Below are 209,599 nucleotides of genomic sequence, written 5' to 3' on the forward strand. Positions count from 1 at the left end.
CAATCACTATTGGTTTTAAATTTCAAGGATCAAAAGTAAAATAAATAAATTTTAAAGATTGAGAATGGTATTAACTTTTTTTATTCTTAACGATTGTAATAATCACCTTCTTCCTCCTTCCATTGTTTTCTTCTCTTTTTACTATATATTTCTCCTATTCTTAATATAAGATCTAATTAAAAAGTTATATCAGTCTTATATATAAGACATATTACACATGTTTATTAATTTTTTTTTCAAATTACCTCTATTGATATTTTTTCAATAATAATCAAGTAGAAATGGAGGGAAGAAATCGAGAAAGATACTTAGAATGTTTTAAAAAACATATCATATTAACTAATTTAACTAATATTATTTATCTATACAAATTAATTAATTAAATTTTATATTAAAGACTGGGTTCTCAATTATTCAAATGTATACATCTTAACTAGTTTTTATGTTCTCATGGCAGGAACCTCACATCCAAACAAACTTGTTTTCACGTTTATTCATGTCCGGGCAGGCCATTTTCAAACATTTGGACCCACCAAAATCCGACTTTAGTTTCTCTTCTCTCCTTTGTCCATCAGGAAAACAAAGCCACCACTGATTGCTGCTCTTAAAACTAGCTATGAGAATGCCACTTGATTGCCTCAATGTTCTGTATAAGCTTCTTGATAGATCCACAGTTTGATGATCAACTGTGTTCTAAAGTTTCGTACGCGTTGTGTTTTAGATTGCATTGTCTGTAATCTGTTATAGCGAACAGTCACATATTTAAAATTTTGTTCTTTTATTTACATAACAAAGCCTGGTTTTGATTTTTTTTTCCAATGCCTAACTCACTAAATGTTGTCCATAATAGATTGAAAATTAATTACAATAAATACTATTGCTATCTGTCCCAAGTATAAACTAATTGGGGTGTTTTTTTTTATTTTAATTATTAGACTTTAATTCACTTTATTTCCATCAGCATAATAACAAATACATGTTTATTGCAAACAAACAAAGTTGAAAAATCACATACTTTTCAAAAAAAAAAAAGAAGAGATATTAACAATCACTGCTTTAGAATCGTGAAAAATAGTCAACTAATTTGGTCTATAACTAGAAGTAGGAGTTAATGGAATAAAAACTTCAAACAAGTCACCCCTGAGGTTGAGTCTGAGAAGCCTTCGTATATTATCTCTAATTCTTAATATAAAAATTAATTGACTAATTTGAATGGCTTAAACAAATTAGTTAAGTTAGTTATGTGTAATAAATATGTGTTGTCTGTCCTAAAATACCCTTACTAATCAAGGGCATTAGCTAAAACTATTATTTGATGAAATATTTAACATGTGTAACTATTATAAGAACTATTTTGAAAACATGGATAATATGATAGACAGAATAAATTAGTGTCTTATATTTAAGACCAAATTAAAAGTTAAAGTAATCTTATTTGAGCATCGGAAGTAGTATTTAAAAAAAAGAGAATCACATTTATATTAATGGCACAGCAATTGAAGTTGAGGCCCCATAATGATGTCAATTAAAAAAGGAGAGGGGGAATGAAAAGGGAAATGATACAGAAATAGTAATAGGTTCAATTGGAGCAAACATGTGGGGTTTTCAATAGCTGTGCAAATGCAATTATTAGAAGTCAAGTTATTATGAGTTTTTCAAAGAAGAAGACGAAGAAGATAAGAAGAAGAAGAAGGAGGACAGGGTTGATGAGCATATGCTAGCTAATTAAGTTTGATTCTAAACCAAAGTAAGACCCTTTTTCTCTTTTGGGGCTTGATCTTATCTCCAAAGAGTCTGCTTTTCCGAAAGATTAGAACGTTCATCACCAAAAGCAAAGCCTTACTTAATTCATGCACGTTTATCCACAAAGTATATGTAGTTTCGGATGAAAATAGCGCATTTTAAAAACATTTTTCAACTATGTACGTACTTACTTCAATAATTATAAAAACACGTAAAATTTCAAATGTTAAGTTAATTTTAACGATTTAAATCTTTTTTTTTAAAGGGCAACTTGGTAATACTATCATTTAAGTTTCTATCTAAACAATATATCTTTAGGCTTGTTACGTTTTTTATTGATTTCTCATCTTTTACTTACTTTTGTCAATCAGCCATTCGACCTTACATGATCTCGAAACTTATTATTACTACTATTGTTTTCGCATCGCCGATGACTCAAAAATTTAACAGAAGTTAATATTCAAAATTGAAATATTAATGCTTTAACCCATATACATAATAACACAGATCTGGCACACTTCCAATAATTTTGATTTTGAATATTGGCATGATTACATCCATTTTTAGAGATGGAATCGAAATGATTAATGTGAAAAGTTACTTTAATTACTTAAACAAATTCTCAAACATACTATAATTACTTTCCCAAAGACTCCAAAATTTGGGTCTAACAATGCATGTTCTCGTATGTTAATAAAAAAAAAAATCAACTATTTCGGGACTGTTAGGAAATGGAACTTAGGGGTGTTTGGATAGAAACCAAACCATGGTTTCAGAATGCTTTTACGGATTACGAAGTAAATAGTGGAGGAGATTACCTCGTTTTGCGAAAAAGTGCTTCTGAAATGGTTTTGGGTTTCCCAAACACTCCCTTAATTACTTGAATCAAAATCAATAATTTCAGTTCTGACATGGGCTTAACTAAGGTGGGCTTTGGTTCCCTTTTGAAATAAGGCCCATTATCAATTGAGCCCGAGGTCCGGTATCAACCTCATTATTATCATTTTTTTCCCCTGAAGAACAAATTGTGCATTCTTCAAATTCTTTTCTTTGAGGGCTCGGAGAAATTAACAGCAAAATCATCTTATTTAACATGAAACGATTTGTAAAGCATACTCTTCTCCAGAGACCAAGATCTACAGACTAAGGTACTTTTCTAATCACTTGCCAGGTGCCACCACTCGAATCATCCAACAAAGCTCAAGACTCATCAAAATTATTTCAAACCCCAAGACAAAATAGACCAAACTACAGTTCAAGAAGACTAAGATTTCCACTGTGGCGAAGTCAAATATTTGGCATGCGGAATCACAACGTTACGTGCTAGCATAATCCTAAAAACGGCACCCATGATGCTGATTCCAATCAGATCCGCATCCATAACAAAACTGATTCCCACACCTGCAACAACAATATTATTCACACCCCTTCATTTCATTACCGATCAATCCAAATAATTTCATAATAATATCGACTCACACTGATATACATAGGCACAAACCTGCAGGAAATATGAGAGCATCCATCAATCTTTTCCACGAAAAATCTGCATCGAGGGCATCTCCTCCATCTCTTGTTCTTGGCGAGTTCCTTTAGAAGATCATCGTTGTGTGTCTGATCAGCTTTCTGGCTCTGAAACTCTGTGCAATCCATCCCAGCGTGCCACGTCACCTTGCACTGAGCACAGAACAGCCTCCTGCAGTTCGGACACTCCGAGGATGTCACCACCTCGTCCCCATCGTCCACCAACATGGCCGAGCAGTCCTTGAAGGGACAGTAAAATTTCTGGGACCCAAGAATCAGGTTCTCGCACACTGCATTTTCCCACCTCTCGAATAACTCATCTGGGATGATGGATCGACAGAAGAGCGGCTCTATGATGCTTCTGCATTTTGGGTCAGGGCATTTCACCATTGATGATATGTTCTCTTTAAGCTTCGACGCCACGTAGGATGCCATGCAGTCTGAACAGAAAACATGTTCGCAGCTTTTGTTGTCTCTGAACATGTTTTCCATTGCTTTGTCTTCCATGCAAATCCCACAGAAGCTCATGATGCTGGAGCTTCCGGAAGATTCACCAATCTCTGGCTTCATTTTCCCCTTTCCGGAAGACTCTTCGACATTAATAACGTTAATCTCATCCTCATCGTATCTGAATGTCCTGGACATGATAACTGAGGACATCAGCGCCTCTTGCAGCTGTATCTGTTCTGCATATTTCTCATCGGAGATTGGAAAGATGTCATCTTCATCAAAAAGAACCGAGAAGTAGAATTCATCAACGAAGATATTACCGGCAGAGGAACCCGACGATCCTCCCCGCATGCTATGTGTGTTTGTGTCTGTACAGTCGGAGAATTTGTTTGACCAATAACTTCTGTGAGGTTTCTGTTCTGTGTAGAAGTCTACTTCAGTAGAAATGCATAGCTTGAAGAAGTGGCCAGTAATATAGAAAGAAATGCATGAATCGGCATTTTAGGATTGAAAGAGATTAAATGTTTGACCAATTGGGTGGCGTTGGAATTTGCAATAGTAGTGGTAGTACGTGATAATCACTGGATATTGAAATTTGAAAGGTTATTCCACTCTGTCGTCGTCTCGTTTCCTAAGCCGTATTAACAATCAAGTTTTAAAGACAACAAAAACAGTTACTGGTATTAAAAACAAGTTCATTAAGTACTCCTCCGATCCTAAATATAAGGCCCTTATACTAGTGTATACTAGTGTATATACACTAGTATAAGGGTCTTATATGTAGGACCCGAGGAGTATTAAAGTTCCTCTATGTGCTCACATAATATGCAATGCATAATCTAACTCTACGATCTTATATTTGTCAGGCTCATAACTCGATGATATTAAAGTACTTCTAGCTCTTGGGACTTTATTAGACGTGAGGTTATGAGTTCAAACTCTCACTAGAGAGGTATGTGATTTATTGGAAAAAAATTGAGATTTTACTCTAATAGTATATATATCTATCGCATATTTATCAGTCACCAGCCACCACCGCCCTCTAGTTAAGAGGAAAAATACAAGTTTTGTATAGATAAGGGTTTAGTTTTACTTTTGCTTGGAATGAACAATTTCTTTTTCATCAATAATAATCTGAAGATTGAAGTGATAGTTTTAAAAGGGACCTAATGGCAAAAAATAGCATCTATCCTCCGTTAATTTTTTATTTTTAAAGAATTAATCCTTGTAAATTATACTAACAAGGGTTAATCAGTATAACTATGAAATTCAAATGAATCTCTGCTGTTTATAAATTATCACCATATATGACTCCTAATCCCTTCCAACCTCTGATAAGGGTTCCCTTCGTTGGAAAGTGATGTCGATCGCCGTAGCCTTTCATTTTCGTGAAGCCCCAACATACTTGGGCTTGATTTAACCCGGTCCATCTCCTCGCCTCCATCCCTTTTAGCGTACTTAGTAACCGAAAAAAACAAGAATTAAGGATGGCTTCTTTTTTTAGCTACATCAGCATATTTTCCAATTCTGAAATTGATTTCTTAAATTCATATAGTCTTATATTCAAAAGAAGACTTGAGAAAATGAAGGAAATTTGTATGAGATTCATATTTATTATTACATTTATTTTTATTTATTGTCAGATGTATATTATCCATTTACTTTTTGATGAATTTAAAGGGCTGCAAGTCTTACAAGTTTGTTGCAATTTGACTAAATAATACTAAAATTCAACAGCAGATAAGGCTAAACATTCAATATGGCCCCTTATGGCATTAGAGAACAATGAATTTTTCATATTTATACGTTCCTTGAGTGAAGAAGCACAATGGATAAGGTTAGACACTTAGTAGGGTCCCTTGAGGGGCATTGACGCACGAAATTTACAAAAAATATAGAAATAATATAAAAATAATAATAATTCACTTGACTTTTTCCCTTTTATAGGAGTAATGGGGTATATACCAATCCGGTTTTATTATAAGCTGCATATCTAACTACTTTACTAAGAAGAGGTGGCTAAGTTATTAAGTTAAAAGACTAAATTAAACTTGACTTTTTCCCTTTTGCTGAGGTAGTAAGGTATATCCAACATAGTTTTTTTTTGTAATAATTATGATTGTTTTGAAAATTAAACTTAATATGTTATTATTTGAAAATGTTTTATTAACATTCAAATTTCAATATCAACATTTTTTTTGATGTTTTTATGATTAAAAAACTAAAAATACACTTTTTACACTTAGTGAATCAAATTGAAATCTTATATAAAGTTAAAATAACTAAAACTATCTTTTAGCAAGGGAAATAAATTGAAGTGCTGGAAACATGAAACTAGGTTCAAAGTATCTTGTGGGCTATGCCTTATCGGTGTTTAATGCTGTGTCCACATACTTTTGCCCCCCTTTTGGCATCCCACAAGTCACAAGATAATGAATGTGATCTCACATCTATCACTAGATTCCTAGCGCATCTCGATCTCAATTCAAAATATTAAATTAGCTAAAATTAAATAAAAACATTTTAAAACCTAGCTAAAAATGCCTTATTGAATATTTTAATTATTTGATTCTCAAATCGTTATCCATATAATTTATTGCAAGTTTGGTCATGGATCTGACTAATTGTAATTATTATATTGTATTTAGAACTATTCATTTACCCAAAACTTAAGTTATTTGATTGGACCCGTTTCAGGCATGATACAATGTACTCCTGCTATTTCAACGTTGGAATTGCTATACGCCTCCTCCGATCTACAAATACATATATATTTATTTGTATTATAAAACTTTTAACTACTTTATATGGATAAAGAAAATAATTTACAAATTGATTACATCATCATAAATTTGTTGGAAATTTTCAGTAGCTTCTAGATTGCCCTTATTAAATACACTTGACATATTTCTAAAGGCAAGCATATATATTTCCCAATATATACGTCATCTCCTTAGTTATGAAACGAAATAATGAAATCAACATCTCTTAATTGTATAACAAAACAAGGGCTTGTATGAAAAGGAATTAAGTATAATATTTAAATATTTTGCAAAGTAATTCATATTTAACATCAAAAGATCTTTTTTAATTAGAAGGTGACTTATAAAATAGGTCCCATATTATATAAACCTAGCCTACAAAAAATTTGCAATTTTCAAACATAAAGCACTTGCTACATTTTTAAGAAATTAATTAAGCCACATGGCCAAACTTTACAGTTCAGATACCAAAGTATTAGAATATTACTCAATAATATGTTTTTTGGACTCACATCAATATGTTCAGTTCCAAGTGATGAGTTACTCAATGAACACGATATTCCTTCAATTGCTAATTAATCGCAACGTGACTTCTTGATTGAGAAATATCTGTCCCACTCTTCTTTAGAATATATTCTAGTGCAACATGTTGCTACTACAAAGAACTGAGAATAATTAAAGTTTCTTCTTTGCATTGCATAGTTTTAGTTTGTTTTTTCCTTTATGTATTGTTTTATTTTTATGTGTCATCTAGATGTGTGTATTTATTTAATTTGTTCCAATGAAAAAGTATAGTTATATATTTTGCTATGTGACAAGAATAGAAACTAATTAAGTGGCAGTTCAAAATTCTTTCAAGAATTTTTTTCCATAAAAACTTGGCCCTGATAATAAAGCAAAAATATCTGTTATATAATTAAAAAAATCACTATTTTCCTTCTCATAATTGAAGAGGAAGGGAGAATGATAAAGAGTCTGAAAAATCTTGCTTATCCATTGTGGAGCAGCCTGTATTTGACAAAATGTTACAATCGGTTTCATCTCATCGATCAAGGTCCCCTACTTATCCACCGGTTTCATTATATAAAACAAAGTAGATTTACATATATCTAGAGATCTTATTTCTTTTTTGGCTTCCTTTTGTTTTTTTCTCTCTTGAGTTTCAGAAAATATAAAGAGATTTTGAAGCCTATGATGATCCTCTTAATCTAAACTACGAAACAATGGCCCAGTGGTTTTGGTGATGAGCACAAGACGAGGGAATAGGCTTAGATTGAAGTCTGTGCAAGCGAGCATCATCGAGAATACGACGAGCATCGTTCCAACAATTTCTTGGAGACGATGATGTTCTTTGCTGCTTCGTATACTCTTCTAATTCCTTCATCTCGTCCATCACTATCTGTCTGTTCCTACACTCTATGCTGCAGAATCCTTGGTCCCCTCTGCATCATATCAACCAACAATTAAATTTCCAAACTTTGATCACAAACTGTAATTTCATCAAACACCCATATTTTAACATGTAAACTTATGACTACCCATCGGTAGATTATTAATTCTAAAGAACAATATAGACGTGTGCGTGCGTGCGTGTCTCAGTGTGTGTATAAGCCCAGAATCAGATACCTGTCAAATATGAACATGACAAAAAGAATATAAATAACTCATGTTACTGTCTTGCACGTGTTTGTCATTTGGCATTCCAAATTATGAACTGGGATTTCCATGAGTGTAGAACTTCAAAAAGGAAATACATATATATGCAAGGCAAAATCAACTAAGCAATAGAACCTGATCTATCTCTACAAAGAGCCCATTTCTCTGCTAAACTTAGATGTCTTGTCTGATGATAATTATTCAGAAAATTTCAGATTCACAAAACAGCATAGGATCTTAATTATAGCGTAAATACTGTGTCTTAATTGTGCATGAATCAGCGTGAGAGGACCTTAAGGTTTAATTAACAATACCTGTACATGTAAATGTCCTTGTCGAGGCTGAGAATCTTGTTGCAGAGGGAACAAGTTTTGAGGAAGCAAGTGGTAGCACCGATGGTGAGGTTTGATTTTCTGAGCGAAGATTTGACAACAACATTGTTGGATTTAGTCTTTGGATTGGTGATTTGGGTTACGAGCCTTAGACCAATTACATCCATGTGGGTCTCGTCTGTTCTTCTTCTTCTCCCTCCGCCATCTTCAGCAGAAGAAGAAGTGGAATTCCTTTTCTGATCAGTGAGCTTCTTCTTCTTCTTCTTCTTCAGCTTCTCTGGTTGTTCTTCTTCAACCTTGAAAGGGCTCATGAACTTTGGAAGCATCGTGGAACGAAGCTAAAGCTGATTGGGGAGAGAGAGAGATGGGTGAGATCTGTGAAGAGAAGAAGTGGTGAGTATTTAAAGAAAATGTGAACCCACAGACACCCATTTACAACATTATTACCTTTGTGTCTTCATCTGTTTAGCTCTCTCTGCACTTTGTAACACGTGCTACATTGATTCATTATTCACAGCTTCTAAATTTTAAGTTTAATTTATAAGACAAAAAATGATATTATCTTCGTTCTTAATTATAAGACCTAGTTGACTAATTTAAAAAGATTAAGAAAGTATAGTTATTTGTAATAAATATGTGTTGTCTTTTCTAAAATATCCTTACTAATCAAGTATATTGGATAGAACTACCATTATTAGAAGGATTATCTTAGGAAAAAAATATATAAATATGAGAGATAAAGTGGATTGGGGTCTTATATTTAGGACCAAAATAAAAATTAAACAAGATCTTATATTAAGAACCAGAGGTGGTATATTCTAATTTTAATGTCTCTTATTCCTGTATTTTAATTTATTCTAAGCGCAGCTGTATTTCAACTTTGTATCATATCTGGTATTACATGAATGGCCTTTTCCTTTTCCTTCCACTCCACTGTCTCCATGTGGAGCTTTTTCTATGGGCCAAAAAAATTAGATAAAGCATTTTAATAAGTAGCCGTAATATGATAACGTTAATTAAAAAATAATACAATTTTTAAGCGTATAAATATCTAATCCCAGTACATAAATCATGGTTTAAATTTTTCTTAAATATTGTATCTAATTTTCCACCATTCAAAATTAAAATATATAGAAAAATGTTTTAAAAAAAGTAAAATAGAGACATCCGGAACCCAATGAAATAAAATATTTAAAAGTATATAAAAAAATCTTAATTACTATTAAGTTAGGCAGAGATGTTTCAAAGTGAAAACTTGAATATAGATAAATAAATTGCATGCAAAATTATAAAAGTGAGGAATAAAATAATAAGAGAAGAGTTTGGAATAGTGGAAGAGGTTGAGAGAGAGACAAGGAGGCGAGTGAATTGTGGCAGAGAAGAATATAATAATACGATGGGAAATAAATTTGCAGAGATTCCCTTGGTCCTTTTTTTTTTTTTTGTGTGGGATACGTTGATGGCTCAATTCCCATCACAAAAGAATCCACTCAGAGGAAGAGAGAATAAATGCTCAGAGAAAATTACTAAAAGGGATCTCAGAGGAACCTAACATTATTGTTTGTTTTTTAGGGTATGTTTGGGTGACACCCCAAACCATGGTTTGGAGATTAAGTCACCCAAACACCCACCCAAAAACTAAAACTATGGTTTTGGCTCCAAAACCATGGTTTTGGAAAAAGCAAAATTTTTTTGCTTTTGAAGAAGAAAGGGAGAGTGTGAGAGCCTATAAGATATGTATCTTGTTATTTTTTTTATAAACATATTTTTATAAACATATTTAATATTATATTTTATAAATATATATACATATTAATTAATTATTAATTATATTATCTTATGTATTATTAATTATGTTGGTAAAAAATATATTATTAACAATTTTATTCCTTCAAATTAAAATATATCATAAAAATCTATTTTTTCTGTAATTATCATATTAACTTATGTCTTTTTTTTTAGTAATTTGTATATATAAAAGTGCTTCTGATAACAACTATCCAAACACTCTCACTTCTCAGAATCACTTTTTTTTACAAAATCTATTCTTCACAGAATCTATTATCCCCAGAATCTATTTTCCAAAATCACTTTTCCAAACCACGGTTTGGTTTCATCCAAACACCCCTTAGTTTTTCAGGAATAAAGGGACTGATGTGATTAGCTATTTGTGTTAGTACCCAAATATCTTTTTCCTTCTTATGCAGAGCACAACACATGTAATTATATTCATATACAAAATTACATCATTTTTTTTCTAAATTATGCCCAATTTTCATGAATTTAATATTCTATTTAGAAGATGTGACCCAGGAGAATACAAGACTAGACAATTTAACAAAAGAGAGAAATATGATGTATTCTTCAACTGAGATATTTTATTACATTCAACTCTTATGAAATTGTTGGCCAAAAAAACACTCTTATGAAATTGGAGGGCGCGGGTGTCTTACAACTTATATTTCCTTTTTTACTGTTCAACTAATATATTTATATTTATTCTATAAAAGATGGAACACTGATCAATTTAATTTTTAGAAAAATACTATAGAATCAACCCAAATATTTTAAAAAGGATGTGTCAACTAAATTAAGCGTAAGTTGTGTTGAGATGAATGAACAAGAGCTTGTTTGCATCTGCAATTTATAATATTTTACGTAAATTGAGATAAATTTTTTTTTCATATATTTATCTCATATTTTTATAAATTATGATTAAAAAACTGTTTCAAGCGATTTCAAACAAACCTCATATTGATGTAAATATGAAACAAAATGACTAATTGAGCAATATGCTTACCGCCGAATAAGTTTTGTCTTCGTTGTCAATCACGAAGGGGTGACACGTCAGCTACTTTGTTTCCTCGCAACACAAATTTTGTCTCTGCTACCAAATAATTAAGGCTTCTGCATAGACCATATATAAATAGGTTGGCAGCACAAGCAGGTACGCGCTGCCACATTAATATTAATATTTTTTTTTGACCGGAACATTAATATTAATATTTAGACTCATAATAAATAAACTGTTTTACTTGATCTTCGAATAAACAAACAAACTTTTTTACTTGATCTTCGCATATTTTCATGATATAAAGTTAACCCTATTTATTTAATAGGACAATAATCATTGCACTTGATTCTCCAATATATATTATAAAGACATCCTCTTTTCTTTTTGGATTGTATGAAACAAATATATATAAAAAATTTTATCTTGTAAAGTACAAAAATACTTTCCCCTTAAGCTCTCCCGAACAGACTCATTTCTAAGAAAAATTCCCAAGCAATTTTCGTCTTCTCATCATTTAGTTCTCTAATTAAAGTATGATTGATGTACAATAATATATGAGGGTTATAAGAATTAAGATAATTTTATTTCTTTAAAAATCTAGCATCTTCAAGTTTTCCCCCTAACGAGTAATAAATATCTGAGAAGCTTCATTCTGAGCAAATAAAAGCATCCCATTTATATCTAAGCTGCTGCAACGTGCACAAAACTTGGTACAAAATTGGGCCAGCAGACACATGATCCCCAATGAGAACACTATCTTGAAAAGAATAAGGGGACAAACGTAGTACATGGAAGGCTGTGCCTACAACTACAAGTACAGTTGGATAAGCTCATCACTAACAACGGATGGAGTAAGAACGCCCAAATCAGTGAAAAGCAGTGTCAAGTATTGTGGAGGAGTATAATCCCTCGCAGACCTTTCAACCTCAACCTTGGATGGAATAGGCACACCAAAATCAATGGGGAGTAAGGCAGGGGCCAAATCCTTTTGGTCCAAAGGATAAAGACGAGCAAACTGCAGAGTAAGACATAACAAAACATGAAGACATGGAATATCCATTTCCGGAAAAAAAAAAATGCTATACTTGTGGAGAAGGATCAACGCGTAATGAAATCTTTATTGAGATTTTTGGAAGAAAAGTCGAAGAGTCTCAGCGTGTGGTTCATATATACCTTGTAGCTTTCAGCTGCCACATAAACTGGTTTGTTCATGCTGTGTGCAACCAATGCAATTTGGTAGGTTCCCATCATATTAATTATACCCCCACTCTCGACCACACCATCTGCCCCCACAAATATCATGTCCACCTCGTCCATGGTATATGCTACCGCCGAGTCTATCAGGAGTTTCACGGGGATATTAAGTTTGGCCAGTTCATTAGACAGCCGCAAGCCTGACCGGTCTGGCCTTCCCTCTGCACATTTAGGAAATGAAAGTTTGAAACTTTAGAGCTACAACCATGATTTACAGTTCAAAATGAGTATAATCATGGGAAATTATGGGTAGAAATATAGTTGCACACCGCCCAGTGGCAGGGTCATCAGAATTTAAAATAAACACACGCGCGCGCACAACTCTCCTGCTAGAAGCTTCACAGAGAAGCCAGTACGGAATGTGCTTTTTATAAAACCGCATATCCTCATCCAACTCATCCAAAATTCAGGTTGAGCTATCAAGGTCAATTACTGTAAAATCAATATCAATACACAATAGAATCTATAGTAAAAGCACAGCATTTACAAGCTAAGAATAGTGTAACTCATTCTTCAAATGTCATGCAGATGCATTGCATGAGAAAATTTGTCTATTTTAGAGGACAAGGATCATGAATTAAAATAATTTGACCAGGTGCTCTATTTAAATATCCATTAAATGTCTAGTTAAGAGTTTGAAGGGGGGAAAACCTGTACATAAAACCCGAAACCGTTTCTTATTTTGTGCTGACAATCTAAGAACTTCAAGGACAACTCTGGAATAACCATGAACTAAAATTGTACAGCCATCAAATATAAAATCTTGAGCCAACATTGCAATAACTTTACGAGCCTGCAAAACAAAGTAATTTTTGCAATAATGAGCATGGTTGAGTTCATGAATCTCAAAGCAAACAATTCAATGACTCACCTTGTACGAGATTTCCCCAAACTTTTCAGCACGTTCAATTAATCGTGACTTTGCAGAATTAAAGTCTTCATATTCTAAGGCAGCAGTCCTAGTTACATATCGCATAAACAGATCGCAGCCAGCTGTCAAAGAGATAGAGGTTGTATCCCAGGACTGTACAGCAGATAGAAGTTAAAAATTAATCAGATAATTCAAGAATTCTTGAACATCCGCATGGCTGCACCTATTTCCTACTCTTAACTTCTTTACTCATAGGGTGTTTTAAGCTCTAGATGGATAACTTTTCAGTGCATTAAAACTGTGAAAAGAAGCACCACTCAAAGACTGAGATCGAAATTCATACCAGAAGTAGGCTTAATACCAATAAAAAATAATCACTACTATATTAATATTATTTTTCATCACATACATTATGGAACGAACTGCATTCTCTCTGCTATCAACAACGAGCATCTTCATGCATTGCCTTCTAAAAAAGTAAAGTCCTAGTACCCAAAATCTCTCAAGGATAATGCCATGCATATGTGTCAATTCGATTTCTGAAAGACTTCTTCCCCTTTTTTTAAGTACAAATGGGCAAGCTGGAACAACTTGAAAGTGAGCATGATTGAACCCACAGCGACTTCCCACAAGCACAGGGAACTTAGCGTCACAAGGCCATTGGTGAAAGGCTTCTTACATGGGCTAAGTGATCCCAACAGTTTTCTTACTCAAGTAAGATGATAACTTGAAATTTAACTTTTAGAAAGAAAAATAAAACCATGTGAACTATCAACAGTTACACATTTATGAATGAAGAGCTTATCATCATTATGATCTGTAATAGCCATACTCTAATAACTTATTTCCTCCTTTTGGCCAATCAATTAGACAAGTGACGTAATGTTGAAAAAATGGAAGCAATATATTATTGTTTTTCAGAATAAAATATTCCTCAGAACTTTAAGGCATCATTGTGAGTAGGGAAAGTGGAAGGCTAACTGGGGAAATATTATAGCTGGAAACTAGCCACAATATTTGGACTAAGATAACTCATTCCTTCTGTTTGCTACTTCTGCTTAAGCCTTGGTGACACATCAGAATGTCCAAATATTTTTTATGAAGGCCTTGGTGACACATCAGAATGTCCAAATATTTTTTATGAAGGCCTTGGTGACACATCAGAATGTCCAAATATTTTTTATGAAGCTTTCTACTTATGTAAAGCAACGCAATCTTCTTTCTTCCTCTCTGTTCTGTCCAACTTCAGGCGACAAAAACAGACCAAGGAGAAAAGAAAAGTGTAGCGAGTGATCTGTGAGCCTTGAACTATTGAACTTCTGCCCTGAGCGTTCTTCTTCCTTTCGGTTTTGTTCCAGGCTTCAACTGCTTTAATAGTTTTTTCCCCTACATGTTTACAAAGCCTAAAATACTGACAGCACAAAAAAAAAACTTATGGGATCATTATCCCTTTGGGCTTAGGATCCCGAAATATGGTCATGACTCATAAGTTCCATGTTTTGAGGCACCTTACCAGAGAAGGGTTGGAGTAGAAAAGGTTCATCATAACGAACTAGTGTTTGGTGTGCTTTCATTGAGACAGGCTGAGGCACAAAAGGGTAAGCCTACATTGGATTAAGGTGTGTTGTGTAAGAAACCATTCAGAATTCTGGAGGTTAAGTGGAACTGCGAGGGACGAAATAACTACGGTGGTGCAGGCAGCCGCAAGCTCTCTGCTATTTGGGATACTGGGGGACCTCGCCTAATAAGGATAGCTTCTTTCAACAATCACCTAATGCATCATATTTTGGGACGGCCTCTCCCTTTAGTAATTTACTCAATTCCACTTAAAAGTTCAGCAGATAAAAGAGCTTGCGATTCAATTCATTCCGATACATACACTCACTTCTCAACAAAAATCAACAGAATATACATGATCAAATATCAAATGCTTTGTGTATAAAAACAGCCATATATTTTGGGTATAAAGCCTTAAATCAATAACTGTTTCCTTATAACTGCTCAAAGTTTGTTACTTTGCTTACTTTGAGAGAATCCGAAGCCTTCTTGAGCTCAATTTCCAGCTCCATCATCGTCGTAGCCTTACTTGACCTAATCACAGCCGCCAAGGCACGAATGGCCGCCACGGCTTCGGCCAAATCAGGCTGTTTCCGCCAGTTATTGAACTCATCGATCACGCCAAACGGTTTATCAGTATCCAACCCCCTGACATCACTTCCCGAAGTAGCATTGCCATCTGGATTCTGGTCGATAGCAGCCTGAGCCTGGGCGAGCCAGTCACTGGTGACAACGCCATGGTGCGCCGCCCTAGTCTGATAGTAAGCAGAAATCGTCGGGTTAGGGTTGGGGTTCTGAGGGGCATCGGCCATGGAAGTCCGGGTAGTGCCAGTGCCACCAGGAGGGGAGGTTGAAAATGCGTCGGGTGCCAAAGCGGCGTCGTTTTGCAGCCTGTTGTCGAGAATAAAAGATGCTGATCTATACCACATCTATACGTGGAGGTACGAGCGAGACTAGTCACTTTCTCAGGTAATTTATTCCCCGGAGAGAAAAGGAGGAAAGAGGAAGCAAGTTTGCCGCAAAAGTATTGAAGGAATCTGATGCCTTATGAAATGGAAGATCGGGGTTCTGCAATCGCAAATCACTGTGTTTAAGAAAGAAAGAGAGAGGGAAGATAATGGTGTTAAACCGGGCGATAAGCAACTGTCAAGAAGCGTCTCCCGCAAAAACGACCTCGTTTCCAGTTTTCCCCGTTTCAAGGCTGCTAATAATAATCATGATTATTAAAATTTTTAAAAAAGGAAGGGGTATCAAAGGAGAAAGGACAGGGCTTTGCTATGGCTTAATTGTTTTGCCATGCCGTTGGGTGGATTTGTATTTGTAATGACAAATGCTTATTTTATTTGTGTTGATTGATCTTTAACTGTGATTTTAGGTTTAAATCAGCTCAAAGTTGCTCAGCATAGCAAGTGTTATGTTTAAGGTAACTACTTTTCAATTTATTTTATAAGCATATCTCCGGCTGATTGCAAGGTTAACTGAAATTCCACTGAATGGGTTGTTAGAAAATTAATGTGATTTATATAAACAGTTACTGTGAATTTATATTCTATATCGGATTTTTTTATGCAAATATTGATAATTAATATATATATATCATCAGTTTCTTTTTTTTTTTTGGGTGGGCACACCATACAGGTATCTTTTTATTTGGACAATTTTGTCATTATTTAATACTCCTCCGGTCCTTAATATAAGACCCATTTAACTAATTTGATTAGATTAAGGAAGTTAGATAAATTGGTTAATTATAAGAAAAGTGACACATTTTTCTTAAAACACCATAATCATCTTTCTTAATATCCCATCTCCCTCTTCTATTTGATTATGGTTGAGGGAGTATCCATAGGGGTAATTTAGAGAAAAATGATAAATATGGGAAATGGGTCTTATATTTAGGACCAAAACCAACTCAATAATTGGGTCATATATTAAGAATCGGAGGAATATTAAATATGGGCACTTCTTTTATAGAGGATTTGAATCTTAGATTATCATGTTATGGAAGATTAGTTTCTTCTACTAGACCCAACCCCTGTTGATAGTTTCTTTTTTTGTTCTTTGTAAGAAAAAATTGTAGGTAAGTTGTACTAAAACTTATGACTTTGTGGATTATGAACTACTTTCTTAGTTAATTCTCGTTGGCTTGTGGTTTTAAAAAAGTTTAAAAAAAGGCCGTTAGAAACAGTCTGCTTTCCTTCCTTAGTCCCACTAATGAAGGTTTGTCGGGCTTAGGCCTAGGCTTCTGCATTCACCGAGAACATCTTTTGGGCCCCTGGTTCCTTTGCTTTTTGGGCTTAAATTCTTGGGCTTCAGTCAATTGCTAGAAACAAAAACGTTATGTTTTTTTTCCCCGCTTTTAGTTCTTTCTATTTTCAAGGGAGAAGGGCGAGATCAAAGAGCTCCAAAAAGAAAATGCTTTTTTATTTCAACCCTCTCTATTAGCCTAGAATGAGCATGTGATCATCACATTTGAAATACAAAAGTTATATGGCAATGGTCATGTTTAAAAAAAAAAAAAGATTTATCGTTGTGATTGCTTTCATAAATTAATAATACAAAAATATTATTTTATATTTTTAATTTAAATTAAAAATATCAAAATAATAAAAATTCATATTTAAATTCATATATAGACGATGTACATATGGCTAGAAAAAATTGAAACAAAGGTGATAATGTGGCGGAATAATTGATGATTTTTTTATGGAAGATTTTTCCCTCAAAATAATTATAATATGCTTGATGATTCTCCAGCTGGCATGCTGTAAGAACCACAAGCGATGTCTGATTGATCAATGCCATAAAGAAAGGAAGAAGAAAAAATAAAATAAGAGCGATGAGGTGGGAAGATATATACTTGTACCAGAACAAGTGAACGACCTGAAATTGGTAAGGTTTTTAAGCAAACAATAATAATAATGAAGTCCCTCTCCAAATCACCGACTTCACGAGATTGCGTACTTTCCATTTTCAGCGTCCTCTTCAACCTCCACCTCACAGCATCGGAAAATCGAAGTTGATCACAAAAAAGAAAAAAAGGCCAACAAAAAAAATTGGCAGAAACATACAGCTGGAAATGATTGTTTTTCCTATCCAATAATGCTGTTGCTTCTCTTATACCAACCCAAGGCCAACTGTTGCCTTCTCTGTGGAACTTCCCTACCTGCTTCATTACTTTTTCGTGGTCACCTAAAGGTCTTTGAGTGGAAATAAAATTCCCTTCACATACTTATTTCATATTATCTCCGATTTTAATTATAAGAGTTAGTTGATTAATTTAAAAATATTAAAAAAAATAAATTAAGTTAGTTATTTATAATAAATAGGTGTCATCTTTCCTAAAATATCCTTACTAATCAAGTGTGTTGGCTAGAATCATTATTATTATTAGAAGGACTATTTTGAAAAAAATACATAAATATTAGAGAAAAAGTGGATTGTAATCTTATATTTAGGATTAAAATAGAAATCAAATAAAGTCTTATATTAATGATCAGAGGTAGTATTCTGTAAATTACGATAAAAAAGTTATTACTTAAACCTATTACTTAAGCCATTCTAAACAAGCATTCATCTCCATATTACTAAACGCGTTCAAGAAAGATTTATTTTGAAGATTTTTTAGTTTACACATTTAAAATTAAAAAAGAATGTGTCTACATTTAAATGCTGTACCATTCATCCCAATACTTGATGAAAATAATTTATTAAATTCCAACAATTGGGATCATAGAGCTGAATTGCCATCCGAAAATGATGCCTAAGTATATTGTGAACATTATTATATTTTGACATTTTAGAGATTAATAATTAATTATAAAAAGTAAAAAGAGGAAGTAGGAGATTACTATTTTGAGTTATGCAAGGGGTAAAAGAGAAACCGAGCCTTGTTCCCCAAGTTAGCGACTGTGATGGGGTCCAAAATCAGAAACATCATTTCACAAGGAAGGAAAAACCTTAAAAAGCACTTCTTCTATTGGACACACCCCAAAAAAATTAATTTACTTTAATATATCAATAAATAATTTTTTTAAAAAATGAGGTCGGATCCTTTCCTCGATAATACCGAAGCCGGTTTTCCGAATGTCTGTGGTCAACCCCGGCTGAGTTGAACCGCGGTTTGCGCCGTGCACGCGCTTTTGTTAATTGGATAATGTTGAACGAACGGCGACTTTTCTTCAATCGGTGATTTAAAAAAAAAAAAAAAAGTCCACTTGGCTAATGTTTACACCCCATATAACGGCGCCTCCAGGCTCCAGCTTTGTCACCTCATTTGTGTAATCGTTTATTATTTACTATTTTAATTTAAATATTTCATTCAATAAAATATTTATATTGAATGCTTTATCAACATAATTGGTAATTATTTTGGAGAAATCATGAGTGGTATAATGAGGGATTCTTCTTTCCCTTTTTAAGTATCTTAAAGAAAACAAAAGTGTCAGGTTGATGTTTTAGTTGTAAATGAAAAATATAAATGATGATTTAAAAATATTAATCATCTTGAAGCATGATTAATATTGATATAACAAAAATAATCTTCTTAATTTTAAATTTAAATCTTTCGGATGTGTCATGCAGACACGTTCCCCGGGTCACGATCTGGGTCACATTAAAAAAAAAAGGCGAAAACCATGAAGACTACTAGCTTCGAAAACGACAGGATAAATGAAGACCAAAAATTGTGGCCCGGTTCTCATGATCAAAACTTGTGCCGGGGACAATTTCAGCTTCAGAGGTTTTATAATTCTTAGTCTAAATCTCTATTTGCTTGATTCTTCTGCATATAAATTGAGGACGGATGACTTGGAAGGAAGTGTTTCGAGAACGATCATGATCCAAAATTGAAGTTCACAATGATTTATTCTGAAACGTCTCGTTTCTCGCTCGCTGTTCTGTTCTTTGATTTCACCTGCAGCTTACCCTCTGCCCCCCTGGTTCCTGTGTCTCTGTTTGGGCTTTCTCCTGTACAGGGTCTGTGTTAAGTAGGCGACACCAATATTGCTTTAGGCCCATTTAAACTGAAGAAGGTCTTCTATATCAATTTATCGGGAATCTAATCATCATCCTGTAGGACTCTGCTTGAAGTATCTGTTTGATCACCTGGGCATCAGGAGTGAGTTTGATTGGTAAAGTTCTTGACAAGAATTCTTACGCATTGATGAAGAAGAGATTTCATGCAGATTTGAGCTTTTAACTTATATTCAGTGATTTTGCATCAATCGTTTAATTTGCTGTGGTTTTTCTGATAGCAATAGTCTAGCCGGTGTCTATGTTTTATGGTGTTGATAAATTTGTGATCAGAGTTGGTTGGGCTCAAAGAGGAGTAGGATTTCGTTTACTGAGGTGACTGTTGGTTTTTCAAAGTGTTGAATAGGTGAAGAAGTCTCATTTTGGACCTAGAGTAAGCCAGAAACTGCTCCAACGACACTGGGGATTGTCTGTGGATCTGGAAAATTGAATTTTGGATTCATTGGGATTTCCTTTGAAGTTTTGGTGGCTGTTACTTAATATCTTCGGGATTGAATTCATTCCTTTTCAGTTTCTTGGTTTTGACTGTGGTTGAATCTTACAGCCAAAACATGGCGTCAAAGGAATAGGCAGTAGTAAATGGGCTTGTCATGATGAACAGAGAAGCTGGATTATTTGTCAATGGATGCTCCAGAGAAGACTTTCTCTGAACTTATCAGTATCATCAGGTCTTGGAATCCCTGGAAACCTGAGCCAGATGAGGTGTCAAAGGTTTTTTGGATGCCTGACCAGAGTTGTACGGTGTGTTATCAGTGTGATTCGCCGTTCAACTTAATTAATCGCAGACATCATTGTCGTCTTTGTGGACGCATTTTCTGTGCCAAATGCACAACAAACTCAGTTCCAGCTCCATCTAGTTGCCAAAGGAATACTTGGGAAGAGCAGGAAAAGGTTCGGGTTTGCAATTATTGTTACGAACAATGGGAGCAGGGCACGGTTGCTTCTGAGAAAGAGATTCAGGTTTCTAATCAGGATAACAGTGCTTCACTGTCAACTTCAAGCTCAACCAGCATCAATTCGTTTGGAACTGCTAATAACAGTACAGCCACTTTTTGCTCCATTCCTTATTCCACTGATCCTTATCAACAAACACAGCAGAGTTCTGATCTGATCCTGCATCAATCATCCATGACAGGTGAAGGCATTGACAAGGAATGTTTATCAGCACTGAGAAGGTGCAATGATCATGAAGCAGACTTGGGGAATGCATCACATAAGCAATATGGATTCTCAATGTTACGGTATATTAATCTTTCTTAGGTTCACTGACACAGATAATTTTCATGTGATCACTTATCTTCATCTTTCTCCGCACAGACATACTTCATGTCATTTGTGTTTGCATATATAATTGATCATTCCTTCTGTCCATGAAAAATTCAAAGACAGCTTTATAACTCTGTGTGTGTGTATAATAATTACATATTAGTTGCATAGGCTGGTGACATAAGGATATACTCGTGAGATTGGGTTAGACTTAAGACTCATCAAGGGAGAAAGGATCTGAAGATGTAGATGGAAATCTCTGATAGATTTCTCAGTAATATATCTATTACATGCATTCCTCATCAACATGCAACTTTGTATTTAAGAACTATTCATTCCATGAGAGGTACTGCTTTGGAAAACGAGGAAAACATGCATTAATTTATTTAGATTTTCATGGATTATTTACTTTCGTCTTACCTCAGGACTGATGATGAGGAGGAAGAGTACAGTGTTTACAAATCAGATTCTGAAATGGGGCATTATCCTCATTTGAATGGCTACTATAATCAAGTTGAATTAAATGGAATAAGCAACATGGATGGCTCACAAAACCTGCATTCTGAAGGAGACAATTGCAACAATTCAACACACCAAAGTTTTGATGCACAGGCTTTGGAAGAATACCCAGCTATTGGAAAACATGAAGATGAACATGATATTGGTGATGAAAATGAAGCACCTTCATCTTTTTATGTTTCCGAGGATGTTGGTGTTGAACCTGTAGATTTTGAAAATAATGGGCTTCTCTGGCTCCCTCCGGAGCCAGAAACTGAAGAAGATGATCAAGAAGCTAGTTTATTTTATGATGATGATGATGGTGATGGTGATGGTGATGCAAATGCTGCAGGAGAGTGGGGGTACTTACGTTCTTCAAGTAGTTTTGGAAGTGGAGAGTCTCGCCACAGGGATAGGTTAAGTGAAGAGCACAAGAAAGCCTTGAAGAATGTTGTTGGTGGGCATTTTAGGGCTTTGATAGCTCAGCTGTTACAGGTTGAGAACCTACCTGTTGAAGACAATCACAAAAATAGTTGGTTGGAGATTGTTACATCTCTGTCTTGGGAGGCTGCTTCTCTACTTAAACCAGATACGAGCCAAAGTGGTGGAATGGATCCTGGTGGATATGTGAAAGTGAAATGCATAGCAAGTGGGAGTCCCTGCGAAAGGTAAATGCTCCAATCCATATGATTATTCATGTTTAATGCCATTTGCTGATGTTTCATATCCTTCGAAATCAATTCATAAGCTGGTTGTCATCTGGTGGTGGGTTTCAAGGTATCAAAAGATGGAAACCATCCCAAGGTCCCGTGCATGTAGATAAGCAGGCACCCACTGTTCTTTATCCACAGATTTCTTGTTTCTTGTGTGCTTTCCTTGTGAGTGTCGTTGTAGTTTGGGTTGACTGTAACTCTTCCCTTCTGCCTTTTTTTTTGTGGCCTTTTATTATGTTTTTCACATCATCATTCATGAATGTTGCTATATTTTGAGGGGGAAATGAATCATGGGAGACAGACATAACTTGCAAAATAATAGTCAGGTATCTTGATCAGGTACTAAGAAATTAAAATTGAAAAAATCAGATGACTCAAAACTTATGATCTGTATAGTCTGTGGCTGGATATGCATCTGGCATTGTAAAACACATTGAGGAAGTGTGACGAGATCAAACAGAAACTGTCTATTGAATCTGAAGCCACAAAGTCTTCACTGTTGTGCACTGTCATGTATCTTTCTCTTTCTTTATTTTGCAATGTGGGATTACGTAATTAATAACAACTTCCATGTGCATGGTAATCAAGTTGTTTCTTTCTGTTGCTGAATCCTCACAAAAGACTAACTTGAAATTTAATTTTATCTCTTCCGATTTCAGGGCCTGCTTATTTAAGGTCAAAAAAGTGATTTCAATTAAGCTAAACATGAAACAACCATCACCTTATTAGCTTGAAAAAGATATGTTCTCAGCTTATTATACTTGGATTGGATTTTTAAAATAATCACTTTCGTAGAAGTGCTTTTTTATGTCCTTTATTGTCTAAAGATTTTATGAGATGAGCAAAACAACCATCACTCTTTTAAATAATTTCAAAATCAGTTTTTAAGGTTAAACAAACATGCCCATACTGTTGATCACTGTTTCTTATCTAAGTTATATTATAACTTGTAATAGATTATTAGACTATACCATGGATCAAAAGGAACTTTCACTTGTTTCAGTCTCATTTATCTTTTTACCTTATTGGTTGAATTTTATAATCTTCCAGTGTTGTGATTAAAGGAGTTGTTTGTAAGAAAAATGTGGCTCATCGGCGTATGACATCCAAAGTAGACAGAGCTCGCTTGTTGATCCTTGGAGGAGCTCTTGAGTACCAGCGTGTTACCAACCTTTTATCCAGTGTAGATACACTTTTGCAGCAGGTTGTGATAGTTCACCATTTTTTTAGTTTAGTCTGCCACTTGTTTGGCAGTGCACAGACTGATATATATAGAACTTTACACATATTTGAGTTTATGTTGACGGGTTTTCCCTTGTGTTATCTAGGAAATGGACCATCTCAAGATGGCAGTGGCCAAAATAGCTGCACACGATCCTGATGTACTTCTGGTAGAGAAATCAGTTTCTCGATATGCACAAGAATATCTTCTTGGGAAAAACATATCACTAGTTCTCAATGTCAAGAGGCCGCTTTTGGAGCGTATAGCACGCTGTGCAGGTGCTCAAATAGCGCCTTCAATTGATCATCTCTCTTCACCAAAGTTGGGCTACTGTGAGAAGTTTCATGTGGAAAAGATTCTTGAAGACCATGGTAGTGCTAGTCAGGACAGGAAGAAAACTGTCAAGACATTGATGTTTTTTGAAGGCTGTCCAAAACCATTGGGTTGCACAGTAAGTCCTAAATATGGATAATTGCAATGTGATATTACAAACAAGAGAATTTGTGGAACACCAAACATAACTCAGATCATTCTTGTGTCAATATAGATATAGCTTTCATGCTGTCTGTTTTCTTTTGACCGATTTATGCAATAAAATATCATCTTACCTGTTTTGCTATTGTTTAGATGTCATTTCTTATGGCCCAGCAGTAGTCTGGATTCTTGTAGGAAATGTTCGCTTACATCCTTAATTTCTCCTCTGGCAGATTTTACTAAGAGGGGCCGATAAAGATGAATTGAAGAAGGTAAAGCATGTGGTTCAGTATGGATTTTTTGCTGCTTACCATTTGGCTCTGGAAACCTCTTTTCTTGCTGACGAAGGAGCCTCCCTGCCAGAACTTCCATTGAAAAGTCCAATAACTGTGGCCCTTCCAGATAGTCCTCCATGCATAGATGGGTCCATCTCAACAGTGCCTGGCTTCACCATTTCTGGCCATGGAAAGTCTCAGGAGCCGAGACCTAACACTGAACACCAGAAAGGTGGTAGAGTTGCTGATTTAGCCTCATTGGTCTGCAGAACAGAACCCCTTTTTTCTAGTGACCATTATCAATCAGAGCAAATTGGTTCAAGTATTAGTCACCCAATTGCTTCTTACTCTTCTGCCACTATTTCAGGGAATACAATTTCAGATTGTTATGGCAAAACCCTTCTTTCTTGTAAAGAAAGAAATGAAGTGGATTACAAAATATCTCTAGTGCCTGAAACTTCTGTGATGAGCAACTGCTTTTCAGTCATGGATAATCATACTAATGAAAATGGCTGTACGATTTTGGAGAAACTAGAAAATGATGTAGTATCAGGCACTCCTCAAAATGGCCACAGAGAAGTCTGCAATAGCCAACTAAGTGATTCAGAGCTTCTATCTCCAGAAGATGTTCAGAACCATTCCAAGGGGCAAGGATTCATGAATGAAGAGCCAATACCTCTAAAAGAAGAGTTCTCTTCTTTTTCTGACCATCAAAGCATTTTAGTGTCCGTGTCCTCCCGGTGTGTATGGAAGGGAACTGAATGTGAGAAGTCCCATCTATTTCGAATTAAATATTATGGCAACTTTGATAAACCCTTGGGTCGTTTTCTGCGGGATCATTTATTTGATCAGGTTGGTTTTTAATCAATGAATAATTGTGAATGTCTTTGTTCTTAGATTTAATGCAATCATTCTGAAATGTGATAAACTGCATTGTTACTCAGAGCTATAGATGCAGTTCTTGTGAAATGCCTTCAGAAGCACATGTCCAATGCTATACTCATCGTCAGGGGACCCTCACCATATCAGTTAAAAAAATACCCGAAATTCTGCTACCCGGTGAAAGAGAGGGAAAGATCTGGATGTGGCACCGATGCTTGCGGTGTCCAAGAGTCAATGGTTATCCTCCTGCTACACATAGAATAATAATGTCTGATGCTGCTTGGGGTTTATCATTTGGGAAATTTCTGGAGCTCAGTTTCTCGAACCATGCTGCAGCAAGCAGGGTGGCAAGCTGTGGCCACTCTCTACACAGAGATAGTCTTCGTTTTTATGGGTGATTATCATCTTTTTGCTTTCTCATATATGAAGTATACCAATATCTGGCCCAAGTTAGAGCTTTTTAAACATGTGTAAAGAAAGACTAAGTCTGTGGCTTTTGTGACCAATGTTTAAACTGAAAATATCGCTTTTGGTTAATCCTGATTGAAAGTTTTAATAGATGCAGTCTTTGGTAACCTTTGAGAATTCCGTCTAGGTTTAACACATCTTTATGAAAACAACTCATTCTTGTCTTATTATGGCAATTCAAAAGTAAAATTTTTCTGTAGCTTAAGTGTATTTCAAATGGTGAGATTCATTAGTTCATTAAACTCATACTTTTCATTATCTCTCTGTGATGTGATTTTTTATGTGCAGATTTGGGAATATGGTTGCTTGTTTTCGGTATGCATCAATTGACCTTCATTCTATATACCTTCCCCCACACCAACTGGTTTTTGACAATGGGATTCAGGAGTGGATTCAGAAAGAAACAGATGAGGTTTCAATATTAACTGCCTTACATCTTAAAATTATTTGTGATAGGCGACCTAATTTCTGCTTGTAACAGGTGATTAACCGGGCAGAGCTTTTATTTTCTGAAGTGCTTAATGCTCTTAGTCAAATTGGAGAAAAAAGATCTAGTTCAGTACCTGTTAGTAGTGGCCTTAAAACATCGGAATATAGACGTCAAGTTGCTGAACTCGAAGGGATGTTGCAAAAAGAGAAAGCAGAGTTTGAGGTGAGGCCTCCAGTTATAAATATGTGGATTTGAAATCTTGTCCGGTATCTTGTCCAATGGTGAACTTTATGATCACTTGTTTGTGTAAATGATGGAACCGCGGCAAATGCTCCAGAAATTTATATGAAAGACGCCAGAACTAACAGAATTAAAAAAGCAAAAGAAGCTATCAACCAGTATGGTAAAATACTGTGGCAAAATCACACAATTAATGATAGTTCTGAGCCTTGAAGATGCGAGCAATTTTTCAAGAAAACCATCTCAAAAGTTGTCCTTCCTACCCATAACAGAATTGCCCAACCCATAACAACCTTCTCACAGCCTTATTGCCTACATCATCTGCTTAGTCCTTCTAAAATATTCCCTAGCCACTGGTGCCTTCAGCATATAGAGCAAATTGGAACGGCTTACTCTCTTCTACGAACGAGTTGGTAAAAATATATTAAACTCCTACAGAAAATAAAAGAAAGACGATATATAAAACCTTTTTGGGAATTATAAGTTGTCACATCCCTGGTATCTCTTAATATGTTTCCCTCTGTCATTATTTTCTTGTCCTTTCTTTGGTTGCACATGTTAACTGAAACCTCTTGTCATTTTGGAATTTATCTTACTATGCTGTCCGTATTTTTTGTCATCTACCGTAGCATTTCAAATTTACAGAAGTTTTATTTAATTTTTTTTTAATAACCGGAGCAGTATATAAATACCATATATTTGACAGTCTGTATTTATTCTTCTTTTTTTTTTTTTTTTTGCATTTTCTGTTCTCATAGGAGGAACTTCAAAAATTTTTGAACCACGAAAAGGGAAAGGACCAACCGGGGATTGACATTCTTGAAATCTATCGTTTAAGGAGACAGTTACTTTTCCAGTCTTTTGTGTGGGACCACCGCCTTGACCATGCAGCCAAATTAGTTAATACCAGCAAGCAAAATGGTTCAAGCAGTCCGGTTTCAGAGGACAAGAAGAGGAACATTACTGAAAACCAGATTAATGATGCCCTTATGCCAGAAAGAAGCGACAATGGTAATGACTCTATATTTTTGGGTTTAAAGCCTAATGGTAACCCTGACCTGGGTAGAGCAGTTGATAACAACATTTCCCAATCTGATGCATTTCATGAAGAATTTGATGCTGCCAAAAGTTCTAATTATGAGAGAGAGGGCCAACCTTATCGTTCAATCAGTGATTCTATAAATGCTCAATCAGACCATTCAGACCTTGGCTTAGGAGTTTTCAGAACCCTCTCTGATGGGCAGCTTCTTAGCATGCCCAACATATCAGATACCCTTGACGCAAAATGGACAGGAGAAAACCACTTACCATCTGGATTAACAAATGACATTACTTCTGTTACTCCTGATACAACTGCAGCAGATTCTTTGATTACGAGTAGAAAGAGAGAAGCATCCAGTCTAGAGGATCATGCAGATGACCAGAGGGAGTCTAAAAGTATGTATTGTGCCTCTAAGAGCCTTGATAATGTGGAAGATTCTTTAAGCTGGTTAGCAATTCCCTTTCTAAACTTATACCCTTCATTTGACAAGAACTTTTTAGGCAGTGCACAGAAGTTTGATACTCTGGATGAGCATCCTGTTTATGTATCGTCATCCTTCTGGAAACTGGAACTCCAACGTGGGGCAAGGCTGCTTCTGCCCATTGGTGTTAATGACACTGTAATTCCAGTATATGATGATGAACCCACAAGTATAATATCTTATGCCTTAATGTCACGGGACTATCATGTCCTATTGATTGATGATGAAAAAAGACCAAAAGATGGGGGTGACTCCAAGGCATCATCATATTTTTCTGATTTAAGCAACTTCCAAGCATTTCATCCTGCTGATGATTCAACTTTTCAATTTCTGAGAAGTTTGGCATTAACAGATGACATGAAAACATCCATGCCTGGGTCTCGTAATGCATCCACATTGGATCCTTTGTTATATACGAAGTCCATGCATGTCAAAGTTTCCTTTGGAGAAGATGGTCCCCTTGGTAAAGTGAAACATACAGTGACTTGTTACTATGCCAAGTGGTTTGAAGCCTTAAGAAGGGTTTGTTGCTCTTCAGAGCTGGACTATGTAAGGTCTCTGAGTCGGTGCAAGAAATGGGGAGCTCAAGGAGGAAAGAGCAATGTATTCTTCGCAAAAACTTTGGATGATCGGTTTATCATCAAACAAGTCACAAAAACAGAGCTTGAATCATTTATTAAAATTGCTCCTGAATACTTCAAATACCTTTCTGAATCAATACACTCAGGAAGCCCAACGTGTCTGGCAAAGATTCTTGGGATATACCAGGTGCTTGTCCTTAGAGCCTAAAATTTGAACCTCCTAAATGATTGTCTTTATAGGCTTATTAGTCGAATACTTGCAAGTCTAAGGTTTGAGACGCGACTTTTTTGGGCATCAAGAAGGACAAATTAGAATTAGCCTTGTTAATGACAGTAAAGGGTTAATGGCCTTCTATCTTTTCTAAAGTTTTTTAATAAAAAGTTACATCTCATGTAAGCACACCAATACAGATTATCTTTTCCTTTTCCTTTTCTTGTTTTTTTTTTAAATGCTGCGGATTGGAAGAATATGAATGAATCCTTCATATAGCAGTATGCAACAGAAACGTCATTTACTTGGTCAAAGTTTGAAGGTGATTTTGCTTGTGTAAATTATTAAGACCTAGTAGTAGAGGTTTTTTTATTATACTTATGGTTTAATGACAAGGCCATTATATACATGCATACAAAAACTGCAATTCTCTTGATAATGACCATATGATATTCTTGCTGGTTACCTCTAACAGACCTCAACCAACTTAGAGCTGATTACTATTCTTATATTATCCATTATTTCTTCGTATACGTGTCACTCAGTTTTTGTATTCCATGCCTATGCAGCACCCAGTTTTAGTATTAAGCAGTAGTTATCTCAGAAGTTAGAACCATATAACTCAACTTGTACATCCATGTTTTTTCATCTCTAGGGTAATGGATTTTGTGATAAGATTCTAACTTTGTTTCATTATTCCACACACAATGCTAATATAATGTTTATATTGTTGAAGTTGTAATAGCATTCAAGTTTCTGTACTTCGACATTGACATTTGTTAGCCTTTTTTGCCAAATGCAAACAAGGGATTATTATTGGAAAATGGGAAGGACAATGCTATAAATCATATCTTGAAGTTAATTGTTCATTGGATTGGTGCTAAATAATCCTGAATTTTGCTCCGCTTAACTACATGTGATCCTGATGACTTCATCTACTGTTGGGTTTATCTTGTAAAGGTCAAGTCAAAGCATCCTAAAGGAGGGAAAGAATCGAGGATGGACGTTCTGGTTATGGAGAATCTTCTGTTCAGGAGGAGTGTGACACGGCTCTATGATCTCAAAGGATCTGCCAGGTCTCGCTATAATCCAGATTCTAGCGGGAGTAACAAAGTTCTGCTTGACCAGAACTTGATTGAATCAATGCCAACTTCTCCTATTTTTGTGAGCAACAAGGGTAAACGGGTGTTGGAGAGAGCTGTCTGGAATGACACTGCTTTCCTTGCTGTAAGCATCAAAGCTTCATATCTCTGCTGTTCTTCCCTCTCTTTATTGTCTGTTTTCCTGTGCATGTTGCAAATGATTTTTTATCCCCATTTTTCATGTATATTTTATGTTATTCTGCAGTCAGTTGATGTAATGGATTACTCGTTACTCCTTGGGGTGGATGATGAGAAACATGAATTAGTTCTTGGAATCATAGACTACATGAGACAGTATACCTGGGACAAGCATCTTGAAACATGGGTTAAAGCTTCTGGCATACTGGGAGGATCGAAAAACTCATCTCCAACTGTGATATCACCCAAGCAATATAAGAAAAGGTTCAGGAAGGCAATGACCACTTATTTTCTCATGCTTCCAGACCAGTGGCCTCCTGCACCTAATAACTCCCAGTCTGATGCATATGAAGAGAATACACAACCCAAGAGTTCACCAAAATGATTATTTGATCAGCCTTCTTCCTCTAAATTTTTCTTCCTGTCTGGTAAATTAGATCCCCCATACCATTTTCTCTTCTCTTTTTTCCTTTTTCCCCTTAATTTTCATAGGAATTTTGTTTCTTTCATCTGTAATATTATCAGTGAAAGATTGGTGAATTACTTGTTGGAAGATAAACAAAGAAAAGGCTGTTAGAAAATAAAGGATGCTTGTCTGGGGTGAAATATTTGATGACCTCTGGATGAAACTCTGTACAAAAATTTTAGTCATGTATTTAGTATCACAATTTGTACATCATTTAAATTTGTTTGGACCATCAGTTTACGCTCTTTTCAGATCTCAATTACCAGAACTGCTTAGCTTCCAAGCCTTTAATTGGCAATTATCCTTGTATTAGACGTTGGGGCTGTGTATTTTCCTCAAATAGTTCAATTATGTCAGCAACAATAGCATTACTCTTAATTATTATGATCACATTTCTTCATTATTGATAATTAATATGTATATTACTAAACATATATTCCCATCAAAATTGGGTCACTGTACCCGTGATTAGATAAAAGAAAAGAGGGGGGGGGAATACAGTAGCCGTCCTTCATCTTCTTCACCATGAATCATCTGATTTTTGTAATCGTAAGACATCGATTATTTGGAATATTATAAAGGAGAAAAAAAAAAAAAAAAGCCTCGTAACATTTTCGCAAGGGCTACAAATTCATGAGAAGGCCCTCTGCCTTTGAGCTCAAAACTGGCCTTGAACTCATTTAAGAGAAAGGAGAAGGATAAAAAATCCGGATGGTAGGAATATTGTGGATACGTTAAAGGGCAGCACGAGTACTGCAGGAGGTAGTCTTCTCATTATGCAGATTTTAAATCTTATGAGACTGCACTGGAGCCTAGAGTTGAAGGCTATACCAAGGGAGCAAAGTCAGCTTGCGGATGCACTTGCAAAGGAGGGTCTTTCTAGATCTTCTTTTTTTAATTATTGTCCACCAGATTTACTGGTTTTAGTGGCTAGAGAAAGAGTGGGATCTGATTCCCCCATGACCTGAGTTTATTTGTTTGGGCAATTTTTTGCCCTCTCTTTTACCCCAAAAAAAGAAAAAGAAAATCACATGACACATCCCTGAACAGGAGACCAATTATTCTCTTTTTAGTTAGAAGTCCTTTGGCGTTAAGGTTTCACTTCAAAGTAAGATTTAAACTGATTATATACCTCGGTCTCACTGATCGTGCTATCATGTTTCCAGAATTTGATTTCCCCACAAAACCATGAAGTGAGTAGATTCCTACCTGTTTCGGGTCTTTTTGTCCTTAGCTAAAAAAAAACGGGAAGATCATTGTTAACGTCACAAACGTTAACTCGTTTATTTGAAGATACTTTTGTCTTCCATATATTTACCCCGGCATTCGCAGCTCCTTCTGTTTTTGGCAAACTTTTTTTGTTCTTAAAATCAGTGCTATTTGGATATAAAGGAGGAAAAACGAGTCAGACAAATTTATTGCCTTGTGATTAGGAAGTCATCGTCATCATCTTTATCTTTCTCCATCAGATAACCTAGAATACCAGCATACAACAGATTGAAAGAGAAAAGCATTCCTGTACAACTTTACAAGGGAAAAAAAAGAACACTCTACTTCAGGTAAAAAAAAAAAAAAAACCCACTTCACAACTACTTCTTGATTCACCATCAACAGCCTCTTAAGCATTTTTGATACATGATGCTGCTGAGCAGGGGGGAGTTAGGATTCAGTTATGAGCGGGCTAAGATTAAAAAGCACATATAGTACAAAGTTTGCGTGAATTTTGAAGGGCCAGAAATGCATAATATTTGTATATTACTGAGAAAAAAAATTAGAACTTGCTCCCTCCGCCATGTTACTGTGAGACCTTTGGCTTTGATATTTGACAAAGTAAGTTGAGAGTGATCATCAGCAGAATGAGTTAAAACCATTGCTGTTTAGGTCTTCTTGCAGCAAAACACCTTCACCTGCTGGATGATTCTCTCCTTCCCCTTTCACAATCTTTATCCAGTTTTGTTGAAGAATTTCTCTGATCTCAGCATCGCTGAATCCCCGGCAAGGGGCAAAAAAGGAAAAAAGAAAAAGAAAAAAAGATCTCCTTAGACAGACGAGTTTAGTTATATGATAATTCAATCAATGAATCATTTATGCTAGAATCTGAGGTACAATCAGACGGAAAATAACTCGACTTCTCGAGAGTTGTTATTCTTCACTGAATCACTTTACCTTAGAAGATGACTAGGTGGCTTTGATGTTCGTTGAAAACGAGGTCCTTCGTCGTACCCTTCACAGAATATTTCACCATTTTCGTCCTGGTAGCAAACTATGCCCTCAGATCGATTCTCATATACCTGTTACGTTGGAAACAGTCCACTTCAATAAGTAAACAGAAATTTTTATAAACTCATATTTCTGATCTCTTACATGGATTCATCTTCCCCATCTTGGATAAGAGTAAGAGAGATAGAAGAAGGATATTGACCTTGTTCTTGATGGAAGCTCTGATCCTCTGGGTAAATGATGCTTTTTTCAGGGGGACAAAGCTGCGCTTGGACTTCACATCCTTGCTTGCAATCTTTAGAAATGACCCAGATTTCTGAACTGGAATTTGAGTTGAACAAGCACAGATCATAGCCATCGTCAATATCTGATTCAACAAGAGAAAGAAGATGGAAGAGTAGAAGGAATAGAACAATTCTGGCCGAGCTCAATCTATATAGTGTACTAGTACTAAGGAATAATGATCTCACTTCAAAGTGACACGGTTTTGTTTTCTTTCTTGGGTTTGCTTAGATCATACCATAATAAATTCAATTATTGATGTCTAATCATACGTATAGATTAATCATGTAGGGCCTAACTTACTCATCCGCTACCTTCTTTGTTGTTGGCATTGAACTTAGTTTTTGGTTAATGATGCTTCACAGTGCTTCTTTCCTGTTCATTGGTTGGTCGGTCTCCTTCCCCTCATCACTTAGAAAAATGTTTCCACAGAATTTCAGTAATATATAGTTTGTTTAGACTGAGTATTTTTAGAATAATCCATAAAGTAATTTTCATACTATGGTACAAAATTTTTTGTTTGACTAATTCATCGAAAATTTATTGAGAGGGGAAAAAAAAGCTGTGTGATTGCAAATTCAAAATTTTTAGCAGAATTTTAGGTTTTCTTTTTATTATTGACTGATACGGATCCAAGTTCAGCAAGGACTTAATGAAAGAAAAGATCTTCCGACTTAATCTTTATCATCCAAGCTTGAACGTAAGATCTTATCTAAGTGGTTGTAAGGTCTTATCATTAGTTGTTAAAAACATCGATGGCTAAAAATGCTGCAAAAATCTCAGCAAAAAAATATCTTTTAAATTTTAAAATTTCAAATTAGTCTTGTTTATTACAACATAATTTTTGATCTAGAATTTGGCAATCAGAGAGGTATTTATTTTTGGGATTTTCTTAGAGGATTTTAAAATATGTCTTTCTATAAGAGCACTACATTATTTTGTCTTGTCATGCCAATAAGTTATAAATAAATTTTAATCTAATAACGTAAATATTTGATTTCATTGAAGAAAGGGAAAATTAGAGAGAAGGACCAAGAAAAGATTATATTTATTAGCACGGATCTTAAAAAGTGTAATTATTTAGGAGGACCAAATATCAATATATAAATTTTAAAAATACTAAAATGCCCCCAACGAAATCTCCTACAATTTCTCTAACCACTAACTTTACAACCTTTTTTTTCATTAATAAAAATATTTTTGCACTGTTACTCCTCCGATCCTTAATATAATACCTATTTAACTAATTTGATTAGATTAAGAAAGTTAGGTAAGTTAGTTAATTATAAGAAATGTAACACATTTTTCCTAAAACACCATAATCATATTTCTTAATACCCCATCTCCTTCTTTTACTTGATTATAGTTGAAGGAATATCTATAGGGGGTAATTTAGAGAAAATTGATAAATATGATAAATGAGTCATATATTTAGAATCAAAACCAACTCAACAATTGGGTCCTCTACTAAGGACCGAAGGAGTATTTTACTTTTATATCCATATTTTTATGATCTCAGTTTTCAGGTCTAATAACAATAAATAATTAAATAATGTTCAAATAAAATACATTTCGCCGAAACTATAACCTCACTCCATCCATGCTCAATTGATTGTAAACCCCCAGAAAAATTATAAACCAAATAATTCTGAGTGTGAAGTTTAAAAATTGAAATAACAACAAAAAATATTAATAAATCACATAGATCATGACACTAATGTTATCTAACACATTAACTTGAGAAATCTCAAAATTAATCTCCAAATATTATCTAGGTGCAATTAGACTCGCTGCATTAGTTGGTGAAGTCTATACAATATTACTATCATTATTAATGATCTTATAATGGCACAAACCATGAATTAACAACGGTTGGTATACGGCAATGAAAAGTATTAGTGGTATGAATCCATGTTGAGGAATGAAAAGAATGAGAGAGAAATATACCAGTATGAGATATTAAAAATTTAATAATTTAATTAAATCAAGGATTTAATTTAAAATTCAAAAGTAGTTGTTAGAGGAAAGATAGGAGATTTGGTTAAGGGTAATTTCGTATTTCTAAAATTATATTTTAATATTTAGTCCTCCTAAATAATTACACTTTTTTAGATCCTTCCCAATAAATATTACTTTTGGCAGGTCCTTCTCCCTGATTTTCCCGTTAAGAAATTACTCCTCCCCAAAAAAAAGGTGTACGTGCGTGCACGTTATGGAAGATACCAATATTTAATTATTACTCCCCCGGTCCTAAATATAAGACTTTTATATACACTAGTATAAGGGTCTTACATTTAGGATCCGGAGGAGTACATTATCTATAGGAAATTAAATTGCAAAATGTCACATGCTTGACGTACAATAATACTCCGAGGTCATCGCGGCAAAAAAAAGAAGAGGGAAGAATCAAATTGGAAATAAGTAAAACAGAATTTGTAAACCTAACACAATAATTGCATCTGAAACTGCATTAAAATAATTTTGATGATCAGAGAACGATTATATATTCTGTGTTTTCCATCCCAAGGAAGAGAACACAAACAAAAGAATCTAATATTCTTCTGTGCATCTTCTCGATTCACAGATTTAAAATATAAGTGGCTGCATAGATAAGCATCAAAAGAATTTTCACAATTATATAGCAATGGGTGAATTTAATATATAGATATGGTTGGGTTAAAGCAGACAGAAGCGGAGCCATTGGTTTTTGTTGCTTTCATGATGTTATAATTTTATTTTATTTTTCACTCAGTTTCACTTTATTCTATGATTATTTTTTTCCTTTCTTTAAGGACCCCAATTGCCACTTGCCTAGGCCTCATTGTGCAAGGATGAGTTGGCGTAAGGATAGGAAATAAATAATGTCAAGGACTTCTATTTTGTGATAAGGGAATATAAATATTTTCTTTGCCACTTATCAATGACGCATGGGCTTTCTTAAAGTCAAATTTACCATCTGTCCAAAGGATAGCCCTTAATTTCCAGCAATGACTTCACTAAATTATAATTAAAAAAGAGTCAAATCAATGTGATTTTCCTAACACGGAAACAAATTTATAAAATAAATCACAATACTCAGATATTTTAGTCATATTTTCCAATAAATGACGCAACCAGGCAAGAACTAATAATGATTACTCCTAATATTGAGTTCTCATTGCTAGTAGCCTGTAATCTAATAGTATGAAAACTTATTTATAAATGAGAGCGTATGAGGCGCTATTGTCACTAAATATGAGCATATCTTCTTACAAAAATTTAAATATTAGTTCGTTATGTTATGGGAGACTAACTCCTTCCTAGACTTGGTTACACTTGTAATTTCAATTGTTTGCTTCTTTAAATTTTAAAAAATGCTTTTTGGGCCCTCACAGTTGTGGTTTTTGTTGCATTTATTGGGCCACGTTTTTGGTTACTTGGTCAATTGTGAGTTCATTTTAGGCCTCACCCAAAGTTAGCGATCTGGGTTTGATCATGTGGGTGAGCAGTATATGGGATTATTCCTGAAGCCCAAGTGTCTTCTGGACCCCAGAGATAGATAGACCCAAGAGGACTACCGATAATTAAGTAAACTTTATTGGCTGAGGACTACCAATAATTAAATTGGAAGCAGGTGGTTTTGTTTTTGATGGAGAGCCATATGCACACTTTAAGCATCTAATTTGCAAAGTTCACTGTTCTAAGCCCCATTTGGATTCACCATTAAAAACTCTTATAATTATATTTTATGTCAGTCGAGACAAAACTCCTCTCATATACTTTGTATTTTATTAATCATACTTAAAAAGCTACTTATAATTTTGCAAATGACATGGATTGGGGTCGCTCAGCTCTTTATTAAGGTCTCAAAGTTCCCTCGTCTTTTATCTCATGAATCATGATGATGTAGCCGTTTTGTCATCTCTGGTCTTCCTTAAAATATAAACGGCAGTGTCACAATCCCAGTGAGTGGGAAAAAATCCCCCGTTTTTGGCCTCCTCTTAATTCTCCCCACGTGACTCTGCCCATTTTTAATCTAAAAGATTTGGATTTGTTGTTGTATTTTATGTAATAAAAAATTAAAAGAAAAATCATTACGAGTCCTTTAAAAAAAATAATTATTAAAGAAAACTCAATAATAAATAAACAGCACGAAGTTATTACTTTTTGCACTAAAATTTGTCGTAGGCTCCTTAGATGTTGTTCCCTTATTTTGAAATTTTTTTGTAATTGCATTCCTTCTTTGAAACCTTATAATAATTAATCTAAATTTAAATAAATTTGAAGTTATTTGCTCAGCCCTACACCATTCTTTGATATTAAGTTAATGATGGTAAAAGGAGTTCACTTACTTGAGTGGGATAGGAATGTTGTTTTTGTTAACTTGAAGGTTCATTCTTTTACAGCTTCATTTGTAATGTTAAGGATAATTAACTCTAATCTTTGCTTTGAGTTGAGGAGAATTTTGCGAAAGCATTCTTTACTTTTACTTGAATTATTAATAAAGATGTATTGTGACCTGAATTAGTATTTATCTTACCATCATTTCTCTTCTTGTTTCTTTTTTTTTGAGTAATTTTTATTAGGATCATCGTGTATGATGATAATTTAATTACCATAGATCAACTTTTACCGAGTTAAAGCATTAAGGGTATTTATTACTCTTCTGGTCCTTAATACAAGACCCATTTAACTAATTTGATTATATTAAAAAAGTTAGGTAAGTTAGTTAATTATAAGAAATGTGACACATTTTTCCTAAAACACTATAATCATATTTCTTAATACCTCATCTCCCTCTTTTACCTGATTATGATTAAGGAAGTATCTATAAAAGTAATTTAGAGAAAACTGATAAATATAAGAAATGAGTCTTATATTAAAGATCAAAACCAACTCGAATCGGAAGAGTACTAGATTTCAAGGAATATATTAGACAGATTAGATAGAAGAGTAGATTAGATTAGAAGATTAATATAATGCAGGCCAATAATTTAATTTAATTAATCAATAAATGACACATTGGCAGAAATTTTAAAAAAAAAAAAACAGAACAGTGAATGCCATAAATAGTATCAGTACCATGATAAAATTTCCCTTTGTGACGTAGCCTCTGAGACTGCATATAATAAAGCAAGCCTGGCTCTCTACACTCTACACTCTCCCACTTCTTCTTCTTCAGATCGCTCTGCCATGAATCCCTCCCGCCATGAATGCTTTCAAGCTTTGTCTTTCTCAGCTTCTTCACAAGGGGTGACCAAGAAAGATCCCACATTTCATTCCTTTAACTTCAATTGTTTAGTCCTATTGAAGTTTAATCTTAGCTTGTGTTTCTTTTCTGATTCAGGAATCGCCATTGCCAGGGAATACCAGCTTGTTTGTGAAAAATAAAGACAACCCGTTTGCAGAAGCAATCCCTGACCCACTCTGTAAGCTTCATCTGCGAGAAACCTCGGAGTTCGTGAAGTCGTTTCCCACGTCACACAAAAACAGAGGTTTTCTCGGGGTTTCGTCTCAGAATAAAACAAGAGTAGAAGCTCCTTCAACCCCAGGAAGACCCATATTTAGCTTCAGAAAGAGCAACCTCTCTTCGAAATGGGAAGACGCAGAGAAATGGGTCATTGGCAGCCATGGCTCTCCTGCTCGTACGACCAAGATATTATCAACATCATCATCATCATCTTCGGCGTTCTCCAAGATTAGAACATCATGTGACAATGTCTTCAAGGTACGCAACACTGCTGATGATTTCTCGGAGCAACCGAGGGCCACACAGGAAAAGGTGTTCAGAGCTGTCTCAAGCCTTCAAATTTCTCCTGCAACTTTGGACCACCATGAGGTCCCTTCCCCAACAGACATGATGCTACAAGGTAGGATCCCCTGTTTTCTTGTTATCATTATTCTCAATCTACGTTTTCATGTAACTTAATTTTCCTACTTTATGCTTCTCATAAATGTTTTGCTTTTTTATTCGTTATTTCACCATAAGGAGTCCAACTTTGCAAGTATTGTCTTCCTTTTTCTCATAATAAACTTTACCCATTTATAGAGAGAGGCTTGTTTCAGAGTGTTTTGCTCACCTGGACTCGTTTCCTCTTGGAGTTCATTTGAAGTTGAATAGTAAAACTGCATTAATTTGAAGATTCATTTCATGTTTGATCAAATACATGAAATACAGATAAGTTTACAGAGAAGAAAGGGTCAAATTTTCCCAATTTCAGAGACAGTGGGACAGAGATGACTCCTCTAGGAAGCTCCACAACTTCAAGGTGTCACACACCATTCAAGAGCTCATCTCCAGCTCGCCATAACACTCCTGCAAATAGGTCTGCTCCATACAGCAACGTTAGCTGCTGTACTAGCGACCTTATTCAGTTAGAGGAGTGTCATTTTGCCAAGCTGCAACTAGGAACAAAGTTCGATTCCAATTGGAGCTCAAGGGAGGAAGAGGAAGAAGAAGCTTCAAAGAGCCTGAGACATGACGCTTACCAAACCCAGAAAGCTGATTCAGATGCCATCGCTGCTGCTTGGCAAGAAAATGAGAAGACTAAATCTTGTCTGAGGTAATTAAATCTTGAAGTAATTAGTGGTTTAAGATGCAATTAATTAGTTAAAACCACATTAGTGAAATAGCAACGCGTCGGCAAAACAAAAAACAAAAAGAAATAAACCATGTTAGGTGGACAATGATGGTTCGGCATCTCATCCCTTAAGGAAGTGGTTGGGGATTCAATCCTCAACTCTTGTGAATAGAAAGCACCCCCTGGCCAGTTCCCTACCGCTTCATGCACCGACTGTAGGAACGAGGGATTAGTCTCATGGCTACCGGCTGTGGGAGGAATCCAAATAAAAAACCAAAAAAAAGAATAGCAACACATTGCGTGCGTGATATGTAAACATGATAATTTCCTAAGACTAAAGCTATGTAAACTCATCAATTTACCAAAGTGTCAGTTTAATTTCTTTTGAAAGGTCTCTGCTTTTTAATTTCGCCTGATATGTATGGTGAGGGCTTGTGATTTGAAAGTGCAGGTATCAGATTGAAGAAGCGAAAATCCGAGCTTGGACAAACCTCCAAAGTGCTAAAGCAGAAGCCCAATTGAAAAAGCTTGAGGTGCCCTTCATTTCTTTTCCCAATGATCATGGAAGGATTAAGTTTCATATTTTAGTTGAATCCCTTAAATTTGCTCTGAGGGAAGTTATGAATGTGGTGGTTGGTGGCATACAGGTGAAAATACAAAAGATGAGATGGAAGCAGGAAGAGAAAGTGATGAAGAGAATGGAAGTGGTTAAGAGGAAAGCAGAAGAATGGAGAGAGGCAGCAAGAGAGCAGCACATGGTGGAGAAGGCAAATGAAGAATCTCAAAAGCCGCTGAAGAATCCATTTTCAAGTTATGCTACTTCTTGTGGTTGTTTTCCATACACTAGCACAAATAATACTTAAATATCCTCGTAAGCTTGCCCAATAATATCCTTATTATGTAGTGCTAGTCTCCAATCAAAGGAATGAGAACCTACATATACCATAATACCAATTTGGATGGTTTCATGTTTAAGGCTATTCAGAGTTCAGATTCAGATGTCATATCAGAAAGACACATCACACAAAGTTCAAGAAGAGCTGTCCCAATTTTTCAGGCTCACGCGAGTTTGCGTCAACACAACATGGTGAACCCCGACGGCCGACAATGCAGATTATGAGCAGAGAGAACAAAAGCGAAGCTGAAGTTTAGCTGTAACTTCAACTGCTTTTGGCAATCCAGAATCTTTCTGTTGGGTGCTGCAGAGGACCAGACTTGATTTCTGTGTCGTGTTTCTGAAATCTTACCCTGATTTATTCCACTTTCAAGCTCATCACTGCACGCCTTTCCAAATGCATGCTAGTCTCATTTACTGCACAAGATTTTATTTCAGAAATCCAAATATATCTCCCCGTGTCTCTGATGAATCTGATATATCCTGACCATTCTTCCATGAAAATAGTACTGTTGAACTTTGGTCCCACTCCCCTCAAGTTTTCGGGCGAGGAGGTGATCACATAATTGGTTTTGTTTAATTATTATATTATATAATTGGGATATCCTCATTTGATACTATTTATAAGGTACTTTCAACATATCTCGTACATGTTAAGAAAAACTTTAAATTACATTAACTTTCTATTAAAATATAATAATTTTTTAATTTTACCCCATTTAATATATACACCTTTAAAAAAATAATTATCTACAACTTAATAAATAAAAAAACAAGAGAATACATTTAATAAAATAGCTTATAACTAGGACAAAAGAAAACCTTTCTTTACCTTATTTTATAAGATCAAAGGAGTAAAACATAGTGGAAATGAATGCTATCAGCCTTGGAGAACATGTACTTTCTTCTCGTAAATATTTTACTCCTCTGGTCCTTATTATAAGACCCAATTTGACTTTTTATTTGGTCCTAATTATAAGACCCAATCCATTTTATCTCTTATATTTATGCATTTTTTTCCAAGATAATCCTTCTAATAATGATAGTTTTAGCCAATATACTTAATTAGCAAGGATATTTTAGGAAAAACAACACTTATTTATTATAAATAACTAACTTAACTTACTTCCTTAATCTCCTCAAATAAGTCAATTGGGTCTTATAATTAGAACCGGAGGAGTATTTATTTAATCAAATAGTTTAATCATCTTTTATTTTTTTTGTCAAGCATTGTAAAAAGAAATGTGTTATTCAACTCGATTTTTTATTAAAATTCATTTTTAAAACATTTCTTTAAATGTCATCACACTCATTATTTAAAATTTTTAATTTACAGGAAAAAAGAAAAGAAGCCGACAATTAGATTATAAAAGAAAATCAATGATTTTAAAAATTTAAATATAAATTTTAATTAGAATTTAAAAGCTAAAGTGTTAAACTTAAGGGTAAGTTTCGAAAGTAAAAAAGGAAAGTTGATGAATATGAGATATAAAAAGAAAATAAATGACAAAAAATAAATCAATCCACACTCCTAGCCTCTGTGTGTCCACATACCAAATCATTCCTTTTCAGTTCGGTCATTCCTGGAGCTCAAAAGTTTTCAAATTCCCAGTATTTTTGTGCAATTCCATGTACTTGCAAGGAACCCTAACAGAACAAGTACCGATGGCATTGAAGCTGTAAAAGTAATTTTCAAGTGCACAATAGGCAATGAATTATTGAAGGGGGCATGCTAATCCCCACAACTATCTGCAACATCTATTTCAGCTGTTCAAGTGCGCCTAAGAATTTTTGGAACCTGTATGACTCATGCAAAGGTGTATCTTGGCTTCCATGGCTCCAGACTCATGGAAACAAGAAGCAATGGGTTAAAAGCCACCCAACAAAAGCAGTTTTTTTCCCTTCTCTTTTGAACTACTACTGATTACCACAGATAAAATTTCTATCACATCCAGAAACTCAAAGTCTATAACTGTCAAAACTCAAAAGTTGATTGGCTACCCTTATTGTAATGGAAGAAACTCAATCAGGATTCCTCAGTCGCGAAACTCATCCATGAACTTTTTGTGGAACTCCGTCAAGCCGGAAACAATTGCTGGAATCTTCTCTTCTTGAGGCAGGATTGTGCACCTAAAGTGCCAGGTCCCAGGAACCTAGCATGACAGTATCACAATCCAAAATTAAGTTAATAATTCCCAGACATACAGAAAACTTTGGTTTTTTGAATCAGTCAATAATATGATGTTGCATTAGTAAGATATATCCATATGTCATGTTCTCGAAAATTTTAGATATATCTTTTCAAATTTGAGCCATTTGCGATCTGAACCCTCCCTTGACAGTCAGGGTGTTGGATGTCACTTTACCCATTCTTAATATTTAAAGTTGAGGGAGGTTGTTCACAAATAACCTAAAGTTAAAAGCATAGTTTGTATTTTTCCAAAGTTTTTATCAAAGAATCTAATCACGAACGCTTAAGAAGCTATAGCAAAGCCCTGTCACTTCTGAGATTAACGGAAAAGCAAATTGGTTATGACAAACGACCAGTTTTATTGATCAATCAGAACATAAATCGCATGCAAGTCAGCAGGAGCAGGTTTTGTTTTACTATAGCAAATCAATAGAAACTAACCTGTCCAAAACCAGAACCAGGGACGACGACAACTCCAGTGGCATTGAGGACACGCTGACAGTAGAAAGCATCAGGAGCCTTTTTAGCAGCCTCAGCAGCTTTGATTGCCTTTTCAGGGAGGCGAATACGGGGAAAAAGATACATTGCCCCTTCTGCTTTGTTGCATGTCACACCCTCTAGTTTGTTGAATGCTTCTTCCAGTGTCTGAGTCAAGAACATAAATCCAAAAAGATAGAACCATCAAGCATAAGTAGATAAACAAGGGAAACAAGGATAAAAGTAGGGTTGGTGACAGTCGCTTTGCAGTGTTGGACACCCCCTTTAATATCATGTTTGCACAGAAGATTATGTGAGATGAAGAAAGAGAAGAAGCTAAGAAATTTTGTTGAAATATTACTCTTTTGGCATGATTAATATACAATCATCAACCAGAATTAGTAGAACTAAACTCCTTTTTGGGTAACTGACCTTTGCACGCCTAGCAAGAGAAGATAGAATGCCATCTCTCTCTGCAATATACGACTCATAGGACTCATCTCCAACCTGCAGCCATCCATTGAAATTCACCAAGTGTCATATGGGAAATGCAGTTAATGCTAGAAATAGTCTCTCGAGTTTCATGCCCACATTCTCAAAACAAAATGTTTGTATCGTAGCATATTTAAAAATAAAGTTATAAGCCTAGTATCACATTGTTCACAGTAAATACAAATGAGATCTGCCGCTACTGACATGCCTTCCCAAGTCACAGACTCAACTTGCTGATCCATCTAATGTGTTTCTACATGGTTCTCAGGTTGAGTTCGTTCTGAACAAGCTAAAACCATAAAAAAATTTGGCGAGGCAAGATTGAAAACAGTGCAGAACATTCTAGAGCAAGTGTAACAGCTTAGCTTCCAATCAACCTCTTGCTCTCACTTAAGCCAAAATGGGTCAGTTTTACTGATTACGGTGTTGTTGGAGGGACAATTGATTTGACTTTAGAGAAGCAAAGAACTAACCTTGGGAGGGCTCATGACCAGGCTAGCAAGAATTTGACCTGAGATATTTGAACAAAGATTCACAGAGGCCACCTTGTATATCTGTTCCCTCACGTCTGCAGAAAACCCAGTCACCTCCATATAACCTCCCCGTTTCCCACACTCTCCATAATAGCCTGGAATCAATGAGAAAGACATTATGCATTGGTATCGATCATATTGCGATGATTGTCTGTCTATTCTTTCCTTTTGTTGAGATAAACGATTTCTTTTACCAACTTGCCTTTGGAAACTGATTGGAACGATACCAAGGATATATCATCCTCGCCATAGCCCATAGATCGAGATACCTTCTTGAAAGAATGAAATTTTTTCTCAGGAACATAAATATTTTCTTGATACACCTGCAAAATGATATATGTTTCAGTTAAGGTGTCATGCTTTTGGTTAAAAAAAAAAAAGTGTCATGCATTTGTAATACTGTACAAAATTCTCCCGAAAAAAAAAAAACCCAGTTACCTCATCAGCTAAGAGAACCAAACCTTCTTCCTTGCAAAATTTCACAATGTCCCGCTGGTTTTCCTCAGCAAGAACCTACAAGGCATGACAGAAAATCCACGTTTTATTATTTAGCAAGCTTAGCTTCAAACCTTGAATACTCTCTTGTATTAATATTACTAATTTCACTGCAATTCACCTGCCCAGTTGGGTTGCCCGGATTTATAACGACCAAAGCTCTAACACTGATGCCCTTGGATTTGGCAGTCTCCAACTGGCTCTTGAGCTCAGGTATTTCCAAACCCCAACCAGATGCTTCATCAAGATAATAAGGTACCTTCAAAAGAATAATGGCAAAGTTATCCAACAATACTAATCTAAGAAATAATAAAACACAATTTACATTTTTTTTTCAATTTGAAGGTATTCCTAGCCATTCAAACATGCAAGAGTGATTTTTCTCATTGACTTGTTCAAAGATGACCTATATAACCCTTTCATATCAGCGCAATGGAACACATCAAAATATCAGTCTAATTTAAAACATGTATTCATCTCGCATGGGTAAAGACCTACCAAAGTGCCGCCATGGAGGGCAATTGAAGCTGAGTACAGAGGGTACTGAGGGATGGGGCACAAAATACCATCTTTTTCTGATCTTATGAGTAATTGCATCATCATATGGACCTGGCAAAATAGAAAAGATAATAATTTATTCAAATTGAAAATAAAGTCAGACCCTGGTGCTGCCATTCACCAAAACCCTCAGTAAATGAGGGCTCAAAAACCCCATTATCCAAGTCCACTAGGAAAACACTTCAGGAAAAATTTAAAGTTGAGTTACCGCTGGGCTTGCACCATCAGTCAAGAAAATGTCATTAGGATCAGCAGGAAAACCATCACGAGCTTCAATCCCAGCCGCAATTGTGTCACGTAAACCCTTGATACCCTGATATGAGAACAACATTTTCCTGATTTATTCTATGTATATCAATCTGACGCAGGAAATCTAGAGCAGATAGTGCAATCAGAACCTGACTATGACTATAGGCACCAGTAGCTCTCCCAGGAATCTGATCTAGAATCTGCCAAGCTCGCTCTATTGCATCAGCACTGAAAAATATCTCCAAAGACATGAAAGAGAATTATCAACAGCACAGATATTTTATTATGATAGAAGGGGATTGACAAAGTGAGATCCACTCAAATTAAATTAAATACCCATAATTTTAACATCTTATTCTTGACTCTTACGTCTCTATGAACATGTTCACGTACAAAAGCCAAGCAATCACATGAGTTCCATAGAGAAAATAATAATCCTGCACTTCACTAATTGTAGCCAGGAAATGTTTGCAATTGTATTGAAAGGTTCATGGGCTAATAATCTAGTTTCATTTCCCGAAGGGTACAATCGAAACTAATCAGATACAATTTACATACGTAAAATAGAACTGAGAGAAGGTGAAGGCTAAGTGACAAATTAATAAATTATAACATTGAAAATATTAATATTCCAGTTTGTTATTTTTTTTATTTCCAGATACAGGACAATTCGCTGTGTTTAATTATCCTGATACTTCACTAATGGTGTTGATCCCAATTACCTGAACAAACCCTGTGTTTCACTTTTGTCCAAAATGGTTGGATGGTCGCATAATGCAAGAACCTATAATATATATTAGATTGTCATGAAAAGGATTTCTTCAACAGTATGAACACTGCTGCACTTCACCATAAAAATAACAATAAACCAACCTCTCGGAAGAAAGTTATTGGCTGCTGGCCAAGAGACTGAGGATTACCAATGTTGCAGTAAATTATCTATTTTCAAACAATAGACAAGTCAGAAGAGTCAGAAACATTAATTTAAGTAAATGACAGAAGGGCACAGAATTGTGTAATTCAGCATACGCAGAGTTGTGGGAAGAATTTTATGGATAGCGTACACCCTTCAATTTTCAAGGTGAAATGGTACGGAAAAGCCAGATTATGTGAGATACTTTTCTATCATATAGAACTGACTCATTTAATAGGTCTGTCCAGTTTTGCAAGACTAATTACAAGGGAAAGTTTCCATTATAAACCATAGTTATAATATAATTATGGGAAAAACTTGACAAGTGAATTATAAACTAGCGATAGACAGGGCTGGATGGAAAGCTAAGCTATCTTGCTGCATATTTTCGTCCGCGTCAATAATCACAAACTGAACTCTTTTCTACTTTAGAAAAAGATATCAAGCGGAAACCAGTACCTCGTCAAATGGATGAGAGCCCGAATTAGCCTGTAGATCTTGTTGCAATTTCTGCAGCATTGAGACATGGCAAGGTATCAGTGAAGCCATTAATAATGTATTTTTCGGAAGAAAAAAAAAAAGAATCCACTGGAAACTTGATAGCATCGGATGCAGCTTCATCTGTCAAGCTATAGCGTCTAAAAAACCTTAGTATTAGTCCAAGTGTCCGTGCTGAAAGAGCATGAAGGCTGTGTTTTGCCAGTAAAGGATCTAAAACGTTTACGCCAAGGAAAGTTTATCTAGTCAAAAATAACTTTTCAATGAAAGCATTTAATCCCTTCAAGATGTTCAGCCAAATCACAGTACCTGGGCCATGGTAACGATTTCCCCTCGAACAGCATATTCACATTCCAGAACCTGCAGGAAAGGGAAAAAATGGTTTCAAGCAAACCCAAGGAGAATACATACTGGTGACAGCATGGCCAACAAAGGATCGTTTAGTGAATGGGATAATGGCCAAAATTGAAGCCACATGGTAACGACAGTTGACTATCACTCCAAGTAATCAATATGCAAAAGATATACTAGATCATAGTGCAAGAGAAAGTTGTTATCAATCCTCACCAGTCTCTCTACATAGAGACAACTAAAAGAACCTGAACGAGGTTAACTCTTAAAGACATCTTGAGAGAATTAAAGGGGACAAAAAAGGTCAAACCTTAGTTTTAGATCTCATGTGTTAAGTAATATAGAGAAATCAATACTCCGCAGGCTTAAAAATGATAAACGATAACCAAAAAGAGCTCATCTTTTTAACAGAAAAAACACATTTATAACATCAAGCAGGAAATTCTGCATCAACATAAATAAACTTCACTTCAAAAAGAGCACCGGTTATCAAAAATCAATATCATTGACGCACAGAGAAGCAATCACACAGTTCCAAGCTCGCAACTAGAGAATACGAAGAAAAGATAGGACATACTTTGGGATTGAGGTTGTGCAAGGTAACAGGAAAGGATGAATCAGAAGGAGAAGAAGCCATGGCAGAAGAATGGAAAGCAAGAGCAGGGAGAGGGGAAAGTGGACGGCTTTGAGGACGATGCTGCAGAGAACGGCTCAAAATGCACCTCACTCTCTCCGCAGCGAATTTCCGCATCGTATATAAAGGGGATTTTTATGATGTGATATTATTTCGTGGCATTAGAAATTTATGGACACGATCTCAAAGAAAAGAAGGCCCCGATCTCCAGGCGCCCACAGGATATGAACTGAATCTATGACTCGACCAGCCTCGTCCGCTACTCCTACTTTTCCTGCGCTAGTAGCCACCTTAGTCAATTTTTTTATTTTTCTTGGCCAGAGTTTCCCATTGGCCTTCAGGAAAAGTTACATTTAAGAGCCCAAGTTTTATGGATATCTAAATTTTAACTGGGTGTGTTGATCTCAAACTGACTTCACACCATGAACAAATAACTTCTAGTTTAATATGTTTGGATTGGTGGTTAAGTTGATGTACTACGTCCGATCCTAATTACAAAAGTTAGTTGATTAATTTAAGGAGATTAAAAAAAGAAATTAAGTTAATTATTTGTAATAAATAGATGCTATCTTTTCTAAAATATCCTTACTAATCAGATATATTGGTTAAAACTATTATTATTAGAAGGACTACATTAGGAAAAAATGCATAAATATGAAAAACAAAATGGATTAGGGTCTTATATTTAGGACAAAAATAAAATTCAAATAAAGTTTTATATTAAAAACCGGAGATAGTAATGTACTTCTTGACTAAAAGTTAAAAGCAACTCGTAGTTGCTTCTGACTTCTAACTCCTAGCTTCTTCATCTTCACTTTTTTTTTTTTTGTATTGAGTTTTCATCTAAACAAATTTTTGTCAATTGATTTTTTTATAGAAATCAATCCAAATATAAATCACATTACACTATCTGATTTTTGTAAAAGTCCTATTGAAAAGAAATTACTTCTGCTACCACCAATCCAAACACATCCTTAAAAGTGTTTAGATTACTTTTCAAAAGTAATTTTTTTATTAAGTAAGTTTGAAAAAATAGTTTTATATTGACTTATATAAAAGCATTTTTTTTTTATTGATTCTAGTGTTTTCCTATGCTTAGTTTTAATTATTTAAAGTGTTTCCTAAAATAAAATTATAAAGACTAAAATTAATTTTTAAAATGTAATAATTAATATTTTAAATAGTTCAGATGAAATTGCATTGGGTTGAAATTTAAGAAATTCAATTAAGTGAAAACTATAAATAAAGACTGAGTTACATCATAATAAAATTTAGAGACTGTGTTATAATTAAGGCAAAATCATAAGTAGCAAATGATTAATTTTTCCTAAAATTCGTATTAAATAACATTATTCACATACTATAAATTTTTTATTTATAAAAATACATGAGTTTAGGGAATTATTGCCAAATTAATTAAGTTTAAAATTTTGATTTTAACAATTTAAAGGATGTCATTGACAAGTTTTGAATGTCAAACTATGGTCATGTTATACATTATCAATTTCAGCGTTTGAAAGGATTTTGTGTGGTTTTATTTAGAAAAGCGGTGAATAATTTAAAGTATTATTAAACTAACTGTAGGAAAATATGCTACAATGCCAATTTGATCTTTTAAAATTATTTCGGACATTTTTATCTCTTACTTTTGAGTTTATCAAATCAGGCATGAGGCATGAGCTCATGCATTTACATAAACATTGGGGTAAGAAATTTATAAATATGTCGGTTTCATATCCAAATATTTGACGACGGTTCACTAATTACATTGGAAATTTAGCAATTATTTTACACCAACAGAGAAAAAAAAAAAGCATTAAATGTTTTTTCAAACTTCGTTTAGAAAAATTATTGAACATTTAAAGCCACACCAATAGGCAGGTATTAGGTATCGGGTCTCGCTCGGCACAGTCTATGATTGAGTTCCAATTAATAAGGCCATGCTCTTCCCTTTTAAGGCCATGTTGTATTTTATAATAAAGACTTGTTTTCAAGTTTTTAAATTTTCTTATATTTTCATAGTTTAAAAATATTTCACATAAATGGTTCTTTCCAAAAACAGGTGACCAATAGATAATAATTTGTCCAATTAGAGAGTTTAAATTTATGAGGTAATTCTATTATTAAAAAATATTTAAAATTATGAAAATGTGATGAATAAAAATTAATTCTTGACTTTTAATCTCAGTTTTGAATCTTAAAACCTGTTTACGTGGAAAAGTTGATCACATTCATTTGGATAGCTACTACTCCTATATAAATCGGTGGCCATATAAACCAATTTATTTTTTTAACTTATTTTAAGGTTGAAAAAATATTAAAAGAAAAAGGTCTGAAATGCCCCTCGCCAAGTATCAGTGGCCGGTGGTGATCAGCGACGCCGGAAAAAACATCCGACGCTGGATGGCCCTGACTATAAGCAAGGGCATTTTAGACTTTCATCCACCTTTGTAAATTCCATTCCATTGAACGGAACTGACATGGCTCACGCGACATTTTTCTTTTTCACCAGAAATTTTTACATTAACTTGCATCGATTTGCATGCAACCAAGCGGCAGCTCAGAAATTTGACTCTCAAGTTACCATCTGAATAAACTCACATTAAGAAGGATTTTACCCTTCCTTTCTTCACTTAAAAAAAAAAAAAGATTTACAACACGTAATCAAGAAATCCAAAAAAAAATAATGAAGAAAAAAGTTGAGCACTGAACAATTATATCATTATAATGAGGATTGAAATTCCACGTGCCTATTGGGCAGCCACTGATTAGCCTGGATAAATGACTGAACTGTGAACTTTCCTGCCTCATCTTCTGAGAGGTTGGGCTTATAACCGGCCCATCGAACCCTTTGGGTGACAACTGAGCCTAGCCCAGTATTCTGGTACTCTGCGTAAAATATAGTGCTAGGAGGCTCAACATCGGTGATCCATTCAGCCCATCCCAATGGGTCCAACAAAGGCCCAATTTCAGATTTCATAATCACGGTAGTAGAGTAATTTTTCCATGGCCTTCCAAGGTAGGTGGAAGCAGTGAGATTATCAAGCGCAGAAATTGAAGAGTTGTGGATTACAATCCCAGTGTTTTGATTTGGATCAGTCCTGCCCTGAGCTGTGACGGTGTTGAACTGTCCTGGGAGAGGCTGTCGAGTTTTGATAGCGCAGTTCTGGAAAACTGAAGCTGGCGTTGCCGAAGATGAAGTCGACGGTGCCGGTGATGTCACAGTCACGGTAGAACTGACGGTTAGAATGGGCGTAGAGGGTGTCCTGGAAGCCGTCAAAGGAACACCGGTAGAAGACTGACTGGTCGGAGCCTGATCGCACCGCCACTGCTTGGTGTTTGGCTGGCCCTGCAGTGTTGATGAATCCAATGTCTTTGGCTATGAATCCCTTCCCGCTTACAGCTGCAGTTATATATAAATATATACAGAAACAACCTCTTCAAGCTCATGAAAATGAGAAATTAGCTATATCAATTTATGAACTTGAGATATTCAGATTTCAGACTCGGGAAATTAAATGAGAATTTTCTGTGGCTTACCAAAAGTGGCGCTGTGAAAAGTGCGTGTGCCGTCGATTTTATTCCGGCTGCCGGAGACTATGGTTTTGTTCTTCCCGTCTCCAATAATCATTACATTCCACGTGTCCTTCTTCAATTCTACGTTTTCTACGTAAACACCTTCCTTCACGTAAATCACGAATCTACTCTCACTTTTCTTCTTCACGGCCGCCACCGCCTCATTGATCGTTCTGTACTGTCCAGTTCCGTCCTTCGCCACCACTGCATCCGGTGCATCCGGTGTCGTTTCGTTCATCTCTTGCTGCAGCAGCCTTCGATCTGTCGGGCCAACCCACTGCGGGAAACCCAACCCTAGTAGCCTCCGATGGAGCGGGAGGTTGACCTTCGCAAGCAGACGAAGAATCTTCGTCACAATGGCCAAGCTGTTGCTCGCAGATTCCGTAGAGGTCTCCATGGCAGTTCTCATATCACGAAGAATCTCTTCAGAAGCGGTGGAATTCAGTTCCTCAATCGCGTCCAAGCAAGTCTCCTGGTCCGTAATCGTCGCGCTCAACCATGTCCTAATGTCGTCAATCTTCTCTGGCGTCAGAATCTTCTCTCCTCCACCAACTTCTAGCAATGAAATCGAGTCGTTGAGCCTATCCACCGCATCTTCAAGGACATTTTCGCAGACATCGAAGGCCATATGTGCACTGTGGTCCTTTAGATGGCCTCTGAGTTTCGCTGTGTAGTCCGCAAGCTTTAAGAACTCGTCAATGGCGACACCGAGAGAGAACTTGAAGAGGATTTCAGGGTCGGTGGTGTTGGAGTAGCTAGGGTGGGAGGAGATGCCGGAGATGCAAGAGTTGGGGTAGCGAGTCACATCGCAGACGGCTTTGAGTGAAGCGGCCGGAGTTAACACAGGAGGAGAAGTGACTGAGTTACCGGAAGAGGAGGAGGTATTATGCGTGTGGAGGAGGGTTCCTGCAACGCCGGCGACGACCACGAGGCCAAGAACTATGGAAGAGACGATGAGGATGATCATGCGCTTACGTGTCTTCTTCCGAAAGGCTTGGTTCTCGAGTTCAGCTACCTTACCGTAGCCATTGAAGGAGTTCGCAGAATCCATAATGAAATGGCCCTTCTGTTTCTCTTGTTTTGGACTGCAATAACAATACTTGGGATCTGGTTGCATTTTACAGAGATGGCGAAGAAGATAATATATAATCCCTGGTTCTGGTTTGGTTGCTTACGAATTTTAGTTTTCAGTAACAACTGGGAATGAAAATAGCAAGAAAAGAGCGTCGTTCTTGAATTATTCTTAATCATAATTTGTTATAGGTTTACGTATATTGCAATAAGTTATGCTTAAACTGAAATTCATGCGTCTATATTCTATTAATAGCAATAATGGTTTTTAATTATGCGAGTGCACATTAACGGTTACACCCAAAAAACAAGAATAAAGGTATATACTGTACAATATACAATGATCTGACATATATCAGCACCCATATCAATGTTTTACTTAATAATGTCGTCCCTGCGAATAAAATCTCAATTTATTTTCTTTCTTATATTTATTTATTTTGTTCCCAAGTAATCTCTACAGTAATTAAAAGAATTCTTTCAGTACAGGTGATTAAAAAAATATTTTAAAAAAATAACATATATTTATTATAAATAATTAACTTAACTAATTTTATTGATATTCGTAAATTAGTTATCTAGCTTTAAAGCTTCAAGCATGCTCATTATTTCTAGAATTTAAATTGACTACTGTTCCTCTCAAATAAGTAATATAAATAAAATATCACAACTCTAAATTAAGAACACCGGAGTTTGATGCCCCACTCGGACACGAACTTGACTGTTTCTGTGTTTCGAGGAAAATAAAAGAGAAACTGTGCAACAAAAAAAATTAACAAAGAAGAGAAATGATAAAAACGACAAGATGATGAGGACGACATTAATAATCCCAAATGCGAACGCTACAATCCATTTGGCAAGGTAGGGCTGAAGAAGTTGAGGTTGGTTCCTTGCTTATACATTTTATTATTTTTTATATTGATTTATAAATATATTTCCATATTGCTAATGGAGCTGGGCATTCCAAATGTACAACACATCAAAATGCATGACATTTGGACACCCCAAATCAGCTGTATGCAAAGGGCCATGAAACATCTACACAACCTAATTTCAGGGTGAATTACATATATATATATTTATAGTTATACCATGTGTAATATACATAATTTTATTGCACTTGCTGTTTTAAATATTTTTAGATAAATTATCATTATTATTTTCGAAAAAAATATGTCAAAATATTCAGTCATCACATTGTTATTATAACTAACATGCATGTATACCACTTTTATATGTTGAGACCGAAAGAAGACACAAAAATATCTTTAAAAATATAATTTATTTTCCTTGTGCACACAATGTTCACAATCACATAATTGACCAGTGGCAGAGTCCCGTACATTTGAATGAATTATTAATTCTATATTCGAATCATATATTAACAAGCGATATTCGAATTATGGGTATATTTTTTTTTTTTGAGTAGGATGTTATCGCTAACTCAGGGTATCCCAGCCGAAACCGACCAGACTAATCCCAAGGTGCCTCGCAGGTATCGAGCCCAAGACCTGACGGGTACGCGGCGCCTTGCCTTCCCCTATCAACCAGTCGGACCGACCCTTGCAGGCGTATATCTTTCTCAATTTAAAACATGTATATAGTTTATTGTTTAAATAAAGCACAAGATCTCCAGCTCATTATAATATAATAATGAGTTTATAATTTAAAAAAGTGTTTTCATGGAAATAAAATTCTTCTCACAAACTTACTTTGTAGAATCACTTCTAAAAAGCTAATCCGAACAATTTTTTAATAAGAATAATGATATCAGGCACATGGAAAAAGAAAAGATGGAACGAAAACACTTTAGATTACAACATATCACATAAATTGAATTGAAGTCTTCTTTCAACGAAAACTTACAAACTTATAACGTACGTACTACACATATATTAATACAAATGACCACATAGAACAAGAGACCAGCCACGATCATCTGGCTTCTACAGCGCACTTGCCACATATAGGAACAAACCTAGCTAGACTCAAATTAACTTTCAACACAAGCAATTAATAAGTTATAGGCCAAGAGTATATGGAAAGCCAGTGGAGGATAACCAGCCTGAGCCTTCAATGAAGTTTTGAGCAGTAAAAGTTTGAGCTTCAGAAGCACTAGTAATAACGTTAAAGCCTTTCCAGTTAACCCTCCTAGACGTATCAGCACCACTTCCGGTGTTCTGATACTCGCCGTAGAACAAAGTGTCCAACGCAAAGTCCCCATCCCAACGGTGCCACCCTTCCGGGTCTATCACATCGTCTATGTAAGTCTTCATTATCACAGTCCTCGAATATTCCCTCCATGGCCTCCCAAGGTACGATCTCACACTTCCCTTCTGTGCCTCCAGATCCTGCACGCAATTATAATATTTTATCATTTCATTAAAAGAGCCATGCATGAACAGAGACGGATATAAGTGTTTGGGTGCGTGTGTACCGAGTTGGCGGTGATCTTGGAGTTTTGGATGACGATGCCGGTGTTCTGGTTAGGATCGGATCTTCCTTGGGCGGTGACCATGTTGCTCTGGCCGCGGAGGGGGAGACGAGGGCGGATGTCGCAGTTCTGTAAGACGGCGGCGGAGTTGCCGAAGATGAAGTCGACGGTGCCGACAACGAGGCAGTCAGTGAAGAACTGGCGGTTGCTGTGGACGTAGAGGGTGTCCTGGTAAGCTAGGAAGGCGCATCTGTAGAAAGCGGAGAGATCGGCTCCGGCTCGTAGAGCCACGGCTTGGCCCTTTGATGGCCCCGCTGAGTTTTGGAAGGTTATTTCTCGAGCCATGAAGCCGTCTCCTACTGCAGCTGCACCACAAGCTCAAAGAAACGTATTACAAAAGCGAAAATTACGTAAAGGGGCTTCTTTGATTATTTGGGTAGGAGCAGGATATAATTGAAATTGAAACTAATGGATAAGACGTATCCTGACACGTGGCAAACATCTAGACATGAACTTATCTTCGTCGCTGACTCGGAAATGCAAAACGTGATTGGGCTGAGGAAAAATGTGCCTGTACGAGACTATGAGCTGTGAGTTGCTTGTTTTATTGCTGGTGGTCCAATTTTCTTGGGACATGGATGATTGATCAATTCATCTCCAAAAAAATATGTGCTCTTCTCATTCTAAATATTAAATCTATTTTATAATATAATTTACATTACAAAATTAATTTTATATTTAAGACCGAGGAGAGTATATATATAGACACATTATAAGTATGACTAGTTTACATGGTTGAAGAAATCTCTCTTACATTAGTAACATTTACAAACAAGAAAAAATGTCACATAAAAAAATGAAAAACGACATATTGAGGCCTTATAAGGAATTTTTTTTCGATGAGTCGGAAAACAAAGGGGACTATCTATCTATGAGAAGAAAACTCAGTAGGAAGAAGGTCCTAAGACTTGGAGACTAGGAGGGCTACTAAGAGCTCTCTTAGCAAGAGAGCTTATAAGAAAATTAATTACACATAAAAAAATTGGTTTGAAAATAGTGAACTTATAATTATAAGTATAACTAGTGTGAATATATGTCAAACATGATTGTTTACACCTAGGACTCGTGAAAAAAAAAAACGAAAAAAATCAATAAGCTAACAATGCAACTTCTGGCATTAAGGTTATACTACCTTCTTTCGCATTAAGGTTATACTATCCCTTCTCTTTAATATAAGAACTAGTTAAAAAATTTAATTGAATAATAAATATAATTAAGATTCTAATTCATTTTATCTCTTATTCATTTTTCCCAAGTAATCTATATAATGATGACATTTGTTAAAAAGTTTCTAGCAAAAGGTAGCTCTAATACATATGATTTATAAGAGTATTTTAGGAAAAAACAAAAACAACACTCATTTATTTTAATTAACTTAACTAATTTTTTGAATTTTTGTAAATTAATTATCTAGTTTTTATATCAAGGATATGAAGCAGTATATAATTAAATTTTATATTTTGTGTCTTGGTTTCACTTGAATTAAAAGATCTGAGTGCGGTTGATAGACACTACTTATTTAGGACAAATAACTAACTTAACTTACTTTTTTAATCTTCTCAAATTAGTCAACTGACTCTTATAATTAGGATCGGAGGTAGTATTAAAAACTTCTAGAGAAATGAAGTACTTACCCACAGTTGCAGAGTTAAAGGTTGTGCTTCCATCCACCACATTTCTGCTTCCTGTGATGATAGTGTTGGTTCTGCTATCTCCCACAAACATTATATTCGTCTTCGAGCTCGGCACCTCCACGTTCTCTCTATACACCCCCGCTTTTATTCTTATCACATACCTCGTGCTACTCCTCGCCGGCGCCGCTGCAACCGCCTCCGACACCGTCCTGTAATTGCCACTCCCATCTGCAGCCACCACCACGTTTGCAGTCTCCGTCCCCGACTGCAGAAGCCGCCTGTCCTCGGCCGTCATCCATGCCGGCCACGTACCACCATCCACCTCCTCCAGTTCCATCAATTTTCTGTTGCTGCGACTTGGCATTTCATGGCCAGTCATGTTCTTAAACATCGCCAGCGCATTGCTGCACAAGCGTTCCACGTGGACTTGCCCGGAGCTCAGCCCTTTTCTCACTCGTCTATCGGCGTTGTTGAAGGAGAACCCGTCCAGGCAGGTTTCCTGGTTGGTGATGGCAGTGCTAAGAAAAGTTTTGATGTCGTCGGCGCGATTAGCGGAGTTCTTCAGGTCGGCGATGACACGACCGAGTTCGAACAGGGTGTCTTGAATGGTTTCCAAGCAATCACGAAGAGCCACTTTCTGTCTCTTGGACAGGCCTTTCTTGGCTTGGATTTTCTTGACGATGAACTTATTCTGCTTTACGGATCTGACTGTTACGTTGAGGGACAGTTCTATAACGTCTCTGTGAGTGGAGACTTTCTCGGTGAAGCCGGGTTCGGCGGTGATGGCGGAGAAGCAGAGTTCAGGGTACAACGTGGAACTGCAAGCAGTTTTGACTATGTGGTGTGACGGGGTGAAATGGATGTTGTCGATGTCAGCGTCGGAGTTATTGCGGGAGTTAACTCCGGCGACAATGCCGACAGTGGCCGAGACGAGGAGCAGGGTAGTAAGGAAGGCGAAGAATAAGAGCTTCTTCTTCTTCTTGGACATGGGAATGGCGTCGCCGGAACTGGGCATGGTCCAGTTTCAGAGATCGAGTGAGGAGAGAGAGAGAGGGAGCAGAGAGAAGAAGAATGTTTGCAAATAGAAAAGAACGGCGAAAGGATATATAGAGCTGAAAATCGAAGTCCGCTCAGTTTGTGTTTTTTTTTAGCTGTTGTGGGAGAACCATCACTTTGACGGGCAATTTAAGTTTACGATATCTTGATTATTCATATTTTATTTAGATAGTTTGAATTTTATTTTTTATTTTTATTTGTTTAAAATAATTGTTTTAATATGTATAAAATCTAAAATAAAAATGATCTCTTAACTATCATTTTTTTAAAAATAGTTTTTTATTTAAAAATAATTAATGAAAAATTTTAAATCTGGATGTTCGAATTAAATATAAATAACCTAAATCTGATGAGTTTATGGTTATTATCAAAGATAATTAGCATTAAAACTGATTCCTATTGTCGGTGCATAGGTGTCACAAATAACACGATATAGTTATTATTCAATTAAAAAAACACGTGGCCTCCGCAATCACCCAAAACGCTGGCGTTTATTGCTTTGGCCCTTCCTTCCATTACGTACGCTAGCTTGATTCTTTCATTCATAACCACGTGCTTCGCCTTTTTCACCTTTTAAATTTCCACATTCAAATTCAAATGCTAAGACAATCTCCAAAACACAGCATTGAATTTATGCCATATTCATCAGCTGGGTCTGGGATGGCCTGGCAAGATGTTACAGCCTTATTAATTCACTGTTTAGTGTCTTGCATGAAGAGTTCAAATTGATCAACTTCAAAAATTATAATACGTACAAAGCCACACACAAACGGCCAGACTCATCAATGAATCTTCCAAAACGAAATCACAGCCCGAGTGTAAATGGAAAGCCGGTAGAACGCAACCAGCTTGAGCCAGCAATGAAACTTCCAGGAGTAAAACTCTGAGCTTCAGTGGCACTAGTGATAACCCTAAATCCTCTCCAGTTAACTCTTGCAGAAGTCACAGCTCCAGGTCCCGTGTTCTGATACTCACCATAGAACAAAGTGTTCAATGCGAAATTCCCTTCCCAAGGGAACCACCCGCTTGGCTGTATCACGTCGCTTATTTCACTCTTCATTATCACTGTCCTCGAATACTCCTTCCATGGCCTCCCCAGGTACGTCTCAACGCTTCCCTTCGCTGCCAACAGATCCTGCATTTCATAACAAAATACCAATTATAATCATCTATAGTAATAAGATGGCGTGATTGTTTTTATTCGGAAACTTTAATTTATACATTCGAACCTGGGTGGCTCCGATTCTGCAGTTTTGGATGACGATGCCGGTGTTCTGGTTAGGGTCGACTCTGCCTTGTGCAGTGACCATGTTTTTCTGGCCGGGGTTGGGGCGGCGGGCGTGGATGTCGCAGTTTTGTAAGACCACGGCGGAGTTCCCGAAGATGAAGTCGACGGTGCCTGCTATTAGGCAACTTACGAAGAACTGGCGATTGCTGTGGACGTAGAGGGAGTCCTGATAGGCGAGCACGTCGCAGCGGTAGAAGGCGGAGAGGTCGGCGCCCACCCGGAGAGCCACCGCTTGGTGCTTGGACGGACCGGCCGTGTTTTGGAAGGTTATGTCTCGAGCCAAGAATCGTTCTCCTACAACGGCTGCAAAACGGAGCACAGTTTTGGTCAGCGTAGGAATTAATTTTTTTTTTTGTCTAATGTATATGCGACAAAAGCTTAACTTATAGATTCAATCGGTTATGCGTGACTTCTAATACTCCCTCCGATCCTAATTATAAGAGTTAGTTGATTAATTTGAGAAGATTAAAAAAATAAGTTAAATTAGTTATTTGTAATAAATAATAGGTGTTGTCTTTCCTAAAATATCTTTATTAATTAAGTATATTGGTTAAAATTACAATTATTAGAAGGATTATCTTGAAAAAATATATATAAATATTTGAAATAAAGTGGATAGAGTCTTATATTTAGGGTCAAAATAAAAGTTTTATATGAAGGACCGAAGATGGTATTAGAAAATGTGTATTGATTTACAATTGCTTGAAGAACATGCTTAAAATGGACAAATAAAAAGGAAAAAGAGAAGATAACCCAAATGTTTCATTGAAGTAAACATTTTTTAGTTCTGGCCCCATTAGAAAAAACGAACTAAACATTTTTAGTATTCGGAATGAGGCGGTTTAAGGTCGATGTTGGGGGGCAAAAAAAATCGAAAGGCAGAATAAATCTTATATTAAGCACATAAATGAGCTCTTGTGAGTTGAATCCAAGCAAATGCTTTGGATAAATTCTCTGCTTATGATTAAAAAAGAAAAAGTATGGTCTAACAAAGAAAAACAATCTGAAGACAAGAAACGAAAGCATGAGGTGACTAATTTAATATTATAGTAGATAATATGAATTTTTTTTGTAAAATACTGCTCTGGTCCTATTTACAGGATAGAAGAAGATATTTTTTGGTCCTATTTATAAGGCACTGAGAGAAATTTTTTGTATAGATGTATAATTTTACTCCTCATTTATTATTGTGTTGACTTTGTTTATATGAGGTATAATGTATATTAAATAGGAATAAAGTTGAAAAGTTATTAAATTTTAAATGAACTTAATAAAATTTAAGATTTTTCTTAGTTTGTGTGAAATATATTAAAAATGTTTTATAAATAAGACCAGAGAAGTAAGCTTGAGAGAAAATGTTGGTTTGTGAGGGGGCACAAAAATTAAGAAGCCCGACATGCTCATGTCTGGTTTTAATTGGAAGTGGGGTTCTTATGCTGTACTCTTACCGGTCAATACAGAATACAGTCATCAGTGCCAGGTAGGTAGTAATGAATCTAACAGTCAACTTGCAGACTATTTAACATTCAGTGAAGAATAAGATGGAAAAGTCTAACCCAGAAAATGAAACTTAATCAAACTAGAAGAAAATATAAATTAAAATAAAGCCTCATTTATAATTAACTTGGAAAATTTTATTGTTTTTAAAAAAATTGGTTAAAAGTTTTTGTTTGAAAATTTTATAAGCTACAAGAACTTAATATGTTTTTATACGCATAAAGTGTTGGTACTTTACCAAATTTCATACGTATAGAATATCGGTAGTTGAATTTAGGTTCTTTTGACCAATAAGATTTTTAAGCAGGATTTTTCTACCGATTTTCTCATTTTTCTTCGTACAAATATATGCTACTTTTATTTTAATCAAATCATAGGGAATAACTTTTTCGTATAAACATACCCTAAACAAACTTTGATTTTGAAATTAGAATAATTAAAAAGAAAATTTCTTTCAACTAACCAAGCTTTTCATCATAATTACTAGTTTTGATTCTTAATATAAAAACTAGTTGACTAATTTGAGTATATTAAGAAAATTAGTTAAGTTAGTTATCTCTAATAAATAGGTGGTTTATTCCCTAAACTACATTTACTAACATGTATATTAACTAGAACTATCATGTGATGAAACTTGTAACATATGTAATTATTATAAGGACCACCTTAGAAAAAATGAATAAATATAAGAAACAAAGTGGATTGAGATTTTATATTTAAGACCAAATTGAAAGGTAAACTAGCTCTTATATTAAGAACCATATGTAGTATTATACTCCTCCGATCCTAAATATAGTACTCATTTTGTAATATAAATTACACTATAAAATGAGTTTATATTTAGGATCAAGGAGTATATGTAAGGCAAACAATTTTGGTGATCAAGATACTCCTAATCAACTTGGATATACCAGTCATTGGTCAGTGCATGGTATGGTACTTAAACTAAACATCGAGTGGGAATTATTTTGGGTAAAAATAAACCAACATTGTGGGATGGCATTTATGATGGAATTTCGATATATATATAAAACGAAAGATGTTTTGTCCAGGAATTTTTTTAAAATGTCTTAGAACAGGATAACTTTTGGTGGGCGCATATGAGTATACTTATTTTATTATATAAAGTTACGATATTATCATCATACTATAAAATAGATCAAAAAAACTTTAATAATCAAGACCCAGAGAAATGAGAAAATGCTGCCTTATAATTGTAGTGAAAATGGTGGTTTGAAAATGAAGTTGAGGACTTAAAGTCAGACAAAGACTACTCTATATATGAGCTGTCCTCGATTTTTTCCCTGCAATGATTTAATGCCTGGGGCCTCTTCTGGTCCATTTTTCAGGGATACGGATAATTCATCCTAATATCCAAAAGCATAACCCATTTATGAAGCCAGCGAATTGAACAAGATTGTGTTTGATGATATGACTAAATATATTTCTCGGGCAAAAAAATACTATAGATATTTATTTTCATGTATCAGCTTGGCTGCTTGGTGTAAAGGTTATCCACTTATAATTTCCCTACATGCATATTTAAAATAAAATTGAGTGCACCTAGAATCACATAAGTCTATGTGCATGGTTGGTATAAATTATCAATTACATAAAAAAATAAAAAGGTATAAAATGTCTTAATCAAATTTCTCCCCTAGTTCTTAACATAAGAATTAATTAATTGAGAGTTGAATTTAATACCTTCGTCCACTTTGCCTACATAACTAATAAACTGATATATAACCTAATTAATATTATAGAAAGATGTTTTGAAAAAAATCATGTCACGTTTATTATAATTAATTAATTAGTCTATTTAACTTTGTCAATCTATCAAAATAAAAAATAACTCTTTTATTAAGAATAAGGGGGGTGGGAATTAATTTTTAGGTCAGCACTTGCAATTTTCAGTATGATGATACTAATTAAAGTAGAACATCTTCCATAGGTCTTCTAGTCTAGTGGCAAAATACTCCCTCCTCGTAAATAAGAGCTGGAAAATGTGATTTCTTTTCTAATATTAGAGAGTTAGCGCCTCCTCTTTAATTAAAAAAGAACTGAAACATCCTTAATCTGCCCATGTTTTTTTTGTTTTATGCCTTTTCCTCATCATCAGAATTGTTAATTATGATCAGTATAGAATATTTTTGCAGGGAAAAGCATGATCGACATAGTTACCTACAGTGGCAGAGTGAAAGGTTGTGCTTCCATCAGCGACGTTTCTGTTGCCGGTAATGATCGTGCTGGTTCTTCCATCTCCCACAAACATTAAGTTTGTCTTCTTCTTCGGCACCTCCACGTTCTCTCTGTACACTCCTGCTTTTATTCTTATCACATACCTCGTCGTGCTCCCCTCCGGCGCCGCCGCTACTGCCTCCGACACCGTCCTGTAATTCCCACTCCCGTCTGCTGCCACCACCACATTTGGATTCACCGTCTGCGCCTGCAGAAGCTTCCTGTCTCCTCCCGACATCCACTCCGGCCACTTAATCCCGTCGGCTACTTCATCCACTTCTGTCAGTTTTCTATTACTAGCAGACCTTTCACCGTCCGTCATGTTCTTGATCATAGCCAGTGCGTTGCTGCACATGCGTTCCACGTGAAGTTGCCCGTCCATCAGCCCTTCCCTCACCTGTTTATCAGCGCCGTCGTGGGAGAACCCGTCCAAGCAGGTCTCTTGGTTAGTTATGGCGGCGCTGATGAGAGTCTTGAGGTCGTCGGCGTGATGAGCGGAGCCTTCGAGATCGGTGATGGCCCGGCGAAGCTCGTCCAGGGTACTGTCAATTGTTTCCAAGCAATCATGAAGAGCAGTTTTCTCTCTCTTCGTCAGGCCTTTTCTGGTTTGGAGCTTCTTGACAGTGAAATAGTTGTGTTCTACGGCTCTGATGGTTATGTTGAGAGACAGTTCTACGACGTCTTTCTGGGTGGAGACTTTCTGGGCGAAGCCGGGTTCAGCAACGACGGCGGAGAAGCAGAGTTCAGGGTACATGGTGGAGCTACACGCGCTTTTGACGATGGCGTGTGCCATACTCGAATGGACATTGTGGAGGCCGTCGCCGGAGTTTTTTCGGGAGTTAACTACGACAACAATGCCGACGATGGCGGAGACGAGGAGCAGAGTAGTGACAAGAGTGAAGAAGAAGAGCTTCTTGTTCTTATTGGACATGGGAATACGGTTGCCGGGAATGGATATTCCGGCGGAGTATACTTGTTCCGTTTTGGTCATAGTTGGTTATTTTGAGAGTTGGACCAGATAGAGACTCGGTCACTGAGGGGGTCGATGTGGCCAGTTCAGACTTCAGAGAGTAGATGATGAAAGGACTTAATATAGCAAAAACATTCACGGAGAGCTAACTCGGAAGTGTCGGTCGCTTTAAGTTGGAGCATACTAAATTTACGATTTATGTTTTTGTTTAAATTTGGTGAATTCTAATTTTTAATTTAATGAAAATATTAATAGTAAAATTAAAATAGATATATTCTCTCTCTATATATATACACACACGCTGAATGAGATAAGGAGGAAGCGGTGAAACGATAAAGGTTGATAGGGCTTGAAAAAAAATTTGTGTAATTGACTAGGTCAAATGTACCCAAAGGCCATAAACCGATAAAAGTCAACTACTTTTGTTGGGTCTTCAGTCCGACAAATCAATTTATCAAAGGATGCAAGAAGTAGTCTGTGTGAGGGAGAAAGGTTATTTATTCACTTATTTATTTTATAAGAAGACAAATGCCTTTTTTTTTAATGGAATACAAAGAGAAATGTTTTTTTGGTATACATAAGTATTATTTTATTGTAGATTATCCTATTTAAGGCATTTTCAAATACTAAATACGAACAAACACCTATGCTAATAAAGATTTGATCCTTAATTTGCTAATGTTTTGCCAACTACGAGGGTCGGCGCGAATTAAGTGTGGCCCAACCCAACTAGACATTTGGTTGGGCTAGGTTGGTCATAGACGAACATTTGCCAAATGATAGGCCTAAAATTGGATCCGTATGATCATACACACACGCCTTACTAATTGTGGTTGAGTCTAACGTAAAAAGCAAATCCTTCATAACACAAAAAATGAAGATTTAAATCTCTGATAGAAAAAATATTTACATTTAGTGTTCGGTAGTGTCTTAATAGAAACAATTAATTTGGCCACTCCAGATTGCATTTTATTCTTATCAAACGGGACCTACAGGCCAAGAGAGGATCTTGTTTATGCTGCTGACCCCTTGGCTAAGATAACTCATGCTATGGAAAACTCTTTTTGTATCTTTGTTGATCACGCTCCGCCTATCGGACGGACACTAATGAAGGTTTGAAATTTTGTTTGTTTTTCGGTTTTTTCTATGATATATAGTGCGTTTATCCCCCCAAAAAAAAGGGAGAGGGACCTTGTTAGCGCTCCAAAAATCTTTAACTGATTGAGCGCTAAGAAAAAGGAGTCACAAAAGTTTGTAAGCATTAACTCTATCCCCATAAAGCTAACACTTGTTATCAAAGGACGCTAACCTTACTGCGACAAAATTAGCTCTTTGATATGACAAGTATTTTACAGCTAAGGCTAAAGTCACAAGCAGGACGGCTTAATGAATGAAGTTCAATTTACTAAGTTCAAGTTCACGATCATTGCCAGAGTCTTGCTGGACATTCGTTCAACGTTCATGGGAGAAACCATCCAGGCAAGTCTCATGGTCGGTTACGGCGCCGCTGACGAGAATCTTGAGGTCGTTGGCGTCATGAGTTGAGTCGTTGAGATACTAGACGGACCCGCGAAGAACGTAACTAAAGAGTGTGGTCAATGATTTGCAAACAGCCTTCGAGAACGTTTTTCGCTCTCTTTGTGAGGTCTGCTTTGGTTTGGAGATTCTTGATGGACGCGGAGTTATTCTGCAACTCTCTGTGATTGTTATGTTAAGGGACAGTTCTATAATGTCTTTGTTTGCGGAGACTTTACTGGTGAAACTGGGTTCTGCAACGATGGCGGAGAAGCAAATTAAGTTCCGGGTACAATGTGGAACTACAAGAGACTTTTACAGTAAAAATGGAGTCGAGAAGCAGAAAAGTGAAGAAAGCCAAGTAGAAGAGCTTGTTGTTCTTCTCGGACATGGGACTGCTCTTGGCGGAATAATGGGATATTCCGGTGAAAACTTGTTTCAGCTTGGTCATGAATGGTTTGACTTTTTGGGAGAGAGCAAGAAGCTAGTGGGAGATCAGAAGAAAACTAAGGTCCGTTTGGAATAGCGATGGAAAAATAACTTATTATGAGTTTGATTTATGAAAAAGTGAAGTTGGGTAAAAATTGAATTGGATAAGCTGAATTGTATTTGGATTAGAGTTTAGAAAAGTTAGTTTGTAAAAGTAAGATTGATAAAAGGTTGTTTGGATTATGATTAGGTAAAAGTAAGTTTGGTTGTAAGATGAACAAAATGGGTATGAGTTTTAATAAATAATAAAACATGATTAAAAAATAATTTTTCATAATACAATAAATTTAAATTAATTTATAATATGAATAGGAGGGAGTAATACATATATTCACATATGTGTGTGTATATTACATTTACATATGGTAAAATATTAAAAAAACTGTTAATAAAAAAAGTTATTTATCATATGATAACTTTTTAGAAAATTGTGTTATATTAAAAAATTTGAAAATGCACAAAATCAACGTATGAGGGAGAAGAGCCAAAAGGCAGATTTGGTATTGAATTTGCAATAAATGTTTCCAGAACCTTTTACTAAAGCAAACACACGATTCCATAAGTTATAAGCTTTTCTTTCCTGCTTATGTTTTTCGGATTTGCATTGGGTGCTCATCAGGTATGCTCATCACCCATCTGGACCGTCCAGATCAGATCTGGACCATCTAGATTTATTTTTTAAAATAATTATTTTAATAAGTATAGAATAAAAAATAAAGATAATCTCATAACTATCATTTTTTAAAAAATATAATTTCTATTTTAAATAATTATTTAATATTATTAAATATGGACTGTCTAGATTAAATCTGGACGGTCCAGATTGCTCATCACCTGATGAGCACCAAATGGGAATCCATGCTTTTCACCAGCTTTTGACTTATAAGCTAAATAAACTAAAAGCTTATCCAAATAGGGACAAATTACAAATCGAGCTTATGACACTAATAAGCTCCTTTTAAGCTCCACAAACGCCCTGCCAAACAGGTACAAATGGAATATGTAAGCAAATCCAAATGTCATATATGTCAACATCCAAATATCAATTAACAGAAATGGCTAATTAGTACCTGGTACTTGGTTTAAAAAAAAAAAAAAGCTAGACAACTGAAGATATTCAAAAAATTAGTTCATTAATTACTTATCTAAATATATATTAATATATCTAAATTATTCTTTTCAATCATATGCATTGAATGATGAAATTTCTAGCAATTAATAAGGATATTTTGAAAAAAAGATAAGAGGCATGGTGGATTGAGATATTATATTTAAAACTAAATTTAATTTCTAATTAGCTCTTATATTATGTATGGTTAGCATATGCTAATAATGGTTAAAAAAAATAGTAAGATAAGGAGGATATAGCAGCTTGTAGTTTAAGGAATACAACATCCTTTCTTCTTGCAATTTCCTGTTGAATGAAAAATATTTACTTTAACTTTCTTTTCTCCTGTCTGCTCTCTCACAACATAACAGAAGTTTCCTTAACTAATCAAGACTCCTTCGCTTAAGATTCGTGAATGAATGTGAAATAACAAATTAGTCAAGGATGCGTTTGGTTGGAAGCTTGATTTACCATTGACACTTAAGCTAATTGTTGTTCAAGAGTTATAAGTTCATATAGAAGCTATCACTGAGCTTTTCTTTAAAATGAACTCTGAAGAATGTTGGTTCGATTACATATATATATTAGAGTAGTTTTTCAATCAACACATTTTAAATACACATTTCATTTCCTAATATTTTTGTTAAATTTCAATTTAAAATTTTCAGCATTTTTTCCTGAGCATAATATATTTTGTGTGAGAACCATCGAGATTCTGAGTGACACTGGATGCAAATGAGCCATACAGTATGGAAGTTAAAGAAGCCCCCTTTTACTGACTAATCTGGAGATGTACGTTGTTCATGGAGATTGGATTCTGAATCTGTAGCCTAAAATTGGGTCTGGCAAACAAAAACACTACAATAAAGTCAGATTCTTTCTTAAATCACGCAGAGACCAGATTAATTTTTTTTTGGTTTAGGGTTTATTAATTACAGGTCGTACCCTTTGGCTCTGAATCAACTGCTCTGTATTTTCAAATATTTATATCGCAAGGCAGAGTTACCATAATGCAGTCATGTGAGCAAACTGTCATTCCTAAACTTGTCCTTCTTTTGTGCTCTGGCCAATCTTCCTAACCTTCTAGCTCGTTAAGGCTTGAAAAAAGTACATTTGATCACAACTTAAACCAATTATGCTTCCCAGAAAAGCATCCACGCAGATTTGTAAAGGCAAAAATACTGAGTAAAGGAGATGATAACAAGTCTCATAGGATGAAGAAATGCCTATATATCAAGAAGAATGATAAAAGGTGGGTTTGAGAAATTGAACAATGAAGCTACTGCAGGAGGATTCCAAAGGTTTTAACTTTGCAGGTTTGGATGAGATTCTCAATGCTTATAATTTCGTTGAATCGATTAAACTGCATAGATTTTGTATTGAGAAAGGTTGATTACAGAGTGAGGAAGGTATTTTCTGGAAAACATATAGAGGATCTTCAAGCAACCACCTCTTTTTGCAGAAAGAAAAGGATGAAATATTTGGACAGATGTAACTATCATGATCTGGATTTTGATAAACGTTTGTAACTTTGCTACATCTCAAGCGATCAGTATTGGATTCTTACATATTTAAGTACATCAGATGATTTAACAAGCTAAGTCAGCAAAACTGGAAATCCAATCAAAATTGCAGTACACATAACCGTAGCTAGATGCTGGAATTTGAAACACCAGTGTACACTCAACAGCTCTTCTGTTACAAAGATATGAAAGAAATGAAAAGGCAATTTCTGTTCTTTCATCCATCTGTGGGAGGATTGAACCTGCAAAAGAAACATGAAATTCTCTGTCAATCACTAGCTGCAAACCAGGAAAAGGCTTGAAACTGTTAAAAGTAAATAGAGCTTACTGATTCTGTGTAGGATTTGAGGTGCTTGGAGGTATTCTTCTGAAAGATGAGTCCAACTGCTTCATAGGAATCCTATTATGTGCCTCAGAAGATGAAGCCTTGCTTAAGGGCAAAGAACGAACTTCTGGGTTGTCCCTGATGGACCAAGCTGAAAAGAACAATAGTGCAAGAGTAAGAAAAGCCAGTAGAGAGCAGGTCTTCTTCATGGCAATGGAGGATCTTGGTTGAGTCTAAGTCCTTAGGATCAAGTGAACTAATCTAATTTATTGTTCAGTACAGACTCAAATGGTAAATATCTAATGTGGGTCTGATATGATAGTGGGAGGGTCATGTGGAACTTTTTTTGTCTGATGCATCTTGCACTGCCTTGTCTGTTCTTAGGATTTGGTGAAAAAGAAGTGACAGAAACTTCAGAAAAATCATGATGAGGCACGTGATCAGTTCATGACATTTAGAATATCTCTTAACTTTCTTGGAGAAAGCAAAGGCTAATTAATATTAAATGCGAAGTTATGCACTGACATCAAGAAACTGATGAATCCCATTCACATATAGAAAACTAGAACTGAATCTTGAACTGTTTCCTTCTTTGTCACTGGTAAATGTTACTTTAAGTAACAGACACAGACTCAGTGAAACACGTTAGGATGAACAGAGTGGAAGGAGAAGCTGGCACTGTTAATCGATCCAAGCATATTGTCAGATTCTCTTTTTTCACAGAACGTGGATTCTTGTTCTGCAAGAACTTACTTGGAAGCTTGCTTGCTTGTTTAAAGTTTAAGACCATTGGTTCATATTAATAAAAGAAACGAGTATGCTTATACTTTAGATGGGGAGTGGCTTTGAATTGATGACGTCGTGCACACTCTGTAAGAAAATTAGATCTTTATCACATGTTCATGCTTAGAAACTTCTGGAACATTAGAGAAGGTCCTTTCATTGGACAGATGTGGCCGTTGGTTCATGAAAATGGACGCTGCATTTAATCTCAGAAGTCCTAACCATCGAAAACGTTAAAGGATGGTAGATCACAGGTTCCCCTGTTAAGGATTTGTTATTGGATACATGTCAACGTCCCAAAGATGAAAGACCCACCTATAAGGCTCGGAAGTTTCAAGAGAATTTAGGCTTTATATTTTTTTTCCCCCTTGGTGAACATAATGCTTACAGATTCATATTCATTTCTAATTTTTTAAAAATTACTATTTAATAATATTCTAAAAGCCATGTAGTCTCCATTATACGATTTCAGGGAAAAAAAAGAGTCTCCATTATATTGTATCAAACAAATTCAATGGCAAACAAAGAAGAAGAGAGTATTAAAAAATCCAGTCGATGATAAAAGCCACTACGCATTATATTATTAATAGTAATAAATACTATTGCCGAGTTCCTTGGTAAGAAAGCAAGTTAATGAAATTAACAATTACTTGTGGAAACCGAGTAACTGTGAGCTGTGCCTGTCCATTAATTCACGGGAATGACGTAAAAGGACCACTATGATAATAATAACTAAAAAATAAAATATAAAGCGAGAGTGAAATATGGAAAAATAATAATTAAAGATATTTATAATTTATAAGAAGATTAATATAAATTAAGGACCTTCAATTTGTGAATGTAAAAAATTAACTTATAATTATAAAAGTTTGAGTTGTATTCAAACCCTAATTTTATACTCTCCGGTCCTAAATATCCATTTTGTAACATAATTTATATTATAAAATGGGTCTTATATTTAGAATCAGAGGAGTATTAATATTTTTATATGTTCCTTTGTTCTCATGGGAGTTTTATATTTCGGCACATAATTACTTAAATTAAGTTCATCCAAACAAACATACAAACTTTATTTATGGGAATAATTTTGTCATGTTTTTAAAATTAGACATAATTTTTAGCACAGTACGTAAAATTTGCTATGAATCTATTGGTAATACTATATTATGTTGATATATTAATGTTTAGATTTTTTTTATATAAAAAAACCTTAGGTTCTGCTTCGTATGAGAGAAATGGAGGAGAGGAAGGAAAAAGAAAATTTTAATGAGTTCTATTTAAAAAATTAAAGAAGTAGGGTTTTAAAATTTTAATGAAGAGAATAAATAATATAAAAGAGTACTAAAATTAATTAAAAACTTTTAACTTCACTTTTTTAATTTTTTTAAATTGAGTTTATTAAAATTTTTCATCTCGTCTCGTTCTTTCTATTTTCCTTATACGGAACAGACTTTAACCCTATGTTTGGCATGAGAGAATCAAAGGGAAAAAGAGACAAAATTTTTTTTAATAAGCTTGATTTAAAAACTTATAAAAATAGATTATAAAATTTTGATAAAAAGAAGATATAAGATAAAATAACAAGCAAAATTAACTTAAAGTTCTTAACCACATTTTTCTAATTTTTTAAATTAAACTTAGTAAAAAAATTTCTTTTCTCTCTCTCTTTTTTTCCTTCGTACCAAACGAATCTTATTAAACAAGAGGAGAAAAATAAATTAATTGCGTCATGCACGAAGAAAATGATGTCAAAGAGTAGGGCTAAAAGCCTAAAATAGTCATAAAACATTTCTTGGGCCCGAGTCATAGCATGAGATGAGAGGAGTACACAATGCTTCCTGGGTCGGGAAATTTATAAGCCGGAACTCACAACAACACTTGGACCAAAAGCTCGCGATTCGTTGATGGAAACCGTGCTTTACTTTCGCTCGCTTTTGCAATTTTCAACGCCACCGTTTTGAAGTGTCCCCACTTCCCACTTCCCAGTACCACTCCCACCAAATTTCGGTGCTCTTACCTTCGGAACGCTAAAAATCAATTCTTGGATTGCAGATATTGTTTTTACTGTTTTAGATTTCAGGTTCACTTTGAAGGAGAGTAGATCCCAGGTAGATTCTCTTCTCTCGTGGGTAGTGACAAAAATTGCTAATCTTTTCTCCAGGCACGCGGGTTTCTTTCTCATGATCGCTGGATTAGTTGTGTTTGAGATTTTCATGTGGTGTAACTGGATTTTATGTTATCCTGGATTGTTTCGAATTTTATTTTGTCCGCGTTAGAGTCTGATCATGGCTTATCGTTAATAATTTTTTGTGCTTAGTCGATGTAGAAGTTACGTTGAATATTTGAAAAACACTGGGAAAGCCATTATGTACTGAATCGAATCGAGTTACTGCCTCCCTTCCCCCAATCCCAAGTTTATCTTTTCCCTTTTTTTCCCCTGGGGATCAGGATTTTGTTTATACTTACTTCAGCAACAGGCCGTTGAAGATGTAAAGCAAAACAAGTGAGCTAAGATAATAGGGTAAAACGTAGGAGTGTGAACAACATACTTATCTCTATTTATTTGGCAGACAGTGAATATGAACAGAAATGTTTTTATGCTAAACAATACAGTGTATAAACTTCAAGCAGCTGTAAACATATGTAATTTGAGAAATGAATGACTTTAGAGCTTGGATTGCTCTTTGCTTGCTGGTAAAATCAAGCTTTTGACTTGATGACACAGTGCCGGGCTTTTTTGACGTAGCGGTTATGACTTATGAGCCCAGAGGTCTTTTCCATAAGAGGTTGTTAGAGATATTAATGAATACTGTCTTTGGGCCTTGTTCTGACAACTGAAGCTTCTGGAAGAGTTAGTTATATAGTTACAGGAATAGTCTGCTATGGCTTTACCTTTAATATTTGGAGGGAATTTTGGTGGTAAATCTCCTTCAATTTCCACCAACTCTATTATCACAGAGCAAGACATATTATCTACACAATTACATGTCTCTGGCTGAATTGGTTTGTTTGGTGTTTTTCTATGGATTCATTTATTTTTACTCACCTATGTAAATAGTTATCACCTATGGATGATTAGTGCGTGTGTTTCCACCACTATTAATGTTAGGCATAACTTTCTCATCTCTTTTCCCAGGAACTGTTTTTTGGTTGCCTTTTGAGCTCTGTTACATTACATTAGGTTGCTTGTGGTTTTTCCCCCTATTATCTGCAACCCTTTCATTGACATTCATGTCCGCAATAAATTGATAGCAGGAAGCACAGGTTACCTTCAGGAATTGAAAAAAAAAAAACTGCAGTGTAGGGCCTTGCTCTTGCTACTGACTGAAGTTTGTTGGATGGCGGAGAAGTCTTGTATCAAGCGCCTTCAAAAAGAATATAGAGCCCTATGCAAAGTACATCATCTTGCTTTCTTCCAATCTATTGCTTTTTCATTTTATATTATTCACAGTTCTGTTGTTGTACGACCCTCTCTCTCTCTATTTGTCTGTGTCTTTGTGGGTCCAAATGTTATGTTGATATTGTGGCTGCGTGGATATATACAGCACAAGAAAAAGGGAAGATATCATCCTGTATATTTTTCATTTATACAATTCTGATGTTTATGCAATGTGTCTGTATTTAGTGATTATTTTTGCATCTTCTATTCTACCAGTCTATGCTATATTATTGACTCTCAGTCCCATATGAATAAATCAATAAACTGATATTAAATTAAGTTTTCCAAATATAAATTATATAAGCTATGTACTAACTCGGCAATAACTTTTATTATGAATTTGCAGGAGCCGGTATCCCATGTTGTTGCCCGCCCTTCACCGAATGATATTCTTGAGTGGCGTAAGTACTTTTTACTTATGTTGTATCAGAGAAGGGCATTCTTCCTCACCATCTTCCATTTCTTGCTTGAATATACTCTGCAACACTACTACTAAGAGTCAAAACGTTTTATCTACACTAACTGGAATCAGAATGTTTTTGTTGTTATACCTAATTATTAGTACGGCTGCTGTTTGAGATGTTTTTTAGTGTCCATCACAGAAGGGAACTATTTGCTCCTTGTTTCCTCACCTAAAATCCACAATAGCGATCTTACAGTTTCTTATCCACAAAAGAAAATTATTTCCACATATTTTAGATGGATATTTATATATTAATTTGATGCGATATTTGCCTATGGATAATGATGTCTTATCACTTTTTGTGAAAGAAGCTTATGAAAATGGCTTTTTTATGTATTATGGGTAATAATTTATGTTCCCTTGATTGTTTTTACTTCCACAGCCTTGCAAATGTTATTTTGAATGGAGATTTAGTCACTATATGCGTCTTGTACTCTTGGCCTATCAGCTAGCTAATTTTAATTTCTTTGGTTGGTGGTTTTTTATTCTGATTTATAATTCGCTAATATCTCAGATTATGTGTTAGAGGGAAGTGAAGGAACACCTTTTGCAGGTTTGTTTATTTTGCAATTTGTGATTATTGCCACCTTTCTTTTTTAATCCTTCTATGCTTTGTAATTGGGAAAGAGTACTACTTATAAGCCATTATTCCAATTTGAAAACTTGACGTGTAGTTTTTCATATTTTAGGTGGATATTATTATGGAAAAATCAAGTTTCCTCCTGAGTATCCATATAAACCACCTGGAATAAGGTGATCCTTCTTGCTGCATTATTCCTTTTTTAATTTTCATCTCATACATCTGGTCAATTATAATATTGGCTATGTATACTTTCTATCATGTAGTATGATTACGCCTAATGGCCGGTTCATGACTCAGAAAAAGATTTGTTTGTCTATGAGTGATTGTAAGTGCTTTTAATCTGTTGGATCACAAGTTACATAATGAGCTGCTCATACTTTTATAATTTAATTTAATGTTTGTGTTGATTTTTCTGCTTTGGCAGTTCATCCTGAAAGCTGGAATCCCATGTGGTCCGTATCAAGGTCAGATTGATTCTAGTTTTGAAGATGATTTATGTACCTTGTGTCTTTTCTTAATTATTTACTATTTTATTATATTTTTTGTCATCCTACTACATGCCTTTGTAGAAGCAATTGTCATCTGGAAGAAAATGATGTTGAAAATTACTTTATAGCTTTCCACTAATGTTTCCAATGTATGAATGCAGCATACTTACAGGACTCCTTTCATTCATGGTAAGTATCTGGTAGACTATTCATATTTTAAGTAAATAAATAATCGTATCTTTTGACGTTAGTTACTTCACTTTCATATGTTTCTGTGAGTTTATAGGAAAGTCAAATTGCATATGTTATTATTATTTGTGACTTGATAACTCTTTTCTTATCTTTATTGTCACTTGGCCTAAGTGCTAGATTTAGATTGTGCTTTGTTGAGAGCTTTCAATAAGATGCCGCACTATTTTGCAGATGGACAGCAGTCCAACCACTGGTAGTGTGGACACTACCACTGCTGAGAAGCAGCGACTAGCCAAAACTTCCCTTGCTTTCAATTGCAAGAAGTAAGTACTACCTCAGGTCCTTAATGTAGGAGACAGTAATCTACCTTATTTCTCATATTTATTATTTTCCTTCCAAACTAATTTACCTAACTTATAAATTGACATATAACCTAATGTTATACAATATTATTTTAAAGAGATCAGGTCACATTTGTTATAATTAACTAATTTATCTAACTTTATTAATCTGTCTAAATTAATTAAGTAGCTCTTGTATTAAGTAAAGACTGGAGGAGGATTGTAGAGCAAGGTCATTGTGATTGGAGTTACACTCTAAGTTCTCTTTGGGTCTGATAATTTTGCATACAGTGCAACATTCCGGAAAATGTTCCCTGAGTATGTTGAGAAGTACAACCTGCTGCAGCAGCAGCAGCTTTCTGAGAAAGTTGATTCCAGGAGGGCATCACCGGAGACATGTCAGGATGAAAGTCAGAGGCCCTTAACGGAGAAGGTCTTCGATTCTAAGGGAGAAGACATGAAAAGAGCAGATGGGATGAAGGATGTGAGAATGAACAAAAAGCAATCTTTCCCAACATGGATGATGTTGTTACTCTTTTCCATCTTTGGAGTTGTAATGGCATTGCCTCTGCTTCAGCTATGATGACGTGTTTCCTATATGCTTCTTAGACACTGTGACGCTTAACATGATTTGTATAGGGAACCTATGGATATGGAGGTTGTCCTCTATCTATATGCTGATTTCGATCGTCTGTGTCTATGTTGCCTATTTGGATTCAGCGCTAAGAAGTAACGAACGAGTTCTATTTTGAGGTTTGGCTTCTGGTATTGTCGGTTGGCAACTAGATGTCATGTAAGAAGTAAGAAATAATTGCCAACCAAAATACATATACACTCCGTCCGCTCCTTTTTATGGTAGAATTTTGGGAGTCTTCTGTTCTTGCTATTTACGAGAAACAGCTTTTATCTAGAGCATTTATTAAAATTTTTCCCTTGCGCTCTCATTTAAAAGATTAAAAAAAGGTTTTTTTTTTTTGAGCCATCAAAGGAAAATGGAATCAAGGAATTGTGGGGATCTAAAACAAATATTTTTAACGAGTCATCGAGGTCAATTTGTTAGATATTCTGTCCCATTGTGCGCGTGCTCACAACCTTGTTTTACATAAAATATAAGACTATAGACCTGTTTAGAATGTGCCGTGAAATATGTAATATTTTCTATGGACATTACTGTTTGCTGTTATTTCGCCCCCAAAACCAAGACAATTAACAGTGAAACCGAAAGTGGTAGCTGCATGCTTTTTCTTTTTGTATATTTTGAGCAGCATGGCCTTGTGAGTTCTCATTTGACTCTGATTGATTCTAGGAGGAAGCAAGCCCAGAGGGAGCAGAGTAACATTCACATAGGCGCAGTCGATATACTAGTATTATATAGGGTATAGGAAAAGGGTTAAGGAAAGCAAGAATTGGCAGTACGATCCTTGGATGATTAAGCGGTGCAAAGCTGACAGGAAAAGAAAGCTTGGAGTGGAAATGGAACCCACCATCGATTATCATTCAAACCAAGCATTAACATGTTTCTGGTACAATTATTATTTAGGATTTTTTTAATTAAATTTCTACTACAAATATACCATCAATATTTATTTTAAAAAATAAATACTCCGAGACATAAAGTTATTAAATATAATAACGCGACTTTCTTTTGCGTTACATAAGGTTTAAAACTAGATACACTTCCTAAATCCCAAGTTAGAAGTAGTTCAACTTGTTATAAATTTTATGACATAGTACTATATTTATATATATGTGAATTGTTTACATTTTATTATGCAGAAGTTAATAATATACGCGTATTTAAAATTTTAAATGTTGTCCCATAAATCTGACGTCCTTGAGGTCGAGGGAAATACTGGGGTCAGCTCTGATGGCTTGGCTTGAATGTGCATCCACCGGCAAGGCACTCCATGTGCTGTTCAGAACAAATTACGTGATCACTTGAATATGTGCATCCCATGAGGTCCAATTCAGAAAACTGCCTCTTTCGTTTTATTGTGAACATTAATTAGTGTTTCCTTGTTGTGTTTTATGAGTTTTTACAAACTAATCCTGATGATTAACACTGCATTTAAAAGTTGCTCTGCATTAACACAGCCCTTCAGCGTCTTCAAACCTGTCCTGTTCTGCCGCATTATTGGCAGAGTGTCCTATTTCTGGTCAAAATTTTAAGTCACTTTTTCTTTGCTCTCTTGGGACATGTCATTTATTATTAATCTTTCGCTGTCTCATCCCAACAACTCTGAGAAAAGCTAAAGCCTAAAGCTAGATTGTGATCATTGTTAAGGTTTTAGATCAGTCCAAGTTTCCTGATTCCCACCCTTCCCACGCCACCTCCCTCGGAGCCAATAGTTCCTTAGTAACATGTTACCTCCACCAATAATGCAATGAATTTCTTTCATCACTTTTATGTATGACCTACACCAATAGGATACTCAGATCATATACAGACAGTACGAATTAAGGGGCTGTTGATGAAACCGAAATATAGTTTGGAGAATAACTCGTGGAGAATAGATTTTGTGAAAAATAAATTTTTTGAAAAAAGTGATTCTGAGAAGTGAGATTGTTTAGATAGTTGTCATCAGAAGCACTTTTTATATATACAAATTCCTAAAAAAGGCATAAGTTAATATAATAATTATATAAAAGATAGATTTTATGATATATTTTAATTTGAAGGAATAAAATTGTTAATAATATATTTTTTACCAACATAATTAATAACACATAAGATAATATAATTAATAAATAATTAATATGTGTATATATATTTATAAGATATAAGATTAAATATGTTTATAAAAAAATATTTGAGGGATGTTAAAGTCATATTATTGTTGAGATCTACTATGACAGGAACAATCATACTCTTCAATTTGAATTAGAAGCAGAATGAATTCACTTCTTCTGAAACCATGATTTTGGGCTCCCAAATCATGGTTTTAAATTATTTCTCTAAAATTGATGCTGTTTGGGTGACATCCCATCTAAACCATGGTTTTGCTTCCTAAACCATGATTTTGGGTCATCCAAACAGGCCCTAAACCATGTCAAAGTAACCTGGAGAATCATCAAAGTTATCAACTCATGAATATAATCTGATATCTAAAGGATGTTCAAGTATATTGTCCACTTGCAGCAAGACTTAACTATAAATTAATAACCAGCAGACAACATAAAATCCCATGTGCGAGAATTGGGATTGCACTCTCAATCTTGATCTCATGTTATCTGAAACTAGTACAGCCAGAAAATGACATAGATTTCAACATAAGGAGCCTAACGTCCTGTTTGACACTTGGATATAAATAAATACACTTAACTTTTGTCCTTTTTCTTTTCTTTTTTTTTTAAATATCAGAGATGCATGTGTGACACTTGGATAGAGATACGAGAAACACGAATATAGGTCCCATCCGCAACATGACTCCCTGCTCGTATCGTTTCTCTTCTGTGCAGTTTAAGAGGGCAATAATGCAGAGATGCATGTGGCTTTTGGGAATGGGGTCCTCAGGGAAAAGGATAAGAACAAACGATGGATGTAATAGTTATATAAAAGTTATCCTGTAAACAAAATTTAAGCCAAGGATAGGATCCCATGTTTTGGTGTTTATAGAAAGAAATACTACTCTATTCTGTAGGTAGGTAACATGTGACCCTAGTAAAATCGAGGACGCAGCCCCAAACGAAGAAACGAAATCAAACTTTTGAGATTCTACAGTGCCGCTTGTTCTTCGAGTTTCATGTATGGGAAAAAATTAAAAAAAAAAAAATCAAATGATGTCCCAGAACCAAGATATGTTTTTTTCCCCCTCCTGTCTTGAGTCTTCCTTTCTCTGCCTCATTCCAGAAAAGACCGATGTCTTTATCCAAAACTCCCCTTTCTTTTATCATTCACGCTTTCAATTTCAACACTTCCTCCAATTTGCAAGCTTGTACAGTAAGTCGTTACTATTATATCTTGATCTCATATTACATCCATATTTTGGGTGAATTGCGTAGTTTTTATCGTATTTGGTTAGTTGAAGAGTCCAATATGAGTTCAATTCACATTATGTGATGAGAACGTAATTCCCTAATTATAAGGGAATTAGCCAGACAGAAAAAAATTGATCGATAAACTGGTAAACACTGTTCACAACCTGGGGATTGGGGATGATCAGCTGTATACCACTAACGACTTTTATGGGTGAGAGCTAATTTGGTATATCTGACAGATTCTCCTGCTCAAAGGTTCAAAGGTTGATTTTTCCTTTTTACTTTTTATTTTACAAAACTTGAACTAGAACAATTACTTTGGATACATTGAATCCTACTTCTAGCAACATGTATCGGTGATTCTAGGCAATTTCTCATCCATCATTTGGTAAGAAAATAGAAACAGACTAACCAGTATAAGAGATAAATTACTGAAGAAACTAAATTACTATCATTCACTTTTCAAGCATCCAAATTCCAACCATTCATGATTCACATAACAATTTACCATCTGAGAATTTATCTTCGCCATGGATTAGATGGATAATGGCATGTTATAACAAGAGCTGTCTCTCGGAAACAGCCGGAGGAACCCAACCTCTCAAGGACAGTCACCTTTCAGAGATTAGTTCGTCCTTCTTCCTATTGAGTCTATCCTATATTTTGCAAATGGCTGCCTCAATATATGTGAGCAGATCTATTGAAGAAGAAGAAGAAATATACAGACATATTTTCTCATACAAATAACTAGCTCTGTCCTCTTCCTGCCTGTTCCACATCTATAGAGCCAGGACCAGGATTACAAGGACCTAACCTTTTGTCTCTGCTTAAAAGCCTCTTCAGTGACCTCAGTCTTGTGGTCATTGGTGATTTCAGCTCATCTTCAGCAAACCTGCTGGCAGAAGGAGACAAAGATGAAGAATTGGTCTCACTCGGTATATCAATCACCATCATTTCATGGCGTCTATTGTTACTGCTACTGCTGGCTGTAGTGGAAGAAGAGGAAGGACCCTCTTCTTCCGAAGATGTATTAATAGAGCTAACTTGAGTCTGGTTCCCCCAAACCAACACATTAGTTGGAAAATTTGGAGACTCAGAACCACCCATAGCAGCTAAAGCTGAATTTTGAAAATTTTCCGCTGCTTGTGATTGGCTACCAATATTCTCTGCTGAATTTTCTCGAACACTTGAACTGCTATTGCATTTAGAGGGTTCAGAAGCAACTGGGTTTCTACAAAGTGGACAGGTAGAATGTGATTGAAACCACATATCTATACAATCCACATGAAAACCATGATTGCATTTGGGTAAAAGCCTCGCTTTTTCTCCTTCCACAAGCTCAGAGAGGCAAACAGCACATTCCAAACCATCTTTAAAATTTTCAGGTTGGTACACTAATACTGGCAAGGACAAAAGCACTGACGGATCGAGTCCACTTCTCTGGCCGCCGTAAATCGCCGGATCTTGCCCAGGGGCGAAGACAAAGCGGCGCCGACGGCGCCGACGAGGCGGTGGAGGAGTGGTTTCTTCTATGCTCCACCAGAACCATTTGGCGTAGAGATGGAGAAACAGAACAAAAATCACCACCATGAAGAGGATTATTATAGCCAGCACCATGATTTTTCCCGTCACTTCAACTGCGGGAGATTCGCCCAATTTGTCATTAGACACTAATGAGTCACCCATGATTCTGGCTTACCCTTTATGTTCTGGCAATTCAAGAAGCTCCTTTTGGAGGCTGCAAATTAAAGCCACCGGGAAGTTTGCAAACGAACCGAATAATAAAAACCCCCGAAGGAAAATCACTCGAATTTGTGGGTTCTCGAGAAGAAAACCATAGAAGTCCAAACTTTTGAAGCTCTGTGAATTTTTGAATGCAAGGAGGAGGAGAAAGAAGAGGAGGAGATGGATTTAGCTTTTGATTCTGGGGATGAGAATGTCAGAGAATAAAGAGGACGAAGAAGTAAGCGAAAACGTGAGAGAATTCAAAGGAGGAAGAAGCAGGAGGAGTAGGAGAACCTGCACAATGGACTTGAGACTTGGACTTTAGGAAGAAGATGACGGCATTGGAGTCTACTCTTAACTCACAAATTCTTAATTAATTGAAATGTGGTTGTGGATCCCTTCAAAAAAGCGGGGAAATTACAAACGTATTGTTGAAAATCAAACCGCCGTGCCTTTCTCCATTTTCCACCGCCTGTCTTTTTCCATCGCGCTTTTTGCGTATACAATCGTATCAGATTTAAATTTAAATTGAGTCGAATCATTCACAAATTATGTACAAAATTTATATTATGTTTCATATAATATAAAAAAAATTGAGAAAAACATCCCTCCACATTAAAATATTTAATGATAAAAACGGCCTAAATCAATGCACCTGCAATCTCTTATGTACAAAAATTACAAAATTACAAAGTATTAATGCTTTTTGTATATAAAAATTTAGTCCTTTTTGCTAATAAGACTTTTAATGGTTGACTTTTTTTCCAATTTTTGCTAACATGTATTCTTTCGAATTTATAAAAACTTTAATCAAATTCTATATTTATATTATTTTACTTTTTTTAATTTTGAAGATTTGAGCTTGTTCTTTTTAATTGAAAATAAATAATACTGCCTTTCATTACCTTTAAAGTCTATCATTTAATTTAAGTGGTAGATGCTTTTATCTTTAATGTTGATTTAAAATTGAGTCTAGTAAACGGAGGAAATTTGATTACAATAGTCCACTCATCTTCAGTGCTTTGAAGAAAATTGGTGTTGATTCTCATTGAAAGATGTTTGTAGTGTCCCTTGCTATTAATTTTTTAAAAATTATACTTAGGAAAAAAAAAGAAAAGAAAATGACAAAATTGGCCAACCTTGTTGACCTCGACGACAATTATTTTACCTAATCCAAACTGACACCAAACGATGGCCATCAGACAAAATTAGAGTGACCGTTAAACTGAAAGGAAAAATAAGAGCTGCATCGTTCAACTTCTTTTATAAGTCCAGATTCAAGTCAATGCCTATCTAATTATTACCTCCAATTTTAATTATAAGAGCTAGTTAACTAACTTGAAGATGTTAAAAAAGAAAGTTAAGTTAGTTATTTTTAATAAATAGGTGTTGTTTTTCTTAAAATATCATTACTAATCAATTGTATTGGCTGAAACTATCATTATTATAAGGACTACCTTGAAAAAAATATAAATGTGAGAGACAAAGTAGATTGATGTCTCGTATTTAGGACCAAAATAAAAATCAAACAAGGTTTTATATTAAGGACTGGAGGTAGTATGTTATTTACATCCTCTACCCATATATAATCAAATATATTAAACTTATCTTGGGTAAGAAAAAATATGGATGGATTTCCTTAAAATATCTCCATGCTTATTTGCATGATAATTATCTCTCGATAAAAATCCTCTACCTGATATGCACAATCAATATGCCCATAGTGAGAGAAAAATTATAAATATAAAAAATAAAATAAATCAAAATTTTATATTTAAAAATAAATCAAACTCTCTAGTTAATTCTCAGACCGGAGACGGAAGAGAGTATTTATTTTTCACATATCTCATAAAATCAATTCAATTAGAATAAAGATGGCACTTATGGTTTAATAGCAAAAATAAAAAATAAAAAATAATGATGCCCTTGTTTCTTTTTCGCCTTTAAGGGCTTGTTTTTTTATTACGGTTTCCAAGTTTATTTGTTCTCCGTTTTTTTTTTTAACCCCTTTATTTCTTTTCCCTTCTTAGCACTCTTCTTTTTATAATAACCTCAAAACTCAAATATGAAGTTGTATGGAGGTTGTATATGAATTTTCTTTTTGCGTTTAATACTCAAATAATCTCCTTCAGGCTTAAAACTGTTTTAAAATAGATTTGTGGATGTGTGTGTGTGAGTAAACTAAACGATCTTTGTGAATTTTGCTCAAAGTGCTAAGCAAATTTTTGACGCAAGGGACTCATTCTGGTTCAAAGAACTTATCCGAGGATTTTCTAATCAGGGAATTGATTTGGGTTTGACTAGTTCAGAAGCATTTAACTATTTTTTCGATTTTATTGTTATTATTAATAATTTTAGCATGTATATATGTGTGTGCGTGTTTGTGATGAAAAGAACGGGCAATATCTACCATATCTGCACAGCGCATGATATGCTGATAACTTTTGCTTTTTCTTGAACTTATTTAAGGTTTGGTTGCAACAGTTTATAAATAATTTTTTAATAATAATTTATGAAATATGTGGTAAATATGTGATAGAAGTAGAGTCGGGAAAACGGGTCGAGCCTGTCGAGCCGACCCGTTTAGACCATGAAATTATGAAGACCGGGCTTAATATTTTTCTCTTAAAATGATAAATAGGCCCTGGAGGGCCGCGGGCCGGCCCTTTTAAGCCTTTTTATAATTTTTTTATTTTTTAATTTTTTTATATAATATTAATGTTATTAATTTTTTACATTGTTAATAATATTTCAAATATTTAGCTATTATTATCATTTTAAAATTAAATTTAGTTTTAGACAATAATTTATCTAATTAAATTTTTAAAAAATGGGTTAATTTGGACTTTAATAGTGATTTGATTTATATTATATGCGTTGATATTTTTAAACTATATATATATTTGATAATAGAATATTTTTATACTTATATACTTGTGATTCTATAATTTGAATTAAAAATTCATGAGTTTCAATAACAATGTTTCTCACATTAAAGTAAAATAATAGTTAGATTGCAAAATTTAAAAATAAAATTCTTATAAAGAAGAAAAATTTGATATTTTTGTTACGAAAGAAAATCATACTTATAAAGAAAAGTAATTAATTATAATGATGATGAAGTTTCAAAAGATTAATGATAGTGTTTATTTATTGCACAATTGCATTATAGATAAAACTTTTAGATGTTGTTATCTTGTTAATAAATGTTTTAGATGTTCTTAGATGTTGATGAATATTTATATATGATGATATTTTATATTTGTGACTTAATTTTAATTTCATTGGTTTATTTTTATATTTTTATAAAAAAATATGATAAATATAAAAAATAGTATTTTTTCTTAAATGGGCCAAAGCCCGCGGGCCAGCCCTGGCCCTGTAGTTTAAGGGCCGGGCCTAGCAAATTGGAGTATTTTTAAAATTTCAGCTCTGAAAGGCCGACCCTTTTAAGCCCATCAGCCATGAAGGGCCGGCCCTGATTCCCAGTTCTAGATAGAAGTTTTATCTCGGTTTATATAAAATGTGCTTATGGAAAATTTTCATCGCTCAGCCATGCCAAACGGGGACTTAATGATTCCAATGATAGTGAAATGCCATGATTCCTAAGTGATAAATTATTATTAAAATAAAAAAGGAAAAAGAAAATTGACTTAGCCTATCCGACATTAAAAGGCATAGGGGTCACCCCAGCCGATCCCATTAACTCTTAGATGTTTTAATTCTGTCTGGTATTCTCACATGCACACATCCTTTATTCTCCCCCATCTTTTCTTTCCAGGCCAATATAAGAAGATCCAAATCTTTGTCCCTTAACTTTTTCCATGTTCGAACAAAAAAAAATTGCTATGCGAATATTTTTTAATCAATGTAAAACGTAAAAACTCTAACATATCACAATGATTAGTTTTTAAGAATTCGTATAATGCACAATCCCACATCACGTTAACTTATAGTACATATAGTTAAATTAATTCTGCCTCTTCAGATAATTTTATCAATGACATTTTTTTTCATAAATTTAATGTAGCAACAGATTATGAGCATGAGAACTAATGTTTATAATTCATAAAATTATAAAAACTTAATAAACAATTACAGAGATCTAACTAAAAAATAAGTAAAGTACAATGGCTAACAAATTAACTGTTCTAAAAATATTTTACAGAGAATCAGAGGGACTATTTGTTTTTTTTTTTTAAGGCTCTGGATGCCTTTTATGCTTTCCTTGTGCGCATAATATTCATAATAAACAATTTCTTAATTTACACTCACTCTAATATCATATATAAGTTTTAAATAACCTAATCGATAAAATTAGTTAAAAGTAATAAATAAATTTAAAATAATTTTTTAAAACTTACTCTTGTTTATTAAGAGCATAGATGAGAGACAATACATGACAAAAATGATAAAAAAATGGGAATAATATTAATAAGAGAGAGAGGACTAAATATAATGAACTAAAAGCAAAATATGAAAAAAAGAGAGAATAGTAAATGTTTAGACCAACTCAAAAATAAAACTTATATTTTAAATCAGGCTCACCTTTAAAAATAAAAATTATATGTAGGACTGCAAGAGAGTATATAAAATTTAATTTAAATGGAGGGATGGATTGGGGGGGGGGGGGAAGGGGCTGAAAGGTCCCATTGAAGAAGGAACTAGACGCAATTTAAAATTGAAACGCACTTGTTGCCATGATTTGGGGTATAAGCTGGCTCACCCGTCCCCCAAAGTCAAGATCTTTGCTTCTAGTCTTCGACAAAATCATTATTTGATCTTTTCCCAATTATAGCCATTCATGCCATTTTAACCTTTTCTGTCTTTTCAATTTTCGGCCCAAAAAAATTTCTATCTTAAAAAAAAAAACAATTGTGCATTAATTACGATATTGATTTAAACTTACTTTCAAATAATTATATAGTTTAATTCATAAGCACATAAAAGATTTGTGTGCGTACTTTGAATTTACCAGATTTTTAACGAGTTTAACGTATTTTGCGGGTTTTCCATGTACTGTTGTCGGGAAAAAAATTATTTAATTTGATTCATTATGTCACATTATCGGATTACAATTTTAAAATGACATTGTTTTGCCTAACGCAAGCAAGGAACTGAATTACTCCTCTTATCCTTAATATAGAACTTAATTATTGAGTTAATTTTAGTCTTAAATATAAAACATATTTATCATGATTATCAATTTTTTAAAATTACCATTATAGATACCCCCTCAAACATAATTAAGTAGAAGAGGGTTACTAAAGAAGATGATTTTGGTATTTTAGAAAAAATATGTCATATTTTTTATAATTAATTAACTTATCTGACTTTTTTAATTTAATCAGATTAGTTAGATAGGTCTTATATTAAAGATTGGAGGAGTATTACAATTGTATTCACTCGTTTTAATCTAAACCTATTAGATAATGTTATTTGGACGAGCTCAAATAATGAGGGTAAACTATAAATAAAAAAAAGAGTTTAAATACTTCTGATGCCCCCCCAAAAAAAAAAAAAACCCTCTGCCAATATGTGTAATATCAGAATTCAGAAGTAGCAATGGATCAGTTTAATTAATATTGGGTAGTAGTTGAACTTCTAGTTAGTTCACTTTAAGTGGCATGCATATTTTTTTTATTGTTTTTAATTTGAAAGTGAATATTACCTATATAAGGGCGAGGGCTGGGGTAGTATAATACTATAATTTATTAAAGCTATATATAAAATGTAAAAATGAATTAAAGCAGACTATTCATTCTTAATATCAGCCTCAAAAGTAGGCTTTTCATAAAGATGCAATTATGGCCGATGCAGCACATGTCCCTCTGCTGCTCAGTGCATACTCAATACTCCACTTTATTTAAATTTTATGCACGCAAAACATAAATACTGTGTCAAAATATTAATATAAGATTTAGTTTATATTAAATATTAGAAATAGTACATATGTCATATGCGCTAGTTTAAGTATTAATTAAGATGTTTATTTTGATTTTAAATGACACTGATATATATACATTAATCTTTTCAGTCTTAATATATAAAACTTATTTTGTAATATGATTTATTTTAATTTTAAATGACACTAATATATATTATTCTTTCTAATTTTAAATATAAGATTTATTTTGTAGTATAAAATTACACTATAAAAGAAGTCTTATATTTATGAATTTTATAAATTTATTTATTTTATCTATTATCCATATATTGATAATATATATTAAATAACTATTTTTTTAGTTTTCATTGCAAATGATTAAAACATAATATTGTAGAAGGAATTAACACATTTTTTATAAATAAGTAACTTAACTAATTTTTTTAATCTATATAAATTAATTATTTATTTTATCCATTGTGTGATTTTAAATTTTAATTTTTTTGCTAAAAAATTATAAATTTTTATTTTTATGTTTAAAGAGGCTAAAATATAAAACAGGCATAATCTTCACAAATGTACAGGCGAGGTGGCTAACTTGGTAGAAATCTAACAAATGGTACTGATAAATTTTTTGCAACAGCACATAGTGTTAGAGAGTATTTAAGTAAAAATTAAATCATAGTTTTAAAAATAATTTTATAATATATGAAGTGAGAATGTGGAAAGAGTTTTATTTTGATTTATGTGAAAAATATTTTAGACACCCTTAGACAAAGACGGTAATTTTATAATAATAATAATTATTATAATACGTATTTTAATGTTTTAATCTCTACTTTTTGTATAAAAAAAAAATCTCCACGGCACGAGGATCTGTAGCTTGTAATTTGTATGCTTTTTATAAAGTGACACGTCTAATCTAGGGGCGGGGCCGCAAAAGATGAGCCGGAAATTAATTAGATAAGGTCAAAATATTCCTTCCCTTCTCTCTCTCTCTCTCTGTTTTTTTCCCCTTTTTCTCCTTCACATATCTGACACAATTTTTCTCCCTTGCAATTATAAGGGTGAAACTTGAAATAAGGGTCCGATAACTTTTGGATAGATTTATCATTTATCAAAACTTTTTTTTTTCAAGCGCAAAAAAAAGAGCTTGACCTTTAATTTTGTTTATGCAAGTGAGGAGTGAATATATTCTCCTGTATCGTGATGATAGAATAATGTAATTTTAATTAAAATTTAGACTCCTATTTTTATTTCAAATAAGTAAACGAAATGAACATGCGAGAGGAATCAAATACTAAACAAAACTTAGAACATGCTACTCCATCCAGACAGGAAAAAATGTTGATGGGTATCTAGGCACTTCTCATAGTTTAATAATCTAAGTGCTTAGATGTGCATATGGTTTCTAATTTAGCAAAAAAAATATTTCGAGTAATATTTTCATTCGAGATCGTTCAAGAATCATGCTTAGATCAAAGAATACGATGATGCGCGTCCTTTTTTTTTAAAAAATTTTTTTTGGAGTGGTTCTCTAGCAAATAGAACATGTATATAATTTTATTGACAAATATATATATTGAATCAATACCATGATATTGCATATTTTTTATTTTTGGATTAAAAACTATACTTCAATTTAATTTTGACGCCAATAAGATTACATTAAGTTTAGCTATGATTGATGTTACATTAACAGTGAATTCTCTTCTTCACTCAAAAACACAGTAATTTCTCTTCTTTTGCCGAGACTCTTTTTACCTATTTCTATCTTAGGCCCATACACTAAAGGCCCAATATTATGACATCAATATTCATTCAGTATAATTTAATATAAATTACAATGCCTCAAATATGAAATATGAGTGCCTCAAATATGAGGATACCCGTAGTTAGCAAAAAAAATATAAATTATATTTTTCAAAAAAAATATGAATTATAAAATGTTTAAAGACTCATATTTTCCCCGAGCTAGCTTAAATAATTTTGCGTCCTTGTCTTTTTGGTCAGAAAATAATTTTGTGTCTAGCAAAGCATAATGTTTTTGAAAGGGATCCTGAAAACGCATAGAAGGCCCATGAAGTGTGTTTCCACAGTGCGTTCACAACGGCCCACTGTTCAATAATCCAATTCTGGCCCATACCACTCAAAGCCCCATATAAGAAGATTATACTACCTCCGATCCTAATTATAAGATTCAGTTGACTAATTTGAAGAGATTAAAGAAAGAATTTAAGTTAGTTATTTGTAATAAATAGGTGTTGTCTTTTTTAAAATATCCTTACTAATCAACTAGCTGGAACTACAATTATTAGAAAGACTATCTTGAAAAAAAATACATAAATATGAGAGACAAAGTGAATTGGGTTCTTATATTTAGAATCAAAATAAATATAAATAGTAGAAATTAAGAAATATCTGCTGGCTTTGGGATTTGCGGGCTCTTTCCTAGTGAGTACTCTTCTCGTTTTGTTATCCAATTCTGGCTCGCTCTTCGTCACTTGTGGATGTGCGTGGCTGCTCCTGCGTCGTGCATTTCCCCGTTAACTGGCTTAGCCTTCTCTGCCCGGTGTAGATTGATTCTCGCTTTCACTGCATATACTTCTTCTGTAGTGACTCAATTCTCAGTCACTTCAGTTCAACGCTTCAAGAGCGATTCCAAAAGGAGCATAAGTTGATGCTGTCTCCTCCAAGTTATGCACTCTTCATGTCAGTGTAGATTGCTGAATGAGTTCCCATGCCTTTACTGGGTACGCTCTCCTACGCCCTTTTCTCTTTCTGTTCTGTGCTTTTCTGGCTCATTCTCTCCTTTGTTATCGTCTTCCATTTCTTTTTCTACTTCTGTTAATGTGTTCTTGACTAACTGTTGAGGATTTAAGCTTAAAGAGCCATTTGTATCCATCATCTGAATATATCGTATGGTACCGGCGGCTTCTACTATCCTTGAATTTGACTTCCTCTTATGGCAAAAAAAATGACCTCCGTTAATTTCAGAGTCATTCTTTTTGTTTATTAGTTCTAGCAGATAATGATACTATTCATTCTTGATTTTTTGCCCCCTTCCATTTTTGAATTTTGTGACCAGAGATCGCAAATGCGCAGCCCTACTTCCACTATACTTCGTGTTCACTCCGAGCTCAAAAGCCTCTTCATGGTAAAATAGCATCAATTTCGTTTACATATGGTAAAGAGCTGAGGCTTCCTTGTGCTTGGAAATCTTTGGAAAAGTTTAAAAAGGTGAGATTCAATGAGGGACGTCGTGAGTGGTCGAGGGGCAGACTGTTGATTAAAGCAGTTGCTACTCTTGAACCAAAGAGATTGGCTGCAGATGAAGATAAATGTTTGAGTTTTAAGGACTCAGATGCGGGTGTAAATTCTAACCGGCCTGTAGTTCGGCATGACTCTTGTAATGAGGAGCCAGAAGAACTTGATGAGAAGGAGAAGATGAGAAGAATGAGAATTTCAAAAGCAAATTCAGGAAACACACCATGGAACAAAGGCAGGAAGCATAGTCCTGGTAAATTAATCATTGTAGTTCCTTGTTTCACTTTCCAGTGACTTATATCTTCATCTATCCTTTTTTCCGAGTTCTAAAATCTTTTCAAATGTTGACTTTGTCTGCAGAAACTTTACAGAAAATCAGGGAAAGGACCAGGCTGGCTATGCAGAACCCAAAGGTGATGTCATGTAAGAATGTCTTTAAATTGTGATATCAAGTAACATAACATCCTTTCCTTTCTTTTTTTTTTTGTGTTATGAAAATTCTACAATGCATGATCACTCACCAGCAACGGATTTAGATTCTTCAGGCAGACCAGACATTGATTCTACTTCTTCATGGTGGCCTAATTTTTCTTGATAGGAAAAACTGCAAAGGACTATAACTTGAAGAAATGAAGTCTAGGAACCTTTTATATTTTTCATATTCTTAACAGGAAATCAATTCCTATTTTTGTTAAGTTTGTCCCTCTCAAAGCACATATATAAGTGACTTGCACTTTTAAAATAATGACAACTACAATTCCATAGCTACAATTTTGATGCTAATAATAATTTCCTTATATCCTTTACTGCATTATTCCAGATTTTGATATAATATATTGCTCCCTCCGATTCACAAAATTACCCCTTTGGGATTTTGTTATACAAACCAGGAATAATAATAATTATATAACCTGGATCATAGCAAACTTTAATGGTACTTTACTAAAACACACTTGTCTTAAATAATCTTTTAGATACACTATCTGATAGTTGTTTTTTAAGGGAGAATTACCAAGAGGTACCTAGGAAGAAATTTAATTATCAAAAAGTCCCAATGATAAGTGATCAGTTTGAACTTATTGTTATTTCCTACTCTAGAATTTGTCATTGCTTACATTTGTCAATGGACTTTAAGGTAATTAAATCCTTTCTTGGGGACCTGATTATAATTCTTCCTTTTTATATGTGTGTACTCCACCTTCCAACATCTTTGTAATGAAGGGTAAAATTGTAAAACAAATAATTAATATACTTCATTGAAATTCTAAAGTGACAAATAGTTTAAAAAATCAGAAAAACTCCAAGGTGACAATTTTCGTGAACCAGGAGGGAGTAAAATGTTCTTTCCAGCAGTTTCCCTGACCCCACCCAAGTAAAGTAAGCTCATCTTTGATGACTTCTCTAGTTTTGGTTGTTTTTCAATTTCTAAGTAATGTACTTATAGAAGATCCCCCACCCCCTCAATGAGTCAAATTAATTCTTAACTTTGTCTTATTGGCTAGCCAGATTGAGCATATCTGAAAATGTAGTTTCTAAAATTCAAATCTTGCATCTATTACCTGGCCTTTGTTTCGTTTAACAACTTCTTAGTTGAGCTGTAACTTTAATGGCAATTATCGATGGGGATTAGTTAGTGTTCACATTACTCGACTAGTCAGGTTTTAATAATGTATTTGACTTGGATTGTTGATTAGATTTTTTTCACTCTGGCTGACATTATTCCAATAATTAATTTTCTTGACAAAATTCTGTGATGCAGGTCCGAATGAAGTTGGTTGATCTTGGACACGCACAAACGTGAGTATATATGCTGCCTCACTTGAACTTGTTTACTATTGAGGGGCCATTTGGTCCACTGGACCCACCATAGTGTGTTTTTTTTTCCTTTTTCGCGAATGGATACCATAGGATTCAAGATTCTCATGCTTGATATGGCAATTGAAGTTGTGAAAGAAATGGTGCATGACGCATGACATGTAAGGTTTATGTGCCATGGGTTCAAGGCTAAAACTTTAGGGATGTGAGATCTCCACAGTTTTTTGGTGATATGAAATGCCACTAAAAAGGAGCTCGTCTCAACCATAGTCCTTGAATGCCACCAGACATTTTAGATATGAACAAGAATACATTAGAATCTCATATACTTCTTGACATCCAAGATACTTGAATAACGATGATGGCGTGCGAAAAAGCTCCTAAATTTATACTAGGCCAATGAAGTTCTTTGATGCCTATCACCTATTTATTTTGATATAAATACTCTCATTTGATGATAACCTGTTCTCTCCGTGCATTATACTGAATTCAGCCTTCTTTATTGGTTGTGCAGCATGGCAACAAGACAGAAGATTGGCATTGGAGTGAGAAAGGGTTGGGAAAGAAGGATGGCAAAAAGGATGGTGCAGGAAGCTTGTATCTTTGAGTGGCAGAATTTAATTGCAGAAGCTTCTAGACAGGGCTTTGTTGGCGAGGAAGAGATGCAATGGAAATCTTATGAAACTCTGAATGAACAGCTGCAGCAGGAGTGGCTCGAGAGTATTGAACAAAGGAAAATTATGCAAAGGGCACCTCATAGTAAAAGAGCACCCAAATCTCTTGAGCAGAGAAGGAAGATTGCTGAAGCCATCTCTGCAAAATGGGCCGATCCCGTAAGCATATGTCAACACCTTGAAGTTGCATGCTTTATGGTTCCACTTTCACAGCACGCCAAACTCTGCCAGTTATTGCACTTAGCTAACAGATTGCCAGCCTTGCACATTAGGTCACATAAAAGAGGGTAGTAATGAACAGGCTACCCGTCCAGCACGCTAGTGATGTCTCGTAGAAGTGGCTAGAAATTAATTTCCCTGCCATTAACTGTTGCATATCTCTCACCTTGGCATTAGTTATATTTGGTTACTACAGCTTCTAGATTTGTGCATTGATATTTATGATACTTTAAATCTAAATCCGGACCCACATGTTCAATACTCTGTGTATGGTCGTAACATCGCCAATTTTTTATGATCATGCCCCTTAAGATTTCCTTTCAAACATATTTGTTCGAATTCATGTGAAACCTAAAAGTTTGCGATATGATGCTGAGTGGTAGTTTAAGTGTTTCACTATTCTGTTGCCAATTGATCTTTGTTTCACATGTCAAAAGGCTGCAGTCAGAGGGGTTAAACGTCTAGAAACGTAGGTTGCGTGTTTTAGATGGAGATTTTATTCCCTGATTACACTTTTATGGTCTACCATTGTCTTCTGCCAAGAATTGGTATAAGTCCATGCACATTTTCGTGTTGCCTATCGTCAGCTTCCCCTCGACCCTTATCTATATGACTACTGAGTTTCGTTTATTCAATTATCCTGTTTCTCAAATGGTTTATTCGTTCAAAGTACTCCTATCCAGCATCAAGATGATCGTGGAACAGATATGTTTGACATCGTTTATTTTGTTCTTTTCTTCTGATGGTCTCGTGTATATTTTGAGCTTCTTACTTAAGCCATCATTTAACTTTTAAATTTTGAGCTTTAATTTTGTCATCACCGGCTAGAGTTGTTAGCATGTTTCCTGACCTACTTTTGTTTTTTAATTTTCAAATAGGAATACCGTCAAAGAGTTTGCTCTGCATTGGCCAAGTATCATGGTACTTCTGATAAAACTGAAAGGAAACCAAGGAGAAAGCCAAGCGATGGTACAGAATCCCCTAGGAGGAACTCTGTAAAGAAAAGTTCTAGTGAAACTAGAAGTTTTGCCAAGAGTAATGAGAGAGTTCTTACTCAAAAGCTGCGAAGAAGAAAATCTCCTGTTTACAAGGATCCTTTAGCGAGTTTTAAGTTTGACATGATAATGAACATCAGAGCACAAAGAGCTGCTGCAGAAACCAAACAGACTGAGGCCGTTGAACGCGCAAGGTAAATTCATCTTTACTTGCACTCGTGGCAGAATATTATTCCTTTACTTCTCAGTTGAATTGAATTTTACTATTGAGTTTCTGTGTAGACCCAAAGTCCAAAGTTTATGCCTTCATTGAACTTCCCTCCTCTTTTTAAGGACTTTAAACTATGGCTTAACGATTAATGAATTTTACTGTGATCGAATTGAATCATCTGCTTTGAAAGCTTTGTCAAATGAAGTTAACTAGTATATTCGTGACATGATATGCAACTGTGCAGACTATTAATTGCTGAAGCTGAGAAGGCTGCCAACGCGCTTGAGGTTGCTGCAACCAAGAGTCCTATTGCACAAGCTTCCCTCATAGAAACCAGAAAGCTTATAAATGAAGCTATTCAATCACTTGAATCCATTGAAACACAACTTGCAACTGAGAGTACTGTTTCTTCTTCTGGTTCCTTGAGCGAGATTGATCGGGGAGAAGGTGCAACACTGGAGACTTCAAACCAATCAGATACTGGCCCAGTAAATGGGCACAAAGCATTACCATCAAGTGATTACAAGTTACCTGATGGCAAATTTCCCCTGCATGAGTTAATTAATGGTGATCTAAAGCTTCACCTTTCAACCACCAACGATATTGCCTCCTCTGCTTTGAGTTTTGAAAGTGAATCGGATTCAACAAATCAACCAAAGGAAACCCTACAAGACCCGGGCATGGAGCACAAGGCAGACCCATCTCCTCCAGGGATGGAAATTCAATCTGTTAAAGATGAAACGCCCTCAAAATCACTTACTGTAACTAAGAAGTGGGTTCGTGGAAGACTGGTCGAAGTAGTTGAAGAAACTCATTAGAAATGATATAAAGATTAGTTCAGTTTTAAACGCTATGATAGATACCACAATTCATTAATTTTCATTGTCATCATTATTTTCTTACTCATTTCTTCTTTCAATCTTTCCCTCTTAAGTGTGCGTGCGTGAATGTGTAGGTTCCCATGGCTTTAAGTTTTCTGTGTTACTCTTGACAACCTGGAAGTCTCTCTCTTGCGACTTGTCTTTGATATTTGAAAAAGAGAAGCAAAAGAGTCAATAGATTGGGACAGGAGGGTCATAAAAAATAACATAGACAACAACTTATATCACATCTATTTGAACTGCACAATGCTGATTTCGTTTGGGTCCTGACCAACTACGACAAAATCTATCCATCAGAAGAATGATCAGACGTGGGGGAAGAGTTCACATGGGATTCCACTGTCTTCTCAATCTGTTTCCTCCTGGCTTCTCTCTCTTCTTTCGCTTTCTGAATTTCCCTTTCCACTTCGTCCTTCTGCAGAACCACACAGAACGGAATTCTCAGTCCCCAAAGAAGACAATACAAAAATTCGATATCTCATAAATGGTTAGCACAGATATAAATCACAAATATATCAATCTCGTTACATTGATGGCATCAGGTACAGGCAACTTAACCCCATGAACTGCAGCCCTGTTGGAAGCCTTTGAAGTCATGAGCTTCCACTGACCAGTGCTCATCCATTTCCTGCAAAGCAAGAGGGCCTTTCTTGTCCTCTCCATGCCAATCAATTCAGCGGCAAAAAAATTACACTGCTTTAACTTCAGTTTCCAGTACATGCATTTCATGTTCATGATATCCCTGCCTCCACTTTTTAAAGAGTTTATGGCATGATGAAATATGGCTTCCTCTAGAGGCCTCCACTTCATGCCCCTGTATTACGTGGCATCAAATGACCATAGCTGCGTGTCTTGGTACTTTGATCTGAGCTGGTTTTTTTCTTCCCCTTTTAGTACCGAAACCTTCCGGAATGGTTAAAAGATAACTCTTTGATTCTTGTCTTGAACCATCTATTAATTTCTACTCATTTCCACTCTACTTCTCAATAAGTCTGCACTTTATAAATAAAAATGGCATCCATTTTCAGCATGCCAATGATTTTCTCTAATCAAGATTAACTGAAGCTTTGGAAAATAATTATGTGTGCTCACCACATCACATAAAAATGAAGTCTAGAGGTATTAATTAGAAAATCTCGGTTTAAATTGGTCATTCAAAAACTTTTCCTTTATTGCAGAATATGTTTAAGGACTTAAATGTAATAAAAAAAATTAAGTTATTCTCAAATTTTAGATAATTTTTATAAACTTTTAATAAAATTACAGTTTAAATAATTTCAACAATAATTTTGTCAAAACTTTAAAATAAGTGTCTAAAACTAGTAACTTCTATTCTTTAGTAGTATTTATAATTTTTAAGATCTCTGTAATATCTCCTGTCAAGTTTAGGTCCTACTATTTATTTTTCTTCTCATTTCTAATATCAATTAATTTTTTTTAAGTGATTTGCAAAGGATTTTATATGAATAAGTGTTCTTTTATTGAATAAATTGTTTTAAAAAGGGATAAAGTGACCTATCGTAATGTGGATTCAGTGGCTAAAGAGTTGGACACTTTTATCAAAAGAAAGGGTTTTGATTCCTAAAATTGTTGCGGTGCTTGGAGAGGCATATTCAAAGCCAAGGCTTTATGGATGAGCCCAACTCCCTTTCTAAAATTTTGTCACAAAAAAAGAGGATAAGGTCTTGAAATACTCTAGAAGTATATATAAAGGAGCACCTAACACTTGAAAGGTTTTTTTTGTTCTTATTTGATTTGAAAGTTTTATTTTGTAACATTTATGTTTTGAACCGTTATTTGTGGTTAAGTTTGATTGTTAAAGAAATCGATCAACTTGCATAATTTAATAGTCAAATTTAACGGCAGACAATAACCAAGATAAGTTTGTTATAAAAAAAATTTTAGGGTATATAAGAGCTAAAATTTTTTAAACACTAAGTGCTTATTTGTAGATATTTTCGGGATATATAAGCCTTTTATCTTTTTAAAAAATGAAGCAATGACAAAAATTAGTATCATAATCAGTAGTTGGGCCTCCAACTGCCATAGGCCCCAAGCCTTTGATATGGGCCGCCAAACCGTCACTTTCACCCACCCGCTGATTTGATGCCAAAAAATGTACCGACCAATTTTTTCTTCTAATTTTTAATTTTTATTTTTCCTGGGCAACAACCGACGGATCAACCATTCCCTTTCGCTCGCTGCTTACGTTTCCGCTCCCTCCCTTCCCCATCGCGCCTCGCGGGATCTGCTCATTTTCGTCTCCTTCATCATTGTCACTCACTCATTCAAACTTACCGAGTCGCTGACTCAGTGATCATATTGTGAGCTACACTAGCTCTTCTCAATTGCCTCCACTACTGTTGCTTCCATTGAGTACTCAGTGGCGGGCTCGATTTCTGGTTTTTGTTACCGTTGCTAAGGGTAGCAATGCAGAGAGATTTATCTTCGGACGAAGAAGATGACCGCCACAATTTGATTGAGCAGAATGTGAGGAAGCCTCCTACTCCACCCTCTTCTACTGCTGGTGTGTTCCACATAGAAGATTTCAGTTCTCGAATGCCCCGATTGAATTTCAAGTTCCGGAAGAGGTATTTGTTCGTCGTTCTCGGTATTTTCATTGTTCTCCTGTACTTCACAACAGATGCCCACACGCTCTTTCCCACCAGTTTCCCTTCTTTAAAGTTCGATCCGCTGAGTGAGCAAATGAAGGAGTCCGAATTGCGCGCTCTCCATCTCTTGCAGCAGCAGCAGTCGGAGCTTTTGAGTGTTTGGAATCACACATTTCGACTGGTTTCTGCTGTCAATTCAACGAATGATTTGAATTCAAGTTCGCCAATGCAGGATCCGAATCACTTGCCCTCGTTCTCATCTTCGGCATTGTTAGAAGATCTTAAATCTATTTTGTTTAAGCAGATTTCTTTGAATAAAGAGGTTCAACAGGTTTTGTTGTCTCCCCATAAGACTGGGAATTCGATTGAACCCGAATTCAGTTTTGGAAATGCTAGTTTGGGTGATGTCAGTTATGATAGGTGTAGAACAGTGGATCAAAATTTGTCACAGAGAAGAACAATTGAGTGGAAGCCAAAAGCTGATAAATTTCTGCTTGCCATATGCGTTTCAGGCCAGATGTCCAACCATCTAATTTGCTTGGAGAAGCATATGTTTTTCGCGGCTCTTCTTAATCGGGTATTGGTTATTCCGAGCTCGAAAGTGGATTATCAGTATGATAGAGTGTTGGATATCGATCACATTAACAAATGCTTGGGAAGAAAGGTTGTCATCTCCTTTGATGAATTTGCTGATATCAAGAAGGATCACATGAAGATAGATAAGTTCCTATGTTACTTTTCTCTTCCCCAACCTTGTTATCTGGATGAGGACCATATAAAGAAATTCAAGTCGTTGGGTTTGTCAGTAAGCAAACCGGAGTCTGTTTGGGTTGAGGATACCAAGAAGCCTAACAAGAGGACAGCTCAAGATGTTCTATCTAAGTTTACGTACGATGATGATGTAATGGCAATCGGGGATGTCTTCTTTGCTGACGTGGAACAAGAATGGGTAACGCAACCAGGTGGTCCACTTGCTCACAAATGCAAGACTCTGATTGAACCTAGCCGTCTTATCATACTCACTGCTCAGCGTTTTATTCAAACGTTCCTGGGGAGGAATTTCATTGCTTTACATTTTCGAAGACACGGCTTTTTGAAATTCTGGTGCGTCCTTTCGAAATGATTTCTGTGCACATATATCTGGAAAGGAAGTATCAATTTTTATGATGATTTCAGGGTGATAACTTTTCTCTACTCTGGACATTTTGCCTGCAACTTCAGGGTTTCTTAGTTCTAACATGTGAACTGCTTACAGCGTTTAATCTTCAGCACATGACTATTTCAATGTTTTCTTTCTGACCTATATACAATCTATTGGAACTATGTCGATGCCAATACTTTTGCAATTTGGCCTTCTTCCTCATGAGAAATCTTCCTGCAATTTTTCCTTTTTGTATTTTATATTATTCTTCATTGTATTATCTCTAATGATCCATTGTCATATTTGCAGTAATGTCAAAAAACCAAGTTGCTTTTACCCCATCCCTCAAGCCGCAGATTGCATTTTGCGAGTGGTTGAGAGTGCCAATGCGCCTGTCATTTATCTTTCCACAGATGCAGCAGAAAGTGAAACTGATTTGCTTCAGTCACTCGTTGTGCTGAATAACAAGCCTGTTCCACTTGTAAAACGCCCAGCTCGTAATTCAGCAGAAAAATGGGATGCTCTATTATACAGGCATGGTATTGAGGGAGATTCTCAGGTGAGATGATAGTGCTCTTTCATGTGGTTTTGAGCTGTAACATTATCGTTTCACTAATCCATGTCTGGCCTTTGATTGTTTCAGAAACTTTAAAATTAAGACAACACATCTTTTTATTGTGCTTTCTTTTTCTTTTTCTTTTCTTTTTTTTTTTCCCTTTCTTTTTTGGGGATAGCTGCTTTCTTCTTGCTGTTGTTGCGTATTTTATCTTCTGGATCAATCTTCTGTTTTATTTGACTCATGGGATGATGGTAGCGACCCAGCTAGAATGAAACATAACCTTTCAATGCATTCATTTGTATTAGTGCAGGCGCAAAGTGATGTGCCTGTTTATTTTCGTATTGTTGAAACCCAAAATCTCAACTGACTTCTTTAAGAAACAGATCATCTGCAAATCAGTATGTGTGTCTTTTATTCTTCTCTCTTTCTATTTATAGATAGAAACGGAGAGATTGGTATCTAAGTTTGAAATCTATAGCCAATTATAGAATCTTTTAGTTTGATCTGTAAATGACTGGTAAAGTGTAATCTGCACAGAAGCCGGATCCAAAAATCTCACTGTGTAAATATAAGTCTATTAATTCTGTTATTCTACCTCAACTTGTTGCTTTCAAGAAAGGAAAATGAAAGTTTAACGAACTTTAGGCCGTGTGATACTCAAATTATTGCTTCCAGTTTTCCTGCAGGTGATCTTTCACTTGCTTTGGGTAGCAGCTTCTGATACAAGGTTCCAGAGCGCGGGGCTGCATTTTAGTTTAGTGTAGACTCAAAATTTACGCTGAGTTTTTCTCATTAAAAAAAAAAAAAATTTACGCTGAGTTTTAGTTACGTACTTCACTTTGTTTTGTTTTTTTATTTTTTATTTTAAAATCCTAATTGCACTTTCCATCACGCTTCTTTTGGGATAAGGCAATAAAATTGAATGAAAAGCATTTAGACATGTCATGTGTGCTAATAGGAAAGCCTACTGAATTTTCCTCATTTTCTGCTATCAAATTCTCCTGCTGATATGCGTTATGAATATTTTATAATTAAGGTGGAGGCCATGTTGGATAAGACTATATGTGCCATGTCTAGTGTGTTCGTTGGAGCCCCGGGCTCCACTTTCACTGAAGACATCTTGCGGCTTAGAAAGGGCTGGGGATCAGCATCAGTGTGTGATCAGTACCTGTGCCAAGGCGAGGAACCAAATATTGTTGCCGAAAATGAATGAAGATACTATAAAACTTATTCATGGACTCCTACCATTTATTGCTGAGCCACTTCTGCCTATGATAGGTTTATTTGAAATTTATGGTGTATTGATTGTCATGTATGATAATAGCATTGGCGATTTTGTCTCATAAGCGTTATTCCTTATTGATCTATTCTTTCATCACACAGATTGTTTGTACAATGAAAACTTGGTCCTCAATTTGGCCCTAATGCAATTACTGTCTCTTCAGCATCTCTCCCGATTTTTGGTAAATGAAGTGTAAATTTAAAACTTTCTGCTTATTACCTATGCTCAATTTAAACTGCACCTTACTTGGTTGTGAAGGAAAAAGGCATTTCAAGAAGTCATGTGATTTTTTTTTTTTTTGGGAAGGGGGTTGATTGTTTATGTGTGTTCTCGCAAATGGAGACAAAATTCCAACCACCTTCTTGTTTTATATATCATAAAATCACTTTTAAAATCACAGTTTGATTGTATATTTTTTTTATGCGATTTTTCATTTGCAATTCAAACCTTGGATTTTATGAAAAAAGTTTCAAGCTCTTAAGAATTTTATTCATTTTATTATTAAGATTATTCTGGCATGAAATTTTGTCAATACTAAAATTTTATAGGTGAAAAAACACTTCTAGAAATTTTGGTGTTTGATATTCTTTCAAAAAAAAATCAAAACAAAATTTTTCATATATTCGCTGTACATAACATAAAATATCTTAAAATAAGTTAAATCAAACACTCCTTAATTTGTTTATTTAAACTTATTAAACTAATCAAGATTTTTGAAAATGAGGAGATGCAATAAAAAAAAAATATTCATATATCGTCATAGGATGAAATTAGGCACAAGTTATGGTTCTTTAACCATTTGTAGCGTTATTGACATGTCACCTTAGCTGCTAAATGTGGCACTTGTCGTGAAGATTCAAATATTAGTTTAACTCTTTTTACTAGGTTCAACTTCGTTGATAGGCCAAGTCTATTTTGTTACCATGGAAAGAAACTTATGCCTTTCACAAACTACTATGTGGAAAGAGAAACAAGCCCTACATCGTTGAAACATGTTTGCATTCTTCTATTTCAATATCTGATTTTATTAAACTAAAAATGAATAATCATATTATCACAAAAATCATGTCACTAAAAAGGAAAAAAACCATAATAATCATCCTAAAATTTCTCAAACATATTTTTTCATTAAAAGAAGAGGTTAAAAATCAATGAGTTCTTATAGAATAATTAACACCTGGTCCTATTGCCGTTCTTACCCACTAGAGCATAATGTTGAATTTTGTTGTCAATATAAAGACTTATTGATGAGTAATGTATAAATAACCCGGTAAAATTCTTTCTATATTCTTTGAATGTTTTTATTTTGGTGCCCAACAACCAAGTCACCTGCGTTTACTTTACTTTCGCGAGAAAAGAATACAGTTAATAACAAAGGAAAAATGACAAATAAAGACCCTCAATATGTGAAACTATGATATGAGATCCTCATTTAGAAAATAACAAATAAAGACTCGATCTCATATTGCAAATATGAAATCTTGATAATATATCTGAAATGCCACTCAGCCAAATAATAAATTGACTATAAGAAACGACAAGTTCACTTTGATGAATGACAACTTCAGTAAACCAAATCACAACTTGACAGAGGGTATGCCAAATGACAAGTTGACTATAGAAAATAACAAGTTCACTTTAGAGAATAAAAATTTCAGTAGACCAAATCACAACTTAACTGAGGGCATTTCAAACATTTCACTAAGATTTCATATTTATAATATGAAACTGGGTCTCATGGCAATTTTTAGGTGACCTTCTTATAATTTTAGTAATTTAGGGATCTTTATTTGTTTTTTTCCCATTAACAAAACATATAATATGAAAATGTAAAAAATACCATAGGTGCATATAAAAATATTTTTTGTTTGGAAAAAAATATGAATATATTTCTTGCATGGAAAGTCACCTAGCACCGGTTTCTCCCGTCGCCGTGGCTTTTAAACGAGCAATCCCGCTTCGTTTTCCTTCCTAGCTTCTCTTTCTCGGATTCGCAGACCACCGTGCCCTTGCATAAAAGACCAGCTAAACCCAAAATAGAATCATAGTTTCAGTCTCGACTTCCCTCTCAAGTAAACTGGAGAAAGTTTACATCTTTGTCTGAGGGGAAACCAAATTCGGAAGAATCACATCGATGGCCCCCGATCACGAGGACGACATCAAGGACGAGAAGAAGTCCCGTCCCCTTGACGAGGATGACATTGCCCTGCTCAAAACATATGTAAGTTGTTCTCGAAATCTCTTATTGTCGGCCTTTTGCTCTATCATTTTAGGTTTTGTGGATCTACGTACATGCTCGACTCTTCGATTTTCGTTGGGTATTATTTTCAGTGTTACCTCAGCTCAATCGCAGTTCAAGCTTTGTTCAACTTACTGCTGATGGGTCTCATCAAGAATTTATATCGGCTTTTTTATGCCGCCCAACATGTAGCCAATTTACTATTCATCCACTTTGTACTGTAATTAGCTAGGTGTCATTACCTAATCTTGATAGTCGGTGCGGGTCGGTTTAATGCGGTTAATTTGAGGTTCTCATTGGCTTTAGGAATACTGTTTGTGAAAGTTGAAGGGTTTTCCTTCTCCTTGGCCCTCTTCCCGGATTAGTTAGACTTGCTGGATGTCAAGAATATGGGGAGTTAGGTTTATTTATTATCTGCCAACAGATAAAATTATATCCTACATATTCATGCTGTAGATGCATTAGGTTTTGGACGTTATCAGTGATGAATTTTGGCATTGGGGATGCCTTAGTTGCTTGCACAGTAATGTGAATCCGGAGGTTTTCCCAGACAGTACAACAAGCTTTGTCCCACTAGGTAGGTCAGCCAAATGGATTGCACCACGCTGCTATTAACAATCAAATCTTTGGAGATATTGTTGACCAAGAGGTCCCATTCGGTCTTTCTCTATCCCTCTTTTGGAGCAGTTCAAGTTATCTGATCCATCCTCTTTACGGCTTTCAATGGTCTTCTTCATACATGTTTGAATTTTTGAAGACACCTGAGAAAATATTCAGCTTTTGTTATTTTTTATAGAGTAACTGAGATTCCGCTCATCCTCTTAATATGTAAGGCAAGTGATATTGGTATCTCATTGCCACGAGCCACCCCTGTGATTTAGGTTGTTCAATGGCTAAACTTATATTGGAACGCATATGTCGTGCCTCTTCTAATATTCTATTATTGGTATTACCTCATCCTTAGTCTGTAGAAATTATTTTAGAAGAAAATATGGGTTTGTGCAGGGTCTGGGACCTTATTCCACAAGTACAAAAAAGACAGAGAAGGAGATCAAAGAGAAGGCAAAGAAAGTCAATGATTTATGTGGTATGTTTACCATTTCCTTTCTTATCTCATTGAGATGCAAACCAATGTATTCAGTTATTGAAAAAATGCAATGTGATTTGGGATGTATTCTCTAATTATATATTAGTGTGCCTGTGCATGTGCATTTTTGTTTATAATCATCATTATTTATGAATGTCTGAGTAAATTATATTTCACATGCATATGCTGCTGCTTCTGTGTTTATAATTTCTATATCATGGTGACTGTAGCGGTTATCAGACCATCGCCTGCAATGTCGGATCTCGTTGATGAATTCCTGAAGGCCAAACTATATGCATACATTACATGCTAGTTCAAAAGGAATGACACTTTATTAGTTCTTGTTCATGTGCTAGCGGCATATCTTGCTAATGTGTTTCCATATTGCCTTTTGTTTTAGTTGTCTAAAATATGGATATTATTTCCCTATTAGTATCTTTGTTATGCGCTTATCTTGTGTGTGGCTATTCTTACGTTTTTTTTATTATAAAGTTTATGTACCCTCTTAATCAGATGATATATTCCATTTTTATTTGAAATCTTGTTCCTATGCTGTTTGTGCTGTAATTTCTACTGATTTTCGTAGTTGCATGTACTGCATGCTAATGACATCTGGATTCTTTGACTTGACGTACTTTTTATAATGTCCAGGTATTAAGGAGTCTGATACTGGTTTGGCTGCACCAAGTCAGTGGGATCTTGTTTCTGATAAGCAAATGATGCAGGAGGAACAGCCTCTTCAGGTTGTATTTTAAATTTTTTTTTCCAGTTTCAAAATGTTATATATATAAATATATATGCATGTATGTATTTGTAGGAACTGCTAACTGTGACTGTTGATTGAATAGGTGGCCAGGTGCACAAAGATAATTAATCCAAACTCGGAAGATGCCAAATATGTTATCAATGTTAAGCAGATTGCAAAGGTGCACTTATCTGTAGCAATTTTTTGTGCTCTGTATCATGTGCACTGGTTTTTTTTTAAACACTAAGTCCTGCTTCACTTGTTCAAGATATCACTTGGTGATAAGTTTTTTCGTATGCATGCCAGTGCAGCTGCACCTTCACTTTCTTTCCTTCAGTAACTGTGTCTAATGTGATCTTTTTATGATTGACAGTTTGTTGTTGGGCTGGGTGACAAAGTCTCTCCCACTGACATAGAGGAAGGAATGCGTGTTGGGTATGTTCCTTGTTGGTTACTCGTGTCAAAATATTACCAAGAGATGAGGGCACATCAGTATAATCTTTTATTGACCTTCACTCTATCATTGCAGGGTTGATAGAAATAAATACCAGATTCAGATTCCTTTGCCTCCAAAAATTGATCCAAGTGTTACCATGATGACGGTTGAAGAGAAGCCAGATGTGACATATAATGATGTTGGTGGCTGTAAGGAGCAGATTGAAAAGATGCGAGAAGTAAGTGATTGAAAAAAGTTTCATCTATAAGTATTAATAACCAAGAGAAGACAGGATGTGGCGCTAATTTTAAAATTTCCCCTTCTAGGTGGTTGAACTTCCTATGCTTCATCCAGAGAAATTTGTCAAGCTTGGAATTGATCCTCCAAAGGGTGTTCTCTGCTATGGCCCACCAGGCACTGGCAAAACGCTGTTGGCCCGGGCTGTGGCTAATAGAACTGATGCCTGTTTCATTAGGGTCATTGGAAGTGAGCTGGTTCAGAAATATGTTGGTGAGGGGGCTCGGATGGTTCGCGAGCTATTTCAGGTCAACATCTAAAATCTTTGATCTTGTTTTAGTAATTGTTTTGACGTCCTGATATCCTCTGACCAAAATTTTCCTTCCTGTAGATGGCCCGATCAAAGAAGGCATGTATTGTGTTTTTTGATGAAGTTGATGCAATTGGAGGTGCCCGTTTTGATGATGGTGTTGGTGGGGACAATGAGGTTCAGCGCACAATGCTTGAAATTGTGAATCAGCTCGATGGGTTTGATGCTCGTGGAAATATCAAAGTTTTGATGGCAACAAACAGGTTGGAATTTATGGTTTACATAACGTATCATTTTTTTTTAATTAATCTCAGTCTTATATTTTTCTTAAGATTTCCTTTAATTACATTCATTTTAGGTGCCTATGTTCACTGTGAAACGTTTCTTTTTCCTTTATAATTGTTTTTTACTTGCCATCATATCACGTTTAAGGTAACTTTTGTTCTTCCCACTACCTAAACTGACTGACATTTGTGAGCCTGCCTTTTTTTTTTTTTTTGGTTGAACCCTAAATGACTACAAGAGTTATTTTAAATTAAAAAAACGAAAGAAAAGGAAACGATTCACCCTCTAAAATTGCGGATATTTTAACCTTTTTAACTTGAGAAAAAAAAATTGAAGCTTTATGGTGTATCTTTAATTGGAATACTCCTCCGGTCCTTAATATAAAACCCATTTAACTAATTTGATTAGATTAAAAAAGTTAGGTAAGTTAGTTAATTATAAGAAAAGTGTCACATTTTTCCTAAAACACCATAATCATTTTTCTTAATACCTTCTCTCCCTCTTCTATTTGATTATGGTTGATGGAGTATCTATAAGGGTAATCTAGAAAAAATTGATAAATATGAGAAATGGGTCTTATATTTAAGACCAAAACCAATTCAAGAATTGGGTCCTATATTAAGGACCGGAGGAGCATGTCATTATATTCCTGAATATGGGCCTTCCCGAAACTTGCACTTTCATTGCATTTTGTACAATTGCTCGTAGCATACATTCTTTAAATGAAGCATTGCATCTGAGGGCGGCCAATTAGTTAATATTAATGGCTCCTTGCACAAATTATAGGCCTGACACACTAGATCCTGCCCTGCTTCGACCTGGGCGTTTGGATCGTAAGGTTGAGTTTGGTCTCCCTGATTTAGAGAGCAGGACTCAGATATTCAAGATACACACAAGAACCATGAACTGTGAGAGGGATATCCGATTTGAACTTCTTGCTCGCCTTTGCCCAAATTCCACTGGTAAGAAACCCCTAAAAGTATTTGACTGTTCGTGCTTTAGCACTTGCTTTTCAACTATCAAACATTGAAGTCATTGTTCCACTTGGCTTGCTTTCTATGTTTGACGTGTTCAGGTTTGGAGGGTTTCTGCAGCTTCCTTTCCTTTTTCTTATTTTCAGTTATGAGTATTTTGACTCGAGATAACTTTTTGTCTCCAGGAGCTGATATAAGGAGTGTATGCACTGAAGCTGGCATGTATGCTATCCGCGCCCGAAGGAAAACTGTGACAGAGAAGGACTTCCTCGATGCGGTGAATAAAGTTATTAAAGGGTACCAAAAGTTCAGTGCAACTCCCAAGTACATGGTCTACAACTGAGTTTGTTCTTTTCCCTTCCCTGCTTTTAGTCAAACCATATAAGCACGTGTAATATTTTCCTGTGAAAATTGCGGTAGCATATGGTTCTTTCATGAGCAGATTGTTAGATTCATCTGTGTGAACTTGTATCTACGAGGATAGTTCTGTTGAAACATCCATGTAACTAATGTTTTTGCCGAAATGTTATTCTTCAATTGATTTGAATCATTACAATTGTCAGCTTCTGCCCTTAACAGAAATATCATAAACAGTTTATGTCGGTTAGTATGAGAACCATAGAGGATTATGCTTTGTTAAGAGGAGGCTTATTAGACATAACGGTTTTTTTTTTTTTTTTTGAGATAACCAAACTTCAAAACAGACTATTAAATGTCATTTGAAATGTTTCATAAAGTTGACTGAGAGTTGGAAATTTTTATCTGAAAAGTTTTCTCCCAAAGAAGCTTCAGAAGTGTGGTGGGAATGGAATAACTTGGGCTTGGCACCGATCATCTGATAAGCTTTAACTGAAGCTAGTACTCTTCAATTTATTTCAGTTTTCTAATTTTGATCTCTCAATCTTCAGTTCTTTGTTAGGTATTTTAATCTGATCACGCTAGAGGAAAAATATTAATTGAAAAAAGAAAAAAAAAACCAATGTGAGGGTTATAATAGAAATAAAATTAAAAAAAATGTAAGGTTTTTCTTTGGTATAAAATAAAATTTATAGCTGTGGGTTCAAGATGGAGAAAAAGGATATAAAAGCCTTCTCAAAATTTGGCCCAAAAAAACAGGCTTCATAAAAATGAGTAATGAATAATGGCACCCCGCCCCATAGCAGAACGTCATCAAATGACTAGATTTGGGCCAGCCGTTGGCCCATTTACTAATGCTGCTGACGGACTCAGCTTGACCCAGACGTTTGGGTGACATGTCAGTCGACATGGCTGCTGATTAATTAATGACGTGTCAAATGAGTGTTGATGACTAGCGCATAAGCTGACGTGTGACATGACACGGTCACTGACCTTGCGGATGACTAGGATATCTGAATGACATGACAGAAAAAGTGCCAATGACAGTACTGCTGATTAGGATGAACAGCTGACGTCCTGTGATGTGGATGATGATACATGGACCTCAGGATGACGTGTTGGTAGACGTGGCAGATGATTCTGCTCATGACTAGGACTATTGTGATGACAATAAATGTCAGAGGTACTTTTTCAATAATTATCCCATAGTTAAAATATTGATAATTCATAAATAAATAGATAAATAATACGGGTTACTCTCAAGTTTGAAACATTTTTTCACATTTTAATAAAAATTTAAAAATTAAAAGTGTTTATATGATTTAAGATTTTTAATTCAAAACTAGTAAATTTCCTCGTGTGATGCACAAAATTCACGAGTGAAATAACCATAATTTAATAAACACGACGGCACATGAACCAATGATCCTAATCATCATTAAACCATGCTAAAATATGGAGAAAACTTAATGTACTTTTATTCTTCTTCTACTTCCGATTTTACTATTTTCAACCTCTACTGTAAGAATTAGTTACATGATAATTTTGATTTTAAATATAAGACCTCCATTTATTTTACTGTCAATACTTGTTATTTTTTGCCCAAACTTCAAACTATTCCACATGTTAAGCTAATTCGCATTAAAAAGTGATTTCAATGCAAATAATTTTAAAAAGTATTTTTTAAAAAATCAACAAAAACTAATTTAACTATTTTTTTAATGCACATAAATTAATTAAATAGGTGATAAATTAAGGACTGAAGGTAGTAATTTGTCAATGAAAATTAGCAAACACATTTTTCAGCTTCAGGCAACCATTGTGTCTCGAGCAAATTTCTCCGTCAAACTTTTATTAAGAAACTTGATGACCAAGGGAACATCTAAATATAATCCTCATTCTTTTAATTAAACCTCAGAAATGGATCATATCTGTGCTTAATGAACCGGCCCAACCCAAATTACTAATAATTGTAGTTGAGCCAAAAAAAACAAGTAGGGTGAGAAGGAAGGCAATCATCAATCTCAATTCTCAAGTTCTCAACAGAGCTTAAGAATTGGAACCAGTTTAATCATTATTGCATATTAATATCAACAATGAAAGAACTTAAACAAAATACAGCACCAATTGTCCAACCCTGTTAATCAAAACAGAAATCAATCTGACCCGCAAAGAGGTATCGCTGAGGGGTTAAAAAGAAATGAAAATAAATAAATACTATTATTGTCATTTTACAAGCACAGGTTCTATTCCAATTTACATATCTTGTGTGTCTTGATCGTCGCCTCCTCGATTGGATCCTCCTTGATCTGGTCCAAATGTCCTCTTGCTCATGTTAGCTCGCTGCACTAAGCGAACCAATGCTTGAACCACCTCTGACATAGGTGGTCGGAATTCAGGCTCCGGCTGCTCAGAAATGAAGTGTTAGAGACCAAGCATCACAATTCACAATCCATTTTAGACGTTCAGTTATTTTCCTGCTTTTTGAGCATTTTTCTTTCTTTCTTTTTTTTTTTGGGGGGGGGGGGGGAGTGCTTGGATACAGTTTAAGATGCTGGGCATAAGCTTTTCAATCAAAACATAACAAGTGAGGACTTTTTTTTTTATAGCTCAGCATCAAAAGCCCTTCTCAGAAAAAACAAGAATGCTAAGTGCAATATAACTGACATTACCTGAACACACAGCGCAATGACATCAGCAAACCTAGAAAGGGACTTAACGGGGTATAGCCCCTCCAGAGCAGGATCAACCATTTTAGCCAATGCATCAATATCATGGAGTTGAGGTGTTGCCCACCGCACCAGAGATTGCTCGGATCTTGGCCTTGTGCTGTTTAGAATCAAGAATTGTGTTAACAACCCAAAAATGGTAAGACATGGTTTCTCCGATTATTTCAAAATAACATATGCAACGACGGTAGGTTTTTCCCATGATTCCAGAAACTACCATTACGCCAGACTGGTCAGTATTGTCATGACCGGAATAGAGATTATGAGCAAGGCTGCCTGTTGAAAGCTTGAAGCCACGACTCGGGTTAAATAAAGGCATACTTCAATTTTTTTTTTTTAACAATTTATTGATATATTTTCGTATTCATGATGTCCAGCATGTTCTGTCAGCACACGTGGGCAAGTGGGGAAAAATGCCATGTTAAGGTATTTCGATCATTTACCTCTCAAATGGTTTCCGTCCACTAAGAAGCTCCAACATAACAACTCCAAAGCTGTAAACATCACTCTTCAAAGTATATTGACCAGACAAAGCAACTTCAGGTGCATCATACCCAGATCCAGCATTACGGTTCAAGACCTGAATATTAGATGAAAATTAAGAACTTTTAATCATTTTAATGTCTAAGCCAAATGTCACTGCAAGAGGTGAAGAGGGAAATGCATATTTGTTAAGAGCATTCTGATATCTCTCATTGCATCCATAAGATGAAACAATTGCACAGTAGCATTCATATTGCCAGGAAGACCCTATATACCTATTCACACAAGTTGGCAACCGATAACTAGCAGCAAAGGTTACTCATACAATACCCCAGATGTATGGCGACATCCACGAAGAAAATAGGTTCGCAGAAAAGAGAATGACTATACATACTGAATGAGAATAAGCAATAGCGCCTAAAATAAATAATATTTATTAAAAAATACCACAGCCAAATGCAACTTTTCTTAAATCCAATTAAAAAGGCATTGACTTCTTAAAGTTCCAAAAATACTAAAATCACCTGGTCAGCATTCGGAATATAGCTTGCCAATCCTGAGTCCGAGAGATGAGGATTGAGCTCCGCATCAAGCAATATGTTGGCCGACTTAATATTCTTATGAACAACTGATGGTGAACAAACTTCATGCAGGTACCTAGAAAAAACATTAGTGAGTACATTCGTGTTATTTTACGTACCATTGATTACGCTTAAATAAATAGTCGAAAATTCAAACTATCTTCTTACTTTGACGACCTTGAGATTCAAACATTGAATAACACAGACATTAGTACTTGATAGCCTTCGTTATATGCCTTACTTTTACACAATAAAGTTATGCAGAGACACGATTTACCCCAAAAAAAGAAAAATTATGCAGAGAGACGTAGAAAAATACATCCTAAATCAAGTAAAATATACAAAACAGGAACAATAGGAGAGAAACGGGAAAGCCAGGGCAAGCAAAAACTAATAGGTCTAGGAAAACTAGAGTTGTATCGTCAAGCAAATATCATGCAACAATGGAAAACTTCTTTAGAAAAGGAAACATCAGGATCTTCAACCCATTAACCCACTATGAACTTACTCCAAAGCACGTGCAGTCCCCAAAGCAATCTTGACACGGGAATTCCATATTAATGGTTTGCTATATTCATCTGGTAAGTGAAGGAAGTCATGTAGCGATCCATTTTTATGAAACTCAGAGACTAGGAGGTGTTGTCCATGCTCTGAACAATAACCAACAAGCTCTGTTACATTTGGATGGTGCAACTTGGAGATGTTTGAAACTATTTCCATAAAATCTTCTGAATCATGGGGAAGGATAGATGAATCAATTTTCTTCACAGCATGAACCTACAAAAATTTCGCCAAAAGAGTCAAAATCATTAATATCTAAATCACATGCATAGACACAAGAATTGGTCAGTTATAAAATACTCCACGGCATACATTGGGAACTTAAGGGGGCCCACATGCACACAGAATTCTAAGACTTCTCTGACGGCTAAACTTCTTCCTTTTTTTTTAATCTTTTTATTTTGGGGGAAATCGATGTGTGGAGAAAAAGAATGCTTTTCTTAGGCTAACTTTTCAACCAGTCAAATTCTATGCAAAATACAAGATAATGGCGCAACTATGGAATCATTGCGTCTTTCCAACCAAATTTTGACATTAATGCAGGGTCAAAAGAATAATAAATGAGGATACCTTTCCATCATCAGAGTGAGCCCGATAAACACGCCCAAAAGATCCCTCCCCAAGGAGGTGATCCATACTGAAGCTCCCAGTGGCGATCTGTAGATCTGCTATAGAATATGATTTCACATTTGCTGGAGCTTTTACAGTTTTCTTGACAATAATTGGCTTCTTGGAAAATTCATCTTCATCAAATGATTTGTGACGTTCAATAGGTGGGGGTTTAATATTTACTGAGGCGGACGTATCAAATGTCTTCATGTCAACTACAGAGGGAGGTTGCACAGACTTCACTTCTGCATTGCAACAGAAATGCAATCTCAAGAACTAATAAGTTGCAGCAGCACAAGAACTGGAGGAGTCAATTGTTTACAGTAATTTGGAGAGAACCTAATTACGAAAGACCGGCAAATAATGTTTTTGTGCTAAACGAACAAAACTTGATCAAATTAGCTTGATTACAAATACTTGAAACTCTTCTAGTCACAGGCTAGATAGATTGTTAGGAATTAAGAAATCCTTCCCCTAGAAAAGTGCTGAAGTAATTTCTACTATGTCACAGAACAAATATGCACCAACATTGTCAAGTTCATTTATCATGAAGAGCATGAAGAGAAGGAAGCAGAAGCTTGCTACAGATATAATTACCTATAGGGGTGAATATTTTAAAATAAAAAGAAAATGTTTTACCCATAGGTTAGAACATAAGGCATAAAAATACGACTCAGAACATAAAGCATGAAAATACGACCACCTCAAGATAATAGAGAGAAGAATTTGTCAACAGTCTGCAAGATGCAAAAGGCTCAAATTACCATGCGCTACGTTTGAATTGAGAGGAGCAAAAGGCTCACTGTTGAGCTTTTCTATATCTGGAGATGACTTCCTGGATCTTCTTTTCACCAAAAAGAAAGCAACTACCGCCCCAACAAGAAGGATGGAGATCACTATTCCAGCAATACCGCCGCCTCCTATACCAGATTTTTTCTCCCCACCGCTGGTGCCATCTGAAGAGCTATTACTTCCATCAGAGTTGTGATGCCGGTTCCTTCTCCTTGCAGGGGGCGTCCCAGGAGGTGGAGGAGGGGCAGGACCTGAGTTCCACGTATTTCCTGATGTCCTGTCATTAAGTTTGAACAAAATTTTTAAATTTCATAGAAACTTTTATATAAAGAAACAGATCTATAGTAACCCTGTTACTGATGACAACAATGCTTACTGGAGGTCAATGCTTTTCAGCTGTTCTGGTATCCAGCCTGTAAAACGGTTGTTCTGCACATTCCTAGGAAGCATTGTAGATGATAAATATAAATTGTTTGAAGGCACTTCTAAGCAAAAACAGGATGTAAGACTCCTATATGTTTATTTTTATACATAACGTACAGACTATCAAGAGGCAGATTGGCGAGGACATCAATAGTCCCTGCAAACTGGTTGTTTTGCAGATACCTGAGCAAAGGTAGACAAGAAAACAAAAAATCTAATTAATAGGATGCAAAACGCTAAAAAAAATGAATAAAAATAAGTGTTAGGCATTTACATGTTGTTCATGCTTGAAAGTGAGCTGAAACTCTGAGGAAGGCTGCCTGACAGAGAATTGAAAGAGAGATCCCTGCAACAAGCAACAAATTTTTCAGTCACTTGTTCTTAAGTCATGGCCGACAACAAGTCTTCGCATCCTTCTTTTCAATAGAACCAAGTTGTAGTATTCATTACATTCATTAGCCTTCCAAAGAAGCCTCAGTTATGAAGACTGAAGTAGGTAATATTGAAAATTCTTAAAACTACATGTAGCACAAGCGAGAAGAGGCAGGGAACTACAGAGTACAGACTAAATACGCAATCAGAAACAATATTATGATGCTTTAACATTTTCAGTGCATAATGGTGATTGAATTCACAACTAGTAACATAAAATTATATTGAGGCTGAATATGGTTAATATTTCATGCTTAACATGACATTCATAGCGGTATGCCAAAAAAAAAAAAAAAGAGGGAAGAAGAGGAAGAAGAAGAAGAAGACACTCAGAGACTATTCCAATTTATATAGAGACTTCCAATTTGGCTAGCTTAACATGACATCCATAGAGACTATTCCAATTTATATAGAGACTATTGCGAGAGGAAATCTTACAGTGTGGCTAGCTTAGAAAGCTTTTGAAACGTGTCACTCAGTCCATTCTGTAGTTGATTGTGAGCAACATTTCTGCATTCCCCAAAAAGAATTAAAAAAATTAACTCCCGTTGCTCGTAAAGGGGGACGATAAAGTATAATCATGAGAATGAAAAATAATTTATTACACACAGGTATGTAAGAGAAGCCATGTCAGAAATCGAATACGGCAAACTCCCAGTGAATTGGTTATTGGAGAGATCTCTACATAGAAAGAAACAATTTTAAAAATCATAATATCGGAATAAAAGAGAGGAAATAAATAATTGTGAGGCACATGTATACAGAAACATACAATCTCTGCAAATTTGGTGGAAGTTGGTATGGTACGGCACCTACAAAATTATTGTGACTCATATCTCTGCAAAATTTACGAACTCAGTAAACAAATACTAATACACATAAAATCAGATATATGACGAATGAGATCATGAATCTTACAGGGTGGTCACAGATGTCATGGTTTGTAACTGGTAACCGAATGATCCGGATAATCCAAGATTAGGCAACTTACTGATAAGATAAATGAATTTCCATCAGAAATCAGCACCAAAAATAATTAACAGTCAAGTGATATGAAGTCCAAGGAAGAGTGAGATATTACATCTCTGTAACTCTATTGCCTGAGCAAGTAATGCCTTTCCAAGGCTGTCCACAGGGATCACCACCATTTGCTTGCCAACCTAGCCGGGAGGGTGAGTTCATACCAGTAAACATAGCCTGCAAAGCGGCAACTGCACCAAACATTCAGAAATAAGATAGCTAGTTAGTGAAAACAGAAAATCTTGAAAGCGTCAAAGAGGATGCTGCTGGACAAATGTGGAGAGGCAAATTTGAAAAGAAAAACAAATACACGATTATTTCAGATAAGAATCATATGAAGCAAATAAGTGAAATAAGCTTATCTAAGCTCTACAAGCTTTCCTATAATTACTATGTTATAGGATGTTCCTGACCGATGATTCAACAAATGAAAAAAATCTCACAAGATGACTTAGTTAAATGGTTAAAATCACTTTGTGTGATACATCAAATCCCATATCAAGATATATATGGGACAAAGTATGCTATACAGGCCTGAGAAACATTTAAAAGTTTGAAGTTAAACGTAAGGGGGACTACCAAATCTTAAGGTTAACAATACCGGTACTATTAATCATTAAATCATTCGGCCTCATGACGCAAGAGCTTGCTGATGCCTACTAGGAATAAAGCCATTGTCAAATGTCAAGGAGGGAAGCAGCAGTATGGTGGCTTGTAACACCTCAATCCATACATGTATGATTTAGTACCTCACTTTATTAGTCATTAGGCCACTTTGGATGGCACAAGCAAGTATTCACTATTGAAGTGCATTTTTGGGGTTAATTATACAGAACTTTTAAGCTCCTTTTGCATCAGTCAACATGATACAAAGAAGATCAATTCACAAAATATCAACATAATGCCAAGAAGATCAATGTGGACATCAATCTGCAAACCCAACAATATCATGGATGGCAACAAAAATGGAGGTGCATCATCCAAGAATATTTAACTGCATCTTCGCATCACCAGAGGTATCTCTTTTTGAACTCTGAATGTATATTCAACATGTTAAGACGCAAATTTGACCGAACGAAAACTGTAATATATACATCGACTACTTGATGGATTATTAGTTGATAAAGCCGTCTCTTCTTTCCCCATTTTTAGTGGATAAGGTGCTCCAGAAATTAACTTCCACATGCCCACGGCTAGCCATAGACCTATGACACAATGCCAATAACCAGCCAACAGATCGGGGTTGAGACTTTGGCTTCCTTCAATCCAGCTGTTCTTTTTTTTTTTTTTGCCCCCCCGGGGGGGGTGTGGGGCGGCCTTTAATCCCGCGGAACGAAGACGACTTGGGTCCATCCTTGGATCAGTAAAGAAACTGGGAGGACCTAAAAGAGCGAACCCATCTATAACAGTGTCGTGTGTATAACTCAATTGAATAATGAACAGGAAATTAATCATGAGAACCCGAAAACTGTTAGCGATGAGTTACACATAGAACTTTTCCAATCAAAGCGACGTTCTCAGGGAAGGACTGTGACAAATTCCCAGAAACCATCCACCGACAGAACTGTAAACAGAGCATACAGCTCAACAAAAGAAAACAAAATTTTATTCGTTGAAACTGAAAGCACGCAAAATAAGAAGTCCCCCTAGCAAAAGATCCAGCCATCTGAATTAGCAGTAATAATCTGTGAGGGAATTAACGGATGCCACTCGAGTGGATCAGCTGGAAAACTTCTCACTGAATCCAAAACCGAGACACTTAAACTTGAGTCACAATGTGACGAAGTAATCTATCAACAATTTGATAGAGCTGATCAAAGCAGATGATTTAAAACAACAAGCAAGGTGAATAGTAACTTCAGCCGAACTCTAGCACAATGCAAATTTATCGAAGTAGAAGGAACACCCGGGAATTCATAAAATGAGTAAAGTAGGAAATCAAGTCAAACAAGATAGATACTGACCATCAGTTTGATCTGTCTGCCCATTGACAGCAATGAGCATCCAACCCAGAATGCAGGTGCTGATGAACACCAGCGGCAGAAGCCCCCGATCCTCCATCATCCCCCTCCCTCTCTCTCCACTTCTCCTATCAATCTCTGCCAACTAAATTCTTACTTTACCCAGAAAGCCGAGAAGAAGATGCAGTCAGAGCCTCCTCTTTCCCTCAAATTTTATTTTTTAGTTTTTATTGATGATTTTCGGGGTCCATAGTTATATATGCAGCCATGTTCCCTCAAGCAAAGCTGGCAAGCACAGAAGATCCAAAACCACAGTGGTTTTAATGACTTTATCACATTACCACACTATAATATATAAATCATTTGGATATAAATATAAAAATTATGTTGGCCAAACAAAATATGAATTATATTTGTGAGTATTCCTCTCTTTGTCAACAATATTCAGCAAATCAGTTTGCATCTCTTGACTTGATTGAAAATATGCCAATTTTAATGACTTTCACCGCTCTTGAGGATGAAGGACACGCTTTGGCGTGTTTATTTATTAAATATATATATTTATTTATATAGGTTGTGTATTCTCGTTGATGAGGAAGAATAGGTATACGTGGCTTTCATGCCAACGGCTAGACAGCCAACTATTTCTGAACTGTGAAATCTTTTAAAAAGGGGCAACTGTATCCCTAAAAAAAAAAAAAAAGGTTATTGCTTGTGATTAAAGTCAACAAAAAGAGGAAAAAGCAAACTTGCCAAAAATTAAAAAATAACATTTAAAAATCAAATCCTAAATTAAAATATATAGTAAAAATAAATTATAATTATAATTATTCGTGAATGTTAAAAATTTTCCAAATATTTATTTTTTAGAAAAAAAAATTTATTTTAGGAAAAGTATGCTTTTAAAGTTTTAATAATATTAATAATTTCTTATAATTTGATAGTATTCTTTTTTATAAAATAAAATTCTGTCGTAATCTTGATATCTGAAAAATGACTATAACTTTTAAATTTCATTGTGAGAATAATCACATACCTAACATTATTTGATTCATATTCAAACCACAAGATTCCCAAAGGAGAAGGTTGAGCAACCAGATATCTTTGTTATTTGCAAATCAAATTTAATATATTTCCAAAAAAATATATAAATATCTTTCAGTCAACTTAATCACTAGTGAGATTTTTTTTCCACTCAGAAAATTTGAATTCAAAATCTTAGTGGAAATATATTGAATTTCTTTTACCTAACCCCATCACAGTGCTAGTAATTTTAAGGGGTTTTTTAATCTAAACATAACATCTAGGTTTTTAAGAAATATACACACTCAAACTTAAGGCACACATAATTAATTTTTTAATTTAAACGATGGAATTAATTGTTTACTTAAGCAAAATCTGGGAAAAGACCCTTCAACTAATGTCACTTTTGTAGTTTGGAGGGTTTTTGGCCGCCAGGTAATAATTTGTAGGGTTTGGTTTTCTGGATTCAGGAAGAACAATCATGGAGGTGTGAAGATACTGATGTTTGATCTCACAGGGCAGTAGCGAGAACGAAAACGAATGAAATGATATCATAACAGAAAATGTCAAGATTATACAAGCGCGTAAAGAATCCAGCAAAGAGTCCACGTCATAAAACTACGAGTTATTAATAATAATAAACCTACGTGCATGTATCTCTCAAACAATCATTTCAAATCAGTATTTAATCTCACAGTAAATTACAAAAATTCTCATTAAATTTGGTTAAATCATGTAACTTTCTTTTGAAAAAATTTCTATAATTTGTACATGTATAACATGTATAATGACTACTAAAGCCTTGGTTTAGATGGTAGAAGATTGTAATAGTTTAATTAGAGATCTCAAGCTTGAATTCTTGTGTTAAATATTTAGTGTTTTCCCCAAAAGCTTACCCAGCTGAATCTTAACTACTTTATGATTTGAATTAACTCTTTAAAAGTAATTTTACAAAATCAAAATAAGTATGTGAGATAATTAGAGAAGTTTTGTTTTTTATTTATGTGAAAAATATTTTTTAAGTGATTCAAGGGGCTCCCAAACCCCAATAAGAATATAGGTAAAGCAATTTTTATGATTTAACAAGAAAATAAATTCACATCCAATTAATTAAAATAAATATTATATTCGGATTCTCGCTTCTGTCACTTTCACGTTCATCAAATAAATCCGGCTACAGCATATTATGTTCTCCCAGCTGTGTTCCACGCCAAAACCATACTTATTTGTTTTCTAGTCGATATTTTAGAAAAAAGACAAAATATTTTATTTTTTTAAATATATGGACCATATTCATTTCTCATAATTTAATTCAGGGGTCAGTTCTTCGTTTTTTTCTGAATTTTAAATTATGTATAACTATTTTTTATTTTGTTATAAAAGCTATTTTAATTTTAAAATTTCGTAATAAATTGAAACTTGAAAAAAATTACGAGCTCAACTCACAGAATTTTTAAAAACGTTGACACATAATTCAAATTTTAAAGAAAATGTTATAAATTTTACATACATATTTTTATTTTCACAGGCCATATGGAAGCATTGCCAAATTCAACTAGAGACAACATGATGAATATAATTTATTCAATTCACGAGCTTCTAATTATTGTTAAAGAGGTTAAGTTTATATGAGTAGATAAGCTGATGTTGGCAATTATTATTTTTTTTAAAGAAGTTAAAGTTGTCATATATCGTAAGGATTACAGAAGCAATCAGGAAAAAAAGGAAAAAAAAAAAAAACATGCTTCACAGCAATGAATAATCCCTTTCAATTAAAGCCACTGAAGATGTAAAACGGGCGTCAGCTGAAATCCATGTGACAACAATTCAGTCTTAGTTTGCACACAAAAATCAGAAAGGATAAGACAAATATAGTGTTAATTGATAGTGCTTTCTTATAGTCATAGGACTAAAACTTTAAGCTGGTTCCTTTGGAAATAATACACAAGTTTTGTTGCGTTGATATGGACACAATATTAAATATATTAGTTCCTTCCTGAAGATCCCTTTGACAAAGTAAAACTTCAATTATTATGGCCTCTACCGACTTAGCACGTTTTCTTGAATAATTAAATATTGAAAATGAAACTCTTTTTTTTCCCCCTTGATAAAGGCATCACGCAGGAGAAAATTAAGTAGGAAATTGATGAGGATTGATTTTAATATCCTCATACCAATAAAGACGGTGCTCATTCATAAATCATCAGCCAGAACAAGTTTTGGTCGAGCATATCACACTTAGATAAAGATTCGTTGATTTTTACCTGTTTAATAAAATATAATCTTCTGGTCCTTAATATATAACCTATTATTTAATTAGTTGATCTTAATCCTAAATATAAGATCTATTTGTCACATTAATTTTCACTGATTATGATGATTTCAAGAAAAATGACTCTAGATTTATGAGTATTTATATATATTTCATGCTTTTTTATTAAGTAATAATAAGAATCCATATGCAGTTTTTCTTACAGTATGTTTACCAGCCTACCCAGTCCAAAAAATAATAAATGTACAGTTGTCTAGTAATACAATAAGCATACAATTAATTATGGTTCGATTTGTTTGAATTATTAAATGTGATCTGGTATGGTTGACTCAGCATCAATTGATTTTTCTTTTTATAAAAATAATTATATTTATCTCAATTCGTCTGAGGGGGTGTTTGGTTGTCAAGAAAAATATTTTTCAAAACATTTTTTCACAAATCGAGATAAACTCCTCCATATATTTACTTCGTATACCGTAAAAACTTATAAAATCATAGTTTTGATTTTATCCAAACACTCCCTAACATGCCAAAGTAAACGAGGCAAAACTGTTAATTTCAACCGGTAATTGGATCTCAGAATTTCAATCCACTTAGCGAGATGGTAATTAAGCTAATCAAACTGGACCCACCCATTTAATCCCTATAGCAAATCTGATTGGTCTGCCACTGGACACATGCCAAGTTGGTCCCTTTGATAGTTTAGTTTTACTTTCTTTTTTGTTGGCGAAAAAAATGTTTAACTTTCTTTTTAGTTAACAAGTGTAAGGGTCCTTGATCAAACAATTCCCATGTTATTATCATATATTCATATCTCGTATAATGTCGTGGCAGAAAAATTCGATGATAACGATAGAAAGAATTATAATCAAATGAAAAATCATTATAAAATTTACAAACACAATAATTAAAATTAATATTATAAATATATTATTATTATACAAGGATTTATCACTCTTTACCGCTTATTTGTTATGAGATTTTATTTGATCATTACACTTTTTTATTCAAATCTCATAATTTTTCTTAGTTGAATCAGTGCCATTTTTCTAAAAAAATATATTACTACTATTACTATTATTTTTATTATTAATTAATCAATTTAAGAGTCAGCTTAAGGGAGGAGAGAGAAAAAAGGAGAAAAAACAAAAAAAGTTTCGAAGTGGAGCACAGCGGTGGGTGGCACGCCATGTGGCATATATTAAGAGGTTGGTAACGACGAGCCTCCACGGTTTGAAAGTGGAGAAAAAAAAGGACAACAAAATCAAATAACACGTCATATGTGTCGGTGGATTAAATAAGAATATATTAACTCCGGTCTTAAATATAAGAATTAGTTGATTAATTTAAGAAGATTAAAACAAATTAAATTAGTTATTTATAATAAATAAGTATTGTCTTTTTTAAAATATTTTTACTAATTAAGTGTTTGGTTAGAATTACTATTATTAAGAGAACTACCTTAAAAAAAGTATAAAATAAAAAATAAAATAATTAGAATCTTATATTTAGAATTAAAATAAAAATCAAATGAAATTTTATATTAAGACCAGAGGCAGTATAATTTTTGAATGATTGTTTGCATGAAAACGATTGAAAAACAAAATTCCACATACGAATTAATTAATTTTGTTCTTTCAAACAAGTTATGTTCAATTAGCTTTAAAAAAATTGCACAAATATATGCATATCGTGTCGGTAGTGCATGTCCCTTTTACTAAGTGGGCTTTTATTTTGCTGTGCGATATTTAATGTAAATATTTGTGTCAGAATGAAATAATTTTTTTAAAAAAATTAAACTGTATTATCGACATTTCGTCAATTGAAAGATTGATGGAAATTACATTTTAAAACATGGGAGAGATTTGTGTAGTACGACTTTTTTTTTTGGATAAATTATGCGATGATTGATCCAAAAAAAAATTATGGGATGCAACTTTGAATTTAAGATGAAAGTTTATATAAATCATAAAATAACACCGGGGATATGTAATTGAACTAAAATAAAATGAGAGAAAATTGCTCATAAGTTTCTGTAAAGAATTCGATACAAAAAATTTATTCGGAATTCAATTAATAATACTAATAATATTGATAGTAATCAAAATGTCATGAAAAAACTCATCACTATCCATATTATTTGTACGTTATAATAGTTTGATTTTTCAGATCTCATAATTTATTTTAAAGAAGTGTTTTTCAGATCTCATAATTTATTTTAAAGAAGTGTCAGGTAGGTATTAATATTCATATAAGTTTTTATTTTTAAATTGCAGGTGACATATAGGAGTAAGAAGGGAAACTTATCTTCACGAATAGTCGAAGACAGAGAATTGAAGAAAGTGGCAAAGGAATGTGTTTCTTTACGACCAAAAAAGCTTCTCTCTTACTACCTACAACATTCTATTTCTGCCCAAAGAAATAACCTTCTTTTTATTTTTGTCTATATATTTGTTAGAATGGAAACAAAGATTTGAAATCCAGAACCAAATCACTAGATTTCGTCTGAAATTAAATATTCCTCTGATTCTAAATATAATACCTTTTTTTAGTGTAAATTACACTATAAAAATGATCTTATATTTAAAAGCGGAATGAGTATATTTTCAACGTCATTGCTTCATTCGCATGCAATAAACCAGGTTATATATATGTATATGTATGTATGTATGTATATGACTACGACCACACTATTCTACGTACCATTCTAGGATGGTTCGTATAGTATAACAAAATACTATAAATTTTATGATTTATGAAAAGTCCCCGTTTGATATTAAAAAGCTAAATACTACATCCGATCTTAATTATAAGAACTAGTTGATTAATTTGAGAAAGTTAAGAAAGTAAGTTAAATTAGTTATTTGTAATACATAGACGTTGTCTTTCTAAAATATCATTGCTAATTAAGGGTGTTGGTGAGAACTATTATTATTATAAGGACTATTTTGAAAAAAATACATAAATATTAGAGACAAAATAGATTGAGATCTTATATTTATGATCAAAATCAAAGTTAAATGAGATCTTATATTAAAAAATGGAGATAGTATTGACAACTTACTCGGGATCTCTTGATCCAACAATAATAGCCTCACTCTAAAAATTTAAACTGAGTATTTTAAATTTAAATTTGAGATAATTAGCATATTAAAAATATTATAAGCATCTTAAAGGTAGTTGAGATGGATAGAGATTTTATATCCTGATAAATTTTAGAGATACCATGTAAATTGGATAATATCTTAAAGAATTTAGCATGGGATAAAGGTCAGATCACAGACTGGGAAGAGTTTCACGAATAAAGTGAGAATAGGGATCTAAAGTTACATGTGAAAGTACAACAAAAATCCTGAATATGATTTCACGTGATCCCTGGGTAACTACGCAAGTTTGTTTATTTTTTATTTTTTGGATTACTCCATCCGGTATTCTAAGGAAATAGGCGTCTTTCAGTCGTGACAACGTCCCCAGACTAATTCGGATTCGGGGGCTTGCAAGGATCCATACGGACGGCGCCCCCTGGCCCCTTGGAGTGCTGCGTTCCCACATCTCGAACTCGAGATCCGTAGTTAAGCTAGGACGACCCCAACCAGTCGACCTAACTCCGCGGGGTTGCAAGTTTGTTTGTTTTAAATGTCTATTAAGAGTCGATCGAGGTCTAGATATTAATAAATTATGTGCACTAATTTGATTTATTATTGAAATCACGTATAATGGATCAGATATATTAAATGTTATATTAAGCTATATGCTTATTGGTATTGGAGCATATCCACGAAATATATAATTTAAAAGAAAAAATTGATGAAAATTTCCTGCTATAAAATTTATTATACAAATGTACCTAAAGATTCATGTTCCTGAGCGAATATAGCTTTTCTTTAAATATTACCTCCAGTCCTAATTATAAGATTTTATTTGTAGTATATAAACATAGTTTTATAATTAGAACCGGAGGTCATATATACAGCATATATTTAGCTATCTGCAAATATGTTTCTTTTACATATGGTTAAAATTAGGTTGTGTGCAGTTGAAAAATCAGAGATAAGTTGCGCCTAGATTCTTTAACGAATTTCAGGTATATTTGGGCAATAAATTTTATAATGAATGATTTTTTTTAAAATTTTTTCCAGACTTAGATGTACATAAAAATATAAACAACTTAATTAAATGGGTTCGGAATGGAGACTTGAACTGCTTAGCAGATACGTAAAATCACACTTGGCTCTTTGTTCTCGTGTGTTTAGCGAGGATACATGTGATCACACTTTATTTTATTTTCACCCCTAAATCAGTATCTTCCAACTCAAGATTTTGTCGGCTTCTTCCGCACATAAAAATGTTCACCTAATATTTTGTGTGTACGTGTATAAATTTTGCTGGACAATCGTTGTTGTCATTGTTTGAAGGCAGTGCTTGTTATAATGTGACTGACCCACGTTTTTTCCCCAAAATCTTTGGGTCTGCTCGGATATACAGTGAACAAGCAGCTGGATCATGAAATGGCAAACCCCTACCTGAAGTAACACGCACATGGTGGGCTATTATGGGACTATAGATTTAAATCCTACGCTTAGGGTTAGTTTGGTTTATGCAAACAATATCTAACTAACAGGGATTGAGTCTAACAAAAAAAAACTAATTTCTCGTAACGTAACAAATAAAGATTCACGTTTCTATTGCAAAACATGGTTATATTTAGTATCCAACAGTACTTAACACTTTATAAGATTACATTTTCTTGGATAGAATATTTTAATGAAATAAAGATAAAAATTAATGAAGTAGAATTACATTTTGTACGAGATTGAGAGAAATAAAAATTTCATACTTCCTTTTCTTTGTATCATGAGGATTTAGCCGGCCAAATACACACACAACTCGTGAGAATTTCCATAGCGCATCCTATTTTTACCCTGAACCAGCATTGACTACTTAAAATGTCGCTGTATTAAAATCAATGACAAGGCCAAAGACTATTTGATCTAGTGACACAAGTCGTGTGGCACGAGGTCTAAGGTTTTATCCCAACTACATCTAAATGCGACAAAAAGGGATGGCATGAAGCTATTACAATGATGAAAAAGTGCCAACTTAGTGAAGTTGGAGAAATGAGTCAATCAGGTCAATTGCTTTATAATTTTGTGGTATGAAAGTTCTCCCATAAACAAGTAATTGCACGTTTGATCTCATTTATAAACTCATATAATGCATGTAAGAGCATGATCTCTTTGTAACTATAAGTATGATCTCTTTCTAATTATAATGAGCACATGAGTTATTCTCGTTAGATGAAAAATAACCAAAAAAGAGAGAAGATATTTACATTAAAGAAATGGTGAATCCCACGACAAGAAGTTTGAAATGAAATTATTAAATCCCAAATAAAGAATTCCTACAAAAATTTGTTGTTATTTATAAGTCTAGTGTTGTAAAAACTCATTACAGTATTGCATCAAATCTGATTTGAGATTTAATAATTTCAAATCTTTTGGAATTTTTCCTTGAACAAGAAAAAGAGAAGCTAGGGAAGGGAAGCTTTCGGCTTGTTTGGAGTCCCGTTCAAAATGAACTTTTAAGCAAGTTCACGTAAGTTGAGATAAAACTTTCTTGACATGTTTATCTCGTATTCTATAAATTACATTTGAAAAGCTACTTATAATGGGTGTTTAGATGGCATGAGAAGTACTTTTCAAAAGTACTTTTTTACAAATCGAGATAAAATCCTCTATATATTTACTTCGTATACTATAAAATCACTTCTCAAACTATGATTAGGTTTCCATTCCAACATCTCCCAAGTCAATCTAAACAAACCTTTGCCGGGAGGCGAGGAAAGTCGTTACAAACGCATCCAATTTCTGTTTCACAAAAAACTGCTATTCGGCCCAATTGGCTCAGAGGCCCGTGCCTTTGAGTCGTAAAGGGCAGCGTTTTTGGAGGCGCCTTGGCCATCACAATTCAGTGATTCACAGCACAAAGGCCAAAATATGTTCAAGAAAACAAGGAGGTTGCCTGTCACATGTTCACAACAAACATATTACTTAAAAGAAACTGTTCCCTTACCAATATTTTCTTATGCATAAAGAAATACAATAAAATAAGATAAATGGATTTGTAAATATCAAATAATATTTTTATTCTTAGTCACCAGTTTCATGCCAGAACAACCATAATTGATATCTTGAATTCAACTAAAAACCTTCCGATGTCAACACCTTTTTAAGTATAAATTCTGTATAAATAAATCTAGAGAGTCATTTTCCATTAACGATTCCGCAGAAATCAATCCGGCAGATGATACTATCAAATATTACATAATTAGAAAAATAATAACTAAGTTGAAAAAGGTTGAAAAATCGCATTAAAATACTGGGAACCGTATCTTCAGTGGGCGAAGGGAAAAGGACGGATAGGAATCATAGGATGCGCGGCCGCATGAGACTACGCACGTTCTGTTTGAGGAATGCTTGCCGACCAATATATTTATTATGTTTCTCTGGTTTTTATATAAAACCTATTGAATTAATTTGATTAGATTAAGAAAGTTAAGTAAGTTAATTAATTATAAGAATTATGATATGATTTTCTTAAAATACTATAATTATTTTTTTTAATATTTGTTTTTCCTCTTCTACTTGATTATGGTTAAGGGAGTATCCATAAGGTAATTTAAGAAAAACTAATAAATATGAGAAATAAGTCTGATATTTAGAATTAAAATTAAATCAATAATTAGGTTATATATTAAGGACCAGAGGAGTATCATTTTGCAGACATATGACAGCGATTTCTTATACTTATATAATACCACATTTAATAGTTAATTAATTTAAGTAAATTAAAAAATTAGTTAAGTTAGTTATTTGTAATAAATATGTATTATCTTTTTTAAAATATCATTGCTAATTAAGTTTATTGGCTACAACTATAATCATTATTATCTTAAAAAAATAAATAAATATAAAAAACAATGTGAATTGGGCCTTATATTTAAACTTCTTAAACGGTACGCAGTAATTTCAAAGAAGTTGACGACACTTTTGACCACGATGGCCGGTGTCATAATATTCTCATATTGATAGGTACCCGAAACCCAAAACCACTATGCTTCCCCGATTTTCGCCCCAAAAGTACATATTACTTTCTGGAGTTTAACAAGGTTGCTTGTTACTTGGACCTAGCACTACTTGCCTACACGTAACCCCGAATGATCATTACGCCTCCGTATAAATTCAACCAGATTCATTCTGCTTTCCCAAAGCCAATCCGCACAATCTAGCAGTCATGTCTGTGGAGATTGATCACGCCATTGACGATGAAGCTTCTCGCGAGCTAATGGATGAAAAGCCGACGGGCGATTATGGCTTCAGGTGCCTCATTTTTTTGGGTTCGGCAACTGTTTTATATTATATTCAGAGATTCTCAAACAGTCACACTTGACTGGTCTTTGCACACCAACTACACTCCTTCAAATCGGCTGCATGCATGCAAGGTTTTTAATCCAGAGTGTTACTTGAAAGAATTGACATTGCTAATGTGCGATACTATTTGGCTTTTAGGTATTTGATTGTTCGCCCAGAGAATGGTGGCATAAGGGATTTGCTAAGCTACACTATCAGGGGTGACAAACAGAGTTTTGAGAAGTTTTTGGAGACCAACTACGATGTTAAAGAGGGACCACCTGGTAGTCGTGACATGGATAATGATGATCACAGATGGGTTATTATGGTTTCCATTGTGGTTCGCAAGATCATTGCTCTTTTGGCCAAGCCTATGCAGTGGACTGGCTGCTTGGTTGACTTTCTGTTGAATCTTCTTCCAGAATGGAAACTTGCTTGGTCTACTTACAACATCATCCGTGGTACTGCGATGTTTTGAATGGTTATTTAATCTTGTGCTACTCACTGTCATCTCTGTTTCTGGCTACCTGAACATGAATCTCTGTATTCTTGCAACTAAAATATTTGTGTAGTTAAGACTAGCTGTCTTTGAGTACAATGTCTTCTGAACTGTGAAGAGAAAAAAAAAGATTTCAAGATTATCAAACAGTGCTCGCCGCTCTTAACCTGTGACGACCTTGTAGAAAGCGAAAATTTTGTTGAATTGCTATTACTTACAATAAGTTATTTCGACCCCAAAAAAAAAAAGTATTACAGTTAGTTATATGTCAAAATCGTAAAACTCTTGGCATAATTAATTGACCGTTGTAATTGGTTTTGAACAGGTAAAGTGGTGGTACCGCGGAGGGACACAGACACTTTTATCAGCACAATTGGTCACTTAGATGGTAGGGTTGATCTTTACAGGGACCAAGAGTTAGCGAAAGCAAACATTAGTGGCGGGGATTCTATACACAGAGAGAGCATATTTAAGCCAGAAATGGGAAACAGAGCTTTAATGGATCTCTGCATGATGGCTTCCAAGCTGGCGTATGAGAATGCCAAAGTCATCAAAAGTGTTGTGAACCATCACTGGAAGGTAAGTTGCTCCAATCTCTTTGAAAGTTACAATTTCAGTACACAGGGTACTTAGCCATATACTTTAGAGAAGAAAGTAAATTTATTTCTTTTGAATGACAGATGCACTTTGTGGATTTCTATGATTGCTGGAATGGTAAGATATTATGGGAGGCATGCTAGAATGCTGTGCAAAAAAATTCACGAGTTACTTGTATATCGTTATGCCTTATGCTAACATTGTTTAGTAATCTTTCTTCTGTGTATGTAAATGATAGATTTCCAAAAGGAGTTGTCCACCCAAGTGTTTATTTTCTGTAACAACATCGAAGATGCAAACTTGGTAGCAGTCAGCTTTAGGGGCACTGAACCTTTCGATGCTGATGATTGGAGTACTGATTTTGATTACTCCTGGTATGAGATCCCAAACTGGGAAAAATCCACATGGGGTTCCTGGAAGCCTTGAGAGCATTAGGGCAAATCGAAACAGTTTAGGACAAAGACATAAAGGAAAATGAGTAAGTAGCTGAATGCTGTCATCATCAAACAATGAATCTGATTCAGATCAAGGTGGATGGGAATGGGATCATTCTTGTGATTCTAAGACACCATTGAAGAAAGATGAGAGAACTGCATATTATATCGTTAGGGAGAGACTCAAAAGCTTGTTAAATGAGCACAAGAATGCAAAGTTGTAGTTACTGGGCATAGCTTGGGTGGAGCTTTAGCCATATTGTTTCCAACAGTGCTGATTTTTCATGAAGAGACGGAGATAATGGAAAGGCTTCTGGGAGTTTACACATATGGCCAACCCAGGATTGGAAATGAGCAACTTGGAAGGTTCATGGAAGCTCATCTGCAACATCCTTTTCAAAGGTACTTCAGGATCGTCTACTGTAATGATCTTGTGCCGAGGTTGCCTTATGATGATAAAACCTTCTTGTACAAACATTTTGGAGTGTGCCTTTATATAACAGCTTTTACATTGAACAGGTAGGTATGTGTTTCTATCTTCCATTTCCTAATTTAGTTTGTTGTTTTGGTATGTCATTCTTCTATCTCAACACACAGACCCATATTATATCATCTTTGCCTTGTTTTTCGTGGTTACCAGCTTACCATGACGCCAAGTCCTAGCATACACTTTTTTATTCTAACTTCATTAAAGTGAAAGCCACCTAGTTTCAGTCCTAACTTTGTTGAATTTTTAATCACTTTAGTAGTTGAAATGACATGAGTTCATTTTGTTTTATGAAATATTATTGCATGCACTTGGTATGCAGAAGATAGATTGATTGGATTTGTTTATAAACAGACAAATACGTATGCAAGATACATATTTCAAGAGATGAACTACTAGTGTGAGTTTGATGTATTGTATAGAGTTTGAGAAATGAGCTGCACTATTCAATGGGACCTGCAACTACTTGGTTCTGTTATGATTGGATTATTGATCAGTTTTGTATGCTGGATCTAGAAAATTGTGTTCTTTAAGGTGCTGATTTGTTTTCCGTTTTTAATTTTGGTGGGGCACCCAATTCTGAAGAGATTGAATGAGGAGCCGAATAAAAATTTCTTTGGAATGAGACGTTTCATACCAAAACATCTGAATGCTGTATGGGAGTTAATGAGAAGCTTAGCAATAGGCTACATTTATGGACCGGACTATAAGGAAGGGTGGTTCCGCATATTTGCAAGAGTACAAGGCTTGGTTCTTCCTGGTATTTCTGCACATTGTCCCACAGATTATGTCAACTCCGTAAGACTTGGACAGGAAAGCTCCATTCAGATGTCTTGTCTCTAGGGACTGACTTTCCGTCCCTTGCCTTGTTTCATGAGGAATCCTAAACATCACACATGAGGGGGAAAGTAGTCTGTTGTTAGTTATTGCTATGTATTTTTCAGTTTTTTGCAGTTCAGAACTGTCAGATATTTGTTAATATTGTTGTAACCGAGTTAATTGAGCAATGCCATTTTATAACGAGGGTTATGGTCTGTTTGGTACGATGGAATTGGGCCACATGAAAATGAAAATGATTTCCATCACCATGTTTGTGTTGATAGGATGGAATCGGAAAAATTTCTAATTCCTCTTTCATCAAAATTGATGGAATTGATTTCCAATTTACCGCCCCAAGTTTTACAATTTCACCTCCCATAAATTCATTTTTAATTTGAAACCTCATATCAAGCATGTTATCAAATTCATCCATATCCGCATTAATATTAGTTTTAGTGTACCAAACGAGTAGTTTGGGATTGATAATGTTTTTCTCCTGTAGACAATTTTTTTATAAGTTTCACATTATATATATTTGTTAATCACATTAAAATGATGAATTATGTTAAATACCTCGTATTGAATATTGGCAGTGACTATTTATTAACTTTTTGAAAATTAAGCAGCCTTATAATTTCTTTCATTCTGTTTAAAACTTAAGTGGTTATTATGCATACACAAATACATGCATATGTAACTTAAAGTGGTTTGCATGAACTTCATATCGGATGCTTCTGTTTGTTGGGTCAGAACTTTTCATGCTGTGAACTCCGTAATGGTGCTATTTGTTTTTTGAACAAACTTATTCATGCTATAAAAACCACAACCTAATTAATAGAAATGGGGTTAGCGAGAGTGATTAGTTTGAATTTTACTGGAAGAAGTATTTATATTTAATGTATAACAATACCTCAAATAGGATTACTTTAAATGGTATCTGCGTTCAAAGGGGAAAAAAAGACAGCCCCCTTTACCCACCTAAGTACCCCTAAAAAATTGATTGATTGATATTCAATTGATAATTAATTGATGATGATCGATGTTAGTGATAATTCACAAAATAAGACAATTGATTACGTCATAGTTGTTGCTTTGGCGCCGTGAGGACTGAGGAAAACCCCACAACCCCATGCTTTTTTTTTTTTTTTTTTTTGGGAGAGTTATCATGAGGTTTCAAGAAAAAAAAATCTAATTGTCAAGAAGTTCCAATGACAAGTGACTAATATGAACATATTGTTATTTTTTTATTATGAAACTTGCCATTGCATACCTTTCAATTGTCAATGAAAATCCCTTTATTAGGACCTGATTATAATTGGGAGAATTATAATGAGGTTCTAAAAAAGAAAAATAATTACTAAAAAATCCTAATAATAATATAAGTAACCTGTAATGACAAATTTCAAAATATAAAATAACAAATTTAAGATTTATTTTATAATTTTTTTTTCAGACCTCACAATAATTCTTTCTTTGTAATTCTTCCTTTTCTTTCTCATTTTCTTGGTCATATTAGAGTTCAAAATAAAATTCTAAGGCAGTCTCTTTGGGTAAAGCCCAAAATCTGAAAAGTCATTTTAAAAAAATGACAGCGGCTAGTGGGCCGTTGAACCCAATCTGATTAATCACCGGGTTAAACGAATGGGCATTTCTTGCGCCAAACGAACGCTCTGCCCGCGTTCTTTTCGCCCCGAAAAAAAAAAAAAAAAATCTGGGCGCCTTCCGGCATTTGCCGCGGTGTAGTTGCAGAGCGCTGAGTCGCAAGGCGGGGAGTCGCCAACCATCCCAGTGTTCAGGTATCTCATCGACACGCTGTAGTCTTGTCTGGTCCCTTCTCCGTTGTAGTACGACCAGCTCGTGAACGGCATGAGGCCTCCCAGCAGGTGGGGGAGGGACGAATTTGGCTTAATCACTGTAAATTTTGCAGGGTAAATGAAGACTCTTTGACTTGTCTTTTATTCATGGGGGAGGGGGAGAGTCTGGTTTTTGTTTATATGTTTGTATATTGTAGTGTTTAGTTACTTAATTTTCGGGTTTCGCTGACATGGTTACGGTTTATTTATTTCAGTTATACTAAGCAATACTGATGTTGTGAAGACAATAGTCCGGCAATGTTCGAAGGATTAGTTCGTCAGGTGCTTCTGGGTTACCTAGGCCGATATGTCAAAGATATCCAGAAAGAGCAGCTGAAGATCACTCTTTGGAATGGTACGTCAGATTTTCTAGTGTTCGTCTGGTTATTATTTTATTCTCTCTGAGCTGTTAATAATCTTCTTGAAGTTGATTTTGTCGTATAATTAGCGACTAAATGTCTATTAACGTCTGTATCTGAAGATGCACCCACATGAGAACCGACTGTTTGGACGCACTGAGCTTGCAATTATTTATGTTTGGGATACTTCTGTTGCAGTGATATTCCCTTACGACTTTGATAGTTTTTATCACGACTGTGGTTTTCGGGACATTCATATATATTCGTTTGGTGCTCAGTTCACTTTTTAATTTCTTAAGAGGTCCGCAGTTTCTTCTTTAATCAACAGGCTGATGTTTCCTAGCGCTTGAGAGGATTTGTTTCCACATTTGATTTGGAGAGTTTGCCATATTTTATGCCTTATAATCTATAAACATGTGTTCTAGTAATTTTAAGCGTGATGGCTTCTATGTGTGTGTGTGTGTGTGTGTGTGTGTGTGTGTGGATATTAGCACTTTTAAATGAAGGGTGTTTTTGAACTGATGCTGGGGTTAATTATGTATTGTCACAAAGAGGAAGTATTACTGGAGAATGTGGAGCTGATACTTGAAGCGTTTGATTATCTCCAACTGCCATTTGCTCTGAAGCAAGGTACTGGAACTGCGTCCTTAAAAACGTGACAATTTCTGATGAATGGTTTTCTAATAATGGTGGCTGGCAGCTTGTGCATAGAAGCTTGTATTTACTCATTCCTAACGAAAATTGAAAATTATGGCCAGGTCGAGTTGGGAGGTTAAGCATCAAAATTCCATGGAAAAAGCTTGGCTGGGATCCCATTATAATAGTATTAGAGGATGTCTTCATTTCTGCATCCCAACGAGGGGATCAAGAGGTATTTCTTGGATCTACTACTACTACATCTAACCTTGATTCTTCTGGATTTATATTTGGTTTTATCAGCATGCTTTTCTTCTTCTGGGATGGTATTCTACCTTTTTCTTGTATGATTCTCTTTGTGTTAAATGTCTTTTCCCGTATGAGACAATTAAAAAAGAAAGCCCACTTACTCAGGCATATCATTTGAGACAAAGCTCTTTTTATCAAGTACATTGTTATACCATTTATTTGCAATTTGAGTTTCCTCTGTGTTAGTGGAGCGAGTATGCTGTTGAAAAGAGAGAGTTTGCAGCGAAAAAGGCCAAACTTGCAGCAGCTGAGTTGGGAAAACTGTCCAGGCGTGTGTGTGGTGAGTCGTTTTTCCCCTTGTTTTGATAGGGAAAGGAATTCATTAAGGAATTACAAAGTTAGAAAATAAGAGAAGGCGTTCTCCAAAAGAAACATAGAAGGAAAAGAGAAGTACAGGAGTCATTGAAATAACTACAATTTCCGAAACATTGAAAAGCAGCTGAGTCTATATATCTGAGCAATGCCATTCCTAGTCAAATTTGTGGATGTGATGACTAAGTCACTTACATAGGTCAAGTTTGAAGAGCTTAGTGGCAAGCTGGGAATAATCAATATCTATTTTTCCAGCTTGAAGGGTAGTGTTGGCTGTGGGCTTCACTCTTATAGGCCCATTATCCCATTAACCTAGTTTCTTGTTTATTTTTATTATCTTTGATGTACCTTTTAGATTTATTTTCATATCTCATCATATCTTGTCTATCATGATTCTTAGGAGGAAATTAGGTTATCTTTTTATCGGGAATTAATCCTCCATAGACTATATGTATTGGCGCTTATATCAATGAAAATTAAGATTTTGCACCGCAGCTCAAATGCTTTTAGTTTGCATAGTCTTCGTATCATCATGTGCTTAGATGTATTACAGGGTTGTGCTCTTAAGTAGAAGTAATATATTCTGTTCGACTTCTGTTCTTTAATTGGTGACTTTGCAATTTGTTCTGGAAGCAATTGTTAGGGTCCTAATACGCTGCTACCAAAAAATAGCCTTAGTAGTGCCATTTCTTAACTTTTGCTTTGTAAAGAAAAAGTATGATATCGTTAGCTATCATAGCCTTTTCTCTGACTGAAATGTTTTTAGCATGAAACTTAAAAAAGTTTGAACCTTTATTTCGAATATGTCACCTTTGTTGAGAGTGAACTGGCATTTAATAGGATCCATGATCATACTAGCTATACAAAATTAGAAAAACATAGAGCAAAAGAGCCTTAAAAACTGAAATATATGCTGTCAATTCACCCAACATATCTGAAAGGGACATTCCTTTTGAACAATACTGAAGTATTAATGGGGGATTGATTAAAGGTCTTATCACTGATTCTGAGGGAGCGGTGGTTCCTCAATTGCAGGTAGTCATGCTGGTCAGTCCTTCATTTCTTACATCACTGCAAAGGTATGATTTCTTTGTCCTTTTATCAATGTCATCGTTGCTGAGGATGATTTTTTTTTTGGATCTCAATCTAACTTTATTCCTTATTAATAGTAAAAATGAAACTTTTTTAGTCTTGGGTAAGATTGTTGTTTTGGTTGCGATATTCAGTAAATATGGGTTCTTCATACACCAAAGACGAACACTATATCGCAAACTTAGTTTACTTTCTTCCATTCTTCATTTGTTTGTGCCTTATCTTGTTCTGCGTGTGATAATACAGCATTATGTGTGCTCTTTTATTTTTCTTCTAGATTCTTGACAGCATCCAAGTGGCCATAAGAAACTTCCATGTTTTATACAGTGATACACAGAATGATCAAGTAAGTTTATCTTTTCTGTCATCATTTTTTTCCTTCAATTAACCTTGGGTTCTTTATGCTGCATTAAAGTCTACCATTTCTAGGGATTTTTTTTTTGTTTGTCAATAATGTATCCTGAATGTTTGCTTACCCTTACTATAATCTTACAGGGAAATATTTCGATTGGTTTAAAGTTTTCCAGTTTGACCATTACGAAGCAACAACTCCTCACTGGGTAGTGTTCTCGCTTACATCTTAGTTTTAATTGTAATTGAATAACAACTTGTATTTTATCTTAGAGAGATTGATTGTTACTAGTGGTAGCATTGTCTTTGCTTAAGTTTATTAGACAACCTGAAAATATGTTTTTTTTGGCCCATTGATGAGAGAATATTGACCATTTTTCCTTATGAAGGAGGGAGGAGGCTGACAGGCTGAAAATAAATAGAAAATGTAGAGCCAAATGGACATGTAGGGCAAAGCTCGATTATGAAGCACTTGATCTCCATTGGAGTTTGAAGTGCAGTTATATTTAGTGTATTTTGTTAGAATGGTTCCTTTCCTAGTCCAAGTTTTATCATTACCACAGAAAAGAACATTAATGGATCTAGACTGGAGCGGTTGTTTTAGTAAAATTTGTTTGAAGGCAGAACACGATATATCTGAGATGTTAACGAATTAGTCGGCTGTGATTTGATGTGGTCTTTCTTCAATATTGCAGATTGTCAAGTGGAAGGGGGAGAGTCGGCCAAGTGAATAAAACTATAGAGATTAGAGGACTGGAGTTTTATTCCAGTATGTTTCATGAGACATTGGACTTGGTGGCTTTGGGCAATGTGGGGAATTCCACATCACAAAGCAATATTAAATCTGAAGGCCAAAGTTACAAGTCTATATTGGCACCGTGTGATGTAACCTTCATGTTTTCGGTATAAACATCTTAGCTGAGAATCATATTTTCCATATTAGTCATTACATCTTCTGTCCTTTGTCTTAATTATGACTAGTATATCTTGTAGACCAGTAGTCTATAGGTGTATCTTCCAAACATTCTTATTCTTAGGCACTGTTCTGGGTTCTTTTCACACATTTCTGGGACTGGTTGCTGTACTGTGAACTGATATTAAATTCAAGGCCGTTTGGGTAGTTTCTGTGGGTGTAGTGGTCAGATGTGCGGGTTCACTGGTGCATGAGAGCTGATAGTCATTATGCTTACCCAAAAAACATCCATTCATTATCCATACCCTCCCCTTGGATGGGCATTTTGGAATATATGGTTGGTTATCATAAATTATTGCATTCACTGTGACAAAAAATTTTCTTAAGGCAGATGGCTAGCAACAATACCCAATTTGAGTCGGGGAACACCCAGGAAAATAACACTTTATTGCACCAGGATCTAATTTTCCTCTATTACCAATTTGAACAAAGGCTGGATCAAAACCTTTGATGGTCATTAAAGGATTTGAGAAGGTTTTAAGTAGTGTTTGTAATGGGATGATGAAATTCGAGTGTGTGGCAGTAAGTTTGGCTTATCCCTGTGGGGGGTTAGGGACATTGTGTTGTGTAATAAAGGGAAGGGAATGAATTAGTTAGGTGGCTGAATGGGTTTGTCAGGAAGAAGAGGCTGTTATGAATGTTGATAAGCCAAATCCTGTATAAGGTGTGAGGCTTGTAAATGATGAGGTATATTGAAATATTGAATAAAGCAAATGGATGGAGTAATTGTGCTATACCACAGAGAACCGCATGAGCAGATAATTCAGTTATTTTAATCAGTTCTTTTGGACAGTCAACTACAGTGAGAAGCATGTCCCATAGTCCTTTGAAACTGATATAAATTATGTATTTATTCATTGATGGTAGTTTGCACCTTCTCATGTACTTTGGGGAGGGCTTTGATGACTTCCTTGTGGATTGATGCGAATTGATTTCTCAGGGGTGTCCATTTTTGATTTACAAAGGGATCGAAGTTCTTTGTTCCCAAAAAGTCTTTCCAGTTTCTTTCTTTTGACTTAGGAGGATGATCTGTCCTCTGTTTTTCATATTGTTATCTCTTCTCAATAAACTTCTTCTTAAATTTATTATTAAAAGGATTGGCTCTTTCGAGTTAAATTTTCTTTTTTGCTTTTCTCATTTCAGGAGTTTTTTTGGTTCTATTGTGTGGTGCATTTTTCATTTACTTACAATCTTCTTTATATATATATATATTTTGGAAAAAAGAAATGGAAAATTTTAGACCTTTTTGTTGTATAGGTTCATTATGTTGCCCTTACTGCTTACTCTTTGCTAATTTTGGGTATGAATTATCATTTTACTGGATAATTACCTGATCATTAATTGCAATTGAAACTTTGATCGCCTTTTCTTTTTAATTGATTTTTCTCCTCTAGGCTAACAGATCTGAAAAGCTTGATGACAGTGCTCCTCAGTATTCTGTTACTGCTGAATTGACTGGTTTGGTTTGTACACTTTCTGAAGGCATTTGTTAATTTTGATTGTGTTATTATTTTTCTCTCCTACATACCCTGATAATATGTTTCGTGTTTATCAGGATGTCTCTTTAGATGAGGCTCAGCTACACCAGATGTTTATTGTGTGGGATTATGTATGCACTTGTCGATTAAGAGAACGGTGTGTCTCACACTGTAACTGTTGTATTGTAACTGATGTCTTTATATACTACCATTGAGTAGATAGTTGTCTGATCATTTATAAATTGCATTTTACTACAAGGAAATGGGTCCATTTGCATGAACATCCACAGTAATATAGACTGATGATATAAGCCCAGTAATTACTATCATTATTGTATCTAGAATAATCTAATATTTTGTTCTCTTTTGATGCATTCCCCCCTTTAAAACATATGTTTTATATTTATTTGATAGGATATGTTATATGTAGGTATGGTCGTTATCGGCCTTGGCATAGCCCTTTATTGAGGAGAATTCAGGGCTGGCCATTATTATGGTGGCGCTATGCACAGGAATCTGTCCTCTCAGATGTTCGCAAGAAATTAAAGAAAACCTCATGGAGATACCTTGGGGAGCGATTGTAAGTCTTTGGAAAGATTACCCTTTCTATAAATAATTGATAATTTATAATGCTGGATTTTGAGGTTTTGGTTGTCCCGTGAATTTCAATCCAACAAGTTACACATGCACAAATTAAGGATGCTGCTGCATTATTTTCTAGACTGAATTACTTCTGAAAGCTGAGTATTCACCGTGAACACCATATAAAGTGTGTTTGTTGTTGGAAGAAAATTAAAGGCTAAAATAAGATTCACCCTTGCCATAGGGAATATCAAACCTTTGATAAATGTGATATCTTTCGAGGTTTTGCCATGTGAAATCTATTTTACATTCATGACACTTTCATTGCTTGATGATATCCTTGTTTTTATAATATAGAAGCTATCGTCGGAGGTACATTGACTTATACAAGACCAAGCTGGATTTTCTTAGACAAGAACAGGTGATTGTTGTTTTTCTTTCGACAGACATTTTCATTTATGCATTTCTATCTATGTAATATAAAATTCTTTATTGTTGGGTTTCAATGAGGATCTTTTGGAGTTTGTGTTTTGGATTGTTAGTTTCGTATAATCTTGTTTATTATTTCAAATGTGATGCTATTAGAAATTCAATTTTGCTGATGTCTTATTATTATTATTATTTAGGGCAGTAATTTTTTTAATTGCAAAGGTTGCATTTTTTAAATTTGTTTTTATTAGCCAGTTGATGATGAGGTTCTTCAAGAACTGGAGCAAATGGAGAAAGAATCAGATGTAGATGACATTTTGAATTATCGGGCTGGTGCAGAATATGAGATGCAGGTACTTGGCTCTTCATTTAATTGGCTTATACGGGTAAAGTTTACTCTATTACAATGCTGTATTAGAGTATGGTAAACTCTGGTTCTTAAAGCTTGTCATGCGTGTTTGCTGACAGGAATTCTTTTTGAGGTGTTCTAAACCTGACATCGGCGTGAATGGTGTTGATATACCTGCAGAAAAGTCTTCCAATGATGAACGCAACTCTGGCAAATCACGGGGATGGCTGAATTGGCTATCTCGAGGTATGCTTGGTGCTGGAGGAACTGATGATTCTAGTCAGTTTTCTGGGATTGTTTCTGATGATGTTATTAAGGTACTGGTGCCCATTTATAAAGTAAAGCACATTTCATGTCCTTCTAGGTTTGGTGTATTTACAATAGTCATTTTATAAGGAAATTCGTTTCTATTCTCTTTCTGTGGAAAAACTACTGCGCCCCTTTCCTTTTCTATTACTCATGGAGGCATATTGTGCTGTTTATATTTTTTTTATTGAATACAAAGCAACAATTTTAGGCTCGATGAAATGATAATAGGCAGATAATATAGAACTTATAAACTGGAAAGAAGATAGATGGTTGAATTTGTAAAAGCATGTGTACTCTTACTGTTGTTTTATGGGCAAAGAATAAAAATTGGCACAATGGGTAAGAGTAGAGGAGAACATACTAGACTAGAAATTTTCTGAGGAAATGGCTGAGTGGACGGAAGATGTAAAGTGTGTGCATATCCTTTCATATTGCATTTGCCTTATTTACAAGGGATAAAGAAAGAGTAGTCCAGTGGGTAGTTCAAAAATTAGTGCAATAAACCTGGATGCTAATATGTACAACTCTTTGATTCAATTGAACAAACGAAACGAATACTAAATTCTCATGACCTGAGCAATTAATCAGCGTGCCTTGGCACCTAGACAGCTGTTGATTGGTTTTGCTTGGGGTTATTAATATTTTCATGTTTCATGATGTGTCAAAAGGCAGAGGAAAGGTGAATATGATATTTTTTCGAATGTTATTTTTTAATCTGCATGAAATATAATTTTAATTTTAGCTCATTCGTATTTGATTCTGAACAAGTTGTTTGATATTGATCATTGCATCTACTCCTTTCAGAGCATTAACAAGCGTCAATGAAACCTTTATTCTATTAATCTTCTAGCGATAAAGATGATATTACTCATATTTTTTGTTAAATCTTATGGATGTTCATGTTAATTTGCTGTGTATCGGCAATGGCATTATGTAAAGATGCTGGCTTCTGTCACTTTGCAGGATATATATGAGGCAACTGAATTTCATCCTTCGGTTTCATCCAATGGAGATGTTAATGCAAAAAGTGAATTATGCCTCTGCGAAATGAAGTTTGTGATTAATCAAATTTCAGTGACTCTATGTAGCAAGTACTGTGCCATGTTCTCTGCTCTCTTCATCTCATAGATGTTTGATTCTGTTTGATATTTCTGAGGCATGCTAATTTTTGTTATGATCTTGATACCTTCATCATAATATGTTTTATAAACATCTCATCTTCAGTTTGCAAATTCTGACGTTCATGCTTATTTTAATGATGTAATAATGGTTGAGCGTTGCTTTATTTGAGCATAGTTTTGGGTGTAGATACTAAGCTTAGAGTTAGCTGAATTCTTACCAATGAAAAAGGTGAAAATCACAGCAGATGGAAAAGTTGAAGAGAGATGATGGAAATGTAGCATTGAAAAAGTTGGATAGCTTGATGAACTTCATGGTTTTGGGGGCTTGAACGTCTGATAAAGAGACTACACTCACTCAAAATATGTGTTGAAGATAGAAATGCTGAACAAATGACAAAAAGTTTCTTTCAGTTTTTAGAATAATTCAAAACGGGGGAAATATTGTGATGCTACCATGATCCAATGCCCGTACACATAGGATAAGGCTAGATATGTGTCCCAAAATTATTCAGTATTTTGGTTCATAATTTGGTAAATTTGGATTTGACAAGGGTAGGATATGGCTTATATCCTACAGCCAGTGTGCCACATGAAAGGCACGGGAGACAAAGCCACCACTAACAGTAGCTGTACTTTCAAGTGCCAATTCTGCTGGATAGTTGTTAGTGGCATCTGGCAAATAAATAGATAGGGGGATTGCATATTTCCTTGAAGGCTGCAAGATGAATTTAGAGTGAGTACCACAGAGTGCCATGGTTCTTTGCCCTTGTCAGTCCACGTTTGCTTAGATGTCCCATCAAAATCCTAATGGATTAGCTGTTTATCTATATTAAGGCTTGTTGTCAATTTTGAGTCGAAATTATCCTATGTCATCGTTAAAGAGTTCCCTTTTATAGTTAATCTCTATTTTCATTTGATGATGAATATAAGGGGACTGTCACTACATGCGTGAGAGTTCCCATGTGTGCAGGGCAGCACATTAACTATAATTTTTTTTTTCTTATTCTGTATTTTACATGTCCTTAGGGTGATATTGTCATTCCCTTATCATGCAAGTCAGGGGAACTACTATAAAGAACCATGATCAGGAAATATAGAGAAAGTCGTTGTATATTCCCCTATCAATGCTGTATTGAAGCCAATGCTTGGTCTTTATGGCAAGATATTCATCCATATTTTTTAGATGAAAACAAAATTTATTGATGAGAAGAATGTCTTGCACAAGTGAACAAAAACATAGGATAAGGAATCCTCATCATACAAAGTTTTTTACAAGAGAAAACAACCCAGGCTTTAACTTAGCTGTGCCTTCCAATCCCTCAATGATGCACAAGGGACAGCTCCCTGAAAATTTACTTACAGAAACCCACAAAGAGGACATAAGAGATTCCTCTCTTATGCTGAAGGAAATGCTAATTGAAACTCTTGCATTCCTTTTTGAAGACGCAAAAAGTGCAAATATTTGTTCCATGTCAAAGAATTTATCCTTCTTTTGCTTATTTGTACTTGTAAGCTTGATGACTATAAAAGCCTCAAGATTACGGAACATACCTAGCTCTCACCAGTATGGTAATACTTCTAATTCAGTGGTTCTATTAGTGAAAGCCATTATTCCCTATATAGACTGTTGCCTGTAGATGCCCATACACTATGATAACCTCATAGCAATAGATAGGGTATGTTCTCATTTCTTGTAAGAAACCATACACTCTATTTTCTCTCTTATTTAATCTAGTCATGCTTATATTTTCAAAATGAGGGAAATCATACGCTATTACTGTTCAATTTGCATAGCTAGATGTGTTGTTTGCTTACTTTTTCCTCACCATTCTTGGAGGTATGATGAAGGAACAACTGGTATAGTTCTTGAAGGCGGTATCATTGAGTCTAAGCTCCACAATGAGCATGCGACCATCATTTTTAAACTGAAGTCAGCGGAGATGGTTCTTCTGCACAAGAAGAAAGTTATTCTAAGAACCAGACAGGTGTGTATTTTTGAGATGTGACTATTTGCATAGACAACAGCTATTCTTTTTTAACCATTGAAGTTTTCATATTCTTGACCTTGAATAGGATTCTAATCTAGGGAACTAAATCTTGTCATTTTATAGTTTCTTATCTCAACGTCATTGTTACCCTTTTGTGGTTCTTATGTTGGGACTTTTAGTTCAAATAGGTTGATTAGCCATTTACAGAGATGAAAATTCTTATTCTTCTGTTTTAAATATGTTTTCTTTAAATATGCTATTTGATATCCAGTTCCAAGGGGTCAGATTTGAGCATTGTCAATTCTAAATGGGGGTAGTTCTCTGAGAGGCATCTTTTGCATTCATATGCATTTGAAACTAATATTTTGTGCGTAGGCAGCCATGACCCCTTCTATTAAGACTAATGCCTGTGGGCATAGAAATAAGAATTCTAATGAAAGGTATGGGAGTATGCTATGTGCTGATGTTTTAGAGAACTCTACGAAGCTAATGCTTCTATTTTCTGTTTATGCTACCTTTCTATTGTCGTTTTAGTGGGACTCCTTGACATTACTAAGCAAGAATTTTTATAAAGAAGTATTATGTGAGAAACGCATTTAAAATGGAATCTCTGATTGAATTTTAGTTGTTGTTATTCTTATTCTTATTCTTCCTACCATTTAATATCATTTTGTGGTTATTGATGTTGATCTATATTCCTTGATTTGCAGCCCATTGTTGAAAACAGTAAACTGGATATTGTGGATCATTCATGTATCATTCAATTTAATTGCACATCTAACCATGATGTTGCACTATCAGTAAAGGTATTGTCATTGTGTTCCCCCTGTATAACTAGTAAATGCAAGTTATTAGTGAGTTCTCTTGATAAGTCGGTGTGCATTTTAAATGCTGAAATGCCATGTTAAGTTTATACCAAATATCCTAAAGTGTGAAATATGCTACAGGGAAAGCTCCAGCAGCTTGAAGTAACATTTGATGCACAAATTTTATCAACTCTCATGGAGTTTTATGATGTCTGTACAACATTCAAATTTCAGAATGAAAGGGTATGCTTCCTTTATATTCACATCTTTTCCCCACTCTAGCTTTTCTTAATTGCTTGTTGTCTGAGGTTTTAAATGCTGTGATGAAAGGTTGTCGGTCATTATTGTTTCAAATCAGTATATTTTAGTTGTTCAATTTTGTAATCTTTAGCGTTGTTCATCTCATTGTTATTTGTCTTTTTTTCATTGATAGTTTCTTTTGACTGTATATAACAGCCAAAAAAGGTGAAGTTGTATGGAGATACTCAATCCTGAATTTTTACTGCATTTTGTTGTGTTTAAATCGTGAAGTACTGTATTTTTTCAGAATAATGTTCGTGTAGTTTCTTTTATTGTGAACAAGACCATTCAGCCATCATGTTTCACATTATTTTATGGTGCTTATACTTGATTATCTTCATTCTTCAATAAATAAGCAATTTGGAGGACTTTAGTCTTTTGTTTATCCTATTAAAGAAGGCAATTAATATCGCCGTTAGTGTTACCTTCTTAGAAGTTGTGTTTGTTATTTCTATCTAATGGCAGGTGCTCTTGTCACTGAATGGAATTGGAGATCAGAACACTAGGCTGTTTTTAAAAGCAAAGTAAGTTGCACTTTGTAACTCAAGATTCCCTTTTCATCTGACAACCCGATTTTTTTTCTTTCAGGTTTTTAATTATTTTTGCTTTTGTTTTCCTTGCAGATCTATTTTGGCAAGCCATAAGAAAGTTGTGTGGGATATTTCTGTGTCGGATGTACTGATTAATTTTCCTTGGAGAAATTCAGTGTCTGATTATTGCAACTTGGTAACTGCTTTATTTTTCGAAAGTATTGATTGAACATCATGCATGCATCATTATTTGATGACTGTCATGTGTGTTATATTTTGTCAACTTTCAATTGTATTATATTGTCAAGAAATTAATAAGCTGTGCCATTCTCTACAAAGAATTTATCATAGGTGATGACCACTGCCTCTGCAGCTCTTGTCTGAATGGTGTGGAACTTTTTCAGTGATATATTTCATGGTTAAGGACCTAGTAGGCTGGATTTTGGTACATCTCTTTGAGGAACTGAGTTGTGTGTTTTGCTCTCCTTATTCCTCTTTAGTGAAAGAATTGGAGTCTTGATCCTTCTGGCATAATTCTTGCATGTCCTACTTTTATTTCCTTCGTGGCAAAACGTCCATTCATTCTTTTCGGAGGCATCCTTTATTGAAAACCAATTTGGAAATCAAATAGCCCTCTGGAGGTTTCATTGTGTAATTCGAGGTGCTCAAAACAGCCAATAATATTGACATGGCCCAGAGTTGCTTTATACTTTGAAGATTAGGGTATATTGACCTGGTTATTCGTGTTATGATGTTTGTGCTTGCAGTTTTTTTCTTAAATAATTTTTTATGAACCTTTAGGGTTGGGCTTTTGTTATGTTCTTCTAGTGTTAGTAAGAAGTATTTTTCTCTCAGCACTCTAGAAACACGGTAGTATTTCCTATTTTAAATTGTTACATGCCAATAAGGTCCTTCTCTTTTTTTGAGCCATGAATCTTAGCAAACATGTGACAGAAGAAAAAAGAAAAACTAGCTGGTGATGTGTGTTGGGCTGGCCAAGCCATCCACGGTGGCAGTCTTGTGATTTGAAGAAGCCCATGGGTACTTGGAAAATGGCACTTAGAAAGCATTTTACAATGCTATATCGTCATTATTATCTGTAGAATTTGTTAGTTATGAATATACTTTTTCCTGATTAGCTTCATGTTCCTGTGAACATACTTGCAGGTAATGGAATCAAGATCTATATGTTTTATGTCCATGAATAATCTCGAGTCTTTCTCTTCAAAAGTCGGGGAAGATAACTGCTCATTGAAGTGCTTGTTAAATTCAGCATCTACATCCAGTAAATGTCTAGGAATCCAGGTTGAAGACCTCTATGAGTACTTTGAGGTCAAACTAAATGATTTTGAGGTTAGGCTCTTAATACCAGTAATTTTTTTTCTTCTTCAGATTTTCTGAGTTGGGTAATCAGTCAACAATATGCTATTATGCAGGTTACAATGATGAATTCTGATCAGTCACAAAAGTATTCTATGCTTGAGCAATTTAATGCTTCTGTATTCCTCTCATCTTGTGTGATCGCTGATGAATCCATTTTGAAACAGTTAGAGGTGATGAATATGTTCCATATGAATCGAATTTTGCTTGTGGAATAGCTTTGGTTTTTCTTTCTTTTTTCTTTTCTCTGTTAATTTCCATAATTTTTTATTTTAGGTTTTTATAATCATTGAATTACTTAAAGCACACCTCTCTCCGTCAATGTATGGTGCAGTCAGAGAATTGGTTACTCATTTGGGCTTATTGCATTCGAAGAACGAACATGAAATCTTGGAAGCCACTGGCCTGCCTAATGTGGTTTCTTGCGAACCTTCTATGTTTGGTGCCTCTATTAATTCAAATATACGCACTGTTGTTCTGAGAGTTAACTTGGAAAATGATGGGGATAATAGCTCCGCACTCATGTTTTCCCTTGAAGAGATGAAAATCTGGTATGTATGCTATTGTTACCGAATATGCAACCTTTGGAGCACTGCATTTCATAGAATCCTTGCCTTTATCATGTTGTCATAAGTTGATGGTTACTGATAATGTTGACTATCTTTCCTCTTTGTTCTCTTCCCATATGTCCCCAGCATCCCTGATCCTTCTATCTAGCCGTTCGATACATATGAATATACCAAATCTGCAGTGCCATCAATAATTTCTTTTTAAATATGAAAGCAAAGAAGAATATTGTCATCGGAACCTTGAGATATGATGCCAAATACTTGTAGATTGTGCGTATTTTATTTTGTTTATAATTTGTATGTTGCCTCCTTCAATGCATCTGAATATAACAAATCTGTAGAGCCATCAATAGATATATATTTTTTAATTGAAAGCAAGGTGGAATATTGTATTATCCAAAAGTTGGCATCACATGTCACAGTCAATATATTTCTAGAATAATGCTTTCTTAGTTCTTGAATGTATCGTCCATGATTATTTATAGTTCTGAGTTATACTAGATACTCTGAACTCTACTTAGCACTTCAATAATACTTCCGGGCTGGGCCTAAGTCCATTAACCCAACCTCATACTGTATCCCAGCAGTTGGACTTTTTAACCACCAAGCTACCACAACGTTTGAGTGCTTGTGTACCTGATTTCACTTTCAGGTGGTCATTGTTTTCCTGAAGCATGTGCATGTAGATTTTTCTGACCACTATTTTCTTTCTATTCTTGTTTTGTTTCAAGAGGGATGCACAATATTCACAGAACCGTTTTTGCATGTTACTGTACCATTTGCAGGTATGCTTCTATGGAGTTTGAGGAATTTTTTGTCCGTATGCAGTCTTTAAGAATCTCTAATTATAAACTGCAAGATGAAAAGAATAGCTGTATATTATTTTCAACTGGGAAATTTTCTTCTCCTGGCCCTGCAATTGAAGTTTCTGTTTCTGAAACATGCAATGAATCTGATCGATGTCCTGGTGTACCTATGTTGGCTAATGCATGTTTTTGCATTCATTATGAATCTCCTAGGACTAATACAGTTGGTCAAAAGTGTACTATGTATGTAAATAATGCTGATATCCACTGCTATCCACATGTAGTTGGATTGCTTGTCAGATTTTTTGATAGATTGACTGCATATGGCACCACTTCTGAGAATTTGTCTGCTGGAAATGACATTGACATTTCAAAAGCAATAGCAAGCCTTGGGTTAGAAAAGTTTGGCTTCTCAAACTATGTTGAACCTGGATCCTCTGAATCAGCATGCATTCCGGTGGATCACTTTCCATTTGTTACTATCTGCAATTCTGGTTCTCTAGGTAATTTAGAGAATGTGCTGTTATATGCCATTTCTGACTGGAGAAAATATTTTATACTGAGGGACCAAAAAATCAGAAGTCCCAGCATCAACATGAGAAGGTCTAAATTTTGCGACATACCTTTTTCTCTTGAGTTGAATATATGTGGGTTGACAGCGCATTTTCATGATTCAGCATGCATAGTTGGAACAATTATGTTGCCTACATGCAAGTCTTCTCTATTCTTTTGTGGAGACAGTATGGATATATTGTGTTCCTCCGAAGGATTGGTTCTTACCTCCCCTTGGTGGACAAAAAATTTTCATGATTACCTATGGGGCCCGTCTTCAGCAAATCTGACTCCTATTTTAAATGTCCGTGTCAGAAATGGTCAAAATATTCCTTCGACGACTAAGCTTGAAGTAAGTGTCAGTACTCAGCATGTCTCTTGCATGCTACCTCCTGAATATTTATCCATCATGATTGGGTACTTCTCATTGTCTGATTGGGGTGGCCGTTCAACTGATCAGCTCCTCATCAAAGAGCAGAGTTACATAAATGTCGAAAATGACAAAAGCATTACATACAAGTTTGAAATCTTGGATTCTACCCTCATTTTGCCTGTGGAGAATAAGGAGCATCAATTTCTTAAGGTCGAGATACCACAGCTTTACTGTAGTTTTATTGATAATTCTTGTTCAGATAATGAAATAAGGGACATTCCTCTTGACTATATGGTCTCAATTGATAAGCTTGCCCGGAGAAATCACTGTTTGAATATGTTTGGTAGGGACTTGTTCCTATCATTTATGCGATTTAGGGTTGACAAGTTAGGTTCATCAATAATCAAACAAAATACTGAATGTGTGGATGTTGCTTTAATTGCACCCATAAGTGCTGATGTTTGGGTCAGAATTTCAATTGGAAATGAATCCAATTGGCAAAACTCTTATCCGGTGACGTGCCTCATGACAGTCATAAGGAGCTGTCAAATTATTGCTGAAGGTAGAACTCTTATCCATGTTCCCCTATTTTTAATGTTGTTGCATTATCTATGTATACTGATTCTTTGTGTGTGCGTGTGCTAACAGATAGCCACATCTTTGAGGGATTGACAGCCTTGGTAGATGTCATTGATGAGATGTCCTCAGTTGTTGACCAGTCCAGTTATTTCAAATCAGATGTTTTGCAGTTTATCCATTCAAAGAGAAGTTTAAAGGAGATCAGAGCAGTTTCTCCGACGGTTTCATCCATTATATATACAGAAATGAACTGTTGCGTTCAGTCTTTGTTGATAAACTTCTATCGTACAAAAGAAGATTCTGCAGAGTTGATATCCAAAACTGATATGCGATTTAACTGCTCTGCATCACTAATAAATGATTCTTTGGTGAGGCTAGACTTGGGTTTCTCTTCTTTAGCGTTACATTCTCTTCAAGATTCACAGGTGTTAGCAAAATGCACATCCACATGCTCATCCACGTTAGTGCTTCACATCAGTTTCTTCAAATCAATTGAGGGTGACAATGAACTCTCTTTTTGCCTTCCATCACTTAATATCTGGCTACATTTTTCTGAGTGGATGGAGGTTGTTAACTTTCTTAATCAGTTTTGTCAACATTTTGTAAAGACTGTGCCCTTGGATGCATCATTGAATTGTTTTCTTCACAATGCTGATGCTCCTGTAAAGGAGACTGCGGTTAGAGATCCTTCGGGTTTCCATCGTTCTGAAAGCACCTTGGCACATTTTGCATCAGAAGAGAAGAAGGATATTGTTTTGCTGACTCTGAAGTCAGATGAGGTCGATGTGACATTTCACATTCCTATATCAGTTACTGAAGAATCTTCTCTTGATCTTCAGTTTGGTGAAGATCTCAGGCTGACATCCTCAAGCATATCTTTTGAAACTGATGAAGAAACAAACTTGAAACATCTTTCTGTTTCTTTCCACATGAGTCGGTTTGAATTACTAGTAAATAGCACAGGCATCCAATTAAACTCCAATGTGGATAAATTCAGTGGCACAATAAAGATAATTGAGGACAGAATGTGTATATCTTGGCCCCTTTTTGAGATTGTTCAGGTTTACCTGGAGGCTGTATACCATGCCAATCAGAAAGACACCAGGCCATTGAAACTGACGATTCTGTGTGATCTCTCAAATGTGTGGCTTTCACATCCTGTTTTCTTTTTCTGGGGTGCTGTAAAATTCAATATTCCTGAGGAACGGCCTTCTCAACTTTCATTGTTTGACATTGATTTTAAATTCCAGTTGAGGAAGGTCTCTTTTCTATTAACTGATGGAAGGGTATTGATCGCTATCTTTGCTATGTAAATCTTAGAAGCATATTTTTCTTTCTGCTGTTTTTTGTTTGTTTGTCTCTTATTCTTTTTTCCCCCCTATTGTATTTCATTCAAAGTTTCTATATGAGTGAAAATTTATGGAGGCTATTCTTTTAGACTAAAAAAGATTGGGAGAAAGAGGAGGAGAGGAAAGAAGTAAGCAAAGCAGAAAACGACAGTGACAGGATGAAACTAGCCATAAATTGCATTTCTTTGTGGATGAATGCAGTCTAGTGAATGGCAATGCAAGAGACATGAACTGGCTTATTGGAGAGGAATGCCTGTATCTTCGTGGACATTTGTTTTCCTTAAAATTGTGGGAAAGATATGACGGCTTCTTATTAGTGCACTGTGCATAAATCTCTTTTGGGGCATTTCATAGGCTGTTCTTTTTTCATATTGTTCTTGCTTTCTTTTGTTGAGGTCTTGTGCTCTTATCTGCTTCCTGATGTATTTTTTCCCCTTTAACCAAAGGAAAAATGTTCCTTTTTTATACTGTTCGCTTGAGTCACTTTTTTGAAATAGTTTGGATTCAATAGCGTCTGAAATTTGTTTAACTTCAATATGTACTTCTATTGAATTTCTTATATTCTTTGCATTTTTCAATTTTTATATCATACAATCTTTTTCATTTTCTGTAGTGGAGCTGTAATGGGCCCCAGTTGGACATTCTGGTGAGGAATATCCTCTTGCTTGTCAACATGACTGAAAAAGACATGGAATGCTCGGTCACTTGTGATTTTCAAGTAAACTACAATAACATTGAAAAGGTGCAAGTTGTTGAATTACAGTTATCCCTTGTTTAATATGAGTAATCTACTGATAACCATATTGTCTGCTTCAAAAACTACAGGTATGTTGGGAGCCTTTTATTGAGCCGTGGCAATTTCAGTTGACTTTATTTAGAAAACAAGAAATGAATGTTCTGCTGAATAGCTCCGTAACAACTGATATCATTCTTGACTCAGCAGCTGAGCTTAACATTAATATTTCAGAATCCTTAATTGAGGTACATCATTTGCTGTTTTCTCGACTATGCCATATATAGATGATATGAGAACTGTTCATAGGTTTTCATTTAACAGCTTAAACTACTAAGATGAAAGAGAAATAGTCCTTGACATGTTAGTAATCTGATTTGTTTTGATGGCCCAATTTCTTTTCAGTGTATTTCTAGAATCATTGAGATGGTTATGGATGCCTGGCATCTGATGGGGTCCAAAGATCCTTCTGAAGGAAACAAAATGGTGCCTCTACCTTCGGCTGAATATATGCATGCTAGAAAGTGTGCTGCTCCTTATGTTCTTCAAAACTTGACTTCTGTGCCCCTTTTCTGTTATGTATATAGCAGCCCTGTCAACCCTGATCAGCCTGATGACTTGGACGAGAAAAACAGAATATGCGTAGAACCAGGTTCTGCTGTTCCAATATACATGAATGACAATACAGAAGAACAACTTGCTCGTTACAAGCCTTCTTGTTCTTCTGATTGTCTAAACGAGCAAAGGTCAAGCGGATTTTCTCATCATTATATCACTATACAGCTTGATGGAACATCTGTGCCATCTGCCCCAATGTCAATGGATTTAGTAGGACTTACATGCTTCGAGGTTAATTTCTCCAAGGCTTGCAATGAAAATGAAAAGGACAGTCAAACTGATACAGCCTCTTGTTTTGTTGTTCCGGTTGTCTTCGATGTTTCAGTGCTGCACCATAGCAAGTTAATACGGATATACTCTACTGTATGTACCAAAGATGCGTTGTCTTCATGTTGCCGTTAAGTTTCATTTTGTTTGAACATCCTTTTCTTTCCTTATTATGATCTAAGTTTGAACATTCAGGTTATACTTTCAAATGCAACTTCTACACCTTTGGAACTACGATTTGATATTCCTCTTGGGTTGTCACCAAAGGTACACAAGCTTATCTTCATATTCCACAATTTTCGTAATTAGGCAAGGGATATTTTACAAATGATATTACTTCTGTGATGCAACGTTTCACCATTTCAGATATTAGATCCTGTATATCCTGGACAACAGTTACCTTTGCCATTACATCTGGCTGAAGCTGGCTCTCTAAGGTGGCGACCAGTTGGAAACTCTTTCCTGTGGAGTGAAGCTCACAACCTCTCAAAGCTTCTCTCATTGGACACAAAATAGGAAACTTCAAGTCCTTTGTTTGCTATCCAACTAATCCTAGCAGTTCTGCATTTCGATGTTGCCTATCAGTCTCAAACATCAGCTTGATGTCACCTGGCTGGATGAAAAGGAATATGCCTGTGGATGAGGCAAACAATCGGTTAATTCATCACATAGTCCTCAGTGTTCCGTTAACAGTGAACAACTACATTCCTAAGGATATTGTTTTGACCACTGATAGTGGCGGGGTAAATCATACAATGGCAGTTTCAGAGGTTTGTGATGTCAATACTCCATACGGCATATATAATTCTGTTCACTTCTTTTCTTTTCTTTTTTTTTTGGTACTGGAGCAACAGCTTCTGATTAGTTTACAACATGTTTTCTTTTCTAGGGGGAAGCTACTGTTTATCACATTGATCCTTCACATGATCTTGGACTGGAGATCTGCATTGATGGATTCAACCCTTCATATTTTAAATTTCCTCGATTGGAAACTTTCTCCACAACTGCTAAATTTAGTGAAAACAAATATTTATTATCTGAAACACTGACCTTTGGGTCAAGCAGTCTACGTGGTAACCAACAAACTTCCACTTTTTTGTAGTTTTAATTGAATTCTAAAAGCACTATTTAACCGTTTTATTCATCATTACTTGTAGGCCCTATGTATGTGACTGTGGAGAAGGTGATGGATGCATATTCAGGTAGTAGGGAAGTCATCATATCTGTTCCCTTCCTTTTGTATAACTGCACAGGTTTCCCCCTCTGTATCACAGAAGCCTCTCCTGAAATTAAGGAACAGCGTACCTTTATCCCTTCCTATTATGATCTTGATGAAAACGAAACCCTTGTAGGGAAAAAGGATGGCTTTTCTCTCTTGTGCTTCGGCCATGATTCAGATGCTGATATGCCTCCTCACCCAAAGAGTTCGCTGGGTAATCGTATTATCTCAATTCGAGAGAAAGTTAGCCCCTCGAGGAGTTTCCCAAGCAGCCCCTTTTTCCCTGAAAGTTGCCAGGAGAATATAGAGAGGAAAACAATTATAAATAATTCAAAACTCCAAAATTCTTGTTTAAGCGGCTATAAGAGTGGACTAAGCTCAAGGGTTCAGTCAACTTCAAAAACTTTAGGTTCTGGTCATCGTGGCCATGGAAAGGTTGGGCCATGCATTTATTCGCCAAACCCTGTTTCCTCTATAAATAATGTTCTGGTTAAAGTTAGTAGATGTTGGCCTGAATATGTTATGGAAAAGTCACCATATTCATTATGGTCAAGCACTTTTTCACTTTCACCGCCTAGTGGTTCAAGTAACATCCTTGTTCCTCAGTCATCGGCAAACTCTGCATTCATTCTGGCAATGACATCTACCTCGGTTGTTGAATCATATACTGGAAGGATAAATGCAATTACTTTCCAGCCCAGGTAACAATTTTGTCCTCATGTTTATTTTGGGGGCAAGAAAGAGCTCTGATGCATTTGTGTATCTTACTGAAAAAATTTCTATGCAATGGACTCAACAACTTCCTTGTACCACTCTGTTCATATTCATAAGTCTCTTGTAGGGAAAAAGTTTGTTCTTGAGTATAAGTCACTTGTAGGGTAATTAGTGAGCCTTTTCTAATTTTATCGTTGTTGACTTAACAAGTATAGCGAGAGATAAAGTAAATAGGTGAGAGAAAATATAAAACATATTTTTAATACCCTTCTTTAGTAAGGGCATATGTGGAAAAAAATCAATTTAATGCATTTCTTGGTTTGCGGGCTTAAGGTTCAAGTGACTTATAAGCAGAAACAAATGGTATTAGCTTTAGCTTTCGTGATTGCTTAATTTTTGGGCATGATATTCGATCTTTGGTTAAGTCGTGAAGAGCTTGCTAGTGGTTTGGCAACTAGACTAGATCAGCTGGGTGGGACAATTTTGAATTCACTTTTGCATAGGATAACCCATGTGTATTTGCAAAGTTTTGAAAATATGGCTCATCCAACTGTCCATTTAATGAATGAGGGACTGGAAACACAGGAGATTATTTGTGAATTACCTCATCCTTAAATGATATGTGACTCGAAATTCTCTTGGCACAGTCTAACAAATGTGCGTAGTGCATTAAAAATTATTTATTTATAATTATCCAGTCCATTTAGAATAATATATTTAATGAATTAGGTTTTTGAAATTATATTTTTTATCCTTTAAAAATGAGTTGTGTAAAAGAAATTTTGGATGCTTGAAGTTTAAATTATTTTAAATTAATATTTTTTAATTACTAATGTATGATTAAAATTTTCTATCCGTTATACCTTTTATGTTCAACCAGTTTGATTAATGATTTAACAGTTGAACCCGTGATCCAGTAACTTGGGTTCTCACCTATTCGATACCCTGCCTGGCCTTGAAAACTATGTTTTGGTCAAACCTAACACTATCGTCCTGCCTATCTAATCAATGTTTAATATGGTGAAAATGTGGGCTGGGCCGTAGGTTTGTCCGCCTGATAAATCTAAAGCACTATAATGTGATTGAGCATTACAGATTAAGAAATCATCCTTGGGCCTCCTAAAAGCTAAGCTTTAGCTTTTAGGGTGATCTGTTGTTTCTTACATCTTTGATTTCATGTGAGGTGTCATCCTGTCTGATTAGTAGGGGTCTAATTGTGCAGATATGTTATCAGCAATGCATGCAGCAAGGACGTACGTTATAAGCAAAAGGGTACTGACGTCATATTTCATTTGGGCATAGGAGAACATGCTCATCTTCACTGGACAGATACAACCAGGTGAGTCATGTTTATCTCGGATATAACCAGTTGCTTTTGCATTGGCTGAATGCAACATGTGTAGCAAAATGCTTCTCCTAATTGATTAGTCATCTTGTGAATTCTGGTAAGGCTATGTTTAATATCTGTATGTAGTTCATTGGGACTTCCCCTTTCAGTTATTCACCTTGAGATGCTGAAATTTGAAGCATGTACACTCTAAGCTGCTTTATTATAGTATATTCATTGTTGACAGTAGAATTAACTAGAAATATATGGATATATATACATGAGTTAGTTGGTGTCTATGTATCGTTGGAGTAAATTATATCATTGGATAACCTTTGCATGTCTCATCTGATGGGGAATCTTCATTCAACTATACATTAATGCCATGTACTTTGTAAGGTTTATGTACTGTATGATTAATGCACACCAATAGTTTGCCTTTTACATGATGCAGTTTAGGGAATATCAATTATGAATTAATTTATGTAATCATTATCTATGAATTAGGGTTTGTGATAGGAGATTGTGTTTGCAATTAAGGTTAATAAATAATTTATCGGGTATCAAGAATTTTTACAATCTCAAGAGTGGGTTGTTGATGAGCACATTAGTAGTGTGATCTGTGTGGCCAATCCCACTTAGTGGGATAAGGCTTCTTGTTGTAGTTTTGGGAATTTGGCTATGGAAGAGCATGCTGTGCACTCTCCTCATGAACCCTTCTATTATTACCTTTTTGTTGGAAAGGTTTTAGAGACTTGGGTTCTACTTGGATCACTAAGGAGAAGTTTCTCTACCTAGATCCCACTTTGCCGGAGTCCGTTGTGCCACCTGGTACTGTGGTTATGATTGATCAAATTTTTGTTCTCCTTATGACTCCCGTCACCATTATCTTGTTTGCTAGAAAGGTTTCCCTGGTTTAGATGCTAATTGGAGGGGTTGCTTGCTCTCATCTTGGCATATTGGAATCATATTGGCAATGTTACTCTCCATGGGAGAGTTCTTTCATGCAAGGGAGAAATGAAGAGAAACTAGGAAACCTTTATTTTATGTAGTAGTAATTTATTCTTATGACTTTTTTTCGTTTTGTATCAGGTGTTCTTAAGCTGTTTACTCTTTTTCGCTTTCTTTTATTGGAGTTTAAGCCAGCTTTTCTTTTATTTTTAATTCAAGTTGACTTTATATTAAGTTTGTTGTTGTCGTTGTTGTTAGGGCTCTCTAGATAGCCTAGCCTGGGGTTATTTTCATTGTGGACCCTGTTAATGAATTGTTATTGAAACTAAATTCGCTTTGTCAGCTCTCTTCCCCTATTGGTCTGCTTCTTCCTTTTCTCCCTCTTTTATCTCTTATTTGTTCCGCTTTTCTTCATCCCCTCTACCTCTTCCCTCCTTGTCCTACACCCTACTTAATTGTGCTTTTCACCCCATTCTTGAGCTGTGTGTTCATGCTGACGTTCTAAATGAGCTTTCAGCTATTTAAATCAAACTTGCTCACATGTAACAATTTATTTAAAATCTTGCATGCATGATCAGCGTAACATTTTTCTTCATGAAGTGGTAGGAGAGTAATGCATTCTATAAAAATTTATTCAACGGCTTCATTTGTGCAAATGTTCTCACTTGTGTGTGCTTGATTCAAATCATATTCTTTGCAAAATTAACTAAGGTTTTTCCTGTATGGTTAGTATAATACACTTTCATCATGCAGTAATTGGATTGTTGAAAATTATACTCTAAAATGTCTATTTTTATATTATGTGATATTTGATGCCTGTTTATTCTCTGTTGTTGTAGTACTAATTTTTGCAAGGCACCTTCTCCTTCTTCCTTCGTTTCATTTAAACAATTGTAATGTGCACAGGGACCTGGTTGTTTCAATATCTTATGATGAACCTGGATGGCAGTGGTCTGGAAGTTTCTTACCAGATCACCTAGGTGATACTCAATTAAAAATGAGGAACTTCGTTTCTGGAACCATACATATGATACGAGTTGAAGTGCAAAATGCCGATATATCCATGGGTGATGAAAAAATTGTTGGAAGCATCAAAGGAAACTCAGGGACTATATTGATCCTCTTGTCAAATGATGACACTGGCTATATGCCATACAGAATTGATAATTTCTCAAAGGAGGTTTGTCCCTTTTTTTTTCCCCAGCTACAACCAGCACTTCTTGGGGCCCAAATAAGATTGGGCTTTCCTTTAGACATTCCTCTTTGACTTGATTTACTATACTATAATATGATTACAAACAGTTAATTGTCATATGTCAGTCAATATCTGTGTTCTGCTTTTTTTATCTTTTCATGTCACTATGGTAGTAGTGGATATGTTAATTTCTACTTCTATTTTAAAGTTAACGGTTCAAGTGATGTCAAAGGCATTCACCTCAGACCCAAGGGGCGGAAGCAAGTCGCTATTTGTGGCTGGCACCTCTCACACCGGGGGAGGTGCTGCCTTCAATTGGGTACAGGAAGGCGTGCACCTCTGGCTTTTGTTCCCTTGTTCTAGGCATGCACTTCGGGTGCCTCTTATTTTGCGAGCAACATGAGAAGGGTTAGCTTACAGGCCTAGCCCAAAAATACAAAATATCAATAGGTGTAAATAAGAAACTATCAAAATGCAACCTCAGAGGTGCAGCCTTCGACATCCAAGAGAATAGGATAGGTTAATTATTCTTGTCTTTAAATATTATTCAGACTTCATGTTTTTCTAAACCCAAATGTTACTCTAAATTTACAAATATCTATTTTTTTTTAAAAAAAAACATGTAACATATTTTTGGCTTCATTTTAGCATCTCGCATCATTTGGGCGTGCATTCTTCTGTGATCTCTTGCCTAAGGCATTTTAGAAGCTCAACGCTTCAAGAGCATCTTTGGCCTTTCACTATCTTTAACGGTTCTTGTTAGTTTTTTATTATTTTGCCACATCTTGACATCGAGTTAGTTGTTTTGTATGCATTGAAGATGAATGATAAGTAGACTTATTTAAACTTTTGCAGCTGTCAAGCACTTAATGTCAAAAGAATGTCCGGTGTTTTCTTTTTCACGTTCAATGCTCATTGAAATTTCTTCCCTGCTCTTGCTGCTTTGTAGAGATTGAGAATATATCAGCAGAGATGTGAAATGTTTGAGACTGTTGTTCACTCCTATACGTCATGCCTTTATGCCTGGGATGAACCGTGCTATCCTCATCGTCTTAGTGTGGAGGTAAACCATTTTTGTATTTAAAAATATTGAATTTCAATGACTTTTCCTGACAAGGTTTGTTGTCATTAAAGGTACCCGGAGAGCGAGTTTTAGGATCATATGCCCTTGACGACGTGAAAGAATATATTCCTGTCTACTTACCGCCCACCTCAGAGGTAAACTGTGGCCTTTTCTCAATATATTCCTCTTGCTCATTTTCTCCAAACATGTCCCTTTGGAAGCTCCTAACTGTTGTTTGCTTGACATATTGATGCATGTGTTTCAGTAGTTAATATTGAAATAGTTGTGAATGCCCCTTTTTTTTTTTGGGGAAATTCAGTAATGGTTTATAATCTCTTGATTTAATTATATTACTAAATCTTTGGGCTTAAGTTCAGCTTTCATGATGCTCATGATTGTTTGCACTGATGATGGTTTCAGAAGCCAGAGAGGACATTCTTTTTATCAGTCCATGCAGAGGGTGCAACAAAGGTATGAATCCATAGTGCCTTTGTTCCTTACAAATATGACACGCCAATATCTCCATTCTTATCCCCTGTTAACTTCTATTTCTTGCAGGTCCTCAGTGTTCTTGATTCAAACTGCCATGTTCCTAGTAATGTAAAGATGCCAGGTCTCTCACATTCTGCAGGGAAAAAGCTACACGATCATAATCTTGCCGAACTGCCAGAGTACAAGGAGAAAATATCAATTGTTATTCCATATCTTGGTATCTCTTTGATTAATTCTTATTCACAGGTATTTGAACTGCTTATCTTTTTTATATATTTCTTGGCTGTCTTCAACCTCTGTTAAACAGTTATCATTGTTGTAGGAATTGCTTTTTGTCTGTATGAAGGACTTAAGAACCTATCTGCTTCAAAGCTTGGATCGGCAGAGTCTTTCTTTTGAGATCTCATTTTTACAAGTTGATAACCAATTGCGGTCTACTCCATATCCAGTTATGTTGTCCTTTGATAGAGAATACAAATCCTATGAGGCTGACAATATGAAATCTAAGGACGATGTTGCAAGACGAGCGGAGAAAATAAATCAAATGAATTGCTTTAACAGCTTCCATGATCCTGTGTTCTTCCTAGCGATATCAAAATGGAGAAAGAAAGACATTTCATTTGTTTCATTTGAATACATAAAATTGAGGTACATCTTATGCTTAATTTGGTGCTTATTTTGAGTTTATAGTTGTTTGCATTGCTTTGTGTTTATATTCTTCTAACTCCTCATGTTATATTCAATGCTTGCAGCATTGCGGACTTTTGTCTGGAACTTGAGCAAGAGGTCATATTAAGCTTATTTGAGTTCTTTACACAAGCTGCTTCTACGCTTCAGTATCTAATCATGTCATCTTCCCATCACTCCGATGGGGATTCAGTAAAGGATTCCTCATTATCTGTTCAGTCTATTGAGAATTTTATTTCAAGGGATAATCAGTATCCTGCACTGATCACTCCTGTCTATAATGGAAGCTCCAAACGCAATGTGTCATTGCCTTCCATAGTTCCAATTGGCGCCCCATGGCAGCATATTTATCTTTTATCCAAAACACAGAAGAAAATTTACATTGAAGTGCTTGAATTGGCACCAATCAAATTGACATTAAGGTCATTTATTCTTCATTATGTTCCATCAAAATTGTAGTTTGTAAATTCCTGTTTTTGATTTATCCCCTACTTGATGCAGTTTTTCTAGTGCCCCATGGATGCTTCAAAATCGAATCCTCACGTCCAAAGAATCTATTATCCATGTAAGCTGTTAATTTATGTGAAGGATTCGTGACAATATATTTTGACTAAGTTATTGAATAGGTGAAAGCACTGGCTCAATTGTTCAAGCTGAATTGGACCGATAATAATCAAATAGATATAATTTTAGATTTTTAAGGCATCTTATCCATTTGAACAATGAAAAACCAATACAATAAAATATACATCTATTTTCAGAGACATGAACATATTCTAGTGAATCAACTCATCTCAAAACTTGATTTTCTTATTAAGTTATAATTAATTACAGAGGGGTTTGATGGCCCTTGCTGATGTTGAAGGAGCACGAATCTATATGAAGGAGTTAACAATAGCTCATCATATGGCTAGTCTGGAGTCTATTCGGGAGGTTCTTATCAAACATTACACTCGACAACTGCTTCATGAGATCTACAAGGTAAAAAGGGACTTTACAGGGGTTTCTTTATTCATGCAAATACATGTCAAGCAGACATGATGGTGCAAAAATCATTCCCTCATCGTTATTCTAGACATTGAGTACGTCTTGATAACTGGATTGGGGTTAAGTCTGTTGTTTTGAAATGATTTCAACTTGCGCTTATGTAGTTGGCTTCCAAATGTTGAATTCAAAAAATTAATAAATTTACATGATTACATCGGGAGCTCTTCTCCACTTTTAAATATCTGAATTTTATTGCTTTCATTAACCATTAGAGTTACATGATTATATGGGGAGCTCTTCTCCTCTAAATGTGCAAACATCTCGGTGTTGCTTTCATATCTGACACCTTGCACCTCTTTCTGAAATTGAAGTTGTTTGGTTCGGCCGGTGTTATTGGTAATCCCATGGGCTTTGCAAGGAGCATGAGCCTCGGTATTAGAGATTTCTTGTCTGTGCCTGCCAAAAGCATTACGAAGGTAAGAATCATAATTTGGCTAACCCTTTTTCAGCCCTCCTGTGAAACCTCAATAAACTGATTATTTAGAATCATTGACTCATTTGTCAGAGCCCTGTTGGACTTATTACTGGCATGGCCCAAGGCACCACTAGTCTTTTAAGCAACACAGTCTATGCCATTAGTGATGCAACTTCTCAGTTCAGTAAAGCTGCTCGCAAGGTGTTTCTTCTTTCAATGTCATAATGATTTCATCCCAAAATAACAAAACTGGACTATTATTAACATTTGTTATTTTTTCAGGGTATTGTTGCATTTACATATGATGATCAAGCAGTTTCAAGAACGGAAAAGCAACCGTTAAATGTCACTTCAGGCAGTAAAGGAGTAATTAATGAACTACTAGAGGTTTGTGAATGAAACAACGTGATAGCTTTTCAAGAAATACTCTACTGCGTTATTGACCTTGTGCCCTTTCTCCTATTGAGTATATAGATTGCATTCTCTTTCTATATTTTGACTGTTCTGTGCAGCACTTGAATTAGTCATGTAAAGTTCTATCTGTGCAGCTCTAAGGAAAAAGTGAAATAGTAGCAGTCATCGTAAAGATGATGCTCATGTTGCATGTCCTGCCTTCATATGTAATTGCTCAAATGCATTCTTCTTGCTTTTTTGGATTCCAGGGACTCACTGGTCTTCTCCAGTCACCTATACAAGGAGCTGAGAGACATGGTCTTCCTGGTGTCCTCTCTGGTAAATCAGCTAGGATGATCTTAATAACTTTTCCTGATATAAATTGAATCCCTTTTGTAAATTGACGCAGTGATTGTCGTTGTACATCGTTTTGGTCAACCACTGAAAGTGGTTTTCTGACGTCTATTTTTTCCTGGGGGCAGGGATAGCTCTAGGGGTAACGGGACTTGTTGCCAAACCAGCAGCTAGTATTCTTGAAGTTACTGGAAAAACTGCACTCAGTATTAGAAACCGCAGTAAACCCAATCAAATAAGATCACAGCGTTTTAGGGTTCGTATTCCAAGGCCATTAAGTGTTGAGCTCCCATTAAGACCATACTCTTGGGAAGAAGCAGTTGGAACATCTGTCCTCGTGGAGGCCGATGATGGCTTGAAGTACAAAGATGAGGTATTAGTAGTTTGTAAAGCACTCAGAGAAGATGGCAAGTTTGTTGTTTTAACAGAGAGATTCCTATTGATTGTTTTCTGTCCCAATTTGGTAAAATTGGGTAAACCTGAATTCTGTGGCATTCCGGCTGACTTGGAGTGGATAATCAACTCGGAGATTGGATTGGAGAGTGTAATCCACGCTGACACTGGTCAAGGCATGGTACACATTGTTGGAAGTAGGCCGGATGCCTTATTGAGGCAACACCAACATGTTCCCAAGAGAGGTAGCGGTGGTGGTAGAAGAGCGGCTCGATTCAACCACTTTTCTAGCAATCTTCCACTTTCTCAGACAAACTTGGAACTGGCATCTGAGAATGATGCAGAGATCTTTCTGCAAATTTTGTTGTCAACAATAGAAAAGGGGAAAGAGAAGGGTTGGGGTTGTGGTCATTTCCTGCACAGGTCTAATATCAAGTAAGTTTGATGTGTATTTACCTTTCAACTTGCTATAAGGGCGGCTCCAATTTTCCTTCTCAGTCAAAAGGGGCCTTGCGGATGGGAACAAGAAAAGTCTATCAAAGCGTTTGCTTTAGAAAAGGAGTAAGAAAAATGAACAGCATATCAGTCTCTTCATTCCCATTCGAAAGGAATTTTTTTCCCCCCAACCCACATTACCCCCTACTTTCTTTGAAACTTCTCCCGATGAAGCAAACGTGAAGGAGGCGTTGGATTTCTTGTTATCTGAAGCGGCAATTCAACAATATTGAAGGCAAGAACGAATTTTCGTTTCTTTCCGCCCCTTTGTAATTATGTTGTATTAGTATGTCATAGGTTCGCCACTTACCGTTTGTTAGGGAAGGTAAATGCTACCAATACTTACCTGTACAGTTTACGATAGTGTGCTGTTTTCACTTTCTATGCACAGTAAATTTTGGTATAGTCACATAATGTTTGATTTCGAAATTCCGGCGGCAATGATTTTGAAATTTTCTCCGCTTTTTTTTTTTTTTTGGGGTCAAGAAATTTTCTCCGCTTACACGGCAATGAAGTTTCTCAAAATTAACCATGACGATATCGATCCATATTAGCATAAAGAATCTTTGTAGAATATTCTAAGCTTCAATTACAGTCACCTTTGAATTATTACAATAATCTAAAAAATTTCGTAATTATACTGAAATAAGATAAATTGTCGTATTGAATATAAATTTGTTATCGAAGCTTGATTCATTTTCCTCATTTTCCTGATGTATAAAATACGTGAGAAAGACTTAGTTATTTATTTTAAAGAGCTAAAGTGTAAATTTATTACGAAAGTTCTTAATTAGGAGCACCTTTTGAATATAAATTTGTCTCAAAAAATTTAAAATCATAGCAATTTTGTTCCTTATGTTTAAAAATGTAAACGGTCAAAATTAATGTTTTTGATGGTAGGGAGGAAAATTATTAATATTATTTTAAACTTTTGAAGTAAGTTTGTACGGAACAAAACTTCCGGGTGCCCAATATTTTTGCGTGAAAGCTTCCAAAGCAATTTTGCACTTTAATCCTATTTTAAATTCCAAAGATTATTAGTTCTTTAAAGTTTTATGGCAGTCTCATATTTCTTCTTATTTTCAAGATATATACACACACACACACAATTACTATTTGATTTCAGAAAAGGTTGGCATTAATTTTTAAGCGTGTGATTTTAATAAAGCTCAACAAAATGTTTAGTTTATAGATTTTAAACAGGGGGAAGTCTCATCTCTTGAATGAAACCTCAAATGAAATGTATCAAATTTACTCCAAATTTTTTCCCATTCTTCTCGTTCTTTTGTTTCTTGTTTGTCTTATCCTGATGTTTCTCACACATAATCCAATAACTCATGGAATCTAAACAGCATCAGGTGGCTATATGAAACTCTCATTTTAATTTATTTTTTTCCCTTATCGATTGGCTTGCAGAATGATCAACTTTCTCTGACATCATTTTGTATTTCAAATACTACTCTCACTAAACTCAACATTAGAATGTAGTCTTTCTTTGGCTTTCAGGTACAAAATTTTGAACAGAGCAGCCTTAACTAACAAAGTTTGCCTTTAGTGAGGATTGTGCATCAGGATTTGTATGCTGCCTTCAAACTGTGTAAGCTGATCGGATCACGCTCTGGTCTGAATTTTTTAGTCTCAAAACAGACTCCACATAACCCCTCAAAGTATGTAATTCTCCCAACCTGCAAAATGTAATGAATCTATGAAAACCCAAAATATAAATGAATCAACAGCACAACTTTGTTAAGAGGTAGGAAGTGTAATGAAAAAGGCACTGGGGAGGGGAAAAAAAAGAAGTATCAACAAATAAGTTAAACCATAGGATTTGGTTATAACAAGAGATGGGAATAAATTTAGAGTAAAATTGATACATAAAGAACGAGGTTAGATGTACCTGGCTATTTCAGCTCTTCGTTTGGCCTGCTCTGCCATTAAAGAAGATCTCCTAGCATTGACCCGCAAGTTTACGGTACCCAAGCCTTGCAGGGTATTCTGAGAAAGAATCCATTTTGCAGCTCTCTCTTCCTTCCCGTAGTCTTTCTTTGAAGTAAAAGCAGTCTGTTGAAATAGATTGAATCAGTATGGGTGAAGATTCAGTCGGTTGTGATCAAAGCTAAAAGAAGAAACCTGCACTAACCTTTCTATCAAATAAGAGATTCCAGGCTTCTCCGCTCAGGGCATAGCGCACAACGAACTTGATAATGTCCAAGGGTATATAGAAGACTAAACTGTACAACCATATCACACCAGCCCATCCCCATCCAATCCCCCTGATTTCCGCAAAGCTGATATGTGCATAGACAGCTATTAAGGTTGCCACCTGAGCATGACATAAAGCAGAAATCAAAACAATTATTCAAAACAATGATTTTGTTTGATTTTCCTATCATTTTGGATCAAAAACTTAAAATTGTTCAAGCCAAGCCATGTCCCATGACTGGTTGTATTAGTGAAGTATTACTATGAGGTCCCAATGAAAGAATGTAATCAACAAAGAGTTTCAATGACAAGTGAGTAGCATGAACATGTTCCTGCATTACAACTTGTCATTAAATACTGTTCAGGTCTTGGGGATTTTTTAGCGATTACATTTCTTTTTTAAGACCTTATAGTGATTTTCCCTTGCATTAATACCCCTCCTAATGGGAGGCATTGAAGTAAGTGGAGTCACTGTTGAAAGTCAAGCGAATATAGGACTGAAGAAATTCAACATGACTAACATCCTTAAAGGTTTGGGTGAAATTACCAACTGTGCAATTACAAAGGCACACATCAACAGAACTCCAGGTCTCTCCAGAAAAGACCAGCCTCGACTACGAGTAACAAAGATTAAAGCCTGGCTAATGATGCTAACTTGAAGATACACAGCTGATGAAACTTTCTCGCTGTCGCTGGACAAGGAGGTTACATGAAAGTGTGTCTGCAACAAGTCAACAACAAATCAATCAACTTAAGGATATTTATTGAGTAAAGTCAAACTAAATATATTTTCCTCTTACATTCCAAAGGACTTTGGCTTTGAGGGTTGAAGGGAGGGAGGAAAAAAAAAGAGCGCAACGTTTTATACCTCAAAGAAAGTGGTCTTCGCTACAGCCCAGTAGAATAGGACAGTGATCAAAGCGAGATAAGTGCCAATGACAATTCCAGTTGCAAAGATCTCAGGCAACTTCCAACTGTCTGGTGTTGGAGATGGTCTTACCCTGTCCTTGGATATGGTCATGATAGTTCCTAATTAAAAGTTGGAGTTCGTGATTCAGCATAGAGAACTCGCAACAGGAAGTCTTTATCGGCTCCCAAAAAAAAGAAAGTGCCTTTGTTCAACCAAAGTTCCCTCAAACTGGGAAGAAAAGAAAAGCTGCTTGTCGTTGTTTTTTTAATGCGGAATATTTATTTCCAGGAATAATATTACAAAAAAATACACACCCGATTGGCAGGGGCCAGTTTGAAATTTAATATATATATATATATATATATATTTATAACGAGCAAACAGTAGAAATGACACTGTAACCCAAGGAACATATTTTCACGCTTTCATTTTTCTTAGAATTTGGTGATAATGGTCCTTAAATTACTATTAGTGACAAAAAGCTGGTGACTATATGTTCCATCTAGCAATCAGCTAAGCATGTGAAAGGAAATTTTGGACAGTCAAAGAAAATATAATTTGTGCCTATGTTCCTGTTTATTGCTTCCACTCACCATCATTCAGTATTGCTATGATCAGGACCATGAAAGGTGGAAAATCATACTCCCAAATCAATGCCAGGAGCACGAAACCAACCTGCAAAAGCATTTTGTTTGCAATTTAGATAGAAGTTTGGATCCAAGGGGGGAAAAAAGAAAACCATAAGAAAAAAGATATTGAAATACGATTAATGAACTTTTCTTACCACTATCCTTATGGTTATGGAAACTGCATAAATCTGCATTTATAGACAAGCTATCAGTTTCATATGATCATTACAGCAAACAACAAAGATCAATTTTCGAACTACTTTAACCACAAGTCATTCCATTTATAATCGCTATTGGCAGGAAGAAACCAGGTTTTCTAATCTGCATGGTTTCTAGCTTGAGGTTACATTATATTTATGCAGAAAAGAAGATTTCTTCAAACAGGGAAAAGGAAAATTGCAAAACTCAACTGTATAGTTTTTCATTCTTTGAAATATAGCTCGGCTAGTTAACACAGCGCTGACAATCACGCTTAAGCCAGGCTCAGTTAAGACTAGATCAGCAGCACTTCTTGCAGCATCTGTAGCATCTGACACAGCAATTCCAATATCTGCTTCTTTAAAGCCGGTGCATCATTCACACCATCTCCAGTCATTCCAACTATATGCTTCTTTTCTTGTAAGATTTTCACAATTTCATACTTGTGTTCTGAAAATGTAGCGATGACCGAAAAAAATCAGTGAAAAGTCAGGAGATACTCTAGCAAGTATGTACAAGGTACGTAATGACTTGCACACTAAGAATTCATTGAAATTAATGTAATGGACAACACAGCTGGTCTTCTTCCTATGTTTGGGTCATATCCCTTATTGGAATGCTCAATATGTTCACCTGTTTGTGCAGTTTATTTAATTTATGTCAATTGCTCATATCTTATCGCTCAAAAGCTTACTTGTGTCTAGTTTTCTAGCATGAAAGAAAAAAGAAGTGCAGATATGATCCAAAGGAAGTAATTGTTTCACAAAATATCAGATCCAAATACCAGGAAATACACCAGCAAAGCCGTCCGCCTTTTCAATCAGCTCATCTGCTGGGAGAGCTTCATTTTGATCTTTGTCATGGCCCAACAATGATGAAGAAGGGTACATGTTGGTCCCCATACCTAGTCTTCGGCCTGTTTCCTTTGCAATCGCTAACTGATCCCCTGTAATGACATGGTAATTAATAGTTCCTCCAAACTTTTCCCGTGATCTAGAATGAAAACCAAACATAATTTCTTTACATATTTAATCACAGGAATTAGCAGATGATTATGTTTTAGAGGGAAGCATTTTGAACCACGTGTCTTTTTCCGTTGACTTTTAGTAGAATTTAAATGAACAGATAATTCCTACAAAATGATTAGCGAAGTTATCTGATTCACAGATGATAAGCCTGGGCGTGACACAATTATTATTTTAAACATCTGGATCTGATTTAGTTGATGAGTTGTGTAGAATCCAAAACGGAATGGTATTATGCTTATCAGTGAGATATACCAGTAAGGATGTGGTGCATAACAAAATTTAAAATATATGATTTATTAAATAAAGGTGAGCACACCTGACTTGCTAAGAAAGCCATCGACTGGATGAGTGGTTAATGTTGAAAAAAATGAATTCCTCGAACGTCATGCATGACCATAAATTTTGAGATGAAGCTTAAGAGAATGAAAAGATGATTGCCTACAAGTCTTAAATTTCACTTTACTTTCTCATTAATATCTGATTTACTAACCACATAAACAAAGAAACAAGATAAATGTCAACTCCAGCACAGAAATGAAATACATTCTACTAGAAACACAATCAAACAATGTAAACGTTCTAAAATGATCAATTTACCTGTAATCATCTTGACACAGACTCCAAGATTAAGTGCTCTACGAATGGTCTCAGCACTATCCTGTCTTGGAGGATCAAACAACGGCAACAACCCACAGAAGGTCCAGGGACCTCCAGGACTACCCTTAGATTTTTCAGGAACTTCCTGGGAAAATTTTTATATAACTTCTCTCATTATGAAACTCTAATGGTTATGATTGAAATTTTGAAGTGTGTTTGCTTCATTGCATTAAACGTTTCAGGAAAGGATGAGATAGGGAAGGATATGCAAGCTGCTATACCTGATAAGCGACAGCAAGAGATCGCAGGCCCCTTTCAGCAAACTTGTCAATGATTGCATGCACTTTCCCAGCAATCTCATCTTTGTCTTGGCACATACTTAGAATCTGATATTCAGGATATATAAACAAGAGTGTTAATGTGTGTTTCAAAATTCAAGAAGGCAGTCTAATAACTTTGATGGATGAAATTGTGAACTTGTCTTCCATTAATCAGGATGCTTCTTCTCTCTGTGAATATGTTTTCTTGTCGAAAAAATAAGATCTTTTGAGGCACATATATAGACGGATAGTATTAGAAAAGTCGGCTGAGGAAAAATCAGGCGATAATGCAAGTGTTGTGCAGTCAGTGCCTTTCCTAAGTTTGCGTACCTGTTCAGGAGCTCCTTTGCTGGCTCTATACCAGTTGCCTTCAGAATCAATATATGTAATTGCAGTACGTTTATCTACTGGGTTGAAAGGTAGAAAATGAACTTCAGTTATGTTTGCACGCGCCTGCAAGGGGGGATAAGAAATTGTTCCTTTTATAAGTATCTACTATAAAAGAATGAGGGAAGGAAATGTTCAGAACTAACATAAAAATAGAATCCTTAAACTCTACCTCCATTGAATCAGACAGCATATTAACAATGGCAGAATCAATGGCATCCTGGTTATCCAGTCTAGCTGCTCTGGCCGCTAGTAGGACAACCTTATCTCTGTCCATATTTCTGTCAAAGACCTGTGTTATATGTAAAACAGACATGTGAAATTCTACAAGTGATTCAGGCAACCAACGGACAAGATCTCCCAACAGTTCCTTGGACAGACTTCGGAACCAAACAAGACACAGGAGAAGAAAAACTATCAGCTATGCAGTTATGAATAAGAATTTATAAACCATCGGACAACTTTGAATTTAGATCATGTTTGTATGCATGAAGAGACTGTAATTTTTTATTTATTTAGAGGGATGGAAGCATATGTCAGGTGTGGTTTCATAACCAGTTCGGGTGAGCTTATTCGTTTCAATTTTTTTATGATGAATTTACTGATGAGAAGGGAATTTATTGCACTGTACCTCAATGAGGCTTCTATCAACAGTGAGGCGATTCAGGGTAAGAGTTCCAGTTTTGTCACTGCAAAGGACATCCATGCCTGCCATTTCTTCAATTGCTGTCATTCTTTTTGTGATGGCTCCCTTCACAGTAAAATAAGTGATTATAAAGATCACATGACTAGCTTATAAATCTACTACAGTGCCATAAATTTTGAACGAAGCATACACCAATTAGCGTAGCATTCAGTCGTGTTTAACAATAGCTTAACCTCGTTCATTTGTAGATAAACTAAAGTTTGTGGAGATGAATTTGATCCTAATTATACCATGTTATTTGCTGAAATCCATTAAAGTTTCACCTGCTGTGAAAGTCTGTGAGAGCCAACTGCAAGTGTAACAGATAACACTGTTGGCATGGCTATTGGTATTCCTCCGATTAAGAGAACAAGTAGGTTGTTGATTCCATCCCTATATGAGCGATGCTGTATTGGGAACATCACAATGATTTCAAGAACCATTCCTACAGCTATAGAGCAAATGCAGAAGTTCCCAATTGCCGTTAGGACCTGCAGAAATCAGTCAATAAAGCTGAGGGCAACGTTGATTTTGAAATTTTTAATGACTGATCAAATAATTTCAAACTTACAATGGGCGACAGTTTGAAAGATTCTGTTCAAGTTTAGCTTGGACAGTGTTACATTAGCTCAAGCTTTCATTTATTCATTATTATCATGCCATGTTGCGGCTCAAGCAACTTAGGGATATCGAATCATATGATAAAAAGGTAGAGCTCGCATGTCTCAAAAATATGAAAACTCCAAAAATTTTCATAGAAATATCAAAAATTTGCAGAAGAGATTGTCACGTTGCACTGGAAATTTATCACAAATTAGAAGGGGATCACATGAAATGGAAAACCTACTCAGGAGGATCAATAGCCATAGTTTGCATTATTAAAATTGAAATGAGGCAATTAGATGAAATAGCATTTGAAGAAACATTTTTAAGTATCCAATCATGTCATGCCAAGCTGTGAAGGTTCCCATTTGTCACATTTTTTTAATGGAGTGCCCAATTGAAGACAGCTAAAACTGCACCGAAGTTATGTCCTAATTAAGATCCTCAGAAACACTGTATTTCATGTAATCAACTTAGCTTATATCTCGTTATTAACATATTGATTTGGTTTTGTTCCTTATTAAGTGAACCATACAAGAAAATGATTAAGTTTTTATGAATCCACCTGCTGAAAATGCCCGACAACTTCAGTAGTGTCAACCAAGTGCGCTGCCTTTCCGAAAAATGTGTGAACTCCAGTGGCAATCACCACAGCTTCTATCTCACCATGCTTACAGGTTGAACCAGAAAAGACTTCATCACCTGTCTTCTTAGTAACTGGAAGAGATTCTCCGGTGAGAGCTGACTGCATGGAATAACATTTAAGCCTTAAAATAAGACAGCATATGATCTCATTTTAACCACTTAAAAAATAATTTATGTGACTAGAATCTAAGTATTGAAGCCATTAGATGACTATGGCAAAGAACTAAAAATTTCGATCATAATTTATGAGATACTTGCCTGGTCAATTTTCAGAGGATCTCCTTCAAGCAGGCGAGCATCAGCTGGGATGATGTCTCCCAGCTTTATGCTGATTATATCTCCAGGTACTAATATAGATGCATCTTGCTCTTGCCAGCGCCCATCTCTAAGAACCTGGATAATTTGATAGTTTACCAAAGAATTCCTTTTGTTGAATACAAGGACATTTCAGAACTAAAATGTATCAATGTTGCAGCCAGAAAAGCAGGAGTTATATCATGATTTGAGAATGTATGAAGAACCATAGAATCCCCATCCCCCACAATGAATAATTACTTAAAAACTACCAATTCCAACATCTTTCTAAGATTACCACTCCTTCAATCGCTTTGAATAACGTGCGGCCATATAAATTGGCTTAAGTGTTAACAAATTTGAAACTTCTAACTTATGCATAATAAGCATCCATGTATTTCCTAGGAACTCGCAAACTAAGGACTGAAAACAAAATCACAAAAGAAAAAGAAACTTCCAAAATAGCTAGGACTTTGTTCACAGATAATGATTCTCCAAGACGAAGATTATCAATTGATCTAAGGAGATTTGGCCGATAAGCAAGACGTGTGAAAAAATTTCTAACAGATGGAGATCATTAACAAAGAGACATACCTTTGTTTTAGGAGCTAAACGAGCCATCAGTGCTGCTGCAGCATTCCCAGCATTATTTTCTTCTATAAAACTGATTGTTGAGTTTATTAATAGCAGGCATATAATTCCTACAAAGTCTTGCCAATCAGGACCTTCCCCCTAAAAATATGATACCCAATGAGGGAAATGAGAGATAAAATAGTGAGATAACACAGTGAATGAAAATATGAGAGACAAATTATCACTGCAGAACATAGATTATGTTCTCTACTCACTCCCCCATTAGCAAGAACAATTGCCATGATTGCTGCTGCTTCCATAACCCATGACAGAGGATTCCACATAAAACTCAGAAATTTCAGTATTTTATTCTCCTGCATCAACATTCAAAAATAGAACAGATGAAGCACTTTAGGCCATTGTTAAATTAACATGGAATTCAACATTGTCGCCCATGAACAAGGTGCTTTAACTTCTTAAATAATCAATTTCCTCAGGCTTCAAATTCTATAGCACAAAGCTATGGCCATTAAATACATTCACGAAGTATGCTTACTTTCTTCTCTTCAAGTTCGTTAGGGCCAAATATTAACAGCCTAGCTTCAGCTTCTTCAGTTGAAAGTCCTCTTCGCGATGTTCTTAACTGTTCAAACACTTCTTCTAACGGCATACGTAGCTGAGAAAAATCAATTGAGAGGGCTACTCTTCAGTACAAATTAAATTTGAAATTGCAATGGCTTATATATTTTTGGTTGTTAATCCCACCATTTGTGGAAAAACATACCAAATCAATACCCTCGCGATTGAAACTCTCAGGATCAAGCAATGGTTTGTCCAGTTCCTGAGCCATGTTATAGCTGCAGATGAATATGTGATCAAGTGGCAAGTAAACCCTCCTTAAGATTAAATTACAGATGGGTATCAGAACTAAGTTAATACAGTAAGAGTGCCTTTTGAAGTTGTGTATTATATAAAGTGACCTACTAAGTTGCCTCATAAGTGACGGAGTATAGATTTATCAAAATTTCGTATGTTACACATACGTATTCTTAGTTACATAGAGTCCCATTGAAAATAAACTAACAAGTTGACGTATGTCTATTCATAGTTAGTTGATCTTCTTATAATATCTAAGAATCTCTTTTGCTGCCCTTGTTTTTGTAGGGCCCTGACGTCTATAACATTACAAATGGAAAACTATCATTCATTTCGTGTGGCTGGCCATGCATGCGACCTGATATGGTCTCAGACTGTGAATTGGATAAAGGAGAAAGTGCAGACCCACATGGCAGTGAAGTGTAAGTGTTTTTTTTTTAGGCCAAAAGCAAGGAAGTGTAAGTTTGAGTCATCAGATACTTACTTCAAGGAAAAGTGATAATATAACAACCAGGGGAAGTCAGGAGCTTTTCAGGTCCCTCTTCAACAAGCAGGCAAAGCAGTGGCAGTGAGAGGGGAGCTCATAAATAGGAAGAGATAATGTCAGTTCCATATCTAAATGGGTTGGTAGTAGCTGGCTGGCGGTGACTACCAGTCTTAGACGATTGGGTGATGGCAACATTATTTGCATTGATACACTTTTCAAACGTCCTGATACAGTTTGACAAAAATGATCACCAGGAAGATTGAAAATGAAGGAAAGAATGTGGGCTTTAGCAACCGTTCAAACTTAGCCAACTAACGTTCTTGATTTCTTCCACTCTTTCTCTTTGCTTCATCCCAATTCTTAGTTTTGGCGCCACCTATATAAATAAGAATAAGAAGTTAAGGCATTTATTGCCCCAGAATTAAATGCTGTCCCGTTGGTATCATTTTTTTTAACTCTAGCAATTACTTTTACAAATAAAGTTTACAATATGCTTCTTTGCTCAATCATATGAAAAATGTCATGCTCTCTCTCTCTCTGTTTTTTTTTTTAACAAGATATCATATAAATTATTTATTGTATTTTTTTATTTTCACTGTTAATGTGTAGAAATATGAAACATTTTTCAAATGTATTTATTAGAGGCAGAGTAGAAAATTTATTTAATTTTTAGACAAAATTAATGAATTTTAAGTTTTTTTATTTATATAAAAATATTGAAAGTGACTTATAAATGAGATTGGAAAATATTTTTAAAAGAAATTATTTTTATTATAGAGAAATGAAAATCAGCTCCCAAGATTTTCCCCTTTTTTTAAATTAACTTTAAGCTTACCAATAACCATATTTTCTTGCCTTGTAAATCCGTGTTAGGGGGAAGACAAGGGGAGAAAATCCTGGTTCACAAGTGAAGTCATGAATTAGAGTTACTTACAATATATGAGGTTCAAGACACATGTATTTAAAAAATTATAACAGGTTAAGTGACTTCTTTTTTTTAAAAAAATATGATTTTCGCGTAAACAACTCCAAAAAAAAATCTCTTCTTCATATTATTTGTATCAATCATTTAGGAAATTTGTGCATATTCGAAAATATAATTTTTATCTATTTAAGGCTAACACAGGTAGTAAATATGGGAGGAGTTATAGTTAAAAATCAAAAGTTTGATGCCTTCTGGTGAAACCAAAAGAAAAAAAAAACACAGAGAGAGCTTGTTAAGTAGCTCAAATATGATTAGAATGATTGGTTTTAGAAAATATCACTTAATAATTTTGTTCATATTTTAATAAAAACAAAGTTATTCATTATAATTTAAAATTCATAAAAAATTTAAATATTAAGAAAAAAATTGGTAATATTTTCCAGCATATTCTTTTTTTTTTTTTTTGAGCTAAAGCATAGGTATCCTCCTATTGGAGGCAATCCTATTTGAGGCACTGTCGGGCACTAAATGTGGGCACATCTCTCAACAGGGATTCGAACCTTAGTTCACCATGTTGTGAGAGACTAGTCCCTTCTACTAGACCCAACCCCATTGGTAGCGTATTCTTCTTTAATCGCCGCAGATCTTCAACTCTTCAGCCCCATTTTGTTTGGGCCAAACTTCAAGCCCAATTGAGTGGCTGGACTTAGGCTGCATTTTTATTGGCCCAACCCAAGCTTTTCGCTTACGGCCGTGAATCCGTCAATCAGCCCTTTTCTCCCCTTCCACATTCGCCCTTTCGTTTCTCCGTTTCATTCTTCTCCGTTAGCAGCGGCGGAAGAAGTTTGTTGTCGACGGTGAATTGCATTCTCTCGCGGGTAAGATTCCGTTCGTTTGCTCCCCCTTTCCTCTGTCTTTCTTTAGTTTTTGATGTTAAAGAACACGATTTTAGGTCTTCCCATTTCGTGTTCTTTCATGTTTTGTAATTACGTTTTTTATATTTAGGTTTCCCCACTTTTTCGTGAGTGGCTTGATTGCTTATTAAAATGAATTAACCTGAACGGATTCTCTAGACTAGAATTAAAAAGCGTCAAACTTAGCGATGAAGAACTTATAAAGGCTTCTCTTATTTTGTGTTTGATAGTCTTTAGGTATCGTTATTTGTTAACCTGCTGGCGAGATAAGCAAAGCATTCAAACCTCAATGAATTCCGGATTTCAAGCTTTGTAGGTCTTAGGAAAGACATTTAAAGTCATCTAAATGAAGTGGTGCTTCATTGACTTCCACCCATCTTGTCTAGCTTAATATACCCTTTAAATTCCCGCTCAAGATGCTTGATATTGTCTTCAGCACAATTTCGAGTAATATTGAACAGAAGAAATTGAACCATATTCTCATTTACACTCAATCTTCCTTGTACATTATTTCCGTGCAGATGAAGAAGAAAACACAAAAGTCTCTGGAGGATACCGATGCTGCTCAAGATTTGGAGTCTATTATTCAGCAGCATAGAGTCTTCTTTGACAAGTTAATTGAGCTCATACCAGCCAAGTTCTATCTACCAATTGATGATGAGAAACCGTGGTTTCAGGGTCTGAGCAAGGCTGAAAAAGCTGCGGCAAAGAAAGAGACGAGGGAAAATATTAAGAAATCTCGAAGGGAACGTTTGGACCCAGAGAAGCCTAGTGTCACAACGCTTGACCTGCTTAAGCAAAGCTTGGACAAAGGAAAGTTGAACGAGAGCCATGATGAGCAAATGGATGCGGATCCTTTAACTTCAGTTTCGGGTCTTAAAGGCAATGATCAGTCAGTGACATATGAAGAACTTCGACAAAGGCTTCATCGCAAAATTGAAGAGTTTCGGGCAAATCGTAACTGTGGAAATTCCAATAGAGAGAAGAAAAGGGATGAGAGAAATGTGAAGGGAGGAATTCAGAATAAGAAACGCAAGAGAAATGATGGGAATGAAGAAAGTAAAGCTGAATGTAATGGGTCAATAGAGAAAAGGAAGAAGGATGTTGTAGAGGCTTCAAAAGACCTCATGTTTGGCCGTGTCAAACTTGATAATGAGGAAAGGCAAGGGAAGAAAAAGAGAAAAATGTCGATACATAACGAACTTGAAGAGGCAAAAAAACTTGAAGAAGCAAAGAAAGATCCTGAGAAAGGTGAGGTTATTGCAAAAAAGCAATCATGGAAAGCAGCGATGGATAGGGCTGCAGGAATTAAGGTTCATGATGATCCAAAACTGTTAGAGAAAAGCATAAAGAAAGAGAAGAAGAGACAACAGAAAAATTCAGAGAAATGGAAGGAGAGAATGGATACCAGGGAGAAAATGAAAGCAGAGAAACAGCAAAGAAGATCTGAAAATATAGCTGAGAGGATTCATCAGAAGAAAATGCGTAGAATTGCAAAGAGGGAGAAAAAGCTTATGCGGCCTGGTTTTGAAGGTCGCAAGGATGGTTTCATTAATGAAGGTTCCGGTTAACTCATATTTATGAAAGGGCTAGCTTGCTGATTTTTGTTGTGGCTTCTTTCTTTAGCGCCACTTTCAGTAGATACATGATGATGTTTTAAGACTTGTTGCTTGAAATACATAGATCAACTTTTGTTATTCGGGGTGGGGGGTGAACAGGATTAAATGGCAGTTTACAACACTTCCCTATTTTTAGTGAAACTCTTGATCTAGATGCTATTGGCTATGCCACTCGGAGACTTCGTTTTACTTGAGGTACGAACCTCTGTTTTGTAATCCTTTTATTACTTTTACAAAAAAAAAAAGCCAGTTTACTTCTTAGATTGATAATTCTATCTAGATTTTAGTGTCTTCAGATATAAGAGAACAAGCTAGTTATTTGAAAAGAAAAAGTTATTGTATGATGATCCATTTGTAATGTAAGATGATCCTCAAGATGGTTGGTTACCTTTTGTAATCTCATTGCAAGTGATTGTTCTCATCAAGTTATTCTCTCATTTTCTGATGTATCTCTCATTAAAAATTGAAGGGGGCGCGTTTCGAAAATTAGACGGTAAAGTAAAACTCTGGTTGCTTGAACTTTACTGCTTCAATTGTTTAAGTAGTACGAGATTGTGATGGTTGAAAACCTAAGCAGCTTGTGGCACACTCCTTGAAATCAAGGCGCGGAGATAAATAGTTATATTAAGAAAATCAAACCTTCTCATTCACGAGAGGCATGTTAATCCATATCTTTTCCTCGTCGTATTCATGTCTTTTTTATGTTCAATGTTCAATTTCTTTTTAATTATACTACGGTTTGAGAGATTCTCTAATTGGCCTAACTTTTTACTCTTAAGTACTTCTAGCGGAAATCAAACCCAGATTAATGAAATAAGATGTGATCTTCTTTTTTCTTGCCAATTGAATTTATATCTGAAAGGATATGGCTTATGTAGATCTTTAATCAGAAAGCCCTTCTGGAGGGAGGGAATAGAACAATGACAGACTTTTTTTTTTTTTTTCCGAATGAACATGTTATTTTTATAAAAGTAAATTTAAATTTAAATTCAATGTCTAAAAGAGCAGTACAAGCATAAAAAATCGTAAAAGGACTGGCTCTTATATGAACCTCTCACACATACTGATGCATGCTTGTCAGTATACACAAATATTTATTCAGAGGGATACACACAGATTGATTTGCTCTATGGGCATATTTAATGAAAAGAAAAGAATAAAAAAAAAAATCAAATCCTTCAGATCTTGTAACGTTGAATCTTATCACATCTTGCTAAAAATCCAACTCTTTAAATTCTCTCTCCTTGTGGGTAGAATCTTACTAGTTCTTTTCCCCTTTACACTGACTGACTGTAAAGTCTTAAAATCACTCAACACAATTCACATACATATGATTAATTTAATACTCCTCCGGTCCTTAATGTAAGACCCATTTAATTAATTTGACTAAATTAAGGAAATTAGGTAAGTTAGTTAATTATAAGAAAAGTAACACATTTTTCCTAAAACACCATAATCATCTTTTTTAATACCTCATCTCCCTCTTCTATTTGATTATGGTTGAGGGAGTATCTGTAGGGGTAATTTAGAGAAAATTGATAAATATGATAAATGGGTCTTATATTTAGGACTAAAATCAACTCAAGAATTGGGTCCTATATTAAGGACCGGAGGAGTACCATCTTGTTTGATAGGATTGATAGTAGATTGAATTTGGACACTTTCTCTACCCAATGAAGATTGAGAAAGGGGGAGGAATAATGAGCTCCATAACTTCAGGATTTTGTCAACCAGAGATTTGGGTAGAAAGAGAGTCTTTAGGAACACATTATTCTTTCCTATCTTTTTGTGCCCTTCAAACTGTATAAGAAAGCAAATTATTTTTCTCTTTTTCTTCTTCTTATTTTTTAAGGTTAACAGTGAAATTAGCAAATTGCCCTTATCAAATACTCCCACACCATATTAGATAAGGGTTCACTATATAGTAGATACTGCAGTAATTAATTAGATCTTTATTTCATTAATAAAACATATTTTGTCAAAATTATATATGCATAAGTAAAAGGAATTATTTGCACAAAAATTGGAATTCAGAGGCTTTATATTGCCCCTAACACATTACATTAGAATTAGTACAATCATGGATTAACAATAAAGAGCCCGCAAAGATTGAAAGGTTTGATGTGGTTTCATGACGAAGCTGTAAAGGTTAAGAATGATTTAAATAAGACACAAAAGACAAAAAGTTTACTCGGGCGGTATCTATTCGGATTTGAATTGGGAGATTCTTGTACTTGTTTAGCCTTTACTTCAGGCCATGTCTGTAAATAATACAAACTACATATACCATGGGGTCAAATTTGAAGACTTTGTGAAGATTCGTGTGAGATTATGTTTTCATAGGAATGCATGTAAACGGCTTCATATCTTTCAGATCAAAGATTATCTTCAATCCCCATTTGACCGACACAACACAGAAAACCACGAAAAGACAATATAATCTAGATTCTTGCACCAAATAAAAAGTGTTTGTGCATTACACTGCATCTAGTATTTAATATAAAAACTGGTTTGATTTTTAATTTAGTTTTAAATATAGTATTGTGATATTTTTTTTAATCATATTTATCTATTTTTTCTAAAGTGATTCTAATAGTAATTACATATATTAAATGTTTCATCAAATGACATATAATTGGTAAGGGTATTTTAGGGAAGATAAAACCTATTTATTACAAATAACTAATGTAACTACTCCTCCGGTTCTTAATATAAGACCCATTTAACTAATTTGATTAGATTAAGGAAGTTAGGTAAGTTAGTTAATTAGAAGAAAAGTGACAAATTTCATCTTTCTTAATACTCCCTCTCCCTCTTCTACTTGATTATGGTTGAGGGAGTATCCATAAGGGTAATTTAGAAAAAATTAATAAATATGAGAAATGGGTCTTATATTTAGGACCAAGACCAACTCAAGAATTGGGTTCTATATTAAGGACCGGAGGAGTAATTTTTTTCGATCTACTTAAATTAGTCATCTTATATTAAGGATAAGAGGTATATTCAAAGTAAAACTTTGTGTCCTAAAAGATTATCTGACTCAATATTATGCTTGGATTCCAAACTTTTGGTAAGTCATCAAAAGCTGGAAGCCAGCCAGTTGAATCTCCAGTTGCAAAACATGAAGCATATGCATATCGTTTAATTATTCAATTTCAGTGAGTTCATTTACATCTGGAAGAAAAAAAATATAATGTGCCCTTAACTTGGCACTAAGCAACAAGGTGACAGGATATATGGTTCGGTAATAAACACATGAAAATTTCTTGAGGTATTGAGTTGCTTTTTGGTTGAAACTCGAATCTTGGAAATTGGAATTGGAATGGCAAATTACTTATGAACTAATCCGTGTCAGAAAATAGAACATTCCGTCTTTAACATGAAATCTAGTTGGACATAAGATTTGATTCTAAATATTAAACCACAGCCTATCACTTTGTTTTTCAAATTCATAATGTTTTCTTTAAAATATCTTATTGATTATAAGAAGTTCTTGCCAAAGGAGAGTTTCCACGCAAATGATTAAAAAGAGTAGTCTAGAAAAGTCAACTTATATTTGTTACAATTAATCAATTTAACTAATTTTTTTAATCTCTTAAAATTAGTTGTTTTGTTAGCTCTTATACTAAGAATTAGAGGTAGCACAACCAAGCTAATCAATCACGTCTTCGGTAAAAGAAAATGAGAGGCTCGTATGTTGAGAAATAACACCGTGAGATTTCATTAAATTAACAGGTGAAGTTGGAAAGCAAGATGAATCACCAACTGTATGTGTGTGTCTACATATATATATATATTTGGCCATAACCCCATATACACATTATATTCTTCACTGAAAATTTGAACTCACAACTTGACGTTTAATAAAATTTTAATAAAAATATTTGGTATTAATTGAGCTACAAGTCTGGACAATTAGCAATTACTCATCTGGTTTTATTTATAAGGTACTTCTAACATGTTTTACACATACCAAGTAAAACTTTAAATTACATTAACTCTCCATTAAAATATAGTAACTTTTCAATTTTATCCTTATTTAATATATACACCTTCCCAACAAAAAAAACTATCTACAGTATAATAAATGAAGGACAATATAATATATTCATGGTAAAAATTTAATAATATGACTTATAAATAGGTAAAAAAAATCTTCTCTCTAACCTATAAATAGAACTAGAGGTGTATTTAGTTTGACGCTTAGTGTTTTGAGTCATGTATATAAAAAAAATTATTAATTGAAAAGCTTTACAACAGTTATGTAATTCAACTTGACTCAACATGAACTAATCGGAAACAAACTAATATATGACTTCTGGAAATATTGATTGATAGATGGAACTGTAAAAACCAAATATAAATGAGTTAAATTTGATTGGTTCTTCGTTATAATATTTTTTTAGTTTAAAAAAATAAAATGTCTTTAAAATATAGAAATGCTTGGGTGTGTGCTAATTGGACATAGAATCCAACAAAAACTCCATTAGACTTAAGACTTGAGTCTTGAAGTAAGCATGCCGGCTGATGCTTTATCCTCATGATGGCATTCCCCTCCTTCATAATTATTCTTCCTTAGCCACAAGCAATGTGCTTTCTTTTTCATTATTCCATTATTTTATTATTTTTATGGGATCAAGGATTCATTTAATTTCATCTCCCAATTAACTAGGATTATTAGTTACTGGAAATGCATTCTGGTCACAATAAAATTAATTACTCTTCTCCACCTAAAATGTATAAGTTACTGTAGATAATTAATTTACATAATTAATTAAATTAATTATTTATAATAAACGTGTGTTGATTTTTCAAAAATATCTGACACTTTCTCGAATGAGACTACTTCTAATGAAAAGATACTTGTACCTATTATAAAAAACAAAAAGAAAGTCAAGTGTGTTTCGAAATTTTTCCAAAGCAAACCAAAACTTGATTCAATTATAAGCCATGCATTGGAAAAACGATAAAAGTTCATTTCGATACCTTGACTTGATATATACATATACATTTTTTTTTTTTGCCAAGACACACACAGATAGATGGAAAAGTTGAGGTGTAGAGGAATTTAAATAATTCATTTTTGTTAAATAAAGAACAATATTCAAGCTAAGTAAGTCGTGGTACATTTTTCCTTTAAAATGAGCCAAAGCTAAGCTTGGTGAATGGGCTACATATTGACCAGAAAAACATAACTTAGTGCATAAGTTAATCTGCTCTTTTGTTCAATTTGGTTGATATTGATAATCCAGTGTTAGTTAATAAACCCTATATGGAGCTATGCGGGGATGCAGCACACATGAATATTGGAATAAGAATGAAATATTTTACACCAGATACGAAAAAAATATTCATTTGTTTTTGTGATGTCCACAGCTCATCCAATTTTCTAAAAGTGACTCCAAATCTCAATTGTTACGCTTCTGATATTTAATAGTAGATCTACTCCCTCCGGTCCTGTATATAAGTTTCATTTTTTTTTGGAGAGAGGTCTGGTTCGAAACAATATAAGCTTTATTTTTTAGTTTGTCTAAGCATTTATTACTTTTTTTCTACTTTGCTCTTAGTTGACTGTATTTAGTACTTTCTCATTAATATTATCCCTATATATTCTTTTTCATCATTTTTTTCATTTATTGTCTCTCTCATTCACTCTCTTAATAAATGAAGGCAAATTTGGAAGAAAAAATATATTTCTGACCTACTTATTATTTTTAGGCATAGAGAGAAGGGTTTTTTTTTTGTTCTATTTATAAGTCACTTCATTAAATTTTTATCATGAATATACCATATTATCCTTCATTTATTATAGTGTAGATAGTTTTTTTTTTAAAGGAGTATATATTAAATAGGAGTAAATTCGGAAAGTTGCTATATTTTAATGAAGAGTTAATGCAGTTTAAGGTTTTTCTTAGTTTGTGTAAAATATATTGAAAGTGCCTTACCAGAAGGAGCATATAAGATCGGAGGAAGTAGATGGTAGTAATTAAACTGGTTTAATATTGTGAAATAAAGTTTTCAAATTCAATGGTAACAACAAATCCGAGCGACAATTCAATTAAATGAATCCGTACCGCTTGGTTTGTTTAATCAGTGTTGTTAACATTAAAATATTTGGTAAGTTCGATGCACACACATGTGCGGGAAGATTCATTCCCCCCTACCTTCTTTGAAATCTCAAGCTGTTAGAAAGTTTCATCCACAAATCCCTCAGTTTTCGAGCCTCCTCGCCCGCCTTCCCTTCCCTTTCACTCCATTCTTATTCAATTAATATATAACCTTCCACACACACACACACACATATATATATAACCCACCTTCTTTCTCCAGACGCTGCTTCAAGCTCTCTACCCCGGGCTTTTTTTTCTCTCTCTCTCTCTTTCTCTCTTCTTTTTTTTTAGGGTTTATCCCTTTCATTTGGAATCTGAGCATCATATATATATATATATATATATCAGCACAGCGCCATGGCTAATAAGGTGGTTTCAATATCAACGACAAAGGGACATGGCTTCAGCAGCAAATGCGCTTCTCTCATAAAACAGCAACGTGCTCGTCTTTACATCCTTCGCAGATGTGCCACCATCCTCCTCTGTTGGTACATCCATGGAGATGACTGATCCATCCAAATAAAATATATCTATTATATATATAAGTATATTATGTCTTATAAATTATTTTCTTATTAATTATATATATGCTATCATCAATATGGTGTCGATATTTCAAGTTGAGGTCCATGGAGATCGATGACTGTACTGTGTTGCTATAAATTATGACGTACCACTGTGATCTTCTTCCTTTGTTTGAGTCACTGGGCAAAACCCAGTGGTTTTTCTTCTGTTTCTGGGGAGTAGAAGAGAGGCTTGTGGTTTATATATATAAATATATATATATATATATTCTGGTCATGAAGCTTCATCATCATCTTCAACACTGTGCAATGGAATGGAATTGAGTTAATACGCTGCAGCAGTTGGGAATTTACTATTCGGTCCTCCTCTCAATCGGACCCTTTTGTCAAGGGTCAACCCTGCCTTTAATTAATGTTGCTTGCTATTTTATTTAACTTGTGAACACAATCAACATTCATGTGATTTGATGTTGATAAAAATAATAATAATGATGATAATAATAAAATGGAATTTTAGTATATCTTTTGTTATTATATATATCTTTCCGTACATGGAACTATGCTAATATCTGAAATAATTATAAAGTGATAATTAATTAAAAAATTATGGTAGCTTAGAGTGTTGATAAGTTATGTTATTGATGATTGATGATAAATTAATTTTCTCAACAATTATAAAAATACTTAGTATTAATACTTTACAAATTTCACTACTTTCAGATGAAAAGAATCTTGTAATATATATTAGTTTGTAATTTTTAAATTGTGAAGCAAAATGATAGCTGACTTACTAATCCTTATTAAAACCCTTGTGAATATTTTAAACTATACTTGTCAATAACTAACAAAATTGTCAAACCTAATAAATGCATAACTTGTGATTTTAGTATTTCATACCTGTTAAAACGTAATAAGATTTTGTTAATATATGTAAACCCATAATTGTCAATGTCAATATGATAATCTAAAGTTGACAATAATAAATTTGTCATTTTCATAAACTCACTTATGATTTTGCTAACTCTTACTTGTCAATATGTGAACGGAGTCTCATTATCAAATGTCATCACGAGAATGCAGATATTTCTTCGCTTGTCACTATCGTCAATTTCTTAAATAATATTACCTCTTATCCTTAATATGATGGTTTATTAAAAATTAGATTTAATCCTAAATATAAAACCTTAATCTATCTGGTTTTTGAAGTTTATAATTTTTCTCAGAATATCCCTATTTGTAACGAGTTCCTACTAAGTTGTAGTTTCAATACACATAATTAAATATAATAATTTAGAGAAGTCAAAACACACTTATTATAATTAACTAATTTAACTAATTTTTTTAATATTCTCATATTGGTTATTTAGCTTTTACTTTTCTTCTCCTATTTATAAGTCATTTCTAACATGTTTCATATCTTAAACTTCACTAACTCTCATTTAAAATTCAATAACTTTTCAACTTTATCCCTATTTAATATACATTATACTTTTTTATAACAAAGTTAATCTAATATTAAATGAATAATAAAATTATACATTTATATAAAAATTTTCTTTCTCTGCATTATAAATAAGACAACAAAAACTGCTTCTCTCTCTTCCCTATAAATATAGGGAGGGCCAGAAGAGAAGATTCAAGGCATAGTCAGTTATATATAAAAAGCTTATTCCCCCTTTCATCTAGCAGTGTTACTTCGGTCATTTCGCTAAATCCTGCGGTGTATACTATGATCCTTTACTAAAATTCCCCCAATCTTCGATCAGTATTAATTAAATGATGATTTCTTTTCTTGATACTTATCACCAGGCCCAGTTGACCAGTTAAAAACTCTCTTTTTTAAAAGGGGAAATATCATTGGGCTAACAAAATTCTAAAAGAAAACCTTTGCTAAACGGATACTAGGCCCTTTCTTTCATTGGTCAAATTTCAAAATCGGAAGTAATAAAGACCAAGTACGAAGCAATATGAACAAATACATATACTCCTCCGGTCCTTAATATATAACCTCATTTTTGAATTGGTTTTGGTCCTACATATAAGGTCCATTTCTTATGTTTATCAATTTTTTCTAAATTATCTTTATGGATACTCCCTCAACCATAATTAAGTAGAAGAGGTAGAGGGGTATTAAGAAAAATGATTATGATGTTTTAGAAAAAATGTGTCATTTTTCTTATAATTAACTAACTTACCTAACTTCCTTAATCTAATCAAACTAGTTAAATAAGTCTTATATTAAAGATAGGAGGAGTACCACTTATTAAGATATACAAGTGTGTGTATCTTTACTAATGCAGTACAGATCTCTCATAAGGACTTTAATACTATTTTTACTATTATATGAAGCTGACATCATAATAATTTGGATATTGGGGGGGGGGGGACAGAAAGTTGACTAAGTATGATAGTAAAATGAAGAAAATGATGATGAAATGACAATATATGCTAAAATGATCATGAAATCTTTTGACCAAAGCTGGATATGACAACACAATGGTATTGGCTTCATATATATATAAATATATATTTAATATGAGTCCAAATTTTCATTATATGCGGATCCACGTTCATGGGCATTTGCATCACATAAGTCTCTTTAGTGGTGCGACCGCCGAACCAAGCACGAACTAGTGGTTGCTTGCGCTTGCAAAATTGGCAAGTTTTATATTCCTGCTTTTTTCCCCCTTTATTATTGAATGTTTATAATTCTATTTGACTTTTGGTAAATTGTGCATATTAAAATTGACAATATATAAGTAATAGTAGTTAGGTTAAATAAATTTTTCTTAAAGGTGTGTTTGGTTGGAGGGGAGGGGAGGGGATAGTAGGAAAAATGAGCCCCTCCCCTCATTTGGTTAAAAATTTTGGAGGGGAGGGGAGCCAAAATGTTCCCTCCCCTCCCATCCCATCCCCATCCCCATCCCCATCCCCATCCCCATCCCCATTTTAGCTCCCTTCCAAATTGGGAGTTTTTGGAGGGGAGCTAAATTTTTGTACCATTATACCCTTATGATTTTTTTGATATTCTACAACCACCTATAAAATATGTTATTATAATATTTATTTTAAATAAAAAATATATTATCCTAAGTAAAAAATAAAAAATATAAATTATTATAATTAAAAAATATATTATAATATAATTTATTATAAATTATTATAAAAATAGGAAAATTATTTAAATAAAAAATTATAATATTACAAAATTAATTATTTTTTATAAATATATTATTTATTAAATATATTTTAAAGCTGAAAAAAGGCATAGCCTAAAGAGAATAAAATTTTAATTTTTTTAGAGCATATAAAATTTTTTAATTTGATTATTTCAAATATATTATTATATTAATTAGAATTAAAAAATACTATACCAATTTTTTAATGCACATATTAATATGATAAAACTGAATTTTTATTAAATTATACTCTAAAAAATTAATTTAAATTAAGATGTAAATTAATTTATATAATATATCAATAAAAAATATAAACTAATATGTAAAGGTAAAATAATAAATTGATTATGACTATCCCTCCCCTCTCCTTTTTGAACCAAACAAGGGATCATTAAATATCCCTCCCTCCCCTCCTTTTTTATCAAACCAAACAAGGTGAGGATGAAACCTCCCCTCCCCTTCCCTACCCCTCCCTCCTCTCCCCTCCCCTCAAACCAAACACGCCCTAAGAGTTTGAACCTTTGAGAAAAATTCTGAATCTGATATCAAATGTTAAATTAAAGTATAAAAGGTGCGTATATACGAAGTTTTTTTAAAAAACACAAAATTAAACGCAACTCTTGTAAAAACATAACAGCAACGGTCTAAATAAAAGTAATCTTTAAAATCATATGATTCACTTTCAATATTTTAAATTATAATGATTAAATTGGAAATGAATAAAGGTATAAGGATAAAAAAGAATAACTAAACTTTAATAATTAATTACATATATCTAAACAAAAATGGCCAATCAGATCCTTATTATATCTTACACTGAAAAAAAAAATCCATCTTACAATCATCATGCTTGAAGAATTCAGTTTCTCACAAAATATTGGATATTATAAGTTACCACTTCCTTCCCATTACACTATGAACCATGGAATCATATTGTAAAGACAGAGGAAGGAAGATACTACCTCGGGTCTTTAATATAAGAGTTAATTGACTAATTTGAGTATATTAAAAAAATTAGTTAAATTAGTTATTTGTAATGAATAAGTATTATCTTTCCTAAAATACTCCTGCTAATCAAGTCTACTGACTAGAACTATCATTATTACAAAGACTATTTTGAAAAGAAATAGATAAATATGAGACAAAGGGGATTGGGGTCTTATATTTATGACTAAAATAAAAACCAAACAAAATCTTATATTAAGAAATCAAACAAAATCTTATATTAAGAACAAGAAGTAGTAATATTTAATGAATGAATTGACCATCTAACCTCATTTTGCAGGAGACACACTTACAAACTATATCTCCAAAAGATTCTCCTTATGATTAGTGGCTATAAAGATATGTCTCAAGTCTCCAAGCAAAAATAAAATATTTCGTAACATGATAAGATCTGATGTTAAAGAATTTAATCTCTTCTCAACTTTCTAGTTCTTACTACAATCGGTTAATAAGCATAGGAAGTGCCTTAAATTTCTAAAATCAAGTATTTACAGAGTAATAATTTTATTGGAACATTAACTTCCAAGTTCTTGGGAACCCAAGTTTTCTCGTCAATGCCATATATAGCTAGCTGGTCAGTGTGATTTCGAAGTTGTAATATCAGTTATTTACAGTCCTGATTTGCCGGTTCTGTGGACAGAAGCCGCGTCGAAGTTGAGCTGAGGTTCGTTGTCTTCTCTAGTTTTTTAGTCACAGTACTGCACCTAGCTAGTGCCTATGCTCTGTTTTGTTGTCTTTTTTTCCTCCGAAGTGGACATGCGTATAGTCTAGCACTCCTTTTCCTTTGTTGTATGATTTCACGAGTTACTGTGATGATACAGCAGATATACCCTTTTCTTTATAATGAGAGGAATGAAATGAAGCACTTGAGTGGCACTCTCCCTGTGCTTGACATTTGGTTGGGCTGGAGAAAAATCAATTTCATGCCTATAATGTGTTTGTGTAAATGCCCCACTACTGAAAACGAAACCAATGACCTCTGTTAGGTGGACTATACTTTCAAGCTTCTAATCAAATTAGTCAAAAAGTTGGACCAGAAGTCAAAACCTAATTATGATCATGTTTAATGCAACATTCCTTACTCTATTGAATCACCCATATCACACCCCCCCCCCCAAAAAAAAAAGAAAAAAAAACTAATTTCCTCATGTGAGACAGAGGTACCATGCTAACCCATTATCAATTATAGTCCCAACCTTGCTCGGAAAATTCCAAGAATTTACCTGCCAGCATGCCTAAAAAATGTTATGAAAGAGTTGGCCCCGAAAAGAAAAAGGAATGATATGAAAGAAATGATAGAAAGATGATAAACACAACACTTAATATGCCAAGAGACTTTATGTACTCCCATGAAAACTGTTAATTTGACATAGCTTTTCTATAGATGCTTAGATAAATAAAAGCTCCTCTAATTAAGTAAAACTTGGCGTCGAATATGAAATTTGAATCAATATAAAGAAACCAACATTTTTTAAAAAAGGTCTTGATGTAGATTACGTATAGCTTTTGATAGCATTCGCTACAGCTAATATTACTGTCGAAATTGTTAAAGTAAGTAGAACCGTATAAGCTTTCCTCTGTGTTCAATTGTCGGTGTGATTCTAATATTCTACAAAGTTGTGTTGCAATGCTCGTGGTCGATGGGTCTGTGGGACGTATTTGTTTGTTTTACATTCTTCATTTATTCATTATTCCATCATTTATAAAGTTGACAACTTTGGTTTCCTTAGTTGATTTGAGCTATCATTGCTACTCATCTCATCAGTGATTTTGTGTACTTCTTAATGCATAAAATTTCCATTCAAGTCCAGGTAGCTAGCAATAAACTGTGAATGTTATCTGACTTGGAAAGCATGGCATGTTCACTATATCATTTCATCTACATTGCAATCACTTTAGAATCATAAAATCATGTCTTGTACATTTCCAAATCTAACAGGCCTTAATTAGGACTTGGGGTGCTTATGCAAATTTAATCCTTCTAAGACAGCTGGGTGAGAAATGAAATGGATATTGATGATTTTCTATTTAACTTGTCCTGCTATCACCAAATTGCACACAGACGCGAAAACACAACCAAGACTATTCACGTCTTGAACCACTGCATGGAGAGAGACAAAGCACATAGTATTTGTTGCATATTCATGATTTTTATAATGTTCACAAAGTGATGTACAAGGCTTTTTCTTGGTAAATGAAAGTAACCATTTGAAACGCGAAATATGCATGAGTTTGAGATATCAAGTCCCAATATATGGTCTTCAGCTCAGAAAAAGTAGTAGTACATGGTCACACACTCTCACCAGCTTGATTGACCTATGATATATGGTTTAACGCTTACAATAGCATTTTCCCTTTATTTAGGAGCACATAGAGGAGAGTGAGAAGTTAGAGAATCAAACTCACTATCCTAGTTTACTTACCATTCATTCAATTGCTCCTGCTATCAATAATTTCTAACCATGACAATGGTAACAAGTAAATTCAGTAACAGTGTCGCAATATTAAAAATGAGGAGTGAAGAGGATTAACTTTAGGATGCTGTACATGTCAGAAAAGGAGTTTAGGGGTGATTGGTGTTATGTGAAGCTATGGCATTTTACATGAGCAGCGAAAATAGTGACAAAAACAGAGAGGTTCATCGGTTGAGTATGAATGATCACATAATTTACTTCGATTTCTGAAAGCTTGATAATAGCAACATTATTATCGTGATAATCATCATTTACAGTGGTAAGAATCAAAATCTGTACGTACAAAATACAAAAAATTTTGCACAAGTATACATATCTGCTGTCAAGGTTTTTTGAAGAACAATCATTTTTCTCTACTCTTTATTCTGTTGTTGTTTGGCTGATCCTACATTCTTCAACCACTCAACAACTTCTTTGATGCTTGGCCTCTTGAAAGGATTCTGGTTGACACACATGCAGGCCACGTCAAGTACCTGCAGCATCTCCTCTTCAAAGCCCTTTCCTCTCAGAAGAGGGTCGAAAACTTCATCTTGTTTTCCTTCACTCCTCATTTGTTGCACCCAGCCAACCAATTCCCTTGACATTTTTGGCTTGCATATGTCAACAGGTCTCCTCCCGGTGAGCAGCTCAAGCATGACGACCCCAAAGCTGTACACATCTCCCCTAAGAGTGGCAACCCATGCTTGTCCATACTCAGGGGGAATGTAACCTAATGTACCTACAAGTTCAGTTGTAACATGAGTGTGATATGGAAGAATCAACCGAGACAACCCAAAATCTGCAACATGTGCCTCAAACTTCTCATTAAGGAGGATGTTGCTTGACTTTATGTCACGATGGACAATGTGTGGTTCACATATCTGATGCATGTAAGCCAACCCACAACCCGCACCTCGTGCTATCTTCAGTCGAGTTGGCCAATCAAGTTGAGTTGCACCATTAGGCTTCTCGTGCAACCAATAATCCAGACTTCCATTTTCCATGTAAGAATATATGAGAAGCCGAAAGCCATCATGTACACAGTAACCTTGCAATGCAACCAAATTCTCGTGTCGGGCTGTTGACAAAGCCTCCACCTCTGCTTTAAATTCCCTTTCCATGAGCCCCAAATCTCCTGAAAGTTTCTTGATAGCTAGCTTAGTTCCATCAGGTAAAGTTGCTTTATAAACCAAACCAAAACCCCCACATCCTATTATGTTTGCTTGACTGAAATTTTCAGTGGCTTTTAAGATCTCAAATATGTTAAGATCTTTGACTTCATTTGTTTTGCTGGGGAACATTACCACTAGACTAGCCTCCTTATCAACTTCAGGATGAACACCACTATTGGAGTAGGCAGAAATTGATTCCAGTTCAATCTTGTCCGGGTCTCCCCCTGGATTGATCCTCCTCTTCGAAAGTATCCAGATTACCAAAACAATCATGATAGAAACAGTGCCCAAACAGACTGCGATGACAAGTCCAATCATGATTTTTCTGTTTGAAGTGCGATGAGATGCATTGTTACCTTGTAGACTAGGGCAAGAACGTTGTATAGCTGAACCACACAATCGTGAGTTTCCTGCAAAACTGGAAGGAGGGAAGGTATCAAATTGGCCACCTGTTGGTATCTCTCCTTGAAGATCATTGTTTGCCACAGTGAAAAATGACAAGAAATGCAGGCATTTAAGTGAAGCAGGAATTTCACCAGATAGTCTGTTTCCTGAGAGGTCTAACTTCTCTAAATTAGTCAAGTTAGAAATTTGAACTGGAATACTGCCAGAGAAGTTGTTATTACCCAGATCCAACTGATGTAGGACTTTCAAGAGGCCAATCTCCTCAGGAATATTGCCACGCAGACTATTGTTTCTCAGATATATTGCTGGTGGTAGGTTGGAAAGCTGATTATACTGCTGCTGAGAAGCATTGTTCGGCACAATGAAGACAGGTAACTCCAGGTAAGACCTTACTATTCTATCATTTGCCTGTTGTGATGTTAATGCTGGAAATCTTGTGAGTTCCGTGGGAAATACTCCTGTAAGTTGGTTATGAGACAAGTCTATGTAGAATAGCTGTGGAAGTTTACCCAACCAAGGAGGAATTGAACCAGTGATAAGATTATAGGACAGATCAATGACCTCGAGCATCCTAAGCCTTGCAAGCCATCCTGGTATTTGACCTGTGAAATTACAACCACCCAAGGCTAGCACTTGGAGTTTTTGGAATCCATCTCGGCCAACCAAGTTCTCATCATACGGGATGGTTTCATTATAAAAATTCTTTGAGAGGACAAGGCTACTAAGGTTCTTGAGGCCTGAGAGTATCCTCATAGCTCCTGTGAAATTTCTTAGAGAGTTGGTAGATATTGATAGGAAAGACAGAGACTCGAGTCCAAGTATGTCTGGAGTGATCTGTCCTTCAAGCTGATTAGATGCCAGCCTTACTGCAGCCAGTGATTTGCATGCATAAAGGGTTGTTGGTAAATTGCCCGTAAAATTATTGTTGCCCAGATCAAGAGTGATAAGCCGCTGGAATCCGGAGAAATTAAATTCCGCAAGATTCCCCTTCAAGAGGTTGACCCTTAAATTTAACTCAACAAGATTGACACAGTTCACCAGAGATGGAGGTATAGTACCCGTCAAATTGTTTATATGAAGGAGTAGCTTTTCCAGTTTGGATAACTTACCCATACCTCGTGGTATGTATCCTCCGAAATCATTGGAGTAGAGCTCCAGGACTGTGAGGTTGGTGAGGCTAGCGATGCCCTCATCAATATTTCCAGAGAGTTGATTGAGGGGCAAGGAGATCTCTCTAAGGGAAACGGCATCAAAAAGAGCACCAGGAAGAGGCCCAGAGATAGAATTGAAACCTGCTCGGAAAATCTCAAGCTTGGAACATGCTCCCAATCCAAATTGAATTGAACCGTTAAATTTATTGTAGGAAAGGTCCAAGAATCTGAGACTGTCACTAATGCAAAGTTGAGAAGTGGGAATTGAACCTATGAAGCTATTGTTACTAACATTAAAAGATGTCAAAGTCCCTGCTGCAGCAGCAGCTTCAAGGTACTGAATGAAAGAAGAAGGGAGTGTTCCTTGAAATAGGTTGCTAGACAAATCAAGCTCCTGGATAATACTACTGGTTTTGTTATTAATATCAGAGGTCGGCAATTCATCAGAGAGACGATTGTAGCTTAAATCAAGAATCTGCAGGTGATTAAGGAGCGAGAAGAATTGGATTGGGAGATTACCAGAAAGTCGATTGTGGGAGAGATTGAGCTGAGACAGACCAGTGAGTTTCGTGAGAGCAGGGGATATTGAACCAGAAAGACCTCTGTATGGAAGCCATAAGCCAATAACTCGCTGATCCCCATTACTCATATTCCTCTCACCGCAAAGAATGCCTTCCCAAGAGCAGCAATCAACAGAAGAAGACCAATTAAGAGGAGGGTGAGGTTCTGTGGATATATCGTTGGAGAAGTCCAAGAGAGGCTCTTTATCCAATTGGGTGCAAGAAGAGGAGACAGTGACAACGAGGCAAGACAGAACTAACGGTACCATGAGAAAGGCCATGAACCTCGTATCCCTGAGAATGGTGCAGGGTCTTGCTGCAGCAGCTGATGTTGATGGGTTTGGTCTTTGTCTTTGCGTGTAAGCTTCCAGTGTCATCAGGACAGATACCCAGAAGGGAAAGACGTCCTCTTGAGGATCTTTCTTCATGTAAAATGAAGAACAAGAAGATGAAGAAGGAGACGGTGAAGACGGAGGAGGAAAAGCAGACATATGGGTTTCATCGGCCAATCTGGGAAGAGGAGTTTGGGGTGTTTGGGGGTTATTGCGCGCGACCATGCCTTGACTGGGGTCTGGAAAATAAAAGAGGTTGAAGAAAAAGATGGAGAGAGAGAGTGAGTTGAGAGAAGATAAGCAAGACCATTCAAGAGATATGAAAAAACAGAGATTATTTTACAGCAAATAACTAGCCAGACCCACTTCAATTACAAATCCGAATCCATTTTTAAAACTTCTGTGGAGAAGCTACGCGAGTTGGCTGAGAAGACGCAGAGATAAGACGGCCATCTGAAATGCAAAAGGAGAAGAGGGCAAGTACGGGCTTTGGCAGAGTCATCTACGTTCTCTCACCACGTGTCTCCCTCAATTTGATTATTTAAAAAACAAACAACTTCTCTCGCCAAATTGTTTTTTTATATTTTATTATGGAAAACAACTTCACGGGTCTCCTCTTGCCGTGTGGTCAAACCGTCAAAGTAAATGGGGTTATAAAACGAATTTAATCTTATTAAATGCTATTTAATGTTAATAAATATTTTTACATTATTTTGCCTCTGAATAGTTAGGTATATATTTTTAGAGAATATATATCAGTAAATTACCAACAAAGCCCAACACAGTTGCTAGATAGCAGGGTCATTTAAACATGATGTCTTAAGACAAAACACATTTCAGTCATCTCTAAGTCTTGGAAGAATTAATCTCTAACTATTGGTTGAAGCATACTATATGATTTTTATCCCCAAAAAGATGATATTTTTGAGTTTTTTACATTATACTTTTATCTAACATTTTATAGTATTAATTTATTGTTTAATATGTTGATAATTTGGTATATTGTGGTATTTTTTCACACTATGACATTATATTTCTTACTTATATGTATGATGATATATGCATATACTATTATCTTTATTTACTTATTATATCATTGGTTTTACGGATGATCTAATTGTTTGAAGCATGACATACTAATTTTTTCAATTTGGCTTCTTGATCCGGAGAGAGAGAGAGAGTTAAGAGAGAGAAAGAGTGATGCTGACAAATGGGTAAATACATATATATATATATATATATATATATATATAAAAGGTTGAGGATGCTTCCATTAAGAAAATCATTTCCATTCAGCGTTTACTTTTTGAGAGGGCATTGTTTGTTTTGAGGGGCGGCCAGTAGTGGCTGGTTGGAATTTGTCTATGATCATCATCATGATTGACAAGTATGCCTTTCATTTCATTGATAGCGTCTGGAGCAGACAGTTGGCCAAAAAAAAAAAAGATAACGTGAGGAGCAGACAAATATAACATATATATATATAGAGAGAGAGAGAGAGGTGAAAGTCTGCTTATTGCTGTCTGGTTCAGGTGAATGTGATCTGTTTGGGTTGCCAGCCAACTCAAGCACCTGTTGAACTCTGATGGGGATATTCTGTTCTGAAGTTCTGAGGATGAATATCCATTTTCTTTCTCTCTTTTTCCAAAACATATCTGCTTGAGATTGATTTCTAAAATGGGTCTTCCACTTTAACTTTAATTAGAATCCTTTTTGTGGTAAAGAGCTGCCCATGAATGAAATGACTAATTTCCAGAGCTCTAAACCATTCTGATTTCTTTTTCTTATTACTATGACCTCAAAAATTGTTAAAAGTTTCTACTTTGAGACCCTCTAATTCATTTTCATTTAAAAATTAATTATTTATCCACGTAATTTTAACCCAATCACAACTAAATCATGCTGGTTTGCTTCTACAGCATGCTTTACATAAACAGGAAAAAAAATTAAATTATATTAACTTTTCTTTAAAATATAGTAAGTTTTAAAAAATAACTATGTATACTATAATAAATTAAAAACAAAATAGTATATTCATGCCAAAAATTAAATGAGACGATTTATAAATAGAATCATGAAAGACTTTTTATCTACCTTATAAATAGAAGCAGGTGACGAAAATTTAACTTGATTAGTTTGTTAGATTTCAACCATTAATAAACTGATTCTTATAATTTAAAACAAAATACGGTCATTTAATGATTGAACTGTAACCTGGTCATGAAATAAATTAAATGACTGAAAATACTGAAGTGCACTAAGTGAAATTTTAGAAAAACAAAAAAATTATCCGCTTCCCTTCTTCCTTTTTTCTTTATCTCTGTCTTGCTTTATTCAGAATTATTTCATTTAAATTGCATTAAATACTTATGTCCAACATATTATATTTTAAGCACTGAAAATAGTCGCCATGACATTTAGATAATGAGATACTCTTAAGAAGACATTTCAAACCAACCAATGAAAATATAAATCTTAAAATACACGTATTGGTTTTGGATTTTTGTTGGTAAGAATTTGAATTAAGAGAATAGAATAAAAGGGTTCAACTAGAACACCAGCAAATGTAGGTGTAGAATTACAAATGACCTAACCTATATAGATATATATTTTTTATTTCCAGGGACGAAGTCAAAATCCAAGAACGTATCAGACCAGATTTCAGTGGTTCTTCTTTTTTTAAAAAAAATTTTTTTCATATGAAATAAAAATTAAAAGTATACCACTGCCATGCATTTTATTAATCGAAGCAAGCACGACTCTGTTTTTAATTATATTGGCCATATCATCCAGCGCATGTTATGCAAATTGTCTGATTATTTAATTGCAGGGATATAATTGTTATTTTACAAGGTTTGAATTGAAATATAATATGGCCAACTCTCATGTATTGACCTTTTTTTTTTTTTTATGTGTCTGGGGAGAGAAGATGGGTGAGGCACTCCCCAACTTGCGTTAATTTAAAAAAAGGAGACTTTGTGGTTCTCTAGGGCTCAGCTGTACTTTAAAATTAATTTTGGTTTTATAAAAAAATTAATTGTATGCGATCATATCATTTGCTATTATTTTTTCACTTATATCACACATTCATTATTTTCTCTACCAGGATTTAAGTTCATAAACTCGGGCATGAAAAAATTAAGAAAGGTGTTTGGTGTCAATTAGGCTATAAGCCCTAACAATCACATATATCATTTGTTATGCCTAAAGGATGTCGAGATCTTTAATTTTCATAATTTTTCAAAATAAACCTCTAGCTATGAGTGACAAATATTTTTATTTCATAGTAAAAAAAAAGATATAAGTTTTTCATTAAAAAAATAATTAGCAAATAATTTCTAAGATGATGCGTTGCACACAAAAAAAAAGTTACTTATAACCAAAGTTAAATTACATAAATAAAAGATAGTCCGTACAAAATATTATGATTATTTACACATAGAAAAAATTGCACAGAAGGAAAAAAAAAAAAGCACAGTTACTTGAAGAGATGATATATGCACACAAGGGAAGTCAAAGTGTTCAAAGTTCATAGAAATTATTTGTCAATTAATTTCTAAACAAAACTTTTTTTCTATTTTTTTCTGAAAATAGTACTCCTCCGGTCCTTAATGTAAGACCCATTTAACTAATTTGATTAGATTAAGGAAGTTAGGTAAGTTAGTTAATTATAAAAAAAGTGACACATTTTTCCTAAAACACCATAATCATCTTTTTTAATACCTCTTTTCCCTCTTCTATTTGATTATGGTTGAGGGAGTATCTATAGGGGTAATTTAGAGAAAATTGATAAATATGAGAAATGAGTCTTATATTTAGGACCAAAATCAACTCAATAATTAGATCTTATATTAAGGACCGGAGGAGTATAAAAAGAGTGTGTTTTGCCAACAGTATAAAATTTATCTCTTCATAGCTTTTTTTCCCTTTTATTTCGTGTAATTAGTTTATAAATTAGCTTATGATCACAAAAATTTCAAACTCTATAAAAATTTACAAGTTTTCTTCTCAAAATGACAGATGAGATCTCTATGGACTATGATCCATAATAAATAAACAACATAAGGAGATATGTTTCACAATAGTATATTATTAGAAGATATTTTTTAAAAGAAATAAGTCATTTTTATTATAAGTCATCAAGTAACATATCAATTATATATTTCTAAAATTATTTTTGTTTAAAATTTAATGTAATTCTTTTCTTCTCAAAATATAATTCATAATTTAAAACATGAATAGATTTTAAAATATTTTTATTTTTAAACAAACTTAATGTAACCACTTTTTTCAGTTTTGATAAGATAATTGGAGGTGTTTTGTGGTAATTTGATCTCTCATTAATATAACATTCGTGAATGTCGAGGAAATTCATTCATGGGGTGAATTAAGTGGACTGTGGACCATCATCACTTATTTTTAATATTAGTAAAAACAGTAAATGGAGCACTTTCATGGTTGCTTTCATGTTGTTACTATTTTATTTATATTCAAAGTTTTCTCCCCCAAATGGGAACTCAAGAATATTATTTTTAAAGCAGTGGATACTTATCTATACTTGTACTTATCTACTTGATTTTACCAATATATTATTAATTATTATGTTTTCTAAAGTCAAATTGAATATTTCACATCAAGCTTTCTGGTATTTGAACTTTGAAAAAAAAAAGTCCATTTAGATCTTCAAGTAAAATTCGCTTAAAAAGGAGAAATTCTGATTTAACTTTCATTAAAGGCTGCGATTCCTACCCTATACTTTTGAATTAATATACTACTCTTCCGGTCCTTGATATAAGACCCATTTAACTAATTTGATTAGATTAAGGAAATTAGGTAAGTTAATTAATTATAAGAAAAGTGACATATTTTTCTTAAAACACCATAATTATCTTTCTTAATACCCATTTTTCCTCTTCTATTTGATTATGGTTGAGGGAGTATCAATAGGGGTAATTTAAAGAAAATTAATAAATATAAAAAATGGGTCTTATATTTAGGACCAAAGCCAACTCAAAAATTAGGTCCTATATTAAGGACCGGAGGAGTATTATGTTATTATAACTTCTACCAACAGAAAAAAATTATATTAGTGATTCGATGCTCAAAAGAAAACCCACATTAGACAATCTTAACACAGAAGAAAGACACATAATCATGGTCTTAAATTTAGTTGAGAAATATTTTAATCATTAATGGGTTTCGTAGCAGCAACGTTAATTTATATACGTTAATGGCGGTCATTGTGATGAAGACTTCAAATTTGCTTACCGAAATCTTCTGCCAATGCACAAATACTCAAATAATGGATTAAAAAAAATTTAAATCTGAACTTCTAGATTCGGATGGACCAGGTTTGAAGTCCACGTTAATAATGAAGTAAAATTTGGTTTAAAATTAAATATTCATGTTAAATTACTTGTCAACTAAAAATAATAAATTGATAAAAATTAGTATTTATTATTTTTACCATCATTACATGATATATTCATCAAGGAAGTATATGTACCGGCCTACTATGCAGAAAATTGCAGTCAATTTTTTGGTTAAACCCGTATTTTGACTATCTTTTTATTATTGAAAAATTAGTCAATATTAAGAAAATTATGCATGCGTGCATAATATAATATATTATCAATTTTGTGTAAGTTTCGTATCATGTTTCCGTTGTCGAAAAAAATCTCATGTTTTCATCCTTTTTTAATGGGATAAATGAAGGGCAGATTAACATTATGTAATTTTTTTTTGTCAACGGATTATGCAAAATATTGTTACAACTATTTGGACATACTAATGCAATTACTTCAATTTGTCAATAATTATGTTAAAAGTAAAGTTTTTTAGTAAACATAACTAATATTTGTAATTTTCTTTTCTAAATGAATTGATTGACTCACCAATAGAAAAGCAAGGATGAACATTTTCAAGTATATGTTTTAAAATAGGAAAAATTATTCCGTAAATTCTCATAGTTTACCTTGATTTTCGAATCAAGTCATTGCAGTTTGTTGGCCGTTATTGTTCACTCCATTGATTTTAATGTGTAGATTTTACGAGACTTAAATTTAAAAAAATATACTGGTTCAAATAGTGTGAAATTCTAAAAGATTCATGAAATTCTATAAATTAAAGTCAATGGTGTGTATCGTCAAGAATGGATATTTATATTAAGGACACAATTTAGACAACATAAATTACTGAAATTTAATGTAAAATTGGAATAAGTTATAAGAAACTGCGAATTATTTTTAAATAAATAAATAAATATATATATATATTATTGGTCCCCGGACATAGAAGAAAGGAAGTACAGAAAAAATAGCCATATAATCCTTGATGTATAATCTAATTAGAAAGTTAAAGTTGGTTCTATATACAAGACCTATTTTATATACTACCTCCGATCATTGATATAAGACCCTGTTTGACTTTTGTTTTTATCCTAAATATAAGACCTCAATCCACTTTGTCTCTCATATTTATACCTTTTTTTTTTTCAAAATAGCCTTTCTAACAATGATAATTCTAGTCAATACACTTGATTAGTAATGATGTTTTAGGAAAAACAACACCTATTTAGGACAAATAACTAACTCAACTTATTCCCTTAATCTCCTCAAATTAGTCAACTGGCTCTTATAATTAGAACCGGAGGTAGTATTTACTAATTTTTTCTCAAATTAACTCTATTTACATTCCCTAACAATAATCAAGCAGAAAAAAGAGGAAGTAAATTAAGAAAGATACTTAGAATATTTGAGGAAAAAATACGAGTATATTATATTAACTAATTTAACTAATATTCTTAATATACTATTAAATTAGTTTATTAGCTCTTATATTAAAGACTAGATGAATAATAATTTTTTAGGATAAAACGCAGGGATTAAAATTTAAAACAAAGGGTCCATGAACAAGTTGACTAAAATTTTTTTCCCCTTCCCGTAGGATCAAGAAGACCTTAGAGTTATGAAGTTGAATGGGTCGAAATCTAGCAACTGCAATTCAACCTGTAATAAATAACTGCAATTAATTAATATTATTTATTCATATTTCAAATTCATTCTACGGCATCTTTTGTTGACTTCCCTTATGCTTACAAAAGAATATATATTAAAATTTGATACCATAACATCAAATGTGAACATGAAAGCCTAAGTCCTACTCTACTCCAGAACCACGGGCCACCTCACAAGTCTTTAGCCTTGTTCAATGGTGCAAGAAATCAAATGAGTTATTTATTACTAGTATTAATTAATGCTACTATTTTGGCCAGTAAAATAATTATAATTATTGTGTGAAATTCTTTATTTCTAGTAGTATTTATTTTAATATGAAGAATGTGTTTTATCTAAAATTATTTTGTCTTATTTTTTTCCATGTATTTTAAGATTCTTTCCTTGTCATGAGTTCAATTTGCAAATTATTTATTTTTCAAAAAAATCTATAGGTAATTTAGCCATATAGGTTATAGCCATAAAATAAAAGGGAATACTCTTCGTTTATTCCACGCATGGCAATGCTAAATTTTAAATTCGTCATCTCTTGTGATAGTTTTTAAAACTTTTTAGTTATGTGTTTTTATTTTTATTGTGTGCATGAAATCTCATAAAATTTAAAAACGAAGTTACAACTCAGCCTTAATTTATACATGAACAGAAATTAAATACTTCAAAAAAAAATTAAGTAGATTATTTATATCAATATATATTATTAATATTTTGATTTTTAAAGAGATAGGGCCAACTAACCCTACTGATAAAAATAAAAGCAAAGTGATATAGCTATTCTACGGGGCACAACAAAATTCGCCATATAGCCCAAGTAACCGCAAGTCTGGCAAAGAAGTAAATCTCATAACCACGTGTCTTGCCCCAAAGTCAAAAGAAGATTCTATTATTTTTCACGGTTTGTCAACTCAGTCATTCTCTCTAAAATCTTGAATAAAAAAGAAGAAGAGGGGACTCAACTTCATTTAAAATTTAAATATCATCTTTAATTTTAATTATAAGATCTCATTTATAAATTATAACGAGATCTTAAAATTAAGATCAGAAATAATATTTGGATTGACACTTATGAACATGGCTTTTATTTCATTTTAATTTTGCAAATTGAAACTAAAATAGAAATCAATTTGTATAAGGTGAATAAGTTCTCATGCAAAATAAAAATCAATTTTGCAAACTTTAATCAAACCAAACCCTTAATTCTCATCTTTAATAATTTAATACTCTTTTCTTTTCAGAAATCAGGCAGTATTTTCCGGCCAATAATCAGAGATTAATTTTGCATATCACTGAAGTAAGTCATGTCTTTTCTAATAACAAAACATTTTCCATACACACAATCTAGCTCAAATCCAAAATATTGTGTTAATGAGGCTCAGTCATCTACTAATTATGTCTGGACTTAATTAATTAGTAATGGAAGACTTTTTTTAAAGAGACACTAGTTAAAACTCCAACACATTAATGGGTGGAATATTTTGCAACAAATCTCACCCGTGGATTACACTTTGCTTGGAGGGCCACTATCTAGATCTCCATTATCATATACACAGGATAAAAGTTTAAAATATCTTAACTTTAAAAAAACCATGGAATTAAGTGTATGGCACACCTTTCATACGAGCAACAACGTTATAAAAATTTTAAAAAAAATACAGGGTCGAATATTTTTCTAAACGATAAATAAAAGACGACCAATGGTATGAGTCCATGTAAAATAGCTAAGTCTTTTTTTCCCTCTATTACATGTTTAAGTGACTTGGCTGTCATATCAATAGTAAGATTTAAACTCACAATTTTAAGAGTTATGAGCTGATTTTTTACCAATATAATCAACTCTTGTTGGCAAAAAATAACTTAGTCTAACCCTCCTATGAGGAGGCGTCGTGATTGTGTAATGTAGACGGTGTTTGGAATACCCCAAAAACATTTAAAAATATATTTTCATGTAAATTGAGATAAAATCTCTCTTATATATTTATCTCATATTATAAAGTTACTTCTAAAATGGTAATCCAAACACCACCAGTGATACGGGAGTGTGAAAAAAATGAAAGTAGCCCAATGGAACGGAGGAGACAGATTAAGTGGGAGTTGGGCTGAGTCAATATTACACTTATGAAGAAATCGATTCGTGATCTTTCGATAATATTTATTATTTTCTTACTTTTCCCCTCACCTTCCATTTAATCTCTTCTTCAATTATGTCTCTCTCATGTTGTATCGTGCACAATACAGGAAAAAAATTATAAAAACAAAGGATTCAACTAAGTTGAGTGATAAATGATCTAACATTATAAAGTTGCTATAAAGTTGCAAAGCCCCCCCCCCAAAAAAAAACCCATCTCTAATTAAGATGACTCGATAGTGCTACATACTCAAATTTTTCTCATTCATGGGAAAAATGATAGAATCATATGTAAGACATTTTGGATTTAGAAATAATGATTTTTTGCCCCACTAAATTAGATTTATGTACTCTTCAAATTAATTAATAGGGTTAAAGTGCGTCCAACACCCCGAACTATTTATCTAGGTCCGTCCAGTGGCCTAAAGTAATTTTAGGTGCATCCAGTGTCCTAAACTAATTAAAATGGTGCGTCCATATCCCAGGCTAACAGAAATGTTATGTTTAACTGTTACTTTCCTGGCTTAACTTAAAGTTGACCCCAGATATTCTACATGGTAAACACATGGGCACCCGATATGTATTATTCTTACTCAAAATTCAATTTATTTAGAAGAAGAGGAAGGAAATAAATTCAATTTTGAGTAAGAATAATACATATTAAATGTCCATATGTCTACTATTTAGAATATCTGGGGTCAACTTTAAGCTGAGTCAGGAAAGTAACAGTTAAACATAACATTTCTGTTAGTCTGGGATATAGACGCACCATTTTAATTAGTTTAGGATACTGTGATGCACCCAAAATTACTTTAGACCACTGGACGCACCTGAGTAAATAGTTCAGGGTGCTGGGCGCACCTTAGCCCTAATTAATATTAAAAATAATGAACATACTCCTCTGGTCCTTAATATAGGACCTAATTATTGAATTAGTTTTGGTCTTAAATATAAGACTCATTTATCATATTTATCAATTTTATCTAAATTATCCCTATGGATACTCCCTCAACCATAATCAAGTAGAAGAGGAAGAAAGGGTATAAGAAAGATAATTATGGTATTTTAGGAAAAACGTGTCATATTTCTTATAATTAACTAACTTACCTAACTTCTTTAATCTAATCAAATTAGTTAAATCGATCTTATATTAAGGATCGGAGGAGTATAATTTTACAATTAAAATATGACAAGTCTGCATTCTAAACTTTATCAACTATGGAGAAGGAGTAACAATTGAATTCCCTCTTCATCCTTTTTTTCTCTTTTTTTTCCTTGTCATCTCATCTTTAATTATCATTGAATTAAAAAATAAAAGGCTGATATTAAATATCTTACAAAATTATGATCAAAATATTATATAACAAAGAATAAATTAAAATTATTAAAAGCTGAAGACTACCTAACAACAGAGAAAAAATAATAATTTTGTAAAATATTGAATTCCAATAACTTACTTTTTTATTTAATAGTAAGAACAGGATGAGGATAAGAGGATAAAATGGATGAGGAGAGGATTCAAATCCATCCTTAGAGGCAAGAAAGACTAGTTAAGTTAAACCATAACCAACGTTTATAAGAAATGAGATCTCTACTACTCACGTATGCTTAAATTGGCGATATATAGTTTAATCTAAATATTTTTTTATAGATAAAATATAACACTATTATTGGCGGGAAAAAATGCACACTATTTAAAAATGCGACTTGCCTTAAATTTCATGTATAGATCCCTGTTTTAATTGATTTGTTTACGAAAAGGAGAAATTAATGGGCCACGTTGAGAATGTTTTTACAGCCATTGATATGGGCTTCGTGGTGGAGATTCTAGGCAATCCATCTCAACTGGGGCAAAAATGTGAATTTTTTCACCTTAAACATAATAAACTACCATAATCGTACTTAAAAAAAAAATATATTACCCTTCCTAAATATAAAAACTAGTTAACTAATTTAAGTAGATTAAAAATAAATTAAGTTAATTATTTGTCATAAATAGGTGTTGTCTTTATTAAAATATTCTTGCTAATTAAATTTATTAACTAGAACTACGATTATCAGAAAAAAAACTATTTTAGAAAAAATAGATAAATATAAGAAACAAAATGAATCGAGATCTTATGTTTATGATCAAAATAAAATTCAAATGAGACATAATATTAAGAACAGGGGATAGTACTACTATAATGGAAATGTGGGACGAGATTCTCGATTAAATAGGTACCTGCCCTTGTCAAGATACTACTGAACAAATTAATTAATAACTGAATTACCTGTTCTACAAATTTAAGAAAATCAATACAAGACAAAACCTGTAGGTAAGATGAGTATCATCAATAATAACAGGACAAAACTATTTTTATTAATTTTTTTTAAAAAAATAACTCTCTCACATTTAATAACATCAGGTGATTGATTATTCACGTATTATTAGAAGGAAAAAAAAGAAAGAAGAGCTTTCCTGATATAAATAATATTTGTAGAGACGGTTGGTAGTATGCGTATTGTATCTTACCCAGATTCCCTTACCTGCAGTTTTGTACTGTTTATTTTGATTTTAACATAATCTAATATCGGCAGAAAAGAAAAACCTGTGTACATCACCAAAAATCTTGTTTCTTTGAAGTTTTAATACTTATTTTACATATTTAAAAGATAAAAAAATTATACAGTTAAAACTTCATGCTTATCGTACTTATTTCTAATCAAATCGACATAAAATAGACTCGTATATGAAACAACTCTAATTATAAAAAAGTCTACCCTTTAACTTTTGCAGCTGAGATAGATAAGTTAATTGTGTTAATAGAAAATGTTAGTAGCATGATAAGTAATAGATGCGAAATTTTGGGCCAGAAAAAAAAAGTAATAGATACAGAATTCAATTAATTTGATTTTTGGGATAATTATAATGAGGTCCCATACAAGAAAAAATTATAAAATAAGTCCCAAAAGTTGTTATTCTCCATTTTAGAATTTGTTATTACAAGCTGTTCATGCTGTTATTAGACTTTTTAGTAGTTATTTCTTTTATATACGATTTGATTGTAATTCTCCCTTGATTTTTTCCCCCAAAGTACATTTAAGAGTATTAAGAAGCAAAGACCCTTAAAGAACGTGAATGCAGAAAGATTCATTCTATGAAGCTTGTTTACCAGAAGCCCATCAAGCACAGCCCAAAAGCCCATCAGAACAAATGGGCTGCAATCTGCATAGCCAACGGATCCAAAGTGATAATCGGCTCCCCACATTTTGGCTCACGTTCTTTTTTTTTTTTTTTAATATTTCTTTTTGGCATATTCGGCCATTCGCCTCGCGTTCTTCAATCAATCCCTTCGACGTCTTCAACGGCAATGAGGGCGATTCTGAAGGAAGCCAGGTTTCGTGATCGTTGCTTCTATGTTGACTACGAAAATTTTATCTTCTGTTTATCCTTTGGGGTTCTTGCGAGGGTGGGGATGGTTCTTGCTGCCTTGCTATGATACTCTGTCCTTCTTGAAATTTACCTTATATTTTTTTCACTTGATGCGCATGGGAGCCTTCACTCATCAGTTACATGGTTGAAAATGAGAATATGTACTTATAAATCTGGAAAAAAGGTTTTTTCATAAGCATGCATGTGTTGTCAAAATGTATTGAAGAAAAGACATTTCTCTAATCTTCATTGTGGTGTTGTTTGGCTGATCCTACATTCTTCAGCCAATCAACAACTTCTCTGATGTTTGGTCTCTTGAAAGGATTGTGGCTGACGCACATGCAAGCCACATGAAGTACCTGCAACATTTCATCTTCAAAGCCCTTTCCTGTAAGAAGTGGGTCAAAGACTTGATCTTCTTTTCCTTCACTCATCATTTGTTGCATCCAAAGAACCAGTTCCATTGACATATTTGTCTTGCACATGTCAAGAGGCCTCCTCCCACTGAGCAACTCAAGCAAGAGAACGCCAAAACTGTACACATCTCCGCGAAGCGTGGCCTCTGATGCTTGTCCATACTCAGGCGGAATATAACCTAATGTACCTACAACTTCAGTTGTAACATGGGTGCGAGAAGGAAGAATCAATCGGGATAACCCAAAATTAGCAACGAGTGCGTCAAAATTTTCGTCAAGGAGGATATTGCTTGGTTTTATATTGCGATGCACAATGTGTGGTACACATGTGTGATGCATGTAAGCCAACCCGCAACTCACACCCTGTGCTATCTTCAATCGAGTTGGCCAATCAAGTTGAGTTGCACCATCAGGCTTCTCATGCAACCAATAATCTAGGCTCCCATTTTCCATGAAACTATATATGAGAAGTCGAAAGCCATCATGCACACAATAACCTTGCACAGCTACCAGATTCTCGTGTTGGGCTATTGACAAAGCCTCTACCTCTGCTCTAAATTCCCTTTTCGTAAGCCGTGATTCTCCTGTAAGCTTCTTAATGGCTAGTTTATTTCCATCCGGTAAGGTCGCTCTATAAACTAAACCACAATCCTCAGATCCTATAATGTTTGCTAGACTGAAATTTTTAGTGGCTTTCAAGATCTCAGATATAGTAAGATCCTTGATTTCACTTGTTTTATTGGGGAACAATATCACTGGGCTAGCCTTCTTATCTACTTCAGGATGAAAACCATTGTTATAGGTTACAAAAGTTGATTCTTGTTCAGTCTCATCAGGATCTCCTCTTGGAGCGATTCTCCTCTTGAAAAGTATCCAGATTGCAAAAACAATGATGATACAAACGGCAGCAAAGCTAAGTGCAATGACAGTTCCAATTATTTTACTTTGGTTCCATTTTGTCTTTTGGTTCAAAGTTGTTCTATTACCTGATGGACTATAACAAGAGCGTTGTATAGCTGAACCACACAATTGTGGGTTTCCTGCAAAGCTGGAAGGAGGAAAAGTATGAAATTGGCCACCTGTTGGTATCTCTCCTTGAAGATCATTGTTTGCCACTGTAAAAAATGACAAGAAATGCAGGCTTTTGAGTGAAGCAGGAATTTCACCAGATAGTCGGTTTCCTGAGAGGTCTAACTTCTCTAAATTAGTCAAGTTAGAAATTTGAACTGGAATACTGCCAGAGAAGTTGTTATTACCCAGATCCAGCTGATGCAGGACTTTCAATAGGCCAATCTCCTGAGGAATATTGCCTAGGAGACTATTGTTTCTCATGTATATTGCTGGTGGTAGATTTGAAAGCTGATTATACTGCTGCTGAGAAGCATTGTTCGGCACAATGAAGACAGGTAACTCCAGGTAAGACCTTACTATTCTATCATTTGCCTGTTGTGATGTTAATGCTGGAAATCCTGTGAGTTCCGTGGGAAATACTCCTGTAAGTTGGTTATGAGACAAGTCGAGGTAGAATAGCCGTGGAAGTTTACCCAACCAAGGAGGAATTGAACCAGAGATGAGATTATAGGACATATCAATGACCTCGAGCGTCCTAAGCCTTGCAAGCCAGCCCGGTATTTGACCTGTGAAATTACAACCACCCAAGGCTAGCACTTGGAGTTTTTGATATCCATCTCGGCCAACCAAGTTCTCATCATACGGGATGGTTTCATTATAAAAATTCTTTGAGAGGACAAGGCTACTAAGGTCCTTGAGGCCTGCGAGTATTCTCATAGCTCCTGTGAAATTTCTTAGGGAGTTGGCAGATAATGCTAGGAAAGACAAAGACTTAAGTCCAAGTATATCTGGGGTGATCTGTCCCTCAAGCTGATTTGATGTGAGCCTTACTGCAGCCAGTGACTTGCATGCATAAAGGGTTTTTGGTAAATTGCCCGTAAAATTATTGTTGCCAAGATCAAGTTTAGTAAGCCGTTGGAATCCAGAGAAATTAAATTCTCCAAGATTCCCCGCCAAGAGGTTGACCCTTAAATTTAACACGACAAGATTGACACAGTTCACTAGAGATGGGGGTAAAGTACCTGTCAAATTATTTATATGAAGGAGTAGCTTTTCCAGCTTGGATAACTTACCAATACCTTGTGGTATGGATCCTCTGAAATCATTGGAGTAGAGCTCCAGGACTGTGAGGTTGGTAAGGGTAGAAATGCCATCATCAATATTTCCAGAGAGTTGATTTAGGGGTAAAGAGATCTCTCTAAGGGAAACGGCATCAAAAAGAGCACCAGGAAGAGGCCCAGAAAGAGAATTGAAACCTGCTCGGAAAATCTCAAGCTTGGAACATGCACCCAATCCTGGTTGAATTGAGCCGTTAAAATGGTTTGAGGAAAGATCCAGGAATCTGATAGACGAATTGGTCTTATTAATGCAAAGTTGAGAAATGGGAATTGGACCTATGAAGCCGTTTTCACTAACATTGAAATATGCCAAAGTCCGTGCTGCTGCTGCAGCTTTGAGGAACTTAAGGAAAGAGGATGGGAGTGTTCCTTGAAATAGATTGCTAGACAAATCTAGCTCTTGGATAATAGTGCTACTGGTATTGGTATTATTAATATCAAAGGTCGGCAATTCATCTGAGAGATAATTGTGGCTTAAATCAAGAATCTGCAAATGATTAAGGAGTGAAAAAAATTGGGTTGGAAGATTACCAGAAAGTCGATTGTGGGATAGATTGAGCCTAGAGAGACAAGTGAGTTTCATGAGAGATGGGGATATAGAACCTGCGAGACCTCTGGATGGAAGTAACAGACCAATAACTCGCCGATGCCCATTATCTGTATTTCCCTCATCGCAGAGAATGCCTTCCCAGGAGCAGCAATCAACAGAAGTGGACCAATTAAGTGGAGGGTGAGAGGAAAGCGTGGATATGTTGCTAGAGAAGGCCAAGAGAGACTCTTTATCCAATTGGTTACAAGAGGAGGAGAATGCAGCAACTAGGCAAGACAGAACTAATAGTACCCTGAAAAATGCCATTAACCTCGTAACCATATTTATGGAAGATGGAGAGGCATAGGTTCTTGTTGATGATGATTTTGATGGGGTTGGCATTTGTCTGGAATATCTCTGTGTTATCAGGACAGATGATATCTTGGGAATCACTTTTTCTTGAAAATGTTGAAAGGGCAGATAAAAATGAAAAGAATGGGTATATATAGGGGCTGTCATTGGCCAATCTGGTAAGAGGAGTTTGGTGTGTTGGGGGCTATTCCATTCATTGACCCTGAAACAGCAAGCTAGGCGCGAGAGGGGTGGCGTCTCTTTACTTGACTCCATCAGAATTCACAGGAGCTCATCTTTTTGGCGCAACGGTCTCTATGCAAGTCTTTGTAATTCTTTGTTTTGTCTTCAAGTCACGTATTTGTGTAACTGTAATTCTGTTTTAACTTGCAATAGGATAGATATAGTATGTTGATGCTCAGAAGCAAGCCATTGAACCATAGATGAAATGACAATTTTGATCGTGTACGTGCGCGCGCGCGCGCGTTTACTCTGCCCCAGATATGATCAATGTATGATGTAAAATTAAAATCATTTATTACCATTTACTTATGATTTATCGATTATAGCAGTTAATCCTTACATTTGCTCTCATAAGTTGTTTTTTTTTTCTTGATTATTGAATGGAGTAGCTGGTTCGTCGATTTTTCTCAATCCCATGGAATAGGGCCTTTTTTAAAGGAAAAAAATTTGGTCTTTTTTTTAAATATTTTAATATAAATACTTCCGGCTCAAATTCCTACTTGAAACTGCCCACGGGTCCATTGACTTGGTCATCCCACAAGTTTGCACGGCACTTCCAACGTATACTTGGATTGTCTCCATAGTCTTCTATTGACTTCAGTTATTAATGGACTTGGAATGAGAATATAAACATTTAATTCCATGAAAAGGAAGATCACCAGAAATTGTCTTGGCTGCTGATATATCAAAATAACATTGGCTGACTTGGTAAAAGCGCCAGCTTTTAGGTTTGATTTGAGAATAAGGGGGAAAATGAAAGAAGAATAAGGTTTTATTAACCATTGATTCCTCATCAATCGACAATTCCTTGAACCC

The 209,599-nt window shown here is 34.8% G+C and overlaps 19 protein-coding genes, 1 long non-coding RNA gene and 3 pseudogenes across 26 annotated transcripts; 10 read left to right on the forward strand and 13 right to left on the reverse strand.

Annotated features, from left to right (window-relative positions):
* Positions 1-3,077: 3,077 nt before the first annotated feature.
* Positions 3,078-4,068, reverse strand: LOC114751754 (probable E3 ubiquitin-protein ligase RNF144A). Its single transcript, XM_028940424.1, has 2 exons — positions 3,245-4,068; positions 3,078-3,144 (listed from the first exon to the last, which is right to left on the reverse strand). Exons 1-2 carry the CDS (start codon positions 4,066-4,068, stop codon positions 3,078-3,080), a joined length of 891 nt encoding a protein of 296 aa, XP_028796257.1.
* A 3,378-nt stretch (positions 4,069-7,446) lies between these two features.
* LOC114751761 (FCS-Like Zinc finger 17) lies at positions 7,447-8,826 on the reverse strand. Its single transcript, XM_028940431.1, has 2 exons — positions 8,450-8,826; positions 7,447-7,921 (listed from the first exon to the last, which is right to left on the reverse strand). Exons 1-2 carry the CDS (start codon positions 8,791-8,793, stop codon positions 7,693-7,695), a joined length of 573 nt encoding a protein of 190 aa, XP_028796264.1. The 5' UTR covers positions 8,794-8,826; the 3' UTR covers positions 7,447-7,692.
* Positions 8,827-11,818: 2,992 nt separating this feature from the next.
* On the reverse strand, positions 11,819-28,232 carry LOC114751760 (translation initiation factor eIF-2B subunit alpha-like). The gene is made up of 8 exons (XM_028940430.1): positions 28,221-28,232; positions 22,653-22,661; positions 19,045-19,049; positions 15,411-15,980; positions 13,387-13,539; positions 13,167-13,308; positions 12,435-12,676; positions 11,819-12,276 (listed from the first exon to the last, which is right to left on the reverse strand). The coding sequence occupies exons 4-8, from the start codon at positions 15,870-15,872 to the stop codon at positions 12,070-12,072; spliced, it is 1,206 nt and encodes a 401-aa protein (XP_028796263.1). The 5' UTR covers positions 15,873-15,980; positions 19,045-19,049; positions 22,653-22,661; positions 28,221-28,232; the 3' UTR covers positions 11,819-12,069.
* On the forward strand, positions 19,667-30,759 carry LOC114751759 (1-phosphatidylinositol-3-phosphate 5-kinase FAB1B). Of its 3 annotated transcripts, none has more exons than XM_028940429.1 (12): positions 19,667-21,218; positions 21,669-22,409; positions 23,505-23,658; positions 23,783-24,127; positions 24,384-25,277; positions 25,370-25,701; positions 26,064-26,187; positions 26,257-26,427; positions 27,204-27,882; positions 27,988-28,736; positions 29,721-29,987; positions 30,108-30,759. In XM_028940429.1, exons 1-12 carry the CDS (start codon positions 20,599-20,601, stop codon positions 30,423-30,425), a joined length of 5,394 nt encoding a protein of 1,797 aa, XP_028796262.1. In that variant the 5' UTR covers positions 19,667-20,598; the 3' UTR covers positions 30,426-30,759. The 3 variants fall into 3 exon arrangements, with proteins under 3 accessions (XP_028796262.1, XP_028796261.1, XP_028796260.1); XM_028940428.1 differs by having other exon boundaries at positions 19,667-21,016; positions 21,113-21,218; positions 27,204-28,736; XM_028940427.1 differs by having other exon boundaries at positions 27,204-28,736.
* Positions 30,760-31,911: 1,152 nt separating this feature from the next.
* Positions 31,912-33,200, reverse strand: LOC114751762 (uncharacterized). Its single transcript, XM_028940432.1, has 3 exons — positions 32,929-33,200; positions 32,673-32,797; positions 31,912-32,490 (listed from the first exon to the last, which is right to left on the reverse strand). Exons 1-3 carry the CDS (start codon positions 33,082-33,084, stop codon positions 32,355-32,357), a joined length of 417 nt encoding a protein of 138 aa, XP_028796265.1. The 5' UTR covers positions 33,085-33,200; the 3' UTR covers positions 31,912-32,354.
* Positions 33,201-35,652: 2,452 nt separating this feature from the next.
* On the forward strand, positions 35,653-40,431 carry LOC114751749 (uncharacterized). Its single transcript, XM_028940419.1, has 6 exons — positions 35,653-35,656; positions 38,098-38,240; positions 38,335-38,857; positions 39,166-39,550; positions 40,020-40,101; positions 40,216-40,431. Exons 1-6 carry the CDS (start codon positions 35,653-35,655, stop codon positions 40,429-40,431), a joined length of 1,353 nt encoding a protein of 450 aa, XP_028796252.1.
* A 1,564-nt stretch (positions 40,432-41,995) lies between these two features.
* On the reverse strand, positions 41,996-48,118 carry LOC114751745 (alanine aminotransferase 2, mitochondrial). The gene is made up of 15 exons (XM_028940413.1): positions 47,798-48,118; positions 47,179-47,229; positions 46,831-46,881; positions 46,332-46,397; positions 46,181-46,242; positions 45,608-45,686; positions 45,418-45,522; positions 45,150-45,260; positions 44,773-44,910; positions 44,595-44,669; positions 44,359-44,479; positions 44,097-44,251; positions 43,564-43,638; positions 43,096-43,299; positions 41,996-42,616 (listed from the first exon to the last, which is right to left on the reverse strand). Exons 1-15 carry the CDS (start codon positions 47,969-47,971, stop codon positions 42,500-42,502), a joined length of 1,584 nt encoding a protein of 527 aa, XP_028796246.1. The 5' UTR covers positions 47,972-48,118; the 3' UTR covers positions 41,996-42,499.
* Positions 48,119-50,576: 2,458 nt separating this feature from the next.
* On the reverse strand, positions 50,577-52,481 carry LOC114751742 (pectinesterase 3-like; annotated as a pseudogene).
* A 1,856-nt stretch (positions 52,482-54,337) lies between these two features.
* On the reverse strand, positions 54,338-57,676 carry LOC114751744 (pectinesterase). The gene is made up of 3 exons (XM_028940412.1): positions 56,630-57,676; positions 54,939-55,300; positions 54,338-54,852 (listed from the first exon to the last, which is right to left on the reverse strand). The coding sequence occupies exons 1-3, from the start codon at positions 57,642-57,644 to the stop codon at positions 54,523-54,525; spliced, it is 1,707 nt and encodes a 568-aa protein (XP_028796245.1). The 5' UTR covers positions 57,645-57,676; the 3' UTR covers positions 54,338-54,522.
* A 571-nt stretch (positions 57,677-58,247) lies between these two features.
* Positions 58,248-63,788, reverse strand: LOC114751743 (pectinesterase). The gene is made up of 3 exons (XM_028940411.1): positions 62,652-63,788; positions 58,915-59,276; positions 58,248-58,820 (listed from the first exon to the last, which is right to left on the reverse strand). The coding sequence occupies exons 1-3, from the start codon at positions 63,697-63,699 to the stop codon at positions 58,491-58,493; spliced, it is 1,740 nt and encodes a 579-aa protein (XP_028796244.1). The 5' UTR covers positions 63,700-63,788; the 3' UTR covers positions 58,248-58,490.
* Positions 63,789-71,286: 7,498 nt separating this feature from the next.
* Positions 71,287-75,813, forward strand: LOC114751746 (ubiquitin-conjugating enzyme E2 34-like). Of its 4 annotated transcripts, none has more exons than XM_028940416.1 (11): positions 71,299-71,383; positions 71,474-71,529; positions 72,674-72,816; positions 73,207-73,261; positions 73,838-73,876; positions 74,013-74,076; positions 74,170-74,231; positions 74,331-74,370; positions 74,556-74,583; positions 74,818-74,909; positions 75,219-75,813. In XM_028940416.1, exons 3-11 carry the CDS (start codon positions 72,760-72,762, stop codon positions 75,508-75,510), a joined length of 729 nt encoding a protein of 242 aa, XP_028796249.1. In that variant the 5' UTR covers positions 71,299-71,383; positions 71,474-71,529; positions 72,674-72,759; the 3' UTR covers positions 75,511-75,813. The 4 variants fall into 4 exon arrangements, with proteins under 4 accessions (XP_028796250.1, XP_028796249.1, XP_028796248.1 ...); XM_028940415.1 differs by having other exon boundaries at positions 72,677-72,816; XM_028940417.1 differs by having other exon boundaries at positions 71,287-71,529; positions 72,677-72,816; positions 73,850-73,876.
* A 3,520-nt stretch (positions 75,814-79,333) lies between these two features.
* LOC114751758 (RING-H2 finger protein ATL3-like) lies at positions 79,334-80,953 on the reverse strand. The gene has a single exon (XM_028940426.1). The coding sequence runs from the start codon at positions 80,589-80,591 to the stop codon at positions 79,653-79,655; it is 939 nt and encodes a 312-aa protein (XP_028796259.1). The 5' UTR covers positions 80,592-80,953; the 3' UTR covers positions 79,334-79,652.
* Positions 80,954-89,011: 8,058 nt separating this feature from the next.
* Positions 89,012-94,602, forward strand: LOC114751766 (uncharacterized). 2 transcript variants are annotated; one of them, XM_028940436.1, is made up of 7 exons: positions 89,012-89,270; positions 89,606-90,037; positions 90,145-90,197; positions 91,544-91,581; positions 92,114-92,432; positions 93,371-93,681; positions 93,943-94,602. In XM_028940436.1, exons 1-7 carry the CDS (start codon positions 89,258-89,260, stop codon positions 94,514-94,516), a joined length of 1,740 nt encoding a protein of 579 aa, XP_028796269.1. In that variant the 5' UTR covers positions 89,012-89,257; the 3' UTR covers positions 94,517-94,602. The 2 variants fall into 2 exon arrangements, with proteins under 2 accessions (XP_028796269.1, XP_028796268.1); XM_028940435.1 differs by having other exon boundaries at positions 89,623-90,037.
* Positions 94,603-96,785: 2,183 nt separating this feature from the next.
* LOC114751765 (O-fucosyltransferase 36) lies at positions 96,786-100,341 on the forward strand. The gene is made up of 3 exons (XM_028940434.1): positions 96,786-98,295; positions 98,642-98,891; positions 99,928-100,341. The coding sequence occupies exons 1-3, from the start codon at positions 97,010-97,012 to the stop codon at positions 100,102-100,104; spliced, it is 1,713 nt and encodes a 570-aa protein (XP_028796267.1). The 5' UTR covers positions 96,786-97,009; the 3' UTR covers positions 100,105-100,341.
* A 1,966-nt stretch (positions 100,342-102,307) lies between these two features.
* On the forward strand, positions 102,308-107,105 carry LOC114751763 (26S proteasome regulatory subunit 7). The gene is made up of 10 exons (XM_028940433.1): positions 102,308-102,394; positions 103,418-103,499; positions 104,151-104,242; positions 104,348-104,425; positions 104,618-104,679; positions 104,774-104,918; positions 105,007-105,225; positions 105,309-105,490; positions 106,299-106,474; positions 106,672-107,105. Exons 1-10 carry the CDS (start codon positions 102,308-102,310, stop codon positions 106,827-106,829), a joined length of 1,281 nt encoding a protein of 426 aa, XP_028796266.1. The 3' UTR covers positions 106,830-107,105.
* Positions 107,106-108,838: 1,733 nt separating this feature from the next.
* On the reverse strand, positions 108,839-116,662 carry LOC114751752 (protein STRUBBELIG-RECEPTOR FAMILY 7-like). Its single transcript, XM_028940423.1, has 16 exons — positions 116,438-116,662; positions 114,535-114,664; positions 114,372-114,443; positions 114,226-114,291; positions 114,063-114,134; positions 113,892-113,963; positions 113,296-113,367; positions 113,139-113,204; positions 112,975-113,037; positions 112,571-112,875; positions 111,768-112,051; positions 111,145-111,413; positions 110,580-110,712; positions 110,016-110,152; positions 109,516-109,672; positions 108,839-109,249 (listed from the first exon to the last, which is right to left on the reverse strand). Exons 1-16 carry the CDS (start codon positions 116,535-116,537, stop codon positions 109,100-109,102), a joined length of 2,148 nt encoding a protein of 715 aa, XP_028796256.1. The 5' UTR covers positions 116,538-116,662; the 3' UTR covers positions 108,839-109,099.
* LOC114751753 (uncharacterized) lies at positions 113,669-113,968 on the forward strand. Its single transcript, XR_003740771.1, has 2 exons — positions 113,669-113,727; positions 113,848-113,968. It is a non-coding gene; the product is annotated as an uncharacterized LOC114751753 (long non-coding RNA).
* Positions 116,663-126,956: 10,294 nt separating the features above from the next.
* LOC114751750 (uncharacterized) lies at positions 126,957-129,998 on the forward strand (annotated as a pseudogene).
* Positions 129,999-131,719: 1,721 nt separating this feature from the next.
* On the forward strand, positions 131,720-162,176 carry LOC114751767 (uncharacterized). The gene is given in 49 exon segments (XM_028940437.1): positions 131,720-131,902; positions 132,043-132,182; positions 132,739-132,816; positions 132,945-133,057; positions 133,318-133,411; positions 134,479-134,522; positions 134,813-134,881; positions 135,031-135,095; positions 135,582-135,789; positions 137,254-137,322; positions 137,415-137,494; positions 137,768-137,917; positions 138,277-138,340; positions 138,600-138,701; positions 138,817-139,014; positions 139,970-140,097; positions 141,965-142,112; positions 142,826-142,921; positions 143,063-143,164; positions 143,687-143,745; positions 143,845-143,947; positions 144,919-145,104; positions 145,188-145,304; positions 145,408-145,682; positions 146,486-147,993; positions 148,080-149,296; positions 149,973-150,101; positions 150,185-150,340; positions 150,498-151,073; positions 151,173-151,244; positions 151,344-151,488; positions 151,491-151,747; positions 151,867-152,050; positions 152,135-152,897; positions 154,133-154,249; positions 156,095-156,368; positions 157,333-157,446; positions 157,518-157,601; positions 157,867-157,917; positions 158,005-158,184; positions 158,261-158,586; positions 158,691-159,047; positions 159,127-159,190; positions 159,460-159,606; positions 159,984-160,088; positions 160,178-160,288; positions 160,370-160,474; positions 160,750-160,819; positions 160,963-162,176. Coding segments are annotated over 48 exon segments (10,461 nt in total). The 5' UTR covers positions 131,720-131,902; positions 132,043-132,085; the 3' UTR covers positions 161,667-162,176.
* A 905-nt stretch (positions 162,177-163,081) lies between these two features.
* LOC114751756 (ATPase 10, plasma membrane-type-like) lies at positions 163,082-172,319 on the reverse strand (annotated as a pseudogene).
* On the forward strand, positions 172,033-176,039 carry LOC114751751 (surfeit locus protein 6 homolog). Its single transcript, XM_028940422.1, has 4 exons — positions 172,033-172,091; positions 173,632-173,701; positions 173,792-173,959; positions 174,517-176,039. Exons 1-4 carry the CDS (start codon positions 172,033-172,035, stop codon positions 175,564-175,566), a joined length of 1,347 nt encoding a protein of 448 aa, XP_028796255.1. The 3' UTR covers positions 175,567-176,039.
* Positions 176,040-189,052: 13,013 nt separating this feature from the next.
* Positions 189,053-192,945, reverse strand: LOC114751755 (tyrosine-sulfated glycopeptide receptor 1). Its single transcript, XM_028940425.1, has one exon. The coding sequence runs from the start codon at positions 192,728-192,730 to the stop codon at positions 189,260-189,262; it is 3,471 nt and encodes a 1,156-aa protein (XP_028796258.1). The 5' UTR covers positions 192,731-192,945; the 3' UTR covers positions 189,053-189,259.
* An 11,998-nt stretch (positions 192,946-204,943) lies between these two features.
* LOC114751748 (tyrosine-sulfated glycopeptide receptor 1-like) lies at positions 204,944-209,121 on the reverse strand. Its single transcript, XM_028940418.1, has one exon. It carries the CDS (start codon positions 208,814-208,816, stop codon positions 205,295-205,297), a length of 3,522 nt encoding a protein of 1,173 aa, XP_028796251.1. The 5' UTR covers positions 208,817-209,121; the 3' UTR covers positions 204,944-205,294.
* Between the last annotated feature and the right edge of the window lie 478 nt (positions 209,122-209,599).

Source organism: Neltuma alba, unplaced genomic scaffold (assembly GCF_004799145.2).
Source record: "Neltuma alba isolate B1F8T4 unplaced genomic scaffold, ASM479914v2 tig00007094_pilon, whole genome shotgun sequence".
In the NCBI taxonomy this organism is placed as follows: Eukaryota; Viridiplantae; Streptophyta; class Magnoliopsida; order Fabales; family Fabaceae; genus Neltuma; species Neltuma alba.

Bases quoted from the DNA above. Each gene is read 5' to 3' on its own strand.
- LOC114751748 (XM_028940418.1), bottom strand. From the start codon at position 208,816: ATGGAGTCAAGTAAAGAGACGCCACCCCTCTCGCGCCTAGCTTGCTGT.
- LOC114751746 (XM_028940416.1), top strand. From the start codon at position 72,760: ATGGCGGAGAAGTCTTGTATCAAGCGCCTTCAAAAAGAATATAGAGCC. The intron at 72,817-73,206 runs GTACATCATCTT...ATGAATTTGCAG, and splicing joins AATATAGAGCCCTATGCAAA to GAGCCGGTATCCCATGTTGT. The intron at 73,877-74,012 runs GTTTGTTTATTT...TTCATATTTTAG, and splicing joins TGAAGGAACACCTTTTGCAG to GTGGATATTATTATGGAAAA.
- LOC114751758 (XM_028940426.1), bottom strand. From the start codon at position 80,591: ATGGGTGACTCATTAGTGTCTAATGACAAATTGGGCGAATCTCCCGCA.
- LOC114751759 (XM_028940427.1), top strand. From the start codon at position 20,599: ATGGATGCTCCAGAGAAGACTTTCTCTGAACTTATCAGTATCATCAGG. The intron at 21,219-21,668 runs GTATATTAATCT...GTCTTACCTCAG, and splicing joins TATGGATTCTCAATGTTACG to GACTGATGATGAGGAGGAAG. The intron at 25,278-25,369 runs GTTGGTTTTTAA...ATTGTTACTCAG, and splicing joins GGGATCATTTATTTGATCAG to AGCTATAGATGCAGTTCTTG.
- LOC114751762 (XM_028940432.1), bottom strand. From the start codon at position 33,084: ATGGCTATGATCTGTGCTTGTTCAACTCAAATTCCAGTTCAGAAATCT. The intron at 32,798-32,928 runs GTCAATATCCTT...CCAACGTAACAG, and splicing joins GAGCTTCCATCAAGAACAAG to GTATATGAGAATCGATCTGA. The intron at 32,491-32,672 runs GTAAAGTGATTC...CCGGGGATTCAG, and splicing joins CCACCTAGTCATCTTCTAAG to CGATGCTGAGATCAGAGAAA.
- LOC114751749 (XM_028940419.1), top strand. The intron at 38,858-39,165 runs GTAGGATCCCCT...CATGAAATACAG, and splicing joins AACAGACATGATGCTACAAG to ATAAGTTTACAGAGAAGAAA. The intron at 39,551-40,019 runs GTAATTAAATCT...TTGAAAGTGCAG, and splicing joins AAGACTAAATCTTGTCTGAG to GTATCAGATTGAAGAAGCGA.
- LOC114751743 (XM_028940411.1), bottom strand. From the start codon at position 63,699: ATGACCAAAACGGAACAAGTATACTCCGCCGGAATATCCATTCCCGGC. The intron at 59,277-62,651 runs GTAACTATGTCG...TCCGTTTTGCAG, and splicing joins CTTTCACTCTGCCACTGTAG to CCGTTGTAGGAGAACGATTC. The intron at 58,821-58,914 runs GTTCGAATGTAT...TATGAAATGCAG, and splicing joins GCAGAATCGGAGCCACCCAG to GATCTGTTGGCAGCGAAGGG.
- LOC114751745 (XM_028940413.1), bottom strand. From the start codon at position 47,971: ATGCGGAAATTCGCTGCGGAGAGAGTGAGGTGCATTTTGAGCCGTTCT. The intron at 44,670-44,772 runs GTGAATTGCAGT...CATGCCTTGTAG, and splicing joins CGGGCAACCCAACTGGGCAG to GTTCTTGCTGAGGAAAACCA. The intron at 43,300-43,563 runs GTCAGTTACCCA...TTCTTGACTCAG, and splicing joins CTCTTGCTAGGCGTGCAAAG to ACACTGGAAGAAGCATTCAA.
- LOC114751763 (XM_028940433.1), top strand. From the start codon at position 102,308: ATGGCCCCCGATCACGAGGACGACATCAAGGACGAGAAGAAGTCCCGT. The intron at 103,500-104,150 runs GTATGTTTACCA...TATAATGTCCAG, and splicing joins GAAAGTCAATGATTTATGTG to GTATTAAGGAGTCTGATACT. The intron at 105,491-106,298 runs GTTGGAATTTAT...CACAAATTATAG, and splicing joins GTTTTGATGGCAACAAACAG to GCCTGACACACTAGATCCTG.
- LOC114751754 (XM_028940424.1), bottom strand. From the start codon at position 4,068: ATGCGGGGAGGATCGTCGGGTTCCTCTGCCGGTAATATCTTCGTTGAT. The intron at 3,145-3,244 runs GTTTGTGCCTAT...TTGTTGTTGCAG, and splicing joins TGCTCTCATATTTCCTGCAG to GTGTGGGAATCAGTTTTGTT.
- LOC114751744 (XM_028940412.1), bottom strand. From the start codon at position 57,644: ATGCCCAGTTCCGGCGACGCCATTCCCATGTCCAAGAAGAAGAAGAAG. The intron at 55,301-56,629 runs GTAAGTACTTCA...CTTGTGGTGCAG, and splicing joins CTTTAACTCTGCAACTGTGG to CTGCAGTAGGAGACGGCTTC. The intron at 54,853-54,938 runs GTACACACGCAC...AATTGCGTGCAG, and splicing joins CCAAGATCACCGCCAACTCG to GATCTGGAGGCACAGAAGGG.
- LOC114751752 (XM_028940423.1), bottom strand. From the start codon at position 116,537: ATGATGGAGGATCGGGGGCTTCTGCCGCTGGTGTTCATCAGCACCTGC. The intron at 112,876-112,974 runs GTAAGCATTGTT...ACTTAATGACAG, and splicing joins CTGAAAAGCATTGACCTCCA to GACATCAGGAAATACGTGGA. The intron at 109,250-109,515 runs GTAATGTCAGTT...ATTTCTGAGCAG, and splicing joins TCATTGCGCTGTGTGTTCAG to CCGGAGCCTGAATTCCGACC.
- LOC114751766 (XM_028940435.1), top strand. From the start codon at position 89,217: ATGCACTCTTCATGTCAGTGTAGATTGCTGAATGAGTTCCCATGCCTT. The intron at 90,198-91,543 runs GTGATGTCATGT...TCTGTGATGCAG, and splicing joins TGGCTATGCAGAACCCAAAG to GTCCGAATGAAGTTGGTTGA. The intron at 91,582-92,113 runs GTGAGTATATAT...TTGGTTGTGCAG, and splicing joins GATCTTGGACACGCACAAAC to CATGGCAACAAGACAGAAGA.
- LOC114751751 (XM_028940422.1), top strand. From the start codon at position 172,033: ATGGTCTCAGACTGTGAATTGGATAAAGGAGAAAGTGCAGACCCACAT. The intron at 172,092-173,631 runs GTAAGTGTTTTT...ATCTCTCAACAG, and splicing joins GACCCACATGGCAGTGAAGT to GGATTCGAACCTTAGTTCAC. The intron at 173,702-173,791 runs GTATTCTTCTTT...GGCTGGACTTAG, and splicing joins GACCCAACCCCATTGGTAGC to GCTGCATTTTTATTGGCCCA.
- LOC114751761 (XM_028940431.1), bottom strand. From the start codon at position 8,793: ATGCTTCCAAAGTTCATGAGCCCTTTCAAGGTTGAAGAAGAACAACCA. The intron at 7,922-8,449 runs GTATTGTTAATT...GATATGATGCAG, and splicing joins AAGGACATTTACATGTACAG to AGGGGACCAAGGATTCTGCA.
- LOC114751755 (XM_028940425.1), bottom strand. From the start codon at position 192,730: ATGGTCGCGCGCAATAACCCCCAAACACCCCAAACTCCTCTTCCCAGA.
- LOC114751760 (XM_028940430.1), bottom strand. From the start codon at position 15,872: ATGTGGTATAGATCAGCATCTTTTATTCTCGACAACAGGCTGCAAAAC. The intron at 13,540-15,410 runs GTAAGCAAAGTA...TCTGCTGTACAG, and splicing joins AGGCTTCGGATTCTCTCAAA to TCCTGGGATACAACCTCTAT. The intron at 12,277-12,434 runs GTATATATGAAC...CTTACTCTGCAG, and splicing joins TGGCAGCTGAAAGCTACAAG to TTTGCTCGTCTTTATCCTTT.
- LOC114751765 (XM_028940434.1), top strand. From the start codon at position 97,010: ATGCAGAGAGATTTATCTTCGGACGAAGAAGATGACCGCCACAATTTG. The intron at 98,296-98,641 runs GTGCGTCCTTTC...TCATATTTGCAG, and splicing joins CACGGCTTTTTGAAATTCTG to TAATGTCAAAAAACCAAGTT. The intron at 98,892-99,927 runs GTGAGATGATAG...TTTATAATTAAG, and splicing joins GTATTGAGGGAGATTCTCAG to GTGGAGGCCATGTTGGATAA.